Source organism: Pipistrellus hanaki (assembly GCF_964339955.1).
Source record: "Pipistrellus hanaki genome assembly, chromosome: 2".
Classification (NCBI taxonomy): Eukaryota; Metazoa; Chordata; class Mammalia; order Chiroptera; family Vespertilionidae; genus Pipistrellus; species Pipistrellus hanaki.
Genome location: NC_140504.1, coordinates 46350853 through 46639210, shown reverse-complemented (window position 1 = coordinate 46639210; position 288358 = coordinate 46350853). Strand labels below are relative to the sequence as shown.

The window sequence follows — 288358 nt, the reverse complement described above, 5'->3', positions numbered from 1 at the left end:
AAATGAGGGTGATAGCCTATTCAGAGAAATATTGTGAGACTCAAATTAGACAACATAGCACCTAGCATAGTGCTTGGCACAGGGTTGTTGGGTGTTCAAATTGCAGAAACTGGAATTTCCAGTTATATTGCAGCTTCCTGGAGGCCTGTGATCCTATCTCACACATTGTCAGGGATTCTTCCCCACTCCATGTCCTCCCCTCATCCTGCTTGACTTCTTTACTCTTTGCTCTCAGTTTCACCACCAAAATCCCAACTTGTTTATTTGTTGCTTATTGTGCTTAACCAATATTTGGGTTCCTTTTGGTTCTGCTCCAGGAGATATTCGGCTATCAGACTCACAGTTGCCGGAAAGCCCTCTGCCTCGCTGGATCCATCTTCTCATTTGGGATCCTCCCCTTGGTGTTTTACTGGAAACCTGCTTGGCATGTATGGGCAAACTGTGTCCCATGTTCCTTGCAAGAAGCAGACGTAGTGTTGCTGAGGACAACAGTAAGTGTGTACTTAGTTTGTACCTGGGGGCCCTTTCTCTTAGACAATGTGTGATGGGATGGTATGTGGAGAGATGTGCACAAAGCAGGTGGCAGGAGGAGGCTCCAGCCTCAGATTACATCACAGCCTTGCCTTTACATATTCACCAAGAATTCAATAATTTGTATATTGTGGGATTTCACAAGATATTTCTTTTAAACGTGTGAGTTATATGAATATCAGAGCAGAAAATTACCATGTGAATAGCTAAAAATAATAGGTAAAGGGAAGTAGTTAAGTCTGGCTACAACCTACAAAATTCACGTTGACCCTTCCCCCACCAACCCCCACATGCTGACGTATTCATGCCTATCCCAGCCCACTCCACTGGGGCGACTCTGAGGAAGCAAGTGAAGAGGTTGGTTGAAGAGGAGGAACACTCCTCTCAGGAGGATTCTATTTCCCCCTGCTCATCTGAGAGAGCCACAATTATTGACTGGAGTGTGTTGCATCCTGCAGATATGCTTGGGTAAGAAATGCAACCATCTTGTCCCCAAGGTCATTGGCTTTCTCTGCTAACCCAAGGTCCTGGCATTAAGTGAGTTTTTCTATATTTGCTCCCATAATACTTTCTTCCAGCACTCATTACACTTAGGCAATGTGCACAGTTTCTGCCGGATTGTCAGCTCCATAAAGGAGGGGATCATTTCTAACTCAATTGCTGTATTCCTAATTCCTGCACATATTGGGGATTCCATAAACAAATGGTGGCTGAAGACTGAAGTGAACATTCCTATTGACAGGCATTAAAGGACAGTCTCAGGGAGGATGGATTTTTTTGCCCAAGTGTCTCAAATAATACTTCAGCCCATATGACTCACAGTGACAACCAGATTCTTGATAAATCAACCTCTATTGAGCTGTTAGCTTCTTCTGTATACAGAAATCTCTCTAGTAAACATGATATTTAATGCAGCAAGAGGGGAAGATTGTCTCATAACTGGGCAAAAAAATTCCACATTTTTACCTAACAGAGTTTGGACTAGACCTCAGTGAACTTGGCAGTTGGATGAAGTTTGTCTTCATTGACTTATTCCACTGGCATTAACCCAACCCCTTGTTTCTGGATCCTGGTTGCTTCAAGAACCACCTGCTCTATGTCCCAGCCTAGCGGACATGTGAACCATTCAGGGGTCTTCAAACTACGGCCCGCGGGCCACATGCGGCCCGCAGAGGAGTCTGATCCGGCCCGCTAGTTCACAATGGGAGATGTTTTGCTGCAGCAAAAACATTTTGAGATTCAGAAAAGCTTTCTGCCTCTCAGAGTGCATCACCAGAGTCTTCAGATCTGAGAACATCTGCTTTGCTGGGTTATATACTCTCTCAGGTTTTTTGGGCAGTGAGCGCAGCCGAGGTGTTACAGTAGGAATTAGTAGTTCATATAGTCCGGCCCTCCAGCTCTCTGAGGGACCGTGATCTGGCCCCCACTTTAAAAAGTTTGAGGACCCCTGATAGCTGAAGCACCTCCTCCCAAGGTCAACTACATTTTAAAAACTTCAGTACTTTAATAATGCAAGATTAGCCGAAACCAGTTTGTCTTAGTGGATAGAATGTCAGCCTGCGACTGAAAGGTCCCAGGTTCAATTCCAGTCAAGGGCATGTACCTTGGTTGAGGGCACATCCTCAATAAGGGTTGTGCAGGAGGCAGCTGATCGATGTTTCTCTCTCATGGATGTTTCTAACTCTCTATCCTTCTTCTTTCCTCTCTGTAAAAACATCAATAAAATATATATTTTTTAAAAAGAATGCAAGATTATTGTGGAGTAAGAGCAAGTCATATTGATGCGTTTGGGCTGGGGGCCTTACAACCACTGCTGGATCACACTATAATCTTCATGAAAGGTCACAAAATATGCATAAGGGAAGAATGCCTGGCACTTACCCTACCAAGGTAGTCTTCATCATTTGACCCGTGAGGAAATGGGGCCAGGAGAGGGGATACAATTTACTGCTTGCCTAGGTGAGAGAGGGGCCTAATTAGGATAAATCCCATATATCCTAGCTCTTAGTGCAGAGCTGTTTCTGTGCAATTGTACTTAGACCATTGATTCCCAAACTTCAACCAGCATCAGAATCACCTGGAGGATTTATTAACTGCCCTCCCCATGGAGTTCCTAATTAATTAGATTTGCATTTTTAACATGTTCTCAGTTGATGCTAATGTTACTGGTAAGACCCTACTTTGAGAAACACTGCTGTGGATAGTTTATAACTATTGCTAATGAGCACACTTGGTCCTTGGGAGAGGAATTGAAGCCTGGACATTTGCTTTATGGTTCAGCCAATATATACTAGTATTTACCTAGTCTCAAGGGGAATAATCCAGATTTAGCTAAGTGTTATAAGTGGTCCTTCTGTACAGAGCCTGGGTGTCTTCCTGGAGCAGAAGTAGATAAAGGCTTGCTTTCCATAGCTCCAAGTTGGGACAAAATAACATATGGAAGACCACATATTTGGGATCTTTTCTTAGATCAACCCCTTCACATGAACTCAAGAACCTATGAGATCCTTATTTGCTGGCATAAAAAGAGTATTTGTAAAAGTACTTGTATCTATCCCATAGTACTTCCTATTCTCAGAACTAGTTCACAATGGGAGATGTTTTGCTGCAGCAAAAACATTTTGAGATTCAGAAAAGCTTTCTGCCTCTCAGAGTGCATCACCAGAGTCTTCAGATCTGAGAACATCTGCTTTGCTGGGTTATATACTCTCTCAGATTGCTGGCAGAGTCTTTAATAAAAATAAGAGGAACTAAGCAGAAAATGGCAAGGGAAGGGAGAAAAATGAAAGAAATGGCAAGAAAGTTGGTCAAGTAAAATGAAGAGGGGGTAAAAGAGGAAGATCGTATAAGAGTGAAAAAAAATAAAAATGTGTCAAGCAAGTTAGTATATTTTTTGATTTATAGTCAAAAGTTTTAAAGTTTAGTCTTAGCGCCTTGGGTGTGTTACACCTTAGATTTGTTACCCAACCATTCAAGACCTCAATTTCCCCACTTGTAAAATGGGACTAGTAAAAGTGCCTGTTGTTTTTTGGGACTGTTGTGAGGATGAAGTGAGATTTTGTATGTAACAGCCATTTGTAAACTATAAAGTTCATTTAGAAACTTGTGTGTGTGTGTGTGTTACTGTTCAAGCAACTCCATGAGCCTGCTGAACCAAAGAGCTTGTTGTAGACTAGGCACACCCATATACACTGGCCCTGCTCATTGGATGCTGTGTCCTCCCCTAACTAGCGAGGAGGACTGGCATTCTCTTCTAGGACAGGAGACATGGAGAAGGTTTCCTGTGACTGAGAATCCCCAACTCCAATTGATACCCGATCAAATCACCTCTCCCAGTTGCATGTTATCAGCTTTGAAACTGGACCTAGACCAGAAAGTTTAAAAAAGTCATTGGTGCCTCAGAGAGCTGCATTCCATCATCCTGCCTCTTTCTTCCCCCCTTTGAAAGTCTACTAAGCCCCTCTACCCTTTCACAGCCTTTCTCAACTAATCAGAACAGTGAAAAACCATTTCAATCTTGCCTTTTTCATCTTAATTTTTAATTACCTGCATTTGTGTATCACTTAAAATGGATTTGAGACTCTCTAAATAAATGGGATTCTAAATTAGATGTTATGTAATTAGACAAGAAATTATTCCTGAGCCTTAGATAAAAATAAGCATTGGGCATCAATAGCTTAAAAGTCTGCTGCCAAGTTATTTGCATTAAAATGACACATTAGAAGAGATTTTATTTGAATTATACTACAATCACTGGACTATAAAGACTTTCCATTGAGGACTAGATGACTTGAAAATATCTGTTGTATATCTGTTATTTATGTTATTAAAAATCAGTACTTGATACTTATCATCAATCTCACACTGGTAAGATTACAGATCATTATCACAGATGCTGATTAGGTAGCAATTTCTTAACATTTAAAAAAAAAAGTCATAATGCACTGACTGAAATTCTTTAGCACCCTTTTTATTTTCACTGGGTGCTAAAGTGCCTTTATGAGTACGATTTTTCCAAAAGATAAGAGAATTACACTTTTATTTTATAATTTTAAAAGTGGCATTTTACTCATTATTCATCTACTTTTGAATTTTAACCAATATCCATAATGATGTCATATTTCTATGCAAATAACATGATTTATATTCACTGCCATTTTGAATTCTGATGCTTCTACGATTTCCTTAGTTTCCCTCTCTATTATAATAACAAACACATTTTTCCTTTCACTGTCATTGAATGTCACATGTTGTCAAAGACTCATGTTGTGCAGAGAAGGACTTAGTGATGATTGGTTATTAGGCCTGACCAAAGGAATTTAATTTCAATGTTTTAATAATAGGAGCATTTTCTCTTCCATTTCACCTAAAGATGCCAGTGCTTGAGGGCTTTTGTTTGCCAAGCCAGAAATTCTGTGAATCAGCAGTGCAAATGTGATCTAAAGTCCACAAGTCCACCAGGGTATTCACCAGCCACAAGGATTTGTAGTCATGTTTCCTAGATTTCTTACCTCCTCTCCATTCTCCTCCTCCTCCTCCTCAATACCATTTTCTATCTTTTGTCTACACTTTCACTCATAAAATTTCATCTGATATTCCCTACCTCTTCTATTTGTTCATTCTTATTTATTTATTCAATAGATATTCATTGAGCTCTAATCATCTCAAATATTGCTATAAGCATTGAGAATACAGCTATGAACAAAATAGACAGAAATACCTGTCCTTATAGAGTGACATTCTCACGAGGAGTTAACTCAAGCACACATACATCCGCACATACATGCACACACCCATACACATACATTCTCTTTAGATTAAATAAAGTAGATATTCTATCTCTACTTATTCAACCCTATTCATTCATCTGCCATATACTACCTTCTCTATTAAGTCTTTGTGGATCCATTCTCTGCCCCAGTTCTGGAGGAAATTTCATTTGCTTTTAGTTCTGTATTTCTATCTCTGACTGCTATAATACTTTTAGCAGTCTACCTTATATTAAAATGGCATTCATTTTACATCTTATAGAAAAGCATCTCATTGAATTCTTATAATAGATAACCCTGGAAAATGGGCACTATCATATCTATTTTATAGATGAGTGAACAGGAAACTTTGCCAAATAGTAAACATTAGTCAAGTGCCTCCCTACTTCCCTTCATATTTTCCTCCCTCCTTCATAAATTTGATGAGCATTTTGAATTCTGATGCTTCTACGTATCAATGGGCCTGGCCAAGAGGGAGAAAGAGGGAAAAAAAGAGAGATACTTAATAACAGAAAGAATAGTTTGCCACCAAAGTTATGGGTCTTTAAAGGGAGCACAGTGTTTTAGAAAGAGCCTGAGAAATGTAAGTTATTACTTTATCCATAATTCTCTACGTCACTTCAGGTTGTGTGCCAGCCACAGTGGTAGCTCATGGCCAGGGACAGAGGTATAACAATGAGTAAAATCATGGTTTTTGATATAGAGATCACTACACAAATAAATGCAAAAATTCCAACTATTGTAAGTACTACTTAGGAAAACTTCATGGATAGACTTTCCTGAGCTCCAACAGAAAAGGTGATGGGGGTGCGGAGCACATAAGAAACAGTACAGGTAAAGAGAATAGGTGGACAAATAACTTGAACCTCCAAATCCGGAGTTGTTTTCTACTATAACATATTCCTTTTTATAGCTTTTTCTTCTATAAGCTTTTTTTTTCTTTTTAATTATCTTTATTGATTTCAGAGAGGAAAGGAGAGGGATAGAGAGTTAGAAACATCAGTGAGAGAGAAACATAAATTAGCAGACTCCTTCACATTCCCCCTCACCCCCACTGGGGATGGGGATGTGCCCACAACCAAGGTACATGCCCTTGACTGGAATCAAACCTGGGACTCTTCAGTCTGCAGGCCGATGCTCTAGCCATTGAGCCAAACTGGCCAGGGCAGTTTATAAGCTTTTGAACACAGTAACCATGGCTTACTTTTCATTTCTCACAGAACCTAGCATATGGCTGCAGCGAGTGTTAAATACTTATTTAATTCCACTAAATAAATATAAGTGAATCTGTAATAAATGGTTTCATGTTTTCTACCAGCACTGTATTACAAAGACACTAAAATGAAACTTCCAAGATTGAGGAAGTAAGAGAAGGTAGTATTAAGTCTCCTTTAAGTACACATTCCCTTGTCTGGATCCTATTCCCCCTTCCCTCTGTTTCAACCTGGCTTTTCCTTAGACATTTAGCTAGAAATACTGGAGATGATGTGGGTTAGCCTTTCAGAAACGATTCTATATTCAGACAAATGGTTTTGAGACGATTATCCTTTATAAGGCAGTGCTACTTATTTTGTGACTTACAGTTTGCCAAGTATTTGCATATGTATTGTCTCATTTGGTCCTTAGTGGTAGAGGTTACTTTCCTCCCTTTTTACAGATGGAGGCAAAGAGAAGTTAAAAGAAACCCTAGTTGTACATAATGAACGCAGAACTTCTACTGAGAGTTAAACTAGAGTCTAAACTGGAAATCTTACTACTCCCTGTCCAGGACTGACTCTCCAAAGGCAGACTGTAAAGTGGATTGAGAGTCAAGAGTGAAGCCTGAGTGCCTGTGCTTGATTCCCAATGTTTCTCTTGACCTACCTTGGGAAGTACATTCGCTCGGGTTGCCATAACAGAATACCATAGATGGTTCCTTAAACAATAGCAATTTTTCACTGTTCTGGAAAGGAGAAATCCAAGATCGAGATTGGCAGGGTTGCTTTCTGGTGAGAACTTTCTTCCTGGCTTGCAGACTGCCAGGGGCCTTCTCTCTGTGTTCTCACCTAAGGCAAAGAGCTCTGCTGTCTATTATATATGTCTTCTTATAAGGGCACCAGCCCTGTGTATTAGGGTGTCACCCTTATGACCTCCCTTAATTACCCACTTAAAGGCCCTATCTGAAAATGCAGGCACACTGGGAACAGGGCTTCAACATATGAATTTTGGGGAATTCAGTTTATAATAGGCAAGATACTCACCCCCTGTCTGCCTCCTTTTCCTTTTCAGTTAGGTAGGGCTAACAATAGTACCTCCCTCAAGGTCATGGGGACTAAATGACATGGTGTGTTGTAAGCGCTGAGATGAAACTATGCCTGGCTTACAGGTATTCCATGGCCATTTGTTACTACACACATTTTTAAACAAACTTTAACTTTTTATTTATTACTTCTTAACTACATAATGCGTCTCCAGATATTTAAGAAAATGATTGTAAAAACAAGCCCAAAACACCAGTTACTGGAAACATGTGCTGAGTTATTCAGGGTTTTCTTTTTTGCACACAAACATATTTCCAGTAGGACATGATTTCATTCATCTAGGGAAGTGTTTCCCAAAGTGCTGTACGCGTACCCCAGGGGTATGGGAAGAGTTTGGTGGGGGTATGTACTGCATTGTGCTTAGCTACGCCTAATTCTACATTCTCATGAGTACGAGGGGTACTCAGCGTTACGAAAATTATAGAAGGAGTACACATATGTCAAAAGTTTGGGAAACACTGATCTAGGGGAAATGGTGAACAACATAGACTGATGAACAAGAACAGACCTAGAGATAAGGAGCCATGGGTCATACTGTTAGACCTCAGAGGGAGGGTGGGGATAAAAGGGAGAGATCAACCAAAGGACTTATGTGCACACGGATGAGCCTAACCAGTGGTCAAGGACAATAAGAGGGGTGGGGGCATGAGTGGGGGTGAGGTGGGGGATTGGAGTGGGGGTTTGAGGACAAATATGTGATACCTTAATCAATAAAGAAATTAATTAAAAAAAACCAAACATTGACATAGCCTTCACTTTGTCATGTAATGTCCCTGCTTTGGCACTCACCAAATTCATTTTTTTTTTGTCAACATGTCCCAGGAATACTGAGAAAATAATTAGTGTGAGAGTTTTCCAATGCTTAAAACTATTTCTATATCTTTTATAAGTAAATCCTATGTTTTAGCCAATGTCAATTTTTTCCAGCTAGTTGACTTTGGATTACAAGGTCATGGTTACTAGAGTATCAATGGGCCTGGCCAAGAGGGAGAAAGAGGGAAAAAAAGAGAGATACTTAATAACAGAAAGAATAGTTTGCCACCAAAGTTATGGGTCTTTAAAGGGAGCACAGTGTTTTAGAAAGAGCCTGAGAAATGTAAGTTATTACTTTATCCATAATTCTCTACGTCACTTCAGCGAAAGTTTAGCTTTTTAGCATTGCAATGTTTCCATCTCCAAGGGAGAGGTTCTGAGTTCCTAAGGTCTCCTAAATCATTGAGTGGGTTATTTTTTCTTTTTAAGGCAAACTCAGAAGTATATTTTTTTGTGTGTGGAGAAAACTCTTATACAAAGGGATAAGTCACAGTGTTGACCTGAACTTTAGGTCACTATTATACTGCCTTTAAATTCCAAACAGATGAAGTGCTCAGAGCAAAAGGTTGGAAGAAGATAAACTAGGTCACTCATTTCACTCAAAGATAAAAGCTCGCCTGGCATTTCCAGGTATAGGAAGGGCAAGGTCACAGGGGAGAAAAAAAAAAAAAGCCCATGTTTCCTTTCCTTATCCATCTTTCTTTCTAAGTCAAGCATAGGTCCTCTGTATACATTCAATTCTTCAAAATACACCCTTGAATTATTTTAACATCTACTCTTTTAGAGCTCAAGGACTGATCTCGTTAATTCTCTTGAGAAAGAGAAGTTGAAGTCTAGTTTTTCGGGTAGTGTGGATTATTTGTATTACAAGGTATACAAAGCAATTATTTAAGGTGGTAGATGCTCTGGTGCATTTAGGTATTTCACAAATCATTAACTGCTCGAGAGAGCTGAGAAACAGACTGAAATGGAAATAGTCATTTCCAAGTGACAATTTTTTTTTTTTCAACAGAGAAAAAATAATAGACTCCAAGCTCCTGCTGCTTCCTTAGCCTAGAATACATAGTCTCCTTTCCTCTCTTTAAGTTTCCATGTGGCTAGATCTCAACAATCCGTTTAGGGTCAGTTCAGGTTTTGGAACCTCCCTTGTTTCTCTGAGTGACCTTCCTCCTAAACCAGTGGTTCTCAACCTTTCTAATGCCTCGACCCTTTAATACAGTTCCTCATGTTGTGGTGACCCCCGACCATAAAATTATTTTCATTTCCACCTTCATATAAATATCTGTGTTTTCCGATGGTCTTAGGTTACCCTGCTTGCGGTTCTCAACCTGGGGGTCACGAGAGCCTAAGACCATTGGAAAACACAGATATTTACATTATGATTCATTAACAGTAGCAAAATTACAGTTATAAGTGGCAACAAAAATAATTTTATGGTTGGGGGTCACCACAACATGAGGAACTGTATTAAAGGGCCACAGCATTAGAAAGGTTGAAAACCATTGTCCTAAACCATAAGGATACAGAGATTCTTACCACTCTATTACTATGTCCCCATTGCATTGACCTTTGTCTTATCAGTCCCTTTGGACTGTGGGTGGGGCTGCGTCTGTGCTCCAGCCAGGCCTCGCACAGATTCTGTCTCTCTCTCTCTCTTTCTCATTCTCTCTCTCTCTCTCTTTCTCACTCTCTCTCTCTCTCTGTCTCTTTCTCTGTGTGTGTGTGCAGAGTCACCTCAGACATTGTTTATGAAAAGAGTGGGTGTGGTAAAGACAATTCCCAGCTCTGTCCTACATTTCCAGGCATCATATTATTTCTCAGGCTTGACTTTCCCTGCCATCCTTCTTAGCTCCTGTGGTTTACCAGGCATCCATCCAAGTATATTTTATGTGTATCATTTACCCCTTCAGATAATAGCCACTGTTATTATCACATCAGTATATAATGGACCACTGTGGGACCTGTTACTCAATTCAGTGCTGCTCCTTCTAGTTTTCTTCTGTGATGAAGTCATCAGTGACCTGCAAAGGGAAGCAGCTGCAATGAAGGTCATGAAAGAAAGTACTTTCTCTAATCCTACCTGTGCTGATGACTTGACAATCACCTTTGGCATGTTCAGTCCTACCATTCATTCTCAGACTGCTACTGAGCTGGTTGCAGTTGTCCACATGGATGGGATAAGGTCTTTGCTTTTAATATAGTCTAGATGAACTAGGAGAATATAAAATAGAAAGTGATTAGGAGCACACAGGAGGGACAGTTAGAAACTTCTGCAGTTAGTATAGTGACAGCCCTCTGTGCCTCTATCTCAACCCAGACTCCATCCCCACCCTTACACCCTTGAGTGGGTATTAAAGGAGCTGTTCTGGAAGTGGTAGAATTTAAGGTAAGCTTGGAAACATGGGCAGAGTTTAGAGACCTGGGTTCCTCATACTCAGACACTCAAAGAAACCCTTTAGAATACTTGCTTTTTTTTTCCCCTTTGAAATTTTGCATCTGGCCACAGCCTGTGGTTGGAGGGTAATAGGGACTCTTGACTCTCCAGCTCTGTGGTATTTGCCAGTGCCTCCTATCCACATCCTCAGTGAGTGATGGCAATAGTCTTTCCCTCAGGGCTCTATATTTACCAGATTTTTAAGGTATATAATTCTGTCTAGAATATTGATTAGTTCCACAAACATATAGAATTATATTGAAACAATGTTTTTTTTTAGGTTGAATTTTAACCTTTTGACGTCTCTTAACTTCATGGGGGTTTTGGTGTTTATTTCCCTAGGATGAATTCCAAACCTACTCTCGGAAAAATGTAATGTGGATCTACCTGTCAGCATTAAACAGTGCAATTGGTCTCACTCCTGACCACCCTCTCATTACAGATGAGGAGTGTCTCATAAATAGAGCTATAAGAAAGCCAGAGCTAAAGGTAAGTACATTCATGGTTACTGCTGATGCTAGAAAATTTTAATCTTTCCCCCCCCCCCCACAAAAAAAGTAAGATTAAATTCAGATCCTTCACTGTGTTATTCTTCCATTGACAGTGTAGAACATTTAAGTGGTTATGTGCAATGTTGGAGCAATTATTAAATTATACCCACCTCTAATATTAATTGCTACAATTTAATAAATTGAGGTATACCGAGATTAATATGATGCCATGTATATAGTAGATGCTCAGTACATGTTAGCTCTTAGTAGAATCAAGCCCTGTACAATAATCTGTGTAACAGAGTTTATTGTGCAATAATGTTAATCACCAGAAATAGCCCAGGGAGTTTCCTACATCAGCAAGATGACCTTATGAATCTGTCATTCAAATGTATTTGAGTCACTCCCACATCTCCTTATTAAATGAGCACTACTTGGATTATGACTAGTTAACATTCATATTAAAATATTTTATATGACTGGCCATTTTCTCTCGTGTCTGTGTGTGTGTGTGTGTGTGTGTGTGTGTGTGTGTGTGTAAACAGCTATTTAAATTAGTTTTATGAGCTCCAGATAATTTTAAAAAATAACAACAGTCAATTGTCGAACAGTTTCTGTATTGTCAATTGTTATTACTCAAATTCAAAAGAGGTCAAGCACCTCCAACTAACAATTGCTTAATCTGTTAGGTGGCCATTCACCTGGAGAAATAAACATCTCAAACAACCCTTATGGACATGGCCTCAGAGTCTGATTAAACTCTGGCATCTTTATCTGCATCAGACAAATAAGTGAACAGACAAATGAAGGAATGCTCAAGTAAAGAATCAAAATGTGAGGAAGGGGCAGAAATCTTGGAGTGGAACATTCTGGTACCCAGGCTTGACATCTTCATTTACCAGCACAAGGCACAGGGGGTTTGGCTAGTTACTGCCTTTCTGAGCTTTGAGTTTCTTAATTTGCAAAATAAGAGTAGTTACTTCATCTTGGCCTGTTTCTTAGGACTATTTAAACCTAAAAGAAGAAGAAGGATATTAAGGTGACTTATATTCATAAAGGACTGAAACTTTCATTAAAATTAGAGATGTCACAGGCTCAGCCATGACAACACTGATGGCAATAACAATGACAACAAAATGATAACCAGTCATTTAGAGGGAGTTTGAAGACTGCAGCAAAGAACTTTGTCAAGTTTGCAACCATAAGCTAAGAGAGACTCTCTAGGATTTGTAGGATTGCATGCAATGCTGAAACCCAGTGCCTAACCTGTTCAACAGGATGTTCTTACAGCATATTCCAATAAGAACAAAAGAAGCAGGAAGCCCATGAGGGAAAAGCTTCCTGGTTCTGAGCTGAAAGAGGAAATTCACCCTGCAGCAGATCCTTGATTTCCTAATTGCTATTTTTTTTTTTTTGTCTCAAGTTTCAGGAAATAGGCAAATAAACTCCACGTCTTTCAAATATAATGCTTATCCTCTTACCAGTCTAGAGCTCAGAAGGTGATGAAGAAAGCAGAGAAACTCTAGGCAGAGATATTTCCTGCTAGGGGAATCTCAAAGGTATTTAAAGGGTCTATGACACAGTCATTCTTCTTACTCTGAAGAATGGCTTTAGAAATTGTCAGGAGTTAATGGAATTTCTTTTTTCTGGCCTGAGGTAAAACTTGTCAGTAACCTCTTTATTCCTCATTATTGCTGCCTTCCTCTGCTGCTGTTTTGTGTCCAATATGTTTTTTAAATTTCTCAATCTCAGTTTGTGGTTTTACAGCCCCTTGACCTATGTTCTCTAACTTGGCAGTGGCCTCACATTCTACCGTCATTTGTCCTTTAAAAATTTTCCAACATGAATTTTGAACTTATTGACTTAATAAAGTAGGGAACCCTGACTTTATATAATTCCTGGAAGTTATGGAATTTTTAGACTTTCTTCTGAGACTAGCTTGATTAGATTGTTTGAGAAACTGGACTTTAGAGCCATCTGGGCTTGAGTTAGAATTCTAGCTTTGCTTCTTAATAGTTTCAATCTTGGACAAGTCACTTAACCACAATGAACTTTGAAGGTGAAGTGAAGATTAAAATATTGTCTGTCCTACCACAAGGTGATGAAAAAGACGAAAGAGGAGGTGTAAAAAAGCTCCCAAGTACTCATAAACATTGGCTATGATTATAGTCCAGCTCCATTAGCAAAATTGCAAGGAATATGGGGAAGATGCTAGACAAGAAATTTGAGTTTCAAAGATGGGCCATGACAACTATCATAACCTGTGCTGGTTACTTTCAAATACTCTTCCTCACTCTAACTCGCAACTTGTGAAGGAGAAAGAATCATTTTCAGTAGCAATTAATTCCAATCTTATGCTCAAAATCAATTGGAAAATAGGTTTTATTTTAAAAGATATTATGCAACCAGCCGAAACCGGTTTGGTTCAATGGATAGAGCGTCGGCTTGGGGACTGAAGGGTCCCGGGTTCGATTCCGGTCAAGGGCATGTACCTTGGTTGCGGGCATATCCCCAGTAGGGGGTGTGCAAGAGGCAGCTGATCGATGACTCTCTCTCATCGATGTTTCTAACTCTCTATCTCTCTCCCTTCCTCTCTGTACAAAATCAATAAAATATATTAAAAAAAAGATATTATGCAACCAACCTCATTGAAATATACCCATTCTGTAAAAACAAAAAGTATAGCATTTAACATTCTTACTTGGTTACTACAAAGATATGCATGCATGTGTGTGTATGTGTGTGTGTGTGTGTGTGTGTGTGTGTGTGTAATGCAGATGTGCATGCACTGTGTACCTTCACATGTATTTATTAAACAGAGTTCAGAGATTCATTTGAGGTAACCCAGGTCTTGGAGCTGAAGAATTTAAACACTATGTCTAGTTGACCTGTGGTATACAAAACATTCTTTTATTTAATAAAAAAATGTATTGAACACTTATTATGTACTAGCTATATTCTTTCCCCAGTTTTAGTATTTATCTAATTGTTATATTGACTATAATATTTGTATGTATAGAACATGTTCAAAGGAGTTGGAGTGAAACTCAGTAATGATCTGACCTCAATTTATTCACAAAAAAACTGAGGTGCAGAGACATTTAGTTGAATTTCTCAAGGACTCACTTATTAGAGTAGCTATAAAAGGAAGTCTTGAACACTGTTTCTCAACTTTGGCTGCACATTAGAATTACCCGAGGAAATTTGAAAATACTGATGCTCAGATAAATGAAATCAGAATCTCTTGGGGGTTGGACCCAGTATCATTACTTTTTCAATGCTCTTCAGTTGATTCTAATGGTCAAAATGAGGTTATAACCATTGCTCCATAGCAATATGACAGAATCACTACTTTTCTTTGTGCTTAATTAGGTCACCAGTTAATGGAAATTCAGATTCATATACAAAGTTGCTTAAAGAAACCAGAAACAAAAGGCAAAATTGTCATAAGCATTAGCCTTTCCTTTCTTTCCCACCCTACTCTCAGATTCTCACTTCCTGGAGCACTTTTTCTTGCAATAACCTCATCACCCTCTTCTAGAACCTCTTTATTGCCTTTTTTTAGTTTACTCTGCAAGTTCATTGACTCTAAGATAAAGTCCTAAATACCTCATCTAGCATTTAAGGCAGTACAATCTGATCTTTGTTTATCTTTTCTTTCTCTCATCCTTCCTCTCCTCTCCTCTCCTCTCCTCTCCTCTCCTCTCCTCTCCTCTCCTCTCCTCTCCTCTCCTCTCCTCTCCTCTCCTCTCCTCTCCTCTCCTCTCCTCTCCTCTCCTCTCCTCTCCTCTTCTCTCCTCTCCTCTCCTCTCCTCTCTCTCTCTTTCTGTTAATCCTCACTGTAGAATAGTTTTCCATTGATTTTTACTAAGAGTGCAAAAGAAAGGAAAAGACAGATAGAAACATCAATGTAAGAGAAATACATTGATTGATTGACTCCTGCCAAGCCCTGGGGAGGAGCCCACAACCAAATCGAACCCGGGACCCTTTCGGTCTTCAGGCCAACACTCCATCTACTGAGCCAAACTGGCTAGGGCTGAGTTTTATTTATCTTTCCATCCTCCTCCACCATTTCTTAACCAGGCACACTGACTTGCAAAATGCCTTTGAAATGCTCTCTTGTCATCTCATCTGAGCAAAATTCTTCCAGTCTTTCAAGGCTGAAGCTCAGATGTCATTTTCTCTACAATGTCTTTGTTATCTGCCTTCTCCATATTTCTACTGTATTCAATACTATATATTTTACTTTATTTTATTTTTGTTTCTTTCACTTATTTATATTTGATGATATGGTATAGTTTTCTTTGCTTTGTAATATTTTTTCTTTCATTGTTAGGTTATAAGGTAGTGGAATGCAGAGACTGAGTCTTATTCAGATACTTATCCATATAATAGGCCCAAGATTCAGGTTAATTGAATGATGACTTCTAATGGAGAATGCCATTTGTATAGTCAGAAAGGATAGGACAAGTTATGAAAATATAAAATCTTAAATACCCATAGTAGGGCTCTATCTTTGCTTCTACAAATGCTTCTTTAGCCATTAAACATCGTATATCTGCTGATCCTCAAACAAGAGACATTCTTAGTATTTTTTTTTTTGTAGGTGAGATACATAAAAGTGCAGAAAATAAGATATGTCTGGAACAACTTGGAAGGACAGTTTCAGAAAATTGGGTAAGTTGTTTCAACAATTGCAAACAAAGAAGAAAAATATTATCTCAAAAATATTGCTAACTATGTCTTTCTCATTATTATTATTTTAGCTCTTTGGAAGACTGGCTCAGTTCTGCCAAGATACATCTAAAATTTGGATCAGGTCTAACAAGAGAAGAACAAGAGATTAGGTAACAAGCATATTGTTATCGACACCTATTCAAAAGGATTCTTGCCAGTTAGTCAAGTAGATATGTTAATAATCATCTTAACTGATCAATATCAGAAAACATTATAATGCTCTACTTAGTTGTATTGAACTAAATGCTTTTACATACACTATCTCACTTTACCAGAGTAGCCTTGTGAGGCAGGTTAGAACAGATACCTTATTCATCTCAACATAACAGATGAGACATCTGAGGCTAAGAGAGATTTAATGATCTGCTCAAGATCACACAAATGGGGAATGATAAAGAACTGAGTCTCACACTTCTGACTGTAGGGTTGGTGCTCTTTCTTTTCTACTCAAGTCTTTTAAGGTTATTATAATAATAAAGTTGAGCCAGTTTTGACTGCAATCAGGAAATACAAATTATCCTATGGTAACATAGTTAAGTAAAAATTGGGGAGCAGCAGCAGAATACCATGCAAGACCTACAGTTCCACAATTCCAAATCAGTTACTAGGCAAAGAAAAAGTTTTAGGAAAGGCATTGGATTGAATATCAAGAGCCTGTCACCAATTCACTGTGTGGCTTTGAGCAAATAGTTTCTCCTCTCTGGGTTTTAGTTTCCTAACGGTTAAAAGGGGGAGGAGAACTCGGTAAAGGCCTTGCTGGTCCTAAGTTCCTATGAGTCTCACATTCCTCTCTACCCCATCTCCTGTACCTTGAATAAACCTAAAATGTTGCAGTATCAGCATCACCAGGATGTCAGCTTGTTAGAAATGCAGAATCTTAGATCACATTTCACCCCTATTGAATCAGAATCTTCATATTAACAAGATCACAAAGTTATTCATATGAACATTAAAGTATGAGGAGCACTGCTCTAACATATTCGACCAAGCCATTGAATACGAACATTTATGTAGAAGGAAAGAGTGGAAAAGAAAGAGAAAGACTAACCACAGAGAAAGTGGTTAGTATTCTCAACTGCAAAAAAACTCATAAAGGTCATAACCAAAGAAACACATCTCTGGGTTTTCATTTAAAGGGCTATATAACTCTTTGTAGAGCATTTTTGAGAGCACAACACCTTTTCATTCATAAACATTTGTTTCATAAACATTGAAACAAAATTGAAACAGCTTCCTATAACTGATTGGGAGTAGAAAGGCAGATACAGTATTCCTTATCAGTAGAAGTACTATCTCCTATTGCCCCTTTTTCCCATTTCTGTGGATCCAGAGTTAGAGAGCATGCCAAACTTGAAACGCTTGAATGAGACAATTGCTGATATTAAATACCAAAATTACCCTGAGATAAATATTTAGACTTCAGAAAGAATCTAGTTTAATAGATGCAACATGATTGTATTTATTGTTTTGGTACCTGGGTATCCCTCCCCCTTCCCAGTTTTTTTGAGAAGGATTAGGGGTATGTCAGAAGGGAGGCTTACATTAATCCCACAAATGAGGAAGTGAATATGAAGTAGATATTTTTTGAATGGGAAAGAAATGAGTTTCATTTTTATTGTTAGTTACTGAGTGATCTGTGATCTCTCCCAATAGGAGGTTAATATGTGGGCCTAATATTATTGATGTTGAAATCACACCGATTTGGAAACTGCTCATCAAAGAGGTAATATTACTTTTTTTTGATGCCGGATAGAAAATAAAGGAGTTTGGTTCTAGTCAAACAATCAAGAATGCTACTTGTTAATAGGTAACTGTAATTTGGGATATTTTAAAAGAATGACAAGCACATTTTATTTATATTTCTTTTTACTCTTTTTCTTGAAGTCCACCTTTTGCATACAGTGCCTGACACAGTATTAGATATGATACTCATGTGTCTACTTATCCCCTACTGACTAAATGAATACAAATTCCTTTTCTTTTTTTACTCCTTTGTTTCTTAGTCTGTCTCAACTTTGTGAAACTAAAATAATCATAAAAATTGAAAACCTATTCTTTTTTTATGGGAAACATATACAATTTCTTTAGCATCCAAAATTGTAGGAAGAAAAATATCTGTTCAGCCTTCTTAGTTCTATTAATCTTAAAGTGTGTGTGGGAGGAAAAGAAGATTTGGCCATCATTTACTGAGTGAGCTTTTCCTCTTTGGCTCTATCACTGGGTTTATTTTTCACTTTATATTGATTATGATGAAACTATAACCATATAGCTATCCTCTGGATTTTTTCCTGCAGTGCACCTCCACCCCTCATTCTTTTAAAATAAAGCTTATAAACTCAAGGTACTGTATCAATATTTCTAGCAAGCTTTCAGGTACAAAAAAAAGTAACAGAATCTGGTAGGCAAAGTTCCTGTGTGCTTTTTCCCTAACCAGAGGCAAGATGATCATGAGAATGAATGTCAGAGAATAAGTAAGTGTGAAGACGGGAATTTGAGTAAGGGCACAGGATATTTTCAACAGACACAGGATTACAACCAGTAGGAATTAGCTTTTACCTTTTCCCAGAGTTCTAGATGCTCAGTTATAGCTTACCACTCTCAGCTGGGCTCTTATGAGGAAATATCACCTTCACCTCATCCATTAATGTAGAAGTACCTTCATGCTTCAATTGTGGCAGATATTGTGTCATAGAAAACAATAGATTAGGAAGCATTTTAACTTTGAAAACCTAAATTAATCCTTCATCTTTCTGAAGGCCAGTAAACTGGAAATAATAATACCTACTCTTACACAATTGTTGTAATGGTAAAAATAAGGATATGTGAGGCACTATTTTGTAAATTATAAGGGTAGTAGTTATTAAAAGTAGGCATTCTGAGACAAGATTGCCTGGGTTCAAGTCTTGGTCCAGGAGAGTCACAGCTGTGTGGCCTTGAGCAAGTTTCTCAAGATCTAAGGTTCAGTCTCTTCATTTTTACAATGGAGATAAGTAATGACATCTGTTTAATAATGTAATTATGGGACCTAAATAAGTAAATTCAGGTGAAATTGCTTAGTGCAGTGTTTGGCACATGGCAATTGCTGAAGAAATATAATAAGAGTATGATGTGGGTGATTTATGTCATAGAGATGATCATGAAAATGAATGTCAGTGAATAAGTAAGTGTGAAGCCTAAATATCTTTCTATCTTCTTGTTTTTTGTATCCCAACAGGTTTTAAATCCGTTTTACATATTTCAACTATTCAGTGTTTGTTTGTGGTTTAGTGAAGACTATAAGGAATATGCTTTTGCCATCATAATTATGTCCACCATTTCCATAGCTTTGACAGTATATGATCTAAGAGTGGTAAGTTTTCCCACAAATCTTATGGTCTCAGAAATAGAGCAGTAATAACTTTATTGTCAGGACATAGTTATTGTCCACTCCATAATAAAGGAGACTATATTTTTAATATCTAAAACAATAGCTGATGTTCAGCTACTATTAGTCCTTTTTCTTCTCTCTTATCCCAATTCCTAAACTTTCAAATTATATTTGCTCTCTCTTTGGCTTATTCATGGTGAATAGGCAGAAAATTATGCACATATTTAGGAATTGTGAATAAATGAAAAATATATCTAGAGAATACTAATGGATGTTGAAGATGATGGAAGAGGGTGGAAGGTGGAGGAGTCTCTGTGTAATAACTTCTTTGCTTTTTATTTTTGGTTGGTACTTACTCTCAAAGTCCAAATCCATATTATCATGGCTTTCTTTACGTCTACACCAGGGCAGGTAGGTGCTGTTGGGAAAAAAAATAACATCAAACAGATTAGTTGATTTCACTATAAATCATGAATGCCCATCTCATCCGGGCAAGCTTTTCCTATGTCTCTGGTCCCATTTTTTTTTTTTTTTTTAAAGACAGATATCTTTTTTTAAAAATTGATTTTGTACAGAGAGGAAGGGAGAGAGATAGAGAGTTAGAAACATCGATGAGAGAGAGTCATCGATCAGCTGCCTCTTGCCACACACCACCCCCCCCCCACTGGGGATGTGCCCGCAACCAAGGTACATGCCCTCGACCGGAATCGAACCCGGGACCCTTCAGTCCGCAGGCCGATGCTCTATCCACTGAGCCAAACCGGTTTCAGCTTTTTTTTTTTTTTGTCCCAGTTTTTGAAATTAAGGTTGTAAACCAAATCTTCCTTTACATTTCTGGTATGCCTCGCTGCCCTATCCCCTTTTCCTCTGATTCAGCAGATAACCTTGATACATTTTTCATAAAGATAGAATCCATAAAACAGGAATTTGCTCAACTGTCCACTCTCCAACTGTCAAATGACCCTTCTCTCCTCCTCCATCCTGCCTTGATCTCTCATTAGAGAGGAGAAAGTGCCCTCTGCCTGGAAAGCCTCCTCTCCAGCCTGCTCAGAGTGCTTATTCAGTCAATGGATGATCCCTTTAAAAACTTAAATTAATCAAGTGATACCTTCTCTTGACCATTCTTTTACCTTCAGCTATTAGTGTACCTCTCTACTCTTTCCAGGAAAACTTCTTGAGTTCTTCATGCTCACTGTCATTATTTATTCATCCCCTCATGTTTTGCCTCTACTGACCTAGATTCCTCTCATGACTCTATTTAAATAACTCTTGTTAAGGTCACCACTATGAATTTAAGGACTGGAGATAGTTTTAATTTTTTTAAAAGTCATTTTTTTGGCTATTTTTTCTTAATAGAAGGAGTAATATATATGGACATAATAAAAAATTTCAAACAGTATAAATGAAAAATAAATATTTCTCCCACTTGAGTTCTCCTAGTGTCCACGTTCCCTTTCAAGAGGCATCTACTGGAACCAGATGTTCCATATATTGGGTCGGCAGCTAAGTAATTGCGGATTTTTTAAAGAAAATCAAAGACAATTTTTTCATGGAACTAAATAACTTTATTCTGTAATGTATTGCCCATTTTGATCAATGACCTTTTGCCATCTTTCAGGCAGCATCATAATCCCACGTTCAAAAAACTTCTGGTTTTTATTAGCAAAAAACTGAATCAGGTACGATTTGACATCATCATCATTATTGAAATTTTTACCATTCAAGGAGTTTTGTAAAGATCGAAACAAAAAGTAATCAGATGGTGCAAGGTCAGGACTATATGGTGGATGTGGCAAAACATCCCAACCAAGCTCCGTTAATTTTTGCCGAGTGACCAAAGATGTGTGTGGCCTTGCATTGTCATGATGGAATACAACACCTTTTCGATTTGTCAATTCGGGCCGCTTTTCTTCAACTGCATTGTTTAATTTCGTTAGTTGTTCAATGTAGACATCAGAATTGATCGTTCGGTTGGGTGGTAAGAGTTCAAAGTAGACAATTCCTTTGTAATCCCACCAAACTGATAACAAAACCTTCTTTTGATGAATATCAGCTTTTGATGTTGTTTGAGTTGGTTCACCTGGCCTGCTCCATGATCTTTTCTGCTTGATATTGTTGTAAACAACCCATTTTTCATCGCCAGTTATCAGTCGTTTTAAAAATGGATCATTTTCATTACGTTTCTTTAGCAAATCGCAGCTGCTAATGCGTTGCATTAACTGTGATTCTTTCAGTTCGTGAGGAACCCATGTATCGAGTTTTTGAACATAGCCAAGTTGTTTTAAGTGATTTTCAATGCATGTATGTGATACATGAAGCTTCTCTGCAATCTCACGTGTTGTACTGTGACAGTCCGAATTGATTATTGCTTTGATTAGGGCGTCATCAACTTCAACTGGACGACCAGAGCGTTTTTCATCTTTGAGTGAAAAATCACCAGAACGAAATTTGGCAAACCAATTTTGACACTGCCGTTCTTTTAAGGCTTTGTCACCATAAGCAGCACATAACTTTTTATGAGCTTGCAATGCGTTTTTCCCTTTGCGGAAATAAAAAAGCAAAATATGACGAAAATGTTCCTTTTGATTTTCCATTTTTCAACGAACACCAAACGAAAACTACAAAACAGATCAAAAAACTTTTTTTTACTGATTAACAGCTGAATAGCCAACTATCAAATAACAAAATGTGTTTTACATTTGTACTACGTCTGCAAACCTAAAAATTCAACTGAAGCCATATATGTGTGAAACCCGCAATTACTTAGTTGCCGACCCAATACTTTCAGCAATATTATACACATATGCATTAATTTGTTTTACACAAAAGGAAGTACATTATTATGTATGCTTTCATTCACTTGTTTTCATATTTTTACTGAATAAATCTTGAACATATTTTTATATCTGCACAAATATGTTTTCTCTAGATGTACCATAATTTTTAAACCAGATTTATATTGATAGATATTAGGTTGTCTCTAGTCTTTTACTATTAAAATAATACCACAGTGATGATTCTTGCACATAAATCTTTTCACACACCTACATACATGTATGTTTATAAGTATATATAAATTATAACTATATAATTTATATCACATATAAATACATATGTCATGACAGATATATGTATAATTATCTATATCTATATTGATATGAAGATATAAAACTTATGTAATTGAAATTACTTAATCATGAGCTAGTTATAGTATTTTAATAAATATTGGCCAAATGCCCCTTACACAAGTAATAACAATTTACACTCCTCCCAACAGTAGATGAGTATTTTTCTTATCTTTGCCAATATAAACAAAAATAGAATCCAATAAATTTAATAGTATGTTTTCCACTGAGTGGAGCACTTGTTCATGTTTTAAGATGTTTGTGTTTCTTTTACTATGAGCTATATTCTTGTGCTCCATTAATTTTGGGTGTCTTACTAGTCTTTTGCTTGCTGATTTTATGGTCTCCTTCACACAGTGGATCCTTTTATTTCCAATACAGATTTCACTAAGCCTCTCAGTTGCATTTGACATAGTTAATGGCTCCAGTGCTTCTTTACCAAGTACTCTTTTTCTTTGGCTTCATTGACAACCCACTCTCCATGCTCTATAGTTGCTCTTTTCCATTCTCATTTATAGTTTATCCTGCCCTGCCTGACCTTTTAAAATAATGGGTGTCTAAAAATAAGAACAATATGAAAATATATACAACATATACACCACCTTGTATACCATGTGTGTTCCACCTTCCTCTCCCCCTCCATTTGTTCAATAACTTTTATTAGTTTCTTGTGCATTCTTCCAAAAATGTTTTAGGCAATTTGAATGCATATATATATTTTTTTTTTCTTCTTATGCAAAGGTAGCATAATTATATTATTTTCTACATAGCTTTATTATTATTAATAATATGTTTTGAGGGTGTTTTCATATGAGTACACAGAGATTTTTCATTATTTTTATAGCTGCATATATCAATGACTTCTAAAAATATGCTAATGACTTCTAACTTTATAAATATCTCAAGGCCTAATACCTCTTTTGAGTTCCAAGCTCAGGTCCTACAACCTATTTCATTCAATATCACTTCTTCAAGAAAGATTTGTGCCACTTCCATTGGCTATATATGCTCCAAAAGCACCTTATGTTTTTTCCCCTCTTACTACTGATTGCAATGCTATATACTATATATGATTATTTAATTAAATGTATTTCTCCCATTAGGTTGTAAATTCCTTGATGATAAGAACAAAATTTTGTTGTTTTTGACCATTCATATTATCCTCAACTGTTAGCATAGTTCTGAGGTGCATAAAGGTTGTTCCACAAATGTTGAGTGAATGTATGAATAAATAAAAGTGAATTAATAGCAGAACACTTTGTCTTTGACCTTTTCTATTCTATTAATCATTTTTAGGACATATTAGTCAAATTTGTAAATGATTTGAAACTAGTTAATTTAGAGTGTCTTAAATGACAAAATCAGAATAAAAACTCACACTAAATGATGAGTACCTTTAACCCTCCAAACCCCAGAACCAGATAAAAGGTCTTTCACATAAAGTTGCTTAATACATGTGAAATAAAATATAATTTTATTATATTTTCTTGTTATCTTTTATTGATTTACTCTTAATATACCATATATTTATTTATATTTTTATTGATTTTTTACAGAGAGGAAGGGAGAGAGATAGAGAGCTAGAAACATCGATGAGAGAGAAACATCGACCAGCTGCCTCTTGAGCACCCCCCACTGGGGATGTGCCCGCAACCAATGTACATGCCCTTGACCAGAATCGAACCTGGGACCCTTCAGTCCGCAGACAGACGCTCTACCACTGAGCCAAACCGGCTTCGGCTAATATACCATATATTTAATATATTTAGTAGAACAATCAATACTAAAGCAAATAGTAGGAACAGCCAAATTCCTTATAAAGTTATAGATTAAGAACTCTGATGTGTGATGTCCCAAAACTGAAATAATTCTTAGTTCTTAAAGATATTTAGTATAAATGCATATCTGAATGATCTAAGTTCTAGCTATTATTTATCTACTTAAAAAGTAAATAGGAACTTATGGATATCAAAAACTCTTTTCAATGGAAGAATATGCTGGGAAATTCCTTTATACTAAAGAATATGCACTTCTCATTGGTACATGAAGAGCACAATTGAATGCTTTTATAATTGTGTAACAAGCTACCCAGTCTTATTTTTTAGCCAGTAATTTCAATTGGCCACAAGATTCCATTTTTAAGGAAGATGAGCATTTCACTGAGTAATACTTGAGACCTATCCTCAAATAAATAAACCTATTTATTTTCCCTCCTTTTCAGCAATCTGTAAAACTCTACCGTCTAGTTGAGGCACATAATCGCATTACAATTCCTGTATGTGCGAGAAAAGGTAAGTCCCACTATTTTAGATCTGTGTTATCCATATGAAATAAAAAAATGATTGAAATTTAAATTTCTGATGGTTCCTACTACCTTTTTTTTTTTTTTTTTTTTTTTTTTTTTTTTTTTTTTTAATCTATTTCTGTCATTTACCTAAGAAAGGGGAGACTGGAGATCTTTCCACTTTAAACAAACAACTATTTTTTGAGGTAAAACTGATATAGAATAAACTGAACATAAACTATTCAATTTGATAGTTTTGACATATGTACACAGCCATGAAATTATCACCAATATAACAATAATGACTATTTATTACCGATAAAGTTGCCTGTGCCTGTAATCTTCTCTCTCAACTTCTTTCTACCTATCCCTATGCTCAGGCAACCAGCTTTCAAGTTTAGAATTTATATAAATGGTATCATACAGAACATGTATTTTTGTCTTTCAAAATATATTTTGGATTAATTTTTGGGGGGATTAAAGTTTATTGATATTTTGAAATTCCTCCATTTTGTTAAGTATACCAATAGTTCACATCTTTTCATTCCTGAGTAGAATCCCACTGTATGAATTTGTCCATCCATTCACCTCTTGGCCATTTGGGTTGTTTCCAGTTTGGGGCTATTACAAATAATTCTACAGTGAACATTTGGATTCAAATCTTTGTATGGACATACACTTTCATTTTTTTATGGGAAAATACCTCACTGTAGAATAGCTGGATCGTGTGGTAGAATATGTTTAACTTTCAAATAAAATGCCAAACTGTTTTCCAAAGCGGCTGTGCTATTTTATATGCCCACCAGCAATGATTGAGAATTCCAGTTGCTTCACATTTTTCCCCACAACATATCATCTGTGCTCTGATTGTGTGTTCAGAACCCCAAGTCAAGTCTTCTTTCATTACCATTTATCCCCACTATACACTCCTCCACCTCCCTACCTCCCATAATCACCCCATTGTTGTCAGTGTCCATGAGTTTATTTTTTGCTTTTTATTTTTACTTAAAACCTCGACCCCATCCCTCCCACCCCAATGGCTGTCAGCCTGTTCTCTATCTCTGAGTCTGATTTATTTTGCTTGTTAGTTCATTTTTTCCCCATTAGATTTACATTTATCAACACTTGATATATTAGTCTTTTTAACCGTAGCCATTTTTACAATTATGAGTTTTATCTCATTGTTGCTCTATTTTGCATTTTCCTAATGACTAATAGCATTGAACCTCTTTTCAGGTGCTTATTTGTTACTTCTAGATCTTTTACTTTTGTTAAAATTAAGTTTATTTTTTTTTCTCTTATGGACCATATTTTCTGTGTCATAGCTAAGACATCTTTATGTAATTCAAATATTTCCTATGTTGTCTTCTAGAAGTTTTATAATTTTAGGTTTTACATTTAGGCATATATTTTGAATTTTTATAATTGAAGTTGATTTTTTACAAACAAATATCCAAATGTTCCGATACCACTTGTTGTAAAGACTATTCTTTCTCAAATGAATTGTCTTTTAAGCTTTGTCAAAAACCAGTTGCTTATACATAGGTGGATTTATTCATGGTTTCATTCTATTCTACTGATCTATTTGTCTGTCTTTATACCAATTCCACACAATGTAGCTTTATAATAAGTCTTGATATAGAATAATGTTAGTCCTTCAGTTTTGTTATTCTTTTTCAGAGTTGTTTTTGGCAATATTGGGCCCTTTACATTTCCATATGACTTTTAGAAACAACCTATCAATTTCTACAAATCCCTCTTCCAAAAGCAAAAAACGAAACAAACAAACAAACAAAAACACAACAAAAAAAACACACACACACAAACACATGCTGAGATTTTTTTTTTAATTGGAATTATGTTGAATCTGTATATTAATTTGTGGAAAATTGACATATTGACAAATTTGGGTCTTTTGACCATACATATGGTATATCTCCCTATTTATTTAAGTCTTCTGTGCTTTCTCTTAGTATTTTTTTTCAGGTTTCAGTGTTTGGGTCTTTCACACTCTTTTTCAGATTTATTCTTAAGTATTTTATATTTTGATGCTGTTAGAAATGACATTTTTAAATGTAAGTATCCAGTTGTTCATGTGCTAATAGTTTCCTTACATATGTGTGTTGATTATTAGTCTGCTGAATACTAAAAGGGGATCCTCTGCAGGTCTTTGTGGCTTTCCTCTGGGCAGTTGTCTCTTCTTTAATACTCTGGGCTGTGAAGTCAAACCACCTTAATCTTCATAGACTGTAAAAAATTTATTATTTTTTTCTTTATTGATTAAGGTATTACATATATGTCCTTATCCCCCCAGTTTTTCCCCACCCCCTCTGGTGTTCATGTCCATTGGTTAGGCCTATATGCATGCATATAAGTCCTTTGATTGATCTCTCCCCCTTCCTCCCACCCTCCCCTGTCTTCTCTTTGAAGTTTGACAGTCTGATCAATGCTTCTCTGTCTCTGGATCTGTTTTTGTTCATTAGTTTATGTTGTTCATTATATTCCACAAATGAGTGAGATCATGTGATATTTATCTTTCTCTGACTGGCTTATTTCGCTTAGCATAATGCTCTTCAGGTCCATCCATGCTGTTGCAAATGGTAAGAATTCCTTCTTTTTTACTGCAGCATAGTATTACATTGTGTATGCACCACAGTTTTTTAATCCACTCATCTGCTGATGGGCCGTAGGCTGTTTCCAAATCCTAGCTATTGTAAACTGTGCTGCTGTAAACATAGGGGGTGCATATATCCTTTCTGATTGGTGTTTCTAGTTTCTTGGGATATATTCCTATAAGTGGAATCACTGGGTCAAATGGGAGTTCTATTTTTTAGTGTTTTTTTGTTTGTTTTGTTTTGTTTTTAAGGAAACTCCATATTATTATACACAGTGGCTGCACCAGTCTGCATTCCCAATAGCAATGCATGAGGGTCCCTTTTTTTCGGCATCCTTGCCAGTGTTTATTATCATTTGTTGATTTGTTGATGTTAGCCATTCTGACAGGTGTGAGGTGGTACCTCATTGTCATTTTGATTTGCATCTATCAGATGATTAGTGACTTTGAGCATGTTTTCATGTCTTTTGGCCTCTGAATGTCTTCTTCCGAAAAAATATCTACTATTTAAGTCTGTTACCCTCCATAGACTTGTATCTCTGTACTGAACTCAAGTATCCTCTGAGCATAATCTGGGTTCCCTCTACCTTCATAGTGACCTGGAAACTCTCTAAAGGTAGTAAATTGAGCAATTATAGGACATTATTATTTGTTTCCCATTTTTTTCTTTCTTTATTTTTATTATTTTTTGCTTATGTTCAGTGTCTAAAACTATTGTTTCATATATTTTGTATGGCTTTTTTTTCAGATAGGCAGATAAAGCTGGTCCTTTTTGTTATACCTTGGCTGAAAACGAATCTTTACCTTTTAAAAATGTCCTGGGCATTTTATCTTACTTTTCTATGATAAGATATTTTGAACATATACAACAATGAGAGACTATGATAGTGAAACCCTATGTACCCATCACCCAGATTCAATGGTTATCAACTCATTGAATCTTTTTCCTTCTGTTCTACTTCTTCCTTCACCTTGGATTATTTTTGAACTATTCCAGCTGCTATGTCATTTCATCAAAAAACATTTTAATATATACTTAAAAGGTAAAGACTCCCTTTCAATTCCTTTAGCACATTTAAATAATAATCTCATAATTTAAAAATCATAAACTATACAGGCAGTGTTGAAATTTATCAACTGAGCCAGAAGTGTGTGCATGCACATATACTAGTATACTTATAATATACATATATAGTCTATACATTTTCAAATCAGAATCCAAATAAAGTCCATAAACTGCAGTTGGTTGATAAGTCACAAGTTTATTTAGATCCAAGCTTTCTCTCTTCCATACCTTATTTTTTTCTTGCAATTTTTGAAAATTATATTTATGAGGTTACATTGGTAAACAAAATTATGTAGGTTTTAAATGTACAATTCTATGATACATCATCTGTATGTTGCATTGTGTGCCCATTACCCAAAATCAAATATTCTTTCCATGTATATCTTTTGATGAAGAAAATAAATGACTCATCCCATAGTTTCCACAGTTCAGATTATATTAGTTGCATACTCATGGAATTATTAACATAATTTTCTACTCTTTGCATTTTCTATAATTGATAGTCAGATCTGAGGCTTGTATTTTGGCAAGGATGCTTCTTAGATAGCATTGTGTACTTCTATTGAGAGGGACACAGTATCTGATGTCTTCTTTTTGTGATATTAGTAGACATAAATGCTCATGACCTAAGTTTATTATTTCATTAGGAATTTCAAATTTCTACTTCTATCAAGCCATATATATATATATATATATGACTATTTCTATAAATAGTCCAAAAAACTATTTCATTATCTGAAGATACAGTTTAAGAAAGTATATAGTATAAAAAGGCTATTCCTCTTTATTAGCTTTCAAAATAATGGGTTAATCCTCTAGCATTTTCAAAGGTTTTTGTTTTTTCTTTTTCTTAGTGTCATTGTGAATGTATAAAGTTAAACATGGTTTATACATTTACATTCATTGCAGTTTTTGTTTTTATTCTTATTCAAATTGTCCTATTTTTGGCCATTTAGAGCCTCTTTAGGTTGGCTCTTGAGTTCCTTTGACATGATCCTGTAGTTTCTGAATGTTTTAATGATTTCTGATATAAGAAGGTATTCCAAACTCATTCTGAATAATTCTTGCTCCAAACTGAGATATACCCATTTTTCCATGGAGCTCTTAGATATGGTACTTAGAGACCTCAATCAGAGCATAAGGCGTGCTCATTTCTATGGTGTTACTAATTGTTTCTAGGCCTTTTCAGAGGGCATGTCAAGCAAAGAATATAAAGGTAAAATACATTATGGAGTTCGTACTGACATTTCCAATTCATGTTTAGAAACTTGTTTTTTATTTTATTTACCATTGTTAATTGTGCTATTGTCTCTCCTTTCTCCATACCTAAAATGGGGATTCTCAATGACAGTAACAAATTACTCATTTTCTGTATCCTGTTATGCACAATAATCTCAAAATAACAAACCAACACAACGAGCAACAAAATGATTCCAATTCCTTTTCTCTCTACCTTATATAGTCATTCTCTCTGTAGTTACCATTTTTGCTTTTGTTTGGCTTATTCTTACATTCATAATATTTAGAGCTATATAGTATATTTACAGAATAGGACACATGTTTATGCTGCTGATTTTAGATAGCAGGAGTGTAACATATGCACTTAATTTATATTTCCTGATATATACATTTTACATACTTAACTATGTTTCCCAGACACCCTTTCATGGAAAGAGATACAGATATTCTTCATTCATTGTTTCAGCTGCATAGTACTGTCTTTTGTGGAGGAGTCATTGTTTACTCAGTCAGTTCTCTACAGAAGGATTATTTTTTTCATTTTGTTACTATGACAAACAGCGCTGTAATAAAAAAAAGACATTGTGCATGTCTTTTCATATTTTTTGTGTGTCTGTTCATAGCTTTGCCAGCCTATTGGTATAGAAGTAAAATTGCTGAGTTACAGAATAACTGCATTTTCACTTTTAAGGGATAGATATTGCCAAGTTCATTTTCTTAGACTTTGTACCCGTTTGCATTTGCACCAGAAATGTGTGGAAGTGCCTGTTTCCTCACAGTCTTGCAAACAGAATATACTGGCAAACACTTAGACTTCTCTAACCAGATAGGTGAGCAATGTTATGTCATATATATTTCTCATTTTTTTCTTTAGGAAATAATTAGAAACTTAGAGAGTTGCTGCAACAATACTCCATATTACCTATTTCCTGAGCCATTTGAGAAGAAGTTGCTGACATGTGGTTCTATAACCCTCCATACTTTAGTGTATGTTTCTTACAGATGAGGACATCCTTCTATATAAATGGCAGTATAAACATTAATAACAGAAAATGAACATTGACATATTAATACCAGCAAAAGTCCAGACCTAGTCAAATTGCGACAATGGTTTCTTGTTCTGTATAGGAAAGGACTTATGAGTGCACAATAGGGTTATTTGCTATGTCTCTTTAATCATCTTCACTTTTTCCTTGACCTTGACTCTTTTGATCTGGTTATGTTGTAGAATGTCCCTCAATGTGGATTTGTTTGATGTTCCTTCATAGTTAAATTCAGGTTATGCATTTTTTAGCTGGCATATCACAAAAGTAATGCTGAGTTCTCACAGCTTCCTTTCATGTGGTACCTACTTTAAATTTGTCCTATTACTCCTAAAATTAGTGTGGATCACTTAATTAAATGGTATCTGCCAGGTTTTTCTATTGTAAATTTACTTTTTTCCCTTTCTAATTAGTAGTTATTTTGTTAAGAGATACTTTGAGACTATATATCATCCTCATCAAATTTTCACCCACTAGTTTTAGTGTCCATTGATGTCCCTTGAGCTAGATTAAATATTGCTTCAATAATTAAATGGTGATTTTCTAATTTTATCTTTCCTTCTACATTAATGGATTGCCATTTACATCTATATTACTTCTCCATCTGTCTACTGAAAACCATCAATTTATACTGTTGTCTTCAATTCTATGGAGACCAGAGTTCATTCTGGTTATATTTATAACTTCCTTGCTCCAGTGAAAAATCTGCCTCCCACAAGGCTCTTTATATCTAGCTACTGTGTCAGTCTCACCTGCATGTAACTCATCATCAGTCACTGCTGATGTCCCCCCCACTCGCATGCTACGATTTTAATATCTGTCACCAGGCCAGTGCCATTCTGGGGGCCCTTTTCTTTCTACGTGGGCTCTGACACCCTGCTCCAGGCCATCCTTCTTAGGTTCCAACATCCACACAAACTACCCACCCCCCCATCTCTTCCTCACCAAGACATCTGGATGGGCACCTATCTTGCTTAAGCCCTTATAGCCTTGGGACTAAATAAGGGAAGAAAGAAGTAAAGGAAGGCAGGAAAGCAGGAAGGAAAGAAGGAAGGGATTTTCATTTTTCTTACTCTGAGTAAGAATGAGCATCTTTTCAAATGTTTAACATGCCCCTTGCAATTTTTGTGTGTACTAGTATGTGTGTGGTGGAGGGGGGACTATCTGTTAACATCTCCTATCAATTTTGCTATACATCTCTCTCTCTCTCTCTCTCTCCTCTCTCTCTCTCTCTCTCTCTCTCTCTCTCTCTCTCTCTCTCTCTTAAGGAATTCTATGTATTAGGAATATTAATCTTTGTCTATATTTTAAGTTTCAAAGATGTTTCCTGAATTCCTCACTCATTTTTTCTTTATTATTATTATTTTTAAAAATATATATTTTATTGATTTTTCACAGAGAGGAAGAGAGAGGGATAGAGAATTAGAAATATTGATGAGAGAGAATCATTGACCAGCTGCCTCCTGCACACCCCCACTGGGAATGTGCCCGCAACCAAGGTACAGGCCCTTGACCGGAATAGAACCTGGGACCCTTCAGTCCACAGGCTGACGCTCTAACCACTGAGCCAAACCGGTTTCGACTATTATTATTATTTTTTGCCTCACAAAGTTTTTTTTTCCCCATTTTTTATTTTTGTAATTGAATATATTGCTTTTCTTCTGATTGTTTCTGGATATTTAAATCAATGTTGAGGAATAACCTTTTTAAAAGTGCCCTGGTTGCTTTCTTAATTGATTTCTAATTTAGGCAGATGTTGGACTATGTTTTTGTGGGAAAAAGAACTGACTCAACTCTGTCTTCTCACACTTTCAGCTGGAGTCGAAGAGCTGGAATCACGTTTTCTTGTCCCTGGAGACCTATTAGTTTTGACAGGGAACAAAGTGCAAATGCCATGTGATGCCATCCTGCTCGATGGCAGCTGTGTGGTGAATGAAGGCATGCTGACAGGTGAGGTTCTGTCTCCTTCTTCAGCTTTCCCAGTGCTCCCAGGCTCCCTTACCTGAATGACAAGGGCAACATGTGGGGCAGTTGGGGGCCCGTCCCTTTCCCATGAATCTCATTAACAGTTCTGCCGTGGATATATCTGAGAGCTCAATTCAAAGCTGCTTTCTGGGTACTGATTTTGATACGGTGGTCACTTTTTGAATCCTGAGCATTTCCTTCTTGAACAAAGGGTTCTTACAACCCTGTGATTTACTTTAAAATATCGTAGAGATCATTAGACGTTTCGGAATTATCTGTGGTTCTTCGGTATTTTTTTTTTTAAATATATATTTTATTGACTTTTTCACAGAGAGGAAGGGAGAGGGATAGTGAGAAACATCGATGAGAGAGAAACATCGATCAGCTTCCTCTTGCACACCCCCCACTGGGGATGTGCCCTCAACCAAGGTACATGCCCTTGACCGGAATCGAACCCGGGACCCTTCAGTCCTCAGGCTGACACTCTATCCACTGAGCCACACCGGTCTCGGCTATATTCAGTATTTTTTATATAAAATTTGTCTTCAGATAAACCTGAGTGTTTAAAAACATTCAAGAACATTCTGCAATCCACAGAGTTTGGGTTTGGCTTGAAAGTGTTGAAAAGTTCATGATACAGGATTTGGCAAACCTGGGTATTTGGAACTAACTGGAGTTCATTTTTAAATAGCATGCTGGTGTTTAGCAGGGCCTTAGAGGTCATGGCATCTCATTGGTAAGAAAACTGATGTCCAGAGAGAAGTAACTAACTTGCTCAAGGTTGCAGTGCTTTGAATTCTTACTCCTGTATGCATTTATTAGGAGGTGGTGTGTCAATATTTCTGTAAGATAAAGAAGAATCATAAGGTCTAAATGGGAGACTGCGAATATACACCAACATCCTGTGGTTCCCATTAAAATCCAAGTCAAGTCCCTTTGTCAGAAAAGTATGAAATGAAAACGAACACACACCTCACTCCTATGTGAACTCACCAAAACAAACAGTAAAAGCAAAGAAAACATGGCAGGTCTGTTTCATTATCCTAAGGAATCCTTAGATTTATAAACATCCCTTAGTGTTCAGACTGTTGCAATACCAAGTGGCCCTAGTATACAAGAACATATGTCTGACTTTATACTGCCCACTCTGCAGCAACCAGTGGAAGTTTGACAAGCTATGTTCCTCAGAAGCCATCACTACTTTTACAACTTCATTTCCCACCTGTGTTTGCACTTCAACCCACTGCAACCTGCCCCTCTCCCTTCACTGGCAAAAGTCACTAATTTCTCAATTGCCAAATCCAATGAATTCTTAAAAAAAAAAGTATATATATATAATTGATTTTAGAGAGGAAGGTGAAGAAAGAGAGATAGAAGCATCAATGATGAGGAGAATCATTGATTGGCTGCCTCCTACACGTCCCCCACTGGGGGTTGAGCACATAACCTGGGCATGTACCCTGACTGGGAATTGAACCATGATCTCTTGATTTATAGGTCAATGCTCAACCACTGACCTATATCAGCAGTACCCAATGGGTTCTTTAAATTTCTCTTTTTATTAACCTCTCCACTGGTTTTGACTACATCACTTTCTTCTGAAAATTCTCTTCTTCCTAACTTTCCAAGGTAATGCTAATTCTTCTACCACCAACCAAACCTGTCAGCTTCCTGTGCTGTTCCCTTTCCCCCATTTTTTTTGATTGTTGCTGCTATGACTTCTTACCTTACACTCAGCTTTTAAGTGGTCTTCTCATCGCCTTTATGAGGTCACCTAAGGTGATAACCTCTGACTAAAATCTTCCTTTAAACCTCACCTCTGAGCTCCAGACCCAAATAAGTTTCTAACCAGCTACAAAACATCTTAACATGGTTGTTACACAGGCCTCTCCAATTCAAAGTGATCAAAGGCAATTCCTCCTTCCTTCTATAATCCCTACATTGATAAGTAACAACACCCTCTGCTCATTCTCCAAAGTCAGACACCAGGAAGCCATTTTCAATTTCTCTGTCCCTCTGAACTGACAATATAAAATACTAGAAGCCTGGTGCACAAAATTCATGCACTCAGGCGTGGAGGGTTGGGGAGGGTCCTTAAGTATGGCCTGCACCCTTTCACAGATTGGGGGAGAGGGCCTAAGCTGTCAGTCGGACATCCTTAGTGCTGTTGTGGAGGCAGGATCAGCTCCAATCACCACTGCTGTGTTCACCAGCCATGAGCCCAGCTTCTGGCTGAGCAGTACTCCTCCCTCCATAGGAGTTCACTGACCACCATGAGGAAGCTCCTGCATTGAGCAGGATCAGGCAGAAACCTGCTCTCCAACATCCTCCAAGGGGTCCCGGATTGTGAGAGGGCTCAGGCCAGCCTGAGGGACCACACTGGTTCATGATCAGGGCTGGGGAGGGATGTGGAGGTTGGACAACTGGGGAGGGACTTTGGGAGGGCTCCAGGGTATGTCCGGCCAATTTTGCTCAGTCCCAATCAGCTGGAACCCAGCAGTAAGCTATCCTACAGGTCAGAGTATCTGAGCTCTGGTGGTCAGTGCACATAATAGCTAGTGGTTGAGGGGCCTTAGCATGTAATTAGCATATTATGCCTTGATTGGTTGAACAGCTGGTTAGATAACCAGATACTTAGCATATTAGGCTTTTATTATATAGGATTCTCCAAGTTTTGTAGCTTCTTTCCTATTTTTCAAATCCAGCAATTCCTTTCTACTCCCACTGCCAGTTGCCATATTTCAAACCTCATGTTCTCCAGTGCGGATTCTTGTGATCATTTTCCAGCTCAATGTCCAGTCTCTAATCTACCAAAACAGTTAAACATCTCCCCATTCCCTTTCTGTTACTAAGGCTTATGGGAAAACACACACACACACACACACACACACACACACACACACACAAAACAAACAAAAAACACCTACAAAAAAAAACACACACAAACAATCAAAAACACAACACAATGAAACATGCACTTAGGGCCCTGTAGGCTTTGGCTTCTACAGAGGTCTCATGGCCTTTTATTCCCAACACCCCACATTCTAAACTGCACATTTTGCCATTCCCTACATGGTTATTTCAGCATCCATGTTTGGTTTTATAGTACTCATAGTATTTATAACATGGCATTATATTTATTGGTTACACATCTGTGTTCCTCTCTGACCATGGGCCTCTTAAACAAGCACTATGTCCCTCCTTGTGTTTCTAGTGTCGAGATGTTTGTTGTAACCCATGGCAGGCTTACAACAAACATCTCCTATAGGATGTGTAAGCGCACACATGATTTAAGTGAGCGAGGGCATCTTGCCTCACAAAGTGCATGGCTTGTTTTTCCTAGGAGAAAGTATCCCAGTCACGAAGACTCCATTACCTGAGATGGATAGCTCTGTGCCCTGGAAAACACAGAGTGAAGCGGATTACAAACAGCACATCCTCTTCTGCGGAACAGAGGTTATCCAGGCCAAGGGAGCTTCCTCCAGGACTGTGAGGGCTGTGGTACTGCAGACTGGTTAGTCAGCATCTCTTCCTTCCATTTTGTCATTTTCATTAAATGTTCTCGTTCAGTTTACTTAGTGTCTTAAATTTATTAGGTATGGAGCAGTCTTTAGAAAACAAACCAAATATGCTAAATTTATATATTTTAAATGTGAATTGAACTATGGCACACACCTTTTGAAAATAATATATTGATGGTAATATTATACTTATGTGCTTTGTAGTTTATAAACTACTTGCATAAACAGTACTTCCAAAACAAGTGCCTACATGAGTCATCCGGGGCCGACACAATTCAAGTGGACTTTCACAAACCACACAGCCAGGAGGCACTGGCTGAGCTGGACCCAGAACTCAGGTCTTTTAACCTCAAATCCAGAGTTATTTCTAGGCATGGCTAGAAACAGAAAACTTGACATCCAAATGTAATAGAAATGGAATCCATCAGTATTTACTGGGCCACTTAGTTTAAATTCAAGTGATTGTGTGTGTGTGTGTGTGTGTGTGTGTATGTGTGTAAAAGAGAGAGAGTGAGCATGTGTGCATGTGCATTCCTGCTCATAAGTAGTTCCCTGTCTCTGGAATGCATTGGAATTGAAAGTAGTGGGAAGGAAGGCCAGAGTAATAGGCTCTGAAATAGATAAGGTATTTCCATTCTGGCACTTAGATATTTTCCCAATTACCCTTTAATTGCACTTGGGGTTAAATGCTGTTTAAATGACTCTAGAGAAAACAAAGGCGATGTTGGACTGAGGTTTAGAAGAGCACCAGCATAGGATTTGTCATCCTGAGAGGGAGGGTGGGGTGTGTGTTTATCGCTTCAGGATTCAACACTGCAAAGGGAGACCTCGTGAGATCCATCTTGTATCCCAAGCCGATGAACTTTAAGCTCTACAGGGATGCCATCAGGTTCCTCCTGTGCCTCGTAGGGACTGCCACCATTGGATTGATCTATACTTTATGTGTCTACGTGCTCAGTGGGGTAAGCTGCTTTTGTTACATGTACATACTCACCCATGTCTGTTTTATACTCTACATGTTGACCTTAATCTAGGGATTACAAACACGGGAAACAAAGCTAAGCACTGAAACTGACCTATGTACTCTCAAGCTCTCTAACATAAGCAATTGATCACCACATCTATAATAACAATTGATCTAATGGGATAAAATATTTTGCTTATTGAGATATCAACATGCTTCTATGCTTGCACAATATTTCCTTACACTATTTTTAATCTGAGAATATATTTATTGCAGTAATGTAATATTCAGTAGCTATGCAATGAAAGATATTAATTGGTGAGGGTACATGGCAAATTGGCCCATAGTTGCCAGCTGGTAGTAATGAATCGTTACAAACCCCTTTCATTGCACTTTGGCAATATGTATTGAGAACCAAAATGTTCATACCCTGTGACCCATGTTTGACTTGCTTATATTATTTTTAGAAATTTAGTATAAATAAGTAAACAAAAAGAAGGGAAAAGTCATTTGCACAAAGCTTTTTATGATCGATTTATCTGTGATAGTGAGAGTGAGGTATCTTCCAGGAAGATCTTGGGGAGGTGGTGAAGAAAGCCCTGGATGTCATCACAATTGCAGTTCCTCCTGCTCTACCTGCTGCCCTGACCACAGGCATTATCTATGCCCAGAGGAGGCTGAAGAAGAGAGGCATCTATTGCATCAGTCCCCAGAGGATCAATGTATGTGGGCAATTAAACCTTGTCTGCTTTGACAAGGTATGTGTGTTTCATCTTCATGCTCACCCTCATTTGAATCATCATTGTCATCCTGTATAAGTGCTTTACACGCTCATGAGTCGGGGAAACAAAATGTGGGTATCTGACTTCACTTTATCCCTGGTTGGCTGTGTGACCTAGGAATGACACATCTTGCGAGGTCTCAGATTATAGGGTTTAGAGAAGAGACAGTAGGTACTGCATTAGAGAATCTTTTAGGATCCTTCCATCTCCAATGGTCTATGAAACACAATTAATTAAAATAGCATTCTGTCTATCACCAAAACCCTCAGAGAGTGAAATTTAAATCTTTTACTATGATTACTATTGTATCCCCAATGTTAATAAATTGCTTGGATAGTCAGTATTCAATAAATACTTATTGAATTAATGAATGACTGACTGAATGAATGAATGGATGAATGAATGAAAAAGGAAGGCTTTATTTAAAGTTAACCTCGATTATATGGCAGTTACTCCCAGCCAGTTCTTACTCTACCTTCTCTTGAAGATATTCTTCTAGTCTGTATACACATATGCTGGAGTAAAGATGGAAGCTGTGAGAGGATAAGATGGAAATGAAAGGTGATTTTGTGCCTGGGTCTTAATTTATAAAGGTGACTGAGTGATGGCAGGGAAAGGTCAATGTTCACATTCCCTCTAGAAAGAAGAGGCATAGCTCACCAGGCAAGGCCATAGGAAGCAGGCCAGATTTGGATCAGGAAGCAAAAGCAGGAGTGAGGGGAGCGCTTGGGCCTTGGTCTTTATTGGGGTTTCTGCAGGCTAGTTTGAGTGGTTCTGGTGAGCTTTGGGCTGTAGAAACGGTTCCTAGTTGTCTGATACCTGGCCCTGGGATGAGTAAGGAAGAGGAATATAGTCTCCTGGGGAGTGTGACCAGAGAAGAAGGGAGGTTTGGCTACCCAATGGTTACTTTGCATAGCAAATATGTGCTCTTGCCTGAGTTCCTTGCTGTCTCTTCTACTAGTAAGTGCCAGCCTCAGAGAGGTGGTCTCTCTTCAGCTAGAAATACTTTTTAAGATGTCAAACATCACAAAAATGCTTAAAATACGTACAATACAAAACTATTATAGGCAGGAGATTATGGGCAAAGGCATAGAGTCTAAAGAGCAATAAAATGTGGTTTTGATCAGAGCAGGACATTAGTAATGGGACAGCATGTTGATAAGCCTTGAATGTCTGGCTAAGAAATATTTCTTTAGGCAGAGGGAAGCTATTGAAGGCTTTTATTTTTTAGTGTTGCATTTCCTTTTCTTATTCTTTTTATGGTGGTAAAATATACATAATATAACATTTACCACTTTAACCTTCTTAAATAGTTTAGTGCATTCAAATTATTATGCAACCATCACCCATCTCCAGAACTGTATTCATTTTTCCAAATATCAATCTGTACTCAATAACAGTACATTGAAGGTTTTTGACAGCAGAGAATTAATGAGATCAGAGCTATATTGTCTAATCAAGCTATCTACCAAGATCAGAAAGTTAATGCAGCTCTTGCTACCATTTCAGCATTATTTTGTGATCAAACTAGCATTATAAGAAAAAATGTTCTATTTATGAAATAATATTATTTTTGGACTTGGAAAAAGAAATGGGGTGGGAAGATAATTGTGACAAGAATTTAAATATTAAATAAGTAATTATTATGAGTAATTATCATTATTATCAGCTCTTACTCTATGCCAGACATTAAGTTAAGCACTTTATTGTATTATCTCATTTAATCTTCACAACAACTTTATATGATTATAACCGTGTTACAGGCAAGGGCTCTGATATTTAGAGGAATTTAGTAATTTGCCTAGATCACACAGCTGGTGTTTTAGCTCAGAAAACTCTTCACCATTACACGACACTGAGAAATGTACCAACAAGCACCTTTTAAATAAGTATGTGTCAAATAATGAACCATTTCTTGAGGACAATAGAAAACTCTCCTACTCCCATTACTTATTTCTGATGACACACTTTTAACTTCTGCAATAAGAACTGGGATTCACCCATTATTTTTAGCTCTTGTAGGCTTACCAAGAACTTTCCCATCTGTTTAATCTGGTTTTAGAATCTCAGAACAAGCCTTTGAAATATGTTAGGCAGATCTGGCTTTCTTCCTTTCATTGTTGAGATCACTAAAGTGCAGAGATTAAGCACTTGAAGGCCACACAACTGGGATGAACTCATCCAAGCTTCCCCAGGGAGTCCAGATACCCACCTCACTGTATTCTTGCTTGAAGTACTGATCTCTATAAAATTTTGTGGCATATGTTGTTCTATTAAGACAAACCTTGTTTGTCTTCGCAATGGGGAGCTAGATCTTCAGAATAAACCCATGTTTGTTTCTGTTTAGACAGGCACCTTGACAAGGGAGGGCCTGGATCTCTGGGGAGTCATGCCCTGCGATAAGAATGGGTGAGTACATCAATGTAAAAGCATCCAAACCGGTAGAGAACTTTCACAAGAGGTGACTTGAGCCAAGACTGACAACAGTTGTTGGCAAGCAGGACCTCAAGTGCTACGGAGAATGACAGTTATGCAGTTTCTTTTATGCAGTTGAAATTAAGGAGGGAACATAGGAAGACTGCATAGGGTGAAAGCCAGGCATGGACTGGGTTATAGGGTAGTTCACAAGATTTTGTGCTCTTTTGAGGGTGGTTATTTCAAAGGTGCATTAACCTAGAACAGTGGTTCTCAACATGGGGCACATGCCCCACAGGGGGCCAATTTGATTTTTAGGGGGGGCAATTTGAGAATGAGTTATTAACAGTGATGCTTTTGCATTTCTTATTGTTCTAGGGGCCTCATATTCAGTATATAAATATATTATGACATCTATGCATTTCAGTTCTCGATTATGTGTTTTGAAATTTTATTTGCTATTTTTCATAATACATATTATTTTTAAAAACAATTCCTTAGTGATCTCTTCCTCAGTACTTCAACTGTCCTTTCCTTCTTTTACTTTTCTCTTTTATGGATGCCATGTTCTTTGGAAGCTTGTTTAGACCAAATTAATGGCCTTTTAGGCTTCCTCCATGTGAATCAGAGTTCACTTTTTTTTAAAATATATATTTTATTGCTTTTTCTTACAGAGAGGAAGGGAGAGAGATAGAGAGCTAGAAACATCGATGAGAGAGAAACATCGACCAGCTGCCTCTTGCACATCCCCTACCGGGGATGTGCCTGCAACCAATGTACATGCCCTTGACCGGAATCGAACCTGGGACCTTTCAGTCTGCAGACCAACGCTCTAACCCTGAGCCAAACCGGGTTTAGGCAGAGTTCACTTTTTGAATAATAAGAATTTTATGTCACGGGGGAGAGGCATCAGGATTTTAGAGATGCTTAGGTGGAGCATGGCCAAAAGAGGGACCTAAATGCACAAAACAATGGATAGGACATGCTAAAGGCAAAGATAAACCTTTTATTAAATAAGTTATAGGACTGGGCATAACTATCTTCCATTACTACCCAGTTAGGAATTTTTGACCAGATCACCTGTGAGGTTACTTTCCATAGAATCCCTTTATCACCCATAGTACCTTGGACTGAATGCCCTGCATTTTTCTTTTCCTGGAACTTTGTGTTTTCTTAGGAAAATTCACAATAGAGACAATTTAGCTTTGGCTTTGGTGTGCAGTGATTGCCAGCATAGCTTCATTTAATATCTGCTTTTTAATGGTTTCACTAATACTTTGCAGTAAAACCTAAGTTTGCCCCTGTCCCAGCCCCTGCCACATGCCGCACACAAACCCAGGAGATGAAGGAGAAGTTTTGACACTGCATTCAAATCCTTGCTAAAATACAATTTGCAGTCAGCACATTAGTCAGGGGACTGAATTTGGCCCAGTGTACCTCAGTTGGCCCAGTAGGACACTCTCCTTCAAAGCCTTCTTCTGTGCCAGGAGGAAGGACACCATGTTCAACTGTGTACAATGAAGTTCAGTATAAGGCACGTCCGTGGAGCTGGAGCTAGTGTACTCATTTTCCTTGGAATTCTAGTTCTGAGAATTCCACGTTTTGGCTGCCCCAGAACTTCTAAGTTTGGACAGCTTTCAGTTCCAGGTAGGGATTTGCATAACCTCTCCTGAGGCCCCCTGGCGGCCATGCCTCGGAATACTTCTCTTCCAGCTTTTCTCTCTGCAACTTCTAGCGTGAACAGAAAACATTCGACATTTCCTTTTTATTTATTTTTTTTAATGAAGGTATTTCTCACTTACAAACTAAATCGCAAAGCATTTTAGTCATAAAAGGTTCATAGCATTCTTCTGCATTAAGCAGACGACATACAATTTATCCACAAAATATTTTAATTACAAGTGTGTAATACATTTTCATATTAAAATGTGAATATAAAGTGTTTATAAACAAGTCTGTTTTCTGGGCTAAATAAATTGATCTTGGTACTTGGTATACAGAAGAAGTCTTTTATAAGTATACATTTTCTGAAGTTCTATTTATTTTCCTTGAAGGTAGATTTGGATATATGCCTGGTCTTGTTCATTAATATTTTTCTGTTTCAGCCTCAACAAAAAAGTGTTTGCATTTATTAAAATGTGAACATCTTGAGAGCACTATTTTTATTATTTACATTTGTGTTCCTTATTCTGTAGCACTATCCCAGGTGCAAAAGGTAGATGCACAGTATATGTTTGTTCATCCAAAACGAACTAAATGCGTTCCATCTTTTGAATGCTATTCTACTTATTGAATTGACATCAGACTTATTTATTAAACTTTTATTTCTAAATACAACTTGTCAAATTTAAATAAAAATAATTCATATAATATTTAAGCTACCGATTAATAGGCCCCTTACTCTTTATTTCTGCCTTCCTTCAAAAGGGTGAAAGCTGGTTTCAAATGACTTAAATAACAATTTAAAATTAAACATAATTACCAACTTTAATTCAAAACATGAGAGAAAGCAGATTCAATTCTAGGTAAGAAGTTAGCCCCTGACTTATAGTCTGCTAAATGTCTTCTGATAAAAGGTGAGCCATAATAAGTCTTAGCTTTTCCAAAAAGGACTTGCACAATGTGCTAGATACTTAAAGGACTTTTGGCACACTACCTGGGCTATCTGAGTATAAAAATCTCTAGCATTTAAATAAAAATACAAGGACAGGGATAAGAGAAGAATTCTATTTATTTGTTGTGTAAACTAGAGTCTGGTCCAATCTCAGGAATTCAGAATTACATACTGATGACAATGCGTGTGCCATGTGAAAAATAAGATTCCATTTTCCCTGATTTGTGTGAGCTTAAGCATCCATGTTGATCACACTGCTGGTGGCTTCTTTCTTTTACTGTTTACCAAAATGCCAGGGGCCTGTTGTAAATACTAAGATAACTTAACTGTTTAAGTCTTAGCTTTTCCAAAAAGGACTTGCACAATGTGCTAGATACTTAAAGGACTTTTGGCACACTACCTGGGCTATCTGAGTATAAAAATCTCTAGCATTCAAATAAAAATACAAGGACAGGGATAAGAGAAGAATTCTATTTATTTGTTGTGTAAACCAGAGTCTGGTCCAATCTCAGGAATTCAGAATTCCATACTGATGACAATGCGTGTGCCACATGAAAAATAAGATTCCATTTTCCCTGATTTGTGTGAGCTTAAGCATCCATGTTGATCACACTGCTGGTGGCTTCTTTCTTTTACTGTTTACCAAAATGCCAGGGGCCTGTTGTAAATACTAAGATAACTTAACCCTTTGATATATAATAATAGATATGATCAACAGGGTCAGTAATCAGCCAAGAGGTTTTGAACTCTTAGAGAAGCTTGGATAAAGAAGACAGCAAGAAATATGGCTAGAATATAAGTTAACACCGTGATGTGGAGACTTTCAAAAACAAAAGGCTAGAACAACCTAAGGCAATATTTAAAGAAATGCAGTGTCCATATCATGAGAAGTAATAATCTGATCCTTAAGACCACACTCTAAGGTAAACTATGACAAATTAAAATTTATTCAAGAAAGTAACTAGAAAAGTGAGTGGTCTGCAAACTGTATTAAAGGCACAGCGCAGGGTTCCTCTGTAAACTCAGAGGAAGGGAGGTTTTACGCAGCAATCTCTAGCTGAGCTTGTCCACAAAAGTAGGAGCACAGATGGATGATTCTGACTGGCTCCAAGAAGCGCTTTTTGCCTCAATGTTCAGGAAGCACTTTCTGCTATCAGAAGTCCTCGTAGGATGAATCGCTCTATGAACCATCTACTCTGCTACACATTTAAGAAGGGACTGACCACAAGGTTGCAGAGGACAGTCCTCTAATGGGCCAGAGGCTGAACTTGATGACTTCAGCCCTGAATTAGTGACAGCACACTGCATCTGACATTAGAGTTGTATCTCAGCCGATTTTAGATGAAGTCACTCTCTACAGGAAGTGATGGTGATGATGACTGCAGTATGATACACTAGATGCCAGAGTGGAAGAGAGGAATGGAGTATCCCTTTAAAAAATATTTTTAGGTTATATTTCTTTACCATTATGCTCTTCAGATCTTCAGTACCTATTCATTCATTCATGCATTTGTTTTCTGTCTAATGTTGGCCAAAATGTTGGAGAGATACAGAAGGCATTAAGCAGGGAAATACACATGTACACAAATAGCCATAGCTTGATCAAAGCTGTTCTGTCTCACAGCATTGGAAATGAAGTGGTCTGAGAGTTGGAGCAGAAGTAGATATGCTTAGGATTAACTTCTAGTTCCTTCCATACTTCTGGAATTAAATCCATACCAGAGAAAGAGTAAGGAAAGATCTTGAATGACGTTCTCATTTTCAGTGAACTCATGTAAGGATGATGGCTAAATGAAGCACTATTAATTTGGGTGATTGGAGAGTGGGTGTATTTTGTAACAAAATACGTTAAATTACTTTTTAAAAAGTCACCTCTGGAAGCTCCATTTTGGATGGAGGATTGGGCTGAAGCCCTTTCCCTTTTCTCCTTTAGCTTCCAGGAGGTCCACAGCTTTGCCTCAGGCAGGGCTTTGCCATGGGGCCCACTGTGTGCAGCCATGGCCAGCTGCCACTCTCTGATCCTTCTCGATGAGACCATCCAGGGAGACCCTCTGGACCTCAAAATGTTTGAAGCCACCAACTGGGTAAGCCTCTACCTGCAGAGAACCTAAGAAGTTTTTTCAATGCTAGAGAAACACAGGCTTTATCACTGATAGTCCATACTTGTAAGATGTGAGGTCTCCAATAATGGAGGACATAGAGCAGTAAGAGACAGACCAGTGTGAGCCTCGTTTCCTCCCCTGTACATTGTATCTTCATGGTGGGGTTATTGTGATTAAATGAAATTGTGCCCTTAAAAATTTCCTAGTACATATCACAGGCTCATTTACATGAATGTAATTAGAATTATTATGTAATTTTAGTTATTGTTTCCAAAATTTTAGGTTGTAGTATGAGCAATGTCTTGTTTCAAAGTTTTCTAGAACGTGGGGTTTAGGGAACCTCACTGCCTCCCCACCCCCCATGCTTAGAATAACTCTTTGTTATCAGGAGTTTTATTCCTATTCATTTTATATTGACTTTGTTTCTAAGATTGAAAATCGTAAACAGGGAAACATGAGCACTTTCGATGAGACTCTAAAGTAGATTTAAGAGCAAGGGGTGTTGTTCAGGAAGAAGAATCTGGCTTTCCAAGTTCTAGTTTTGGCTCTGCTCTAGCTGAGCACTTGACCATGTGAAGTCATCTCTCTTGTTGGGGCTAGGTCCCAAAATTCTCAAAATGAAGGGGTTGAAGTAGACCAGCAGTGTTTACATAAAGAACCACACCTGGAATATTTTCTTAAAAGGAAACCTTATTTAGAAGCACTTTATAAAAAACAAATAGTTGGAGTGGCTGTGGTTGAGATGGGGAGAAAGGTAAAACTTAGGGAACACACAGCCCTGCCTACTCAGCCACAAACCCACCACCCCTGTACCCTGTAGCTAGATGCAGCTCTGGGCCTCTATGATACATGAGTGAGCCCCACCGAAGAGGACAATCCTTAGAGTCCTTCTCAACTCTATCAGAGCATGGTTCTGTAGTGGTTTGATATGACTTTGCTAATCTTATCCTTTCTGGATTACAGTTTCTGTATTTTTCAGAAGGGATTACAATTTCCTCTCTGTTATTTTTTTTTCTTCTTCAGCCACTCAATGAGATGGTTACAAAGTATTTTGACATCTTTGGTAAAAGTCTCTTGTGACTATGATTTAGGGTCATCATTATAGCAATTACGGAGTCTTTACTGACCATCAGCCATGTACATCACAGTCCCTGCCATGCTGTACATGAGGGCCATCAATTCAAATTAGACAGAAAGGGAAGAACAGGAATGACAGTGAACTTCAGGATAAAAAACAGACAGTAAAGTGCTTGCCTCATACACAAATAAGTCTCGCTATCTATGCTCACTATTTTTGAGTCAAGCTCTTCAGAAATAGAGATTGAGACCTTTACACAGCATGCTCCAACAGAGAAAGCAGGATAAATTGCATGAATAATTCAGAAGAGTTTGCCTTTGAAGTTCCACAGCATTTTTAATGCATTTCTCCCCCTGTGACAAAAGAAGACTGGTTCACCTCCATCTAGCAAAGGGAGGAGAACCAAGAAAACATTGAGGTGGTCTAAGGATTTTCTCAAGACAAGGGTTTGAGAGTAGTAATAACAAATCTCTACAACAAAAAATATTCCATTTGTGAAATAGGAAATGGCTGTTTCTGAGGACAATTTCCACATCAAGGGAGTGCCGGCACACGCTATGGTAGTTAAGCCCAGCAAAACAGCCAGCCAGGTAAGCCTCATCTGCTATCCACTCTGCAACACCCAACCTCAAGGGGAAAGTCCTGTTAGGCCCACAATTTTGAAAGGCCATAGTCGTGTCTTCTTTGAATTTCACATGAGAAAACTAGTGAGAACTTGTGTCCCTTATTTGCTAAAATCAGGATTCGGGGAGGAATCGTTAATTCCCAATAGTTAGAAGCTCTGTTGGCGTGTCCTTCTCCATTTCCCATCCCTCAACCAGGTCCCAGTGGAAGGAATTGCAATCCTGCATCAGTTCCCATTCTCATCAGCCCTGCAGAGGATGACAGTCATTGTCCAAGAGATGGGGGGTGGCCGTTTGGTATTCATGAAAGGTGCGCCAGAGAAGGTGGCCAGCTTTTGTCAACCTGAGACAGGTAAGTGAACAGACTTGTATTTCCAGCTAATTTGTATTTCCAGCCCAAATATGTCCACTGAGAACTTGACCTATGAATCCAGTTGCCTATTGATCATTGCCAATAGGATGACTCATTTACATGCCAAACTCAATACCAAAATCAAGATTATCTTTCTCACTTCCTGCGTTTCCCATTGTGGTGAATAACACCACCATTCTCCTACTCCCCCAATTTGAGGTCCTTTCCAGATTTGTCCCTCTCACTCAGTGCTTCTGTCTTGGCAATTGCTAACCCATAGCCCTATCACTCTAGCAGCTCATGCCCTCATCGTCCCTCTACTGTAGGGGTGTCGAACTCAATCAGAGAAGGGGCCAAAATCTAAAATCCAGCCTAAATCGCGGGCCGAATGGTTTACTGAACAGTCATAAACTGACAATGTCATAAACTGACAGCAGAGTGCAGTGATGACAGCGCGGTGCGGGCCACATTGCAAGGCCTGGCGGGCTGGATTTGGCCCGCGGGCCTTGTGTTTGACACATGTGCTCTACTGGATCACTTCAATAGTTGGTGAATTGACCCCTGCTCCCAGTCACTCTTATGCTGATTCATCCTTTATACTCTGACTAGATTGGGTTTTCCATCACCAAATATAACTATGTTGTCACTTTTCTTCTGTTGGTTGCTTCCTATAGACTCCAGGAAAATCTCAAATTCCTTTCAGATCTTATATAAGGCCTTCATGATCTTACTCCTATTAAACTTTCTATCGATAGATATGACTTACCACTCCTATCCTCACATACTGTGCTTTTCTTGAGCTGAACTGACTATTTAAGGCTATCTGTCTCATGTGTCCACGCCTGAGCACATGGTCCTACCTCAGCCAAATGTTCTTTCCTTTCCTTCATCTAACCACACCTCCCAGACTTGTATATGTGTGTCTAAGTGATTCCATAGATAACACACTGCAATTACTTGGGTCATAGAAATGATCTCATTCGATCATATTGTTAGTCTGCTATTTGATACCTTACTAGACAGAGATCCTGCAGTTTAATCGCTACAGAACCAATGCCTGGCACATAGCAGACTGTCAGTAAATATTTGTTAGTTAAACTGGACAAATAAAGAATTATATATTTTTCTCACCTTTTTTTTTTCTTGTCCTTCTTCTTCATCTTCATTTTCATCTTTGTCTTCTTCTTTCTCTAAATGCTTCCTTCTCAGTTCAGCTTCACTGAATGCCGAGAGGTCAATCTTGACAATGTAGTTGTATTTAGGGTGGGTTCCTACTGACTTGTTGTGTACGTTTTTAGAAATGTGGTGGTATTGTTTGTTTGCTTGTTTTGTGTGCTTTTTTTTTTTGTAAAAACTAGATTTGTTTCTCTACCATACCAACTGAGTAGCAAATGTTGCCTACTAATCTTGTGTTATTTTCTGAACAGTGCCAGCTAATTTTGTTAGTGAACTTCAGATTTACACGACGCAGGGCTTCCGGGTCATAGCACTGGCCTACAAAAAGCTGGAGATGGACCACCACACCGCTGCCTTGATGAGGTGAGTGGGGAGGCTTTTCCTAAAGCAGGATGATTGGGCAGAAAGATGTACCGGGCTGGGCAGTAGACTCAGCAACATAGATGGCAGGATTCATGGGCATGAAATGCTTCGGAACTTAGTAGACAGGAATATAGTCATCTCTACCCTATCTGAATCACAAAGCTGATGACTGGGAGACTTTATGAGAAATATCTGTATACACTGTGAAATAGGATATGGTTGTACAGCTTTGTGAAAACACATATATGATTATAAGCAATGTTTCATAGTGTGAAATTAAGGTCATGCCCTCATTTTTGAACCAAATACAGGTAGCTAATTTTTAAAATTATAGTTGGTGAATTAGTTGAAAGTTAGAAAACATAACATTTGAAAAATATCTTAATAAGAAACATACAAGTTAATGAAAAACATATAGCTTGGACTTGTATAAATTAAGTAATGTTTATAGAAAAAAAACAAGAAAAAGCTTCAGGATGGCCATTATAGAGAAAGAGTTGATATAATTAGATTAAAATAGGGATCCTCAAGAACTAAAATGAACTCTTAGTTCAATTTTATCTGCTGTTTTATTTTTCACTGTTTTTAGACTATTGTGTTTATTTCACCTTCAATGCCCTGTCCAGTACTCTTTCCAGCCATTATTGGTAACACTGCTATGGAGATAATCAAGGCTTATTTTGTTACTTAGGATTTTAAAATTGGGAGGTCTAATATATTTGTTTTCAAGCCTGTCAGGCTCAACAGCACTCTCTTATTGCAGTTATATTTTGTGCCACTTCCTCTTACATATTAAAATAAATCCATATGTATACAATCTGCACATATTCTTTGTAAAAATAGATATGATTCCATCCTATTCAGTAAAAATAAAAGCAAAAAAAATACAATGTATTACAAAAGTAACAGACAACTCAATGAAGCTCAGTTACTCCACTAAAACAAAATAAAGCAATATGCTGCTTGCACCTGTGTGTAGGATCATTAGAGCTAGCAATGCAGACTGATACAGGTGTTGTACACTGAAGTCTCAAATACCACCAGCAGTCTTGCTCTCAGCGAGGTGACTGTGAAATGCTTTAAAACTCTTGGTAAAATTCTTTCTAGTTGCACAGTACTTACATCCCTGGAAAATTCAATAGAATATTAAAAATATGCAAAATTACTTTGTGCTTTCATATAAAGCAGAGCTATGGGAAGTATAAACAATTTTATGTTTGTTTATCATAATATAGTTGTAATATATATATATATATATATATATATATATATATATTATGATATACTATGCTATGTGGTATAATATAAGCAGGATAAGCCTATACTGACTTAGAAAAGTATAACTAATCCTTTAGTATCATGAATGTCCTGTAAAATATCCAAAGGGCACCTGGGATGCAGGGTAATTATTCATTGTGCATTGGTCATTCCAGAAAATGTTGCCTAGATGTCTTAAAAGTTTGCAAAATGTCCTCTAGAGGCAGTAGTGCCCAGGCTGAGAAACACAACTGTGTCCCAACCCTGTTGTTTTGTGAATGGGCAGAGAGGCCCAGAGGCAGAAGCGACTCATCTAAAATCATAGAGTATTAGACTCCTGGGCATATTGGGCCACTTTCCTCAGGGCCAGCTTTATGGAACCCTTAGCTAAAGTGTCCCTTGGGCTAAGGGTCACTTTGGCTATTGCAACTCTAAATATTTGTTGTAATTTAATTAACTCAGGTCACTCAAATCATTGGTCAGAGAGCTGAAGTGAACTTTGAGATCAGATCTCACATTTTAAAGAAGAGGAAAGTTGAGCCCAGGATGTGGCAGAATTGGGAATGGGATTTTGTTTCCTGGGAGCCTGTCGACAGATATATATCAAGATTCTGGATACTATGCTGTTGTTTCTGGTTATTATAATGGAACCAGAGGCCCGGTGCATAATATTTGTGCACTGGCTGGAGGTGGGTTCTCAGCCCGGCCTGCACCATCACACACTCTGACACCCCTTGGGGGATTTCTGCCTGCTGCCACTGCACTCACCAGCCATGAGCCTGGCTTCTGGCTAAGCAGCAGTCCCCCTCTGAGAGCATACTGACCACCAGGGGGCAGCTCCTGCATTGAGCATCTGCCCCCTGGTGGTCAGTGTGCATCATAGCAACCCATCCATCATAGGATTTTATTATGTGCATTATCTACAAGTTTCAAACTCATGGCTTCAGTGATTGTACATGCAACAAAGACTGATGGTGGAGACACATGAACAATAGGGAATGGTGAGGGCTGAGGCACACAGCAGAGTACATGCCCCGGCCAAGAGCATTGAAATGCCAACTTTTCAAAATTTGATAAGTTCCAAACACAAGTTCACTAATTCAATCTGATCTTGGGTCATCAATTTGCCCCTCCTTTGTTAAAGCCACATCAGCACTACATCTTTTCCTAGCTAGGTTAATTTACCCAACCTTTGCTAATCCGTGATTGAATAGAACATTCTTTCAATGGTGTTTATGTGTGTATTCGCTCAGAGTGTTTCCAACACAGGTATCATAATTTCTTTGAGGGTTCTTAGCCTGCTGTGTTGCATATTTCATCCTTTAAAAATCTCATGGATTTTAAGAACATGAAGTATAGTCACAAGAATGACAATGCTCCTTTTGTATTACACTCTTTATTCTTTATTATTTTTAGAGGCTTTGGGAGGAAGTATCAATACAATCTATGTAGGAAGCAGAAAAAGATACCATGCTATTCCAAAATGCAGACCTTGAGACCCCTTAAGGGACTGCTTTTCCTCTTTATTTCTTGTCTGAGACTGAATACTCATGAAAAGAAGAAACAAGTAATGTTAGAGCTTTAAGAGACTTTGGAAATAAATTCATTTTGCTAACTTTTTATTTTTATTTTTTTTTTTTACAAAAGAAGAAATAGATTACCAGACTAAGAAAGTGATTTACTCTTGGTCACACAGCAAAGTAGGAACAGAGCTGGAATTATTTATAACTCTGGACTCCTGATTACTATACATTGAACCCTACAAAGGCTATGTACCAGAGGAACCAGAATATGAGTGCCAAGGTAGACTGCAAGACTATGTCAGATACTGGACCCTCTGGCCATTTTCTTGGCCTGATCTAATGCTTTGTGGTTTGACCATGTCATATCATCTCTGGACATATCTAAAACCTGAGGCATGGGTATGAGGGCCACTAGAAGGATCGGAGGACCTAAATCAATTAAGTTATCCTCTAATGACCAGCTCAAATATCACCTCCTCCAGGATGACTTTATCCATCCTTCTATCTAGAAATAATTACACCTTCCTCTCTGACTCCAAAGGATTTTTATCTGTGCATGGTACCTTTCAAGGCCCAAAGTGGTCAAGTCTGATCTTGTCCTCCTGACTGAACATGGAATCTCTGGAGTCAGGAGCTACTATAGTCTCTGCATATTCTTCCTCCTTTTCTTAGTCCAATTTTTGCACTTTCTTATGTGTTCAGTAAATGACCATTGACTTGAAAGACTGGTTTTGATTCTTGTGAAAACCCTCTGGCAGTAGAATTTCTGAAAGAGGAAATTAATTTTTATAGGTTGCCTGGCAAAAATGGTAACCCCAGACACCAGAACCTTCCAACAAGGCAAACATTGGCTGAGCACCTCCTCTGTGTTGGTTTATTATTAAACTTGTTTGTTTGTGGTTTAAAAAAAAAATCTTTTATTGACTTTTTACAGAGAGGAAGGAAAGGGATAGAGAGTTAGAAACATCGATGAGAGAGAAACATTGATCAGCTGCCTCCTGCACACTCCACTGCTGGGGATGTGCCTGCAACCAAGGTACACGCTCTTGATCGGAATCAAATCTGGGACTTTTCAGTTCACAGGCCAAGGCTCTATTGACTGAGCCAAACTGATTTCGGCTTAAACTTGTTAAGCCAGGTGGTTTTACCCTCAAGAAAGAAATTGGAATAGAGATAGATCATATAGAAAAGAGTGATAATATATGGACAAATAAATATGAGAAAATCTGAGCTAGAAATAATATACTTAAGAAACAAGTATTTTTTTTTTTTTTAATCTGCAAGCCTTTGTGGGAAGTTGATGTGCATTGGTCCTCAAAATATATAAATTATTTCAATGACAGACCAGGAGGAACAATAACCTTTTTCATGAAATATGAGAGTGTCTCTGGCAGTCTAGAGCAAATGTTTAAAGATGGTTGAATACAGAGCATACCCATGGTGAGTGGCCCAATTTGGCTGGAGATTAGGGTGGATAAAGAATTTAATGATAGATGAACCTGAAAAACAAAACAAAACAAAACAAAACAAAACAAAAAAAACACCTTAGAATCAGATTGTGAAGAGAGTTAAATGTCAGGTTCAGAATAGGAAATATCCTTCCAAGCCTAATTTGAGATAAGTAGTTTCAATTGTGTCCACTCCCTGCCACTCTGGAGATGTTAGCAGTGTTCCCTGAGCATCATGCCCCTGGCCAATGTGAGGCACACATAGCTACCATGTTTCCCCGAAAATAAGACATCCTCCGAAAATAAGACCAAGCGCATGGAAAAATAAGACATCCCCTGAAAATAAGACCTAGCGCAACTTTGGGGAAAAAAAATTAATATAAGACACTGTCTTATTTTCGGGGAAACAGGGTAGCAAGGCCAAGTGGCTTTACTGGGTATTCCTTTCATCTGTATTTTAGCTAGATATAGGCAATGCTGATGTCTTGCTCTTGTGTCTACTAGAGGTGTCTGAGTCTTAGGTAATTTAATCTTGGAAGAATCTTTCAGCCCCCAACCACAAATGTATGCCCCTGCACTTGGTCCTGTGGAATATCTTAGCAATGTCCTTGCAGTGAATGAGAGCCTTAGAGACCCCACTTGCTACAGAAACATTCATATTTTATGTAGAAGAGCAATGCTACCAGCTGACAGATAGAGGGGGGAGGGGGGACTTCAAAGAGAAACTATGTTTTTGAGATTATGGTCTCATACCCCTGGGACTAAAATGATATTGATAGTAATGCTGGTTTCTAGAAAAACTGGCATTTTCTAGAAACTGATGCCTCACTTCTTTTTTATGATGCTTTGTACCAGAGGTAGAACTCCTCTTGGTGATTGCCAGCAGTGAAGTAATGAAAATTAACACAGCAGATGGAGGAGACCTTTGTGGTCATTTAGGTCACTCTCTACAAAGGTTAAAGCCATTTTTTTTGCTTAATAAGTCCTCTCTTTTCCTCTTGTTTTAGTCAAAGGAAACATTTCAGTATCCTTGTGTCCCCTTCCTGTCTAGATGGTTCCTGGCACATATTCAGTGCCTTGGGAATGGTGCTTGAATGACTGAGTCAGTACCACTCTGACAAAAAGATATTTGTCTTTGTTTTTCTAACTGAAGGAAGATGTGTTATTTCTGTTCAATCGTTGATATATATATATATATATATATATATATATATATATATATATATATATATATATTTTTTTTTTTTTTTCCAGGGACAAGGTAGAAGCAGACCTGATATTTCTGGGATTGCTGATCTTGGAGAATCGACTGAAGGAAGAGACAAAACCTGTCCTGGAAGAGCTCATCTCAGCCCGGATAAGGACAGTAATGATCACAGGTATATAAAAAGTAGAAAGCAGTAAGAATTTGATTAGAGATTCACTCACTTAGCAAATATGGTTGACTGCCTACTATGGAGCAGACACCACTATAGGTGCGGGAGATGGGCGACAAAAAGGCAACGTTATTGTTCTCATTGAGCTTCCATTCAGGTGAGATGTGATAGAAAGTCAGTCAATAAATGGGCAATCAAATAATCAAATAAATGGCTCGCAATGAGTGTTACGAGGTTTATAAAACAAAAAAAAAAGATGATTAGGCAAAGTGTCTGACTGGATATTTGGATGATGTGTCTTATCTGGGAGGAGACATTTTTGATATCACTTGAATGAGAAGATATAAGCTATACAAAGCTGATGATTTTATTGTCAAATATTAGGAGAAAGAGAATGCTTAGTCATCATGGTCTGTAAACTGCACTCAAAACCCACCAGTAATGAGACCTACAGTTCTGCAAATTTAAAAACAATGTTGTCATCTCTACTTCTACTCCTAAGCCCCAAATCACACAAATAAGGGAGAAGTGAGAAAAGATCATGCAAGAGAAATGTGTAAAATTTCCTAATGAATGCTTCTGAATAAAGAGATGATTTCTTAATGCATTCATATTTTTAAGTGTGTCTTCCATTTCCCTACTCTAATAGACAATTCATCTCTATTAATTGTGTTACCAAGAGAGAATATTTTTTCACCCCACATCTCCTGAACCCAATTCTACTGTTGGGAACTCTAGAATATTTTTACTTTCCTTTCTGTACTTTCCCATCTCCCTATCCCCATCTCCACAATTCAAGAGACATTTGGGTAATTTTTACTCTCTCCTTTTTCAGTCCCTCTACCCAACTTTTCGGTGTTGTTGAGTTAATTTATTACTTATTAAAATATCCCCCACATTATGATGCCTCTGTTTAAAAAATATTTAGCACTATATTACACATTCCCATAATCTATCCTTAATCACTTAGACTTACGGAGGAACAAGGGTTGATCACCCTCCCTTTACTTCTTCCCTCATATTAAATTTCTGTTCTGTTTCTTTCCCTGCTTGGTTATAATATTTTTCTCAAGAATTGTCCTTGGAAGAATGATATGCTCTCCGGTTTCTTACATAGCCTGGAATATCTCTTTGCTCTGACAGTTGAATGATTATAGAATTTTTGGGTTACATTTCTTTTTTTCTTAATAATCTAAAAGTGTCTTTCCTTTGTCCTTTGCTTTTTAGCGTTGCATATTACAAGTTCAATGCCAGTCCACTGTGGGTGGCTCATTCCTTTCTGCATATGATACTTTTCCTTTAACTTTGAAGTTTAGAAATGTCATCAGAATATGCTTATAAGTTTCTTTTTTCATTAATTTGGTCTGGAACACAGTGAGCAATTTAAATCTGTCTTCTTCCTCACAGGAAATTTTTTTCTATTGTTCAAAAATTTCTTCTATTGTTCATTTAATTATTGCCTTTATTCTTTGCCTTTCCTATTTCCTTTTTAGAGTTTCTATTATTCATATAGCAAGCCCCCCTGCATCCTCTCAGTTTCTTATCTTTTTTCTTTTGGCTGATATATTTTTATAATTATCCTTTGTGCTTTAAGATTTTTATTTATTTATTTATTTATTTTTGCATACAGTTTATTTGAACCACAAAGTCAGGTCTCAAAAATGACTATTATCTTCTCCAAATCATGAGCTGAATTAAGTTCTTAAATCATGTTTTGTGAGTGGTTTTAAACTTTTTAAATTTAATTTTTATTTTTTAGTGCAGTTTTAATCTGTCTCCTGCAGCTATTCTACTTTACCCATCATGTATTCTGGCTGTTTCTTCTTATTTTTTCTTATCTAGCTACTGGGGTTTCATAAATAGGTTGTTACATATCTTTGTCAGATGACTAAGACTCAGCCTCAATTGCATATTCCAAACAGTAGAATTCCAGTGGTTGGCAGATGCAAAAGGGGCCTGCATTGCAAAGCAGACCAGCTGCTGATGTCCTGCTGAGGCAGGTAGAGGTAACCTCTTAGCTCTCAACCTGAGGATATAGGATCTCCTTCCCATCAGCTAGCCTTTTGAGGATCCTCATAAAGTTTTGGTAGAAACCTGTGTTAAGGATAGCTACCCAGATCTTACATTATTTATTGTTCAGTAGTTCTAGAAATTACAATATCCATACCTACCCTTTCAAGAATCCTTACAACCAGAAGTGTTCTTTACCTTCTCTCCTTTGTAGTTGTGAATGACAGGCAGTGTTAAATATTTTTACTTTCAACAGTCAAGAATTAAAGAACATAAATGAAGAAAAATAGACTTATATTTACTCCAAATTTTATTATTTTTGTTGCTATGTTTTCATTTCTCATATTCTTAGTATCATTTCCTTTTCATCTAGAGAATTTCTTTTAGCCAAGATGGTGTGGCTCTGTGATTGAGTGTCAACCCCCGAACCTGGAGGTCATGATTTGATTCCCAGACAGGACTTAATACCCAGTGGGGGCATACATGAAGCAGCGATCAATGATTCTCTCTAATCATTGATGTTTCTATCTCTCCCTCTCCATTCCTCTCTCTGACATCAATAAAAACATTTAAAAAATAAAAGAATTTCTTTTAGCATTTCGTTTTGAGCTTGTTCTTTTGCAAAAATTATCTTAGTTTTCCTTTATTTAATGTCTTTATTTTTATTTTATTCCTAAATTATATTTTCATTAGCTAAAGGAATCTGAGTTTGTAGTTTTTTTTCTTTCTGTATGTTAAAGATGTCATTCTACTGTCATCATGCCTCCATAGTTTTTAATCAGAAATCTGTGATAATTTTTATTAGAATCATATTCTTTTATATATATGGTATTGGTTTTCTTTTCCTAGCTGCTTCTAAGACATTTTATTTATCTTTGGTTTTCAGCAGTTTGATTATATGTCTCGATGTGGTTCTCACTGTGTTGTTCACTGAGCTTCTTGAATCTGTAAATTAAAATTTTTAAACACATTAGGAAGTTTTCTGCTATTATTTTTTTCAAAAATTATTTTCCTATTTCAGTTTCTTTTTCCTCTTTATGGAGGACTTTAATGATAAAAATGTAAGTCTTCTTAATATTTTTTAAGTCTCTTTTATTTTAAGATTTTTCTCTCTGTTCTTCAAATTGTATAATTTATATGGTTTGATATTCAAATTCATTGACTCTTTTCCTAATTGTCATTCTTTTGTTGAGTGCATCCAGTGAATGTTTAAAATTTCAGTTATCATATTGTTTAGTTCTAAAGTAGCTACTTGTTTCTTTTTTATAGAATTTAGAGGTCCGGTGCATGGATTCGTGCACCAGTAGGGTCCCTCAGGCTGGCCTGCCCCTTCTTGCAATCTGGGACTCCTTGGAGGATGTCAGATAGCTGGTTTTGGCCTGATCTCCGCAGGTCCAATCCAGACAGGAGGGAGCATGATTCTATGTGTTGAGCATCTGTCCCCTGGTGGTCAGTGTGCATCATTGCATCCAGTCGTCTGTTCTCTTAGGCTTTTATATACATACATATAGATTCCTGCAATATGACTTCCTGTTATGGTAGCAGCCCCACCTGCTTTCCTCCCTTTTCCCCGCCCCACTTGCTTCTCCACAGCTTTGCTCCCTTTTGTAGGCTTGGCTTCTTTCTACGCTGTCTTGATATGCAAATTAGCCACCATCTTGGTTGGGTTAATTTGCATAACCACCCTTATTGGCTGGTGGACGTAGCTTGTGTAGTGGAGTGATGGTTAATTTGCATATTACTCTATTATTAGGTTAGATATATAGATACTTCTTTCCGTTGAGGACTTCTATCTTGTCATTTATTTTAAGAGGATTAGTGTAGAGGAGGCTTACAATAGCTCCTTTAAAGCCAGTGTAATAATTACAACATCTGGGTTATTTTGGGACAGGCAGTTGTTGATTACTTTTTCTTGAGAATTGGCCAGACTTTCCAGTTTTTTTTTTGTTGTTGTTTTTTTATATTGAGTATCCTAAATATTCCAAATATATACTGCCTTTGTTATTCTTTTTTTGGGTTTGTTCTGCATGTGCACAGCTCTGAGTTGGGATGGGGACTTACATAGTTCACATACTGAATTCGTCTCCTTATCTAGGACTTTCTTTTCCAGGATTTTCCTCATAACTCTCCAGCCCCAGGCATCCCTTTTCTTAGTTCTTCTGGCCATAAAGGCTAGTTTCTCAGAGTTTTTGCTACCTGCACAGCTCTAGGGTTAAATATGTGAAAGGAAAAAGAAAAAAGCTGAGAATCTTAGCACCTGGTAGATTGTTTCCCCAAATTTGACTCTCTTTCATATTCCTTATGTTTACTGTCAAGGTCCTTGGGTAGTTGCTTTTTTAATTTTTTTCTCAAAGTTTTCCATTGTCAGTGAGATAAATAGTGGGATTACTCTCCATCTTTTCTCGGAGTGGGACCATAAGATACTATATAAAACCAGTATACTCTTTCTAAATGTTTACCAAGCTGTTAAAAAATGACAGAAATACAATAGATTAGAATTTTGCCCTTTTGTGGTTTTTTTTGCCCCATTCTATTACAAAAATATATAAATTAATCACATGAAAAGCAGTAAGAACCAGAAAAGGAACCATGAAATAAAGGAACGTCAGGCTGAGGGAGACCTTAGAGGTTATTTCTCTTCACCCCTATAATCAAGTCTTGACTCCTTATCCTAGATTTCCAGGCCCTCTAAGAATTTGTCCTTTCTCTTCAACCTCATGTTAGGATGTTCTTCCTTTCCTCTAGGTGACAATCTCCAGACTGCAATAACAGTAGCCAGAAATTCTGGAATGGTTTCCGAAGGCCAGAAAGTCATTCTCATTGAAGCAAGTGAAAGTACTGGGTCCTCATCAGCATCCATATCTTGGAAATTAGTAGAAGAGAAGAAACCCATTGCATATGGGAATCAGGTATACCTGAAAACATATTATCTAACTTGCTTCACAATGTGGGCAACTGAGCAGCTTTGACTGGCAGTGGTATACGGGTGACTTAGGGTCAACATACTTCTCCAAATGTCTCACACAGGCAGTGTGAAGTGATCAATTACATCAGTTTCCCATATCTTTCCAACTGAGCTTTAAGGTGCAGTGCTTTCCTGGGTGCTGGAGATAATCTGCTCTTTTAAACTTAAAAAGTTTTTGTCTCTGTATGAGAAAGAATGTAGTAAGGAGGCTCGGAATTCAACTTCCCATTTTTGCCTTGCTTGCCAGCCACCCTGCTGAGTTCAAAGGGTATTTAATCCCTAGGAGAGTCACCACTGTGTGAAATGGAAAATCAGACCGTATCTTCAGGGTAGGGAAGAAAGTTGTATTCATTTATCTCCAATCTTGTCAGTATCCTATCTCTATTGTGTCCTTGTGGAACAATATTAATTCTTTAAGAAAAAAAAAATTGTAAGTTCTCACTTCAGGGAGAGATTTGTGAAGCTGCAGTGCTTTTGTATTTTACACACTTGAAATGTGTGAAATGTGCTCTTCTTTGGGACCCACCGAGATCAAATCAGGATGAGAATGGGACATGAGTAAGTGTTATTCTCCTATTTACTACAGAGGCTGTGATGTGCAAAGATTGATCCAGCAAAGAGAAAGTGCGTCTCTGAGGAATCAGGACCGGAATTAGACATTTACAGAGAGACCCCGGACTGCCATAGTTGTCTTCTCTCAGATATGCTGTGGTTCCTATCCACTCTATCAAGTCTAAAATAACTGTGTCTTGCTTTGCAGGACAATTACATTAACATCAGGGAAGAAGTCTTTGATAATAGCAGAGAAGAAAGTTACCATTTTGCCCTAAGTGGAAAATCTTTTCAGGTTATAAGTCAACATTTCAGCAGCCTACTGCCAAAGGTAAGCTCTCAGAGGGTACTAATTTCCTGGTAAAGATGCTGACAATTTACAGAGCATGATCCTCAGTAATTTCAAACAAATAACTAACATATACCTACTAAATGTCTCATGAAAGAGGCAGGTAGTTTTGCAGAGGTTACTGTTGTCTCATATCCTACTAGATTTAAAATAAAGAAACTTGCCTGGCTAGTGTGGCTCAGTTGCTCGAGCATTGTCCAATGCACCAAGAGGTCTCCAGTCAATTTTATCAGGGCACAGGCCTGGGCACAAGCCCCAGTAGGGGGCATGCAGGAGGTAGCCAATTTATATTTCTATTTCATCATTGATGGGTGCCATGAGGTGACAAAGATTGAAAATCAATAATTTATAGGCTTAAACCATTGACTTATTAAATCATCAGGATTGCTTTTGGGTAGCTGTCATTATATTGCCATGGGTAGGAGTCTCACAGTATAGTGGAAATTCTGCAATTATATAAGAAGACAGGCTTGAATAGAGGAATTTCAGTAGATTTTTCATAGAGGACCTCTACACAGAAAAAAGTCAAACTTAACAACTTTTCTGATGAAGAATAAACCCATAATGGGGGCAGATGATTTATTTTTATTCAATTGTCACCTTCTTAGACACTGTTTAAGAAAAAATGAATCAAGACTTTGAGGATTTGTAAACACTAAACTGAGTTTACTGTCAGGGAGAGCAAGGGGCAGGCAGATCTAACACAGAAAAATTTAGATTCTATAGAATGGAGCTCAGGTGGAGGGGCTGGTAGAGGTTCTTATACTACCAAACCATCAATGTCCCATAGTCCAAATTAGGCTTGAGATATCAGCTGAATTTTACAATTGATCAAGCCCAGATGGTATGGTAAGTCAAAGACCATGGATAGTTACTTTACTATTCTATCAGTATGCTATTTCTCTGCTAATTCTGGCCAAATTTCTAAGAGACAGATGCCTCATTTTGTTTTCCTGAGATCCTTGCAGTTTCTCATGTTCTATTGGCTTAAGTTTCCATAAGATCAGGATTTTTCAGGACCACATTCTCTATGGCAGCTGAGCTAAAATAGTATAGGTCATCATGTTCACCAAATATTTTTATGAAGTAGTCATTTTTATTAATTTTGGTTTTCCTGATCACTTATCTGATGGCCTATGTCCCAATGCCTGTTGTAAAATCAAAGAAAGACTTCTTGGAAAACAATTCTTTTTTTCTTTACCCTGTCAGTTTTATGAGTGTTATTAATTATTTCATGTATGACCAGCTGACATAAAAACTATTTCTCTTTTTGGGTTCCTTGCAGATACTGATTAATGGGACCATCTTTGCAAGAATGTCTCCTGGGCAGAAATCTAGTCTGGTGGAAGAATTTCAGAAACTTGAGTAGGTTCTTTTTCTATTCAGTATGAAGTGCAAGGGGCATGGCAGTCAGGGGAAGAGTAAGAGGCACAGGAAGTCACTCTGTTTGGCTAGGACAATGGTTCTTAACCTGGCTGCACATGTTAGTCACCATGTGAGCTTTGAAAAAATAGCAGTTCTAATTCATTTGCTCACATGGTGCTTGGACATCAGTGTTTTTTAAAACTCCTCACATAAGTCAATTTTGCATCATCCAGACTTGAGGAGCACTGACTAGAACATAAGAGTCATGAAAAGGTAAGGTGAGAAACAAGCCTAGAAAGGCAATGTGAGCTCAGCTCCGAAAGGGACAGGGAAATTTAGACTTCATTTTCACAAATTATTATCATAGTTATGGTATAGGAAGATTTACATGACAAGAGATTCACATAATCTTCAAAATATTAAAGCCTTCTATGCCAAAGCATCCTCTTCATCCTAAGTCAGAAAAATAATTTATCTTCTAACACAAAAGGTCTCCATTGATAGAATGGGCAGTCCAAATAAAATGCCCATCATTTGGGACAATCTATCTATCATCTATCTATCTATCTATCTATCTATCTATCTATCTATCTATCTATCTATGTTTTGGTAAATAAAACCCATAGAGTCCTGAAGGTTTCTTCTATTCTGGTGCTAGACTACATAGATACGACTCCTACCCCTACTCACTGCAGCTCCACCCTGCTACTCACTTGATTAAGTCACTAGGCAAGCATTTCCATTCAGAAAGCTCTGTCTTCTCAACATGGTTGAAAACCTAGACAGTAAGCTAGTTGCCTTTATAGAGCAATGTGTGAAAAGAAGCACAGCAAATTCTTTAAATGCGATCAGCGTGCTCTTTTCTTAAAAAGCAGACTATCCACAATTGTTGCCAACAATTTAACAGAGCCGTATTCACTCAGCCTCAAAACGCCACCCTGAAGAAGGGGTGTATTTTCTTCAACTCCTGGGCCTGGCATTGCATTTTTTGTTGAATGACTGTTAACATGGCAGATTTTTTTTCCTTGTGAACCATTAACAGCACCAACAAGTAAATTTTATTTATTATTTCAGAATTTATAAGGCACTCTCCCATATTGCACCTCACTGAATACTCATAACACTGTGCAGGGGAGAAAAATGCTAGTCTAAACAGAAAAATGATCCGGTCAACGATGGAGATCTTGCGGCTTCAATCCCTGCACCCTCTCCACCGTGCCATGCTGTCTTACATAGAATTCTGAGCATCCTGTTCTGCAGTTGACAAAGCTACTTCCTAAACAGTAAAGTGCATCACTCCTGAAAGTGCTTGGAGTCAGGAATGATGTCCTGGATTTCTTATCCATTGTAGGAACTGCTGAGTCAGATTTTACTTTTTAGTCAAACCAGACTATTAGGAAACTTCATTAAAATAATAAGTTTAAACACTAAGCAATGAAGCTCATTTTATCTTTTTAATTAGAGAAATTATTGTTTAAGATTGCTTTGATATATTCAGCAATTGACATGGTTCGCCTTTAGTTACTTTGTAGGTATGTGCGGCGATGGAGCCAATGACTGTGGGGTAAGTAGTTGCCAGTGTGTGGGAGCACAATCTAAGACTGGATTGTACTTGCCCAGAGCCCTGCAGAGATAGTATCTTGTGGGATATACACTCTCTCCACTCCTCTTGTTGAAGAAACTGATGCTGAGCATTTGGGAGAGTTTTAACCAAAGCTACTTAATAACTCACGGGTCATTATAGACTAAATGGGGTAGAATTTGGTCCTGAAGTCCCCACTTATTTTACTGGGTGCCCCAGTACCATCTCTTTCTGATGTGGCAGGCAGAACAAAGTCTGGTGTCATCTCCTAGCTAGTATTTGGGCCCACAAGCCACCTGTGGACAGCTTCCCTGGCCCCTTTCTCAGGAGAACTGTATGTGAGTGTGCACGGACCCTAAGCTAACTCTCTGCTTTCAGGCTTTGAAAATGGCTCACGTGGGCATCTCTTTATCAGAGCAGGAGGCATCTGTGGCCTCACCTTTCACGTCCAAAACTCCAAACATTGAGTGTGTACCTCAACTTATCAAGTAAGTAAGCACTATTCACCAGCATTGTTTTCATCTCTCCTGACTTCTCAGTACAGATTCCACTGTTCTTTTTATTTTATTTTATCATTTATTGATTTAATTTTTTTTTCAATTACAGTTGACTTTCAATATTATTTTGTATTAGTTTCAGGTGTGCAGCATAGTGGTTAGACAATAACTTTATGAAGTGTTTCCTCTGATGTTTCCGGTTCCCAACTGGCACCATATTACCAACTATATTCCCTATGCTTCACATCCCCATGACTATTCTATAACTACCAATCCATACTTCTCAGTCCCTTTACCTTTTTCACCCAGTCCCTACCCCGCTCCCACCCCTTCTTGGCAACCATCAGTCTATTCTTTGTATCTGTGAGTCTGTTTCAGTTTTGTTTGTTCACTTATATTGTTCTTTAGATTCCAGATACCAGTGAAATTATATGGTATCTGTCTTATCAGATTCCATTGTTCTGCAAGCCAAACACCAGATAAACTTTGCATCTTTATGGGGTGGGGAGGTGATTTGCAGGAAAATGTGGTCAAACATTCTACTTCCCAGTGGACTTCCCCGGATCTAAAATAATCCTGGGAGAGCAGTGGCATTTCTAATAAAAATCACTGAATAGGTTATTTTTAGAAAGTTGGAATCTGGAACTTGTTACTGCTTTGACAGTTTTGATCATATTATTATGATTATTATTATTTAAATGTATATCCTTAGGTGCTTGATAATGAGGAATTGAGAGAAACTTTCTCTCCCCATTTTCCTTCCTTCCTCTTGCCTCTTTATGCTGCCTTGGGATATCCTGTCCATCTTTAGTTATCAAAATATTTATTTTTGCTCCTTCTACTAAAATTTCTGTTGGTGTTTTATCTCCACCACTTCCTTGACTATATACTTCTGGCACATTATTTAAATGATAGAGGTAGTTAGCACTGTGGCTGCTTTGGGTAATTATAACTAGTACTAGAGGCCCAGTGCACAAAAATTCATGCATTCTGGGGAGGGGAATCCCTCAGCCCAGCCTGCACCCTCTCACAATCCGGGACCCCTTGGGTAGGGTTCTTAGGCCTGGTCTGAGATCAGGGCCTATTGGGGCTTTCCTTTTTCCTTCCCCAGGCTGCAGGCAGCTGGCCTTGCCCCACTGCAGCCACTACTTGACATCTGTGCAGCACTGCCTGCTCTCCTCCCCTGCCACTGGTTGCCTCCCTCTGCAGGCTACAGGTGTGGGTTGCAATGGGTTGGCTGGCCTGGGCCTCCCTCTGCTGGGTGATTGCTGGTTGGCAGCAAACCTGCCATAGTGTCACTGGCCAGTGGCATGGGCCTCCCTCTTTCTTTCTTTTTTTTAAAATTTTAAGTAAGAGTAATGCTTACTGAGTGATACAGAACTGAGTCGTATGAAGGGTTTACCAGGATGGAAATGCACCGCCCCCCCGCCCCTGCTACCCCAACGCCCAGAGACTACAGTACTTAGAAGTTACACACAACAGCCATAACTGCTGAATATCTGTTTGTTACAAACAAACCATAGCATTTATACTGTATCACATCAAGTGATTACAGAAATCCATTTATACATTGCTCGTATAAAATCCTTTTTTTGTAAAAAATATTTTAAAAAAAGAAAGTATCAAAAGACTGGCTGTCCTGGCAGTTAAAAGCCCTGCCAGGACAGCCAGTCTGCAAACATTCAGCTTTAAACATTTATGTGCTTTGGAAGGGCTCCCATGCCTCGTGCCCACAGCAACTTCAACAGGGCAGTGAGGGTGTGCCCGGCTGCCAGTCCTGGGCAGGACTGAGTTGGACCATGAGGGTGGGTACAGCAGGGCCTGGCACTGTGCCCTTCTCCAGCCTTGCATCAGGATAAGGGTCAGGATCAGGGCCAGGGCTGGGGCAGGCAGATTGCAGTTTCACTCTGAGTTCCATACTCATCCTAATTTTGGTTGCAACTCATGGCTTTTCCTGGCTGGTCGGAGGTGCTTTGGGTTGGGACCCGGAGAAGTGCCCACAGCTGCCTGGTTGGGCATCTCTCTGGCCCAGAGCCTCTGTCCTGCCTCCTGCAAGCCTGGACCCAGGCAAAACAGCCCCTCCTCAGTACTACTTTGGTGTCAGTGCTTGGTGTTGGGTTTCTTCCCCTGGCATGGCTGGTCTGAGTTTCACAAAAAAGCCTGGCTGATGCTGACTGTGCTGAGCCTCATTGAAGTTTTTCATGCAGCAAGAAAGAGCTCTCTGGGACCTTCCTCCTTCTCCTCTTCCTCCCCCCAGCCCATGGTCACTTCTCCAGCTGCTCCAGCAGTGGGTTGCCTTCTTAGCCAGGGGTCTTAATGCTGTCGGTCCTGAGCATGCAAGTGGTGGGATGCCAGTTGAGCATCAGAATGAGCTGCTGCCTCTCCTTCAGCTCCTCCATCTAGGTTTTCAGCTCTGCATTCATGAGCTCCAGCCACTCAGATTCCTGCTGCAGAAACTTCATCGTCCGCTCCTTCTTCTTGTTCTGGCATGGGGCTGCCGCCACTTTGTTCTTTCCCCAGCACCTTTTCCTCCCCTCCTTGTCCTTGTCTAGCTCACTGTTCACAGGTTGAGGCCTCTTGCCCAGTTTTACATCCAGGAAGTGCAAAGGGGTGATCATACCCCAATGCTGTGGATGTCAGCATATTCCAGCTCCTCTGCAGTCAGGGCCGAGCTGGGGAGTCTGGTCAGGGGGCGAGCCCTGGCAGAGAGCCCACAGTCACAGAAGAGTCTGGGATCTGCCCAGGCATCATAGCAGGAGGAGTGGCAGTCCAACCCTGCAGAAGCCGCAGGGATCGGCTGCCACCCTGGGGCCTGGGCCAGGCTGCAGGTGCCACGCCCCCACAGGAGCCACCTTGGCTCCAGCCCTGCCCTGGAGCGTCCACACAGCCAGTGCCTCCCTCCTCAGCCGCCCAGCTTCCCTCCCACAAGCTGTAGCCTGGGTCTCCCTCTTTGAGGCATCAGTCCCCGGGGTCTGCCTGCCTGCCTCATTACCCCTAACCACTCGCCTGCCTACCTGATCACCCCTAACTGCTTGCTGGGGGACGGGGCCAGCCCGGTTAGGGGCCGTGGTGATTCTGGTTTCTGGTTATTATGTTTGTTATGGTCGCTGGGATTTTATTATATAGGATGTGTTTATAAAGTGCTCACATGCCTGCTTTCTTATTCTGGTAATGTATAAAAAGCCAGAAGATGTAAGAATGGCCACCATTTCTTCTGTAAATAAAGAAATTGAGGCTATGGGAGGGGGCTGGGTTGAGGCAGGCAAAGGGGGAGGGGAAACATGAGGACATGTGTAATAGTGGCAACAATAAAAAAAAAAATTAAAAGTAAAAATTAAAAAAAAAAAAAAAAAGGAAAGAAAGAAATTGAGCTCAGAGAACTACCCAAGCTGACACAGCCATATAAGATCGGAGATGGTATTAGAATGAATTTTGTCTAAATGTGTTTTATCTACACATGCCATACTCCTTTCCGCACATTAAAATGATGCTTTGGCTAGCTCCTTCCAGTTTTTATTTATTTATTTATTCATCTGTTCAGCAAACATTTATAATGTAGACGCTTAGTGCCGGGAACAGTTGGAGGCAGAAGCGAGTAAATCAGCTGTCCCTCCATCTCACGGCATTTTCCTCCAGGGAGGAAGTCAGGCAATAAACACACGCGCAGATAAATCAGGGCCAGTGTGAAAGGCGGGAAGATGACCGGGGAGGCGGAATTGGCTGTGCCAGGTGAGGTGGTGTGGGAGAAGCATGTCTGAGGAGGTGAAGGATGGGAGAAGCCGCCTTCTAGGCAGCGCGAATTCAGCAGCAAAGCCCCGGCACAGGAAAAAGCTGGGGGTGAGGGTCAGGCTTTGGAATCCCAGGAAACCACTTCAACCAGAAGTAAATTTACACCCTATTTTTTTTTTCCCAAATGAAAGAAATAAAAGTGGCATTTTACAAGTAATGTATTTCATGCTTTAAATATATACCCTTTGCCCAAAGAAAAACAATAGTAAGAAAAATGAACAGACTCATTGTTTGTAGTCTGTTTAAATGTGAAACATGACTGATTTGAATGTGTGTATTATTTCAGTCCAGTTTTAGAAGAGGTTGGGACTCACAAATGAAATTTGAATGGAATGTTTGGCCAAACTCCTGAAGCACCTGCATAAAAATATCCCCCAAACTTCCAATGTCACTTATAGCCCTTGGTTCACAGATGAAGAAACTGTGACTCGGAGAAGGGAAATGACCTTCCAAGTCACATTAGTGAGTAGGTATGAGATCTGGGACCAGTCCATGTCCCCAGACTCTCAGCTAAAATAATGTCTGGAGAAAGGATGAGTAGCTCTAACTTTGGCTCCCTGGTTGGCTCGAGGCCCGTGGACCTTGCAGAGGAATTGGCCTTTCCTGAAAGTGTAGTCATTTAGCTCTTGGACAGCCGCTCCCACTAGCTCGAGGCTGTCCAGTCTGTCAGGCACACAATGGAGCTCTTCGGACTTTTGATCTTTTCTCATGAGCTCAGCTGCAAAGCACAGAATAACTGACAACATTTCATTCCATCACTTTCATTACTTTCTCATTTCTTTTCTCACACAGGGAAGGACGTGCTGCCCTCGTTACCTCATTTTGCATGTTTAAGTACATGGCTCTGTACAGCATGATTCAGTATGTTGGTGTTCTGCTGCTCTACTGGGTATGACTTGGGACCTGGCCTCTTGTTAGTGAGAACTGGGACAAGGGGCTGTGCACTCTCAACATGCAACGCCTCTTAGAGTGCAAACAGGAGACTGGAACACTAACAACCCCTCTAAAAACAATCATTCACGTTTCAAAAATAAATCAGAAATAGATACATGCACACAGGAGAAGTTGTTGGTGTGATTTCTCTGAGAGAGAATTATCTAGTACTAGTTGAGGATCAGAATGGAACAAATCACTTTCTCTGTTGCTGTTGCTCTAGCCTGCTTAGACCAGGTCTCTATTTTTCCAGTCCAATGTGACTATCCTCTTGCATACCACTCATTAAAAAGATGATTCTCTGATTAGGGGCTGGATTGTTTCAAAACTGGCTCTCTCTGGAAAAATTAGCCCTGCTTATTTATTTTTTAAAAAAATATATCTTATTGATATTTTACAGAGAGGGAGAGAGATAGAGAGTTAGAAACATCGATGAAAGAGAAACATCAATCAGCTGCCTCCTGCATACCTTCTACTGGGGAAGTGCCCACAGCCCAGGTACATGCCCTTGACCAGAATCAAACCTGGGACCTTTCAGTCTGCAGGCCGACACTCTATCCACTGAGCCAAACTGGTTAGGGCAAGCCCTGCTTATTAATGTTGCCAATTTCAGTGCTATAAATATTCCCACATGGCTGGAGTCAAGTGATGCAGCTGACCGTGGAGTTGGAGAGAAATGTACAATAGCATACTTTATGTAGTTCTTGCACCATATAGATACAAGAATTATAAATAATCTCAAGGACATAGATAACAATAAAGTATAAGAAAATGATTGGGAAGTGGTGAGTTTTGAGTATTTATTGCCTCTGTTTTCATAATTTATTTAATAGTAAATTTGTATTATTTAAGATATTATATAGGCTGTGTTTAACAACCAGATCACAAAGTTTCTGAAAACCTAGCAATAGACTCTTATGAGCTAGTACATGCCAGTATATTAAGGTTCTCTGCACATAGGGATTTAAAAATTGACATATTATAACACACACACACACACACACACACACACACACACACACACACAAACCATAGGTCTTTTATGACTTAACCAAACATAAAAGGAGACTATCCATGACTACTGCTTGTGGATTCAACATGTGGGGGCTTCTCATAGTAGCTAACACAGCCAAAGGGAACTTTATTTGTGCTAGAGATAGCTAGATTTATCTCTATGTCTTGCCCTCTCGCTCCCGGTTTGAAAGATTTAGCTCTGTTATCTTCAGATTACCTATGAATTTTCCCACTCACTAATGAATGAACTGGAGGAGCTATTTGTAGAAATTTGTTCCTATGTTGAAATCACAATAACTTGCTCAAAACTAGAGTTAAACATAGGTCATCATTATCGCCTTTCCACCAAGGGGTAAGTTACTTAAAATATGTAAGGCCTAAATGTTTTTTTCCCCTCAAGAACATCAAGGTAGCCGAAACCGGTTTGGCTCAATGGATAGAGTGTCGGCTTGGGGACTGAAAGGTCCGGGGTTCGATTCCGGTCAAGGGCATGTACCTTGGTTGCGGGCATATCCCCAGTAGGGGGTGTGCAAGAGGCAGCTGATCGATGACTCCCTCATCGATGTTTCTAACTCTGTATCTCTCTCCCTTCCTCTCTGTACAAAATCAATAAAATATATTAAAAAAAAAAAAAAAGAACATCAAGGTGGCTTTATCAACACCCAAGAAAGCAAATAGTTGGTTCAGTTATTGTCATTTTTCCTCAGTAACATTTAGGTAAGATCACCACACATTTGTCACTTGTTACTATTGGGAATGCACTCTTTCAGTGTCAGATGAAGCCTCACCTTTTTCGCTAACAAGTAGAGAAGAGAGCAGAGATGAATCTGGGAGAGTGAGCTATTCCCCTCAGCAAGGGGAGATAGTGATGCACAAAGGACCCATCCCAGAATGCACATGACAGGGGCCTCCTGGTTAGAAAGGGTTTCACAGCCTTGCCTTTGGCATTCCCACCAATATAAACAGGCCTCTGACCACACCATCTTCAGGGTAATTTACTTGACAATCCTAAATTGCCATGAGAAAGTGAAGGAAATTGATGTCAAACTTCATCCAGAAGGTCACAACTCTTTTTGAGCTTTTTTCCTTTTTATTTTTAGGAGACGAACAGCCTATCAAATTACCAGTTTCTGTTCCAGGATTTGGCCATTACAACTCTTATTGGTGTAACAAGTAAGACGTTTTTAAAACTTTCTTCCCAAAGGTGCTCCCCAGAAGGCCCACCAGGAGGGGAGGGCAGCAGCTGAGGCAGATGTGATGTTTGACTTATTCCTAGAGGTGTATAATGAGAGGGAAAGAGGAAGCAATCCTCATTTTTGAGCGCTGAAAGTACTAGTAAAGGAAAAGCTGGCTAGTCATTTTGCTGTTTTTCACAAAAGATGGAGCCTCCATAAAAGGTCACTAAATATATAAAATAAATAAATAAATAAATAAATAAATAAATAAATAAATAAATCCCACCTGGAAAATAAGGAATGTCAACTTTGGTGTGCTTTTAGGTATAGTTATAGGTGAAATGTGCTTAACATTACCATCACTATATAAATACAGTTCCATACCTTCTTTCTTTAAAAGTTCTTCCTTGCCCAGAAGGCGTGGCTCAGTGTTTGAGCATGGCCCCAAGAAGCAGGAGGTCATGGTTCAATTCCTCAGGGCACATGCCCGGGTTTTGGGCTCAGTTCCAGTAGGGAGCTTGTAGGAGGCAGCGATCAATGATTCTCTCTCATCATTGATGTTTCTATCTCTCTACTTCTCTCTTCCTCTCTCTGAAATCAATAATAAATATTTAAAAAATAAATAAAAGCTCATTCTTGACCAGAATCCACCACTACCTGCTGTCCCTCTTATTGTCAAACTTCCCAATTAGTTGTATAGGCCAACTTTCTCCACTTGCCATCTCTAATTCTGTCATTTTAATCAGCCAGATTCTAGCACTTAAGGGCATTAATTTGGATGCTTGGTCTATCCTGGTGTTAGGTTGGCAAATGTTTAATAACTGGCTTTCCAAAAAAAAAAAAAAAAAGAGTTTACATATATGCACATAAATTTATCATAAACTTTACTGAAAAGAAAAATGTGTGGTGAACAATTTTCAAATAATAGTCAAATATGCACTGTCTTTATTGTAAATTCCATTCTGTCAATAAATTCTCACAAAATGCTTTCACTGAGTTTTACCAAATTCTTGTATCTATAGTCAACCTATGCTATTGATGACTAAATTGGTTTTTCCATAAAACTTTCTCGACATTTTTCTTTCCCTGAATGACAAAACAACAAAAACTTACGTTGAAACTTTAACCATCCATCAGCGATGTAAACAACTTATTTCTGAATTAGATAATGGTTTTTTGAATGCTGGAAGAATATTACTTTGATTAAAAAAAAAAAGAAAAAAAATGTACGTAAAATATGACAGTTTTCAGTGTAATCTCCATTATTAACTTCAAGGACATAGATAATTCTAAAATGTAAAATAAAAGTTACCAGTTTTGAGAGTTTACTATCTTTGTTTTCATATATTTATTTAATTGTAAGCTTACATCCTTTATTTTTTATAATGGCTGCATTTAAGAATTGGCTTGCAAATTTAGCAGAAATTGGCCAGTGCGAGCCAGTGCGAGCCAGCTCCAGCCACTTCTGTCTGTGAGGACGCTCTCTACTGACACATGAAAAATAACAAGTCTCCAATTGCCTCTTTACATCCTCAGGGTCTTGCTTTCACATTATTTCTTTTCATAGCTTCTCATCACAATCTTAAAAACCATCATGCCAACTTATTTTAAAAACTTGTTCAAAGACTGTTTTTGGAGAACGTGCTCAAGAGGAGCAACTGCCATCCATGCTTCAGCAGCCACCTTACTGACGCTGCTCTTGTCAAGTCCACCAGGGACTTCTGTTGACAGCAATGGCCACCTCTCTTTCCTGATTGTGCTTGAATCTCTCGACAGCACACTCCTCCAGCAGAAGGTTTCTTCTCTTGGGTCTGTGATACCACACCCTCCTGGACTCTCACTTTGGTGAAGACAGTTTTCCCATCTCTTTTGTTAACCTCTGCTTCATTACCTGTCTTCTAACTTTGAAAATGTTACAATTCTTCATTCCAATGTTATTGGGCTCTTTTGTCTTTTCAATTAATACTGTCTGCCTAAGTGAATTCAACCAGTTCTATGACTATGCATGCTGATGTATCCCAAATTTACGTCCTTGGCCTTGATGTCTGTCCTGAGCTCTGGAAATGTGGCTACTCAGCACCTAATGTTGGATATTTAACAGAATGTAGGCCTAACATGCCCAAATAGAACTCTTTATTCTATCAGATATTATAGCTGACAAAACCATTAAATATTTACTATTTAGTCTGTACTACTTACTGTAATAGGTATGGGAAAAAAGCAGTAAAATGGAGTTAGTATGTCAAGAGAGCAATGCAAAATGGAATGGGGAGGCTTCTAGGAAGCGGAGCTAACTCACCTCCCTCCATGTGAAAAGTGAACTTTTGAATTGAGCTAAACTACAAACGGCTACATCCTGAATTGGCTCTGCACCACTGAACTCTCTATTAAGGCATAACAATTAATCATGTATAGCATAGCGTAAGTCTGCCTGCCAGCACCCATCACAACTCTTTCAAAACAGCTTGTATAGTCCTTTGGAAACCCCGTATTTTTTCTGTCTTTTCCTTGGCACACAATCAGGTTTCTACCCAAATCTGTGTGCCATAAATTTCATTTTTTCTAAGGCTTCAAATAAAGATTTTGTTTGCTTTGCCATTCTTGGTCAACATTAATTGATATTGGCACTTGGAATATATCAGTGAAAAAACACACATACAAATAAAATTCCTTAAAATAGCATCATTAATCTACCTAGTTATTCAAAACCTGGAATAATTTTTAATTTCTTTCTTTCTTTTTATCCTTCACATATAATACATATGAAATTCCTATTGGCTCTACCTCCAAAAAATATTCTGTATCCCTTCTCTCCATCTCTATTGTAGCCACTGTCACAAATCATTACCACTTCTGTAGATCACTGCAAAAACTATACAGCTGTCTTGCTTATACTCTTACTGCCCTCCCCTCACTTCCATTTACCTTTCAAACAGTGATAAAAGGGCTAGTTTTTTTTTTAATATAAATATTGTTGTCTTATTCTTGCTTAAAATTCTCAAGTGGTTCTCATTTCCACTAAGTCCAAAGTCTTACAGAATTTATTTTTGCTTACTTCTCTGACTTCATGTCTAACCACATTGCTACTTGTGTCCTGTTCCATGCACACAAGTCTTTCTGTCTCTTGAGCATTGCCAAGTTGTGATCATCTAAGCACCTTTGATTTTGATATTTCCTTTGCCCAAACTACTTTCTCTTTAGAGTCTCATGTGACTGACTTTCTTTTATTACTCAGATTTTAGCTCAAATGTCACCACATCATAAAGGTCACTTTAAACAATGACCAAGCCAGTTATTCTGTAGCACACAATTCTGCTTTATTTTTTTTCACAGTACTTGTCACAATCTGAAAGTATGATATTTATCTGTTTTGTTTTTCCTGCCTCCCCTCACCCAGAATGTGCACTTCATGAGAGTAGCACCTTGTCTATCTCGATCATGGCTGTCTTCCCAGTACCTCTAACAGAGCCTGACTTAGCAGAGGAGTTCATTAAATACTTGCTGAATCTATTGAAAGAACACCCTTGGCCAAAACCGGTTTGGCTCAGCAGATAGAGTGTCGGCCTGCGGACTGAAAGGTCCCCAGTTCGATTCCGGTCAAGGGCATGTACCTTGGTTGCGGGTGCATCCCCAGTGGGAGGTGTGCAAGAGGTAGCTGGTCGATGATTCTCTTTCATTGATGTTTCTAACTCTCTATCCCTCTTCCTCTCTGTAAAAAAATCAATAAAATATATTTTTAAAAAAAAGAAAAGAAAAGAAAAGAAAGAACACCCTTGGACAGTCTTTATTGTTAACAGAGTTCTCTTCACATCAGGCCAAAATCTATCTCTGTGTAATTTTTCCCATCACAGTTCTGCCATTTGGGGAGGCACAGCATAGTCTGAAATTTCCCCAAGACAGTCTTTCAGATATTTGAAATCAATACTCATTTCTTCTGTGATAGCAAGCGTCTCCAGGGTTTTTCTATTTTATATATACCCTATATAATAAAAGCCTAATATGCTAAGTGTCTGGTCATCCAGTCATCCTTTCAACCAATCAAAGCATAATATGCTAATGATATGCTAAGGCTGCTCAACCACTCACTATGATGTGCACTGACCACTAGGGGGTAGATGCTCCAACTGGTAGGTTAGCTTGCTGCTGGGGTCCAGCCAATTGGGACTGAGCAAGATGGGCCAGACATGCCTGGAACCCTCCCACAGCCCCTCTCCCCAACTGGCCCCACCCCCAATGGCACCCCACCCATGCACAAATTTGTGTACCGGGCCTCTAGTGTGTGTGTATTTCAGAGAGGGAGAGATAGAAACATCAATGATGAGAGAGAATCATTGATCATTGATTGGTTGCCTCTTGCATGCCCCATATGGGGATCGAGCCCACAACCTGGTCATGTGCCCTGATTGGGAATCGAACCCCTGACTTTCTGGTTCCTAGGTCAATGCTCAACAACTGATCCATGCCAGCCAGGCTCAGGTAGTGTTTTGACAGAGATTTCCTTGAAATCTATGAGTTTAAAAAATATGAACAAAGAAATACCTCCTCCCATATTTGCAGATTGGTTCTGTGCTGGGCACTTCAACACTTAGCCAAACTTGTGTTGAGTTTAGAGATCATCCAGAACTGAAAGCATGGGGGGTTTCTGGTCATTTCTGGGCATGAATCTTGTCCTGGTCATGTATGTGGCTTTCCATATTCCCCCAGTACACACAGGAGATTGTGAGTACCACAATCTCCCAAAGAAACTTCAGCTTTTCTTTCCAGGCTTTATGTGTCATTTTTTGCCTCAGTGACTGCAGGTAGTTTGTTAACTTACAGTGCTTTATAGCAGTGCATGCTGCTTTTCCACCCCAAGTTAAGTTTTGAATTAGAACTTAGATGAGCACCTTGCACCAGGGTTTCGGCAGTCCCCAGACAAGTTAGAACAGACATGCAGAATAATCTGTGGGTAAAGTCTGCTCTTCCCTCTTTGTAATAAGGGACCACGTTCTCCTATCTGGTATGTGTGCTACCATCTTCAAGTTTGTAACTGAACTGGGGGGAAGGGAGCAATGGCAGGTAAAAATGCACAGAGCTTTCCTAATACTTTCAAGTTGACTTTCTCTTGATTAGGATTTGTTTGGATGCTGTAAACCTTTGTTATTTTTCAGAGTTCTGACAAAGTTGGTTATTACAGTTTCTGCTTGTTTTCAATGTTTCTACGGAGGGATGGGGTCTTGGAGTTGCTTACTCTGCTATTTTGCTGATGTCCTCGTAGTTTAATTTCTTAAGTATTTGAAAGCATTACATCTTAGTGACTGCATGTTGTTCCATTATATAGATGTGCCATAATTTATTGTAAATGATGCTGTGATTAACACCTTTCTATATCTCTGATATATTTTTAGGATAGGATAAAATTCCAGAAGTGGAATAACTATATGAAAAGTTATGACATTTTTTTTCAATCTCTTCATATTCATTGCCAAAGTGCCCTTCAGAAGGTTCTTATCAATTTATATTCCTACCGTCAGTGTAAGAAAAGTGTGCATTTTAATACACCCTCACCTATAATAGTCTTTGCCCATTTAATAGTCACAGAAAGGGCATCTTGTGGTTGTTCTATGTCTGCTGCCTTATTTCTCATATGACTTCAGTTTGAATCTACTATTGTGTCGCTCATTCAGTTAGTGATGTACTTTGATTTGTCAATTTTCTCAGATATGTGGGCCCAAGAAGTTACACCATTTTTCTACATAAGAATATAACATTTTCATGCACTCATACATATAAAACTTGAATTTATTTTAAACTTGAATTTATTTTACAGTGAATTTGAATGGTGCCTACCCCAAGCTAGTGCCTTTCAGACCTGTGGGACGGCTGATCTCTCCACCTTTGCTGCTCTCTGTGATTTTCAACATTCTTCTCAGCCTGGCCATGCAGATTGTGGGCTTCATTCTGGTTCAGAGGCAGCCTTGGTACAACAAGGAGATGCACAGGTAAGATCACAGACTTGATGCCAGCTTCCCACTCTCTAATTTCTATCAACCATCACTTGGCCCATACAGCAGGAGGCAACTGAGTCTTCATTCTGCCAAAGGATTTGGCTTCCTTTTAGTCCCTTGTGTACTTTTCCAGTGATCTTCATTTCTCTGTGATAAAACTTGATAGTAACGTTCATTGGCACTCATCTTTGCCTATCTTAGATAATCCTCTCTGACCATCTTTTCTATCAAGGCTGACCATGCATTATATGTTGCTTGGATATCCCCAGTTTAATCCTGATAGCCAGTGACATTATATATTAATATCTTTTTTTCCCACACTCAAATCTGTTCCTGTTGAATGATAAATTATGTGGTCACTCTACTTATAAATGTTTAGAGATATTAACCCACCAGGGGAAAGATTCATGACTTCCTCAGCTCTCTCTCTCTCCCACATAACATTAATATACATGATTGGTGCTCATCTTTTAAAAATAAATAACTTGGATTTATTTATCTAATCTATCATTTATCTACCTATCCTAAATATAGCTTTATCTGTGCTGTTTTTTTCACCTTATTTTTCAGTATATTCTTTCCCAAAGTGCTGACAATTATAGAAACACTGAGGTCATGGAGTCTTTCATGTATTCTCCATAGGTATCTGTCATCTTACTTCATTGGCTTCTTTGGTTTCCTTTTTAGTGCTTGCACTGTGCACAATAAAAGCATTTCAAATATAACCATGCCACCAACTGCCCCAGAAAATGCTGGAAGTAATGATGACTTCAGAAGTTTTGAGAATACAACTATATGGTTCTTGGGAACAATCAACTGCATCATTGTGGCTCTTATCTTCTCTAAAGGAAAACCATTTAGGCAGCCGACCTATAAAAACTGTGAGTAGACTCGTACAGGGCCAGAGGTGAGAGGTCATCAGAGAGGAAGACACACATGCCTGGGTCATTCAGGGAGGTGCTACAGAGTTGACACTTATTCAGGGAATCCTGATTTCCACTCTAGGTTGCTGTAAAACACATAGTGCAGCCTTATTTTGTGGTCTTTTGTTCCCTCCCTCAAAGCTGCATGAAATACTAAGGCTTCTTTTTCCACCTCTTACCTTCACCAGTAGTTTGTTTTTAGGTGTCTTTTCATGGAATCACTCCAAGTTGGAAAGACTCATTTATTTCTATGCTTGTCAGAATTCATCCTGGAGGAGATGGGGGGGACCACAGAGCTCAGTTGGAACAGGTCTCCTGCCATGAAGACAATGGGCAGGTTGGCATTGTGTGGTTGGCAGGCTGGGAGTGGGTTCAGCCTGGAGGAACCTGACTACAGACAGTTGTGGAGGCTCTTGGCCATAGCATCTCCTATTTCCTTCCATTCTGGGCTGCGAGCAGAGTGTATGTTAGAAATATGTGACCTGCTTTCAGGATATTTATTTGGACACCCTCACTGCCCCCCTCTAATCAAGAAAAATTTAGAAGCACAAGTTGAAATGTCAATATCATCATAAAAGTTTGTTCAGAGAAAATTATGTTGCCCTTCTTGGGACGACAAAGCAATAGAATAGTGACCTCTACATGACTGCAATTTAAACATATTTATTTACAGCCCTCCTTTTCCCCCAGAAGATTTGAGGTGGGTGATTTGCATTAAAGACACTCAGATACTTGAATGCCTTCACGGCATTTATTTTGTAATAATAAAAATAACTTCTTGTAATAATCTAAGTGTGCTTTGTCAATGTTACCCTCTATCTATTTCCACTTGCCTCAAGGACATGCATAGGCATTTTAGAGGTGAGACCCGTTGCATAGAAATGAGTACTTTCCATTTATTATGCTGTGTTTGGATGTGGAAATCAAGTAAATTTAATCAGCATTAATATAGAATATGTCTTTCAATAGATGTGACACTCTATATTCTGATTTCTCTAAATGATAGCTTGTGTTTTTATTTCCTCAGATATATTTGTCCTTGTGCTGATTGTACAGCTGGCTGTGTGTCTATTCCTCCTATTTGCTGATATTCCAGATTTATATAGGCGTTTGGATGTAAGTCTTATCTCTGGGATATGGTGATTTTTACAGTAAATTAATACCCTGAATTCAAAAATCAGGCCATAACTGCAATTTACATGGATTCTTGGACACCAATTGTGCTTTTAGAAAAGTTTTTTTTTAAATGCCAAATTTATTCACATTTTTTAATTAAGCTGGTCTAGTCTTGATTTCAAGTATTTCAAAAGCATGGAACATTTTTCTTTTAAAGGATTCCCTTTAAGATTGGAAAATCTACTTATACATTTTTTTTTTTTCAAATATGAGAGAATTTTCCCCCAAATGCTTCTGTCTTGAAGCTGTTTAAAACAGAATTCCCTATAACACTTTTTCAGTTAATTCTTAAATATGTATTTACACCTTTCTTTTTTACCTCTTTAGAAATGTATTTTTCTGATATTCATACTTAATGTCAGCAAATCTTACAGTTAAAAAAGCCAGGCATTTTAGAGGTGAGACCTCATGAACTCTCTTAGAGTTTTGTTTCAACTTTGAAACATTATACGAGAAATTTTATAAGTTCAAGCAAGGGAAAATAATATATTTTGTTTCTTCTAACCAATCCTACATTTCAAATAGAAGTTAAGCATTACTAAATGTCTTTTAAACCACTAAATAGAAAGCAGAAGAGAAGATCAAAGAAAGTGAGTTCTCCCCTCCCCCCCACTTAGTGCTTTGCAGACTTGCTTCCCTTCCTCTCTGACTCAAAGACAAGTTTCACAAGGGCCAAGATCCTATCTGATTTGTTCTTGTATAGACAGTGCCTTGCATAACAAATGGGTACAAAATGGCAAAAAATGACTGGTGGATGGTTATATGTCAGTTTCCTAAATGTAGACAAGCACTTGGAGCACATAGTGCATTCCAAACCAATAGTACCTTCAGAAACCCAGCATAACATAAACTAGTAACATATTCAGTTTTCTTTTTATAATTGCACTAGAGGCCTGATGCACAAAATTCATGAAACAGTAGACCTTCCTTCCCCTGGCTGCTGGCACCAGCTTCCTTCTGGCACCTAGGACCCCAGCTTGCTTCCCTCCGGCTGCCCACAAGCACCTGGGACCTGGGCTTCCCTCTGGTCCTGGCTTCATCTGGAAGGACCTTTGGAATGACATCCAGAATGATGTTTGGTCTAATTAGAATATTACCATTTATTATTATAGAGTACTGTGGTTAACAATGTAATTGCCACTGCTAAGTGTCTTCATAAGTTACATTAAGTAATTATGAAGATAGTCTTTGTCCTTTAGTCTTCCAAGTGGGTTAAAATTCTGTATCCCTGCAGAAGTGAAGATTTGTCATGTTGGGCTTAGTTACACTCTTTAATAGTGAGCACTCTAACTGGGAGGCTCAGTCCCCTAGCATAACGAAATAAGGAACATATTTGGTTGGAAGGGAACATGTGTGAAGTCACTACTAGCATGATGGCAAAGGATTCTGCAAGGAATTATTGCTTACTCTAAAAGTAGTCACTTTCTTATTAGTGCATGAAATTGTGAGTACATTTTAGAAATGTGAATATGCAGGCAGGGAAAATTATAATATTGTTACTTTATCCTTCCATCTTTGAAAATGCATCTATACTAATAATAGAGGAATATGCAAATTGTCCGAGATGCTGTCACAGTAACAGTAATAACCAAATAGCAGACTGCATGGGTAACCAGGCTGGCGGGGGGGTGGGAGGGCAGATGAGGGAAACCAAGCTGTCAGGGGGGAAGTTGGGGTGACCAGGGATGCAGTAGGGGTGACCAGGCTGGCAGAGTGAGGAAGTTGGGGGCAACCAGGCCAGCAGAGGGGGGACAGTAAGGGGCAATCAGGTTGGCAGGGGGGCAGTTAGGGATGACCAAGCCAGCAGGGGGGTGATCTGGTTAGCAGGCAGAGGCAATTAGGGGTGATCAGGTTGGCAGGTAGGTGAGAAGTTAGGAGTTAGCAGTCTTGGATTTTGAGAGGGATGTCTGATTGCCTCTCAGCAGCAGACCCCTGGAATTGGGCCTAAACTGGCAGTCAGATATCCCCTGAGGAATCCCAGATTGGAGAGGGTGCAGGCTGGGCTGAGGGGACCCCCCAACCACCCATGCATGAATTTTGTGCACCATCTGATTTATGAAATTTATTTTATTTCAAATGGAATTGTGAGCTTTTTGAAAATTAGTTATTGCTCATTTAAAAATGCATTTTTTTTTTTTACAAAAACAACAGCAGAGGATATATTCACATGGTTTAAAATTCAAAAGTTAAAGTTATATAGTGAAAAAATATTTTCCTTCTTTTTTAAAAAAATATATTTTATTGATTTTGTACAGAGAGGAAGGGAGAGAGATAGAATTAGAAATATCGATGAGAGAGAGTCATCGATCAGCTGCTTCTTGCACACCCCCTACTGGGGATATGCCTGCAACCAAGGTACGTGCCCTTGACCGGAATAGAACCCGGGATCCTTCAGTCCCCAAGCCGATGCTCTATCCTTTGAGCCAAACCAGTCTCGGCTTTCCTTCTTTTTTTGTTCCCCAGCTACCAGTTCCCCTTTCTGGAGGCAACTGATGACACCAGTTTATTTTACATAATTTCATAATATTTTGGGATATATACACAATATATGAATGTGTTATGTTTCTTATATATAGATGAGATGTGTAAGAAAGTTACTGGAGGGATTGCCTATAGAAAAAAAAAAAACCTTAGGAAGCTGGAGGAGGTGCAGAGGGTACTACACTAGGTGGTCTGACCTCTGTGAAGGAGAGAGGGAAGGAAGGTGGGAAAGGTGAGTAGTTTCGGACTATAGCACAGGTATAAAAAAGTTGAGCCAAAGTTGCTCATCAGAGGTATATAGTATCTCACAGAATGAATGAGATTGGAATCTTGCTGTTCCCAGTTTTATTAGCCATGAGCAGCCCATGGAAGTGTGGCCTCAACATGAATGAATTCTGCGTCTATCAGCTGGGGCACCTGTTACTTATGCTCTCGGCAGCAGATCAGAGTGGAGTCTGGTCCTGGCTGCCACAATCACATCAACAGTCCCGCGCTTTGTTCTTTTGTGTAACAGTCTATTTTGCTAATTGATCCCATGTCAGTACATAAAACTTCCTCATTGTTTTTATACTAATGTAGTATTTCATTATATATATATATATATCTTCATACCATAATGTATGTGCAGTCCCTATTGATCAACATTTAGATTTCAAAAAAATTTAGTATTGCAAACAAAGCTGCAATAAAATAACCTTATACATATATCATTCCAACCAAGTACAAGTACATCTCTAGGGTAAATTCCTAGAAATGAATTTGGACTTTAAATTTTAATAGCATGTCCCTCAATAAAGCTGTACCAGTATTTACTCCCACCAGTGTAAAGACAATATAAGAGGCAGTGCCAGGTAAAGTGCACTTGGCTGTTTCTCTTGTTTATTCATTCACCCATTTATTGTACATCTATAACATATCTATCTTGAGCCTGGGGAGGGGCTAGGGAAGATAGAGAGGAAGTGGGGGAAGAGACAGGTAGTGGCATGTGTGCCCTCAGAGTCTCTTGGGAGTAGAGTCACATCCCTGTATTCCCTCATGGAAACAAACAACACAAGCAAACAAAAAATACTTTTACTATTTTTTTTTTGTTGTAAGGTGACCAGACTTATTTTAGGAAATTTAGAAATTACAGAGAAAAAAGAAGAAAGAAAGGAAGATTTAAAAAAAAGTAGCTATCATAGTTCCAAAGTCACTGGCATCATTGGGTATAATTTTTCCACAGTGTTTTCTGTGCATACATGCATATAAATACTTACACACATAAAACATATCTGTTATACATGAGTATAACATGTGCACACATGTGTGTCTATTGCATATGTGATTTATAAAATATGAAAGTGTACACTGTGAACACGTGGATATTTTCCAGCATATATTTGTCTCCAGACTAACTGTGCTTTGTCTCCTGCCAGTTGCTCTGCACTCCTGTCCTGTGGAGGGGCTGCATTGTCATTATGCTCAGCTGCAATTTCATTGTATCCCTTTTTGTGGAGGTAAGTGCCCTCAGGCTGCTGATCTCTGGTGTGTGTGTGTGTGTGTGTGTGTGTGTGTGTGTGTGTGTGTGTGTGTGTGTGTGACATTTTAGGGGAGCCTGAAAAAGGAACATCTTTAGCTGACAAGGCTCAGCAGTGCAAGGGGCTTCATTTCTTGGTAACATGAGCAACAGTGCTTTCCTCTAGTGAGCTCAAAACAAGGTGCTTGTGTTCCCACCTATAAAGTGGGTCTGGAAGACTAGAACTATGATCGCTAGGGTCTGTTCATTTCTAAAATTGACAAAAGAAAGGCCCAACTCAGATCATTTTTTTAAATTGAGATGTGATTCACACACTATAAAATTTACCTTTTAAAAGTGTACAATTTAGTGATTTTTAGTATTTTTATTGAGTTGTGCAACCACCACCACTATCTAATTCTGGAACATTCTCATCACCCCCCAAAAGATCCTGTCCCATTAGCAGTCCCTCTACACCTCCCCTTCTTCCTCCTTCAGCCCCTAGCAACCACTAATTTATTTTCTATCTCTATGGATTTGCCTATTCTGGACATTTCATATAAAGGAATCATACAATATATGGCCTTTTGTATCTGGCTTCTTTTACTTAAAAGCTTGTATCATTTTTACTGTACAGATGGGAAATGAGATTCCTAGTGAGCTTTTGCTGGCCTTTATTCTTCAGCTCCCACTTCCTCAGTATAATGAGCTTGTACTTCCCTCATCTCTGCTATGTGGTTCTCTTTGTCCTCCTTCAGTACTGTTGGACATAATCTTCATTCTTCAAAACTTACTGTTAGTCAGGAGGGGTGTCCCCCGAAAGGCATGTCAAAGGAGAGGTGAGCTGCAGGACCCCATCTGTCCCCATTCCCGCCCTCATTACAAAGGCAGGCTTGTTCTAGTGAGGGGGGAATTCATGGGGGCACTATCACCTGATGTCCCACAGGATTTTGTAGGCAGGACTTCAACAAACCTTCCTTACTGAACAGGGTAACGATTGCACAGGAACGATTGGTAGAATAAGACAAAGAATAGGGTACTGGAGCTTCTCTCTGTGCTCAAGTTTGAGGGCTTCTCAAGTTGATTGGACACAAGAATCACCTGGAGGGCATTAAAACACAGATTGTCCACCCTGCCCCCAACTTTCATGACTCAGTAGATCTGGAGCAGGCACACACTTTCATTCCCCAAGTTTCCTGGTGATTCTGGTGCTGCTAGTTCAGGGACCACCCACTGAGAAGCACTGTGCTACAGCATATGGTTTCCAAATCCACCAAGTTAATGAAAGAGCATCATCAGGGGTGTCCTCATACTGAATTGCGGAAGATAGTCCTTGCCCTTTAAAGGAATATGTACCTTGTCTCTGTCCACAATCACATTATTTCCTCTATTACCTCTTTTCCACTTCTGTGTGTTGAAATGTTATGCTGATAATACTATGAACAATAAAAAATATATATACTTTAAAAAAATGCTCATCTATCCTCAGTGGCACAGCTGTAGGACTATGCTCTTTGTGAATTTTTCTGGATGCCTAGCTCAGTTAGGCAAGGAACAAAAGTCAACTAGCAGTGGTTTAAACAATAAAGACCCATTTAAAAAGACTGGAAGTAAGTGACTTCGGGGCTGATTTAGTGACTGGGCGTCATGAGGGATCTACCTTCTTTTACCTTCTGTCCCACTAGCCTTAGATCTTGGTCTTTCATGTTTGTGCTTGTTGCTTATGGCACCCAGACAGCTTCTGCACAGCTGGGCATTGCATCTGTTTTCAGTGTAGGAGAAAAAGGAAGGTAGGCACCAGCAAGCTTTTTTCCTTCAAGTATGAATCTATTATCAGTGAACAAAAAAAAATCCTACAGTCCATCTGCAGGCTTTCTCTTATGCTCATTGATTATAACTGTGTCTCCTTGGTATTCTGAGTAGAAAAGAATTCTGGGAAAGTGGGTTTGTACCAAAATGATAGACAGATTAGCTTAGACTGCTTATGTGTTTGTTTTTCCTTTTAGGCCAGCAGGGAAGAGTTGGGAGGGATGAGATGTAGGGATAACAGAGCAACACAGTCTGCTGCAATCCCCTTGCAGGAAGCCATTCCACAGTCAGCATAGTTGCCGTTAGGAGCTTAAGCTGGGGGTAGTGTCCCTGTGTTTAAATCCTGGCGTCACCCATTCTTGCTCCCTGACTTCGGGCAGTACCTTGCTACTCCACTTCTCTGTATCTCTGTTTCCTCACCTATAAAATAGTGAGGAAACTATTTTATGTTTTCCTTACCTCAAGGGTTACTGTGAGCATGACATGTGAACAGTGAAAAGCATATAGTAAGTAATCTTGGTAGATATAAGCTAAGATTATTCCATTAATCGTGTGGTACTTATGATTTCTTACTTTGTGTCTACCAATCATTCAGGCATTCGTGTCTTCATTCACTCTTTTCACAAGCATTTGATGACCATGTGCCATATTCTAGGGCATGATGCCAGCTGATGGAGAGGGAGATTTAATACTCGTGGAAGATAAGGTTTCTCTGTTGCTTCTCATGTTGAGTGAGAAATTGACACTTGTGGGTGTCTAGTGTGTGTTCCCAGCAGCTCCTTCACTGAGAAATAGCATAGCAGGGTTCCAGGTCCCAGGTCTCCTCCATGAAGTTACCAATTCTCTGCTGTCAGTGCAGGATATAAACCCAAGCCATTTGAGTCTTTGTAGAGCAAGCATGTCAAACTCAAAGGTTAACACAGGCCAAATAATTGAGGCATTTGGCCCACAGGCTGTGAGTATGACATGCTTGCTGTAGAGTGACAGGACAGATTATCTCTTAGGACTTCTGCTTCCTTTTTCGGTGAATTCTTGCCTCATAAGGTGAGCCTAGCAGAGTAGGTAAAGGCCCCACATTATTATGGATGCAGCAAGATGTTTTCCTCAGGTTTCATTTAGGTGCATCTGACACAAGATAATAAGGATTCTTAGGATGGGCTGTGCTAACTCCATACTGGCTTTCCAGGCTATGGTAGAGATGATCCAGAGAGGTATTGAGCTACAAGTATGGGATATGGCTGGCTTCCTTTTGCAGAGTCCTGAGTGTTGTCTGGTCTGCTGAGAGATCTAACCCTAACCTTAATCTTAGAGCTTCCCAACAAACAAACAGATTTGAACAAGACCTTACCTTTATTTTGCCAATTTGTATGATCTAACCATTAGCTGAGACACAGAGGAGCTAATATTTATAGCTTTAATCCCTCCCCCTTTTTATTATTTGTTAGAGGCCCAGTGCACAAATTGGTGCACTGAGGGGAGAGGGGTTCCTAAGCCCAGCCTGTGCCCTCTCACAGTCTGGGAGCCCCAGGATGGATACCTCCCCCACAGAGGGAGGCCCCACCAACCTACTGCGGCTTGCAGGTCAGTGGCCTGGGCCTTTCTCTGCAGGACAATCAAGGGACGATGGCTGAGGCCCTGACCAACCACATCACACCTACACTGGCTGGCCTGGTGTCAGGTGGTGTCATAGAGTGGTCGTCCAGATGGTCGTTCAGCTGTTCTGCATATAGGTGTTTGTATGTATATAATAAAATCCTAATATGCAAATTGACCAAATGGCCGAACAGCCATTTGAGACCACTCTATGACACCTATATATAGGTGTTTGTATATATATATAAATGTGAATTATTTGAGAACTCATGAGGATATTTTTAGTTTTTTTTGTTTGTTTGTTTTAAGAATGGCATCTTATCAAGGCATTTCTTTTGTTTCTAGTTTTGAATTTAATTTACAATGTAGAGTGACAGGACAGATTACCTCTCAGGCATTCAGTTTTATTTTCCAGAGTAGCAGAGTGATATTGGCCATCATACATCCAGAACTGTGAAAAATCTCAAGGCACGTTGTAGAGCACTAAAGGTTGTGTGTGTGTGTGTGTGTGTGTGTGTGTGTGTGTGTGTGTATTTGCTTCATTGTTTTTTTTTAAAGCCTGCTAAGATTTCCAGAAGGTAAGTTAAATTTTAAGACCACTAATTGGATACCCATGATCCTGCCTTATCCCAGCTCCAAGGCGAACTACTACTTTTTTGTTAAATTAAGGAGGACAAAAGCCTTGCTGTAGGAAAGTAGAATAACAGGTCTGGCTAGGTGAGCCCTGAGGTTTGCAAGGTTGATGAAATGCTATGTGTTTTTTAGCCTGCTATTGAATGATCAGTTTTTATAGCAAGGTTCACACTAGTTGTTTTCTATTATTTCCATGGGCAGTGGGTGGATTTTAGGAAAACTACTATCCTGGCAAAGTTTCTTATAGAATACTACAGAATTCACTCTTTCAGTTCAACAAAGATACCTGTGATAGACACCAAAACCAGTTCTAATTCTGTGGGGCAGCTTGGCTCCTCATATTTTTTTGCTTTGTTTCTTTCATAACTTCTAAGATGGTCAACTTTTGTGACTGTTTGGGATCAGAAGGAGATGGTTCACAGGCGCTAGCAGAGCCAAACACTAGACCTGAGAATTGCATTGGAGAAATATTGTCTACTTTATTGATGAAGGACATCACCCAGGAGAACAGGAAGCTAATGCTCAAAAGCCTGAACTCCCTTGCTATGTGTAGGTTACAGATCATACAGGGTAAAATCACAAGACACAGTAGGCTAGCTAGGGATTCACAGTCCTGCTGGGAGTTGATTGGTCAGAGATAAGGTAAGGGTAATAAATTATTTCTTCAGGCTTGAGGACAGCTCTGAAGTCTTTTCCATTGTCCCTCTGCTTGGTCTCAAAGGAAAGTAGCAAGGAGATGGTTCCATTCTGGGCTCAAGAACTAAAACACAACTTGGGTCATGATGTCACCTTTAGAGGTCTGGGCCTTGTGATCATTAGTCAGGTCTAGGCAACAGTCTTCTGCTGCCATGATGGTTGCTGTTATCCAGGGAAAGGATAGGTCTTTGAGGCCTATAGACCCACAGAAAGAGAGATATTATTTCTAGAGGTTGGTTTCAAAAGCTAAATTTAACCAAAGTCATAAGGACCCTCAATTTCATGACTAAACATGATAAAAATGATAATGCCCTCCCATGCACTCTGTATTGTAACTTATATCTTGAACCCTATTCGAGGCTAAGTCTAATTCATGAAATAAAATGACAGTCCAAAATGTTTCTATGGAGACGTACCTGGTAATCTTAAAAATACGGTATAATTATTTGTAAGTGAAGGTTAGAGGTATATGTGAACAGGGCCAGAGTGCACAGCCTGTTAAATGAATAGTTCAGAGGGTAGAAAGGGGAGGTAGGAGCCATGCCATGCCCTGCATTGTGATGGGAGTTATATAATCCTCATGACACACCTAAGAGGAAGAAATTATTATTTCTAATTACTGAGTCTCTGATAGGGTAATTAATTTGTCCATAGTGGGTGTCAGAGCTAGAATTAAATCTAGATCTGTTTAACTCCAAGGCTGTGGCCCACATTCCAATTTCACTGACCTCTGTTCTTAACTATGCAGCAGGGTGCATACCAAAGCCACACCATACATGTGGCACATCTTCCTATAGGGTCTATTTCAGCTGGTGGTTAGTAATTTTAAATGCCATTTTATATCAAATCAAATATGGTTGTGGTTGGAATGGACTGTGACATTTGAATGATTTTAAATGTTAGGGGAACCGTGGGACATATCAAAGAAACCTGGCACTGTCCACTAACCTCTATATTTCCTGACCCTATGGTATTAAATTTAATTTCTGTATGAGATTCAGAAGGAATTTCATCCTTGAGGCAGACTACTTCAAACTGTGTTTCCAGATTCTTGAAAACATGTGCTTTACTCTTATCCCAGAGGAGTTCTGTAAGTGGAAAGGTTGGAGCACCTATCATGTAAAACCACCTTGGATTTGTTTGTCTAGGCCTGAAGTTCTTTGTCAAGCTGGGCATTGGCAGCCAACACAATAGTGTCTTACTAGAGTCAATGGGGGCCATAACCTGGAAGCACTTGACCTTTGATTGTAAAGAGCAACTCTTTTATTTTGCAGGAGGCCATTATTGAAAACCGAGCCCTATGGATGATGATCAAAAGGTACTTTGGCTATCAATCAAAAAGCCAGTATCGGATATGGCACCGGGCCTTGGCAAATGACCCTACGTGGCCCCCACTGGACCAAATGTCTTCCTCTGACCTGCCAGAGTGTGGCAGGGACATGTCTTATAGCAACCCGGTATTTGAGAGCAACGAGGAACAACTCTGAAAACAATGGGATATTCAAGTTGAGAAAACATAGAAACAATGACAAAAAAGACCAGTTTCAGCAATATTTTTAAAGCAATGAGACTCTTACAATATCAGCAGGAATTTTTGGAATCAAGCACCTATTTGGTCATGGTGACAAATTAAAGTCTGCTTGATAAAATACTTTCTGCAAAGCAGAACACTGCCCCAGGAAAGTGCCTTCCTCTTGGCCTCTGAAAGTATTGGACATGTTCAGTGAATGGAGACTGGGCCAAGGATGGCAATGGGCCAAGAGACTGGAAAGCTAAAGGAGATGTACTCTTTCATCTTAGATAATATATATTTTAAATGAGTTGAGGGAAAGTAGCATCATGTATAGTCATAGAATCATAGCATGTTAAAGATCAGTTCTCAGTTCTTATTTCATTGCTAGAGAAACGAACGTGTGGAAACCATCACACAATCTTCACTATCTAGTTTCCTTCCCTTTGCAGTACTTTTACAATGTGAGACATTTCTTTCTACTTTTGGCCTTCTCCATGTATTAGTAAAGATAGCCTAAGCTGATGCTGCAGTAACAAACAACTCCCATATCTCAGTGGCTTAGCACACAAGAAGTCCTTTTTCTTGGTTCAGATGACTATTTAGAAGAGATCTCCTCAGAGAGGTGACTGCTCTAATCTGATGACTTCATCCACTCAACACAAAGATGTGACAGGAAAGGAAGAGAATGGAGATCAAACAAGGGCTCTTCGCTGCCTGACTCCAAGAGTGGCACATGTCTCTTCCACCACTCACATCTCATTAATGGGGATGGCAGAGGAACAGTCTTCTGTATTTAGGGTTGGCTTCATGGGCATATGATCTGTGCTGTCACACAGGACCCATGATTTGACATGTGGGGCACACTCTTGGTTTAATGCCCTGCTGTTGTCATCTTAAAATTCTTCGAATAAAGGTTGCTACATTTTCATTTCGTGCTGGGCCCCACAAATTTGTAGTTGGTCCAGCCTGTATTCCTGGAAAAGAAGAGACCATTGCACATATCAAAGGGTCCTTCTACTATCCTCTAACCTCTAAATTTTCTAACCCTATGAACTTTTGAGTATTGATAACCTTCTTTGCACATGCCCGACTAAAGGATTTTTACTCCTGTTCTGTTATTTTTGTGCTACAACATGTTACCATCGATATAAGTCTACACAGCCTACATATTTCTTAGGTTTAGGCTTCAGTGTTCAGAAAACAAAAATCTCTCCCATTTCATCACTATTACAGCTTGGTTATACTTGATTTATTCATTATAGAAAACACCCAGGTTTCTCTTAGCTCAGCAAACAATGCTGAATTCTAGGAGAAAATCCACAAATACCATTTTTGAGCAAAAGCAACATTTTTATTATGCACATCAAGTCCTAGGAGAATGAGGTAGGCAGGGTTGAGTGTCCTGGCTCAGAACAAGTGGTTGGCTTTGCTACACTCATCAGCACCTGCAGTCATTACCTTCCCTGGCTGAACTCCTGTGACTATAGATGATTCTGGGAACTTGGTGTTTTCCCAGTGAAGGCACCATGTTGTTTCTGGTTTTAAATTGGGGTGTTAAGAATCATTAGAATAGACTGCAGAGTCACTGTCTTCCTTGGTACAGAAGAAATGTTTCCATTTACAAAGTCAGCTTCAGCAGTGTTATGACAACTTTGAGTATCTTTTTTCTAAAGTGGATAATTTTCCATATTTTTTTTAAAGTGGGGGCACTGTGGGCAGAGCAAACTGGAGATGGTATACAACCTAGTGACCAGCAAAATCAGGGTGCACATCAAGAAATTAAAAAAAAAAAGTGCTGGTGTGGATGTGGAGAAAAGGGAACCCTCATACACTATTGGTGGGAATGCAGCCACTGTGCAAAGCAGTATGGAGTTAACTCACAAAATTAAAAAATGGAACATTCTTATGACCCAGTGATTCCACTTATAGGAATATATCTGAAGAAACTCAAAACACTAATTTGAAAGAACATATACACCCTTAGTTTATTGCAGTGTTACTTACAATAGATGAGATTTGGAAGTAGCCCAAGTGCCCATTGGTAGATGGGTGGATAAAAAAAAGTTATGCTACATTTATACAATGGAATACTACTCAGCCATAAAAAAGAAGGAAATCGTACCTTTTGTGACAGCATGAATAGACCTGGAGAGTATATGCTAAGTGAAATAAACCAGCCAGAGAAAGACAAGTATCATATGATTTTATTTATATGTGGACTCCAATGAAGAAAATCCAATATAATAAAAGGCTAATATGTAAATTGACCAAACAGCAGAATGACCTGTGCTATGACACTAAATGCAAGAGCTGCCCCCTGGTGGTCAGTGCGCTCCCACAGGGGGACCACTGCTTAGCCAGAAGCCAGGCTCACCTATGCAAGCAGGTTTACATCTCCTGAGGGCTCTTGGACTGCGAGAGGCCCACATCAGGCTAAGAGACCCTCCTTCCCCCCAGTGCACATATGTCATGAACTGGACCTCTAGTTAGCTAATAAAGTAGAAATAGACTCATAGATACAGAGACCAGACTGACAGCTGTCAGAAGGGAGGGAGTTTGAGGGGTTGGTGAAAGGATTAACCAAATGGAAAAAACCTTGTAGACACAGAAAACAGTGTGGTAATTACCAGAGAGAAAGTGGGGTGGGGAGGTAGAAGAGGATAAATAGGGGATAAATGGTAATGGAAAGAGATTTGACTTGGGGTGATGAACACACGGTGCAATATGCAGATGATGTATTACAGAATTGTACACCTGAAACATATATTATTTTGTTAACCAATATCACCCCAATAACTTCAATAAAAATAAAATTAAAAAAAGACAGTGTGTACATCTCATACTTAGGAGAGTCCCTCACCAAGTGCTGTCACCCCACGGGTTCATGTGAATGGCACAATTCTCCTGGACCCAGACAAGGAAGGACTCATCCTTCCCTTACAGATGAGAAAACCGACCTAGGCTGAGGAGACTAGACTCAAGCCTCAGATACCATCTTCTGAGCAATCTTCTGTTGTTTCCAAACGCCTTCTCATGACTAAGCTCCAGCAGGGCAGGTGCCTGTTGTTATCTCTCAGGCAAACAAAGAATGAGTTTCTCATGTGCCAGGTGGAAGGAGGCAACCCTGTGCTAATGCCAGGACCTTCTCTTCAAATAATTTTCAGGCATCTTGCCAGACTTGTGATAGAAGTGTGTTAACAGCAAAGGAAACCACAACCACCAAGTACCGTATTTTTTGGACCATAAGACGCACTTTTTCCCCCCCAGAAGTGGGGGGAAAAAGTCCCTGCGTCTTATGGTCCAAATATAGCCTACACATATACTGTAAAAAAAAAAGTTTTTTTACTTGCCTGGCTCTATGTGGTCTCTGTGTGCTTGCCCGGCTCTAAAATGGTTCTAAATGCTGCTGTTTACTTTACAGGGTTGATTACATGTGTTTATGACTGTGATGTTGGGTTTTAATGCACATAAAATATTTTAGGACACTATTTGTTTCAGAATCTTTTTTTCTTCATTTCCCTTCTCTAAAAACTGGTGCGTCTTATGGTCCGGTGCGTCTTATGGTCCGAAAAATACGGTATCTATTTGTCTTTCTGAGATGAAGTTGCTCTTGTCTTGATCCCAAGTGATTCCATCGTCAGCAATTTGCATATGACTCCAATCTCTGAACAGTAACATCTTTGGCAAAAGGGACACATTCTGAAGACTACACTTAAGACTAATTATATCTTGGAGGCAATAAATTAAGGAGCAGAAAGTGCTTACTCTAGAAAAAAATGGCTAGGCTGGGCGGATGAGAATTGTACTTAAATATTTGAAGGATTGCCGTGGGAAAGAAGGTTTTACCCTATGCCCTGGGCACAGCCACTGTGTGAAGAGCACCATGGGAATGACTCTGGGCTGACAGGAAGACTACAGCCCTTACAACACTGTTGGGAGTGGATGTTGGTGACCTCAGAAGGTGTGTGCCCTGTGACTGGAGGTGCAAGTGGATATTCAAAAACAAATTAGGGAAAGAAGTCAAGTATCTGATGAAACTCAATTACCTGCAAGATCCCCTCCAGACTGAATATGTCCATTTAGTCTTACACAATGATCTCAACCATTTACTATTGCTGTCCACACAGAATATCAGGATGACCTATATGGATACATGGGCTGGGAAGGGTGGGCTCTCAGCCCTGTGAGGTCCCATGGTGTGAACAAGTAGATGTGACTGTTCTGTATCTTGGAAGATGGCTTCTCATGGGGTTAAAAGCCTAAAAAAAAATGGGTCCTGATTGCCAAATTGACATCTGTGGAATTCTTCTAGTATGTGCACTTTCTTAGAAATAAGTGTTTGAAATTTTTGAAGGAAAGAACCTGGGAGAGCATTCCAACCCAAAAGCAGAGTTATCAATGCCTCATATATTGTTCTGACCAAGATTTGGAGGAGAAATGGACAGTCACCTGATCCAAATCATTTGAGAGGGTCCTCTGTTTGTCCACTCCAAGGTAAATAGCTCTTATTCACAGAAAAGAACCCTGACTCTGGACTCTCCTCACTATCTATAGAATGATCTGAGAATGGAAATGCATTTGTGCCATCTGTATTCTATGTGCTCTCACAGTGTACATGTATTCACATGCAGATGTAATGACTGGAAAAAGTGATTATTTATTCAGAGCCATGTATTTGGTTTATGATGAAATAAATTATTCTCTATTTTTAAAAGGCAAGTAAAAACTATAATTCTGTTCTAAAATAAATTTCTTTCTCTCTTAGTAGAGTCTTTCACTCTAGCTAATAAAATGATGTGGTCTCTTCCACTGATGTTGAATCAAAGCAACATCCTTACAAAGTTCCAGTCATTTCTTAATACTGCAGATACTATTATTCCCTGTTTGTACACAGGGCATTAAGCACATATAAAATATTCTTATGCTCATTCTCTCATTTAAACCTCATAATGATTTTAGGAGAAATACAGAGCAAGGATTACTCTCCTCCTTATTTTGATGAGGTACCTCCTTATTTTGAAGAAATTCAGTGACTTGTTTAAGGGCACACAGCGAGTGAGTGGAGGAGCGAGAGCTAGATTCCGACACAGGACCTCTGCCTGCATGTGTCTCTACCATGGTGTTTCCCATGAATGAAATGGTTGTAGCACTGAAAACCAAGGAAGGAAGAGAGGCAATTATCCAATGGATTGCCATCATGATTATAATTTTCTTTATAGAGTTTCTAGTTTTCATATACATTCTCTTAAACCTGACCATCAATTACAGAAGAGGTTGACTGTGGAGACAGTGAAATCATAAAGCCAGAGAAACCTATATCTCTGCTTGAACTTTGCTCAGCCCCTGCTTTGTAGAACTTTTTAGGGTTAGATAGAGTCTCTCTTGGTTTGAATGATACCCACTTCTTTATGAAAAAGAAAAAAAAAAAGAAAAAAAAAAGAAAAGAAACAAAACAAACAAACAAACAAACAAAAACTTGAAAATTGCTGCCACACAGTCCACATTTTAGTTTCCACTAGACTTGTTGAAATAACCCTCTAAACTTTATCCATAAAATGACTTTCTTTAAACAACAACAACAACAACAAAATACATCTCTCTTGGATTTGAAGAGAGAGTGTTGGCCTTCTACACCATGCTTGTTCCTTCCTTAAGAAGACTGCATTTGCCATTCTTTGCCTTTGAATGCTCCCCCTGCACCACCATCCTCCCACATCTTGGCTGATTCCTTCTCCTTTAGATTTCAGCTCACATGTCCCTTCTTCAAAGAAGCCTTCCCTGACTACTTTATCTAATGGTGTCCTTGCCCCACTAGCTGGATTGTTTTCTACGTAGTACTTGGACAACCAACCCTTCAGGTGCCTGAGGTTGAAAGATTAGTATTTGTTCAAGATCATACACTTAGGAAATGGGAAACCAAAGTCTACAATTCAAGTACACTGATTTCCAAATCAAAGTTCTTTATGTGCTTCACACCTGGCTAGATCCTATTAATCAAATTAGCTAATCCACTGGGGAAAAGAATGAGGATGTTGTAGAGCAATCTCCTTAGTTGATTGAAGAACACTCAGAATGTCATTCAGACTTTCCCAGTTCTATTTTATTGTTGTCTCATCCCAACTCTCTCCTGAGTGTTTGACTCCATGAAACACATGACAAAGCACTGGCCTGCGATTAAGGCTACACACAGATTGACTATGGAAACTCTGTAGAAGTGAATGCTGCTGAAAGGTCTCATATATGTTGCATGTATTACACACTGCACAACGCAAGGGGGCACCATCCACATGGTGACTTTGTGTGATTCTTGATATCACACAGAATCACCATGTTGCAAGCCAAAAATGGTGATTCTGTGTGATATCAAGAAGGCTTTATAGGTGAGAACTTTTACTTTTGTAACCACAAACATGGTTATGCAATGAAGAATCCCTCTTGTCCCACCTCTATCAGTTCTTAAGACCTTGCACTCTCTCTTGATATTGTCTCTCATGCAAACCCTCGTCTTTTCCAGGACCCTCAGCCACCACCTACGTGATTTTAAGAGCTTCTTAACTGGTCTCCCCAACTGAGATCTCTTTATCTTTGCTTCTCAAGGTCTCTATTGAATGCTATTGCCCAACTCTGATCATGTCATATCTGTGGTCAGAAACCCTTCATAATTTGAATTATCTACCCAATAGTGCTTACTAAGTACTTCAAGGCTCTTTGCACAGGCCACATCTGTGCTGATCTTACATATTTTTCCTTGTACTCAGTAATGCAACAAACTATTATTCCCAGTGTTCAGTACCCCACTTATTCTCATCATATAGCAATTTTCTCACTAATACCTTTACTCACCCTGTTTTCCCTTTGGGGGCATCAAAACTTCTTACTTCTATATCCACATATCAAAATCCCACCCATTTCTCAAGATCCAATTAGAGTGCCACTAATCTGTCAATCCAGAAGGGAGATTTCTTTAATTGCACATGCAGTACACTCTACATATCCTTCCTTTGTGTAGTGTGTGGCTCTCTTTACCTTGTGGTATTTCAACTTCCTCCAACTCCCATGCAACCTTATGTTAAGTAGAAAGCACATTCTCTGAGGGTAGAAACCAAGCCTGATTCATTTCATCTTCCCACTCTGCACCTAGTTCAGGACTATGGCTGGGTTAAGCAAGTAGCTGTGGCATGATTGAATAAAAAAAAATACATAATCACTATTGATTGATTTATTCTCACTTGTCTGTGAACATCTGTTTTCCATTCAGTACAAAAATGCTGAACTAAAACAATAGGGCTATGAATAAAAACAACCAAAAGTACAAAGTATAGTGATTCCAATGTTGTGCTTAATGAGTTTGACTGTCCATTTATACAGTGGACATGTGGAGCTGGGCTGTAGAATCAGAAGGGTTGGGTATATGCTACAAAGACTATTTCAATATGTAGAGGGGCTTAAATGCATATTTGCACATGAGTGCAAAGACTGTTAGGAAAGTACTCAACCTAAGAAAAGAGACTATTGAGGCAAGAAAACTTGTTTAAAAACCAAGATTTTAGGAAACAGGTGCAACTTTTGAGTACAACTGGGTGTGTATTTTTCAATCTTCTACTGTTTTTACCCTACCTTTAGGGATTTCTGCAAGGATCTGAGTAAAATAAATTTGTGATAAAATGAAAACTAGCGATAGAGATAGAGACAGAGACAAAGACAGAGACAGAGACAGAGATAGAGACAGAGATAGAGATAGAGACAGAGACAGAGACGGAGACAGAGACAGAGATGGAGATAGAGATAGAGATAGAGACAGAGACAGAGATAGAGATAGAGATAGAGATAGAGATAGAGATAGAGATAGAGATAGATAGAGAAATAAATAAAGTGGTCTTGTGTTAAAATTCAATAAAAGCAGGATGGAAAGAGTATGCCCATGGCCTTTGTCATCTGGCACTGATGTGACTCTATGATGTGGAAGATGCATGTTGCTAATGGCTGATGGTATCATAAAGAGACACAAAGGTGACATAAACAGTCTGACCATGTCTCCCAATGGCTTAAGGATGTGGAAAATGGTTAAAAGAGATGGAGAATGTCACCAGGGGTGATACAGTAATATGCTATTGTAGAGGCCTAGGGGATTTTTGCAAGCAATCTTAGGGTCAGGCCAGGCCGAGAGAAGCCTCATGGAATCAGCAAAGATCATTTCATGGTGGGCTGTGGCCTGTCCAACACAGATTGCAGGAAGGAAGAGCATGCTGTCACCAGGAGTCCTGCATGCAACATTCTGTATATTTCTTAATGACTCATGAGGGACTTCACAGTGGTAGGGTTTCTATGAGCCTGTTTTTGACTACTGTCCCAGGTTCATGTGACCAGGAAACATAGTAGGTTATAAAGATGGAAAATATACCTCCCCATTAGATGAATTCCATTTGGTGAAACTCCTTGCAGGAACACATTAAGAAACAACACTCTAAAAAACAGCTTGGAGCCCCAAGGTCACTTTGTATTCCTGATCTCAGTAACTGAGCAAAATCAAAGATAAGGTGACTCCACAACTGGCTGGATGCTCTTTCCTGAAAGCTAAGCCAGTTCTCTCACGTCATAGCCCAAGGTTAACTTTGAGAATTTGATAATGGTTTAAATAGCCTCAAGAATTCAGCCACAATCCAGACTAATTAGAAACTGGTTTAGTCTGGAGATAACTTTGTAGGTTTGGAATCTCTCTAGATGGGTCTTGAAATCTGATTTGGTCTGGATGCCAAAATTCATATTTGGGAAAGGCCCAACCTTTGTATCTTCCCACACCTCACCTTAGCACAGCAGATAGGAGGATTCACAGGTGTCCTAGGTAGAGTTGCTCAGGGATGAAATCATGAACTCTCAACCAGTACCCCATGTAAAGCCATATCATTAGGGGTCATACAGAATTTGGATACATAAAGTCAATCTCAAAAATGGCATATGGTCTATTGGCAGTTAAGAGTAAAGTCTTAGCCCAACCAATGGGCTTAGTTGGTTTAGCACCACCCCATGCACCAGTTAGTTATCAGTTTGATACCCAGTCAGGCACATGCCCAGGTTGCAGGCTCAATTCCCAGTAGGGGCATGCAGGAAGTAACTGGTGAATATTTCTCTATCAGTGATGTTTCTCCCTCTCCCTTCCTCTCTCTAAAATCAATAAAGACATATATATATATATATATATATATATATATATATATATATATATATATATTTAAAAGAGTATAAGTTTTAAAAGGAGTATAAGCTTAGGAGTCAGACAGATCTCATCTCTAATCCTGACTTCTTTGATTTGTAATTTTGAGCAAATTAGTCACCATGTTTACATCTTAGCTTCCTTGGCTATTGCCATAAGGATATTATTTATTACCTTATGCATAGCTGCAAAAATCAAAGGAGGTTAAACGTGGCACATAATTTATTGTCCTGCATGTCTCAAGTTTTAAGGAGAATTCTTAAATCTTGGCCCTGCACATAGCATAGCTTTTAAATGTGTTGTGTGAACCAGTAAAGTAATAAATAAAAGAATGCGTAAGTGGAGAATGAATAAACTAATAAACACACCACACACTTCTAGGCATTTAATGAATATAATTCTCTGTGTAATTATCTATGATTTACTATTTAAAATTATTCTGTTTGTTTGTAAGTTTATTTTTACTTATTTAAAATAAGACACCAAGTGACCTACCTCTAGCCTTTGTTTACAGAATCAATTACTTCTACTTCAAAAGAGTCAACTTCTTTTTAGATTTTGTATTGCAGCCCTTCATGTTTCACATTCTGCCTATTTTGGGGGGGAAATGCTTTATAAATAGGCCTCTCTTGGATGATTTTTGAGTCGTCAAGTTTTCCCCTGAGATGCAAAGATCTGTATGAAACAATGTAGTTTCAGGCAGAGCTGTAGGAGCTGTGTGGTTAGTGTTTTTGCTGTGCCTTCATGTTAGCCCATCTCTCTGAGGAATAATCCATAGCACTTCATGGGCTTCTCTTTGGAACATGGTTCTCAAATTTGACTCATAAAAATCCCCAAGGATCTTATTAGAAATAAAGTCCTGGACCCAACCTGAGACATACTTAATCAGAATTTCTGGGATGGGTTCTGGGAAGCTGTGCCTTTATCAAGCTCTCCAAGTGATTTTGACAATGAATCAGGCTTAGGAAATATATTCCTTAAAAAAAAAAAAAAGTATTTTCCTAGGTATACTATCTTGCACTTGTTTTTATAATTACTCATCTACAACTTTTTTCTGCCAACTTCCACAGTTCAGACAGAACATTTTGTGGCATATTTCCTTTGGAAATGTTGTTTGTCCCTGTGCATTCTCTACTCTGTATTATAAAAGCTGTCCCTGGTGGTAAGAAACCCTGTTAATGGATTTCTCTCCCTGAGGTGAACCAAGTTTTCAATGCTCTGTTAGAGATCTAAGTACATACTATATTCTTTTTAATATATTCTTTTTATATATATATTATTGATTTTTCACAGAGAGAAAGGGAGAAGAACAGAAACATCAATGAGAGAGAAACATCAACCAGCTGCCTCCTGCACTCCCCCTACAGGGGATGTGCCTGCAACCAATGTACATGCCCTTGATGGGAATTGAACCTGGGATCCCTCAGTCCACAGACCGACCCTCTATCCATTGAGTCAAACCTGTCTTGGCAATATATTCTTGACAAAACAATCACCTGATGGCTAAGTTCAGTGGGGAAGACATAGTCACCAGCCAAAGTAAAAAACATAGAATAGTGTTTAATATCTCATATTCTTGAAGCTGGTTGAAAATGTATGCCAAAAAACTTGACTCCTGAAAATATTCAATCTAGTCCACCTTTCAGGTAAGGGAGAGAAAAAAAAAAGAATAATTGATCCTGGACCATGGAGAGGTCTGAATATAACAAAAGAATCCTCAACTCTCCAACCGGGTTAGATCATCTGGAATTGATTAGTAAGAAATCAACCAGCTTCAGGACATCACTTTAGAGGTTTATGTTCTAAGGATAGATCTTGGGATCAAGTTTACTGTGTAATACTTACATCCATTCAGTATTTTTGTAACCATCCCACCTTGTTCTATTTTTTTTTCCTTCCTGGGAAAACCTAACTTGACAAATGAAATTGAACCCATTCTTTGAGCAGAGACAGCACTGATTTCAGAAATGCCTCTGTCTTTCTGTTTAGCATCCTTCGCTGGACTCAGTGGCCATCAGTGTTTTTAGCAGCAGTGATGGGGGCACAGATGCAAGTTTAATGTTCACCAACATGAAATGATCTGACAGCATTGGGACATCTTTTTGGCCACTAGTCAGTCTCCAGTTGGTGACTTACCTGACAAACATGGTTAACGCTTGACTCATTCTTGCTGGTACTTACTGTACTCAGCCAAAAAGCTATACAACTGGCAGTCTGTGTAGATTTGTCCTTGGGGCGAGTCATCTGGAACGCCTTCCAGAATGTTAAACAGACATTCTGTGTCTATGCAGCTACTAATTACACAGAGTACCATGGCAAAGTGGCATAAGCTTTGAGAAGCCTAAAGTCCTTGACAATAGTCAACGCAATTCCAATAGCATGAAATGAGCTATTGAATTCTCCTGGAACAATCTTAATATCTTAGGCAGAAAGAATGGTTAGAACAAATTCAAGGTGGTTGCATGAATTTTAAATTAAATAGAGAGGAAAAGAAGCACATCTCCCCCCCTACCCCCTACCCCCCCCCCCCCCTGCCACACACACACACACACACACACACTAAATCAAGGAGATTGGAAACTGGAGGCTTTGAAGTAAGAGTAATGAATAACATCCAGGTGAGAGAATGAAAAGATGAAATCTGCTCATATATAGCAGGTAGTCTCCCCTCTCGCCTTTCAAAAAGAAATGTGTTGATGGTGCCTACATAGATCTCTGGGAGATACAAATATTAAGAACATTTAGTTCTTTTCTGAAGTTAGAAACAAACACTGAGATGTGAATTTACTTTATAATGGGAGCGTTCCTAGCAGAAACTTGTAAGGGAGTGGAAGAAGAGACAAATAAGACTTTTGGAAAAAGTCTTAACTTTAACCCGATGCTGTCAGGGAGCTTTGGAATATACACTTCACCTCAATGTCCCAAGGGAGAAGGACTTCAGACTCCAGCCTCAGTCATTTGGCTCAGGGTTGCTTGGGCAGCGTGGGGATGGGGTGGAAACTCGAAGCACTTTTGGGTCTTTGCTGGGATGGGCAAAGGGGCTCAAGGGCAATGCTATGGCTAGGTACAGGCCATTAGATGAAAATATACAGATGCCTGTGGGGCAATGAAGGCATCCAAAGGGATTTGAACAGGCCACAGACCATATCTGTTCTAGCTCTAGTTACCACTCTGCCACTGATTATCCTAAAGGAAAAAAAATTCTGTAAACATTTACCTAATCTGAAAAATTGAATATTGTAAAGCAAACTCTCAAGGTAGAAAAAGTGACTTATTCATTTACACAATACTTATTGAGTACCTGCCATATCTGAGTTAAGTGCCTGGATCTGAAGATGAATATTCTTCCCCTTGAATGTGATAGGAGCATTTTTTACTTATGTATAAAAAGCTATGGGAATGGCCCCAAAGCAAAGAAGGTGGGCCCAAAGGGCAGCAAAGACCACCAAGCCTAACACATAAAGCATTAGGAAATAGACTTGACTCCATAAATTAATACTTATTTAGTGAGTAAAGAGAATGTTTTCTAAATTTCAAACAGAAGCAATTAAATAAAACAGGACAATTGCTTCGCTTCAATGGTCCACACCAAATTACAGTATCTGCAATGCATACAGCTCATTTTGTAATAAAGGCCAAGTAGAGCCTAGGATTTATCCAAGTTCTGGTCCTTGACTCCCATGAGGGCCCATGGAAGAGCTAGCTCAGTTACCTAACTTGTGTCTCTGTGCCTTTGGAGGGCAGCTATACCTAAAATAGGAGCCGAAATGGGAACCCCAGGGAAAAGTCATTAACCAAAGAGGGAAGCCTTTTCCTCACTGATAGGAGTCAGCTGTAAGAGGGTGTGGTGGAATATTTCTTTCCCCATTGCTTCACCTGCTCTAATCAGAAGTCCCTGGGCTGCTTTGTTTCTATCACCAGTTCACAGATTCCAACTATTAGTCACTTTCAAACATCATCACGTCTGCCAACAAATTCTGAACCATCTAGTTCCTACAGGAAGAAGGCATCTCGGAGGATCCAGGTAAGCAATGAATGATTTAATATCTGTGACTAATCAACCTTAAACTTGTCAGTGAGAGAAGAGCTTGTCAAAGCCTTTTTGTAATATAGGTCACAGGAGTAGCCGGAGGAAAGTGAAGAACACAGAAGACTTACTTTTAGGAGCATGTCTCCAGTAGACTGAGTTCAAGGGCACAGTTCTAGCCTCAATCATCTCTGGATTCTCCTTTTAAGACCTAGAATACTTCACACATGTGGGCAGAAGTGAACTAAGGAAAGCAGAAAAGTTTGGTGAGCTACTATGACACCCCCAAAGGATGCTTTCTGCAAAGCATACAAAATCTAATTCCTTAGCTAGACTGTTCTAATTTCCATTCCCTGGCTCTAATCTAATTGTCTAATTTCCCCCACAAGGCTGTTCTTCAAAAAAGAATGAAACAGAGTGCACAAGTTGAAATATTTTTGTATGATAAGAGCAAATTTTAGTTCATGCTTAAATTATTTATTTGAGTAATACATTTAAAATTAAATGTATTTTCCTTTCACATTTGTAAATGTTTTAAAACTAAAGAGAGGGTCAAGAAAATAAAATGTTTTGTGAGTAGATTAGTTTGATAATTGCCCCAAATTTTACCCTTTTCAGATGTTTTGATTTCATTAAAATTTATTTAGTTTTAGTTATGCAATGTTATTATTTATTACAATATATTCATTTTTCTTCTTTTGTAGACATACATGATATAATTAAAAGGTATTTATTCATTACTTCTTCCTTTATGTATAGTAATATTTTTTTCCACTTAAAAAATTATTTTTACTAACATAGTTACACATACAAAATTTAATAAAAGTCCATTTTCAGTGTCTATGTATGTTTATTTTCTAGCTGTTCTTGTCATTCATTTCACTAACCCTGGTGTGGGAGCTTAGAGCTGTTTGCTAAATGAATTAACAAGATAGAAAAAAAACTAAGAAGTCATGAGAAGGTCTCTTTTCACAGGTTGGGCTCTTTTTTTATTTCCAGATAAGACAGATTTTACTTCTACTTATCTAAGTTTTGACATAGTCACTAAATTCTCAACTTGATGACCGCCTAAATAGAACTTTCAGGCAGGGAGTGAGAAAGGTCAAACCATGCCCTCACCTTCAATAGCCCACATTTTTATTTCCTGGAGGGAGTTCCCTCTGCTCTGTTTTGATCTGTAGAGAATGTGTGGGTTGTATTGATGCAGTATCGATTAGGGTTGGAAGGAGTAAGAGTTGGTTGGCTCTGTTTATTAACAGATTAAGTACAATTAAAAAGGACAACTTTGCTCACATCTTTGAGTCCATACTTCAGATAGAAGATTAGTTATGTACTGAGAGTCAAATATTTTCCTAACCTGTGGTTGTTACAGAGAGCTCACAAGGTCACTCAGTCAGATATCATACTCCACTCCACACACTTGGGTATGCTCCTCCTTAGTCTGCAACCACTCAAGCCTTCCTCTTTCCAACTTGTATAATAGTCACATCTGCATGGTTTTGCCTTTTCACCAGACTGTGAGTCCCCTAAGGAATAGGGTCCATTCTGATTCATCCCTTTACCTGTCACTGAGAACAGCACAGGAGAATGAGGTGTTGTAGAAAGCTTTATTTCTATGGAATCAAGCCCCTGAGTTTCCAAGGTCTCATTTCCCTGTATCCCATCACAGAAGAAATGTAGCTGTAGCTTCAGAAGAGCTATGATTAAAGCTGTTGCCCAGAATTTCTGTTCCATGTTTACACAGTCTAATCCAGCACCAGGTTAACTTAGTTTGTGTTCCCCACTACAGATCATCAGTCCATTGTGTGTGGGGTCTGCAGGGTCACATGGCTATGGAGGGGACACAGGTAGGAGCAAAACCAGAAGAACCAAAGAGCCAAGAGTGCCAAGGGATCCAAGAGCCAGGAGAGAGTTCCTTTTGATAATGGGAACTGTGAGCCAAGGCCCTTTCCCCTCTCCCTCACCTCCCACCTGGTCTTGTCTTAGGACACTGAAGAATGAGCTCCATGAACCAGAAGATTTAAACAAAAGTGTGGAAAATTTATTACAAGCAGATTCAGATTTCCCACATGGGGAGGCCCCCAAAGCCTTGTAGTCTTGGGGTATATATTTGCTTCAAGTCTGCTCTATATCTATCGATGCCATCACCTGATGGATTTCCTCAATTGTTCTTGCCCAGCAATGGATCTGAACTTTCTGTATTCCTATGCATCAGTTCACCTTATTGTTGCAGGCCCTCTCTTGTTCTCACATGCCTCCCACTTTGAGTCCAAAAACATTTTGTTATTCCTGCTTGGTTGGTTTCTGTGATTAGGCTTGCTCAAACTGCCATGTCTTCCTCTACCTATATTCTACCTGCCTTTGTTTTCCACTGGACTCCTGCCCTGTTTGCTCTCACTTTGTGAGATTTTGTATCCCCAAATTTTTACGGTTTTATAAGTGACCCCTTTCTCCCTAGCCAATGATCTCTGTTCCCAGGTTTGACTGGCATCAAGCCCCTTCCCTATATCATCTCAACTCACTGTGCATGTGCCCATCTTCTCCTTTGTCCAGTTTCTTCCCCCAGTAATCTGTAGGGAATGGGCCAGTGTTTCCCTGGGGAGTGTGAAATTTCTGCTTACTGGTGAGGTTTGCTGGGGTTCTTGTTCCAGCATTAAGAAGGGTTCAGCAATCTGGAGAAAGGATATGTGTGTAACTGAAGTAAGAGTACAGAGGTGAAAGATGATTTTGAAAGGCATTGGGGGTCAGAGGAGCTTTAGCTAAAAGAGCTAAGTTCTCCTTGTCTCAGGACTGCTTGCTTTTTATTAACAAAATTTGTCCTAGGCTAGGTGGAGATATACTTCAAAGGGTAGAATTTCCTACAGAAGCATTGTCAGAATGGGGAATAGCCTAAGGCTGTTCAGGTGTTTGGCCAACAGAAGGCAATAATATGTAGATTAAGATGCCCTGAGCTGTGTGGCAACAAACAATCATCCTATTTAAATTAGGGGGAAATGCCTTTAGCCATTTTCAACTGGTGACAACATATGTGACTCAGCCCTTGTTGCATCCCTGAGTTCCATTCATCTTTTGAAGAAACTCTTGCAATTATGACATGCTGGAATTGGTTTCTGGCTAAGCTGCCCAGATGACCATGCTTATAATGTCTGGCCTACCTTTTACTCCTTTCATATTATTAATAATTAGCTAATTACAATGGTTTCAGTCTCAGGAATTGGCTAGTAGAAAGAGTCCTTTTGCCACATACAAAGCCAATATATATGTCATCCAAAGAACTGATCAATAACTTTGACTTGGTTTTTAAGCTCTTTATGGCTGGGTACTTCTCTGTTTATATTCCAATGTCATGGCTCAATACTCTACTCTTTTACCCTCTATTCTCAACTCTTACTTTGATTTCTCTTTACATCTCAAATACCCCATATTTTATCACCTCTATTAAGCCTTATCACACATTATTTTCTTGTGTTCTCAGGCCTAGAGTATGCCCACCATCTGCCACTGTTTCCCATTCCTTCACCTGGTTAACTTCTGCTCATCTTTGAGAGGTCAGCACAGATATCACTTCTTTCAGGGAGCTGTTCCCATTAAGTCTGAATTCAATGTCTTTCTTATTTAAGAGGATATTTACTTGTCTCTCTCCCAAATAACTAAACTCCTTCAGAATAGTGACTCCCCTTTTTCCACTGAATCCCAAGAACCTAACATAATGTCTGGGTCATATAATTGCTGAGTAAAAGTTTAACGGAGTTGCAGACAATGGTAGCATTATTAAGAACATTTAGTTATATATATATATATATATATATATATATATATATATATATATTAAAATATATTTTTATTGATTTTTTACAGAGAGAAAGAGAGAGGGATAGAGAATTAGAAACATCGATGAGAGAGAATCATCAGCTGCCTCTTGCACACCTCCTATTGGGGATGTGCCTGCAACCAAGGTACATGCCCTTGACTGGAATCAAACCTGGGACCTTTCAGTTGATAGGCTGATGCTCTATCCACTGAGCCAAACCGGTTTCAGCTAGTTATATTTTTAACAAGGTGTGTGGAGCTAGGAAGTCACAGGCTTAGTTCTATGGCTCAGTGATATCAGGATCTAAGCTCTTTTATTCCTTTGTCTATCATCATTAACAAGGCAATTTCCATTCTCTTTACAATCTAAAGAAAGCTGCCATGCTCTATGCATTGCCTCCTGACACATAACTTTTAAAGAAAGGAAGAGTGTAAAGGATGGAAAAGAAAGTTCTCTTATCAATTGGATAATCTTTTCCAGAAGACTCCAGCCTCCACATGTTTTTCCTTTGATTTTTATTGTTGATAACTGGGTCACATACCCACTTTAAGCAAATCATGATTCATCCTCGGTGCTTTTGTTTGAAGTCATTCTGCCCAAAGTAGTCATTCTTTTAGCAAAAATACTAGAGACCTGGTGCATGAAAATTCATGCACTGGAGGGGATCCCTCAGCCTAACCTGCCCCCTCTTATAGTCCGGGAGCCTTCAGGGGAAGGAGGTGACCTAGTGATCAGGAGAAGGCAACGTCCCATCACACCTCTGCTGCTGCCACTGCAGGCAGCACAAGCCTCGGCTGGACCTAGTTACCTGAGCCTCAGTTTGCCCAGGGTGGCTGGGCAGCCACCATCTGAGGCTTGCCTGTGCCTCTGGCTGGCCCTGGGTGGCTGGGGGGCTGAGGGGACTGGGGGACTCTGGAGGCAGGTGCATGGAGTGTGCCTGCTGTGTGCCTGCCATCCCAGCGGGCCTGAAGGGACTGGGCACCACCATCTTGTTGCTGCCATCTTTGAGGGCATGTCAGTCAATTAGCATACTTCATCCTTATTGGCTGTGGGTGCCCATCTTTGAGGGCAGTGCAATCGATTAGCATATTCCCTCTTTATTGGCTATGGGTGCAGCCATCTTTGTGACGTGTGAGGGTCAATTAGCATATTTTCTCTTTATTATTGTAGAATGAGTGAATAGATGATCACTAAGAAGAGAATGATGGCTGCCCCTAAAGTCTTTCTTTATGTTTTACTAAAATCCATGACTCTCTTCTCCAAATTGGAATTCAACTCTAGATTAGTGCTTCTTAAAAGTGCAATGTTATTCTTTAGTGTGGGTATCTCAGCCTCTTTGGCATGAGAAGCTATAATTATTTGTTTATTTTCATCAGCTACTTTCTTCTGGGCCAGAAAGTACATTGAACTCTGCTGAACTTCAAGGTGGGCACTGGTTCCCCCATAAGACAACCAAGGACTATCTCAGGCAGTGGAAAGACTCGTTCTCTACTAGTCTTCTTTCTTTGTAAATTTTCCTCCATGGCCAAAGTGGCAATAATTTTGTCAAGTAGCCTGGATTCAATAATAAGGCAATAAAATGACAAAAGTGTTTATCATGAACAAATTAATTAACCTTGAATAGATCACAGTATATCTAATTTTTTGTAAACTTACAAAATTCAAAATATTCAATATGACGGTAATTATACAATTGTGGGACTTTAAATGATATCCCCAATATTTAGCCTTCTTAGGCTCCCCCTCTCTCCATATACTTCAGTTATTGAAAATTTTTGTAAACTAAAAAGGGAAAATAAAAGAAAAAAATATTATAGTTTACTATTTAAAAACTTGTCTCTTTTTGCTTAGTGTTATGATTTTGGTAATGATGATCTATCACTTATTGAGTATGAAGAAACATATAGTTGGCCTTTAATAGATATCTTAAGCCAGTTTGGAACCAGTTTGGCTCAGTGGATGGAGTGTCGGCCTGCAGACTAAAAAGTCCAGGGTTCGATTCCGGTCAAGGGCATGTACCTTGGTTGCGGGCACATCCCCAGTGGGGTGTGTGCAAGAGGCAGCTGATCGATGACTCTCTCTCATCGATGTTTCTAACTTTCTATCCCTCTCTCTTCCTTTCTGTGAAAAATCAATAAAATATATTAAAAAAAAATCTTAAAAAAATCTTATCAACTCTATAATTATTATAGACATTTTACAAGTAAACTTAAAATTCAGATCTCATTTAAATATCTTAAAAAATCTTATCAACTCTATAATTATTACAGACATTTTACAAATAAACTTAAAAATCAGATCTATATCAGTAGAGCAGGGATTATAATTCAGAGTTTTCTGATTCCATAATGATTTCTACATTCCCAGGTATGAACCAACCTCTCTTCCTTCCTTTCTCATTGTCACTTCCAATATGCCCATTCCCTTTTCAAAATCCATGGTGCATTTATTCATTTATTCAAATCTTGTTGCCACAGGTTTTTAGCAAAGTGATCATTCCATTCATTGGATAGCCCAGGAAATACCTATCTAGTTCAGCAGCTTAAGTCTGGAGGCACTCACATCCAGCTCAGCAAGTAAGTACTAGGAAGAAAAAACAAACACTCCACAACAAGCAAAGAGATTAATAGATTAATCCTATGGCTGAGGAGAGGTGGTTTTTTTTCACCCCCCTCCCCCCCTCTCATTTGTTAACGTAATAGGTGAGGTATGTGCTAAGGGATATTAAGTACCTGAGAACTACAATGACAGATTGTTCAGAGTTCACCTAAACCTCTGTCGGTTTCACATTTCCCCAGGGCATTAGCCAGGAGATCCAGTTTAGATGGAGGAGAAGAGTAAGAAGGACCATCGGGCTTTGCTTAACCAAGGAGAGGAGAATGAACTGGTGAGTCTTCCCTTCTTTTTATTACAGGATTCTCAAAAGAACTGAGCTGTGGGCAGGGGCTGAAGTAGTGCTGATTTTAGAACGTGGAGAGGCTTCAGTTAGAACGTGGAGAGGCTTCAGTCCTTGAGGTCCAGGGCAGTATTATGGTGAGGGAACCTAATGGGCTGAGAAAGTGGGTCCTAATAGGTATTGGACTGCATGAAGCCTCTGCTTCAGACATTTTGCAGAGAAATCAGGTGCACTCCTATATGAGGTGTTCCCTCCTTATCTTCTGGGTCTTAAGACAATTGGACAAACTCAGGCAAAAACAAACTATTTTTTTTTTATTATTCTTGTGTGTTTGTATGTATGTATAACTTATGTTTTCTGTGCTTTGGCTGGAAGTCATGCTAGTTGCCTAGAAGGGTTTTAAGCATCAAGTACTGAAGAAGGAATAGAGTGTGGCATAGGATTTAGCGCATATCTTAAAAAAGTTCTTACTTCCGTAATTCTTTACCCCTCATTGCCTTTCCCACCAAATATATATAATCATTGAAAGCTTGAATATACTGTGTCTATTTGGTGCTGACAGGTTACTTTTATTATTTTATTTGATCTGCAGAATTTAGTGAAGAAATTAATCCTATTTCATGGAAAAAAATCTGAGACCAGGGAGGATGAATAACTAGCAAGGTCAAAACCTGCAAGGGACAGGCTGGGTATCCAGCCCACTCCTTCTGCCTTTACACCCCATATGTTTGTGCTGCAGTAGTGACTCCAGTTAGGTAATGAGAAAAAAGACAAAAAACAAACAAAACACACACACACACAAAACAAACAAAAAACAAACAAAAAACAAATACCAAACAAACAAACAAAAACAAGGGGGATTGGGCAGAGAAGGTACCTGGGAGGCTGAAAGAAACCCAGAGGATAGAGTTCATAAATCAGAAGGTCTCCCAGTTCCCTATGAGTTCTGTAGGAAATCCATTCATCTACCTTTGTTTGTTAGCTGAAGGAAAAATGTGACTTAATCATATGCATTGTTCAGTATGGCAACCCTGGCCACATGTGGCTTTTGAGCACCAGAACAGTAGCTAGTTTGAAAAGAAAGACACTGACTAAGTGTAAAATACACACAGTATTTTAAAGACTTGGTAAGAAAACAACAACCCATAAACGAGCTCAATAATTTTTAAATTGGTTACACATTGAAATGACAATTTTTGGATTTGCTGGGTTAAATAAAATATATTATGAAAATTAATTTAACTTTTTTTTTTTTTTTTACTGTGGCTGTTAGGAAATATAAATAACCAACACGGCTCCCATGGGTTTGTCATTGATTTAGACAATGGAGAGGCACTTTAAAATCTTCAGACAAGAAATTCACAGAGTAAAAATCTACTTACCTGTGTACACTCCACACAGCACTGTGCCAGTGCTGATTTTTTTTCAATATGCATATAAGTATTCATAAAAGCCTTTGGTTGCTCTTTATTTTTCTGTAATGAAGTGACTTATTTGTAAAATTCATAGCCTAGTATTTTAATTCCTTTAATCACAGAGGTGGCACAGATATCAAAGCAATAAGTAACAGGCCCCGCACCATAGTTTACTTTTTTGTTGGTTATCAAACACTTCTAGAAACACCCACCAAAAAGCTCTATCAGGAATCCCACTGCACTGATGTGGTGTTGTGAGAGCATATTGTCAGCAGGAAGTGGCTATGGATTTTTTTCTTCATAAATCTTACTTGTGAGCTTGGGTAGAGAGCACAGATGCCAGTACTATTCAGGTGGGTCAGAACTTTGGGTGAGTTAGGAAGCTCTGGTGGGCACAGGGGTCACCCAGTGCATAGGCTAAGAGGAAGCTGCCACCTAGCTCCAGTCACTGCTGTCCTGCAAGTCAACAGGCCTGGTGCTGTCAGCTCTTCAGAGTTTGAAAGAGAAGTCAGAAATCAAATGCTTGTGTGAAATAATAGCCTTATTATAAATTTTGGAAACAAATTCTTTTTGTTATTGTTGTTGATAATTGGTAAGCCCAACTTAGCCTGGGCATGGTCTTGTCCCAGCCTTTGAGGGCTATCAGTCATGGCTTTTACAACCTCTCCCCACTTGTTTTTACTTTCCCAAAGGTCTCCCCATGGCCCACTCTGATTTCTATTTGCATTAATCATCTCAAGTACAATCACTTGTGATCATGTGAGAGGATCTGAGGTGAAAACCACACACCATTTGGGCAAATAATGAATTTCTTTAATCAAATACCCATAAAGAACCTATTTGAGTGGGGATGGCCTATGAGATTATTCAAGTGCAGCTCAGAGTCACTTTGCTGAATCAGCATGGATCGCAGGCATTGCACTAGCCTCCAGAGCCGGAGGAGAGAGGGGCTGGAAGTTGAGTCACTTGCCAATGACCAGTGTCATTCATATCTGGTTAATGAAGCCTCCCCCAGAACCTAAAAGGCCTGGGCTGGGAGAGCTTTCTGGCTGAAAAATATGTGGAGGTGCTGGGAGTTAGCCATAGGAGAGGGCAGTTCAGTGCCCTTTCCAATCCTTGGCCTAGACATCTCTTCCATCTGTTCCTGCATCATATCCTTTTATAATAAACCAGTGTTCTAGTGAGTAAGATATTTCTCTGAGTTCAATGAGCCCCTCTAGAAAGTTAACCAAAGTCAAGGGGTGGGTTCTGGGAACTTCCAATTTGTAGCCAGTTGGTTAGAAGTATTAAGTAGCTACTTGGACTTGCAACTGGTGTCTGGACTTGGGGAGAGACAGTGGAATCTGATGCTATCTTCAGGTGGTATCACTTCAGATAGTGTCAGAATGGAGCTGAATTAAAGGATGCCCAGCTGGTGTTTGAGAATTGTTTTGTGTTGTGTGGGAAGGCCTTGTTCTCGTCACATAAACATACATAGTGGGAATTGGGTCCAGGAACCCACAAGAGTCACCATGCTACAAAGTTAGTTCTTATCATCTAATATAGACAAAAGACATTTTATCCCACTCTAAGGCACTCCATGGCATGAATGCAGGACAAAGTATAGAAAACTACAATTAACAATGCTTAGTAACTAGTGATAACTACCATAAGTTACTACATGTGGCCAAGCCCAAGCAATAATAGAGGGTGAGAAACACCAACAGGGTCCATTGACAACAGTCAACAGGGTCCATACTAACAGGGTCCATTGATACAGACAATATTATCTTCACATTAAAGAAAATAACCTTGAAACATGGCAGAATTAAAGATAAGAGAGCTTTAAGAATGCCCTTCTAATCTAACACATAAAGGAACACAATTTGGCATGTCCAGATAAAGAAAACAATGAATAATGAATAGAAATGTGCTGTTATGGTTGCTTTTAAAAGTAAATAAGCTAAACCATGATGAATTCTAGTATCATGAAAGGACACAGAATATTACCTTTTCTTGGTCTGGATTCAATGGACTGAAATTTGTGGCCTATGTAGAAAAAGCTAACTTACTCTAAGGTTATTGGACCTTATCACCCATGGAAAAGCCATGTCATAGAAAAAAATGGCCTTGTCATTCAGGGAAGATAATGGTAATACTGAGAATTATTTATGTCTTAGTTGAGTAAATTAAGTTATAACTTTGTGCTGCTATGAGAATTTTTAGGTAAGTAAAAGTGTTATGAGCTATCATCTAGAATATCATTCCAAGGATACTACTACTACTGTGTCTGTGCATGGTGGGTGCACAACAAATATTTTTAATGGATAAACATACAGTGAACATAGAACTAAAGGATTTACAAAAACTAAAAAGGACTGTTCACAAAACCAGTCATGCATAAATGCTAGTGCTCCAGATGCAATGAAAATCCAGGAGCAAGGACAGGTGGTGACCAGGGGGACAGTTCCATATGACTAAGAGAATCCCCAACAGAGAGTTTTGAAAGAAAACATGTTTAGATGAAGCAGCACCTCAAAATTCTTCTTTCCTGAGGAATCTAGCCAATTAGTTCTATTTTTGATGGCAGCTATAAAAGTTACCTATAAAAAAAAGAAAGAAAAAATAGTAATTGAAAAAGTGCCATTTATATTCAAGAATTTCATATATGTTCTCATTTAATCCCTATGAGCTAATGCCTTAAATATCCATTTTATAACTAAGGAAATTGAGGCTCTGCTAAGCAACATATATAAAATGACATTACATAACATCAGAGGGTGTTCTATTACATTGTTTTTCTCCTGTACAAATGAAGAATGATTGTGCTGGTTTGTTTATATGTGTGTGTATATATGTGTGTGTGCGCATGTGTATATGTGCATGCACATTCATATATTATAATATATAATATATAATTAATCTTTGAATCAATTTAGTATTTAACTTAAACTTTTTTCTCAGTTTCATATATTACAAAGTTGAGTAGTTTTCTTTTTGGCATGTATTTGACTTCTACTTGGACAATTTGTGCTCTGTGAAAAAGCAAAAATTCCATTTAAGCCATTTAAGGATCAACCACTTTTAGAAATACAACTTTTGGTTTTGGCAAATAACATTGAGTTCTGAATATTGCCTGTGGTCAAATCATTTTACAATGGTTTGAAATTTTGTTGAACTGTATATCACTCAAGATAATGTTAACTCAACACTTACTATGTGCTCAAAGTGTTTCAGGAACTGAACTGCATATGTTATCTTGTTAATTTCTCACAACAATCCTAGAAGATAATTGTTGTTATTCTCATTTATGGAGAAGAAAATCAAGTCATCAGGAGAAATAAAGTGGATTGCCCAAGGTCACTTTTTGTGGCTACATGGTAGAGGATTTGAACTTGTTTTTTTCATGCCATATTCCCAGCTTTTAACTGCTATACCAGACTACTTCTGTTGCATTTTACAATCAACCACATTTATCACAGGAGGAATCTAAAGTTAAGGGAATTTAAATCATTAATTGAGATCCCAATTAGTAAGTGATGGAGCAAGAAACAGAAGTGCTGACTTCTAGAAGGCAATAGGGATGGGGTACAAAGAATAGAGGCTCTGCTGATAAGCTCCCACAGGGCTCTAATTTGTCAAAAGGCATGTGTGTATTTTATTGTTGCTCCTAACGCCTCTGCTTCTTCCACATTCTGGGTTTAGAAAAAGGGAAATAAGGCTGTGATACCTCTCCTGGGATCTGGAATACAGAGTTCTGGTGGGAAACAAAAAGTAAGCAAACATCACTGCTTAGAGAGAATACAGTCTCCTTGAAGAAACGCACAACCTGTGTACTGTTCAACTCAACTCATAGGTGGTGGCAGATCTGGGTTTCTCTAGAACACAGCCTGTTTCCATTACCAATCTTGACTCTATATTTCACAGCCACCACTTTCTTCCTTTGATTGGCCTGTTATCAAACCACCTGCTGACATTGACTGTGAGCTTGGTTTATGCTCAATACCTATACCTAATTTAATTCTCACTACTATTCTTCCAAGGGTGTGTTATTAAAACTCCCTAAGTTCAGAAATGGAAGTGGACTTAGAGAAGTTAAATCTGGAGGTCACATAGGTCATAGTTGACAAAACTCACTTTACTACAAGATACCATGTATAATGTGGTTGAGATTTGATCCTCTGTCCCCAGTATCCTTACATTTATAAGACCTGGATTCTATTTACCTTCCTCTGTTATGGTATGAATATTGCTCCTGCATTGCTTAGTGGATTTTATTAGGAGTGTATTAATATCTAGGACAACTCTCAAGGACTCTTATTATATCAGAAGACTAATCATTTAGAACAATTAACTTATACTTGAGTTTAACTAGTCAATGTAGAAACACACAAATGTTGGCCAGTCCCTTAAGAGTATTTGGTTAACAGAATGCCAGATAAAATAGTGATTCTTTTAGACAAAACCTCAAGTCCCATATCCAGCACTATAACTTGTGGTAAGACTGAGAAATAGTCTAGAAAAGAATTTTACCAAGAATTATGAGGTCAGTTTATCAAAGAAGCAAAAACATTGCTTCTGCTCACTTTGCTCAAGAATAATATCTGAACATATATTTACAAGACATTTACAAGTTCTTATTTATTTATTTACTTACTTTTATGTGCTTTACTTTTTTAACAAACAGGGAAAAAAATCTGCTGACATTTTGATTGAGGTGTTCCAGCCATAAGCAGAGTCATGATCAGAAACCTCTTTTCCATCTTAGTGATTTTACCTCTGCTGTAAGAGAAGTCAGTTCTTCCCAATCATCCACACCAGGAAGCATCTACAGTCTTCCCAGGTCACTGAACCCCCTATTTTCCATAGAAGTAATTTTTCTGTCTCTTTATTTATTTATAATATTATGCTGCCAATTTTTCTTTCTCAATTTAATATTATTAAAATAATTAGAATATATTCTACCTGCTTGGAATAGAGTGTCTAATAAACAAATTCATTCTACTTTTCTAAAACTTTTTATTAACATATAAATACAGTGGGTATAGTTATATAAATTTATAAAAAATAGCCTGGCCAGTGTAGCTCACTGGTTGAGCATAGACCCATGAACCAGATGGTCATGGTTGGATTCCTGGTCAGGGCACAAGGCCGGGATGAGGGCTCAATCCCCAATGGGGAGAGTGCAGGAGGCAGCCAATGATTCTCTCTTATCATTGATGTTTCTATATCTCTCCCCCTCTCCTTTCTTCTCTGAAATTAATAAAAACATTAAAAAATTAAGTTAATTTATCTTAATGGCTTTCATCAGTTTTGCTAATTTTGAACTTTGAATTGTGCATTGCTTCATGATATTTGATTTACTCAATATAATGTCTGTGAAATGTATGGGAGAGAAGTTCATTCCTTTTTATTGTTTTGTAGTGTTCCATTGTATGCAAACACATTTATTTATCTCTCTTCTGTTAATGTATTTTTAGATGTTTGCAGTTTGGGGCCCTATTTTTAATTTTTATTTTCATTCAGTTCAAAATATTTCCTAATGTTTGTTGTAATTTCTTATTTGACTCACGGGTGTTCAGAAATATGTTTCTTTGTTTCCAAACATTTGGGAGTTTTAGTCATCATAATGTTAATTTCTAATTTAATTATAATGCCATCATTGCATAATACAGTCAATTTAGGTAAATATTTTATGTGTACTTGAACATAATTTGAATCATGCAGTTTGGGGCTGTGATTTTTTTGTATTTGTTAACTAGGGCAATTTAGTTAATGAGGTTGTTTAAATTTCTGGTAGTCTTACTGATTTTGTTTTCTTTTTGTCTACTTTATTATCAGTTATTGAGAAATGATGAGAATGGATTTAATTCCTATCAATTTTACTTTAAAAATTTGGAAATTATATTTATAGGTGCACAAAAATTTAGGATTATTGTCTTCCTATTGATCTTTTAGCTTATGAAATGTCCTTTTTCTCATAATTTTTCTTTCCTTTAATTCAATTTTATCTGATGTGTATATAGCTATACGAATTTTCTTTTGTTAGTCTTTGCACGACACATTTTCCCCTTTTTCCTCCTTTTACACTGTCTGCTTCTTTTAACTAACTCATTTCTGTTCCTTTATATTTAAAACTAGTGGCCCAGTGCACAAAATTCATGCACATTAAAAGGGGATTAATAAGAGGAAATAATTTAATATTGCTACTTGCCCTTTCTCTATAATAGAACTGTCAGAGATGAAACCAAATTAGAAAATGTATATGAAAGCCTTCCTCCTGTTAGAGTCTGGGATATGCCCTGGGACCCAGAGTCAAGTCCCCACCACACTCACGGTGCCTCAAAATTGCGCAAGACCCAGACTCAGTTGGCCCCACCCCCATTGGGCAAGATCCAGACCTAGCCAGCCCCTCCCTTGTCAAGCCCTGAGGGGTGTGTGTGTGTGAAGGGGTGGTGGCAGGCACAAGTCCCCTGGTCCAGGACCACACAGGGGGGTGCACCTCAGGTGGAATCATGGTGTGGAAACATGGATTAAAGGAATAGAAACATCCTTATAATTCTTTTAAAATATATATATATTATTGATTTTTTACAGAGAGGAAGAGAGAAGGATAGAGAGTTAGAAACATCGATGAGAGAGAATCATTGATCAGCTGCTTCTTGCACACCCCCTACTGGGGATGTGCCCACAACCAAGGTACATGCCCTTGTCCGGAATCGAACCTGGGACCTTTCAGTTGGTAGGCTGATGCTCTATCCACTGAGCCAAACCGGTTTCGGCTACAAATGTCATTTTTTATATAAGCTGGACTAAAATGTCTAACTCTTCTTCATCTATGTTGCACACACTTGGGCTTTGGCCCTAAATCCCTCTATATCACTAAGTAAAATAAGTGATACCTTTATGCTGTCTTTACAAAGTCTTTCATGGCCACAAATAATTTCTTAATTTATATCTTCCTACTGGTACAGTTACTAATACTTTCAATTAGTTATGACCTACTATGTGGACTGGCATATACATTTTATTTGACAAAACTAATAAAACTATAAATAAGTAAATTCACAAATAAAACCAAAACAGGTTTATAGAATCAGAAGGAAGTTTCGGGAGAAAGGAGACCAACTGAAAATATGCTTAAAAGCAGAGTGAACACATGCTTCTAAGTAACATTTAAACCTTAGTGTGAATAATCTCAAGATACAGTGGCTGCATCACTAAACTTAATGAACATCTTTCCTCAGGTGGGTGAGAGTGCTGAGGAACAGTGGAAAGGAACTTTTAAAATTGTAATTACTTTGTGGAGCATTTGAGGAGACATTATCTCATTTGAGCATAAGTACCCTGTAAAGCATATATTTCTACTTTTTTTTTTTTTTTTTTTTTTTTTTTTTTTTTTTTTTTGTAGATGAGTAAATTGGGATTCCCTAGAGGTGAAAAGATTTACCTAAGTTCACATAACTGATAACTGGCAGGCAGGTGACTCAAGTTTACATCTTTGCTTCTTAAGCCTGTGACCTCTCCACTATGTTTAAGGATTACTTTCAACACCTGTTATTAAAAATCTTCATCTACCACAGAGTTATTAGAAAAACTTAATGAAATTAGTCATATTGAAGATGAAACTTTTCCAAGAATAAAGCCAAGAGACTTATTATAAATAATCAAAACTGTTATAAAATTCAGAAGATTCTATTATTTGAAAATGCCACAGAAATTCAGTGAAAACTTACTTCCTTGATATTACAGCTCTATGATCTGAACATGGAGTTCAGAGTCATAGAAAAACACACACACTCACACACACAAATAATAGCAGAACCTAAAATCATAGTATAGCAACAATGTCATTCATAATAACATCCCTCAGGCTTTACCAAATACACAGAGAATCTAGGCTTCTTTATTGGAAAAGTTTGACAGGTAATATTGTATAAATTTAAGGTAGCATGTTTCCTTAACCCTGTAAATAAAAGCCTAATATTCTAAGTGTCCAGTTGTCCAGTAGTCCGTTCAACCAATCAAAGAGTAGTATGTTAGTGATATGCTAAGGCTGCTCAACTACTTGCTATGACGTGCACTGACTACCAAGGGGCAGAAACTCTGACCTATAAGTTAGCTTGCTCCTGGGGTCTGGCTGATTAGGACTGAGTGAGACAGGCCAGACATGTCCTAGAGCCCTCCCGTGGTCCCTTCCCAACTGGCCAACTTTCTGCATCCCTTCCCAGCCCTGATGGTGCACTGGTGGGGTCCCTCAACCTGGCCTGTGCCCTCTTGTAATCTGGGAGCCCTCAAAGGATGTTGAAGAGCTGGCTTTGTTTCAGCCCAATCCTAAAGGACAGTCCCAGAGACCCCACTGGTGCATGAATTTGTGCACCAGGCCTCTAGTATATTTATATACTGTAACATGGTTGCTGATGTAATCATATTTATCACATTACATACTTAGAGTACAGCTAGTGGCATGGTGCACAAATTTGTGCACATTGAAAGTAAATTAATTAGAAGAAATATTTTAATATTACTATTCGCCCTTTCTCTATAATAAAAGTGTCAATCAAATTCACGATCAACAACGACAGATGAAAACACATGCCTGTGATTGATGCCAGTGAGAGCTTTATATGTATCATGCATGCATGAGTCAACTTAGCCTTTTAGAATACTTTCTGATGCAGCTAAACTTTTATTCCAGCCCAGCGAAGCACCCAACTTATCTTTCAGGTAATTTTCAGCAAAACAGAAGTAAATATCAACATGAAGATTATTATTTTAGGTCACACAGGGAGAATAAAGGGTGAAATATTTAACTGCAACAGTGTTTGCCTATAATTTGTGCATTGAGAAAACCTAAAGTCATTTTCAAGGTCCACAATTTCTTACTTCTTTTCAGTGAGGTCAAGTTTCTAAACTTTCTAAATCTGTTTTCTGGCTAATGAAAAGAAAACAGGATTCCACCCAGTCTCCTATCTACCTACTCCAGGACTTCTGTGAGGATCAAATGAGATGAAGCATGTGAAAACACTTCACAGACATTAAGTTATAGTGTGAAATGTTTGCACCTGGCTATAAAGTAATTCAAGTTCCTGGTCTGAAGAAACTGCAAGGAGGCTAGTTGTCACTAGGGAGAGGAAGCCAGGCATTGCTAGGTGATATCACTACCTGAACAGACACTTAGCATACTAATCTTTTATGTAAATAGATATTATTGTCTATGTTCACTAAATCTCTATGGCTATTTTAGTACTCATTATAGGTTTGTATCTTTAGACACCATCACTCTTATTCCCCACCCATCAATCCCCTGGTTGCCACCATTTCATTGTCTAAAAAATCTAGTTTTAGAAATTAAAAAAACAAATACACGATACTGTGAGTCTTCATTGTAGAAGATGGAAACTATAAATTGGCTTTAAACAAATATATTATTTTCAGCTACTTGTTTTCCCCTAAAACTGGATCTTAAGTCTTTATTCAATTTGTAAACAAAAATTAACTAACCTATTACTAAAAGTAGAACTATTTCATCAAGTTACTCTTTGAATGAATACCTTTAAGCTGTCTTTTGAAAGTCTTTCATGTCCCAAATAATCTTTTAATTTATATCATCTTATTGGTTCAGAAAGTAGTAGAGTTATTAATACTTTTAATGCTTCTCAATCCTATTATCATTAAACAAAGCTGACTTTGAATAAAGCCAACATTAAGTGTGGATCATGTTCTATTGTTATTTTATCATCTTTCTCTAGTAAATTAATATTAATACTTTAAAAAAAATTATACTTAAAGAAAATAGAACTGGTCCAGAGCTGGTCCAGAGCACTAAGTATTTTATAAAATTATGCGGTGACTCTTAAGAGTATTTAGAACCAAATAATTCTGACCCTTCCTTGCTTCTCCTATCTAACGTCTTAGCTCCAGATGCCAGGGTAGTAAAATGAGTCTTTTTTTTTTTTTTTTTTTTCCACTCTATCAGCTGACAGCTGTGAGCAATCAATCTGATTCAACCAGCCAAAGCCAGATTTCTCTCCCCATCAACACCCCCCCACATCTAATCTCTGTTTCTAGGTTCAAAATGATATGTTTATGTGAAAAAAAGAAAAAATAGAGTGATCTTTTCTTTTCCCTGCAGGAGATGTTTGGTTACCAGACCCAGAGTCTTCGCAGAGCCTTCTGCCTTGTGGCATCGGTGATGACCTGTGGGATCCTCCTGCTGGTGTTCTACTGGAGGCCCCAGTGGAGAGTGTGGGCCACATGCATCCTGTGCCCCTTACAAGAAGCAGATACCGTTCTGCTAAGAACAACCGTGGGTGCCTATTGTGTTGCATTTGTGGCACAACCAATGTCTGGCTAGCACTTCAGAGGGGAGAGCTTTCTTCATTTAAAGAATTTTTCTGTCACAAAATAGGAGATGGCAAAACTACCTTTGCAATCTACTTGACATCTCTTATTTTAACCCAGGAAGGAAGGCCATTTCTTGCATGTCAGATTGGGGAAATTTCTGCCATGTCAGGGTAGTTGGCATTCCTCTTAGCCATTGCACGAACAGTGGCTGTCAGTGTTACAGCTCTTAGAAATGTAACAAGGGAATGATCGTTCAGTCTTTCAAAAGTATGTATTCTGGGGGAAATTAGACATTTAAACATGTTAGATCCGACCTTCAGATAGCCAGAAACTATTTTCTGCTTTTTCCTGAGAAGTGTGTTTTTCTTTGTATTCTCCAGCACAGTGGTTCTCAAATTTTAGTGCAAGTCAGAATCCCCTGGAGGGTTCTTTAAAATATAGTCTGTTGGCCGTAACACCAGAAATTCTGATTCAGTAGGTTTTGGGTGGGACTCAGAATATGCATTTCTAGCAACTTCCAAGATAATGTTGATGCTCTCTTTTAAAATAAATTTTTATTGTTCATATTATTACAAATGTTCCTCTTCCCGCCCCCCCGCCCCCATTGCTCTCCTCCACCAGGTTCCCACCCCACCCTCTGCCCTTTCCCCACCCCGGATTGTCCTCATCCATAGGTGCACAGTTTATGTTCAGTCTCTTCCCACATCCCCCTCTCCCCTTTCCCCCAAAAATCGTCAGTTCACACCCCTTCCATACCTCTGATTCTATTATATTCAACAGTTACTATTGTTCATCAGATTTTTAAAAAATTTCCTTCGTTTTTAGATTCACTTGTTGAGAGTTACGTATTTGTTGTTCATAATTTTTATCTTTATTTTGTCTGTAGTCCAAACTTTGGGAAACACTGGTCAGCACTTGGTTGATTGAGTGCCTTACTGAATAACAGGCTGGACTGTTATTTCTAGGATGAATTTCAAAGATATATCAGGAAGAAAGTGACGTGCCTCTACTTAGCCACACTAAAGTTTCCTATAAGCAAGAACCCGGAAGAGCCCCTTGTAGCTGACCACCATTCTGTCATAAACCATGCCATATTGAAACCAGAACTAAAAGTAAGTGATTTTTTTAGACTGCATTGTTATGGTAAGTTTTTTTTTTTTTTGCCCCCCAAAAAAGTTATGTAAGTGTTTATTAGACAAGGTTTGAATATCCCACGGCTATCTACTGACAAATTGTAGCTATCTACTGACAAAAGGGAGGGCTGTGTAAGGACCTTCATTAAACAAGCCTCCCCTTCCCTGATAAGCTTGACTTTATGAATGACATATTTCCTATCACATTTGTCATTGCAGCTACGATGTATCCAAGTGCAGAAAATTAGGTATGTTTGGGACAACGTGGAGAAGAGGTTCCAGAAAGTTGGGTAAGTCTGACTTCTCCTTGGTTCTGCATCAGGATATAAGGGAAGAAGACTGGTTTGTTGCATGCCATGAACTGAAATGTGGTTTCTGTCCTCACTGCATCCTAGGTTGCTGGAAGACAGCCACTCCTGCTATGACATCCATCATATGTTCAGCCTGGGTCTGACCCATGAAGAGCGGGAGGTCAGGTAGGATTTGCAGTACTCCCTGAGAGAATCCTGCCAGCAGAAAGTGTAATATCAAATGTCGTGTGCTCAGTGAATTGTTGTCATAACACTTCATCAGCTTCATATAATCCCAGCTCATTTGCTGGTATCAGAAGAGATATTCTAAATTGTTCACATCATAAGCAAACTTATTAAAAAGAAACGTCTAAAAGAACCATGCAATCAAATAACATTTGATCCTTTCTTTCAGGATTGTACAACAATCTTCTCTGTGTTGTCTTTTTATTTATTTTTTCTCAAAAACATCTTGAGTCATTTCATAAACATCAGCTTCCTAATCCTCCCATCCTCAGAGAGACAAAGACTATATTATGATTGCATTTTACTTTAAAGAACAGCCCTTGGAGATGAGGATTTTGTTTGTTCAGTTGGTTCTGTCATTCACTACTGTATTTGCAGCACCTGGGACAGTGCCTGACTCATGATTGGAGCTGGACAGATATTTGTGGAATGAATGAAGAATGAATGAAAGTATTCATAGATCTATTAACAAAATGCCTCTAATATGCCAGGTACTCTGCAAGATATTAGGGATGTCAAAAACAAGTAAGACTTAGTCATCGTTCCAGAAACATTTACTGACTAGAGAAAAAGAATAGTTGTATGATTGTGAGAATGATATCTTTAGTAGCACATAGGTTAAGAATAATGGTAGTAGCATAGGAAATGCTTAGGCTATGCATTAACTCACTGTGCTCTAGAGTCCTCACTTTCCTCATCTATAAACCGAAGTGGTAAATTCTGGGGAATCTGCAAGAAAACCACTGCAAGCCTTCCCAAAATTTTAATAAGCAGCTTCATTTCTTCCAATTTTAAGGACATTATCTTCTTTGTGGTCAGGCAATATTGTCATAGACTAGATGCTTGCTTCATTTTTTCATAGTGTTCAATCAAAGAGAAAACTTATAAATAATAGATCAGCAATTCTCAGACTTGGGATACATAAGAATTATGAGGGTGCCAGATAAATATGCAGTTTCTTTTTACCACTACTTCTACCTTCTACCTATACTAAACACTAATTCTCAAGCTAAGAAGACATTTGGAGCTTCAAATACAGGTCCTTGGACTCTACTCCCACAATTCTGATTTAGTAAGTAGAAGGTAGAAGTAGTGGTAAGAAGGAACTGCATATTTATCAGGCACCCTCATAATTCTTATGCACCCCAACTCTGACAATTGATGATCTATTATTTGTAAGTTTTCTCTTTGAACACTATGAAAAAATAAAGCAAGCATCTAGTCTATGACAATATTGCAAAATGCCTTTCAAAAGGTATCATTACATGAGATTTTAGATGCAATGCTTAATATATTGAGTACAAAAGTTTTCAAACTCATTAAAACATATTGATTTAATAACATTAAGCATAAAACTTTAAAAGATTGATCTAAGGCATTTAGGAAATCTAGTTGATAAATGTAGATGTATTGTAGAGAAAACCATTTCTGCAGGAAAGATTTCCATCAGTGCAGCCACCTCACATGTCCCTATTTATCAAGCCCAGGCTTTGATAAACATCATACATAATTAAATTTAAATCTGCTCCACACAATAAAGAACTTGACAATCTAATAAACAAGACAGAGTACAGTTTTCCAAATAAAAAGAATTGAGGAGATAATCTACTTATAAACATATAGACATATTTTATTTTATGGGCTTATCTATTTGGAGGGTAAAGACAATAAATAGAATGTGGAACATTTTCTCCCTATTTTCCCCCTCATTTTTTAGTGTAAAACTAACCCTTTAAAAATAAATATGACTGGTGAGTGATATCAATTTCCATGAGCTTGCTTGCATGAAAAGTAAGGGCATGATATGTGAAATAAAGGAAGGGAAATACCCCCAAATCTCAGATGATGAAAATCCACAGTCTAAATTTAATCTCCCATTTAGCCTTCCAAGTAGCCAGGAAAGGATAGAAAATACACAGATTTACATAGTCCTCACTGTTAAGTAGCAGAAAGTAAATCAGGGCATGAAAAGAGATACATTTACCATGAAGAGAATTTGTCAAAGGGCATCAGAATGAAAGCAAGATTATCCCAGGAGGTTTTATGCTCCTAGCTTCACTCATTCATGAACTCAACTCAAGTTTCCTTCTTGGAATTGTTCCTAGGTAGGTTCATGGACATTTGAGTTAATTCCCTTATCTCATGGAAACAGGCCCCTATGGGAAAAACAAGTCTACTCACTTCCCATCCATCTCATAGTCTTCCTATTAGGACAGTTTTAAATTGAGCATCTCTTCATTTTCTCTTTACCCAGCTCATACCTCCTCTTGCCTCCATTGTTTAATCTCCTAAAAAGACAAGGGGAACTTTCTAGCATTGGAGATATCAGGCACCTCCTAATGGCATTAGCTCCAAACAATTTACCTTCTTGGTAACCCAGCTCTCTAAAAGAAAAAAAGCTTTGATGGATAGAGTTTGCCAATTTCTGTACTGGAACTACTCTCACCATGGCTGATTTTAACCCACTGGTGTGACATCCCTGAACATGGAGTGGAAAAGAGATGCTCACCTTAGGCTCAGTGGTTCTGCAGGGCCAAACTTAATTTTCAACATTTGCCACACCATTGAGCAAAAAGGCATGCCTGTTAGTAGCGGAGGATAGAAATTTCATTAATGCTCAGCCCCAAGCTGGTAGAAGCTTTCCAGGAGAAGAGAGATTTTTGAAACAGAGAGAAAGAAGGATCCAATAGGAGGCAGGAGAGAGAAAAGGATGCTTTGAAACCCTACTCTTTTACTCCTCAGGTCTTGTGGGTAGTAAAAGTCAGAACAGAAAGCATGCTTTTATACCATGACTTTTATACCCTTCACAAGCTCTGTTCCTAGAAAACATTTCAATTGTAGACACTCATGCTTAGGAAGGAAAAATTGATTGGAGTAGAGGAGAGAGGCAATGTTTAACATTTAGTTAGAAGTTAATAAATTACTTAAAATAATATAGGGTATTTAGTACAAATTGAATGAGCCACTGAGATCCACATTCTCTTTTAGATATTTGTCACATCCTTGGTTCTATGAGGATGAGTCCATTCAAGATATAAAATCATTTAACTTCAATACCTGGTTCAGATCAAAGGACTATGGTGACACCAGTAAGCCTAAGGCTTGGGTCATTCTGGGGAAATCCTGCCTGGCTTTTCTCAACTCCCACCTCCACCCTCTACCCTCTTGGTCCTCTACTTTCCAAACCCTCATACCTGAGAATTTTTAAAAACTCTATAAACTTGCTTCCTAAAAACTCCAGAGTTCACAGAGTGTGTCATGATATGGCATTAACTTTGAAAAACTACAAGTCACCCACTCTACTGTTGGCTTATCAAAATGGAAGCAGAACAATCATATGTAGCTTGAAAAAGCTCACCAATAATTCTAACATAGTCCTACTCTGGTCGGGACCATTCTAGTCTTCACCAAATGGAGCCTAAAGTGTTTAGCACACAACATATGTTCCTTTGCCCAGCCATGTCCCTGAAAAGTCTGTTTGGCTTGTGCTGAGACTGAGATGAGCACACAATCCCTAAACACACAATATTTTTGGCAAAAGATACTGGAAAAGATGAAGCAGCAGGGGCATGCTGGGGGTGATTTCAACATGGCCCAGATAAGCCCTAAAGAGAATAATTTTCAGGCAAATTTCATCTTCTGGATCTCAGTCCTCATGGTTGCTGAGCTCCTCTCCCTTACTAGAAACACCAGAGACCATCTCACCACAGGAAAAGCAGAAGTGCATCAGGCCCTGGGCCTATTCCTCACTGAATTGACTTTCCCTAACATGTGTGCTGCTATAGTTCTGTAAACTGGGGTTTTAGCCCTAATTGGGAGAGGGTATTCTAGACATGGATCACAAAGGTCCTCACTGATTAAGTCCAACATTTAGAGAACATTATCTGTGTCAGACACTGCTTCTAGATGCTAGAAAAATAGAATTGAAAAAACTCTATCTATGCAATTAAAGAGTGATTAGGAAATTTAAGGGAAATACATATAACTATATGTAACAACAATTCAAGGAAGTAGATACTGTTATTAAGAAGGCTTGTTTGGAGTAGGAAAGACTTCAGTTGGTCATGTCCTAGGCACTTATGCTAAATGCTTTATATATGCATTTCATTTGTTATTGATAGCAATTTTATTAGGCATGTATTATGAAACCCATTTCACCCATAAGGAATTAAGGCTCAACTCTCAATCACCTAGTCATTCATCCAACAAAACATTCTTGAATGCAGAATATGTATTTGGTCCTGTTTTATACATTCAGGATCAGTCAGTGTCCTCTAGAAGCTTATATCACAGTGGAGGGTATGGTCTATAGTTTGCATGCTTATTAACAGGTAAAAAAAGTAAGATGTAATATTATATTATCAAATGCACTTTAATGTGAGATAGCTTGAGGAGATATAGAGAAACTAACTGGGGTTAGGGTAGCTATTTTAACAATAATTATTAGGAAAGGCTCCAATAAGGAGGTGTTACCTGAACAGAAACCTGAATGAAATGAGAAACTGAGCCATGCAAAGATGTGGGGAAAACTGGTTTCATGTGCAAAAAGCAAGAACAGAGGCTTAGCTGGACTCAAACCCAAGTCTGTTATATCTCAACATTTTCAACCACTAGGCTTTATTACCAGATTTGGCTCTCAAAGGCTGAGAAGGCTTTTACAAAGTGAAGAATGTGGGAAGGGCATTCCAAGCAGAGAAAAGACCAAGTTCATCATCTGATTCTTGGCCAAAAACAGATTATTTCCATGGATCCTGGAAAAGAAGATCTTTAGCACCAAAATGACTTCAGTTATGGTCTCTTTTCAGTGTGGGGTTTAGAAACTTGTGAAGTCAAACAGCAGCACATGCAGTTCAACCTCTCTGCTTCCCAACATCTTTGAACCTCAGTGCTTCCGTGTCCCAGGGCCAGAAGGCCTTGTTTTGAGTTCTCTCTGACCATTGCAAGTAATAATTTTACTTGGAGCAGCAAGGCTTACAAGTCAGACAAACCTGGGTTTACTTCCTCTTATACCTTAGACCAAAGATCTACTTTGCAGATTTTGACCCCTGGTCCTTCCCAAAGCAGAGTGAGAAGTGGAGTGACAGAGACCATGCTGTGAAGCGTGGCTCTGCTTCTTTCTAACTCTGATATTCTGGAAATACTACTTAGTTTTTCTGAACTCTGTTTGTCTTTAAATAAAGATGATAATATAAAATCTCATGGGATAATGTGGTGATTAAAGGAGATAATGTATAAAAGGCTAACTGTGGTTTCTGAACTGTCATTTCTGCTCAAAAGTCACACTGCATTCTTTATGTTATATTTATACACCTTTGACAAAACATGCAATCGCCATGATTTCTCCCTTTGGAAAAATGTGAATATTAGCCCTTTCCTCTGGACTATTGTGAGTTTCAAATGGGAGAATCTTTTTGTAAGAGCTTTATAAATTGTAAAATGCTATACAAACACAAGGGCTTCTTGTTGTAATGTACACATGTTTGGATTTGCAAGATGTTAGTCATAAAGACCACCTATGATCTTCCTTTGTTGGCTCATTCATTCCTGTATTTTTTTAATTCATACACTAAGGTCTTGTCCTACATGCTGGAGAGACCAATTTAAGACAGACATGATCCCTAACATCAAGAGTAATCTAGAATGCCTGCACATTCCAGGAACATATCTATGTCTGTGGTGTTTCTGTGTGTGAGGGTTTGTTTTGTTTATTTGTTGTATACCTGCTTTTAGAGTATAATCAATTTATTTAAAAATAACTCAAAATAACTTTCTAATTTCATTTGGCTCTTTACTACACTTAAGGTATTTTTAACCCAGGAAAACAGCTTTGCTCATCATGCATTGACTTTCATTTTAAAAATACACCAGTGTTTTAGGATTTACACATTCATTTGTAATTGAAAGCACAAAATCCAAATAGAGAAGTGACTTCTGCTCAGTTTGGCCTATACCCACTTATTCATGAGTTTGGAAGTATGATGCTAATCAATGACCAATCTCCTACAGGAGACTTGTGTGTGGGCCCAATGCCATTGAGGTGGAAATTCAACCCATATGGAAGCTGCTTATTAAACAGGTAACTAACTTTTGCTTTCTTTTTGGAAAAACAAACAAAAAAATTCTCCTCCTTTGCTTTTTTTTTTTTTTTTTTTTTTTTTTTTTTACATATAGATGTGAATGTTTTTGAAGGAATTGGTTCACAATTGTGGGGGCTTGCAAACCTAAACTCTGTAGGGTGGGAGGCAGTCAGAGAAGAATTGATGTCCCTGTCTTGCCTCTGGAATGTGTAGGGCAACTTGTAGGCTGGAAACTCAGAAGGATTTCTATATTACAATTTTAAGGTAGAATCCCTTCTCCTCTGGGAAATCTCAGTTATTGCTCTTAAGGTTTTTCAACCCATATTATCAAGGGCAATCTCATATACTTAAAGTCAACTGATTATAAAGGTTAATCATACCTGCAAAATACCTTCACAGCAACATCTAGTCTAGGGTCTAACCAAACTGAACAGTAAAGCTTAGCCAAGTTTACACATAAAATGAACCATCGCAATAAGCTTTTTCTTTTCTTCTTTCTTTTCTAACAACTTACTTTGGCTGTCTTGCCAAACATTCAACTCTCTCTTCTTATCCCACCCTTTACTTTTTATTTTTTACTACTCTGGGGAATATTAAGCAACACACAGGTACTTCAATGTGAACAAAATCTATGTTTCATGCATATTCTTTTTGTTATTGCCCCATTGCCTTTAGTCTATGCTTTTCTTACCTTTAAAATATTTTTAAAAGTGTATATTGTTGTTCTAGGATTTCAATAATCACTTGTTTTAAATTCAAATCTATTTTACAAAATCTCTTCCCAGTCTGAGGGAAGATGCCAGTGGTCTTGATCCAGCATCTAGGAGGGTTCAGGAGCCTGGAGAAGGCACTATGCATAAATTAAATGAGTCCAGAGATTAAACATATTTTTAGAAGGCATTTTAGGGAGTCAGAGAAGACTTAGCTAAAGGAACTAAGTTCTCCTCGTCTCAGGACCCCTTGCTTTTTATTAACACAATTTGTCCTAAGGTAAGATGGAGATATACACTTCAAAGGATAGTGTTTCCTATACAGAATCCATTGTCAGATTGGGGAATTGCCTTAGGCTGTTCAGGTGTTTGGCCAGCAGGAGGCAATAACTTGTAGATTGTGATACCCTCAACTGCCTGGCAGCAAGCAATCAATTTATGTATCCTTTTCAGGTTTGGGGAAATGCCTTTAGCCATTCCCAGATCCTGCTGACATGCTGGAATTGGCTTCTGGCAGGAAGAATCCTGTTTTATAACCTCCTGTTTGTTTTCTTAAATTTTTGATAGTGATTATGGCGGGTGGGCAATGCTTAGATTTCTATGATTTTTTGAGGGTTTTAGACATACTATTTTGGTCTTTTTTATTTATATTGCTCTGCTGTTTCCATTTTCTGAGAATGATTTCTTCTTTTGTTGGCAGGTTTTTGTTTGCTTTTTTCTTCTTTTTTTTCTTTTTTAGAATATTTTCTTTGTGTGCTTTGAAGTTATTTTTTCTTTTTGGTAAACTCACTTCAAGTGGGATTTCCCCCCTCCTTTATTTTTGTCTGTCTTCAAGTACTCACTCTCTCTCTTTAGTGGCTCTGCGTTTTGCCTCTTACTGGTCCCCTCAGGTCCCCAGTTCTGAAATAGGGCCTATACTAAAGGTTTGGGCTTTGTCCCTAAGGGATCCGTGTGGTGCAGGAGCTGAGCCAGGTTGGGGCTTGGACAAGTTCACAGTTGCACCATGAGCTCTGTTCTGTCCTACTTCTCTCTCCGCTGGTGAACCACCGCTTGTTATGACTTTTCTCAACCTCTGCTTTTGGGCAGGGGAACCCCATTGCTATCCCTGTTTTTCTCTGCAAGCTTGGGTTCTGGGCACTTTCTGTCTTACTCCCACTACAACTGAGCTTCTGTCTATCCCTCTTCTGTCCTTGTCTGAAACTCAGTAGGCTGATCATGTTAGTCCTCACTCAATTGCATGTTTCTAGTCTATTTCTAATCCACAAAGATGGTAATTTTACTTTATTTTTTATTATGGTCATATATTTTATAAAATAAATTTTATTAGACTCTTTATCTTAGGTTCACAGCAAAATGGAGTGGAAAGTGCAGAGATCTCCCATTTACCCCATGTCCCCACATATACACAGACTCTGCCACTCTGGAAAAGAAGGTCACTTCTTAAACTTCTTATTCAAGTACATTTTCAAATTGCCAAAGACTCTCCCAAGTGTCAATAGACCTATTTTGAAAGAAGTGCTAGTATTTTTTTGGCACCTACTTACAGGCCTTTAATAGAAAAAAAAGCAATTAAAACTGTTTTTCTCACATTTGGTTTCAAAACAATATTGAATAAGAGAACTACATTAATTTTGATGATATTTAATAAGAAGTATTTAACAAATTTTCTACTGAGTTTACATAAACTGGAAAACATATGATCATTAATGTGTAATCCATAATTAGAACATTTTATGCCAAGCAAACCAGAAAAGCTATAATTTGAATTTAAAAAAAGGCATTGTGCAAGGGAAATAAAAAGAACCATTAAGGAACAAAAGCTTTTTTAATATATAAAATATGCCTAATGATTTAAGAAACTCTTGAGGTACAGCCTATTCACTTCTTAAGGATATATCAGTTCACTTTTAGGACTAAAGTAGAAGTGCAATTAATATATTAGAGAACTATAAAAAATAGAGGTAAGAAAGAATGGCACTGGTTTTAGGTATTTCATCTAATTTATAATCATTATAAAGAGCGCTTCACCAAGAATCCTTGCTTTGCTCAGATAGGCTCTTTAATTCTCACTACTTGTGTGTGTCACCTGACCATCTCTAGCTCCAACCCATCAAGTTGCTCTCTCTGCTACTATCATTAATAGAGAAATCAGCAGGGAGTGTAGTTTAAAGTATTACCAAAATATACCTGTATCGGTAGCTAGCACTGGGGCTGGCAGTGCACTCTGCCCCTGGTTTTTACTGTAGATTTGGATAAGATCTTTTTCTTCACTGTTCCTCCTGTACAAGGGAAGGCCTATGCTGACTTGACTGGCTCTCAGAGGATCTTTCTAAGATCTGTACCATAAGAATAGGTTATTTTTAAATGTCTAGGTAAAATTAAAATCTTTAATTTTCATTACACCGTTTGACTAAATCTATAGCTTGTGATAACTTGGGGGGAAAAACCCTGCAGTAAAAATGTTCAAAATTGAAGTTTGTTTTAATATGAGAGTAAACTGAAGTTTGTTTACTATGGGGTGAACATGTCTAAAAATGTAAATTATTGAATTTTGATATTGGTAATGTGTTTTTGAAAATTCAAAATAATAAGAATGATCAATTTGTGGCCATGCCTTTGAGTGCTTAAAATAATTTTGTTTCCACCTTATTACATTCTATGTTCTTGACATTGCCTACCCCAAAATTAATGGAGTTCTAAGTGGAGTTCTAAGTGTATTCTGAAATAATAGAAGTTGTTGGATGCTATAAAAAATGGGAAATACAACTCTATAAAGAAATGACATCATCTTGACTCTAAGCGACTTAAATGTTATTTTTGTACCTGCAGGTTTTAAATCCATTTTATGTGTTCCAAGCCTTTACCTTGACTTTGTGGCTGTCTCAAGGTTACATAGAATACGCTGTGGCCATCATCATCTTGTCTGTTATCTCCATTGTCTTAACTGTGTATGATTTGCGACAGGTAAGAACTGAAATCACAGTTGGATTCTATTTACTTTCTGGCTGTTTGAGAAACAAAGTACATGAAATTTGCATTGACAGCAAGGACTTGCTTTGTTAAACATATGCCAAAACAAAGAAAAAAGCATGGACTTACTCATGTGAGATCTCAGGAGGAGGGCTTCAGGAATACTAGGTAGGTTTAAATGACTTTGGAAACTGATTATCAGTTGAAGGCTATATTTTGAAGGACTCTGATGCTGTGTCTGAATATTATGGGAAAGAATGCTGTGATGGATTAATGATGCTGATGCCAGCCAAGGTTTTAGAAAGAATGATTGGCAGCATCCTAGCTGTGTTTTAATAAAGACTGCTTCAAGTCTGTAGTGACAAAAACCCAACTTGAGCTAAATTAAGCAACTTACTTAAGCCATTTTAGGGTTGTTTGTATTTAGATAGATCTAGGTCCAGTACTGAAACAATGAATAGGAATCTGTTTCTCTTTATCTCTTCACCCTGCTTTACCAGAATCCTTTCAAAGTACAGTCTGTGGACTGGGGCTAGTCTACAAACTATTTATTTGTCTGTGATTCATTAAGTACTACTGAACTCAAGAGTAGGCATTTATGAATTTTTTATAATAATTTGATATTGTCCTAACACTCAAGCATGTAGTCATTTTTCTATGAGTCATGGTTTGAGAAATGATGTTTTACAATATGTGGTCTTTACATCCAGATAGAGACTCTCAATACTGTGGCAAAAATGGCCACAGCAGTCTCAGGTATATAAATAACCCTTCAGAGCTCATAATCTCAGTCAAAGAGGGAGAAATCCCTACTTATGCCATGTCCATATTCCCCAAAAGACCCTGGTTGGGACAGTTGGAAATGGAATATGGCAGCACCACATGCTTTCATCTGCCTCCAAACCCTATTTCTTTGAGCTCTTTTAATGCAGTATTTCAATATGTCCTTCATGCTGTAAGACAGGCTATTTTCCTTTGTGACTAAATGTTCTCCCATGGTAGACTCCAATTTAGTTTTAGATAGTAGCTTTATGTTTTCCATGCAAGCACATTCTTAATCAGACGTGGTTTTTAAAAGCTTCACTTTTAAAGCCCCTCATAGGCTGTCCTGCTAATTCCTAGATCCCTGAGTAATGCAAACCCTTCTCATTGGTGATAGTAAGTTCATAGTTTGTGATCTCTTTCTTTCTCTCACCATCTCTGTGTATCTTATAACCATTTAAAAATCTTCCTTTTAAAAAAATCAATCTCATAAATGACATAACAACATATTTTGAAGTAGTATTAGTTGACTATTACCTGTAACTCCACAGCTCCTTCAAGTCTCAGATTTCTATAGCATTTCTCTAGAAAATGTTTTACACCTTTGTTTAGAATTCATCAAACTGAATCATGAAGCAACCCTGAAGGAATTTCTTTCTTTCTTGCTTTTAAAAAAATATATATTTTATTGATTTTTTACAGAGAGAAAGGGAGAGAGATAGAGAGTTTTGAAACAAGGATGAGAGAGAGTCATTGATCAGCTGCCTCTTGCACACCCCCCACTGGGGATATGCCCGCAACCAAGGTACATGCCCCTGACCGGAATCGAACCCGGGACCCTTCAGTCCACAGGCTGATGCTCTATCCACTGAGCCAAACCAGTTTTGGCAACCCTGAAGGAATTTCTAACTGTATTTGTTGTATATTTTTGAAAGCCTGAGAGTAGAATTAGCTTTTTTAGATATGATGAGCAATGGTACTTGTGTCATCTTGTCAACTCAATTGAACTATTGAAACCATCCAGTCTCAAATTTCCATCTTCATCTAGAGAGGAAGAAACTAAGATATAGGGAGCTTGATCCAGACCATAAAGTGGGTTGGCGACAGAGGCGGGGCTCCTGACTTTTCATAAAGTGAAATTCTATTGAATGTACGTTATTTCCTTAGCACAAAACCATTTCCAAAGTAGCACCATAGCCAGCAATGAAGTTAAACATTGCCATAGGAGAATGAATTCTAGCTGTCAGCAGAGTAAACTCTGGCCAAGTATTAGTGAGGCAGATGTAGAGGCATTGGAACAAGCCTAATGAAAAGACACCTTAGTCCCACTCTGTTTAAGTCACTTAAAACTTAGTAGGTTTAATATTGGCTTTTTACCTAGTGTTCAGTGCTACACATTTTGAGTTATTAAGTGTTTGATGAGAAGTAAGAGAAAAGCCATATGTATTTAAAGAATTAGAAAACAGAACATAAAATGAATGGTTAATGAATGGAGTTACTTTGAGCTAGAAAGTGAGGACTAGAAGGGCTTTGCTTTGATTATTTGTTTTTGTTAATTTCCTTTTTCGAATGAGTAACTGAATGTTTTCCTTCATGAACTAATTTAAATCACAAAAATATTAACAGTGACCAGTAACCTCCCTTTGATAGTTACAAATCCTTTCTGTCTGTCTGTCAAGTCAGGGGCAGAGAAACTGTCCTGGTAAAAACTGTGAGCATTTGAGCAAAAGCATGAAAATATACACCAGGACAACAAAAGACCAGATACATTCTGCTCTGCTCAGCCACCGTAGGGAATTATAGTGCTCTAAACTTTTAGTTTTGTCGTTTGGTAAAGGTATGAAATGTGAAGCCCCCAAGTCAAACGTCTAGTTACTGGTTTTTGAGAAATGGTTGTTTTAATAGAATATCTAATTTGAAACCTGCAAGTCATTCATGTGCTTTCTGGCGTAAGTCAAACATTAGTGAGTACAGTTCTCCTCTCAACATGCTTCATTCTGCTGGGAAGACATCTGCATACCACAAACAGATCAGATACTCACAAACCATCTCAGGGTCCTGAGAAAAAATACAGAACACACCAAGGACTTTTAACAGGGAGATCAGTGTTTCTCAGTGGTTAGAGTATGGTCCAACACATGGAAGGGCCACAGGTTTGATTTCTAGTAAAGGCGTGTACCTGGGTTGCAGGTTGGATCCCTGGGCCCGGCTTAGGATTCATCAGACCCAATGATGAATCCTTTCTCCTATCTCTTCCCCTCTTCCATTCTCTCTAAAAATCAAAGATTAAAAAAAAGTCCTCTGTGAGGATTAATAGCAAAAAACAACACAAAACCCTTACTATTTGTGTTACTGGACACTATTTGTTACTTGAAACTTTAATAATCAGCTTCCTCATCTATGAGTGTGTGTGTGTGTATGTGTCAGAAATAATGTATATGAAGAACTTATGTTCCCATACATTGTGGGCACTGAACACATGTTGTTAGTTCTTGTGATCACTGATGTTGCTGTTGCTATTTTTATTATTATTTCTGGAATGGAGAAGTAAGTGATGGGAAGATGGGAAGATGGGAGGGGGCACATAGATTGAAGGGAGGAGCCCTATACTTAACAAGGAAGCAGCATACACAGGGCTTCCATTGAACGGTGACTCATTCATCTTGTGACTCTAGGAACTCCCTTCTCCTTCCTTGGCTCACTTTTCTCAGCTGTAAATGGTGGAGGTGCAACTCTATGTTATTAAAGATTCCCTTTCTTTGGGACTCATTTTGCCACAGCCACCAATAAGAAATGCAAAAATAAAGCCCTTGAAAACTTTAAAACAATAAGAAACTTTCTAGTCCCTGAAGACCTGGGAGCACGTGTTGCAGACTTGAGTCCACTCCTGTAGGAACTTGTTAGAAGTTGGATTAATTATCCAGATAAACTACTCAGTCAGGTTGTGTGCACATAATAGAAATCCACTTAAATTACCTTAATCACAAAAGGGATCGATAGTATAAATATGCATCAGAAGCTCATGGAACCCAAGGACATAAAGTACAGAAGACTTTACTACGGGCTGAGCCCAAGAACTTGGTTACTCCCTCCGGCCTCCTAGTCTCTGACAGAGATGGGAGGAAGTGCACATGTTTTGGGGAAAGTGCTCTATTTTCACTCCTCTCCTCTGAAAGGCTGGGTACACCCAAGTCCTGGCAGACTGCAACTAGCTTGTTCCATGTGGCTCTATCTCTCCACTGCCACAGTTAGTTGGTATCAGGAGCACTTGACCCCCTGGAATCCAATCCATTAACAGGAATGATGCTAACATGTTTTTTGTCTGAGATCTTAAAATAAGGGCTTAAAGCTGCTGCTCATCTGCATTAGAAACAACATCTGAGAAACGATGTATGGCCAAGACCAGGGTGGCCACACTTGGTCCCTGGGTATGGACAAGCAGAGAAAAAAGTTCAGCAGAGAAAGAGAGTGAAAGGATGAACAATATGCAATAGAGGTGAGCAATGAACAGTCCAGCAGAGACAGAAAGTAACCTGCTCCTCATGGCTTTCCTATTCCTATTCAGAGCCCTTGGAAGACTTGGCTGCACTTCCTACCTTAGGTTCATCAGACATCCCGGCATCCTCACAAATTCTCACCTTCTGCCTAAACCAGATTTAAAAATTACTTACAACCAATGAATCCCAAGTAAAGGATCTGCTATGTCCCCTAGAATGTTTTCACACATTTCTCTTGATTTAGTTACTGTTTTTGTCCTATACATCTCCCATCTATGTGTTTGTGACAAACTTCAGTCTCTCTTTTAAAATCCTTTTGCAATGTCCATTTCTTCATTTGGAACTTCGGTCTACCTTTCTTTAAGAAAACCAAAAAGAAATTCAGAAATTTATGTGTAAGTTAGGGGAAGGGTTGTAGAAAGAAAATATAGGTTTGATTCTCTACTCTAGAAAATCATGTTTCAGTGAGGAAATTACTCAAGATTACCTGAGTTCTTGACTTATTAAATAAAAATATCCAGGGTATTAATAGGAATGTGCACTTTTTAACTGTTTCCTAACAGGTGATTATTATGCATTCTAAAGGCATAAGAGCTGGTATTGTAGGATAATCCTCCAAAGGACAAATTCAAGCACTAAAATCTCAAATACATCTATCTATCTATCTATCATCATATATCTGTTTGTTATCATTAGTTTTTTTTTTAATATTTCTTCACCCTTTTTACTTTTTTTAAAAATATTTCTTCACCCTTTTAAAATCTAGAAAAATATGTGGAGATGAATTCATGTATTAATTTGTTTTACAAAAGAAGCGTCATACTATGGATGTCAATCTGGAAGTTCCATTTTTCACTTTATAATATACAAAATGGCCACCAAGGAAGCAAATACTTCTAGATCATGTTTTAAAACTATGACATGATATTTCATGGTACCATACCATAATTTACTCAAACATTCTTTTATTTATGAAAAATAATAAGTTACCTTTCCAATTTTTCCACCAAAATATTTTGAATTAAACATAACTACAATATAGTTGTCCTTACATATTAGTGCTTACATTTTTAAAGCAAATCAACCAAAAGCCCATTTGATAAATGACAAGATATTTATATTTTGGATACTAATAGATACTGATGTTGTTTGTTACAAATTAAATAATTTATTCTCCTATCAGCAGCATATGAGAGTATTCATTTCCCTAGATCTTCACTAACATTTGGTATTACATGTTGATATTTAAACATTTTAAATTTAATATGTGTTTTAAAAATTGTTTCATTAATGTTTTAGTTTGTATTTATCTTAATACTAATGAAAAGAGATACATTTTTCTTTGTCTGATAAAGATTTGTATTCTTTCTATTTACTGCCTCTATATTTATCATATATGTGGAAAAGTTTTATTTTTTGGTCTATTTTCTTGACCTTTGTCAGTTATTTAAAATGTGTCTAATGAAATATTGTTTTCTTTTCTTTATGGTTTCTAGTTTTCCCATTCTGCTTCTAAACATATTCTCTTCCAAAATTAGGTATTTTCATATATATATATATATATATATATATATATATATATATATATGTGTGTGTGTGTGTGTGTGTGTGTGTGTGTGTGTGTATATATATATATATATATATATATATATATATATATATATATATATTTTATTGATCAAGGTATTACATATGTGTCCATATCCCTCCATTAACCCCCCACCCCACCCCAATCCTGTATATGCCCTTAACCACCTGCTGTCTCTGTCCATAGTTATTTTTTAATTTTTGAAATATTTATTTTAAAATCCTTAAGGGAATTTAAACATTCAGGTTCTACATTTTAACAGAATTCCTTAGTCAGAACAGTGACTAATATGAGAAGTTCAGATTTGATTGCAGTAATGCAAGATTTCTTTAAAAAGATATTAATCCTATTAGCAATTGGTATCTGTCACTAGAAGCTTATCTGACCCAACCTGTATGGCATCTTGTAATACCTATACAAAATGGGCCAGTTTCCTGAAACTATCTTTGCAGCTTAAATCATAAATCCTTAATAGTCAATATCTGTTTAGCACTTTATAGTTTGCAATGGTCTCCTGCATCCATATGAATGTGTTATGTGGGGCATGGCAAACAAAGTGATACACATACCATTATTATACCCCCACCTGAGAGGAGGGACAGGGGATTCAGAGAGGTGAACTGATTTGCTCATGCCATAGACCTTAGTCCAGATTTCCAGACTCCAAGTTAAAAACAACACACCATCCCATTGAACAAAATCTCAAAGATAACTATGAGTTTTTCATTGGGATAGTAAGTTACTGAGACTATATATATATATATATATATATATATATATATATATATATATATATAATTTTTTTTTAACAAAAAGCAGATTCAGGGAAGGATGTTGGTAGAAATGAAAGAAGGCACATCTACTGCCATCCCCTATCATGCTGAACAAATATATGCCTTTAAAAGTTGAAAGAAGGGGGTATTGACAGGAGTCTTCCTGCATCGACTGTAGCCCTAAATCACGCCACACAGAGACCTTATTTTGTCAAAGCAAGAAACACCCTGTGCAGTCCCTTTCTAACATTTGGTACAAGTTTGAGTGCAAACCTCAACACTCAACTATATTTCCATTGAACTGTATTGCATACTCCACTGCTGGCTCCATGGGTGGCTGCTAGAAATAATGCTGAGAGTGCCTAGCCCATATTGCTTCATTCATGACTGAGCTGGGCTTAAGAGATACCTGATTTAATGCCATCATTACTTATCTCTGGAGGAAATCCAGCCACAGCAAACACAAGGACGATGCATAGCAACAGATGCTGAATAATAACAGGATGCAAATAGTCTTGGAAACGGATTCTGGTCCCACTGAACAGGGACTAGAGAACCAGAGGGGGCCTAATGAAAATCAGGCAGCGAGCTTCAAAACCATGGCAAGCATCACAGCACTTGCTTTCTCCTAGCTGGTTGGTTGTCATAGAAACCTGTGTTTGTAGAGTTTCTGAGCACATTAGCTCAAAGAGTTTGCTTACATTATCCTATCTCAGGGTTGCTGGGGAAGTAGAATAATTCAGTTCTATTAAATAAATATTTGCTGAGGGCCTACTATGTGAGGGACTTTAGGGGATACACAGGTGGGTGTGTGGTTCCCTCTTTGAACTGCCAGATGCACAGGGGAGGCCTGACAAGAAGACAGATGGCTATAATGGAATGTGATTAGCACACTAACACAGGTGGGAACACAGAGAGCAGAACAATTAATTCTTCTTGGGGATGTTAGGGACTTATGGAGTAGAGGTGACATTTGAGCAGGGATTTATGTGAAGAATTAGAAAGAATTTGCTAGTAGAAAACTGCGGTGAACATCCTAGGGAATAGATTGAGCAAAGCCATGGAAGCATGGCAGGTTACGAAAAATGTTAAGTCTGATATACAAATCCAACTTTATGCCATGATGAGTTTTGAGAATTACAGTCAAGCATACTTAACACATTCTTCATCACTTCCAAATATGTTAATTAGCATCCTCTCAAGCTAGGTTGAAGTTATCGTGGCATTGACTAAAAGGGTTTGCTATGCAAGAAAATAACAAAATTTATCATGAAGGATTCTTTATGTTCTTAAAGAAAAAAGAGCTGTTTTCAAGCACTTTAGGAAAACATATTCATCAACATAAAAGGCTTTTGAGTCATATGAAACTGGGTTTGACTGTCAATCTTAATACGTAGTAAGTAAATGATTGTGGACAAGTTACTTTAACATTTTCAAACCCTCCTTTTTTTTTGTTATATGAACATTGGAGACAAAATTTTTATTATAGAATTACTTTAATTTTTTTTTAAAAAAATCAAGTACCGTATTCCAAGCGACAGGCACAAAGCAGTTGCATAACATTTTAAACTGTTTAAAAAGTAATAATTCAAGTCATTTAGATACTCTGGGTATTGCTTTTATGAAGCCTTGGAGATTTTGAATAAATCTCTGGTATATAAAATTAATCAGTATAATGCCATTTTTAGAGTTTGAAAGGAACTTGAAAGTGGTCCAATTCAATGTCATTTGTTTACAGAGGAGACAACTAACTTATGAGATGACATTTCTGATATTCGGGTACATAGCTGGGTAGTGGGGAAGTCTGTCACACAAATGGGGAATCCTGATGGAATCCAGTGTCCTTGCCACAGAACCGATGATGACTTTTTCACCGTTATCCACCATTAAAGTGGATGTCCCAACGGGCAAGCCTCGGGAAGTCAAGTTAGGGAAATGAATTTGTGCCTAACAGTAATATCATTTCTTCCACTCAATTGGTCCAAATGATTGAAGTTTAGCTTTTCACGCAAAACTGAAGTAAATAATAAATTGTTCCATATAAATATTAACGCAGAATTCATTATGTTCTCTCAAGAGGAAAGTTGCATAATTGTGTGTAATGCTTATCTTAGCCTGGTGACATTTATAATGTCAAAAATCATCCATAGAACAGATACTAATAATTTACTCTAACATCTAAAAGGAAAAGGTTTCCATTTGAGTTGGCTTAAGCTGTGTTTAAGTACTGTTGACACTATTCAGATCTCTTCTACTTATTGATATTTAAGTAACTGACACCTATTCAGAGATGGGCAGTGCCTTCCAGGGATGCCCCAGCTGGGACAGCATCCCACTCCCTTCAGCTGACAGCGCCCCCTACAGTGGGTGTGGGAAACTGTGTGAACAGCATAGCAGTCTCACCTCTGCCTCCCTGTCTCCTGAGTTATTCTAAGAGATACTGCCTCTACTTCTCGGGACTGCTTTGCACAAGGTCACATCTCAGTTATTCTACCTCAAGCAAATTCTTCCAGCTGATGTACTCAGACAAACAACTTTCTATTAATCATTAATATGAGCTCTTACCACAGTAGTCAATACAATTAAGATAAGAATGAACTAAAACAACCCTATAGAATAGATACGGTCATCTCCACTTTCAGATGAAGGAAAAGGAGTTAAATAAGCTAAATAACGTATAAGTGGCAGCATCAGGATTCCAACAGAGCAGTGTGGCTCCACTCTGCAGATTTCCCCATTGTGAAAACCTACCCGTCATAAAGGAGAGGATGACCATTCTACGGTCAATTAAAACACAACCCAGGCATTCACAGACTCCTCCAAAGGAAAGCCACTTACAAGCCGCCTTCAGCATTGTTGTTTTACAGACAGGGAAACAGAGGCACAGAGGGGGAAGTGACCCGTTTATGATCTCATTCTTCCCCAATCTAATCAGACATCTTCCAGAAGTGAATCCTTTGTGCTTTGCCTTAGGTCCGTGAGGGAAGTGGCTGTGCATTATTTTTCCTGGGATTGAAATAGCATTAAACTAATGAGCATATCTGCTTCTGCAGATAGAGGGTTGGGTAGAGTAGGCGTTGGAACAGGGAAGCAGAGCATCAAAAGTTGAACTCTGAGTCTTCGCTCAGAGTCAGTTTGGCTGTGGCAGCAGCCTTGACATTTACTGTATTGAGAAGATGCTGTTTTCCTTAAGGACTAACATTGAAACGTTGACTCTCAATTGATAGCAATCAGTTAAGCTGCACAACCTCGTGGAGGATCACAACAAAGTCCAGGTTACAATCACCGTAAAAGGCAAAGGTAAGTGAAATGTGTTCTGCCATAGTTAGCATGCTAACATTTCAGGGTGGAATCGGTCTCACTTATTATTATTAGTCCACGAGAAAAAGGCTTTTCTGATTGAACCCAGGACTGGGGCTAAGGTGAGACAAACAAGGTATCTGAGGTGCAAAATTTCAGAAGGCAAGATCATACAAATGCTGACCTGTACCTGTAGGTACCCTAAGAGTAAGAACCTTGTTAAATTTTGTACCCTTGCATGATTCATCCTCATCCCTACCATGATTAGACCATTCTTACCCCATGTATGGATTGCTTTCAATTTCCTTTACCCTCCATATTTCATTTATTTAAATATTACTGGATAAGTCTTCCTATGGCTTTTTAAATTTTCCTAATTAACCATTCCAAACAGACCCTGCATCATACATGTTAACACAAGCCTGAATGAAGCTTGTAGATGCCTGCTGGACACTGACTGGCATTGGCTCTGGACTTAGCCTGGGGGAGGGGGGAGGGGGGAGGTGGGCGGTGGCCCTGGCTCTCTGTGAGGAACAAGGAGCTATATCTGGGGCAGCAGAAGCTGTCTGCAAGGTTTACTACAATAGTTCTCATTCAAAGAACAGAGTGTCTGTGCCCGTAGGGGGTCAGGACTCAGCCAAAAGAGAAAGCAAGAGCAAAGGGGCAGTCTTTTCTGTTGACAAATGCCCTTGAGTGACTCCTATAGACAGACCACTGTCCCAGATACTAGGATCAAGGTGAGGTCTTGTTGCTGAGCTGGTCCTTTGCTGTGGCCCAGGAATCAATCCCCTTAGTCCTGGTTCCTGGGAATTTGTGATTGAGTGGAAAGGGGTTGGAGTAGGTGAGCACCCAGGGCAGTTCTTGCCAACAGACTGACGTGAGTTTGCAGTCCCTTTCATTTTAAAATAAAAACAGGAGACGGTCAGCTAGTTATGGAAACTCTGCTGTTGTGTAGGTGTGCAGGAGCTGGAATCCCGCCTCTTGGTTCCTGGAGATGTCCTCATTCTCCCAGGAAAATGCTCACTGCCATGTGATGCTATTCTGATTGATGGGAGCTGTGTGGTGAACGAAGGCATGCTCACAGGTAGGCAGCTGTCATGGAGCTTCATTTTTCTGTCCAACAACTAGGCCAAGTGTTAGCAAAGCAGACCTATGCATACACACTGCCTTATACCAGGCCCATGCTAAACAGTGAGAGAGGGATGAGAGAGACATGGTATATGCAAATTTAACAATAAAAGAAAAACATTTAACAATAACAGAATCAAGCCATAAGAAATACAAAACTATATTTAAAAATCTAGCACAACATGTGATTAATTAACTGCCTGACGGGTGGCGTGAATAGGATGAGTTGGGTTCTGAGGAGGGTGGGGCCACTACAATGATGCACAATCTCTTCATAAACATGAGAATGGTTTTTATATTTATCCAAACAAAACACAACCTAGAACTACCAACTCTCACAACTGGCAGAGCGTAAATACTTTATCCAGCCCTACTCCCTGTGGATGGAACTCTGAGTTACTGGGAAGGAGACTGAGTTGTACCTTTGGGAAAAGGCAGTGTAACAGTTCTGTTCTTTAAAGATGTTTTTTCTATTTTTTTATTTTAAATTTTTTTTAGAGAGAGAGCAGAAGGGAGAAGAAGAGAGAGATAGAAACATCAATAAGAGAGAAACATTATCCATTGGCTGCCTTCTGTATGTCCTCTACTGGGGAACCAAGCACACAACCAGGCATGTGTCCTGACTGGGAATAGAACCAGTAAACTATTAGTACCTGGGATGATGATCAATCCACTGAGCAACACCAGCTGGGCAATAGTTCTGTTCTTTAAAATTATATTTCTAGATTATTTCACTGAACAGAAAAACCAGTTTTTTAGTTATTATTTAAAATGGCCTTGTTCTCATTTGTATTTTGTAAAGCCCACTTGAATTTGTATAATTAGTAAGTCACTATTTGCAAAATATTCTTTATGCAAACACAGACACACACACACACACACACACACACACACACACACAATATCCTAATGAAAAAAGAGATTCTACAGCAGCACAAAAATAGAAACTATTTGCCTTTTGTGCTTACAAATTGTTGCATTTTTCTGTTTCCAAATTGCTAAAGATAGGAAAACACACACACACACACACACACACACACACTTTTTAACATCACCTAAATGTAAAGGGAGTCGTTATCTATTCCAGAATTGTTCAACACAAGCTGATTTCAAATTAAAAATGAGTCTGCCTAATTTAAAATTGAGAGAAGAAAATGTGGTAAACACAAATATATTCAGTGTAATTGCAAAATATCCATTTAATGTGCTGAAATCTAACTTTCTTATAATGACAGTGATGAGGTTTGCATGCTAATCATATCCTTCATCCAGCAGGTTGCTATAGTACCCACTGTACAAACCTTAAGCCAAGAACTGTCCTCCTCGCTCAAAGGCAGCGACTGCCACATTTCCCCGCAGCCTGCCCATGAGGAATGGCTTCTCATTGGTGACAGGGAGCTTGTTTGTGAAAAAACCCAGTAGGGTGGAAAGGAGTATTTACTCACTTAGTCTGACTCAGTGTGGAGTTCTCCCCTGGATTCTAAGGAAAACTCAGAGAGTTCCAGAGAAGTAGACATGGTAAACAAGACTCTCCTTTAATAAATGTGCAAAATTGACCTAAAGTCACCTTAGAGAGTAAGTGACTTCCTAGGGTTCGTTTCTGAAAAAAATAAAGTCACCAGCATTAATATCTATATAATTTAAGTATTGATACAAGTAAATTTTAGAGACAGACCACACATAAAACAGAAATATTGCTTTCTCATTCATTGCTTCAAAAAGAGCTAAGTATCATCATGCTCTAAATATTGATCACACAGCCCACATAAATTTTCCACTCATGTACATATCTATGGAAAGGATGCTGATTGAAAGAAAAAAACAGATTAGGGTTAACTTCTGAAAGTGAAAATGTATTCCTAGAACATTGGTCCACATGTGACTCAGGTAGTTTCCCCCATTGGCAAAATAAGCTTTAACATCTATAGATGTCTTTATTTTATGTAAGATCAGCAAGTACTCCTAGAATCTTCATACATTCTACAAATAACTTTTACATATCACTTCATTGTGGCATAAAACAAACTGACCAGGAACTATTATAATATCCAATGTACAGATATAGAAATTGAAATGAAAAGATACTAAGGCTGCTCAGCTAGCAAGTGAGAGAATTAGAAATGGAATTGGCACTTGTTCTCAGTCAGAAGGGGCCATAGGAGAGAGGAGGAGGATTCTAAGGTGAGCAAAGCTGCAGCTGTCATTTTTTGTGTGTTTGCTTTATCTCATTTTCCCCTCAGCCAGGTATTCCCATCCATAGCACATTCCTGTAGTAAGATCTTCCTCCTCATCTCCTTAGCCTCATCCTATTACATTAAACTCAACTAAGCAAGAAGCTTCATTTTATTTTATAGCTACACTTAATTATTATTTTGCCACCCTTGAAAGTGTGCATTGTGAAGTACCTGATATAAATCAAATAGTTATCCCCAGGAATTTGAGGTCCTTCAAATCCCAATCTGGCTGCTGATGTACAAGGCATCGAGGAGGGTGATCTAGTCTAGGGAATCCCATCCTTTCTGATGCCCCCACTTCACTTTGGACTTGGGAAATGTTCCAGGCTTATCTACCTGGATAAGGAAGTAGATCCAGGAGCCTTTGGATCTCAGTTTTCACAATTTAAGTTTTCTTTGCATTTTCTTTCAATTGCCTTTCTAGGGATTTTTATTTCGCTATAAGAGTAGTAGGAGAAAGGGAAAAGCTTTGTTCTTACTCTCTAAAATTCATGATCAAACTTATGAGTGACTTTTGAAACCCAAAAACTAGTTATCTACTCCTCTGTTCTTTTTTTCTTGTCTCTTGAGACAATGGTTCCTTTTAAGTTCTAGCTTCTCACAAAGCAGTCAAGAGGCAAAAGGGAATACTATAGGGGAAATCCTATCAACATTTCAAAAATTTCTCTTGGCAAAACAGGTAATGTTTCTTAGTTCTTATATGTATTAGATGCTGTGCCAACATTTTACATGTGTTGTTTCATTCAACCCACAACTCTGTAAAGGTGGGAGAACTTAAGGCCTAGAGAGGCTGAGTAATTTGCTTAAGATCACAAAGCTAGGAGGTGTTGGTGCTGATATTTAAATTCATTTCTGTATTCATTCATTCATTCATTCATTCATTTCACAAAGGTTTTAGTAGCCCTTACTATGGAGCAGACACTCTACCAGATGCTGGGAATACAGCAGGGTATAAGGCAGACAAGATTTCTGCCCTCCTAGAGCTGACGTTATAGTGGGAGACATGAAAATAGGTAAATGACATAACTTTCCAACAGTTGAAAATTTTATGAAGAAAATAAAACACTTAAACACAGACATTTTGACCTCAGAACCTGTGCTTATAATTACTGCCTCCTCATTCTCTTAGGGATAATTGTGTGTGTGAGGGTGGAGGGAGGAGTAGTAGACACCCTGTCACAATCTCCTTCCTTCTCCCTCAAGTTATTAGAACTACTGGTTTATTTGAAACATATGTGTGGGAAGTATGCATGATACAAGTTAGACACCTTGGAATTTCCCTAAGTGATTAGTTCACATTTATATTCTGCTAGACATGCTTAAAATCTGTTGGTAGATCCAATATTTTTCTCTCTTCTTCCTTTTCTCCTACCACACCCCTTTTCTTTTATTTATTCTTTTGTTTATCCATTAACTCTATAAAGATTAAAAAATGCCTACTATATATCAGTCCCTGTGTTGCGTGCTGATCAATAAGACAAATCCCTGCCCTCAAATAGTTTATAGTCCAATGGTCCCACCCAATGTAAACAGACAAGGACATGGCATTTAAAACACTATCACTATGCAGAGGCTCATTGGCGACAAGGGAAAGAATCTCTCTTCTCAGCAGCCAGGACCTCCAGGTCCTGGAAGCCAACTGAACTGTTAACAGTGAGTATAACTTCCTTCTGAAACCCTCTCTAGCCATGTCCAAACTTTTGTAGGAATATCCATTCTTATTTGGGATTATAAGAAAGTCCAAGCACAAGACTCTCTATTAATATGTGAACAGAGTAAAAGAGATTTTAAAATCATCTCTGTGTACAATCATCTGAATTGAACTTTATCTATGGAACCTGTATCCAATGATTTCCATTTTTGGTGATTAAAGTGCTGGCTGTCTGTTTCCCATACCATTGGTTGTGTGTGCAGAAATTGTTCATCTATATATATAAAAGCCTAATATATAAAGTGTCCTAGAAGAGTTCGACCAACTGAGAGTTCAATCACTTGCTATGACATGCACTGACCACCAGGGGGCAGTGTAGAATGAAGGGAGGCCCTGGCTGGCAGCCAGCAGCCCCTAGGGACCCTACCCATGCACGAATTTTGTGCACTGGGCCTCTAGTTAATTATAATTTGTGAATTAATATTCTGTGACCTAAAGGCAGAGAAACATTTGTAATTCTGTAAGTAACTGTCTTTGCAAAGGATGATTTAAAAATAATGTGACACAGCAATTTGGAGATTTGTCAAGAGATTCTTTTTACAAAACCATTTAGAATGCAACTGATAAATCTACACAATGGATAGATGTCATAATTGTTCTAAAGAAATGACTTAAGAACAGTGCTTGATATGGGGTTTACAGATCGAAGTAGATGAACACATCCACATGTAGCAGGGTGATGCACCCCAACTCCGCACCAGGGGCCATCCCAGCCTTTGCCCTATGTAGCTCTTCATCTGTTTGTTCTTCTCTATCCTTTAACATATCATTTAATACGCTGGTAAATGTGCTTACCTGAGTTCTGTGAGCCACTTAGCAAATTAGTCAAATCTGAGGAGGAGGGTAGTGGGAGCCCCAGATTTATTGGTCAGAAGCACATGTGACAACATAGATTTCCAATTGGCATCTGTAGTGAGGTGGGAGCAGTCCTGTGAGACTGAGCCCTCAACCTGTGGGATCTGATGCTATCTCTAGGTAGATAGTGTTGGAATTGAGGTAGATTGTAGGACAACCAGCAGGCATCACAAAATTGCTTCTTATAGGGTCAGAAGTGTATGATAGTAGTGTGAGAGTAAAAAAAAAAAAAAAAAACAGAGGAGGAAGGACTGGAGGTTTTTTTTTTTAACTCAGGAAGTCAAGGAAGATTGTGGTTGATAACTTATTAATAAAAAAATTTATTAGTCTTGCTGTAGCCTCAGATCATCCAGAGAATGTGTTTGTACTCCAAAAAGCTAAACAAGTCACAGCTTATCCATTAATGCAACTACTATGAGTCAGACAGAGATTACTAGTGAAGTCAGTGGGACCTAGATGCAAGAGTTCCAGACTGACACAAGGAAAAAACATCAGGACTCAGAGAATGATTCTATGAAAGATTAGAGCAGAGTATGGAAAAAGGAAGAATGAAACATAATTTGGAGGTTGTAAAACTGATTTAGCAAAAGAGTGGGACCATAAAGAAATAGGAAAGTCAAGAGGAAGTTTAAGGATGAAGATATTGATATGGACTTTAGATATGATGAGTTAGTGTTATGTCCTGGTTGGGATGGACAACCCACAATTGGGATAAGAGCCCAGAAGAGAGGCTGCTTACTTAATCTGGCTCCCCGAGCTTTACAAGGGCAGGGTTTCGGTCTGTCTTATTCATAATTATATGCCCAGGACTTAGAATAGTGCCTGGCACAGAGTAAGCACTTAAAAATAGTTGTTGAATGAATGGATAAATGGCAGATGAATGGGTGAATGAGAGGCAAATAATAATAACTCTTTACATGTTTATTTGCTCCTTTATTGCCTAGAATAGTATTGGGCTTAAAGAACACTTGGGGAATGATTGTGATGACTCTTTTTGCTAAAATAGTTTAAAAAATTAAAACTAGGTCAGATGTTGGAAATATAGGAAGAACTTAAATAAATATTTGAAATAGAATCATGTCCCACATTTTGTCTCCTGTGTCCCTAAGAACAGTCATCTGACTCAAGGGATGAGCATTCAGAGCTGATTAGCTGTGGTCTGTATACTTTCTTGACACTGGCAAGCACCAGCTCTAAATAACTCAAGTTCACACAAAATCAACAAAATACAATCTTCTTTAGGAGAAAGTATACCGGTTACAAAGACGCCATTGCCCCATATGGAGAATTCCATGCCCTGGAAATCCCACAGCTCAGAGGACTATCGGAAACATGTTCTTTTCTGTGGCACAGAAGTGATCCAGGTCAAGCCCGCTGGGCAGGGGCCAGTAAAAGCAGTTGTTTTGCGAACAGGTGAGTCAATTCCACTTTTGTAAATTTAGTCTATGATTGAAGGTGGGGGAATTGGATTTGGGGGAAATTTTGTTTGTGATTATAAAGTTTATCACATTCTGTAATAACAGCCACACTCACTTTCAATCAGGCTCTTATTATTCTATATAAGTTTCCACCATTTTTCCACCATTTTCAACTGAATAGTTCATTGTTAAAACCATTGTAGATGATGAAGCAAATAGAGGGACAAAGTATATTTCCTCAAAGGCAAAAGTGTTTTCTTGGTTTTTCTTGTGTCCTTAGACTTCTTGTCTTCGCTTCTCTCCGCCCACTCTGAGTACCAAGAAAACAGTTTCAACCACTATCACTTGAGAGCATTTTCCTTTCAAAGAGTTGCTTGCTGGGCTATTAAGATCCCTGCTGGATATCTCCACCTGGTTGCCCCACAGACACTTCAAGGCATTTAAACGTGATTTCATCCTCCTCTGGCACTTCTTCTGTTGACAACATCACCATCTGGTAGTGTCTTCATAGCATCTTAACTCTTCACTTTCTCCCACACCAAATAGGGCACCACATCCTGTCTACTTCACAAATACAAACTGAGCCCTGTCTCCCTCTCCTTAACTCCCGTTATGTTCAGTCCTTCACCATATCCTGTCTAAACCATTACAATAGAAACATTTCTTGACAGTTGCTTTCAACTTTTGCCTCAAATACTTTTCTTTATATTTTGTTCAACCTTTCTCAAACCTATTTTTCAATCTGTCCCAAGTCACATCTATAAAACATAGCTTGAAGCAGTTTATGCACATCATGCTTAAAAACTTTTCAAGATATTTGAATTAGTCCCAATCTTTCACATGACATCATAAGGCCAACATCTTCCATGGTCTGTCCCAGGTCTGATGTTCACCCCTGACCTATATTTCTGCCACCTGATATAGTCACAGACCTAAAATGCACCTTTCACTTAACCTCTCTGCTACTACATGATGTTTTTCAAATTAAAACAAAAAATAAGTTTTGTTCAAACTATTCAATGGGTAGGAGAACATTTCTTGGCCAGCTGACAAGCAGAAGTAAAGAAGGGTAGAGATCATGAAAACCACACTGTTTGGGTTTGTGAAGTGCTAAGGTAACAGGTTACAGGAAACTCTGCCCCTTTTCTCCAAAGCCTGAAAAGCCATGTTTCAGGAGACCCGGTGTCCATTAAGTAGTGGGATTAAGGTATGTTTGTATTTATAATACTGAGTCATAGAATGTATAGTAGTCAACCTTAGATATTAATAACTTATATTTTAATGAGTATCTACTAAGTGCTATGCACTGGGGACTCTAAAGAAAAAAAATTGTGAGGTATTCATTGTCTTTAAGGAAGATTTATAATGTGGAGAGGGACACAGATGGATTTATCACTAACTCAAATACAGAGCAGTGATAGATGTCTTTGACCAAGTGTTATAGGTATTCCAAAAACCAGAGAGATTATTTTTTATATGAACTATAAAAGTAGGACTCTGAAAACATTTATTCGATGAAGTGGCATTTTGAGCCACGCCTGATAGGAAGGATTTAGCCGATCATATCAGAGAGCTGAAAAGACATGTTAATTTACATCTACAAAACACAAAGGAAGGAAAGCACAGGGGTATTCTGGGATGAGTGCGAAGTTGAGAGATAAATCTAGCGAGGAAGGAATGGAACAGCTTTAAGGGGACCTCAAATGCCATGCCTAGTTTTGTGAACTTTATTCTAAAAAGTGGGTATTCAGGAAAGTTTTTGGGCATAAAAGTGACATGATCAGAGGCATATGTATTTAAGAAATTACTTGCCTTGTACATTGCTTTTCTCTTAATTTTCTAATATTTTGAATACATATTTGGTCTTTAAAACTGCAATGTGAGCCACTGACTCAGTGACTCACAAGAAAGAGAAATCAAGCAGGGTTACAGGAATGCTACTTCTTGTGCCCAGCGAATTATAAGAAGACTAAATGTAAAAGCACTGTTAGGTCACAGAAATGCTGTTTTCAGTCCATATTCAAATGCTCCTCCTAACCAATTCTTAATTCAATGCAAACCATTTTTGGTTTGGGGGAAACTGTTTAAACGGACCTTATTCTGCCTGTGATTATCTTCGTGCAGGTTACAATACAGCCAAAGGGGACTTGGTGAGATCCATCCTTTACCCCCGGCCTCTGAACTTCAAACTCTACAGTGATGCCTTCAAGTTCATAGTGTTCCTGGCCTGTCTTGGAGTTGTGGGTTTTTTCTATGCCCTTGGTGTATATTTGTATCACAGAGTAAGTACTGAGAGTAAGGCTTTTTAATAGTATAGTTTTCTCAAGGAGTTGAACCCAAATCAGCAGGGTTAGATTAGGTTAACTCTGAATCCCATTATTCTGTGAATCAATGCTGTCCAATAGAGCTTGCTTAGATGATGGAAATATTCTATGCAGTATAGACACTGTCCAGTTTGGTAGCCCTTAACCATGCATGCTTATTGAGCACTTGAAACATGGCAAGTGTAACCAAGGAAGTGAATTTTCAATCATTTTATTTTCATTAGTTAGCCATATATGATTAGTAAAAAAAATATATTAGATGGTGCAGCTACAGAAAGTTACTCCTTTCACCACTTAGATGGGGATAAGAAGTTACTGCCTCGGAGGATATACATATTTCCTAAGCCTGATGCGATGGGGAGGATTTAGTTAATCAGATCAGAGAGCAGGAAGGTCATACTAATTTGAGTGAGCAAATACAAAAGGAGAAATGCACAGGGTCTTCTGGCACTAGCAAGCAATTAAGAGATTAAGTCTAGTAAGGTAGAAAGAGATCAGATTGAAAGAGATCTTGAATGCCATGCCTAGAAATGTGGATTATTTGTGAGTGTTGACATATTTGAGGATGTACTCTGTCCAGGGAATACTTAACATACCATGCAGGCAATGATTGGCCCTGCATTTTGTTAGGTTCTGAGATGAAATTTAATGTCTCCTTTTACAGAGCTGATGCTGCGTGCTGCATGGGTTCCCACTTCCTTTTAAGTTTCAGGGTGTCTCTTTCATTTGGATGTTTCTCTATGAATAGTTGTGATAGCTGGAGAGGGAAAGGCTGTCACAATAATCTCTGAGGTCCTTTCTGGTCTGAGAGTCTGATTCTCTTGTGGGCCATGCCATCTTTTCTGTGAGACATCTGAAATCTTAACAGTGTGGGCTCAAAGGAAAGAAGAAAAGTGAATAAACAGATTCAAACACGGGTATGAAACAGTGCTGGTGACCTAGTTACAATGCCCCAACTAGTAGCATCAAGCACATTCTCTCTGTGTGTTGGAGGAGGAGAGGGGTGAATATTAATGGGCAGAGACTCAGTCTTAAGAATATGTAGGTGATGTTCATGCTCTCATTTGATCTCTGATAGTCATTTCAATCTGAAATAAGACTCCACAGAGAACGTCTGGAGGAGGCCAGGGCATATTGGCAGGAGTAGAATGGATCCTGAAAGAGTGAAGCAGACTGTCAAACCTGGGGGGGAGGGGGAGCATTGAACTCTGAGGCAGGGTACCAGTTTCAAATGGGAATAAGAATGTTCAGCAGAAAAACAAGCACAGAATCCTGTCCTTAGACCAGGAGGTGCTGGCAGTGATGGGGAAGGAAGGTTTTCTGGGCAGTACTCAGCATCTAATATGCACTAAAGCAACAAGGCTAATTGCAGACCCCATCATCTTGGGGTCAAAACCTATGGTGCTGTTGACCTTCTTTATGTGCACTGGTTCAAGATTAGCCAGGGCCGAGCCCTTACAGTCAAAACTTCGCTGTGGCTATGGGAAGAAAAGCAGGGAATTATGAATTTTGCAATAAACTGAGATTGGACCAAAGATGAATCTAGCAGCCATTGCTACTGAATTTGAAGCCGCAATTTCAGCTTATGGTTCATTAAAAAAAAAAAAAAAAGGTTCATTAAACAAACAAACAAACAAACAAAAAACTAGGCAAGGTTGGAGGGATTGAGCCATTATATCTAGGGCATGTGAAAAATAATTCAAGCCACCCATGTCTTGATCTTGGCCTTTACCAGCTTGAGAATTTCTTCAGATATGCCTGCAATCTTCACTCCAGGAGTACTGGCTTGTTAGTAAAACACATTGGTACGCATTTGTGCCTTGGAGACAGATCAACTAGAGTTCAGATCCTCATCGTTTAACTAGCATGAGGCCTAGAAGAAGTTTTTAATTTTTAAGCCTTGGTTTCCTCACTTGTTAAGTGATTAAGAAAAAAATAACCTCATGTATATGTCATGAGGTTATTTTGGAGTAACTCAGCAATGTGTGTGCCCATCTCAGAGTGTGTGTCCAGTGAGGGTAAGCTATTTTTATTACTGGCTTCCCTATAGCAATATTTGCTGAGATCTTGGGCAAAATATTGGTCATAGTTTTTAGCAAGTTGTCATTCATTCAATGTATGTGCTGAGCACCTCCTCTGTGTCAGAAACTACTAAACTCTCTATCAAGAGATGAATAAGATAAATCCAAAGATGAGTAAGCTACAGCTGCTGCACCCAAAAGGTTGTAAGCTAGAGGGGGAGAGAGATTTATAATCCAAGAGTCAGGCCACTGTGTGAAATATTATAACTCTAGACTAGTCCCAGTGCCCTGGGAGACTAGAGAGCATATGGATGGGTCGAGAAGGGGCAGGCACTCTGAGTGAAGGAATATTATGTGGAGAGAAACCGAGGCAGGAAAGGTCATGGACAGTGTGGGGTGTGGATCAGAGTCTCCTGTGTTCTGCAGTGGGAGGCAATTTATTCATTCGTTGAGCACAGCCAGAAGAACCCTCAGCCCCACCAAGAGAGCCAGCTCAGTAGGAATCTTCTGAGTCACTACTGCTTCTGTGTTGGAGGAGACAATGCCAGGGAGGGTGCCAGCCTGCCTGACTGGGTTAACCTGTGTGTCCTTCCCCTCCCCAGATCTCACCAAGAGATACCGCAACCATGGCCCTACTCCTCCTCACCGTGACTGTCCCTCCAGTGCTACCAGCTGCCCTGACCACAGGCATCGTGTATGCACAAAAGAGGCTGAAGAAAAAGAAAATCTTCTGCATCTCCCCGCAGAGAATCAATATGTGCGGACAAATAAACCTCGTGTGCTTTGACAAAGTATGAACTAAACTTTGCAGTTTGGTGATTGATGATTTTAGAGCTGGGAAGAGCCTCAGAGAATGTCTAGTCCGGAGCCCTCATTTTACAGATGGGAGCTCTGAGGCCAGAGAAGGCCACATAGTGAGCTCATGTGACATCATGTTTTAGAAGCCTGCTGTGCTGAGACCCAAGAAAGTGGGTCAGCCATCACTCATGAATTTCTTTCCTGTGAAATTTAATACTTTTTGTCCCTGTTTTGAGTTTCTAAACAATCTCTTACTGTAGAAACTTCTAGATATGATTGGCTTTTTCAGGAAAAAAAATGAGGAACATTTTGATTCCCTGAAGTGCTTTGTCCTGAGCTAAAGTGAGCATATTTATTTCTCTGCCTCATAGCTTCACTGCTACAATGCAATGGCCTGGCTTGTTCCCTCAGTTCATTTGCATTTGAATAATTGATAAAGGCTTGGCCACTTTTTAATTAACCCACTTTGGCAGAGAGGCCCATAATGAGATGTTCCTAGCTCTTGAGAAGTTCATGGTCTAGCCGAGGAAGCAGGTAAATGGAAGTGAAGATGATAATGCAGTGAGATGCATCCTTAATGCAGGTATGAGTGAAGCATAGAGGTGCAGTTACCTGGCACAGGTTGGAGGTAGATAGAATGGGCCCCAGGCTCAGAGCCAAGCAGCTGAGAAGCATAAGGATGTGAGGGCCTGCAGCATGGGAGGATAAAATTCCCTGAGGTGTGGCTGGAATGTGGGCTGTTTGGTAGGAAATGTATCTGGAGAAGAGGAGCCCAGTTGTTCAGTGCCTGATGTACCAAGCTAAGGAGTAGGGCCTTGTCATGAAGCGAATGGGAGCTCTTCCCATTTTTTTTAAAAAGACCAGTGACATTTTTATAGGTGTGTTTCAGTTATTCCATCAGGGGAATGTGATAAGAAGGGATAGAAGGGAGATAGGGCTGAAGCAGGAGGTTATCTTGGGGGTAACTGAAGAGCACGCTTATTGTCCTCGACAGTGAGGTCAAGAATGGAGGCTAGAGGACAAACTGGAGAGACAGGAACAGGCTTGACAAGTCTTCATCCCCAATTGGAAGTGGCATAGCTCTTAGATTACTTTAGTTCTATTCTCTTCTAATTTCCTCTGGTAAAGGAAACCCTCTATTGACGTCAGTGGGGAACCAGTAGGGTTAACTTAATAGGAGCTTCCTTTTAGATTCAGGTCCAGACAACAGCCCTTTGGACATTTTCTGATAGGGACTCCCATTACCTATCCCAGCGGCATCGTTACTGTTTAGAATATAGGAGGGAGATTTATAAAATATGTTCACTCTATTTGACTGTTTCTAGAGCTAATTTTACACAGCTTGTTTATCTTATTTCCTATGTAAAGCTTTTCCTTTCCTTCCTCATGTGCTTCTTTGCTAGTCTGTGTTAGGGACCACTCCTCAGCAAGCTTGGCCAAACTCCTAGTGGCACCATGTCATGTTATAGTGTAAACGAGTCTTGATTGGGAATTAGCAGAATTAAAAATCGAATCCTGAATTTTAGACTAGCTTTCTGCCTGACTTTTGCGATAAGATTATCTTTTAAGTTTCTTTCTAGCTTTCACATTATAAAGCTCTACCAGCACAATATTGGAATAAAAGCACTCTACAATTAATTGAAGTATTGAATTTCCATCTAGTGCTGTTTCAATTTAGGAGATATTTACCACTGGGCTTCTGAGTACACTTGTCCCCATATGTATCTTCAGTTGATGTTGGTTTGTTGTAAGTTTTCTAAAACAAGTTCCCTCGTTTCTTTCTGTTCAATTCAGCCCAAGCCTGGGCTAATATTTATGCCAAGAAGTTTTCTTTATCTTTATTTTATTCTCTTTAGAACCTCAGCTATAATTTAGGTTTCTTTCTATTTTATGGTCAGCTTTTATTGTATAATGGTCATTTTCACTCAGATACATAACATGGTACCATTTCTATTTGCTGCCTTGTCATCTCTATTTTCATGTTCAAAATATTGATGCTTAAACACATAATCTAATCACCAGAAAAACATCTCAGTTTGGATTAAGTTGCTAAGTCTTTTTGGAATGGAACAACTCAAGGGGATTTGGAAACACACAGGTTGTGTTTCTTATAAAATGCAGGAAGGAAATGAAGCAAATAGCTTTTCTTGTTGTTGTCCTTCAAGAAATAACTCACACAGGCATGTTAGCTTTCTACAAAGTCCAAATGAATGAAGACAACAAAGATTTCTTAATTCTTTAATCTAAAAATCAGTATGGGCTTTGTCTTTCCACATACTTTGCCAAACTTTTTTTTTTTTTTTACAATTTTTCATTGAGTGGAAGACTCTAGATGACTGGATTCTGGCTCTTTCTCTCTAATTTACAGGCCATTGTGCCCTGAGGCTGTTCTGGTCACCTATAGCCTGAGACTGTGTCTATCTATTTACTCAGTTGTAAGAATTGAAAGCATTGTGACCACTCACAGTAAAGCACTGTGCTAATGTGATGTGTTGTAATAATAGAAGATGTCATTTAGTAAGAAAAACTGAAAATTGAGTGTCTTATACAGAGATGACCTTTAAAAAGTACATCAGAGATCTGGGTGTCAGTGTTAAAATATAGGATATTCTCCAACAGTTGGTAGTACTCTGCTCTGCCCTGATAGTGTTGACACAACAGTGGCAGCTCCTTAATCTGAATAGGTATTTAGGGGTCCTAAAGCTGTTGGTAGCCAGCGCCTTACTTTGAATGGGTGTTACTAAAGCTGTTAACCTACCTACTGAAGACATTGGGATCTGTAGTTCATGACCAACTGTGAAACAATGAGCAAATTAAACGTGCTAAGATTGTCCTCAGTTGTGTATTGAATCATCTGTTATATTTTCTGATAAATACTCTCCCATAATTCAGAAAATCAAATCTTCCAGCTAATTTCCTCTTGACCTAACAATAAAACCCACTCATAGACATTCATAATATTTATTTAGCACTTTGTTGCTCTTTTTTTAGTCTCAAAGCCCTTTATCCACATTTTATTATCAATCTGGAAAGTCACCGTGTCACCCATATTTTAGGAAATTGTGTGAACCAGATGGCAGACTGTGAACTAAATATTCTTTAAAAGGAAAGAAAAATTCTGAGCTCTGTTTTAAAAGATAACAAGTGCTAACTAAAAGTCAAAGCTGATTCTTATTATATATCCATTCACTGAACCTCTCTCATTTAACAAGTCAAAACATTAATAAACAAAAACAAATCACTTCCATTTTGTTGTAATGGTTAGTAATTAGAATAATTTAATTATCAACATGGTCTTTTGGGAATCATTTGTCACCTGCTGAACCTTTCTTTCAGATGCCCTTCTCTGATTTGAAATTTGATGCTTCCAAAGAGAAGGCTTTGGATAACTAGACGTACTTTAATTTCTTGGGAACTTGGTTTTTATGTGAGTCATGATATAATTAAAAGCTCTTAATATTTGGCTAATACCAACTCTATTTTCCCCCCCAGACTGGCACTCTTACAGAGGATGGGCTGGACCTCTGGGGGACTGTCCCCACTGCTGACAACTGGTAGGCACCTTCATGAAGAAAAAATGTGTGATTGGTTAGGTTGCCTTGGGGCTACTCAAATCTATTCTTCCAGTGTTGAGGGAACAATGCCCCATAAAATATGTATAATAATTGGCTGGAACCAGCTCCCAATTATTCTAATTTTTTAAATTAAATGAGTTCTAATTTCAAAATCAGACAGGGAAAGTAGGCCTTCAAACTCCACATGAAAAATGGAATAGAATGAGGTTAGTGATTAAGAAGCTGGATGACTAAAACAGAGCAGTAAAGAGTGAAATCAGGACTGTGCTTAATTAAAAACTGCAAAGACTTCCTGGGCAGCTAGTGTGGTAGGGAATCCAGAGAAGAGCTCCGTCTTTTCCGTTAGTTTACACTCCAGTGGAATTAAAGGGCGCAGAGTAACAGCAGGCAGGCAGCACACACAGCGTTGCAGAAGAGCCATGGTCTGGGCCTCAACAAACTCCCTGGGCTCTAGCCCTCCTCCTGAGTCTCTGCCTCTGGCTGTGTAGAGATCCAGTCCAGATTTTTGTCCAGACAGGCAGGGCCTCTACTGGTCAGAGTCACAAAAGGGGAAAAGGTATTTGCAGTTTTAACCCTGCCTCTCACTCCCTTGCCCCTAGTACTCTGAAAATTTGGGGGAGATAGAAACATCTAGATACAATTACTATTTAGCTCTAAGACTGGATGAGAAGGTAAACCACGGTGGTCTACTGTCAAAGAAGAAAACAAGCTTTAGATGCTGGAAGTCTATGCCAGGAGTTTCAGGGAGTAGGGACAAAGGCCAAAAGGCTGAGTAAAGAGAAATATTTAGTCCATGCATGCTTTTACTTGAGCCACCTGGCAGGCATCCTTTTCATCTCCCCTGCATCACTGGCTTAGGGACTTCTTGCTAAGAGACAGCTCTGGGGAGTTTGCAGGAATAAGCTCTGAGCCTTACAATGTGCCTTACTGTGATGCTGCCATCATGTGCGCTGGCTACAAGTACTCTGACAGAAATCCCTGTGATTCTATATGCTGAAATTACAGCATTGATTGACCAGTGGCAAACTATTGAAAAGGAAATTCACATCCACCTCAAAGGATGGTTTTATGAATAGCAATGCACAGGCAGAACACTCCAGTTAGAAAAGAAGGAAGCCAAGTGAGCTGATATCTGCAAACTCTCCAAGGGCTCAAGGGAAGGGCAATACCTGTGCAAATATAGAAATAGCAAGATGTTTAACTTGGCTCTGGAAAAATTGTGCATCAATGATACCAGAATGAGTAGAATCTGTAAGGTACCATAGAAATCAAGCAGACAGGCCTTGAATACCAGGCTCAGGGTTTGAACTTTATCATACTGGACATGGGGGGCTATTGAAGGTTTTTGGCATAGGGATTGAGTATTATTGAAGCTCAGTGTTAGTGAGATTTAAGGGGCACAGGTGCAAAATGATTTTGTTGGAGGCCTTAACTTATTAGTTACTTTCTCTACCAGTTTCCAGGAGGTCCACAGCTTTGCCTCAGGCAGGGCTCTGCCTTGGGGCCCACTGTGTGCAGCCATGGCCAGCTGCCACTCTCTGATCCTCCTGGATGGAACCATTCAGGGAGACCCTCTGGACCTCAAGATGTTTGAGGGTACCAATTGGGTAAGATGATAGTTTATTGCTTCAACAGAATGAACAAAACATGAAGAAATCCTTAGTGGGAATGCTAAGGCTTTTCTAACTTTAGTTGAAACCCAGAGAAGATTTATAACCATGCACATAGGAAGTCTGATCCTACCTGAATTTTCTAGCCTCTATGCCAAAGGACTCTGTTGATGACTGCAACATGAAATAGGGTTGCACGATGAGATGAATTTGGGAACTGCTGTTTAAACAAAGTCAAATCAATTTCTTGACTGGAAGATTTCTTTAATATAATGTGGTGTCTTGTGACTATTCAAGAGAGACTATGAAATTCTGCATTTCCAAAACCTATTTGACCACAGAAACCTTATCTATGGGCCAAAACATGTTTTGGAGAAAAATATTCTTCAAAACATCCTCAGAGAAACAGTAGACTAAAGCAGTACTGTCCAATATGTAACCACTTATCACATGTAGCTAATGAGCATTTTAAATGTGCTATGCAAACGAGGAACTAAATTTTTTATTTTATTTACTTTTAATTTAAGTTTAAATAGCTACAACTGGCTGGTACCTACTGTATTAGACAGCATAGGCTTATACACCAAACTGGGGGGCTCTCAGCCCAATGGTTCAATTTTCTGAGCTGAGTGTGAATGGTAGTTGAAGGTCATAAACCCATCCTGGCAACTGTCATAACAAGGTGGGAAGACCTCTCTATTCTGCCACTTTCTAGTGTGGACCCCAAATTCAGAACCAAGACTCTGAGTCTGTGCCTCATCATGCATTTGAGATTACAAAGCCTCACTCACAGACTTGTGGTGAGCATTGAGACTAAAAGGGCCCTGTGTACTGTAAAGTGCCCAACATATGGAGGGTATTAATGAATGAATTAATGAATTTGTTACTTAGATTCTTCCGTCCTCCAAAAAAATGTCCTAAAGCTACTTATAATGACACAGCAAGTACAGGACAACATTTTAAACAGAGTTGTAAAGAAATGGAAACAAATTATTGTAGGGACATTAAGAACATTTCACACACACACACAAAAAAGTTTAATTTAAAGATGTATGGTAGGAAAATTGTAGCTTTCTAGAGGCCAGAATAATAAAAAGAAGAAGCCTGTTAAACAGGGAAGTTTCTGATATCAGTGCATTATAATTAGAGCAATTGCTTTGGAAATATTTTTGACATCAAGACAAAATAGTACTCACTTCCCTGGATCTGAATGGAGAGGAATCAGGATAATTATTATAAGCAATGTCTTACCAACCTCATTAGAGTTGGCACAGTAATGAATTACACAGGGCCCTTGTTACTATCTGTGACTTTGACCCTGGTTTTAGTATTGCCCCCTTTTCCATAACAGAAGTGTTGACTATCTGCACAAATGACAGATGAGTTAGGCTCGTGTGTGGAAACATAAATCATTAATGTTATCGTTGTAACAATTGTTTTTAAGTTCCACCCCAAACAAAGCATAAAAGTGCAAGAATGTTCAAGTTTAAAGCTGGGTGAGAAGCAGCCTGGAGTTAAGCATCCTTTGGTAATGGGGAGGGGAAAAATCCTTATAGACTGTAAGAATTTTAGCACTGGAAGGGATATCAGAGTATTTTTCAGAAGAAACTGTGATCTAGAAAAACGGAGCAATGTTTCCAAGGTTAAACAGGTGACAGAGCGAACATCACCATTGTCTCTTATATTCTGACCTTTATTATGTATATACCTGACTGATTTCCCCATATATTAAGTTAGTATTAGTTTCTCTGGTGGTATGACTTACACTGTTATAATAAATATAAACTATACCAAAAAATATAAACCTTTTTGAAATATGCTTTCCAAGTTTCTGGCAGCTAACTCGTTAACTCTCTAGCTACCCAATTAAATGGGTATAGCATCAGAAATAGTCCCATGTTTATCTTAAGACCCAATCTTAAATCATCTGAGAGCTAATGTGCTCAGTTCCATTGAAGGGTAAATCTCCACTTAAGCCCTCCTCAATTACTAGACATACCATTTAGGAAGAGCCATTGGCCTATAGCTTACATTTCTTCCATCAATTACTACTTAAAATGCAGTCATAATATTTCTGGATTTTCTACATCCTACAAGAATATTTTTTAATGTAAGTCAACATAATAGAAATCTGACAATGGGGTATTAAGATAATTGGCCTAGAAGAGCAAGTATGTGAAAAGGGCTTTGAAAAGATTAAAGTGCTATGCAAATGAGAGAAATTTCTTTCTTAATATTTTTTTCCCTAAGGAATCTTATGGATGTTTTTATTTTAAAACAGATAATGGAAGATTGCAATGTAAACTTCTGCAAACTTAGGACGTCAGACTCAAACATAATAATAAAACCAGGACCGAAAGCCAGTCAGGTATGATTTGTTTCTTGAATCATGTAGCTCTTTCCCCTGAAAACAGATGAAACTTCCCTGAATTTTACATATTTCTATGTCCTTATTGTTTTGCCTTATCCTAACAGTCTCCATAGATTGTTTTGTTTATTTGTTTACTCATGAATTTATCCATTAATTCATTCAACACCCACTGAGTACTCCACGAGAGCACTGTGCTCAGTGCTAAGGGATGGAGTGATTTCAATGCTAGACAGGTTGGACTCTATGTTGGAGTACACAGGGTGATAGAAAAATCAATAGGGATAAAATAAGTATAATACAATGTGCCAAGTGCTATAATAAAGGCCAAACACAGTACCATGGGAATCCAGAGATGGGTGTGAATACTCTTTCTGGGAGAGAGAAGCACTACAAAGAGGGTGACCTGTGAACTTGGCCTGGAAAATGATTAGGATTTCTCCAGGCAGCCAAAGAAAAGGGTCTTACAAATCAGACAACTTGATGAGGGAATTGCCTTAGAGGGAGCCCCCAAAATACCAATGTTGTGACAATTATAACACTTCACGATGTCCCTGAGCTCATTGCAAAGGAAACCCTGTTGGTGTGTATCTGCTAAATCTCACTTAAAAGCTTCTTAAACACCCTTTTTTCTTCTTTAATTTTTAAACTTTTATTGACTTTTAGAGCGAGAGGAAAGGAGAGGGAGAGAGAGATAGAAACATCAATGAGAGAAAAATATCATCAGCTGCCTCTTGCATACCTCCTACTGGGGAACCTGCTTATAAGCCAGGCACGTGCCCTGCCCGAAAATTGAACCATGTCCTTTTGGTTTCTGGGTTGACGCTCAACCACTGAGCCACCCTGTCTTGGCTAAACACCTTTTTCTTGGTTCACTCTCAGAGTCCTGTGGAAGCTATCTCCATCTTGCGCCAGTTTCCATTCTCATCGAGCCTGCAGAGGATGTCTGTGGTTGCTGGGCTAGCAGGTGAGGATCACTTCCACGTCTACATGAAGGGCGCCCCAGAGATGTTGGCCAAGTTCTGCAGATCTGAAACAGGTACCAAGTGGCACATTTCCCTTTTGAGAGTATTTTAAGTCCAAATACACAAAGCAAACAAGCCTAAGTCAGTAAGTGTAGAGGGGGTCGTTTTCTCGGTGGGTGGGAAGTGGGACTCATACATTTGATAAAGTAGACATGATACTTCCAAGGCAAAGAGGCAGAAAGTAAATACCCAGCTGTGGTCCAGCTAGAAAAGCCCAACCTCAATGGGGCATCGGGGAAGGAGATGTGAAGCGAGCATCAGAAGCTAGAATGGGAAGCTACATAGTGCTCAGAGAACCAGGCTGGTTGAGAGTAGAAGTACTCGGAAGACAGAGCCAAAGGGAGAGGCTGGGACACTAGACCAATTCTACAGAAGGGGTGTTCTGTCACCTCCTGAGGAGCTGGCACCTCTAAAGGAACCTCAGAGACACCGATGGAAAGAGAATGTAGAAAAGATAAATCTTTTAGAGAAAAAAAAGTGATTACAATAAATTAGATGGTATTAGAGCATGGTAATAGATCATTTTTACAATACCAGTAATTTCATCTTTCTGGGCCAGATTTTGAGCTGATTTGTATTGTTTCATAGTCTTATAAACATATGCACTTGCTAAGCAGCAGCCCAGATTTGTAAGAATACTGTTGCATTCAAATGAATTCATTTGGATAAATTGCCCTTTTGCTTTTGATTTTCATCTATATTCTCCTATGATTGCTGATATCCATCAACTCGTGCACAGAATTTTGATTTGGCAAAGATTGCTTTAACTTCTCTCTCTACTTGGAGTCTTTTGTGTCTTAGAAGTATCTCCTTTTTCTTGTTTTGATCTTCATAGCTCTCATGAACTCTAACCTTTATAGATTGATGACCTATACTTTTCTCTCTACCTTTTCAGCCACACAGATATAAGTATCTCTTTGTCATTTTAACCAGTAACTATTGACCCTGCTCTGTCAGCTTTGGTGTCACTTGCCACCTCTTATTTTTCTGGTAGCCCTTCCAATTCTTTGTATTGTTCTAAACTCTCATCCTTTACACATGCTAATATCATCTTCAGTGATTTTCCCCCCTCCTGTACTTAAGAAATAGAAAGGTAGGAGCTTCCTTGAAATTAGACCTACCTGAAAGATTACTTCAGAATCACAGTAAGTCTGAGCTGAATGGGTACATAGAGAGCCATAACCCCCTCCTTTTTTCTATCGTAAAGTGGGAGTGCAGAAGAGAGACTTAACATGCCAAGGTCAGAGAGCAAGTTGGTAACAGAGTGGAGACAGGAAGTCAGTGTTTTGCTATATAATCTGCTACACCTCCCATTGTACTGTGCTTCTTTCTAATGCCTTTACAGGCATACTATAAACTGTAAAGATTTTATAAATATGATAATATTAGTTATAATTACCATGTCAAAATACACATGTGTTGGAATTGTGTCATCCATTATCTAAAGTAAGGATCAACAAACATTTTTGAGAAGATCCAGGTACTAAATAATTTAGGATTTTTGAGCCACATGGTTTCTGTCTCAACTGCTCACCCCTGCCATTCTAGCCTAAAAGCAGCCATAGACAATGAAACTAATGGGTATAGGTGTGTTCCAATAAAACTTTATTTACAAAACAACAACAACAAAGACAACAACAACCAGTTGGCCAGATTTAGCCTACAGTTCACTGACCCCTGATTTAGAGAATCAGTATTTCTCTCCTTTCATCCAGGAAGATATAGTGCTGAGGTCTGTCCATACTGAATCCAGCCAGTGTATTTGATACTTAGTTGATGACCAGAACATCTTCGGCATTTGTTTCTGTCAGAGTAATAAGAACACACTATGAAGTGTTTGTAGCCTTTAGCTAGAAGTTGTGGTATTTCTATTAAAGCATTTTTAATGGAGTGGAGGTTAAAATAAGTACAGTGGCTGCATCCCAGAGTCTTGCTTAGGAGTTTGGTGACCTTCAATGTGACCTTGAATTTACCTGTCTTTTCTCTCCTGGCAGTGCCCAGGAACTTTCCACAGGAACTGAGACATTACACAATGCAAGGCTTCCGTGTCATTGCCTTTGCCCATAAAGCTTTGAGTCTGGGGAATCTTTCAGAAGTGGAGAGTTTATCCAGGTAAGAAACTCAAAAATAAGTTCTATATGAAAGAAGTGAAGGAGCCATTGGAGATGAATGGATATCTTAAATCATTAAGAAAGTTCTTGGTGATGAAGACTCAATCTCATTCGGCTCCTTAATTCAGAGATGGCTAACTGTGAGCTACACTGGGAGGACTTGATTAGGTCACAGTGCTGGTTAGTGGCAGAACATGGTTGGTGGTTGAGATGTCCTGACTCCCAGATGCTAGTAGCAAATTTTCTCTGCCCTGAATTCCATCATCCCACCAAAAATGACCAATGTTACTTGGGAGGACTACATACAAAAGAGTTGAGGGAAAGAAACAGTTGGCACCTTGAAAGTTCTCCAGAATCCTTAGACTTAGCTTCTTTCAGGGCCCAACAATATATTCTCCTCAGAACTGAAGAGGTAGTGAGTGCAAACTGCATTTCTTAACCATATATATAAAAGCCTAAACAACCTTTAAAATGGGTCAACCAAATGACTGGTTGACTTGTTGCTGTGATGATTCAATGACCACCAGGGGGCAGACACTCAATACAGGAACTTCCCCCTGGTGGTCAGTGCGTTTCCACAGTCAACCTCCCAGGAACCCTCCTCCCCCAACCGGCCAGCCCCTATTAGCCCCCATTGGTCCAATCACTAGCCAGGGCAAGGGATCCCACCCCTGCACAAATTCGTGCACCATGCCTCTAGTATGAAATATAATTCATAATCCTTAATTAAATTGCAGGGATGAATTGTCCTCATAGAGGATAATTCTGTAGATCTTTTTAAATGTTTCCCAATTTTTAATGCTGTTTTTTAATTGTCTATGACAAAGAAGTAGGGAAATAGTGTGAAAATTGAATAATTAATAATTTATGTATCACTTATCTTTGGTTTTGTGTGGCTGATATATACTTTTATGTAAAATTAGCTCCTCTACAAAAAATATGGATATTCTTGGTTCAATATTAGTATTTACAACAGGAGTCTATATACCTTAATATAATCAGTAATCATTGCTCCTTTCTTACAGTGTCAACTTCTCCTATCTGTAAAATGCAGGATTGTATGGTCCCTAAGGAGCCTTTCAGCCATGACATTTTAATCTTCTAAATAGAACCACAAGGCTCATTTTGCAATGTTTGAATGGCACTCACAGGTTTAACATTCAAGGTGTTAGTTATTCTTGAGCAACCATAAAGACCCATCACACACAGGATTGTAAAATTTTTCAAGACACAAATTTTAATAACGAACATTAAGATCATGTGTGAAAGGAAGATTTATGTAGCTTGACATGGAACGCAGCCACCACCCAGCTGCCACAGACAAAGACAGCTGTGATGTTATTATTTAAAAACTGCTACTGAGATAGACTTTATTCTAAATATGCCAAAATAAAAAAATAAGAATAAAATATGCTAGATTCCTAGGAATCTCAGATTTTCTAAGAGAATTTCAGAAATCTAGTATACTTCTTGGAATTTAGTTACTATTTTCAAAGAAGATAAAGGGATAGGGTTTTTGATATTATTTAGAATCAAGTCATATTTATCTGAGTTTTCTAATTAGCAAATAAAAAAAAACTTCTAAGAAACTGCCATCAGAAAAGGAGATAGAAGAGTTTTATGAGATGACTTAGAAAATAAAATACAAGCTATAAGACAGAAGAAATATTTGATCAAGGTTTCCTTTTTTTATTGGGTTAGCAATGTTTTGTTGAGTTTGACTGTGTGAGATGCTCTTCGAGGCACTGAGGATTCAGAACTGAATTAGAATAAAATTCTTGCCCTTAATAAGCTTAAATTCTAATTGGGGAAATAAGTAATAATAATAATAATAATAATAATAATAATATATGCAATATTAAAAAATAAAAATAGATAGATAGATAGATAGATAGATAGATAGATAGATAGATAGATAATATATAGGTATACAGAATAGACCTATAAATATTGCCAACTAGTAAAAAATGCTCAGAGGGGGGAAAATATAGAGCAGGTTGAGAGTATTTTTTAAAAATGACAGGGGTCACCCTTTCCCATGGGGTGATCAGGGAAGTCCTCTGAGGAGGCAAGCTTTGGACAGAGATTTGAGTAAAGTAAGGGAGTAAAGCATGCAGCTATCCAGAGGAAAAGCTTTGCAGGCAATAGGAATAGTGGACACAAGGATCCTTATACAGGACTTTGCTAGAAATGTTACAGAGTCACAAAAGGTTAAAGTGCCTGAAATGGTGAACAAGGGGAAGAGCTATAAAGTAGAGATGAAAACCAGAATTAATCAGTGAGAAAATGTTTGGATTTTTTTTAAAAATCCAGTTAATGAAAAAATAGTAATCCAATTTATCATGGAAATTGATTAAGTTAAACGATGGGATTTCAACAAGTTCTATATTAAGTTACCTTTTCTTTTATAATATTTTCTGAGATCACTAAGGCAGGATTGATATCTGTTTATCTAAGTATTCACCAAAATGCCTAGTATAAGATCTAAAATAAAGTAGTTATTTAGTGAAAGGACTTTTGAAGGAAAGATGTAGCAACTTAGATTCTACTCCAGATAGAAGTGTTCTTATTCAACTTTGAATTATATTTCCAAGCCTCCAATTTCAAGTTCTAAAACTATTTAAATCCATGGTTGATATCATGTATCAGGTTACAGATAGAAGTTGAAATGAATAATAGCATATTCAACTATTCCTTTATATCCTGTATGCAGTATGTCTTAACACATATGTAATAAATTGAAATTACTTTAAGCTCAAAAAAGGTCTTGGAAATTAAAAATATAAATGATTAACAATATTTTTAAAACCCAGAAGAGTTAGAAGATAATCATATTATTTAAAAAAAAAATGGAGTTGAAAACTAAAAGCAGTATAAGATATAAAAGTGGTTGCCAGTGCATGAAATCTGTGCACGGTAGGGTCCCTAGGCCCAGTCAGTGTTCGGATCGATTGGAGTCTTCTGGTTGCCAGCTGGGGCCTTCCTTCTCTGGCTGTCTGCTGCCTGCTGATGTCTGGGGCCTTTCTTCATTCCACACCACCCCCTGGTGGTCAACACACATCCTAGTGAGCGATCAAACTCCTGGTCACCCGGTTGAACTATCAAAGGGACACTTTGCATATTAGCCTTTTATATATCTATCTATCTATCTATCTATCTATCTATCTATCTATCTATCTATATTAGCATATAATTAGTACATTGATAAAATTTAGAAACATTAAAAAGAAAAAATAAATCCAACTGTTGAGACTATATAAATAAGCATTAACATTCACTTTCTTCTAACTCCATAGAGAGAAAGTGGAGTCAGAGTTGACATTTCTGGGACTTCTCATAATGGAGAATCGCTTGAAGAAGGAAACTAAACCCGTCTTGAAGGAACTGAGAGAAGCCTGCATCAGGACTGTGATGATTACCGGTATGTGTGTCTGGAAGCTTAATTAAGTTGAATGCCTCCTGGGCAAAAGAAAAATACTGTGTGAGCTGAGATCAGATTGAGGCAGAAAGAAAGATGCTTTGCTGTCAAGTCTGTCGCCCTGTGGTACAGTTACCTGGAAACATGTGTAGCTCCCCCAACACCACTGTGAGTTTTGGAGGCACATACTATATCTTGTTTTTTTTGTCTAATGCTCACTTTTTATACCCAAAATCAGTGTACTGCTAAGGGATTCACAGTAAATGCTTAAACACAAGAATGTGTTTTCATCAATAACTCTAATAAGACCTCCTTGTAAAGGGTGGGGGACCCACCTGGACTGTCTTTAAGGCAGTGGTGACAGGCGTGGCACCTGATATGATCAAATCGAAGCATGGCTCAGCGCTAAGTGTTCTTTTCTCTGCTTGACTGGAACCCAGATCCCAAGGATGGCTTTATGCTATCAGATTGGACCATGTTACCCCATCGCTAAGAGCTGTCAGTCTCCTGGGATTAGTCATAAACTGACCACCACTTATTTATTCATTTGTGCATGTTTTGGAAATATGCAATATTCAGGATACCAAAATGCTAACTATGGTGGGAAGGAAATGCAGAAAGCAGTTGACCTCTAGGGGCAGATAGACTGAGGCAGAGCAGAAGATAAATGATGATAAAATAAGGCCGAAAGCAATAAATGCTGATAAAGATCACTAACGAAGTAGTATGGACACTCAGGAGAGGGGGATCTCAATTCTGATTGCAGAGAGGTTTATACACAAAGCAATCTAACTTCCTTTGTCATCTAGGTGACAACCTGCAAACAGCTATTACTGTTGCAAAAAACTCCGAAATGATCCCTCAAGGGAGCCAAGTGATCCTTGTTGAGGCCAATGAACCAGAAGAGTTTGTTCCTGCTTCTGTGACCTGGCAGCTGGTTGAGAACCAAGAGAATGGACCTGGGAAGAATGTGAGCAAATGTGAAAAGGCCCTTCCGTGGCCTGAGCTGACAGATACAGTTCTGGCCCTGGGCAGCCTTTTCTTGGCATCACAAGTCACCACAGTAATAATCCTCACATCTGTCCAGAGCTTTACAGTTTGCAAAGCATTTATCATTTCCACCAGCACCAGCTAGATGTAGACATAACCTGGAGGATGATTAGGGAGTCAATGCCAAGGCTCTACTGATTAAATCAGAACTTCTGGCCTGGGAGCTGACATCAGCTCTTCCTCCTGGTGTTTCCAATGTTCAGTCATAGTTGAAAATCACCAATTTATATCCATAATTCCCATTTTATACTCACAGTTACACTATACCAGTGGTCGACAAACTGTGGCTCGCGAGCCATATGTGGCTCTTTGGCCCCTTAAGTGTCCTAATACCACTTCTTCAAAATAGACTTGCCCAGGCTGAAAACTGACTTCTGTGCATAGGCCACGAAGTTTCAATTGCACTGTACGTGCATGCCCGCATGTGGTATTTTGTGAAAGAGCCACACTCAAGGGGCCAAAGAGCCGCATGTGGCTCTTGAGCTGCTGCTTGACCACCACTGTCCTCTACAGTTCAGTAAACTATTCATTTTACAAGTGAGAAAACTGAGGCCTAGGGAGGTAAGCTTGTCCAAAACATACAGCTAGCAAATTGCAGAGCAGAATACCAATTTTGGGTCTGTTGATTCCACCCAAATCATGGGCATTTAGATCGTGCTGTACCTGTGACATGCAGGTGGCAGGTGGCGCCTTCTCTTGAGAGTAAGGTCCCTGTGAGCCTGTGACAGGACAGCTTTTGCATGTGAAGGAAATGGTTGCAGTCTGATACTCCATCACTAATTGCACCACCTTTCTTTGTGTGAATTCAATGAGATAGCCCTCCAGGTGATTAATTACAAGGATGCTCTCTTCTTCTGGGCTGACCAGCCCTTTGGATTGTTCAGGGTAGAGTAGGCCTTTGTTCAATAGACAAATTGCACCACTGTACAGAGTGGCCCTGCTCCTGCTGTGTGAAGATGACCCCATTGCATGGGCAGTGAAAGATGAAAGCTTTCTGCAGAGTTCTACATCAATTTATATCGCCTCAGTTTCACTGTGTGACGATACTCAGGTCCTCACTAATTTTTAACAAATAGTCCATTCACACTACCTGTTTGTTTTGGTCATTGCTGGAAGAAGTCACATCACAGCCTCAGGTTTTCCTCCTCTCCCTAGCTCCCCATCACCACACTTTCTCTCCCCACAGTCTGGTAAAAGCAAAAGGAGTCATGTCCTTGCTTCAGAGCATGTCTTTTGTTGGCTGGTTCACAATGAGGGTTGGAAGGGGATGCACTTTGCCTTCCAATTTGGCACATCAAAATGTTTTTTCTTCCAAGTACAATGCTTTCCCTAAGATGAATACCTCAAATGAATAAAATTTTCTCACCTTTCATACTATTTGAATTTTAGAGTCCTGTGTAAATGTAAGGCCCTCTGAGAAATGTCACATGAAAAACCATTATCACCTATTGGCATGAGGCATGCATGTGCATTCATCAGATGCTCTCCAGTGGGGGATAGGGGGTACTGACAGGTGAAAGACAAGGGAAAGGGTTACAGTGTTTTTGCAGCGGAAAATAAGGTGTGGAAAATCCGGGCACCTTCCTTGGTGGGGAGAGGTCAGGGAATAAAAGAAGAATTTGACAGTGTAGACTGTACAATTATTTTTGAAGGAATGAATCATAAGTTATCTTAGGAAATAAAAGGTTGCAAGCTGGGAAGAAGGAAGAAGAGACTAGAATCTTCCTGTTCTTCTTGGAATCACTGACTGGTACCTCAGAATAATTTTGTGGGAAAAATAATACCACACATACTATCTCGTAGGATAGGATCCAGAGCATCATGTTGTCAAAGTATCGCATGTTCATATATTATTTTGGGAAACATTCTGAAGGTTTTGGCCATAGAAGTGTAAGTTCCATGGGCAAATTATACATTGTTTGCTGAGCCTCACATGGTTATGAAACATGAATATACTTCCTTCCAGAAAACATAGGAAAGCAGAGGGATCCTTTAAGAGCTCACATGGAAATGATGCCTTTTGATTTTAGGAAACCCACATCAACATTGGAAACAGTTCAGTGCTTCCTGAAGAACAAGGGAACTGCTATCATTTTGCAATGAGTGGGAAATCATACCAAGTGCTATTTCAGCATTTCAGCAGCTTGCTTCCAAAAGTGAGTACTGGGGAAATGAAGTGTTTTGTTTTCCTCCTCAAATTAGGAGGCATAAAAGGGAATGGAGTAGTGAAGGTGACATCACTGAGATTGCCTCGGAGCTAGAGAATAAATGTCCCCAAAGGGGCACCGAAGTTTCCTGGCCCTGCCCGCATCCACCCAGTCCTGCACATGCTCATGACCTCCTCTGGGTGTTTTGAGTTCTGATATAGCCTGCTACCCCATGGCCAATCTAACCCCAGCTTCCCTCATCCCTCCTTCCCTAGCAAGGAGACCTTCTGGATAGGTACAGACAAGATGGGTCAGCTTCTCTCTGAAAGCTACCAACTCATGTCATAATAAGCTCTATTCCCCTTCCTGTCTGTATTCTTGAATTACAACAGGAGGAAACAAAAGCTCCATGGTTTATTTTCAAAATCATTTGTTATCTTGTCCTGTGTGTGTCTATTTTAAAATAGTGCTATGCAGGGCTGTGCTGTCAGTGTGAAAGAGATAAGTGGAGCACAAGCCCAGGGCAGCAGCCATCTGTCCGCCACGTCTTGAAATTCTGTCATCTTCCCAGGCCAGGACCATACAATCTAGTCCCCAAAGGTTTCCGGAATGCCGTCAATCCAATTCCTCACTGTGGAGATGGGAAAGCTGAGACTCAGAGAGTTAAGTCACTTGTTGATGGTTTGTGCAGCTAATTGGGACAGAGCTAAAAATAGGAGCTTATTTCTCAACTCTGGATTTATTGCTCCTTTCTCTGTCTATGCTACAAGTGTGGAGACAGGGTTCAGTAAAAACAAAGCAAAACAAAACAAAACAAACCAACAACAAGCACCCTGTATTTCCTTAAGCACTCTTATCCCGCAGGCTTTGCTGCTTCTTAGTTATTATTATTAATTAGAGGTTAAGCCATCCGGGAAAAATGGCCTGGAAATAATTAATAGAGTTGTAATGGAGGACTGAGAATGAAAGTTACATATTAAAACATTAAATCACCTCATTCTCTTTCCTGACATTTGGTCTAATGGCCACAACCCAATGCTACATTCAAACAGTGGCCAGAAATGATTTTTCAGGGCTATCCTTTTATGTAAAAGTGTTCTTCTTTCTAAGCTTATTGCAAAAGTTGTTTTTGTCTTTAGATTCTGGTGAATGGAACCATTTTTGCAAGAATGTCTCCTGGGCAAAAATCAAGCCTTGTTGAAGAATTTCAGAAATTAAAGTAGGTGTTATTGCATGAAAGGATAGTGTATTCATTATCTATTGTGTAACAAATTACCCCAAAACTTAGAATGATACTATTTATTATTCTGCAGTTCTGTGGGTCAGACATCCACGTATGCTCAGATGACCCTTTCTGGCTCCAGATCTCTCACAAGGCTCTAATCAAGTGTCCATCAGAACTGCAGACATCTTGGTAGTTAAGCGGGGGGGGGGGCGGGGAAGATCTGCCACCAGCCTAACTCACATGTTGTTGGTAGGATTCAGTTCCTTGACACTGGTTGGGCTAAGAGTCTCTGTTTTCATTGGCTGTTGAACAAAAGCCACCCTCAGTTCCTTGCCACATTAATCATTTTACAAGGAAGCTCACAGTGTGGCCTCTGGCTTTCATAAAGGTGAGCAAGGAAAAGAATCAGAGAGAGAGAGATCAACATTTTTTATATCTCCATCTCAGAAATGACATCCCATAATTTTCACTATATACCCTTCATTAGAACCAAGTCACTAGGTCTGGCCACACTCAAAGAGGAGCATTACCCAACATCCCAAGCATCCAGGAGTTGGGGATCCTGAGGGACATTTTAGAAGCTCCCTGTCTCAGAGAACATTCGTTCTGTGGCCCACAAGGCATATCTTAGAGCAGTGGTTCTCAACCTTTCTAATGCCACGACCCTTTAATACAGTTCTCATGTTGTGGTGACCCTCAATCATAAAATTATTTTTGTTGCTATTTCATAACTGTAGTTCTGCTACTGTTATGAATCATAATGTAAATATCTGTGTTTTTCAATGGTCTTAGGTGACCCTGCTAGCGGTTCTCAACCCGTGGATCATGATGCACAGGTTGAGAACTGCTGCAGTAGAGCATAAGACCATCGGAAAACACAGATATTTACATTATGATTCATTCACAGATATTTATATATATATAAACTAAATAAGCGTTTGGTTGATTTAGTGGGCTGTTGTTCTGGGATAGTGGCAGGGCCTGTGTCCCACTTGGGGGAAGCCAGTGTTGCTTTGTTGACCAGGTCTATAAATGTTTCTCTCTTTTTTGCATCCAGTGGGGCTAGCGAGCAGTCCAGTTCCTGAGTAAGTGTGGCTGGGAATTGAGAAAATGAAAGAGACCTACATAGAGATAGAAGGAAAAAGCTGGGGTCGGGTGAGACCACTGGCCTCTGACATGAACAGGGACAGGAACAGTGACCCTGAGCCAATGCAGCATGTTTATTTTATACAGCAAGAAAAACAGAAAGTTTTACTAAAAGTCAAGACAAAGGAGATTATACAAATTTTAGGGTGGGCCCTGGTCATATTCATTCCTGGTCCTTGGCTGGATTTAAGTAATAAAACCCTTGGCACCTGGGCTGAAGATCAAGTTTGGCAAAGCGTATTTCCAGAGCTTGGCTTTGCCAAAGCCACTAGATTCAGCTGACAATAATTAAAGAAATGCCCATGTGCCTTCCCAGGTGCTCTCTACACAGGTTCACACTGCCATTTCTCTGTAAAATGGCAAGAGTGCATCACAGCAGCTGCTGCATTGAGTGTCTGCCCCCTGGCGGTCAGTGCATATCATTGCAACCAATCAGACAGTGGGAAAGATAGTCTTTTATATACATAGATTGGCTGATGAAAGTAGTTTTACTCTCATGAAATGCCTGAGAAATTTTGCCAACTTAAATGCTTAAAACTAAAAAGCTATATTTCCCTAAGGAAAAATATCAATTCAGGAATATATATGCAGTTTCAGAATGTGCTGTAGTCTCAATTTTCTGATTTTCTTTTTCATGCCTTTATCATTGGCAATGTGCATAAGGTTGTCTGAATTATCTTTTTGAATTCAGGGGACACTAGTATATCTAAAATTCCTTGTGTGACAGAGCCCAGAGATGTATTTTAAGGCTGAAGAAAGGAAATAATTTTCACCAAATGTACACAGTTATGAAATGTACATGAGCAGGTGATTTTTGTTTGCATTTATGAATTTGTTTACTTTTGACAATTTGTGCTCATTTCTTTGCAACCAATATGAATTTCTTTGTAACCAATAATAAGGAAAATCGCTAAAAACTTTATTTTTCCTGCCGAGACCGGTTTGGCTTAGTGGATAGAGCATCAGCCTGCAGACTGAAAGGTCCCGGGTTCGATTCCGGTCAAGGGCATGTACCTTGGTTGCGGGCACATCCCCGGTAGGGAGTGTGTAAGAGGCAGCTGATCGATGATTCTCTCTCATCGATGTTTCTGACTCTCTATCCCTTTCTCTTTCTCTCTGTGAAAAATCAATAAAATATATTAAAAACAAACAAAAAAAAAAACTTTGTTTTTTCTTGTATTGATTTGCTTGTTTCATGTGGTTTTTATTTTTGACAAATTATTGCTGAGCTTTTAATGTTAGTGTCATTAGTCAATACCTATGATGTATTATCCTATATAATAAAAGACTAATATGCTAAATGTCTGGTCAACTAGTCATCCATTCAACCAATCAAAGCAAAATAATGCTAATGATAAGCTAAGGCCGCTCAACCACTCGCTATGACATGTACTGAACACCAGGGGCCAGACACTCTGACCGGTAGGGATCCGACTGATCTAGACTGAGCAAGATGGGCTGGGCATGCCTTAGACCCTCACGCGGCCCCTCCCCAGCTGGCCAACCTCCCGCATCTCTCCCTGGCCTGGATCATGCACCAGTGGGGTCCTTCAGCCTGGCCTGTGCCCTTTCACAATTTGGAACCCCTTGGGGGATGTTGGAGAGCCAGTTTTAGCCCTATCCCAAAGACTAGGCGGAGGGACCCCAATGGTGCATAAATTTGTGCACTGGGTCCCTAGTTTATTTATAACAAAGACAGAGTATTTCTTGAATCAGAAATTTCTTTTTCTTTGGCAACAGTTTTGATATTTACTTTTTAATTTTATACTAGTGGCTCAGTGCACAAAATTTGTGCACAAGGGAGGGGCATTCTCTCAGCCCAGCCTGCACCCTCTCCAATCAGGGACCCCTTGAGGGATGTCCTACTGATGGCTTAGGGGAGCAGGGAGTGGGCCTAAGCAGAAGTCTGGCCTCCCTCTGTGGGAGGTGACTGGCAGGCTGATCAAGATGGCGTGGGCAGCTAGCATCTGGCCCAATCCCCAATTGCACCATGGTCACTGGTGGCCTCCCTCTGTGGGAGGCAACTCCAGCAGGCCTATTTGGGGATGGTGTTGGGCAGCCCTGCCCTGAATCACCCTGCTGCTACTGCCACCTGTGGTCTCCCCCTACAGGAGGCAACCAGGTGGGCAATCATAGGATAGTACCAGCCCCCATTGCCCTGCAGCTGCTGGTTGCTGCTACCCTCCTTCCCACCCCATTGCCATCCCCTCTCTCTGCCCACTGGCATGTGCCTTGGCTGGTCTGGCGACACCTGCTCACTGGCCACGCCCCCACTGACTGGTTGTTCCAGAGTTCGGTCAATTTGCATATTACACTTTTATTATATAGGATCATTGTGTTTGCACACCAAGGTGGTATAATGGGAGCATATTATCTCATTTTTACTTCAGAATGCTTCAAGAGTATGTGTATCTAGCTCCAGTTATATCTGTTAAACTATTTCCCAAATGCTTCTCATCTAGCTGCCCTCACTCTAAAGTCTCAACAGCAGTTAGCAACCAAAACATGGAAGGATTAGGTCATGATCTATTCATTAGGTTCTGTGGCAAGTGCTATGATTATGACTGTGCACCCTTAAACTTCACCTTGGTGGTTATAATAAAGCAGGACTTCTCTCTCCTTCTTTCTCTCTCTCTCTCTCTCTCTCTCTCTCTCTCTCTCTCTCTCTCTCTCTCTCTTATTGCATTTGAGTTACTTATGTATGATATAAATTATTCAAGTGAGATGTTGTTATTAATTTTTCTTACTTTCCCCTGCAGTTATTATGTGGGCATGTGTGGAGATGGAGCCAATGACTGTGGGGTGAGTAGTAACTACTTCTGCTAATGCAGGCAGTTTACTAATATCCCCCTTAAAAACCCCACAGTCCCCTGGAGTCTGTCTCTTCACCCTTCTGCCACAATCACTTGATTATTTGTGATTACCCAATTTCAGACTGAGAGGGACATTACAAGACTAGCTGGTTTAAATATCTCATGTTATCAATAAGAAAATGAGTCCAGGGAAGTGAATTCTTTTTTTTTACCCAAAGTCACACAGCTGGTAAATCCTCAATGAAGGAAAAGTTTGAAACTAATGATTAAAGATTTTGAATTATGTGCAAATTGCATTATTCCTGCCAAACTTCTATTTCAGGGTTAGTTTTTTAAAGTTTATTTTATCTCCAAATTTTTACACTCGATGAAATTGTATGTTTTGTGCTGTTGAGTCAGGTCTGACTCTGGGTGACCCTATGAATATGTGATGTCTATTATGCCCTGTCCTCAGTAGCCCTGCTCATGGGAGTCACGCTTAGGACTATTCTTATGGGGTCATTCCATCTCATACTTGTCTTCTTCTCTCCCTGCTGCTTTCTATTTTCTCAACATTATTGTTTTTTCCAAAGAGCCTTGCCTTCTCATGATGTGCCTGAATGGGACAGCTTTGGTTTTGTCATTTTCGCCTCCAGCAATGTTTCAGGCTTAATGTGCTCCATTTGTTCATCTTTCAGGCAGTCCGGGGTGTCTGTAGAGCTCTTCTCCAACACCATATTTCAAATGAATCCATTTTTTCTTATCAGCCCTGTTAACTGCTCAACTTTTGTATCTGACATGGTAACTGGGCATATGGGGATATGGATGATCTTAACCTTGGTCTCTAATAACACATCTTTGCTCTTAGAAATCTTTCTCAATTTTTCTGTCGCTGCCCTTCCAAGCATCAGCCTTCTCTTGATTTATTGGCTTCAGTCTTTATATAAATTGATGACTGAACCAAGATAAGCAAAATATTTAACTATTTCTGTGTATTTTTAGAACAAACTATTCAGTTGTTACACATGATAACAAAACCTAAATTTAATGATTCTCAGCAGATTACTGTCATACATAATAGAAAACAGTACATATTTTAGAATATTAGTTTTAAAGACATGGTTGAAGTAATACTATACCTTGAAGATTTATACAAGAAAATATTCTAGTAGCTAATGTGTGGGACAAGAAGTGAAGAGGATTGCTTTGTATTTTCAAAGCCTATTAGATTTTTAAGATCTGGGTATTTCTTTTACTTCTCTCTTAAATGTTTTCTTCAAAGTTCTGTGTAAAACTATGATCATACATAGAGAACTGTTATAAATTTTTCTGCCTTATATTCATGAGAAACTAGTATTTAATCCACTCTTCAAAATTTAAAATGAGTGCCTAGTCTCATTAATTATGTGGAGTTTAGATGAGACAAAGAAATCAAGTGCTAAAAGGAATATAGTGTCTACCCCTAAAGAGTTAATTGTCTGGTGGGGGAAAGAATCATGCATAAAAATAACCCTAACATAAAGAAGATGGTACTAAATTATGTGATAGAGATGCAGAATACTAAGAGAGCAGAGAGGAAGAAGGAAATATTTTAATATTTATTGACCATGAATTTAGTATGTTCCGGTCATATTATAGTATTCAGGTACTTTGTAGTTCTATAGAGCACAGAAATACACAATCTTACTTTATGCCCACACATTCCAGTAAGATCAAGGGCTTCCTGCTCTCCTTATTGGTCACTGCTCTGTATACCTTCTGAAAAGTTCTATCTTCTAAAAATCATTATTGTTACTATTATTATCCTCACCCAAGGATATGTTTATTGGTTTTTAGAGAGAAGGGAAGGGAGAGAGAGAAAAAAAACAACAACACTGATGAAACATTGACTAGTTGTCTCCCCCATGCTCCCAGACTGTAAATCAAACCCATATCCCAGTCAAGTGCCTTGACCAGGAATCAAGCCTTTTGTGCATGAGAGGACACTCCAACCAGCTGAGCCACCTGGCCATGGCTCAGGCTTTTTTTTTTTTTTTTTTTTTTTTTTTTTTTTTTTTTTTAGTGTTTTCATTTGATATGTTTATAATTATTCTTAGAAATACAATGTTTCTTTTTCTTATTTTTCAACCTGAGTTGGCATTTCATATTATTTTCAGGTGTACAACCTAGTCATTAGACATTTATATAATTTACTAAGTGATTGCCCTAATAATTCCAGTACCTATCTGACATCATACCTAGTTATTGCATTATTATTGATTATATTCCACATGCTGTACTTTACATCCCCATGACTATTTTGTAACTACCAATTTGTACGTCTTCATCCCTTTACCGTTTTCACCCAGCTCTCCAGCACTCCTCTCATCTGGCAGCTATCAGTTTTTTCTCTGTGTTTCTGAGTCTGTTTCTGTGAACAGTTTTCAGTCTTGATGAGAAATGAATTAGTCTTCATTTCAATGAGGCAACTCACATACTGGTATGAGTCACTGATAAATGTGATCTAGTTCCTGTGTCCAGGAAAGATGCTTTATGCCCCATATTTTATTTCAACAGTTAGCTAGTTGGCTGGGTCAGGAAGTTTAGGGAATGGTGGGGTTTGAATTTATTTTTCTATTGTTCATCAAGATGACCTGCTAAGTGTAAGAACTATGATAATAAATGTCTATCCAAATGCTGTCATCTTTTTAATAGATTTCTTGAATGACTACTTCTATTGATATTTATTTATTATGTCTATATCCCACAACCAATATATAGACATAACCCTAACATAAAGAAGATGATACTAAATTAAGATCTGGGTATTTTATTTTATTTTTATTTCTATCTTAAGTGTTTTCTTCAAAGTTCTGTGTAAAACTATGTTCATACTTAGAGAACTATTATGAATTAGTCTTAAACACACACACACACTCACACACACACACACACACACACACACACACACTCCATTCTTCTTCATCTGAATTATTGTATAATTGGCTCTCAGTTGGTGACTTAGTAGAGAAAGGATATCCCGGGAGAAGGGACAACATAATCAGAAATCTAGGGGTGGAAAGATGCAATGTTATAAACATTATAATGTTAAGAATAGCCTCATGGTGTTTAAGTAGTTAAGCCTGGTCTGAGGAGTTATGGGTGTAACATGGATTTGTCATTCCAGGCTTTGAAAATGGCTCATGCCGGTATTTCCTTGTCAGAGCAGGAGGCATCTGTAGCTTCACCTTTCACCTCGAAAACAGCCAACATCGAGTGTGTGCCTCATCTCATCAAGTAAGCCACTTCTTCCTTTTGCACCCCCATGACCAATAGGCTCAGAGTCTGGCTCTAGGCAGAATTCAACTATAACTTAGTGATAATTGTCACAACAGAGGTATGGGTAAAGTGCTATTGGATCACCAACCAAGGGAGCCTTTAGTGCTGCTTGAGAATGCTGGTAAAAGCCACAAAAAGGTGACTTTTGCTGAGCCTTGAAGGATAAATGGCTGTGTCATGTGGAGAGCTGAAAGCTAGAGTTGGTATTTAAAAAGTAATTGCTTTTCTTATTTCTCCTTTCCTTTATGTTGTACATTGGGAGCTTACTGGAACTTTTCTCTCAGCAGTTGACAGGGTGAGGAAGCAGAAAGGGAATATTCCATCAGATAGCTCCCCCAAATAGTCTTATGTCTCCCCTCTCCCCCCCCCCCAAAAAAAAATAGCGAACATCCAAAATGATTTCATAAAAGACTTTTATAATTGGTTGGCAATAGTTAGGGAGGGGAAGGAATAAAAAACTGTTTATTTTCCCTTGCTCATTTCTGACACCTTTACTCATATTTTAAATGTAGTTAAGAATAATGCAATAGGTTCTATATTTGTTCATAAGTATTATTCTCCTGTTGTGGGGTAACTTTAGGTAATTTTCACATCAATAGCCTTGAAGACATCATCAAATTTTGAGGTATGCACCAGGAAATTCTCTGTCATGTCCCTTGGTGCATCTGAATGAGCAGCTGCTGGCAGGAATAACTCACCTAAAGGTTCCAGGCTAGAAATTCCATGCCCATGTCTGGCTGCATGTCAGGAAGACAGCTAGATGCATCTCCCTGAACAGTGGTTGCAGCATCTGTGTCCCTCCACAGTCTCAAACATCATTACCTCCACTGCCTCCTCTTCCTACTTACCAGGTTCCCTGCTTCTGAGGACAATTTGGTTCTTAGAGTTCCTCATCCAGGCTCAGAAGCTCTCTTTCTCCTTCTTCTTCTCCTTCTTCTTCTCCTTCTTCTTCTTCTTCTTCTTCTTCTTCTTCTTCTTCTTCTTCTTCTTCTTCTTCTTCTTCTTCTTCTTCTTCTTCTTCTTCTCCTCCTCCTCCTCCTCCTCCTCCTCCTCCTCCTCCTCCTCCTCCTCCTCCTCCTTCTTCTTCTTCTTCTTCTTCTTCTTCTTCTTCTTCTTCTCCTCCTCCTTCTCTCCTAGCCAACCAGGCATCATGTTTCACTGCTTTTGGAGACTCTCTTTGAGCCTTTTTCTTGCTACCTCTAGTGCCTCAGTCATTCATGTCATGGCAACTACAAAATGAGAATGCCCAGGACATTTGCCCCCATTCATTCTTTCCATCATCAACACAGCTCCTGGAGCTCTTTTTAAATACTGTGTTTGGAAATATGTGGGATTAGGAATGAGACAAAACCTAGCCCTGAAGGACTTACATCCCAGTGAAGCATATAGATAGATGAAGAAATCATCACAAAACAGAGGAACTTCTGCATGATAAGTGAGAGGTGCTCAGTAAACTAGCTTTAAATAAATCAACATCCAACAATACATTACCTTTCCCAGCAGTTTAATATGATAGCTCTAGCCAGAGGGAAGGCTTCAGCAGAAGAGCTACGATGGACAGGATATCTGTGAACAGAAAGGAGCTGGGAGGGGATTCCAGGTAGGGGAAATGGAAAGACATATTTAGGAATAGGGTTTTAATTGGAGTGTGCAGGGGCCCAATAGTCTAATTGTGCTGTGAGGATTCTCGTGTGGGAGTTGTGGAGGTGAAGCTGGAGCACCGGGTGTGGAGACCTCGCATAGGGAGTTTAAACTCCAGGATGCTTGCACAGTGTGCCTGGTTGGTCCACCAAAAGGCAGTGGTATTTGAACTTCAGGTGTTCTTGCTTATGCATGTGGCCTGATGCATTTATGAATACAGTATACTGCTTTAAATTACAAGTCAGGATGCAAGATTTCTCCAGTGGCAGATGGTTTAGTAAAACTTCAGGGTAGAAACTCTTTGCTTTTATATTTCATAGATTTATAAAAATTAGATGTGGTTCAGCTCTGTTAGGCTCATAGTACCCTCACTCTCCTTGATGCATGCTTATTCCAGAGCAAACATCCTCCAGAGGGACGTGAGGTAGTTTTAAATGCATAAGTCCAGATCCATGAGTTTTCATTTTACCTTTTGAAACACTGTTGTTGTTGTAGTTCAAGTCCTTTACCTTATTCATTTCTTATCATTGTGCCTCACACTACACTGGATGCATCAGAGCATTCATTACTGTTTGTGGAATGCATAAATAAATGAATGAGCTGCTCAAGATTCATGCTGATTAGGAATAGCAGTAATTCTGGGGGGGTCCATGCAAACATCCTTTGTTCTTTACTTGCAATGTTTTTTTGCACTCGCTTTTGAGTCTGCATCTTAACTTAAAAAAAATATATGCACAACTACAGAAAATAAAGGATGGAATCACAAAGTTTATGTCAGAAGATGATCCAGGCTTCACATGCTTGCCCCCTCTGAATCTGTCTTCTGCCCCATTCTCTGTGCTGAAAACAAATGGTGCTTCATCGCCTGGAGGAAAATAGCTGCCCACAGCAAGTTGCCCATTTCCCTCCTGGGCTTTCTCATTTGCCTGAGGCAAGGTGGTTATTATTTAGCTTTTAGATTTTCCTTCTTTGTTCCTGTTCTGTTGACAGTCTCTGAGCATTGTAGGTGTCCCTGTGACTGGGATCTGGAAGCAAAAAGGATGTGGGCTACCTCACTTGTGGATTCGCTTCTCCCTAGACAAGAGGAGGCTGCACTAAGGGTTGTTTGCCAAGTTCCCACACCCTTATTGCACTACCTTGTCTTCTTCAGCCTGTCTTAATCCATCACCCCACTAAACCTCAGTTAAAGGAGCAATAGCTCAAGCAGAATTTTTTAAAGGGGAGGAATATTTACTTTTTAAGCTGCCATTTTCACTTTGTCTTGATCTCTTTGGATCTCCACACCAGCTCAGATTATTACCCTGTGTTCTTTGTGGTGTACTGAAACCAACAAAACCTATTTTGTCTCAGATATTGGAGTCGCATCCACATTCCTAAAATATGAGAGCCCCAGTATTTTAGTTTTATGTCTCTAAGGATCTCTGAGGCATATACAGTTCAGTCCACAGGAAGAAAGTGTTGTTCGGGTGCAATGAGTCACAGTCAAGTCAATGCTTGACATTTTTCACCGTATCATAATGTACTGTATTTATAATGTACATGCTAATCTACCTAATTCACTGAAAGCTCGTTGAAAATATAGACTGAGCCTGATTAATTGATATTCTCTATGACTCTTAGCATAATTCTGGTATCTCAGAAACTCTGAATAAAGTTGAGTTTATGAATTAAGGAGTGAGGTAATGATTAAAGGAGAGAATGAATGAGTGGATAATTAAGTAAATAGTTGAGAGGATGAATCAGTGGTTAAGTGAATGTATGTCAATAACTATTAAAAATTAAACTTCTTTTGAAATATAAAAGAGAATATGTGTAGCATGCATAGAAGATGTGTAGCATGCATGACCAATATTCTTATTTTTTCTTAAACAGAGAAGGCCGTGCTGCCCTGGTTTCATCCTTCGGGGTATTTAAATACTTGACCATGTATGGGATAATCCAGTTTATTGGTACATCACTGCTCTACTGGGTAGGAACCAAAATAATTTTCTAGTCCTAGTTGCATTTACATCGCTGGTTTATTCTTGATGGGGTGCAGCTCCTACACAGGATTTAATGTTTTATAAATAAATGACAATTCTCAAAATAGATGTCTATAAACTGGAAACTTGGTATAGCTGTGACTGAAACATGGAGCTAGAAATAAAGAGATGTGACTCTGTTTTGTAGGAATGTTGTTTTTCTCAAGACACTTGACCTCTTCAAGCCTCTATTTCTTCCCCTGGATAATGAGTAAAGCTTCAGAACAGCCTAAATATAACTCAGCAGGAAATGGATCAGTCACCAACTGTGGAATATTTTTGGCAAAAGACTAAGAAGAGATCAAAAGAAATAGAAGTTGTTGAATTTGACTTTGAAGGATTCAAAGGCTAAAAAAATTTCCATGCCTGAACTTGGTTTCTGAACCTGCCCAGAAATTACACATTTAGATGCGCCATTAGTAAAGGATGAGTAATTCTTTAAAAAAAATATGACTTTCTAAATTAAATGATAAAAATAAACACTTAAGAATTAATTAACTGCATGGGAGAAATATGTTCAGGTTGAAAGTACATTTCATTAGTTTAGTCATAACTTGCTCTAAAGTAAAATGACACTACAGGTTTAGGGACCACTTCAGGGAGAGAATTAGTCTGCTGTTTTTCTGAGACATCTGAGAGGTGAATGAAAGGGCCATACGACTCCAGCATCCACCACTAGCAAGGATCACATACACAGAGGGCTAAGGGGCAACTGGGTGCATAGAACCAAGACTTGACTTAGGAGTCAGGAAGCCTAGATTTAAGTTCTGACTCAATTATGAAGAACAAATTAGATCTTGTCCTTTGCCAAACCTTCATCTGCCTCTAGAAAGTTAGGCTGGCTGATTCCCAAAGCCCTCTGTAATTCTATATAAGCTGCTCCTAGAATGAAAACTGAAACTGCTTTTAAAAATTCCTCCCTATTTCATCTCACCCTGCATATAGATCATTTTACCATTCTGAGCAGATAATAAGGGCAAGAGATATGAGAAGGGCAAAGAAGACAGAAATGGAATTGTAGGATGAGAGGGACATGTTTGAACCATTTGCATCCTCTCATAAAGAGGAAAGCAGAACTTCAGTTCCCAAGTCTCATGGATAGAGTTAGAACCCTAGTCCATGCAGAATCTATTCACTCTGATGGTCTAGACCTAAATTAGGTCTCCTCCACCCCCTGCAAGGACTTGCACCTTTTCACCTTCTAAGAGGCCAGAAACATTTTTCATTTGCACATATCTGGTCTGTAAAGTAGTCAGAGCCAGATTATAATTTAGTGCTCATTCAATAGCTGTGTAGCAGATAAACAGACTTACCTGTCTGCAGAAGGAATATTGCAAGGCAGGTTCCAAGAGACTGTTGACTCCTATTTAAATACTTCCAACTCCATAAATTTGAACATACAGTATCTATATAAATCTCAAAAAGGCAGGTGTTCCAGACTGAAGTTTGCAGTGGGCTTACTTGGACTAGAAGCACTTGTTCAATTTGTGAAAGTGAATGAACTCCCAAGCACTATGATGTGAATTCAAACTATGAATAAAAATGGAGAGAGACCTGTTGAGTATTTCTTGGTCTTGACTTTAAATTTTAAGTTTGAAATTCCCAGGTAACTTTTAGGCTTCAATATACTATGTTAAAAATTCAACCGTTCAGGCTGACACTATAAATATCAGAACTGCTGTGGCCAGTAAGAGGGTGTTTTCCAACTGGCACACCCCCATTGCTAATATGGAATTAGGTAAGACACTGGGAAAATAGTGATCTGGTTTCATTCTCTCCAATAAGAAGCTGAAAACCTAAGGTAAGTCACTTTCTTCCTAAAGAGGAGAGAAAGACAATAGTTGCTTCTTGACTATTTTCAAAATGTCTTAGCAATGCTAAAATGATAAAATGGCAGGAGCAATAGTCATACCTACTTTTCTTTCCTTTTCAGCAACTGCAACTCTTTGGGAATTACCAGTATATGATGCAAGATATAGCCATTACCTTGATGGTGTGTTTAACAAGTAAGCTCTTTAGTAAATAAACTATATTATTTGTATTTATCCATGACATTCTAGACATGTTCACACAAGTAAGAGCTTCAGAAAAAGATGCATCTCAACTACTAAAACCTCATTTCCTATGACTATTTTTGAAAGTGGTGCTGGGGGAAAATTGAGGCTTAAAGTCCTCAGAGATGGCATTAAATATCCTGAAAGCAAATAGGTTTTAGCCTCATAAAATTGTCAATGTACTCTGAGTTCTTTGTAGGTTTGTGCCTTGTGCATAGAAAAATGTATAGGAAATCCAGACCTTTAAGCCGAAGGGTCACTTTCCATTATTCAGCTATGCTTCATGTTGACGTGAAACCAGATTCTTGCTTAGTCTTTGATGTGTGAGAACAAATGCTAACGTTTTATTCTTGTGAAATTCTCACAAAAGCAAGGTGTATGCTTACAGCAGCTATGGCTCGTTTCCTTCCTTGCAGATGACACTGATACAGTGTTTCCTATCAAAGAACTCAGGTTCGATACTAACAATAAGTGAGAAAGGTGACTGCCTGAACAGAGTAAAGAAAAAGAATGATGTAGTCATCTCTTTTCCCTTGTTCAATAATGAAAGTGTTTTGAAAAATAACAGGTAAAACATCAGGCAGGGCAGGATATTAATAACTTTGTGAATTTCACATTGAATCTTAAAACATAAAACTGATATTGAAGTCATTTATTATATCAATACAATGACAAAATTTGTTAGTATCAGAGATGTAAGTAATATAAATTTTGATTCTTAGGATTGGAATGTCTATTCATAGCCCATAGAAGTATTTTCTACACTAGAGGGCTGGTGCATGGGATTCACGCACTGGTGAGGGGGGGGTAGGCAATGACCTGCAAGAATTGGCCTGCTGTGAGAGCACCCCTCATCTCAGTCAGCTGAAGAGCTGTGGACCCACCCTCTGAGGGCTTCTACCTGGCCTGGCATCTTCCGTGGAGCTGGAGCACTCACCTTTCTAGTGGACCCGGTTGGGGCCAGGCCCGGGGACAATAGCACTGAAAGGCCGCAGGGTAAGCCTCAGTCCCACAGTGGCCATAGACCCATCTTCCAGCCTCCAGAATCAGCACTGAGAGCCCAGTGGCAGCGGCACTGCATGGCCTGCAGGTGTCCAGAGGAGACGTCAGGGAGTGAGGAGGAGAAGCCTGGGGCAAGGAGGCTATGATCACAGCCCCAATTCCTGCACATCAGTCTGGGTTCCCAGTGGTAGCAGTGGCTCATCTCGGTCAGCCAAGTGGTGCTCCCACTATGGGAGTGCACTGACCACCAAGAGGCAGGTCCTGCATTGAGCATCTGCCCCTTGGGGGTCAGTGTGCATCATAGCAGACTGGTCGACCGGTTGTTCTGGTTGTTCTGCCTTTCGATCTCTGGGCTTTTATTATATAGGATGTTGTTAATATTCACATGACTAGATAATTTTGAATTAATATTGCTCTGCAGTGTTGGATATTTTCAAGTAATTGGCATTAGTTACTTATGAATATGGTCACTGATGCCAAAAAGGAAAAAGAACACCAGGAATTTCCAAGAGCTAAGCTAGCAGTCTGTTGCATGAAGGTGAAGGCCATTGCCATCCTCCACTGCTCCTTATCTCTGTGACCTTTGGAAAATTATTTATAAAACAAATAACTTCCTCATAGAAAATGTCCTCATAGGGTTGTGAGAGTCAGATAAAATAATACATGTGAAGTAAAATGATACAATACATCACATGCTATGAGCACTCGTTACAAAATTAATATCACCATGTGCTTCTATATTCTTTTTCTTCTTTTGCAATGATGCTAATTTGGTGAGCCCTCGAAAAGAATTTGACTGTGTACAAGTAGACTAATTAGAAACCCAAAACATTGGGTGGTAGTCTTAGCCTTTCCTCAGAATGCCAGATGACATTGAGTAAGTTATTTTGAGCTTTTACATATTTAATTTCATGATATTGGTTATGAATTTGACTCCCATGGCAGGGGGTATACTTTACTTTTTCTCATGGCTCTATCCTGTTGATTTCATGCCAGTTGGCCAGTTAGCCTCTCAGCTCAGAGTAGGCTCAGTGGGAAACTTGGAATGATTCAAGGCAGAATCATTGTTGCCAGTGGGAGAAAAAGCCTCAGAAGGGTAATAGATCAGAAGCATGATGTTCTATCAGAATGGCAGCATTTCATCCAAAAACTATTCAACAAACATGTAGCTAGTTTGGTAAAAGGGCTGGGCTCAGGGTGAAGTTGAGAAATGGAGTCAAGAAGCAGCTATTTCTGTTTGATTTTTACCCTCTGCCTTTAGGCACCATTGCTTTCCCATCCCTATAAGCTCAGTTATCCCATAGGTAGATCATTTCTCCTGGTCAATTCCAGTTATTAAATGAACTTGTCTTTAGCTATAAAACATCTAGGTATTGTAAATTAACATTTGGGTTTCCATCCAATTCAGAGCTTTGCTTTCCCTGTATCAAGCCTGACCTATGGTTTGGAGCAAGCAGTAGGTGAGAAGGCCATGGTCTCTGCTTTCCTTGCAATGGTCTCTATTTACCTAAATTCAAAACCTGTTTTAGGGAATATGAGAGCAACAAGAGCAAAGAACTTTTTACTTAAGCTGTCTCCTGATGTGACAGATATATTAAGTTCAGGCAATTTGTAGGGGGCCCATTGGTGAGTTCTTGGGTACTTCAGAGACTTTCTGTGGATTGGTCTGGACTAGACCTCTGCTTGACATAGTGGTGCTCTCTTCTTCTGACTCCTCAGAATTCCTTTCAACAACTGCCTTCTAGTGGTACATACCTCTAGCCTCAGATGACTGCCTCATTGGGTAGATTCTTTTCAAGACACCTCTAGTTTGGTTAATTCCTATAGCTTCTGCGTGTGCTACCAATTAGTAAATGATATAGCTTGCTCTCACTGCTGCCCCCTATTTCTTCCCTCTGATATTTCAACCTCAAAACGATTTCTCTTAGGGTGGTTCTTATGACCTTCACTACTTTTGGTTAGGGTGATGCAGGAAAGAAAAACACAGTTCTTGCTCCTTCTAAAAATTCCCTTTTAAAAATCTATTGATAATCTCTATAGTTTTCTCATATATAATCTGCACATAGGTAATTGTGTGTGTTTGAGGGTATGGTTGCATGCTTACAGTTGAAGAACCAATATGGATCTCACTGAGTAGGTACTATGGAATTATGGCAATGGGCTAATTTCTTTACAAAATGAAAAGCCCTATTCACCATCCTCTTAGACATGTTCATATCCTACTATGTGTTAAGCATGTACATGCCTGCTATATAAAAAGACTAATCACTAAAGGTCAGAGTTTAATGGGGGACTCACATACATGAATGAAAAAAAATGCAAATCTAAAGTAGTGAGTGCCAGAAAATAAGAAGTTCAGAAAAAGCAGAGATTACTTCTGATAATCTGGGATTAGGAAGGAGATAGTAAGGGAGAAAGAGAGAGGGAGAGAGAGAGAGAGAGATAGAGAGAGAGAGAGAGAGAGAGAGAGAGAGAGAGAGAGAGAGAGAGAGGTTTCCATGCCATCTGCACTTCAGACCAGCTGGCTATAAATTTGGAATTTCTCACTAACCTCTCAGATTAAATAATTCTCATCAACATCTCCCAGAACTCAGAAAAGTGCTACATATATGATTACAGTTTTGCTATAGCGAATGGATACAAATCAGAACAAGCTAATGTGACTTATAGGGAAAGATCTGGTAGGGGTCCCAAAGATGATATTCCATCGTCCTCTCCATGGGGAGTCAGTTTGCCTTATCCTCCTGGCAAATCAATGTGTGATAATATGCCGAGTAGAGCCAAGCATGGAAACTCACCTGAACCCCCACATGTGGAGTTTCCATGGCAGTTCCATTATTGAGGCATATTTGATTTAATCATTGGCCATGAAGTTGAACTCAATCCCAGCTCCTCTTATCTCTCAGAAGATCAGCCTGATGTCAGGAATCTCAAAGTCCCAATTCTCCAATCATACAGCTGGGTTTTGTTGTTGTTGTTGTTGTTGTTTTGTTTTGTTTTGTTTTGTTTTGTTTGGGGGGGGGGCATGCCAGATCCCATCCTGAGTCATCTCCTTAGCACAAACTCTTTTCAGGCCCACCATGAGTCATCTTGTTGGTATGACCTATCAGGACTCACCATGAATAACAAAGATACTTCTATCGACTCAGAAAATCCCAAGATTTTAGAGGGTATATCCCAGGAAATGGGGATAAAAGCCACCCCAATTCTTTATTCCAAGAATTTTGAGATAACCTCCCAATACCCTGGGACAAAGTCCAGACAAAATCTTTATTACACAACCCATCTATGTCTATTAGACTGCAAGCTCTTTGATAGCAGATGAGGTTTCTTCTTCTCTGAATACCCCATAACCTCTAGCCCAGCACCCTTTTGGGGAAATATTGCTTAAATTGGTAAAGGTAAAGCCTTGGTCATGGAGCTTTAGGTTAAATGAGTTGGAAGAGCCTTTGGAGACCTTGTAGACATTCCAATACATTCATTTTATACAGAGAGTTTAAAATGATTACCCCAGAAAACACATAGAGCAAACTGAAAAACTATGTTAGAGTTTTATTATCCCAAACTGGACACCCAATGCCCATCACAAACCTAAGCATTCACACTTCATTTTCTTCCTCACATCAAAGAAATCAGTTATAAGTTATGAAAAGGGGCAAGGTGACAGATCTGAAGGCAAGAACTGAGCCATGACTGTGATATAAACCTTTAAATGTGATGTATCTAATTTCTGACCTTCCCATGCTTCTTTCCTGCTTTGCCCTAAGAAGTACATTCCATTTTCATACAGATACTTGTTAGAATGTATGGCTTCTCAGGAGGATATAGAAACTATATTTTCACATTCTCATCTGGAAGCAAATTTTTTTTTTATAAGCTCTATTTCCTAACTGAGTCTAATGTACTCTAGTAGTTCTCCATTGAGACACATTTCCAGGAGGGAACAGAGCACATCTCTAACATTTATCCTGATAGATAGAAATACTCAGAGACCATTAGATGAATGAATAACAGAACAAATTCTTTTTTTTTTAATGGGCTGGCCTCTAAAGATTAGTTTACCTAGATGCTTTCTTACTCTACTCTTAACTCTCCACTTTCCATCATCACTGAGAAGTAATAGGAATGCTTATCCATGTGAAAGGCCATCTTCTTTTCTTATTTACCATTCCTGCTAAGTCTGGTTGTAGAGAAAACATTTGCCCCATGCATTATGGTAAATTTATTAATACAGAACTTTTTCATCCATACTTTTCATTTCTGAAGGTAAAACCAAAGGAAAGAGGCAAAGCCTGATAACATTGGATTTGCAACTGGACAATGTGCTTTCCTAGATATAAATTCTCAACTCACATGTGCATAATTTGAGCCTTAAAGTAAGACTCAAAATGATATGCATCTCAGTCTTTTTATTCTCAACAATGAAAGTGTAACTGGGAAAAACGCATTTCTCTTTCAGTGAGTTCAACTCATGCCTACCCAAAGCTGGCTCCATACCGACCAGCAGGACAGCTCCTCTCTCCCCCTTTGCTGCTCTCAGTCTTGTTGAATACCTGTTTCACTTGCATTGTGCAAGTCTGTGCATTTCTCTATGTGAAGCAGCAGCCCTGGTACTGTGAGGTCTACAGATACAGGTAATGGTCAATTCTTTACTTTTCCTTTCCAAAGGTGACTACCAATGACATTGTACAACTGGGTTTGAACTATACTCTAACATTTTAATTAACAAAAGTTATGTCTCCATACTGCAAAATACCAGTGGTGAGATAGAACACAGAACACAGTTGATGGGTGGAGTCCTGGAGTGAGCTATATGGAATGGATGGGAGAACATTTTTACATTGGTTGTTGAGGTATAGATCTGACAGTTGGTTTACTGAATTAACTTCCTGGTAGATTAGATATTATATAGATCAGAGGTGGGCAAACTTCTCTTGCAGAGGGACAGATTGTAAATAGTTTTGGCTTTGTGGGCTAGATGGTCTCTGTTGCAACTACTCAATCTGCTGTTAGAGTGAAAAAGCAGCCATAGACAGACAACATGTAAACAAGTGGATGTGACTGTGTTCCATAGAACTTCATTCACAAAAACAGTTGGTGGGTTGGATTTGGTGTGTGGGCTGAAGCCAGCTGTCCCCTCCTATGTAAGATATTTGCTTAAATTGCTTTGGGCAAATCTTTCTATTGTAGTTCCCCGAGCTTTAATTTCTTTAACTATAGATTAAGGGTTAGCTGAGGTGAACTGTGCCATAGATGTTTAACTTATTTTTTCCAATAAAGCCTACCTGACCTCCAAAAGGAAAGGCAAGTGAAGCGCTGTTCTTTTTGAAGTTTGGGCTTGTACAAACTCCCCCTCACTACACTGCGGTTGTGAAGGCATTAGAATGCCAGGAACCAGTGAAAGATAGTTTGAAAAGTACCAAATGAGGTCTAAAGCTGTCATTTAGACCTCAAAGTCAGAACTTCAACTACTAGTTGAAATATAGAAGTTATTTTTATTTCAAAACCAGATTTCTCCCCAAATTGAAGTGTACGTATTCAGAGAAGTAAAGGTCTGATGAAATCTAGGAGACAACATGGTGTAGCCAAAAGGATGATGGATAGGTAGTCCTGCCTCTAGCATTAATTAGCTAAGTCATATTAGCCCTCAGCTTTCTTATCTGCAATGTAATTATATTGATATACTAGCTTAGTGTTAAACTTCGTGCTTCAACTCTTCTAGTTTATCTGTCCACTTTATGCAAGAATGCTTTGTTAAGTACTGATTGTTTCATTAATCTATTAAGCAAACATTAACTCAACATCTCCTCTATGCAAAGCACATTTGGGAGCCTCAGGAAGCCAAGGATAATAAGACTTAAGTCTTGCATTTAAGGTCACAATTGGAAAAGAAGTTATTTATAAACAATTACAATAGCAGTAAGAAATTTCAAGCGGAATAAGAAAACTGTTGGAAACTGATTTATGGGTTTGAAACTGAAACACACACACACACACACACACACACACACACACACACACAAAAACACACATTGCTCAAAGCTCCATCAGAACTGGGGAAGCCCATATCTTAAATATTTTTTCTGAGCAAATGCTATGTGGCATCACTATATTAGGTGCTAAGGATTTGTTGAAAATCTGAGTAAAACAAAATAAAACCAAAAGGAAAACTGCACATTCAAGAAACTCTAATCCCAGGACTGGAAAATAAAAACATGTGAATGAATATTTGCAAAATAATGAGCTAAATGCAGCACTAAGAGGGGAAAATGGGGGCACTGGTTATGCTGGCCAGCAAATGTAAAGGCATTCAGAAGGAATAGCACATATGACCCCAGAGATATACAAATAGTGATATTTAGGGAGTAGAGAATATCCCTATATTTTCAGAATACAAGGAGTCTATAAGGACTAGCAAAAGATAAGGCTGCAAAGATACATTGAGATGAGAGTCTGGAGGTCTTCTGGACTTGCCTAAGAAATTTCAACTTAATTTATTGGCAAAACAAAGCCATGAACACTCATAAGCAGGAGAGTGTTATGTTCAAATCCTCTGTAAGAGCCTTTGGTTGTGAGAAGAGAGGGTGGACAGATTCAAAATCAGGACTCAGCACACCCTGTCTAGTCTGATCTTGGATGCAAAGCAGGGTCGGGCCTAGTTAGCACTTGGATGGGAAACCCCCACACACATTTACTCTGAATTAAAAGGAATTCCATAGAAAACGGCCACTCAAGCCCTTTCTAAATGGAGTGCTGCACAAAGAACAATCTTGAGTTCCGCTGAATTTTATTTCTGCTTTGACATGGCAAGAGCTTTATGTCTTGGTAGTTACTGGCTAGAACAGTTTGAAAGCTGAGGTTCTGTGGTAGTGGTAAATTAATTTTTTTTCCACCAGCTGGAGAAAAATGAAATAAAAGGTCCCATAAATGCTGGTGATTCTTTTGTAGTGAGTGCTTTCTGGACAACCAAAGTAATTTCTCAACAAATATGAGTTTGGAAAAAAACTGGACTGGAAATGCAACTCTGATTCCTGGTTCAATTTTAAGTTTTGAGAGTACCACCCTGTGGCCCATCACGACCATTAACTGTGTCACAGTAGCATTTATCTTTTCTAAGGGAAAGCCATTTCGAAAATCCATCTACACAAACTGTAAGTATATGAAGTTTACTTTTTCTTTTCGAATATTATTTTTCTCCTCCCCCTCCAGTTCCCCGGAGGTGCAATTCACTGAGGTGATTGGCTGAGAGGGAAACCATTGCATTGATCTAAAATTGAGTACTAAATGGTAGAGCCCACGGGAGAAACCTTCTCATTGGCATGGAAGCACATGCATTATTGAGTTGTAACATGAGTCCTGCCCTATTGTGAGCCATCAAGAAGGAATTTAAGCACCTACATATATGTCAAAATGTTTTGGAAAAGTTTTTCCAACCAATTCAAATATAACCTTGTAATGATTTATAACATTGAGGAAGTTACTTTAATAATTCTGTACATCTCTTTAATCACCAGTGAGGATGAACATATATCCATGTTATTAGCCATTTCTTCCTCTCTGGATTTCATTTACATTTTTATTCATTTGTTTATATTGTGTTGCTGTTATTTTTCTTATTTATTTTATGAGCTGTTTATTCCTTTGTGAATTTTCCATTGCCTTTATGCACAATTTTTTTCTCATTACAAAATCATATTATCATTTATTTAATTTTTTAAAATTTTCTTTTAATGGTTTTTAAAACCTAATGCTCATTTGGGATATAAAAGTAGAGATCAAACTAGTTTATCCAATTAGTTCCTAGTTTTCACAGTGTATTTTATTATTTAATATTCCTTTTAGTCATTTATTTCTCAACTCAATGTAATGCCACCATTATCATACCTATATTCATATATATATATATATATATATATATATATGGTTTCTCATATACATAATTTATATTATGTAAATTTTAATATTATATTTATGTTATATACCAGGGGTTAGGATAATCTGGCCCTGGGCCATATATTAGTAATGCCTAGGAAATCATTTGGCCTGGCCCTACCAAGGCATTAAGGGTGAGTTAATTAAATGTTTGACCAAATATAACAGACTACTATTTAATTTAATGATTTCGTATGGCCCACAAATCTTATCTAATAAAAGAGTAATATACAGATTGACCATCACTCCAACACACAATATGGCTGCCTCCATGTGGCCAAAGATCCTGCCCCTATGTGGACACAAGATGGCCAGCAGGGGAGGGCAGTTGGGAGGGACCAGGCCTGTAGGGGAGGCAGTTGTGGGTGATCAGGCAAGTAGGGAGGGCAGTTGGGAGGCACCAGGCCTGTAAGGGAGAGCAGTTGAGAGGGGCCAGGCCTGCAAGGGAGGGCAGTTGAAGGCAATCAATCCTGCAGGGGAGGGCAGTTAGGGGTGATCAGGCTGGCAGAAGACGGAAGTTGGGGGCAAATGGGCTGGCAGGGGAGCAGTTAGACATCAATCATGCTGGCATGGGAGTGGTTAGGGGCTGATCAGGCTGGCAGGCAGAAGCATTTAGGGGCAATCAGGAAGGCAGTTTATTTCTCAACTCAATGTAATGCCACCATTATCATACCTATATTCATATGTGTGTGTGTGTGTGTGTGTGTGTGTGTGGTTTCATATATATATAATATAGATATATAGGCGAGCAATTGGGAGCCAGCAGTCCTGGATTGTGAGATGTATGTCTGACTGCCTATTTAGATCCCAGTAGGATTGGGACTAAATGGGCAGTCGAACATCCCTCAAGGGGTCCCAAATTGGAGAGAGTGCAGGCTGGGTTGAAGGACAACCCTCTCCTGCCCTCATGCATGAATTTCGTGCACCAGGCTTCTCATGATATTATAAATATCCAAATGGCCCTTGGCAGAAAAAAGGTTCCCCACTTAATTATACTATATGTTAATTTTTATAAGATTAATATTTTCTATACTACCTGCTCTGTTTTATTGGTATGCCAGCCTATTCTTGATCTACCACTTGGCTTTAGAAATTATACTTTTATATGTTTTTATAAGTAGTAAGGTTGGTGTATTCTTGTTACTCTTCATTTAAAAATATTTATTACTTTTTAAAAATATATATTTTATTGATTTTTCACAGAGAGGAAGAGAGAGGGATAGAGAGTAAGAAACCTCGATGAGAGAGAAACATCGATCAGCTGCCTCCTGCACACCCCCCACCAGGGATGTGCCCGCAACCAAGGCACATGCCCTTGACTGGAATCGAACCTGGGACCCCTCAGTCTGCAGGCAGACACTCTATTCACTGAGCCAAACCGGTTCTGGCAATATTTATTATTTTTCTTTCTTGTTTATTTTTCCAGAAAAACTCTAGAATAAATTGTCAGGCTTTTTAAAAATCCCCTTTAGAAAAAAATGTACTTATTTACACACTTTATCTCCACATTTAAGAATATGTTTTGTCTCTCTACATCTTTATGCTTCCTAGTATATCTCTCAGTAAATATTTGTTGTTTTCTGAACTATAGATCCTATACATTTATTTAAAAAACTAACCCTATACTTTTTTGTATATTTTGTCTTACCGTAGAGTTCAGAATTTTCAGGACAATGTTAAATAATATTGATAATAGCAGATAGTTCTACCCAGGCTTCTGAAAACTACTAAAACTATTTTTATTAATAAACATAATAAAATATAATAATTATATTTACTTATAAATATAATTTTGAATATTGGTTCAAGGTAGGCTATATATTGAAATTATTGTACTTCCAAAAATTAGAAGTGTGTTTTAAAATTCAAAATGGGAGATGCATTTCATTAAACTCCTCCATCACCTATTGAGACAATTATGCTCTTTGTTGTCCTGTGACCAAGTGCTAGTCTGTTACGTTAATAAACTTATCATTAAATCATCTTCACATCCTTGATCAAATCCCACTTCCTTGTGGTGGTTTATAAATTTTACTGAATTAAAATTTTTACATTTTTATATTTATACTAGAGGCATGAATTCATGCACAGGTGAGGGCCAGACCAGCAGGGGCAGGGGCCGAGGGCAGTTGGCCAGATGGCTCCACTCCGGGTGTTTGGGGCTAATAGGAGGCCAGGCAATTGAGCAGTGGGCCCAATCAGGGCCTGGATCAGACTGGTTGGCTGCCACAGTGCATGTCATAGCCACTGGTCATTCTGGCTGTTCTGTCCCTTCCACCTTTCCAGTTGCTGGGCTTTTATATATATACTATATATAGAATTTGTGCATGGGTGGGGTCTGGGTGTCCCAGCCCCAATCAGGGCTCAATTAGGGCGAGGCAGGCTTGGGGGGAGGGGACACAGGCAATTAGCTGGTAGGCCCCACTCCTAGTTTCGGTGGTGGGGAGCATTTGGGGGCCAGTAACTGGGGGCTGGGCCATGGGTGGTTGGCTGGCTGGCCCTGCCCCTGATTGGAGTGTGTGTGGGGGCATCAAGGGCAAGGCCAGCCAGGGGGAGGGGCCACGAAAGGTTAGCCAGCCGACCCCACCCTAGATCAGCTGGTTTGCTGGCCACAGTGGACATTATAGCAACCAGTCATTACAGCATTCTGGTCACTGGCCTTATATATATATATATATATATATATATATATATATATATATATATATATATTTCACAAGAAGGATATATTACGTTAGCTAGTGCTTCAATTTGAATTGTAGTTACAGAGTCCTTTTGCTTAAATTGAGTTTTTTAGAGCTGAATTAGTTACATCATAGTGATTTAAAGCTTTTGGGTAAGCTCAAACCCCTATGTCAAACATAGCTGATAATTTAAAGTGAAAAAAGTTCCAACCAATGGAATAAATAATATTTTCAAGGTCATATAAGTCAAAAGTTCTTAGATCTACTATTCAATATACAAGCAATTTTATATTGATACAATAGAAAAGTCTTTGCCCTTCTTAACAGCCTTTGGCAGAAGATCAATTTATGATGAGATATATGAAAAAGTACAGATTAAATTTTTTGCAACCACAGTTTACATTCAACACTATTCTGCACAGCAAAGTGGGCAGAAAATCACTCATTTGACAGAGTGGTCTCCTGTTGCCCCATGTACCCACTTAGCCCCATTATTAACTATATTCCCTATGCTGTAATCTACATCCACATGACTATTCTGTACTACTGAATTGTAGTGCTTAATCCTTTCACCCTTTTCACCCAGTTCTCCAATCCTCCTCCCCTCTGGCAACTGTCAATCTGTTCTCATAACAGGTTAAATTTTTATAGAAACAGGTGTCAACATTCACTTATCTGAATATAATCTGTAATGATTTGCCCAGAACTTTTCCTTCCAAATCACTTGTATAAACAGCCCGATTCTCTAAATTTCCTCATCAATAGTGACTAATCAAGGGGGGCAGCATTCATTTCAGATGTTCATTACAGTTCCAACCAAAGCTGAATTAAAGAAGAGAGCCTTATAATTTTGTTTCCACATTGCTCATTGATGCACTGGCTGCTTTTCAGATCATTAGTCTGAGGACAGTGTGATATGCACTCAGTTACTAGTGAGCACCAGGCCTTTATCAGGATGAATGTTTGGGTCATCATCTTCCAAACATCTGGGTCCCTGGGACTTGGAAACAATGAAGCAAACAATCTACATTGCCCTTTCCTGGGATCTTCTTGTCACCAACCTGCTCAGATTGCTTAATTTGGGAAGAGGCAGCCCCAGGTTTTCTCCTCTTTGCCTCACGTCCTTCCTGAGAAAGCCTGGTTATTCTCCAGGAGGTGCTGTATCCAGCTTTGTATATAAAGTAAAGTGTAGATTAATATGATGGTGTTTGTGGATGAACAAGGTGAAACCAGAGCTCTGGTTGTTTAAAATATTAGGACCTGCAGTAGAGGAGCAATTGCCGCTGATTTCTCCTTGATATGACCTATGTAGAGTTGAGGGCCAGTAGATCATCAATACTGGAATAATGGGCATAAAATAAAACCTAGTTTGTTTATAAATTTTGTTTGTTAATCCTCAACAGAGGACATTTTTTTCATTGATTTTTAGGGAGAGTAGAAGAAAGAGGGAAAGACAGAGAGAAGAACATCAGTGTGAGAGAAACACATTGATTGGTTGCCTCCTGCATGAGCCCTCAGCAGGGCCTGGGCTAGTGAGGCGCTTGCAACCAAGGTACATGCCCTTGCCTGGAATTAGTCTGAAGGCAGATGCTCTATCCACTGAACCAAGCCAGCTAGGGCTGTTTATAAATTTTGAGGATTATGAGAATCATTGATATCATAGAAACATTAATTAAATGCTAAAGTACTATTTCTATCAAAGAATTTCCAATGCACCATCTTACAAAGTACCTAAAAGCTCTGATGGAACAGGAGTGGATGAGGTTTGGGGTAAGAGCAGTAATGTTGGTACATTGCATTCTAGGAAGTTTAGCTCTTAAAAGTAAAGCAGTTTTGGCAGGTTGGGGAGAGAGAACCCAGCAGATGTGCAGGCTAGTTTCTCATTTACTCTTTCAATTTAGAGCCCCAGCGAGAAGCAAGTACAAAGTCACTTTTAAGTGGTTACAGTCTAGTTGATACATAAATGAAGAGCATGCAAAGATCATGAAATACACCATATGAAATAAAATTTTGTAAGGAAGAATTGGGGAACTTTAAAGATAAAGTCATATTTGAACTGGGTTTTTTTTTTTTTTTTTTTTTTTTTAATTGGAATTTGCCAAGAGAGGAAAAATACCATCTACACAGGGAATTCTGTGAACAGAGGGATAGAAGCCTCTGGAAGCAGCAGGTTTAGGTTTAACTTCCCTGGGCTTGTAAGAAAGAGCAACCAGAGGTCAGTTTAGAAAGGCTAATTGGAACCATATTGTGGAAGGCCATGGATCAAAGACCCTTGGATGTATTCCATAGGCAATGAAAAAGAATGGGGTACTCTCAAGAGGACTGACTGTACACGAATGCCCGACTCAGTAGACACATGGTCTGTCTGGTGACCATTTACATGGACTGATCACTGCAGAAGGTCCTACCGCTGCTCCCCCCGCCAGGACTCCTCAGTTGAGGTAGCTCCTTTATGGAAGCTACTACAGTACACTTATTAGCAGCTTTTCATACCCAGCCTTTCGAGGAAAGATTTTAAGTTATCACCTTTATCTTATAAGCATTCGAACATATTTTAAAACATATGGGGATATTTCAAAACATCCAAAGATGTATCTAGTATTTTCCCAACAGAGATAATTGATTCTGCAATGTGTGCCAAATTATGTGAAACATTCCTTTAGCATCTAAAAGTAATGTTTGGTGTTTCTTCAGATATGTTCTCATTTCTGCTGATAACTGTCTTGGGCCTCACAGTTTTCATTCTGTTTTCTGATTTTCAAGTTATATACCGAAGGATGGAGGTAAGTGCTATTCATTTATGCTTCTGTTATGACTCACAGGTGCAGTGGGACCATATTTGCATTATAATTTCAAATTGTTGTTAGCATAGTCTCTCTGATCACTGAGAGACATTTTCTATTTTCTAGAAGTGCAAATTGTATTATATATATATATATATATATATATATATATATATATGAAATACTTTATCCTTCAATGTTATACGGATATAATAAATTTTATGCATTAAATTCAGTAATCATTTTTTCAAGTTTAATATTTTAAAACATATAGTCAAAATCCTTCATACCATAGCTGTGAGGAGTTAGAAAAATGTAGACGTATAGGCCAATCATATTTCTATCTGTTGGAAACTGAATGTAAGGAGTTTGATTACAGTAGACCCCATTTGATCCAGGGTGCAGTGTGTTAAAATTAAATTTATTAGAGGTTAGTGAGCCTGTTCTTGGACCCAACACTGTGGGAGAAATAAAAAAGTATTGACCCACTACCATATCTTACAGCTGCTCCAGACAGCCCTTGTACACAGTGTGCTGTTTTTCACAACCAAGAGAAAGGCTGCCTCCACTTGGGGGAAAAATAACTCATATCAGAATAGAGATGAGAATTAAAAGTGGGCATTTTTATACTGTGGAGGACCTGTAGTTTTAGTCCTCAAGGCAGCTCAGTCCTCTACATAGTTAGCCATATTCTACCTTTTAGGATCAGAAATGGGGCTATGTAGTGGGGTTTTTTTGTGTGTGTGTGTGTGTTTTTTGTAATGTGTATTTTTTATTGTTGTTTTGTGTGTGTGTGTTTTTGTTTGTTTGTTGCTATGGATGCAGCCAGGGGAAGTTGTAGCTCTTAAACTCATTAAATAAGTGTAGTTGGTTGTCAATATGTACCCATTGATCCTTAAAAGGAGGTGGTTTGGGTAGGTTTGACTTTCATCCAGCCATTGGTTTAGGGCTGGGAAGATGTGTTCAGAAAATGTTCCCTTCACTTCAATTAAAGTAAACTTAAACTTCTGTCCCCTTATGTTTACCCCTAGGTCAATTTTACTGAGGGAATGAATTTCAAGTAGATTTAGCTTTGGGGGAATTAGAAGTCATAATGTAATTAGATGAATGATTGAATCATATGCCCTGTTTGCTGTATTTAAAAAGACAAAAATGAAGAGAGACATAGGCTTCTGAATGCCCTGTCTCGGGCCTGTGGTCCAGGGCATATTTACTCCATGTCTGTCATCAGGCACTGGAGGGAGCACAGGACATGAGACAGTCAGTTCTCATTTGAATTCTGGCTCTGCCTTTTATTTATTGGCTTTGAGTCCTGACTTTCTTGTCTATAAAGTGCTGAAAATAATGCCCACCCTCCAAGCTCAGAGAGTTGTTACAAATAGGTAAATTAAATATGTTTTTTCATAGTGTCAGGTATGAAAAGTCTAATAGTATAATAGTATTCCTTTTTCCACAGCTCATCCCAACCACAACATCATGGAGGATTTCAATTTTGGTGGCAGCCCTGATCCAGTTCTGTGTGGCCTTCTTTGTAGAGGTAAAGTGATTTCTGTGTGGTTCCTATTATTCTACCAAGGAGATAAACAAATCAAGTGTCTCATTTTCCACAGATGCTCGTTTTTTTAGAGCGAACACCTTTATCCCCAATAGTGCTAGTTAAGAAGGGTTTGTAAAAATTGTGTGTGTACCCTTTGAGGAAAACTTCTTATAGAATGACTTATAATTCTTTGAAGGCCGCATAGAAATGCCCGTGGTATCTGTAGCATAGAAAGCAAGCCATGAAATTAGCTCTAATTTTGCCTCACTTGAAGGCACTGTATTGTACTTTTCTAGTGGTCTCAGTTATCCCTTAGAGACTGGACCAGGTGACCTTCCAGCTTGGAAATTCAATGAGACCATTTACAGTGAAGCTCTGTCTTCAGGAGGCCTTCCTTAATTAAGAGAGAAGGGAAGCCATTGCTCATTCTAGTTCAATTCTTGCTCTGGAAGGTCTTCTCTGACAGCATTTCTCTTCTACTTAGTGTCACTAAATCACTTTACTTACACAGTGAAAGCTTCGGGTACTATATTTTTTAAAGGATAGGTTTTTTTTTTTTTTTTTTTTTTTTTAAAGATTCATGTACCATATGTACTTTGGGAAAGGAAACAACCAAATTTTTAAACACACGCGCGCGCGCGCACACACACACACACACACACACACTAGTGAATGCAACCAATATAAAATTTCTCATACTCTTTAACTGAGGAATTCTAGTTCTGAAACTATATTTTTTTTAAAAAAAAAAACAAGTGAGAGAGAAAAGGTATGAAGGTATTATCATAGTATTACCTGCAGTGATAAAACATTAGACTGGACTCACGTGTTCTAAAGTAAAGATGTTTGTTTAAATAGTTATACAGAAATTTGGAGAAATGTTATACAATCATTAAAAAGGAGTATTAAGAAGACTGTAGCTACAAATTGTATATGAAAGCCGAGTATTAGCAAAAGTGGAATGCAAATTTTGACAAGTTCTGTTATGTGTAAAAATCGTGTGCATGTGAGCTTAGGGGGGAAAAAGAGCCCCAAATGGGAAACAAAATCTATTTGATGGCAAGAGTCCATCTATTCATTCAACAAGCTTTTATTTGTCATCTTCTAGGTGGCATATGGCAGGTAGCAGTGATTTTTCTTTTCTTGATTTTGAGTACGTTATTGAGTACAATACCTGGTGATCGCTGGCAGTAAACTAATTCTAAGTGAATTGTTAGCCAGAATTTAATTAGGAATATGTGGAAATGAAAGGCTGTACACATTCAGCAGATTTCTGAGAACACCAATACACTTGCTTCTCAAGGGAAAGAGAGGAGAGCTGCTAGATTTGATGGGGCCTGCAGCGGGAGAAGCCAGCACAGCAGCAGCAACAAGCACATCTCAGTGGTGGGTGGGGGGAGGGGAGCGGCTGGTGGGGGTAAACAGGGGTCTGCAGCGGGGAGAAACCAGCCTCCAGGCAGCAGGGGAAGTGGATGATGGTTTTTCCCCCCCCCCCCCCTGGATTTCCCAGGATGCCATCCTTCAAAATCGAGAGCTCTGGCTATTGATCAAAAACAAATTTGGATTCTTTTCGAAAAGTCAGTATAGGAACTGGCAAAAGAAGCTGGCAGAAGACTCCACCTGGCCTCCCACAAACAGGACGGACTATTCAGGCGATGGCCAAAACGGGTTCTACATCAACCGAGGCTATGAAAGCCCTGAACCGCTCCCACAGGGAAAGCTCCGACAGGGAGGCCAAACCACACAACAGCACTTTTGGACCAGACTGTAATCAGAATTGTTGTGGTACATGCTTAACAGCATCCCCTTTTCCCCAGAAACTGCAGTGCTGTGGGGAGGTGAGGGTAGCCTACCCTCATCTGTCCTCTCTCCAGCTGGGGACTCAAAACACATTTCTGTGTACTGAGCTTTGCGACAAAGAACCTTAACAATGCTTATTTTGACTGTATCCTACCCTTTATCACTGAGGGGAAAAGATACATTGCCTGGATTATCTATATTTAAAAAAAAACAAAAAACACTATATTCACATTACATAGCATTATCCTGGTTAAAATGTACAGCTTTTCTCAGCAGTGAAATGAATGGTATGAACATCAATTTTAAAAAAAGAAAATTAAAAAAGAATCATCATTGAAAGTTTCACAAATATATTTTTATTTTCATCTAAAATAAAAGTATTTGAAAAAAACACACCCTTCTCTGAATAAATTGTCACACGTTTACTTAACCTTACATTCACTTGCGAAGAACATTTATGTACAACTCTTTTTCCAAGGTCACGAAATTCCTTTTGTTCCTTTTGTACAGTTGTGAGAAAAACAAGAATTGGCATGTACTTAGAAAATTCAGCTCTAACTGTGGTGACCTGGAGCCGTGTGGCAGTGGAGAATGAAGGAGGTGTCTGTTTATTGCGGATAATCTGGGCTTGGGCACAGCTAGCATCTAAGCAAACTCCACCAAAGACGGCATTTCCCAAAACATATTGTTTTGGGGCCAATGAGCTATGTCCAGAGTAGATCACGAAGATGATGAAATAAACGGTTAAAATGTACTTTTACATTAAAGAAGCACACAGCACCTTTCTTTACTCTTCATTACTGACAGGTGAAATCCTTAAATTGTTTTGTTTGTTTGTTTGTTTGTTTGTTTTTAACTAAAAGTTGGCCCAAAGTCAGTATTACTCATCTTAAAACACAATCTTAGGGGAGAGATGGGCCCATAATGTTTGTATCTACACCATGACAATTTCCGAGCTACTAAACAATTTTGAGTTTCATTTCATCTTTTCATTAGATTCTAAATCATTATCTGAATAACTATTCAATGCACATTAACAACCACCCTTTACAAATATATTGTGTACACTATTCTCTTTAGTACCTGTCAACTCTACTGTGACCTGAGAGGACATTTATTCCAAGTAAACATTGTATATTATCTAATAGGCATTATTTATAATAATGTAATTTTGCTAACTTAACAGAACTTTAATAGTTCATAGGCAATTAGGTAACCATCCCATTCCATGAGTGCCAATTATATGCCAAACACTGATGTATGTTTTCAATAATGTATTTATTGAAAATTTCAAGGTCACGAAATTCCTTTTCTGCTAGCTGTTTGAGAACCTCTGTTGTAGAGCCTAAGACCATTGGAAAACACAGATATTTACATTTTGATTCATTAACAGTAGCAAAATTGCAGTTATGAAGTAGCAATGAAAATAATTTTATGGTTGGGGGTCACCACAACATGAGGAACTGTATTAAAGGGTCGAGGCTTTAGAAAGGTTGAGAACCACTGCTTTAGAAGGAAAAACAATTTTTTTACATTTCATTAATTTGTTTCGATTAAAGGCTTTGTTACACAAGCCAATAGCATAAATGCAAATGTTTATAAAAACAACCCTTTATATTTCCATTTTATTTACAAAACCTTGTTTTTATTTTGGTGCACAGCTCTTGGAGAATGATAATTTTCAAAATGTACCTTATTTAGTGGCTACTAATTGATGATAAAAAGATAAAATATTTATCTTATGGTTAAAAATCATATATCAAAATAAAAAGTATGTAACTCAGGCATTTAATAATTTGACCATTAGCACAAGAGGATTCAACTGATACCCTATGGCAGATAGCATAACAAGATTTCTTAAAATCTTGATTTAATAAATGTACAGCTTTTTTTTTTTTTTGGCCCGGTTTTTCCAACAACCTTTTTGGTATCTGATAGGTGATCATTTTATTTCACAGATTTCTTAGGAAGTAGAAAATGTTAGAGTTGAAGTCTATATTTAACTTTGCTAAATGTATGCTCAGAGGAAGGTTTAATAGCCTTGGGGAAAAACTTTGATAAAAGCACAATGAGCATGGCCACTTATCAAATGATCACCTATTGCAGTGATTTTCAACCTTTTTCATCTCATGGCACACATAAACTGATTGCTAAAATTCTGTGACACACCAAAACTGTATGTTTTCCTGATCTGACAGCAAAATAGGTATAATTTTGATTCATTTACACTGATGGCTATTGTTGTGCTGGCTGTTGTCATTTTTTTATTTGACAATCTATGGGAAAAGAGGTCGGTGCCCCTGACTAAATAGTCAGGTACTGCATGTTTTAAATTTTCCTGCAGCACACCACCCACTGGTTGAAAATTGCTGACCTATAAAAAAAACTGCCCATGAACAGAAGTGGCCATTTTTATAGGAACACTGATGACTAATTGTGAGCTTACTTTCAAGGTGAAAATTATTGGAGCCTTGAACACTACCTATGTAAAAAATTAATCCATAAATTTATATAAGTACATAAGTGAAATAAGCCAGTCAGAGAAAGACAAGTTTCATATGATCTCACTTTATATATGGTATCTAATGAACAAACTAAACTGATGAGCAAGATAGATCCAGAGACATGGAATCATGGAACAGGCTGAAGAATCTCAGAGAGAAGAGGGGAGGGGGACAAGAAGAGATTAACCAAAGAACTTATATGCATATATGCATAACCCATGGACATGGACAATACTAAGGTGAAGCGGGGGGGGGGGGGGGTGGAGCTCTGAGTGGAGGGGGGTCAATAGGAGGACAAAAGGAGATATCTGTAATGCTTTCAAACAATAAAGATAAATTTAAAAAACTAAAAGTGTATTTTTGACATTATGTAGCATGTCTTCTGAAGTAGTGAAGTCCAGAGTTCTTTAGAAAGGTTTGACATGAGTTATTCTTAGGTCTGTTCTCATTTCTGCTCCCTTCCCCATCCACCAATGTTTTAATTCCACCACACCCAAGACTCCTGTTTTGGGTTAAGATTTGCCCTCCAAAGTCATGTTTATTAAAAGACTAGAAGCCCGTGCATGAAATTTGTTCTCTGGGGGGGTGTCCCTCATCCCAGCTTGCACCCTCTCCAATCTGGGACCCCTAAGGGGATGTCCGACTGCCGGTCCCACAGGAATCAGGCCTAAACCTGCAGTTGGACATTCTTCTCACAGTCCAGGACTGCTGGCTCCTAACCACTTGTCTGACTGGCTGCCTGATTGCCCGTAACCACTCTGCCTTTCAGCCTGATAGGCCCCTAATTGCTCCCCTTCTGGCCTGATTGATACCTAACCACTCCCCTGCTGGCATGATTGACACCTCATTGCTTTCCTGCCAGCCCAATCACCCCCAACTGTCTTTCCCTGAAGGCCTGTTCCCCCTAATGGCCCTCCTTGCCAGCCTGGTTGCCCCCAACTGCCCTCCTCTGCTGGCCATCTTGTGACAATGTGGGGGTGGCCACCTTGTGGTGGCCATCTTATGATGATGTGGGGGCAGTCATCTTGTGGCAGCCATCTTGTGGTGACATGGGGGTGCCCATCTTGTGACACATGGAAAGGGGGGGTGGCTATCTTGTGACAACATGAGGGTGACCATCTTGTGATGTGAGAGTGTGAGGGTCAATTTGCATATTGCTTCTTTATTATATAGGATAAACACATCTTGGGAGAGGTAATACATTAAACTGCCATCAATCTCACCCTAATTTGACCCTTTGCACTCCGCTGAACCCTCTCAGGGGACATCGGAATTCTAGCATATCACTCGGATGTCCCCTCTCAGGGGAGATTGCAGTTTATTAGTGATTACGGGGAATTGAGTTTCTGCCGCAAAGTAGCGTCGAGTAGCTGGTAGCCAATGTCCAGAATGGTTCGGAGTGCAAAGGGTTGACAGTACTAGATAATTACTCATTATTTTAAAACTATTACTTGAGGACAGGACATAAAAGAAAGAGGAAACTAAATTTAGAAAAAAAATGAATGGGTATTTTTAGATCATGGTATCTGGTAGGAGATATCCATTACTCCCCTCCTCCGCTCCCCACACAGGTCCAGTGGAGGAAGAGAGATGCCATAAAATTGAAAAGGGAAAAGTCAGGGTATAAGGAAAAGAAGAGCTAAGATCTCTACTGGCCTTGATTGCAGTAAATGACCCTTTTTGTTACTACTATTCTTAACCTTGCAGCTAAACTGTAGAGTATTTTTAGCCCTGGGGTAAAATCAGAATCCATTTAATAGATTCAAGTCTTTCATCGAGTCTTCTGTCCCTTTATTATACTAGTGGCCCAGTGCACAAAATTCCTGTACAGGGGGTGATGTCCCTCAGCTCGGCCTGCACCCTCTCCAATCTGGGACCTCTCAGGGGATGTCTGACTGCAGTTGGACATCCCTCTCACAATCCGGGACCACTGGCTTCTAACCGCTCGCCTGCCTGCCTGCCTGATTGCCCTTAACCACTCTGCCTACTGGCCTGCTCGTCCCCAACTGCCGCCCCTGCTGGCTTTCTCGCTCCCAACTGCCCTCCCCCCTTGCTGGCCTGAGCATCCCCAGCTGTCTCCCCTGCCAACCTGATCACCCCAACTGCCCTCCCCTCCTGTCCTGGCACCTGCCTCAGTCCTGACACCATGGCTATGTCCGGAAGGATGTCCCCAAGGTCTCCTGGTCTAATTAGCATATTACCCTTTTACTAGTATAAATTCCTAGTTCCTCATTGCATTCACCCTCAACGTTTACTTGAACTTTTCCTTATCTAATGCCATGCTTTTAATGATGTCATTGACTGCTAGTGTGTTTGGTAAAGCAGTGCTATGCTACAATTGTACAATAAAATCTTAGGGTATAGAGACCTGCAACCATTTTTCACCACCTGCTGCCAACAAGAATTCTACTGGAAAGATATTAAAAAGTAATTTGTTTCATTCACCACATAATCAATAAAATGCAAAAATAAAATCACAATGCTCCTTGACTTACAGTGAAAACCTTAAAAAAGTAATATGGGGTTTTGTTTTGTTTTTCTAAATATGGCCCTTACACTTTTAAGGATCTCTTTCTAGGTTAAAACCCTTGAAATACTTCAAAATCCACAGGGAACACAGTAGGTAAAAGTAACAGCCCATTCTTATTTGTCAGTCTTCTGATAAATGAGCCATTTCCAGGGAAATCACTGGACCTGAAACACTGGAGCAAAAGCCCCCTTTCCCACCCATCCAGGCAGGAGCAAGAGGACAGGTGTGCACCCTCAAATGGCTTGTTAACCCAAGTTCCTCAATCTGCCTAGCCAAATGCTGAATTCCCCAATTTCTTTTCTCACCAGAAAAGGAATATTAATTTAGATGTCAACCATAACAATTTGGAGCTCTTCTCATTTTTTTTCAAAATCTCATGTAATCTGTTCTTTTTTCTCCTGGCAAATACAAAATAGCCACCCTCAGGGAAAAGGAAACTTATATTTATAGTATAAGATAAAATATACTGTGGTTTTGTTAAGATCCTCTGCTGGATCACTAAAAAGGTTATTGCTTCTTGTCCAAACTGCCACAGAAAAATCTATGCTAGTAGGAAGAAAAATTTCCTCAGCTCAATGATGAGATAATATCAGTAAAGCAATTTATTAAAGAGCTCGCCATCCATCATTGGAGTTTGAAATTATAATGATGCATTGAAAATAAGTATTCATCCCAGGGCATTTCCTCCCCTCTCCCCCCAACAAATTTCTTCAGTCCCAATCTCTCTTCAGTAAATTGTTAATGGTATTTCGCTCTTTGTCTTTTGAAAAACAAGCCGAGGAATGAGAAGGCTCCAGCAGCAGCTGTCACAAACCCAATGGTGCTTATTGCTCTGTTGGCCTATAAAGAAATGACAAGCAAACAAAAACACATTTTATTCTAAAGGCATCTCAGTATCCTACACCCAAGCTTTTTTAAATATATATATATATTGATTTTCAGAGAGGAAGAGAGAGGGAGAGATAAAAACATCAATGAGAGAGAATTGTCTATTGATTGCCCTCTTACAAGCCCCCCACTGGGGATCAAGCCCACAACCAGGCATGTTTCCTGACTGGGAATCGAACTGTGACCTCCTGATTCAAAGGTCTATGCTCAACCACTTGACCACCCTGGTCAGGCTTTGGTTGCTGCTTCAACTGAAGACCCATCTTAATGTAATACAATGAATAAATTTAAAGCTCAATAAAAAATTTAAATTTTGTATGAAGATGGCATTTATAATTTTTATAATTATGACAAAGACATAGATAAACACACACACACACACACACACACACACACACACACACATATATATATATATATATATATATATATATATATATATATATTATTTTTAGAGCCTCTAACCATTAATAAACTCATTATCACAATCCCTACCAATCATTACTCTCATGTTTGGCAATATTTAAGAAGTTAAAAGTGATTTACTCAAGGTCATAAGGCCAGACTTGACTCTTGAACACTGTGTTCACCTTTTACACAATTCTACCCCATAAACACACTGGTTTGGTTGGATCTATAGCACAGTGAATAGTGTGTGTGGCAGGGGGTGGGGGGAAGGGGGATATTTTCCCTGACTCAAGAATGTCTGTTAGCAAAATAATTCAGGGATGTGATCTGAGCTAAATATCTATAAGCTCTTGTTTGATAGATACCATTCGTATTCTGATAAACTTGAGAAGAAATCAATAGTAATGTTAATTATCATGTCAAAAATTAATTTCCCATGTAGACAAACTAAAATAAACCATTCTCAAGCTCAATTGTCCATAAAAGAGTTCAGACAGTTATAGCTTTAAGGGTATTAATCATCATCATCATGAGGGGTCTAATGAATATTCATGGTTTTCATGGTAATTGACTGGTATTGCCTTCCATCTGCAGGGGTTAGAGTACAATTTTATGACCAACAGTCACAGCCAGATACTTCAGTATCAGGTATGGAAACAACAGGTGTTCTCTAGAATTTAAGAATCAGGCTCCTAGACAAAGCAAAACATTTTCCCCAAGTGCCTCTGGAGACCTGCCCCAATGCTGCAAACCCTGACTCAGCTCACATTTGTGCATGCACTCTGTCTGGCCCCAGGCTTCCTGCATCCATCCTGTGAGCTGGCGCCCCCCTATGTTACTGACATAGGTTGCCTCCCTAACCGGGCCTCCCTGCTGGGAATGGGCAGAAAGAGCCCTGGCCGGGAAAGGAGTGCAATGACAGACCCTTCACTCCCTGTCACCGTCAGTGGGCTGCAGGGACAAGGCCCAAGATAGTAACCTCTTGAACTGCCAACTTTCCCCATTGCCAGGGAGAATGGCACTGGCAAACAACAGATAAATCATATTTCAGTTTATAATTCTAATTTTTTTTGCTTGGTTTATTTATTTTGTTTGTAATTTTTAATTAGTCGCTACCTAAGTTATTCTCCAGGAGAGAGCCAGAATTCATGGCAGCTTACAGCTATCCACATAGCACCTGGGGTGAAAAAAGGGGCAGGGAGAGATACAGGACACAAGACAATATCAATAATCAAAGTTAAATCAAGCCAAACCCTCCTACAATTCCAGGCAGATGCGGAGCTCCCCTGAAGGTTTAATACAGGAAACTGTGGCAGACGATGAAAAAGCAGAAAGGTGCCTCTGGTGTGTTTAAACAGAAGTGTAAAATGGCTGTAGGGTCCAGCCCTGGATACACTCAAGGTCCTGTGGGTAAGGGGTGCCCAGCTAGATACAGACCTAGCTCACTGCTTATTTTTCAGCCACTTAGAAACACAAAATGTGAGAGAAATCCCAAAAGTCTAAAAGGCCTGGGGAGGGGGCAGGCAAGTTGATCCTAAACCAAAGATTGCACAGGCCAGATACAATAATACTAAAGCCACTTCCATCAGTGCACACATTTCCCCAAATCCCAAATGCTTATTTCAAATTGCAGTCTAGATGGCAAAATCCCATGTGATTGGAGCAATCCCTTGGAGTTGCATATAATGGAATCTGACCTGTGAGGTTATAACATCAAGGGCTGTTCTATATGAACCACATGGACAAGAGCTTTTACTTTATGGCTTGCTTAGGATGGATTATACAATAAAACCACCAAACCTGACTCTGCAAACATCATCCTTTACAGGGTTCTCTGTCTGAGGGCCACAGCAAAGGCCTCATGCTGAGGATCTGCTCATGCCCAACGAAACCTTAGCTGAGTCTGGAGCGCTGTGTCAGACACACTGTAGCTGGATTCCAGATGGCTGCAGGCTTGATCAGGTAGCCTCTGAGGGTGCAGCTGTGCTGTGTGTCTCCTTGTCCAGGCCTAAGAGGGTCTTCCATCTCTCACAGAGACAGACTTATTTTATTAGTTGTTCTGGCACAGCAGTGAAAAATGTTGATATTAGAAATTTTTTAAAATGTAGAAAAGAAAAGCCACAGATTGGGAGAAAACTTGTGCGAAAGACAAACCTGATAAAGATTCTTATCCAAAATATGCAATAAACTCTTAAGACTTAATAAGAAAACAAGCAAGCAATTAAAAATGGGCAAATGATCTCAAATGACACATCACCAAATATAATATGCAAATGGAAAATAAGCACATGAAAAGATGCTGAGCATCATACAGATCCATGCAACAGCAAATTAAGATGAGATGCCACTATGCACCTATTAGAATGGCTAAATTCCAAAACACTGACAACGCGAGGTGCTGGTGAGAATGTAAAATGCAAAATGGCACAGCCACTTTAGAAGGGAATTTAGTGGTTTCTTTTTTTTTTAAATATATATTTTATTGATTTTTTTACAGAGAGGAAAGGAAAGGGATAGAGAGCCAGAAACATCGATGAGAGAGAAACATCAACCAGTTGCCTCCTGCATACCCCACACCTAGGATGTGCCCACAGCCAATGTACATGCTCCTGACCGGAATCGAACCTGGGACCTTTCAGTCTGCAGACCCACATTCTATCCACTGAGCCAAACTGGTTTCGGCAACTTGGTGGTTTCTTACAAACCTGAACATACTTTTACAAACAACCCAGCAATCATGCTCCTCGGTATTTACCCAGAGGAGTTGAAAACTTATATCCACACAAAAACCTGCAAAAGCCTCCAGAACTCTAAGAAATAAAGGTCATGTTTAAACAACCCAGACTATGGTATTCTGTTACAGAGGCCCAAGCTGACAAAGACATCCACACAAAATCCACACAAAAGCTAAAAAAAAGTCGTTGCTCAAACTTGGAAGCAACCAAAATGCCCTTTAGTAGGTGAGTATACATCCAGATAATGAAATATTATCTAGTGATAAAAAGAAGTGAGCTATCAAGCCATGAAAAGACATGAAGGAATTTTGAATGCATATTTAAAGAGTAAAAAGATCAGTGATCACCAGAAGTTTAAGTAGAGTAGGAGTTAATAGGCCTAGAGCACAGAAAATTTTAAGACAGAGTATATTCTGTATGATACTGCAATAACATAATTTGCCAAATCCTGCAGAATATACAACAGGATGAGAGAACCCTAATGGAAACTATTTTTGTGGGAGGAAAAATGTTTTCTTTACCCATCATTGGTTCTCAGATAAGTTGCTATAATAAAAGGCGGGTTATAAAAGACAAGAGAAAAACAGTTTATTGACATACTAGAGGCCCGATGCATAAAATTCATACAAGAGTAGGCCTTCCTTCCTACTCTGAGGTTATAAAGTTAACTCTTGAGTCCAGAAATGTTCATGTGCACCTCAGGGAAGGGTAACTCAAAGATGTGGTTTAGAATTCAAGCTTATATAGCATTTTCAGAAAAGAGCAGACATTTGTAGAGAAATGATAGGACAAAGGACAGTAGTTTTAGGTTTCCAAGGAGAGCAAACTGCAGGAAAATAAACATATGGAAAACTAATGGTCAATAGTGGTTTGTCATACAGATTCCTCTGATGACTTCTCCAGGCTGATAAATGTCTTACCTTAACCACAGATTGTCCCAGTGATTAAGTTTTGTCCCTCCTAGTAGAAAGAGGAGGGACACCTGTGAAAATGTATGCCTGCTTTTAGGCAAATAGGGGAAAGGGATTTTTGTATATCTGCTTCTTCTCAATGCCTTCAGCTCAAAATAATCTTTATGCCAAAGTGATATAATTGGGAGTGACACATTCTGCTTTCTTTCACTATAGACTTTGGTGGATAATGAAGTACCAATGTTGGCTCATTGTCTGAGACACATATACCACACTGATGTGGGGTGTTGATGGTGGGGAAGGCTATGTATTAAGTGTGATGGGTAGGGAGATATAAGGACTCTATACTTTCCACTCAATTTTGCTGTGAACCTGAAACTGCTCTAAAAAATAAAGCCTGTTAATTTTTTTTAAATACTGAAAAGTACAAATTAGAAAAAAATAGGGCCATATCCTACCTACCTTTCTCATCTTTTTAAAATACATATGCAATGTTGTTGTTATTGTTTTAATTGGAGGAAATACATAGCCATTCCCCAAGAAAACTGTTCTAAGTTAAAGACCATAACCTTAAGGGACCCAAAACACCAATCTAATACTAGCTATTACTGGTAATAATACTATAATTATTGACAATAACACAAATAATTCAAGTGTTTTATTTCCTGTTAGATCAACAGATATTTTATTAAAGAGTGCCAACAAAAATCTATAAAATTCTTAAATAGTGTATTTAATAATATCTATCACTTCTTAGGATGGATGATAGGCAATACAGAATGCTAAGAAGAAAAGAGAGAGAGAGAGAGAGAGAGAGAGAGAGAGAGAGAGAGAGAGAGAGAGAGAGAGAGAGAGAGAGATAACTCATGGACATGGACAACAGTGTGGTGATTGTGAGGAGGGAGGGGTAGGGAAGGTGGAAGAGGGCATAAAGGGTATAAATGGTGATAGGAAAAATAATAAAATAATACAGAATGCTAAGATATTTCAAATTTATCCTATAATTTATAAAACAACCTCAATTTATAAATTAGGAAACTGATAAACAATGAGCCCCAATCACTCAGTTGAGTGATAAAGATGGAGTTCTATCTCAGGTCAGCAGAATTCCAAAGCTAAGGTGGGTTCTTAGGATTGTCACTCCACCATCTTCATCAGAACTTGTTAGAGAAGAGTTCAACTGATTGTTGAGGGATGATTGGTTTTTATGGGTCTTGATTGTGGGTATGGAAGGTGATTTGTGTATATATACTCTGTGGTCTAGCTCAGAAGCAATTTATTTTTCCATGTGAGTAGTACATTCATTACATTAATATATTTTCTAAATAAAAATGAATTTCCAATTAAATCACTTCCTAATGAAAACAAATGTATTTGTTTTCATTTTGTTTATGTCTTCATTTTGTTTATGTCTTCCTCTATCAATTTGTTTATGTCTTCCTCTATCACTTTATTCAATGTCCTGTAGTTTTCGAGTACCGGTCTTTTACCTCCTTAGTTAAGTTTATTCCTAGGTACCTTAATTTTTGGTGCAATGGTAAATGTTTTTTTTTTTTGTTGTTTTTTTCTAAGTTTCCCTTTCTGTGAGTTCATTATTGGTGTACAAGAAAGCCATAGAGCCAAAACCGGTTTGGCTCAGTGGATAGAGTGTCTGCCTGCAGACTGAAAGGTCCCAGGTTCAATTCTGGTCAAGGGCATGTACATTGGTTGCGGGCTCAACCCTGGTAGGGAGTGTGCAGGAGGCAGCTGGTCAATCTCTCTCATTGATATTTCTAGCTCTCTATCCCTATCCTTTCCTCTCTGTAAAAAATAAATAAAATATATTTTAAAAAAAGAAAGCCATAGATTTCTAGCTGATAATTTTGTATCCTGCTACATTGCTGAATTCATTTATCTAGTAGTTTTTTGATGGAGTCTTTGGGGTTTTCTAAGAACCATCAACAAAACAACACGAAAGCCCACTGAATGGGAGAACATATTTGTCAAGGCCATTTCTGATAAGTATTTAATCTCCAAAATTTACAGGGAATTCATACAACTTAGTAAAAGGAAGATAAACAATCCAATACAAAAATGGGCAAAGGACCTAAATAGATACTTTTTGAAAGAGGACATATAGAAGACCCAGAGACATATGAAAACATGCTTAAAGTCACTAATCATCCTAGATGCAAACCAAAACAATAATTAAGTATAATTTCACACCTGTCAGAATGGCTATCATCAACAAATCATCAAAAGACAAGTATTAGCAAGGATGTAGAGAAAAAGGAACCCTTGTGCACTGCTGGTGGGAATGCAGACTGGTGCAACCACTGTGGGAAACAGTACAGAATTTCCTCAAAAATTTAAAAATGGAACTGCCATTTGACTCAGTAATCCCACTTATAGGAATATATCCCAAGAAACCAGAAACACCAATCAGAAATGATATATGTATCCCTATGTTCATAACAGCACAATTTACAATAGTTAAGATTTGGAAACAGTCTAAGTGCCCATCAACAGATGAATAGATTAGAAAATTAGAACATTACATGTTCTCACTCATATGAGGAATATAATGATCAACATAAAATGATGAACAAAAATAGATCCAGAGCCCTAATCGATTTGGATCAGTGGATAAAGCAAGCGTCCTGTGGACTCAAGGGTTCCAGGTTTGATTCTGGTCAAGGGCATGTACGTTGGTTATGGGCACATCCCCAGCAGAGGGTGTGCAGGAGGCAGCCAATTGATGTTTATTTCTCATCTATTATATGTTTCTAACTCTCCATCCCTCTCCCTTACTCTCTGTAACAAATCAATAAAGTATATTTCTTTAAAAATAGATCCAGAAACAAAGTAGCACTGAACAGACCATCCAACCTCAGAGAGAAGATGGGGAAAGGGAGGTTAGAGATAAACCAAAGGACTTGTATCCATGCATATTAACATAACCAACGGACACAGACACTGGGGTTGTGGGGGCTTGCCCTCAGGGGTGGGAGGGGCTGGGAAAGGAGACATATGTAATACTTTAAACAATAAAAAAATAAGGTCAATTACTCCATTAAAAATCCAAAAGCTCTATGAATCAAAGAATCTACTTAAAAGCACAAAATTTCTTTGGAATTATCATTGCAAAGAGATATAAAACATTTACAAACCCACCAAGATATGTCATCAGTTGGCCTCTGTCAGCTAATGAAAAAGAATATTAGATTTACCATCTGTTTTTGGCAAATGATTTTCCATTCAAAAAGTCAACAATCTTTTCAGCATATTATTTTCAGTATATAAGATTACTGATTTAAGACTGCTGCATGGTGGGATAATGGGGGAGGAGGAGTGGATACTGAAAGACAAAAGGCAATAAACAGAAAGCTATGATTTTGATTCTGCTTCAAGTTTCTTCTACCCCAAATTTATAAATATCTATGTTTAGTCTCAATTTGGTCATTAACTTGCTGTGTTAATGTTGGACAACTCAATTCCCTGATTTGTCCTTCGGTGTTCTTATCATTCTGTATGAGGCCTGGGAACCTTGTCATAATCATTAGTTATCTTTCCTTCCAATGTAATAAACTCCTTATCTCTTAAAGAAGACTCACCTGCTCTGAAACTCCTTCTCCATAGCGAAGCAAAGTCACAAAATGCTCACAGTTGTTGACCAGTACGTCATACTCCACTTCCTGTCCAATAACAAACTCTGACCGTTGCATGACTTCTTCCATGGGGAGGGGAGAGTATGTTTCATCATATTTATTGTTTATTCTATATGTGTCATTGCCTGCAACATCCTTCAGGAGCTGCATCTTCACCAGGGCCTTTCTGCTGAATATGGACTTGGCACTTGTAAATGATGCAGGAATGCCATCCTCTATAAGGAGAATTTTGGTTAATGAGCTGTAGTGACCCAGCCCAGTGAATTTTCCCTGCCATCTAAAGACTTTGAAAGTGTTGGGATAACTGAACCCATCTCTGTTCCAAACGTATCATCAAACCAGAAATCACTTAACTTACCAGTCTAAGCACTCTTTGTAATTTATCAATATACTTATTCAATGATGTATGAGTGAGAGTGCAAGAAGACTTAGGAAAATTTACATCTCTCTAAGAGTAAATTGGGTAAGAAAACTGTGCCCATTCTTGAGTAATAAGTTCTCTATCACTTTATTAGAGATGTTGATACATGTCTAGATGTTTGAGATCTTGGTACATGTCTCTGAAATAGTTCGGATAGGACCATTGCCCATGTTTTCTGTAAAGTGGTCTTTTTTTCAGCACGTGAACCCTTTCCAGCTAATATTGTTGGGCTTGAGCAGTAGTGCATTATGATTAGTAGGGTTGTCCTAGTGTCTAAGTTGCATTCCTTACCCTTAACTCAATTTTACACTTATTCTTTCAACTATGTTTTAATTTGTGTCCAATTTGAAATTTGCACAGTTCCCCCATTCCTCTGAGGAGTGAGCTGGGGTCAGGTGGAGTTACTGCTTTGGTTTTGTCAGTTTCTTTGGCCAAGAAACTAAATCCTGAACCTGAACCTGACCTAGTATGCACTCTCTGCTACATGTGGCCTCAGGCTGTGGCTTACTCACCTGTTATAAGGCCTCATGCCCTGTCATTATGTCTTAGCTGCCTCTATGGATAAGCATTTACCTAGATTGCCAGAGACATTTGTAACCTGGCCTGTCATAGTCAGTGTCCGAGGCTGGACAGGCAATTCCTCAGGGTTCAGCTCCACCGCCAGACTCCAGTCCCTCTTCCCCTGTCCAAGATGCTATGTGTGGCCCTTGTTCCAGTAAATCATGCGCGGGAAGATCTGTATAACCAGTGCTTAGACACTTTTCCTTTTAGTAGTGACTGAAAGCAAACTTTCTTTCCTGCTCCTCCTTTTTTCTATCTATCAAGCTTCTATTCATTGGAGCAGCATTTCCAAATCTTACACATTGAAAGTTCTTACACTTACAAGTTCTATATTCTAGTTAGAATTATAATTTTTTTTACTAGTCTGATGTAATCAATTTGCAGATGAGGAGATTGATGCTTGGAGAAGTAAACTGGCTTGCAAAACCTCACATGAGTAGTTAACAACGTAAATGGGAATCGAATTTCAGTCTACAGAATCAATGCTCAGTGTTTGGACCACATCAATAAGAAGCTTATGACATGAAAATAAAGAAACAGCACCAAAATTTCATATTATTTCCCAGATGTGAGCATTGCAGGAATAATGTAGGAAGTTGCTAAGTGTTAATCCCCAAGCTCTGCAGAAACTAGCAGCTCTGTATCATAAATGTCATTGTATTTGCCATTTCCATTTTCAATATTCTGGAACAAAAAGCAACTATCTCAAAATATTGCAAAAACTACTTCAAGATAGTAAGATTTAGGCACATCAATGCTTTTCTTTAAAGGTATTTTTAAGGAAAAAAGTACTTCAGGTTATTTATCTGCATATATTTTCCCAATAAATTAATTTGTGCTCATTTTTAAACATGTAGAAAATACAGCATAAACATGTAAATATAAATATTCCACCATCCTGCCCCCTAGAAATAACTGCTATTATTTTTATGTACTTAAGTCTTTTTTAACACAATATAAAGGTTCATATATCTGTATGTATTCATGGGTGTGTGCATATATATATATATATATATATATGCACACACCCATATATATATATATATATGCACAACATATATATATGTGCACAACATATATATATATATATATATATATGTTTTTTGAAAACTGGGTTTTATATTGCATGTTACATTTTAATCTAAAATTTTCAAATAAATATCATGTGAGGATCATTTCTCATGCAATTAAACATGTCCAGAAAAGTAATCTTTTTAATGGCTTTTATAGTGGCTATAGTCTTTTGCTATTTAGCACCTCATCCCTTCACTGCTATTCTTTCTAGAAAAAAACTCTTTCTAGGCCAATGAGCATCCCCTTGTCCTGAACATAGTGATGGTCCAGCAATGGGTATGGGACACCCACTGGATGAATTAGAGTCATTCTCCATGATTTTTCTAACTGCAATAGACAAGGTTTAGCTAACTCTTCTATTAGGTAACCAGATTATAAGAATGAGAATCTAAGGATGCTGATGGTCATCAGTTCAGCTCCTTAGAGAGACATAGCCTGTGAGAATGAGGGCCACAAACAGAAAAAGTACAGAAGTTAGACAGAGTCTTAATAGTGTTCAAACCTCTCATTGTAGGCAGCCCTGTGGCCAGCACCATCTCTGCCCTTTCTGTAGTTTCTTTTAGTGAAAGAATGAGTTATCTTTTTGTTTAAGCTAATTTGAGAATGATTTATTACTTGCAACTAAAGAATCCTGCCAAAACACAGATGCCTAATATTTTGCAGCTAAATAATAATTTAACCATTTTCTTATTGAATGTTAAGTCATCGTCTATTTTTAAACCATTATGAGTGAGATAGACATGGATACCCTTACACAGAAATGTTACGTTTATATCTTTTAGATATTTCCCATGAACAGATTCGTAGAAGTACAACTAGAGGGTAAGAACATAAGAACTCCTTTAAGACTCTTAACACATCTTATTAAATTGTTTTTGTGAATTAGTTTATCAACTTATATTTCTATCAGCAATATCTTTGTTTTCATTTCATTATACCCTTAACAACAATGCTTGTTGCCATTTTTTAACCTGTGCTAATGTGATAAGCATAAAACCTATCATTTTATTTGATAATTCTTAGAGGATTAAAAAGTTAAAACCTTCGAAGATGGGTGTTAGCTTTTGCTTCATTCTTTTGCAAATTGTTCATAACTCTTTACTTAATTGTGTTGTGGTGTGTATGTGTGTGTGTGTGTATTTAATATTTGGGTGTTCGCTGTCCAATTGGCCTGAAAAACTCTTTTCCCAAATATAATCTGCTCAGTTTTCTCGTCTCTTTCAAGTTCAGAAATGTTACTTTCTTATGAGATTTTCCCAACCACCACACTTATAATTACAGTATCCCTAATCTTCTACCATTTCCTTTTCTGCTTCTATGATTTATTTTCTCCATATTATTTATCTTTACTTATCTTTACTCTAACATTGTTCTCTCTCTCTCTCTCTCTCTCTCTCTCTCTCTCTCTCTCTCTCTCTCTATCTCTTTTCCCCCTCCCCACCCCTCTAGAATATAAATTACACCATGCAGGGACTGGTTTATGCATATCCAGTATCTAGAATAGCATTTTACATATACTGGGTAATCTATAAATAGATGTTAAATGAATTGAGATAACTAATTTGTATGCTATAAAAAAAGTGACTCTTGTCATGTTTGTGGCAAATATATTTCCTGTTTGATTATTTAAACCAGAAGTTTTACATTTCAATGTGAACTCGTCTTTGTGATTTCTTCAATACCAATTTGGTCTTAAAATATTATTCCCTAAACCTAGATCAGCTATATTTATCAGCTTTGTATATTTTGGTTTATTTAGTTTTATGATTCTGTTCATGATATTTTTTCTGGTAATAATAATAATAGTAACAACCAAAAAGCTCCCAGGAGCTTTTGGAAAGAAACCTTACCCAGAGGTGTTAAGTTGATAACGTAACCGTCACCCAAGTACAGGGCCCAGTGCTGATAGGCAGGACGAAACACTTCAATCAAGTCCCCTGGCCGGGGGCTGCCAGGGTAGGCCAAACTAAAATCATTCACCGCCATCTGTAATGACAGACATAGAGAAAATCTAGCCAACATGACTTGACCAAAGAAAATCAGTTTAAGACTTCCATAGAAGCGATGAGAGACAGAATCTGTTGGGATCACAGTCCTTATTAAAGACTTAGACTCATGCCCTGCTCTGTATCTTTGAATGATTCCAACACCGAACTATGTGTCCACAAGAGAACAAGTGGAGACCTTGTCTGCTTTTGTTTAATTGTCTATTGCAATGCTTTTCATCCTAATCAACCCCAGGGCCCCTTTGTTATAATAAGCATCTTATAATTCTCTTCAAGTCCAAAATTTTACAGATAATATTATTTACCTACAGACAATATTTTCAAGAACATGATGCCATGTTTGGAATAGAATAGGTTAAGATATTTATATCAATATCTGCTTTACTATGTAAATAACTACACAAAAAGACATAATAAAGTATCTATATTCTTGCACTTTCTAAGCATGAGAAAGTCAGGATTGAAAAGCAGACAATTAGAAGTCTTTCATATCGCAGCATAATAAAATCAAAGAGCAGAGGTATGGGCAGCTGCTAATATTCTGTGCAAAAAAAAAAAAAAATAGTGTGTTGCAAAACTTACTCTGTGAGTTAATTTAAGCAGACATAAGTTCTAGGCTTGGATGAGTTTCCAGTCAGATATTCAGGCATCTAATGGGAGACAGGACATTTACCCTTGTGCCGAACTATGCAGTGCCTGTCTGGGCATGCTGGCCTCTACCCACGGCATATCAGTGAATGCCCTTTGTCATTGTGACAACAACAATGACAAAGATTCCTCCCCTCCCCCCGCCACTGCCCTGCTTACTGTCTGATTCCTTGCTTCCTGATTCCAGAACCAGTACAAGGTGGTCAGCATTGAAGTGGGTAATTTGGAAGGTTGGGGAATTCATCATAATGATGAACATGTCTGAAAAGTGTAAGTCTGACCAGATCTTTTTTCCTTGTAAATCAATACTTTTCAGAAAAAAACATATGTCTCTTAAGTTTATTTCTATGGAAAGTTAACTGTTCTATGTATGGCACAGAAGTCTAATGACTCAACAAGAGGAAGTTATGTACATCCATCACAAATCAAAAGGAGATTTAATGTGAAATCCGTGTTGAACATCTAATTGACAACAAAGTGTTTCTCATCATCTAACGTAGACGTGTACACTCACTGACAAAATAAACCCAAGTGGCAGAAAGGGAAACTTCCAAGTCATCACAATTATAATCATAATAGCATCAGCTAAGGACTCAGAAGACAAACCATGATTTTCCTGGCACTCTCAAAGTCTTTTTTACAGCAGTTGATATTGGGAGGGTGTTTTCCCAAGTATTTGTATGCCATCTGTTGAAAACTTCAATCATCACACTGGCACATGAACATGGCCTATATAAACTGTCCATCTGTTGAAAAATAACTATTAAAAACAACTTTATGGAAATCATTAAGTCTAACCACCCTGTCAAATATGTTTGAGCCTTATTAATATGGCAGTTCCCAATTTGGCCACGTGGGTACTAAAAGGAAAAATAGATAATATACTGTGATATAAACAAACATATTTCCAATGAATAGGAATCAGCAAGCACACACAGCTGCCTGCTAGAATTCAGAGACCTAGCCAAGCTCACAATAATAACCATCATTTAAACAGCACTTTGTAGTGTAACCTTTTTTTTTTTCAAATGCATTCTCAATTCACTTTCTTTAATTAAAAAAAAAAAAAAAAAACTACTACAACTATTTGAGTTCATTTGTTATTAAGCCATTTAACATCTTAAAAAGTGACAGTAGAAAACGCCAACTTTTTGGAAATATCCACTGAAATCTTTACTTTATAAAATATAAAGAGGAGCCCTGGCCAGTGGGGTTCAGTGGTTCGAGTTTCGGTCCATGCACCGAAGGGTGGTGGGTTCAATTCCCAGTCAAGGGCACATACCTGAATTGCAAGTTTAATCCCTGACCCCAGTTGCTGCTCACGCAGGAGGCAACAAGTCAATTTGTCTCTTTCACATGGATGTTTCAATGTTTCTCTCTTCTCTCTCTCTCTCCCTCTCCCTCTCCCTCTCCCTCTCCCTCTCTCTCCCTCTCTCCCTCTCTCCCTCTCTCCCTCTCTCCTTCTCTCCCTCTCTCTCCCTTATTCCTCTCATTTCCACTCTCTCATAAAAGCAATGGAAAAATATCCTTGGGTGAGTATTAAAAATATATATGGGAGAATAACTGGACTGGATGTTAAACATATGAGCTCGTGTCTTAGGTCTTTTACTTAGGGAAAGTCATTCAAAATGTCTGCATCTCAGTTTTGTCATTTTAAAGGCAGGCATAAGAAGGCATAGGATAGGCTGTTGCAAATAACCTTTCATAAACTGGCTGAAAGCTATTGCAAGTGCTTTGTGAACTGGCAAGAGCTAGGCAGGTGTATGGTCAGAGAGGGCTAGCTGTTTGTAAAGGTTGAAAGATGGGTCCACCGCAGACATGTGATTTTCATTCCTTATCCTCTCTTTCAGCCACGATCATTCTTTAGAATGGATGATTCCACTGCAAAATGATAATATATTTAGCACATTTTAAATTCCGACATATACCTTTTAAACTGGTTTATGAAATGGAATTTCATTGATTTCATGAAGCCTGTCATATTTATAAAAATATTTATAAAGAGGGGTGACAGGATAACAAGGAAAACATTTCATATCACTAAGTACATTCTCAGGAAATGGAGAGAAAAGCCTGAAGGCTAACCCTAAAGGGAAAGTGATTTCTGACACTGAACAGGTGGAAAGGCACTTCAGATGTTACCTGACTCAGTGCTCTCCAAGCTCGGCTTTAGCAGTGGGGCCCTTACCAAGTCAAACATTAGATAGACGCTCAAAAATCTAAAACATGAAAAGCTGCCCTGCCCTGGGTGAAGTCAGGGCGGCGGGGGCGGGGGCGGGGGGGGGGGGGAGAGCAGGAAAACCCCTTCTGCTCCTTACTGTTGCTGCTCCTGAGGCTATTGCGACCCCAGACCTTCCACTTTCAGGAATGGATCCTGAATGATGCTTATCTAGTCTGAATGCAACCCCCTCACTTGTAAGACAGAGGAAACAGAACCAGGCAGGTAATTTGTCTTGCCCAAGGACATATGCTTTTTTTCCAAAAGATTTTTAACACATCATTTTGCTCAAGCAACTGGACTTTCACTCAGTTGGGAGAAGGGAGGGTGAACCTCAAACTAAGTCTCACACCTTATATAAAAAATGATTCAAAATGGATCATAAACTTAAATGTGAAGTGTAAAGCTATAAAGCATAAACAAAAACCACATAGGAGAAAATTCTCAGGATCTAGGGTAAGCACAGAGTTCTCAAACTTGGTACCAAAAGTACTATCCATAAAAGGAAAGACTGACAATAGGGTGTGCTCAAAATTTAAAACTTTTGCACTGTCAAAGATCTGTGAAATGGACAAAAAGACAAACTACAGAGTGGGAGAAAATATTTACAAATCATATATGCAAGAAAGGACTCATATGGAGATCATATATTGAAATGTCAAAACTCAGAAATAAAAAAGCAAAGAATGTAATTAGAACTTAAGCAATATACACAAAGACACATTTTATCAAAGAAGACACATATGTCAGGCAGGTCATGCTAAACATCACTAGCCATTATGGAAATGCAGGTAAAAACCATAATGAGGTAGCCATACACACATATCACAATAGCACAAGTAAAAAGGTATTGGCCACGAAATGCTGGCAAGGATGCAGTATAACTGGGTAACTCATTAATTGCTGGTGAGAATATGAAATGGTACAGTCATTCTGGAAGAAGTCCATCAGTTTCTTTTTTCTTAATTTTTATTGTTGATAGTATTACAGATGTCTCCTTTCTTACCCCTATTAACCCCCTACCCCTTGTTCCTGCCCTCCCCAGGCCTTCCCCCAATGACCCAGAAACTGCACTCCTAGCCATTTACCCCAGAGACTGAAGACAATGATGACTTATATTCATACAAATATTTATAGCAGCTTATTCATAATAGCCAAAACTGGAAAAAAATCTATATGACCTTCCATAAGTGAGTGGTTACACAAATTGTGGTACAGCCATACTCTGGAATACTACTACTAAGAAATAAAAAAGAACAAACTATTGATACCTTCAAGGACCTGGATTAATCTCCAGAGAATTATGCTGAGTGAAACAAAGCCAATGGTAAAGGTTAAATAATGTGTGATTCTATTTGTACAACATTTTCAAAATGACAAAGTTATAGAAATAGAGAACAAAAAGTGATCACCAGGGATGAGAGGGAAGTGGGTGTGGCTATAAAAAGGCAACATGAGAGATTCTAATGATGATGGACATGTCCTGCATCTCCAGCGGGTCTGTGCCAATCTCCTGGTTCTGATTTTGTATTGCAATTCTGCAAGTAGTTAACATTGAGGAAGCTGGACAAGGTTCAGTGAATCTCTCTGTGTTATTTCTTACAATTGCATATGAATCTACACTTACCTCAAAATTTAAAAAAAAAAAGTATTTTTTAAAGCTCAATGCTTTTTTCTTTTTCTTTAAAAAGAAAAAGTTACCTGACTCATTGCTCTTTATTTAAATAGAACATAGAAGAGAACCAGTATGTAGAAGTTACACGAAGGCAGTTTTAAGCCATATGTCATAATATTTTCTTTCCTTGAAGATGATTCAATAATGAAATGGAGCACCTTGTGCAGATAGCAGGTTCTGGGAGTATTTAAACACAGTCAGGAAAAATAAAATTTCCATGGCAGGGGCATGGGGAAGGGGTGTTAGGGTAATGAAGCCTTCTAAGGTCCCTTTCAACTACAACATTCTCTCATTCTGTTTTCCAGAAACTGTGCTAGGTGTAATCCTCAAATCAACATCACAAAATAGATATAATTATTTCCTGATGTGCACAGCAGTTCAGGAACTCATCCAAAATCACACAGCGGGAAGGAGCAGAACCCACATCTGGACTCAGATTAGCCTACCTCCAAGGTCAGGCCCCTGTCCTGACAGCTTCTCCCATGCACGCTATCCGGCCTCCCTTGCTAACATTTCTGCAGCCCACCTCACAAGCTGCTACACTGTCAGCTGATTGCGATGGCCACCATTTTACAGGTGAAGAGTTGGAGACTCAGAGGAGTTAAGTGTCAGATCCAAAGTCACACAGGTAGTGAGTGACAGAATTAGATTTCAGTTCCAGGTCTGTCTTCTTATTCCAGGCTGCACGCTCCTGTTTTATACCACTGATTAACATCATTCACCAAAGGAACTGATATATTTCATCTTGTCTCTCTTCCCAAATACCTCATCATATAGAGATGCCACAAAGCACACAAAATATATGTTTCATAGAAGGACGTGGGAAGTTTCTAAACATTCATTTGTGGAACCAGTGAGTGATAACAACAGAGCCTTGGGGAACCCTTGCTCTTCACCTCAGGTGAGGTGTCAAGGTGGGGCTAGTCTGGAAGCATCTCGAAGATGCCCAGACTCAGGCTTTAGGGAAGTGCTCATAATATGTCTGGCTTGGAAGTTTGATTTACATGGATCCTTCTACCCATTTCATTCATGTACAGGTATGTAATAAAGTGTTTCCTAAGTGATAGCACAGAACCAATTGAAGATGGATTTATAAAGTCCTCTACTGCACTGTGTGTCTGACCTTTAAAATAAAAATACTTCTTTGGAACAGTTCATCTGCACAGGATTGTTTGACGAGTTTATAATAAAGAATGGCAGGAAGGTAGGTCTGTAATCTTTGTACAACCAATTTCCCCTTTCAACCGCCGAAACAGGCTGCCCTGGTTATAGCTCCATGGTGGTCCCTGGGGATGCATCAAGGAAAGTAACTGCCCAGCACACAGAGAGAGACAGGCTGATTAACTGCTGCTCCTGTCCGTGCGGCCACCTCTGTTACCAAAAGCACTTTTTTCACAAACGACTCCCAAGAATGCTATGGAAGTCAGAAACACCATCACAAGCTACCCCTGGAGTCCAACAACCTCCCAGTTCAATTTGGACCCTTTTCCACTCCAGCGGCATTTTTCATCCACAGCCCGGCCTCACTGAGATGGCTCCATGAAGCCTTGTGCTCCCAGTCGGGCTCATTCATTCACAGACCCTCAGAGATGCAAGGACCCCTGGCCCAACATCCTCACTCTAGCTGAGGGTTAACCTTCCAACCAGGTGAGCCCTCTGAAGCCATGGCACTGTCATTCTCTGCTCGGAATCCTCCCAAACTCCCCACTACTGGCACCCCAATTGTGCCTTCTATAATTGTGACCTTCTTATCCCTACGTTCTAGGCCAGTGGTCGGCAAACTCGTTAGTCAACAGAGCCAAATATCAATAGTACAACGTTTGAAATTTCTTTTGAGAGCCACATTTTTTAAAACTTAAACTTCTTCTAACACCACTTCTTCAAAATAGACTCACCCAGGCCGTGGTATTTTGTGGAAGAGCCACACTCAAGGGGCCAAAGAGCTGCATGTGGCTCTCGAGCCGAGCCGCAGTTTGCCGACCACGGTTCTAAGCAAAGCCAACTATTCCTCATTCCTCACACTCACCTGGAGTTTGGTTGCTAATGCTGAACCTTCCTACCTGGAATGCACTGCCCAGTTCCAAGTGGCCAGCTCTTAGACCAGGTCAGATGCCACTCCTTCCCTGAGTCCCCCCCCCCCCCCCCTCCCCTCAGTGAGCCAGCATTTCCTCTGACTTGCCACAGAGTCTTGTATCAGATGCCCATTGCACTTTTCCTCCGCCTGGTCAGGTACCGGTATCTGGGGAATTTTGTCTTCTGCTTGATGTGGAGGGCTGGCTCCTGTTTGTCTCTATCCCCACAGTCCCCTGCAGAGAGCCTGCCACAAATTACTGCCCCCTGAGTGAGTGGTTGATGAATAAGGGGGGAGGAGCTCCACTAGGAGGACAGAGTGGCTGGGTTTCCTGGCACTAAATCATAGTCACAGTCCCGAATGCACCATCCATATTTCCAAAACCTAATATTTTACAATAATAATTACTTGTATTAGCATTCATCTCCACTTTGGTGAGGACAGTACGCTTAAAACCCTTGGTAAGAGAGACCCATTTCTAGTCCTGGTTCTGCCACTGAATGGGGTGTGACTTGGGGAAGTGAGTCTCTTTCCTGAGAACACTGTTCTCCCTTCTGTTAAAAATAAATGAAAGGAGAGAGAGAGGGAGAGACAGAGAGAGAGAGAGAGAGAGAGAGAGAGAGAGAGAGAGAGAGAGAGAGAGAGAGGAGGGAAGGAAGGAAGGAAGGAAGGAAGGAAGGAAGGAAGGAAGGAAAGAAGGAAGGAAGGAAGGAGGGAGGGAGGGAGGGAGGGAGGGAGGGAGGGAGGGAAGGTGGGAGGGAGGGAGGGAGGGAGGGTGGGAGGGAGAAAAGAAGGGAGAGAAAGAGAGAGATAAAAGGGAGGGAGGGAGGGAGGGAGAGAGGGAGGGAGGGAAGGAGGGAGGAGGGAGGGAGGGAGAGAGAGAGAGAGAGAGAGAGAGAGAGAGAGAGAGAGAGAGAGAGAGAAGGAGGAGAAGAAGAAGAAGAAGAAGAAGAAGAAGAAGAAGAAGAAGAAGAAGAAGAGAAAGAAAGAAAGAAAAAGAAAGAAAGAAAGAAAGAAAGAAAGAAAGAAAGAAAGAAAAAGAGAGAGAGAGAAGAAGAAGAAGAAGAAGAAGAAGAAGAAGAAGAAGAAGAAGAAGAAGAAGAAGAGAAAGAAAGAAAGAAAAAGAAAGAGAGAGAGAGAGAGAGAGAGAGAGAGAGAGAGAGAGAGAGAGAGGGAGGGAGGGAGGGAGGGAGGGAGGAAGGAAGGAAGGAAGGAAGGAAGGAAGGAAGGAAGGAAGGAAGGAAGGAAGGAAGGAAGGAAGGAAGCTTCTCCAGTTATAGTTGGCTCAAACAAGTTTGTCTGGGAACCCGGAGGTCCTCCCTCCCTGTCCCCAGCACTCCTCACTGTGAAGCAGGTCGGTTTTCCAGCACCGATGGCAGCTGCAGGGATTCTAGGTAGCCCTGGCCTCTCAGCTCCTGCCCTCCTGCTAAAGGGCAGTGGGCGCCCTCCATCTGCTCCTGGAACTACCAACCAGGCCACCTCCAGCGCCAATGCCAGTCCCCGCCTTTCCCACCCCCGCACCGCGTGGAGACTCCTTCCCCCTCCTCCACCCCCCCCCCAATGAGACCCGAGGTGCCAGCGACAGGACACTGCAGGGCACCCCCTTTCTTGCGTCAATGGCCCCCCTCACAGCCACGCCGCCACCCTGCACTCCTGCCGCGCCCTCCTCACCCCAGGAGCACTGATGCCACCCACACCTCCCTCCGCACACACTGATAGGTTTAAAAGGCAGCCCTGGTGCGTACCTAACCAATGACAACCCTCCCAGCCGGTGGGACATTCTGATAACTATGGTAGCTGAGGTTATAAAGTTAACTGTCTTCTTCAGCCCAGAAGTGTTCGTGTGCACCACGAATACATACACCCACCAGAAGTACGCCCCTTCTAGCTCTACACAGACTCCTTCCTGCCAGTGGAAAAACCCCATCCCTGCGCCCAAAGTAAACATTGCAGCCTTTGACTCAGCAAAGTGGGAGAACTGGCCTTAAATAACCCTCCCTAAAAATAAAAATAAAACCCTCCCAGCTATGTGCTTGTCTGCCTGATCCAGCACCCACAGGCTGTGAGGACACACCCCGACCCTGCTCCCTTTGGACCCCTTCCTGTCACCACCCTCCAACTTAAAATCAACTTCAGATTGGGATGAGGGGAGAAAGGAGAAAGCAGAAAGGAAAGATGTGCAGGCAGGCCCCTGTTCCCCTAGACCTCCAGGCACCAGTTTCCCCGGTGGGAAATTTACCTGGCTCAGGATGGGGCCTTCATCAGAGACAAGACTCTCTCAGGCAGCTCATTCCCCTCCCCACCTCCCTGCCCGGTCCCCAACAGCAGAGGCTTCTGGATAGACAAGCCGAGCAAGTCCCTTATTCAGTGTGACTTGGGCGCATGTGACAGAGCAGGGCCTGTCTCTCAGGCCAGGTAGGCCAGCAGAGGCCTCCAGGAATCGGGCCATGAGTTTAAAAATAAAGCTGGGCATGGAGAGTATCCTCTTCCTCGGGGCTCAGAAAGGGAAGCCAGAACCACTCACCAGCTGAGTAAGGAAGCCTGGCAGGCTGCTGGCTAAGAGCGCTTTTTGGAGCGCTGCACAGGGCTGCTCTTCAAATAAGTCACAACCTAGATTTTTCTCTGATGTCAATGGAATCTCAGCTAAAAGGAAAGATTCTTCTCCTCCCCCCTTCCCCCATTCTAATTCAAAGGCTGAAATAGCTTGCTAATTTTGTTTGTTCTGTCGCAATGAGAGAGAACTACCTAAAAATGGCAGCAGCTTTTTATAAAGGAATCGGGTTCTGTGAGAAGGCTAAAGGTGTATCTGCATGGCTTTGGCACCTTTAGAAAGATATTGAAAGCGTGTGGGACCTAGATACAATTATTGGCAAAGTGGGAACTGGAACACTTGAGAGGTTGTGTAGCTTTGTTTTGTACGAGTTTGTATTTTTCTTACATGTTCTTTATTTAATACAGTTTTGGTTCTAGACTGAATCAGATATGCTTCCCAATACCCTTTCAATGTCTCAAAGAGAAAGCCAGAAACATGCATGTGCTTTGTGTACCCCAACAGATTCAGTGTAGTCATCACTGAAGGAGGTGGTTCATGATTTTACACAGGAGAGTGACCGTGAGCACTGATAAAGCCATCCTGCTTATGAGCTAAATTTATTATGTTTGCCAGGTTAATCTGTTTTTCTCTAATCGGGCACTTAATCATCCGGTCTCCTCCCTGTATTATGGATTCATGAATGTCAACCGAAAAGGGTTGCTCAGTCAGGGCAAAATGATAAATTGCCTTTTCATTTTGGGGTATTTGTGACTAAATGCATCACAGTAGAATTAAAATGAAATGCATCTTGTATTTTTACTCCCAGATCCCTGTCAGGTATAGATAAAATGCATGTGATTAAGTTTGATGCCTGGATAGAATTTGTAGGAGAAACAGACAAAGCTTCTTCATAGTTCGGAAGAGCTCTGAGCTCCCCTATTTCTATAGATGGGAGAGGTAGTTAATCACTCATAGGTACTCCATGGATGACGAGCACAGAACTAACATTTCCATTCAGAAAGAATGAGGAATTAGCCTTGTACAGTAATAGCCAAATTTGTCTGAATCTAAAGTTGTAATACTGGGATCTCAAGGATTGCCCCTGATACAAGATGAGAGAAGATGTAAGATTACAACCAGATAACCAGTTCCTGCTGTTTTGGCTCTTACATTAAAGGAAGCACCACCTGGTAGCACTCTGCCTAGTTGGGGTGATAGGTTGAAACATTAAATAACCATAAAAGAGATGATTTAGTAACGTTTGTTGTTGAATAAATAAAATCCACATTATACTGTGAGGTAATAAGAGTCAATATTTTCCGAAACAGGTTTGGCTCAGTGGTAGAGCGTTGGTCTGCAGACTGAAAGGTCCCAGGTTCGATTCCGGTCAGGGGCATGTACATTGGTTGCGAGCACATCCCTGGTGGGGGGTGTGCAGGAGGCAGCTGGTCAATGTTTCTCTCTCATCAACGTTTCTGACTCTCTATCTCTCTCCCTTCCTCTCTATAAGAAAAATCAATAAAATATATTTTTTTAAAAAGCAAAAAAAAAAAAAAAAAAAAGAGTCATTATTTGCCTTTTTAGCACCCGGAGACTAAAACCAATTGGCATTGTGTAATGTTAGAGAGTCCTCAAAAACAAACAAACAAAAACACACACACACACACACACACACACCAAACACCCTATTTTAGGATGCTAATTTTACAATTAGCAAAGCATTTTCATATCCTTTATTTCATTTAATCTTCACAAGAAACTCACATTCAGATCCCAGCAGCTCTGAGTCCTGAGCCATGGGGCTCCTCACCCCAGGGTAGGCCCTAGAGCAGGCCTCTTAGTCCAGAGCTCCTCTCCCCAATCTCCCTCTTTTATCAGACAGTAAACGCAAAGTCTTCCTTTCAGACAAAAACAAACAAACAAACAAACAAAAAAACCCCACAAAAACAAAAGACCTATACTTTCAAGGTGAAAGAGAACAATTGCAAAAAATTAAAATAAAATAAAATGATATTGTAAAGATTTGGTGGCTTTAATAGATATATTTGCTGAGATAATTCAGAGGTTGTTGGCTTCATTAGCATAAGAAGTGAGATTTGGGACAATCATTCAAATAGTTCTGATCCCACCCTCCCAATATCTATGCTGTTAAAATAAAAGCTTTTTTCTTGACTGGACTATCCAGGCAACATGTCTGCTCAGGTTGGATATTTGTACAAATTGCTCGAGGCTTCCATTCAATCAGCATTGCACATTCTTTTTTTCTTTTTTTAAATATATTTTATTGATTTTACTCAGAGAGGAATTGAGAGGGACAGAGAGTTAGAAGCGTTGGTGAGAGAGAAACAACGAACAGCTGCCTCTTGCACACCCCCCACTGGGGATGTGCCCTCAACCAAGGTACATGCCCTTGACCGGAATCGAACCCGGGACCTTTCAGTCCGCAGGCTGCCGCTCTATCCACTGAGCCAAACCGGTCCCGGCTAAACAAAGTCTTTTAAAAATACAAAGGGTATAATATGTGTGAAGAATAAATTCACTCAATGCAATATAGAGATGCTGTATTGTAATACTGTACAGTTGAAACCTATATAATTTTATTAGCTAATGTCACCTGAACAAGTTTACTAAATATTTTTTAAAAGACAGAATAAATTACAACTATGACTGGTCGATAGGTACAACTCAAGGATACCTTAGAGATGACACTTACATTTCACCATATTCAGGAAGAGAAATGACTAAACAGATACATAATGTTTTATTCCTGCCTATCATATTTACCTCTTTCCATTTTAAATTCCCGGCAAGTTGTTGTGTTTATTCATTGTAACATTTACATAGCACAAATAACTGTCACTTAAAAGGGACACTGACAATATGGTTAAACCTTTATTTTCTTTTATTAGTCCAATAAACAAAAGCACATCACTAAAAAGAGGCCACAAATATGAATGGTTTCAGGGACTTTGTCCTAAGGGGAAATTATAAAATGCTTTTGGAAACTGGTAATTCTGACTTGGTCCTCTGTAAAATGCTAAATTTCTGCACAAAATCTTAAAACACAAGTGTTTACAGGACTCTTGGTGACAAGAAGAGCTATAGTAAATGTGCCTTAGCACTAAAATTCCCGTATCCATGGAAACCTGTGAAGTTCTGTAAGTGCACACACATGTGGCCTGTAGTATTTATTGAGGGGCTGGGTGGTAATCGGTGCATTACTGTGCTCTGAGGGCTGGCAGGTTGCTGGGAGCTGCTTGTCACAGGCCTGGATGTTTTCCCTGCTAACTGCAATTACAGAGAAATTCAGAAATTAAGGAGGGGGAAAAAAACACACACGTGTATATATTTACATATACTTACATTTCCCAGAAAAGAGATTCTTTTTTTCTGAAAGGCTTGAGAAATCAGCAGTGTTTCTCTCTCCCCCTTCACTTGCTACTCCATTTGAAAACTCTCCATTTTCCATGTGTGCCAATCTATATATTCCTTGCATGTTTGGAGAGAATACCACCAGTTTCAAAAGTATTCCTGGTCAGTGTTACCTAACGTATAATGGTTTTAAAAAGCACAGAGCACAGTCATACTGGAGGGAAAGAATCATCTACAGATATCTGAAGTGTTGATATAGCCAAGAACCAATATCCTAATAAAATAAAGAAGAGCAATGCTAGTCAGAGAGGCATATTCACACAATGCTGTATTTTGTGAAATATATATTTTATCTCATTTAGTCCTTATATCAGTCTTGATGGGTATCACCCCCATTTTCCCTTCCACTGCTAAATTCTTAGATAGCCTTTTCATAGTCTTAAATATTATTAAGGATTTTAATGATTAGGAATGGTCTGTGTTTGAGTTAAAATACATTGAAACAGGTAAAATAATAACGAATTGTTTAAAATCTTTTGTGTTCTTTCTTCACAGAGATTTTCTTCTGAAGAATTTTTTCACGTGTGGTTCTCTGAAGATGCCCTGTCCGAGGCGACAGCCGCTCACCACAGGTGGCCACCGAGCCCCTGGAATGTGGCTTGTGTCACACGTTGAAATGCTCACAGTTGCATATCGTCAGTGAAATAAAATATGACTTTAATTTCACGTGCTTCTCTTATGTTTTTAATATGCTTATAAAAATGTTTACAATTATATATGTGGCTGGCATTACGCCTCTCCTTGGCCAGCACTGCTCTAGCGAAAGTCTTCCAAGCCCTCACAAGGGGTCTGCTTTTATCGTTTAGTGTCAGCCAGACTGGCTCAGTCTTGTGACTGACCCAAGAAGAGGGAGCCCTGATTGCTTCCCCTTAAAAGAAGGATTTAAGTTATGCTCCTCTTTCTGGGCCATGTTTTTCTCCTTTTCTCTCATGTGATTTTCCATAGCAGAACCGCAGTAAGCAAACCCAAGCTCTTCTCCTTTGGCTTTGCTTTAGAGAGGCGATGAGGCCATGTTCCAACCCCTCCCTCTCCGCGCCCTCTCCACCCTTCTGCCCCCCCCCATGAAAGCCAGTGACCTCTGTCCATGCAGGACCCAGAGTTTGCCAGGAAAAGCCCCCTCTATGCCAGCTAAAGTCTGCTAAACACCTGGGAACAGAGTGCCACCCGACGTTGAAACTGGCTCAGCCACCGCCCAGTCATGTGAAAACAGCTGAAGCTATTTTGTGTTAGCATCTTGTATTATTATTGCAATCCAAATTCTGAATCGTAATCTCAATGTTCATTATCAGCTGTGTGACTTTTATCGAATCATTTATGCCATCTGTGCCTCAATTTTCTTTATTATATTTTAATGGAGTTTAATAATTATAGAAAAACTCTATAATGACTCAAGACTAATGATTCAGTTAGAACTCATAAAACTGGAAAGAAAAGAGTATATGAAGAATAAATAGTTTTTGCCCCCATCTATATCAAGAATACTTTCAGCTGCAAGTAAGAGAATGCCACGTTAATGGTGGAATAAACAAAAAGTGTATATAGGAAGTCTGACAATGACTATCAAACCCATCAGCAAATCCTGGTGGTATGACTTTAAAATATATCTAGAACTCCGCCTTTTTCTCTACCGCCATCACTTTGACCTATGGCCAGCCACCTTCATCTCCCTAGTGTTGTTTTTTTTTTTAACTTGTCTCCTGTTGCCTCCCTTGCTCTCCTTCAACATTTCCTATATCCCACATCCAGAAAGGCTTTTTGAAGTACCAAAAAGGTAAAATTTAAGTACTGCTTTGCACCCCTACTCAAATTCCTCCAATGGTTTCTTGTGTCCTTCAGAATGAAATCTAAAATGCTTCCCACAGTTTTTAAGCCTCTATATGACCTGATACCTGTGATCCCTTCAGTTCAGAGAGGAAGGAAGGAAGGAAGGAAGGAAGGAAGGAAGGAAGGAAGGAAGGAAGGAAGGAAGGAAGGAAAGAAGGAAGGAAGGAAAGATTAAACACTAAAAGGGGAGCAAATTGCCCTTGAGATCATTTAAATTTCCACCAAATTCTAGTACTTGTTCTGTATGAATCTGTGACCAGGTCTGCTCTGAGAGTTAGACAGACTGCCTGGGTTTATATTCCAGTTCTGCCATGCAGAGCAGTGTGACCGCAGCAGGTCACTTAACCTCTCTGTTCCCCATTTTTACCATCTTCTATGGCAACCTACCTTTTCAGTTTAATGTGAGGATTCAACAAATTAACAAATAATCATTAGAACAATGCCTGGTAGATGTTATGTAAAGGTTAGCAATTATTGTTATTGTTGCTCTCCAAAGTACATAATTAACAAATAGATATTTAGAAGAATATTGTGGAAATGAAACTTTGACTAAGTCGATTGAAGGGCACAAATAAAACAAATATTTTATTACTAAGTAAAAAAGAACTGCACAAAAAAATATAGCATGATATGATATTTGCTTCAAAAGATATAAAAGACATTGCCTTGTGTAAAATGGATGCCAGATGTCCTTCTCTCTGGCTGGGACTATATATAAAACTTGGCTCTTCACTGAATTGACTGGGAAACTCAGCCAGAAACTAATCATTCAATCCAAGACACTAAATCATTGAAACCAAGTTTTTGGATCAAGTGACTTTTTTTTTTTTCCTCTCTGCTCATACTCTCTGATTGATGCTATTAGACCATAGAACCAGTTAAACCAGTGTCTTCTAGGTTGCCTGGAACAACCGACCTCCCTCCTTTTTTTTCTTTTTTCTTTTAAGTACATATCTAATCTTGACTCTTCCCCAGGCCACCAGATGTTCAACTTCTTATTGTTAAACTTTGAATATTGATTATCTGTGACTTATTACTAGGAAAAACGGTCAAGAAACCCTGAGCTACTGATTTCCACTCTGTTTTATCTGTAGCCAATGCTGCCATCCTAGAGGGCAAGCCTGGGATTTTTTTTAAAATATATTTTATTGATTTTTTACAGAGAGGAAGAGAGAGGGATAGAGAGTTAGAAAAATTGATGAGAGAGAATCATCCAGCAGCTGCCTCTTGCACAACCCATACTGGGGATGTGCCTGCAACCAAGGTATGTGCCCTTGACCGGAATCGAACCCAGGACCCTTCAGTCTGCAGGCCGACGCTCTATCCACTGAGCCAAACCGATTTCGGCAAGCCTGAGATTTTGAGTATAAAGTACACAATGTTATCTGCAGCAAAGTGGCCTGCAATGGGCCCAGGGTCACAGACATACTTGACAGTGCTGAGGCTCCTGCATGATTGTCCCGCCCTGTGTGTGTGAGTCGCTCTGCAGTGTTTGCCCCAGCACTCTTAGACTGGTGTTTGGTGATAGTTTTATGCTATTATGGTCTCTGATAATTAGGCTCACCTACCAATGGAGGTAACTCCTGGACTGGTTGGAAATAGCACTCTCCAGAATGCCTGGAAACTACTGAAAAATAAAATACATAAAAAAGTAAAGGCCAATTTAAGGAAAAGGAAATGCAAAAAGAGCTCAGCTACCAACGAAGCAAGCTTTCTATGGCTGAGTTACTTTTTCTGCTTCCTCATCCCATTTAACCTCCACGGGCCTCCAGATTGTCTCTAACTCAGAATTGTTTCCAACTCAGATCCGATCACGTCACGCCTCTGATGAAACCCTCCTCTTCCATCTGCAAGAGGAGGCAGAAACGCCTCAGCCCTTCACTTTGGTCTTGATACCAGATCCCGTTATCCTTCTCATCTCCCACTTTCACCCCCTTCTTCCGCCCGACCACCCCCAGGCCCTACACCATATGCTCCAGCCACACACAACCGCTGAAAACTCCCTGGCCATGCCAGATGACATCTTGTCTCCGTGTACATTATGCCCTTATGTCTCCTGTTTCAGTGGCAGAAGGTCAAATTTTCGTTTTCTTGCCTTTCGCTGCACTTTATTCATAACATTTTAAAGCAGAGCTTGTCTTGTGTGTGCTTATCACTCTCCCAGTCAATTGTGAACTCCTCAGTATCAAAGCTCAGTTTTGTAGCCTATTACTCATATGTGTGTCCCTAATTCCTAACCCAGGACTACAGTGTATGGTGGTTAAAGAAATCGTAGAGGCAGGAAAATGTGAATGAGCTAGCCTTTGTTTTATTTTGTTTCCCTTGCTACCTCTCACAGGGGGTCATTTTGATAATCACGTGCGCCAATTCTCACAGTCCTGACACTGGGTCCTGAGAGACCTCATCTATGAATGAAGGTAAAATGCATTTTACTAACTCCTCCAGGGCAAATGAAGGATATTCTGTGGCAGCTCATAGCACAAAATTATAACTTGATAAAAAAAAACAGCTGCCCTGTCTCACCTGCTGTCATCAGTACTGTTCCAGAAGCCACTTACAAATTCAGCTTTCTGATAATTCAGAGGCTGTTGAGCAGCCTTCCTGTTGATTTGCTCTCTAGTGGAGCTGAAAATGTACTGGCGTGTAGTCAGAGGGCCTAAATTCTGGTCTTGGCTCTGCAGTTTGAAATGTATATGAGTTCATGTAGGGCAGTTAAGAGGTGAGTCTCCAGTTACTCAGGTGCAAAACAAGAAAAATGATCCTTTCCCTAGCCTTGCTTACCTTGCGAGATTATTATGAAGTCCAGAGGATGCAAAGAATTTGAAATCACTTAAAAAAAATCACCAGGGAGAATGGAGGGTAAATATATAATGTTATTTCTACTTTAACCCTGGCCTTCTGAGGTTTTCTACACTCTTTTCTTCAGGACACAAAATTAAATACAGTGTCTGAAACACACAAATTTCATCCCATCAGTGTTGTCCAGTGGTTGAGCATCAAATCATAAACCAAGAGGTCACAGGTTTGATTCCAGGTCAGAGCACAAGACCGGGTTGCAAGCTTGATCCCCAGTAGGAGGAATGTAGGAGGCAGCTGATCAGTGATTCTCTCTCCTCATTGGTGTTTCTATCTCTCTCTCCCTCTCCCTTCCTCTCTGAAATTGATTTAAAAAATAATAATAAAAATGAGTTAAACATTCACCTGCCATATGACCCAGCCATTCCACTCCTTGGTATTTACTCAAGGTAAATGAAAACATACGTCCACATGAATAAAGACCTGCACATGATTGATCATAGCTTAATTTATAATAGCCCAAAATTGGAAACAACCCAAATTTCCAACACCAATGAATGAATAAACAAATTGTGATGCATGTGTATATATGTATATATTAATTTAGTCAGTGTAATATTACTTAGTGATGAAAAAGGACTTAGCAATTGATACACAGAACCATGTAAATGGATCTCAAAATTGTATGCTGAGTGACAAAAGCCAAACAAAAAGGAGTTTGATGATTCTATATACATAAAATAATAGAGAATGTACCATGATCTGCAGTGACATATCAGTGTTTTCCTGGGGATTGTGGAGTAAGATAAAGGAGAGGTAAAAGGTAGGGGCTATTTAGGGCACTTGCACATTTTGCAGGGCGTGGATATGTTCACCATCTTGACTGTGGTGATGTGTTCATGGATGCCTACACATGTCAAAATGTACCAAATCACTCCCTTTAAATACAAGTGGTTTATTGTCTATTAATCGCATTTCAATAAAGCTATTTTTTTAAAAATGGATACATAGGGAAATGTACCAGCTAACCTTTGCCTCCAGAAACATCTCATGTTTCTCCTCTTCTACCCAATCAAAATATCCTATTTAATATCCATTATTTAGTTCCTAGAAGATAGTTCATTGAGAGCGGATATGGCCTTATGTACCTTTGTGTTCCCAATGAATTTTAGAATAAATGTTGAAAACAATACAGGCCCTAAATATATAGATATAAAATGTGTCAAGAATGAATTAACTAATTAGTTAAATCATTTTCAACCTTAACAGTCATAAATGACACTCTCTACCATCATTTTTGTGAAGTCCTACAATTGCTGACTTTCCCCTCTCCAGGACAAATTCCTTTTTTTGGCAGGTCAATACATCTCACTCCAAATTATCAGGCAAAAATCTTTGTTGGAGGATGATCTATGAATGCCAAAGATGCAATTCATAAAAGAAACCAAGGAGCGCTATTTGTTTCTCTTTGAAGGTGGCCTCTTCTGACTCTTTTTAGTAGCATTACAAATTTAGAACTGTAGTTTAATACCAACTGTACTCTGTTGATAAAGTATCTCCCAACATTCAGAAATCTGGATGTAAATGGAAAAGTATCCTATATAATAAAAAACTAATATGTCAATTGTCCCACTGGTGGGAGTTTGACCAACTGTGAGTTAGACATGTGCTGACCACTAGGGGTGGCTCAGAACATGGTGGTTGTCAGCTTCCCTCCAGCTGGCAGTGGCAGCAGGCAGCTGGGGGAAAGGAGGCCCTGGGTGGCAGCTGGCAGCCACTAGGGACTCCATGCACTGGGCCCCTAGTCTATAGATAAGAAAAAAAGCATTTGACCAGGAGAGAGAAGCTTGAAGTTCTAATCCTGAGCCTGATACTAGCTATTTGAACCTGGGTAAATCACTTCATCATTCTTGGGCTTAGTGTTCCAGTTCTTAAAACAAGGGGATGAAGCAAAATTGCTCATGGAGCCTTCCTATGTCAACATTCTGCAATTTTGTGGTTCCAGAAAAAATCTATTTAAATGAGCTCTTTGGGGGAAGAGACAAAATGAGAAAAGCAGTTGCCGGATAAAGTGGAGGAGAGAGCGTTTCTACTCTTAGGAAACTCTCCCACATGGGTGGGAACACTCAAGGCCCAGTTCTTTGTCACTAAACTATCCATTGAAGAGTACTATCAATTGATGTATTATACCTCCTCTGTGGAACATAGAGCTAGTTTTGTGTCCCATGTATTTGCTGTGTATAAACTGTGCAATGGAAAAAAAAAAAAAAAAAAAAAAAAAAAAAAAAGCATGGCAAGGAAAAATGAGCTACACATTTGGCCACTTTTCTGTGCATGTTTCACATCCAGGGACACCAGGCAAAAATTTGGCATAATCTATGTTCATTCACTATCAGAGATGAAAATTTTATTTTCTGCCACTGTTTCTACTTGGCCAGAGTCCTTTGTCTGTGATGCTTAATGGGATGCAGTCTCCATACGAGTGATTGATTGCCAAGTGCAGGCACATTCAGCCAATGTAACTGTGGGTCACCCCATCTCCATAGTGCAAGAAGATAAGTATGCATTTTATAAGAGGACACTGGATCTTTTTTTGGCTTTGCAGCTCATGACATAAATACTCTGGGTTAAAAATAAATAATAATAATATATATATAGTGAGCAAATTGGACTCATTCATGGAAGCAGAACATGGGGGAGATAAACAAGGCGGGTCTCAGAGTCAAATCTTAATTGTTAGACATTAAAGCATGATGCTCATTTAAAAACACTGTTTTATTAAGAGTATATTTCCTATGCTGTACTTATTTAAAAACCAAATAATTGTGACGTGTGTGTAAACCCAGTTCATCTTAACCTTTTCTCCTGCCTTAAAAAACTATCTACGTGTTTTTTTTGGGGGGTTGGGGGGAGGGTGGAATCCATCTCTGAAAATTTTAAAATATTCTAAGTGTTTGCTGGAGACTTAAAGAGGAGAAAAAGAAAAACTGAAGGAGACAATATAGGGAAAAACTTTCTACAATCCCATATGTTTTCCAAAGTCCCACTTAGCTTCCTCCCAAAGGAAGACAATACTAAGATTGGATTGTCTTACTATCTCTAAGACCAGGATCTCTTGGAGATTGAGGTCCTTTCTATCCAGAATGGGTGGGAAATATTCCTTGTGGTTGGGAATATAGAAAAAACAGGTTCTTGCCTCTCTATAGTCTTGGCTCCCCATACAGGGTAGGACCTGAACAGGACATCGAAATAAAAGGTCCCCTTTGGGATAAGGAAGTTCAGCTAGCTGAGAAGGCCGTGGTCCATGGCAAGAATGGGATACTGATGGGTGAATCTTAGGAAGAACTTTTAATCTATAGTGGATGAAATTCTTAATAAACCTTGAACCTGGTTTCTTGGAGTAACTGATAGCCTACTGTTTTTTATGATCCTTAACTCTGTCCTTTGAGAAATTGGAACCTCAAAGATTTTTATAGTCAGAAGGTTTTAAGGCCAGGCTTATAGTTTCTTTACCGATACATTTTTTCCTCAAAAACAGCAAGCTTATTTCTGACTTGTTGCTTGTCAATTCCATGGGCTAATGATCTTATCCAGGATACTGTGCTGCTGTTCTTCCACAATATCTATATCCATGGTTTATACATGTCTTGCCTACCTCAAGCCACCTAGATGCCTTTGATATGGAAGTTCCACTGCTTATTTTCATCCCACCCTTATACTACTTCTCTGCTCTTTTCTGCTCCAACACAAGTCCTGGGAAGCTCTCACTGCATAACCTAAGCTCCCTTGCAGACTAGCTTCTACTAGTACTTGTGCAGTGGGAGGCACTTACAGGAGAGAAGGGTATTTCTTCCCCCATTCCTCCTGCTTCCCCAAAGCATTTCTGACAGTAGCTGCATGTTTCCAAAACTCTAGTTTCTGGAGGGCAGCCCCTTCTCTAGGGGTCCAGTAAGAGTAATCATTGCTCCTGTCCATCAGCTCTGAGAAGGGGTGGTGGTTGCAGTAGTGGTAATGGCTTGCCATTGTTGCTGGTGTCTGGGTGCCTCACCTTTACTTGATTGTTTCCTTAACCTGGCCTACTTCTCTGAAAGGAGTCCCTTCATTAAAGTCTCTTCATTGGAAACATCTGAGTGAATTATACTCCCTCACTCAAACAGAGCCTTTGCAACTTACAACAGTGTGACATGCTTGCTGAGAAGAGAAAAGCAGCTCCTGACACGGGCACCTGGCCTACCACAGTTAGGCATCAGTTTTATTAGAAACTGGCCTGAATGCTCATGGCTAGGCCATCTGTTCTCTTGCTGGACGCAAATAATTGCACAGATTGCCAATGTCAGGCAAGGTCACACCATACTGTGATGAAGTGAGACTAAAGAAGACCACTTCCAAACTTCTTCTAGGCACAGAAAAAGCAAAGTCCAGTCAAAAGCTAGCTTTTGCAAACCACAAAAGCTAAACATCCCCCTTTCCTAAAGAGCGGTGACTGTTTCTTCTTTATCAGTTACAGCTTTAGCCTTCCCTCTTTCTAGATGAAGATTAAGATAGCTAATCATAGAATCGTTCCTCTTCCTGACAGTACACAATCCAGAACAAGCCTTCATTTCCTTGGGCACTCTCCAAAAACGGTGTAATCAAACAACCCATATCCTTCCTAACACCCTCTTGTTGAAACACCCTGAAGTTCCCCATGTTGGCAGTCCCCTCATTTCAAGTGAGAAACTCAGCATGTTTACCTGTAGATGTGTTCCTGGTGGTCTCTGACTACAGGGCATCAATGCTGGAACCAGGTGGTCTGGGTTCTTTGATTTAAATCCCCCATTCTAGCCATTCCAAAACCCTATTACAAAAGCCCTCAAACTGGAAGGTGGTTGAGTTGCCATGCCTAGAGACATTCTTTCTCTAGAAAACTATGATCATCTAGTTCGCCTCAGTTCTAAAAAGCCAAACTAACTAAACTAGATAAGCAATGATGTATTTGCATAACAATAGCCACCAGAGGTGGAAATTCCAATAGTGGGATGCAGGTGAGACTGCCAATAAGGAATGTCCCCACTTAGGAGCTCTGACATTGTACTAACATGTTAGGACAACAAAGCCCATTAAAAGCCTTACCCATGGTATTGGATTCTTCTGGCAATTTGTATGGAATTGTTTCAGAAACACACATGAATTTCCAATAGTTATTCTTAGAATATACAGCTGGTCCTGAGAGGCCTAAAGAGCTGCATTGTTCCTCATCTCAAACATCCTGGGATACTAGCAATAAGATATACCTTAGGTCCTCTTCTTTCTGATGCCCAAGAAACTTTCCTAAGAATGTCAAATGTTCTCACCAAAGTATTACTGACACACTATTCCTATCCGTCTGCATTAACCATCACCACTCTATCAAAAGATCTATTTTTATAGACAATCTCATTGTCTGATCTCTGACTATTTCCCTTAGCTTAAATTTTTTTTATTTGGAATGTACTCTTCAAACTTGAACGTACACACTCATACTTATCTGCCCATCACATAGCTCTCCAAGACCAAGAACAACCTGGAGTGGTCAATGGAACACCAGAACATTGCAGTTACAGGACTGGCTGATCAACCCACACAACTTAGGCTTTGCCCCCAATAACATACTCTGCTCCTATACACAGACCACTCCTTAAAAAAAAATGATAAGTATTGATTCTGCCCCAAACTCCCTATGTCAAGAACTTCCAACTCCTTAATAGCAAGAGGGTTCCTAGAATAGCCTCAGAGTACTTAAGAGAACAGAGAAGATACTTTCCCTTGCACCAAGAACAAGCAATGTGCCAACCAGGAATCTACATAGGATGGGAAATGATGCACAAGAAGCCCTCACACCTATTAAAAACTGGAGACTGTGACCTCCAGTCTTTCAAGTTGAATGCATTTAATCAACCCTGTGGTTTTACAGTTTGTAACTTCAACCACCCTCCTTTATTATTTTTGCCTATCCTATTCACACCACTTTCTGCTCCATTTGGCTAGTCAGAACTCTGATCTGTGCACCTCCCAGATCCCAGAATTTAAGATTATGATCTGAACACTTGTCAAAGACTTTCTGGACTTTTACCAAAATCATATTTGGCCTCAGGGTTTTGAAGTCCTGGGTGGTGAGGATGCATGGGATGGGATATATATTATGGAATTGGGTGCCCCCTCCCACACTGCTGAGATGAATCAGAAGGAGAGTTCTGCACAAAAGAGCCAGTCCTCTCATAAACACTCCTAATATAGACATATCAAATGTATTGAGAGAGCAATATCTGTTTCCAGTAAGTGCCTGAACAGTTGTCTACTTTTCTCAATCTACTGCTTTCAATTCCAGATTTAGATCTTGATTCTGGTTCCCAGGTGGTGATATATTTGGCCTTCTCTATCATATTAGACTCAGATTTCTGGCATAAAATTATGCCTCCCTTCATCTTCTTCTCTCCCTAGGGGAGAGGCTCCCTTAGTCCAAACCCAAGTAGACTTTGTACCTGGATCAACCCTGGAAAGTACTCGGGGGTATTAGATACTTTGATAGCTATTGTTTTAAAATCTTCACTCTTAATTCTCTCTTCTCTTTTATTTTCTGGTCACCCATTAATGCATCCATCCATTCAACCAACAACTTATTTAATTACCCATTCAAATTTTTTAAAGAATTACTATATACCAGACTATGATGGACTCGCTTGGAATATGATAAGATCCACATCATTCAGTCTACAATATAGTGTGGAGAGTAGCTTTAAAATGTGTTTAATCCTCACCCAATGAAATATTTTATTGATTTTTTAGATAGAAGAAAAGAGAGAGAGAGAGAAAGAGAGAGAGAGAGAGAGAGAGAGAGAGAGAGAGAGAGAGAGAGAGACATTGATGTGAGAGAGATACACTGATTGATTGGTTGCCTTCCATACACACCCTGAACTAGAATGGAACTCATAACATTTTTATATATGGGATTACACTCCAACAAATTGAGCCACCTGGTCAGGAAGGAGAACAGCTTTTTAAAAAAGAAAAGTGTCAAAAATGTGATGCATGCTATAATAAGAAGTATGAACAGCATGTTGTGGGAGGTTGCTGGTGACTAACTGCCTTCCTGCCTACCTCCTTCATTTCTATAACTCCCCTCTGATCCTCCATCCTCCTCCTCCTGCAACACAGTCATGACTCCTGAGCTTGAGGTTTCACCAACACTGACATGTCTCCTATTCACTTCTCTCTTCTCTCTGATCCATGCATTTGAAATGAGACCCCACAAGAGATACAGTAAAACATTAGTCATTCAATTGAAAGGGTATTAAACCAGACTTTGAGTGGCTATTAGTGTGGAAAATCTGTTCCAGGATAATGAGGTGTGTGTACATCTACTATCTCTTGTAGAAGAGCAGATGAATTGAAATGCCAGCTGTAATTGCTCTCTTTGGGAAATTAAAAGGGAGAGAGGACAAAATAATATCACTACTCTCTTGGCTCACCATCATGAATTTAAAAATGTTTATGTGAAAATACCAAAAGAAGATACATGTAATACTCCCATACACATATTTAAAAGAAAGACTTGGACCAAATTACTGGGAACTGTAATAAAAAGCAAATACATTTGCCTACATAACCAGAGCCATATAATATGAACATTCAGGCATGTGTCAGCAGGATCAGAGCCCTTCACCTTGGGGTGCCCTGGCATTTGGTAGCTGCATGACCCACCTTCACAAGGAACAAGGCAGGCTAGCTAGGGATGCTGGTCAGAATTGTTTTCATTTGTTTATTCATCTATTCACTCAATACATATTCATGAAGTGCCTTCCATATGCCAGGCACTGGGCTAGGCTAAAGATACAACTGTGAACCTGTAGGACGTCCTCTCTTGCAGCTTGTATTCTAGTATCTAACAGGAATAGATGAAGCACACTAAGCCAGTGGGCAGTAGAATGCAATCATGGTCGTTCTAATATTTAACTTTGATGTGCCAGGTATTAAGTGTTTTATGTATAGTTATTCATTTACTACTCTTCACCATCTTACGGTTAAGGTTATTGTTCTCACCACTTCTACTTTTACTAAATGTATTATCCTCATCTTACAAGGAAGAAAACCGACATTCAGAAGAATGAAGCTACTTGCCCCAGATCACACAGTAAGCTGCTCTGTTTGCCAAAGTCTGCGCTTAGATGTTATGAAAGTTCCACAGTGAGAAAGCAGAACCCAATTACCCAGCAATTGGAGAAAGCACTCTGTTACTCAACGTCCTTGTGTTAGATCTCAAGTGTTTTTTTCCAGTTCACAAACTTGCCTTAATTCTTCGGCCTAACCCTCCTGCTGCATCTCTACCTGTGACCCAGTCTCCGGTCTGCACCACCCTCTCATCTGCTCTGGGTAGACGGGCTGCCTCAGGAAGGACAGCCCCAGAACCTGCACCCTGTGCCTCTCCACGTTCACCTGGCCCTCAGGCAGGATAGGCAAACAGAGCATCCCATGGTTGTCCGTATAAAATGTCCCTATAGAGAGACTATCGGATGCATTTGAGGTTCCAGGGAATAGCAAAGCTTTAATCTTCGATGCTTCCCTTCTGCTATCATACAAACAAATAATGCCATTGAAGATCATGTAGAGCTGTATTAGGAAATCCTGTTTCGCTTTGTGCTGAGCTTAGTTTATGAAGAAACAACATAGCAACTGCATTTTTCTTTCTCTGCCTTTGTTAGCAACTAAAACCCTAATGCCTTCTTTTTTCCCCCCTCTCCTGTTTCATTTAGGGATTGAAAACAGTTTGTTCTGGTTTCTTTGAAAAATTCTGTTGTATCTCTGGGGAGGAAGTCTCCTCTGCTTTGTAATCTTCCTCTACCAGTGGGAAGCTAACACGGAATAAAGTTCCAGGAGAAAAACTATCACCTTTGTCACTTGACAGGAACAAAAATGCGAGGTTTTGACAAGTGACAAATAGATTGTGATTAGGGGAATTATTTAAGGCACGAAGGACAAACTTGAAGGGTAAGAACTGTTCTGTTTACAGGAGTAAAGCTAAAGTCCCATTGTTTTTCAGAACACATCTTTCCTACCCCCAGCCAGAGAGGCAATGCTTTGTAAAAATGACATTTCTATTTTTTAGTCAATGTAGTGCTATTCAACAAGATCTGTAGAATGTAAGAGCTAGAAGGAAACTCTGAAGTCACCTGGTCCAAAGAATACACTGCCTTGTTGGAGAAACTGAGGCTTAGAGACCTCTGCTTGGCAGGGGTTAACGGAACAGCCAGATTGCACCCTGGGCCTTGAACCTCACTCAGTCTATTGTCTTTAAGTCTGTCTCCTCCATGGTTTTTCCATACAATTCTTAGACATGTGGCAGCAAGGAGTTCCCCCAGACCAGCTGTACCCAGAGCTTTGTGTGAATGTGTTGGAGGAGGATTGCTCTGTAAGAGACACTTAATGATTTAATTATTAATAGTAAAGAAGAGATCCAAAGTTTCTGCTGCTACTACTGAAGGCTCATCATTTTCACGTCTTGAGTGACACCTCATTTATCAAACAGCATGATAAGAGGACAACTTTACCGAATGAAAAATGCTGACTTTATTTTATTGTGTCAAAAAAATATGACTTTTTCTTTTGTGGAAAAAATGTCAGCACGAAATACTTGTTTTCATAATGTAAAATTTCAGGTCTCCCTTCTTCCTATGACACTTAAGCTATTGAAAGGGCCCAACTGCTAATGTACTATTATGAATCTTCTTATATGTACACATGTATTTTCATACATTTCTTGAGGACTTTATAGAATAGTCTTAGATTAAAATGTATTAGAAAGAAAAAGCTAAGCTTATTTCCTATCTAAAAATTAGTTTAAAAGGTACTTAAGATAGTTACAACCATGCTTGCTTTTTAATTAGCCATATACATTTTTAATAAAATTAATAAATAACAATCACACAGCAGTGTTCGTTTAAAAGAATTGAGAGGCAAGAAGCTCAGATTCAAGCAGAAACCCAAATAGTATCCTAAATACAAAGTGAAAGCAAAGCATTTTTATGAGAAAAAGGAAAATAAAAGTTACATAAAAAGAAGAAGAAAACTCCTATTGGTGTGGACAAGCTGAGCTACTCTTGGCTGCACATGATGGGCTACTGATTCTGCCTTCAGCTAGAGTATCTACAATCATCAGTTCTATGGTTGGGATGTCCACGTTATTCCAGTTTGGCCCAGTCCTAATGGTCAAGGAGTGAGAGGAGCAACATGGTTGGTCTGGACAGGCTGCTCAAGCTCCATCTTCCGACATCTCCACTCATGTCACTTTTTCCAGCAACTTTACTCCAAACGTGGTCTTTTGTCTAGTACTTCCAGAAGACAAGCTCTTAAAAATGAATTCTCTGGTCAAATGTATTTGAAAAATGCACATAATATAGTCCCTTGAAAATTTACAACCTTTCTTCGCTCTTTATGGCTCTGAGATGTCCCACTCTCAAGAAAAATGCTGTTTTAAAAAAAGCTATTTTAACACAGAGTCATTTTAATTTCTCATGGAACACATTTTGGAAAATAATGCCACAGAGAATTCTTTTCAAAAGGTCAAGAAGATGTATTTCTACAATTATGAATACATTTAAAACAGTGGACTGAAAGCAAGACACCTGGTCTTCAGCTTCTGGGACTGTCAGGTCTAGACTTGTGCTTTAAATAAATACAGAAGCAGATATATTACATGAAGTAACTGTTTTCAGACGTTGGACAGTAGGTAGCTCGGGAATATGACTCCTGAGAGAAGAATGCATTTAGCGAGCCTCCTGGTGGCCGGCTTTTAGCTGAGGCACTGTCTGGTAGATGTAGGGAGGGGACTCAAGTAGAGCACTGTCACTCAGCTGAGGAGCTGATATCAGGGTCAGGGGCTGAGGCAGCTGGGACTTGTGGATCAGGGTACCAGAGAAAGGAGTGGCCTAGAGAAAGAGCTCCAGGAATCTAGAGAGGCCCTCTTATCTTTGGCTTATACAACACTATGCACAGGGAGGTCAGCGAGGCCTGGCTGAGAAGAGCTATTGCAGTACTGCGAGTTTCTGGGAGGCTTTGGACTGCCCATGGTGTGGGAGACAGAACTTGACTCTCCTATGTGAGGATGCCTTGCCAAACACTGCAGCTTTGCACTGGGAGCCAGCAAGGCTAGGCTCTTGGCAAAGGGCTGCACTAGATCCCACCTGACAAAGCTTAGAAATAAGGCACAAAGGGATCCCACTGATCTGCCAGTCAGTTAAAATCCAACACTCCTTCCAAGGAGAAACATACCTGGACTCTTGCAATCGGACCATTTCCAATATCCAGCATACAATTGATAAAATTACTAGATATTTATCTCTGAATAGCCAATAAGATGTGACCCATAACAGGGGATGGCAGGTGGTGTGGTGGTGGTGGGGTGGGGGATAAATAGGAATAGATCCAGATATGACTAAGGTGTTGGAATTAGCAAACAAGTGCTTAGAACCAGTCTTATACAATACATTTGCTTATAGATTTAAAGGAAGATGGACATAATGAGTGAACACGTGGAAATGAATTGGGAAACATGATACCTGAATTAAAACCAAGGAAACCCCAAAAGCATGCAAATGCATAATATTCCTTTTGAAGAGTACTTTGAAAGAAGTCAGTTATTAACTATTTTCCAGAATAAAACTTTCAGTTCCATGCTTAGATTCTGCACTTGAATTTTACAGATTATGTGGATTTAAAAGAACCCCAGCTGTGACTGAAAAAGACATAGAAATTATATCTAGGGATAAAAAGTAGAACTTGGCTGTTAATGGAAAGTTATAAAAGATTCAATAGCTGCATTAACTATGGGGAGTCAGAAAGAATAGTTTCCTTAGTGAGAAGCAATGAGAGAAAAATGTTTCAAAACTAAAATGTGAAACAAGAGCAAGTCATAGATAAAGATGATAAAAGGAGTGTCATATAGTAATTTCATCTTCAATCGAAGCCAGTTCTTTGCTTTTTTTAGGAAACATTTGCTTCCCTGGATTTTATCTTTCCATGTTAAGCTGCAAGTCAGCATGGCAGAGGCCCAGCTTTTGTAGACCAGCTTCTGTCAGAAATCATAAAATCCTCTACCCTGTAGCATATAGTGTATGGATTCTCCTTGCATGGATGAGTTTCTACCTCTGTTCCTGCACACAGTGGCATAGCATGGCAGGGACTCAGAAAGATCTAAAATGCAAGCAAGAGCCAAGATGAGGTAGATGGAGGCAGCCAGGGAGCATCATTACACTTCACTAAACTGAGAGAGGAAGAGAGACCCTATGATGGTTGACATTAGTCTCAATCAGTGACAATTGACAGTCCCTCGGAGACCAGAGGAGTAGAAGGAAGGGAGAGGCAAGTGAACAGTTTGCCTTAAAGTGGAATGTATCTGAAGGGACTGTTTAAATCATTGTGTACAAGTAGATTATTTTAAATTTGGAAATAATCTCAAACTTACAAAAGAGTTGCACATAACGCACAAAAACTCCCCCCTCTGAACTACTTGAGTATAAATTGTTGACATGACACCTTATAATCCCCAAGCATTTTACCATGTCATATTTTGCCCAAAAAACAAAATTCTTCCTCATGACCACAACATAATCACTAAAATCAGGAAATTAACATTGATAAATAACTACCACTTCATCCTCAGGCTCCATTCAAATTCCACCAACTGTCACAATCATGTTCTTTATAGCAAAAGGATATAGTTCAGAAGCACATAATGTACGTCTCCTTAATTATTTCTATTTGGAACATCTCCATGGCCTTGAGGTTTTTGAACATAACAGCCTAGTTTTTTGGTAGAATATCACTTATTTATGTATTCTGCTGTTCATTCACTTTTAGATCTAGGTTATTCATTTCTGGCAGGGCCATCATGATAGTGATGCTTCCCTGGCCAGGTAGATCAGTTAGTTAGAGCATCATCCTGATACCCCAAGATTGTGAGTTCAACCCCCTGTCAAGACATATACAGAAATCAACCAATGAATGCATAAATAAGTTAAACACAAGTTTCTCTCTCTCTCTCTCTCTCTCTCTCTCTCTATATATATATATATATATATATATATATATCCACAAAATAAATAAATAAAGTAAGTTTTAAAAGCTTTTTTTTAAAAAAAAAAAAAAAGTGATACTGTATTCTTCGCATTGCATCCAATCAAGTGGCATATGATTTTCAACTTGTTCCATTACTAATGTTTACTTTGATCACTTGATGGAAGTTTTCCAGACTTATCCACTATAAAGTTATTCTTTCCCCCTTTTTAATTGATAGGTATTTTTATAAGGAGGCACTTTGAAATGTTATAAATACCCTGTTCCTCCCCACACTTTCAGCTCATTTATTAACTCATACACAATGTGTATATAATATAGACTATGACCCCTCCTTATCATTATTTACGTATTTTGATGCACTTTGAGCACTTCCTTAGTCCTGTGGCACAACGAGTTGCTCCAGGGTCTGACACCTTTCTTGTTCACACTGGACACAACTGTTTAGGAGATGGAGAGGACAGGAACAACTGATGAAGTTTTAAACTCAAGCAGACAGTTAATTTCTATCCTCCTTACCTCCCTATTCAAATGTGGGACCTAAAAGAAGACAAATGCAACTGCTTCCCCTCTGCTAATATGAGTGGTAGTGGGAGGGAATTTAAAACCTTGCTACATATTCATTATCAGGGAGACCTGTGTTCACAGTCCCTGAGACTTTGTCAGTTCCCTGGTTGGTTACTTATGTTATGCCTTTTGTTCTACAGTGCTTAGTTACACAGCTGTGAAACAGCAGTAACATGAAACTGGGTTAGTCTTCAATTATGGAAAAACTGGTGACATTTTAATATTTTCCTAATATTTCAGCACAAACTTCTCAGTGAAATGCAGTTTGCATGAGAGACCCTGGTGCAGAAATGGCTGGGGAAGAGGTGGATTTTTCTTTTTATTTATTTATTTATTTATTTATTTATTTATTTATTTATTTATTTATTTTAGTTTAAGACCAGTTAGCCACCAGGAGCCCTTTTTGTAGATGTCTTCTTTCTAAGTGTTCACAGTATAGTAAATTTTTAATAATGTATTTTCCCCCTCTGGAGAATGACACTTTGAAAAATACTTATTTTCTAACTTTTACATTTTTGATATGTTGGACATTTTACTAAATATACATTATCTCTTAATCAGAAGAATTGCAGACATGTAAGAAATAGAAAAAGTAAAAGTAATAGATGAGGAATTAAGTAGTTTCATTAAAATATTGTATGTAGTTAATTTTTTCTGAAGTATAATGTTATAATATACAAATCTTAAGTGTGGAACTGTGTTGCAACTGCCATCTGGATCAAGATGGAGAATAGTGACTACCTAAGAGAGTTTCCTTGTACCTCCTCCCAGAGAATTCTTCACTAAGACTTGTGTCACCTAAGGTCAGGAAGCAGGCTCCAGCTCTGACCTGACGGTTATGTACGATGCCAATCTACACAGGTCTCTCTTCCTCTGCATGTCTGGAAATAGACTCAACGACTTGCAGGGACCCTTTCAGTTGTACTCTTCCAGGAGAGAAATGATAAGTAAGGTATTTTTTCCCCCAAGTGTCCTTAGTAAGTGAGCAGTAAGAATTATCTCCCAACTTCTAAGTCTGACTCCATCTACTGAGTATATATTAGTTCCCAAAGCTGAATCAAATAGAGTTTATTTAAATAAAAAAAAGCAATCTTTAATTCTGAGGTATTAGATTAATGCTTCGTTTAGTCACTAACATGACAAATATCTCTTTAGCAGTCATGAGCTCTTCTGGGGAGACAATGATAATCAGATTGTTTACAGACTGAACTGGGTTTGAATACTCAGTAGTTGCCAGTCAAAAGACAACTCCAAGATGATTTTGTGAGAAGGAAATGAAAGCCAGCAGACAAAGACACTGCAGATAGTTCCCCGAGCAATGCATCCCTGAATAAAGCATGTGTAAACATTGAGGTAGATTTCACCATTGCCTGTAAAAGTGGGACATTCCAGCGCACCCACAGACAGAAAGCATGACATGTTCAAAGATGGCAGGAAATCTCCTGGGTAGAGAGTTTAGTATTATAATGAGGTATAATGAGGAAATTCAGGAGGACATCACTGGAGGGTCCTTCATGCTGCTCCTGCTGGTCTCAGGAAGTTTCAGCTGGCTCACCCTGGATCCTGCAAAGCATCCTGAGCTTGTCCCTGAAAAAACAGTTTGGAAATCTTCAACACCAGGGATTGCATAGGTATGCATAAACAGCTGAGTACAGTTTTGTCTTTCTGTGAAACTTCAGCAAATGACAAGATAGCAGTACACAAACCTAATAAATTTAAAGGTGATCTAAGTGTGGTTCCAGGTTAATCAAGGTAAAGTTATAAACTGTAAACAAGGTGAACCTATACCAGACTCTCTGCCAGGCTACGTGTGCAACTTAGATACAACAGCATTGTTACAACAATGCCTGCTCATAGGTCTAGTGGAAGAATAAAAACTCAGGTCCAAGTGACTGTAACAGAAGGAAGAAATGTTCAGGACCACCAGAGAGAGTAGAGTTCTAAGAGGGGAGAAAGTCATTTTTAGTTGGGAGGTCAGGGACAGCTTTATGGAGGAGGTTGACCAGAGAACAGGACTTTGAATTGAATAACAAGCAGCAGTTGGATACATAAAAAGAGTTTAGTCCAAAAATGTGCTACTCTTACATAAGGATATGTTCTTGTCTACAGAACATACACAGCAAGATTAATGGTTTTGTGCTGAGTTCCTCAATTTATATGTGCAAGTCTGTTGGTCATTATTAGGAAAACTCTGTCTAACAGATTGATAGCCAAAGATGTTCCATATGTTATATCAAGAAATCAAGACATATAAAGAAAATCATGTGTCTGCAAAGGCACTGTAAATTAGAGTTTCTCTTCACAACCCTCCAGGCTAGGCTGTGTCCACCTGAGGGCTCCAAGGTTCTCCCATTGGGCTGCTCAGTGGGGGACTTTCCTCAGTGCCACAGGAGTCCCTCCTCTCCCGGAGGGAAATAGAACATCATAAATGCTATCTCTTCCCTGTGTTGTGGTAGGAGAGCTTCCTTCTTGGTTTGACACTTGTATTATTAACCCTGAAATCATTGAGCAACCTGAGACCTCACCTCCTCACTGATTTTTCCATGTTGAGATCTCCAGATGGGAGCTCACTTAAGAAGCTGCTCTGTATGAGAAAAAATAAAATAAAATCCCCTTGTGAAGGCAATGAACCAGAAACCACATGGCTGGGCTCTTGAGCAAAGATCAGGAAAGGGCAAGTCACAATTACTTGATTTTCTTACCTATTCATTCGAACTAATATATTTTAAAATTTTACTCTAGATTACCCACAATTTGAATTACATTATCTGAACATCATTATTACTACTAAAAATAAATCATTTCCTCTTCAATGAAAGTGCACTGTGCTCCACTTATATGCCAATAGTTGCTACTCTATGAAAATGCAAGATAGAAAAGATCACAGTCATTCAGTATCATGTGTCATAATTCTTTGAACAGTTATCAAGCACCCTGTGGTACCAGGCACCTTCCTAGGAGTGGGGGAAAGAGAAAGGTGAGCCAGAGACCCTCTGGAGTCATCTCCTACAATTCCCCTATTTTTGGATGAAAGCTGAGAAAGTTTATGTAATTTGAAACCAAGGTCACTTGACCAGTAAATTGCAGAGCCCAGACAAGAAGACTCTTTCCTTGACTAACAGGTATTCTATTACCAAAAAAAGCCTCTTTTTATAAAAATAAAAGCAAATCTGACAACTGTTCTTCTAAAATGAGCCTATAGTTTTATAGGCTAGAAACTGTTGACTAAGGAAATTTTATTATCTCTTCTCCATAAAATAGTATAGTTGACATTGGATCCATCCCAAATTTTCTCATCTAAGTGTGTTCACAAAATCAGTTTGCACAGAAGTCTTACTTAGCTATTTTATTCCATTTGGAAAGATTATATATTACTGATAGCAAGACGTTTTACTGCGGGACTTAATTTGCAAGAATCCTAGATAATAGAAGGGTAATATGCAAATGAACCGAACGGTGGAAATACTGGTTGGTAGGAAGCACACTAACTACCAGGGGGCAGGCACTCAACACAGGAGCTGGCCCCTGGTGGTCAGTGTGCTTCCACAGGGGGAGCGACACTGGGCCACAGCCAGGCTGACAGCTGGTGTGCACAGCAGAGCTAAGGATGTCTGACTGTGGCTTAGGCCTACTCCACGAGGGGAGCGAGCTTAAGCTATCAGTCAGACATTCCCAGATGGCTCACAGACTGCTAAAGGGTGCAGGCCAGGCTGAGGAGACCCCCACACTGAATGCATGAATATAGTGCACAGGGCCTCTAGTTTATTTATAAAAGTAAAAACTAAAAGAACAGGAATATGATTCGCTCCTAAAAGGGACAGTTGTTATTCACAGTGTAATCACAATCACCCAAGATCAGCTGGATAACTGGGACCAGAAATGGTTTGAAGCTAATAAGTATTTTTTCTTTAGTTTTTTACTCTGGTCTCCATCAGTTAAAGTGTGAGTGCTGCTATTAATCTGCTCTATGTTTACCCTCTACTTCTTCCAGTTTGGGTCTGATTTGAAAGGAGATTTTCTAGCTTCCCTTCCTTACACAACAGGCTAAATGTGCATAGAGCTAAGTATTGTTTTTAAATTTTTTATTTCAGTGTTTTTATTTACTCAATTATTCATGAATTCATTTATCAAGCATCAGTTGGACACCCACCATGTAGTAAAGCACTGGGTTAGGTACTAGAGTTATGAAACAGACCTCAGCTAGAGACAAGTAAGCAAGCTCTTTGCAATAAATGCCACCCTAAGGACAATATGAGTGCTGGAGGAAGCCTAGGAGGTGCCTCTGACCCAGACCTGGAGATCAGGGAAATGGCTTCTCCCTTATTCTGACTCTGCGACATTATTTGCAAGATAGTTTTGATTTTTCCCCATTGTCCAGGAGAAGAAACTGAGTTTTGTACAATTTAAGTGATCTCTTTATTCATTCATTCATACAACAAAACATTTGAGATCCTGCTAAGCATCAGGCACTTTTCTCAGCTCACTACTCTATCCTTTTAGTAGCCGTATCAATTTCTGTGGGAAGATTTTACATTTTTGTGAGCGAGGTAAGATATGAACAACTACATATATGACATATTGGATGCTAATAAGCACTAGAAAGAAAACTAAAACAACTTAAAATGCATAGAGAATAAGGTTACTTACTAATTCTCACCAGTTGCTTGTGGATGAGGAGGGGCAGAAGGCTAACTTATAGAGACTGGTTGTTGAAGGTATTTCTCATAAAATGACTGAGATTGGAACTGACACCTGAAGGAAGTGAGGGAATTGGTTGTTTCTAGGATTAGCAGAGGGAGCAGCAAGTATAATTGTCTCCCCTTATCCCGAAGGATATGTTCCTAGATCCCAGTGGATGCCTGACACCACAGACAGAACTGGACCCTATATGTACTATGTTTTTTCCTATAATGCATACCTATGGTAAAGTTTAATTTAAAAATTAGGCACAGTAAGAGAGGCACAATAATAACTAATAATGAAATAGAATAATTACAACAATATACTGTAATAAGAGTTTTGTTAATGTGGCTACTGGTTTCAGGGATCTTGGCTGAAGTCTTCAGATGGGCTCCATGCTTTCCGGCACAATATGTTGCTATCAATTTCTCTTCATGTCTTGCATCTACAAATGCAATGCCTTTTCCATCTTAATTAAGCACTTACCACGTACCGTGGCCACAACGTTTGCAGTTTGAGATGAAACAGCAAACCTATCACAAATAATTTCCCTTCTTTATCATTTCAAAGATAGATTTGTTCTTATTGTGGATCTTAAGAACCTTAGCATATAACTTTTTTTTCCTTATTAAGTTGATAACTTTTACCTTTTCCAGCTTCTCTTTGGCATATCCAAATTGCCAGCATCACTACTCATGCACTTTGGGACCATTATTAAAGGATATAAGGGTGGCTTGAACATGAGCACCACAATACCAGTAGTTCTGATAACTGAGACTGCTACTAAGAGACTAATGGGAAGGGAGCATGTGCAGTGTGGAGATGATGGGCAAAAATTCATGTCCTGGGCAGGATGGAGCAGGATTTCATCACGAGGCCCAGAACAGCACTCAATTTAAAATGTATGAATTATTTACTTGTGAAAATTCCCATTTGATACTTTGGACTGTGGTTAACAGGTGAGAAATTATCTGTTACTGTATATAGCTTGATGTGTGGAGTTACAGGACTTGCTGATGGATTTAATATGAAAGAAAGAGAGGGGTCAAAGTGGGTGCTGATTAACAAAAGAGACAGAGTCTCACTTCAGAGTTGTTTTACTGCTGGGATAGGCAGTCAAAACTGGTAAACAAATCAATATGATTCCATTTTGTGCTAAGTATTAAAAAAAATGCTGCAAAAGAACAAGAGGTACATGCTATCAGTAGGGTAGGCAAGGACTGTCTCTCTGAGGAGGCGGTGTTTAAACTAAAGCTTGAAGAATGGGAAGGATCCTCCATGCACAGGTGCAAGGGGTAGAGTATCCCAGGCGGGGCTCCAGCAGGTGCAACAGCTCAAAGGTTTCATTGCTGACAAGCAGGAAAGCCAGGGTTTAAACCAATCTGCCCAACTCTGAAGCCTGTGTTTGTTTTGTTTTTCCTACTCTTACAGGCTCTAGCACAATGGTTTTCAGGGTGTGATCTGTGGATTCCAGAGGTACCTGAGATCCTTTGGGGAGTCCACAAGGTAAAACTCTTTTCATATTAATACTAAGCCACTGTTTTGTTTTGTTTTATACTAATTCTCACCAGTATACAGTGCTTTCCAAAGGCCACAAGACATGTGAAATAACAACAGACTGACTGCAAAGCAGATACGAGAATCCACTATCTTCTACTAGCATTAAGCCAGATACTGAAGAGGTTTAAAAAATGGAAAACAATGTCACTGTTCCCACTACATGCTTTTTGGTGTTTTTTTCTTTAATAGTTTTTTCATAATGTATGTTATTTATGTTAATAAGAAAGTTATTAATGTTATTTTAAATAAATTAACATTTTATATATTGCTCATACCTTTTTCTAGTGGTAAATATCAATAGCTATAACCTCCCCCCCACCAAACACACACACACACACACACACACACACACACACAAAAGTTATTTGAGTCCTTTATAATTTTTAAGGGTTAAAGGATCTCGAGACCAGAAGGTTGAGAGCTTCTGCTCTGATATTAATGTCAAAGCTCTTTCAAAGTTTGTACTTGGTCTCTGGATATAAAACCCCGTTTGCACCTACAACTTTCTTTAAAACACAACAGAAAGACTTGCCAGTCCTGAGTGTTCACTGCATTCTAGGCATGACCTCGATGCTTTACAATGTTTTAACTAATTTAATCCTCTGAAACAAACCTAGGAAGTGGGTACTTTCATTACATCTGTTTTACAATGAGGAAACCAGGGAACAAAGGCATGACAATGTGTCCCGGATCACACAGCTGGTAAATGAAAGAACTGGGATTGGAACGCAAGCAGTCTTGCTCTACAGACAGCATTCTTAGCCATCAGTGGTAATTTAATATGTATGAACAAATAAATAAAGATTTAGCCCTAACATTATGTAAATCTCACTTGTAGGAGATTATAGTAGCTCTGACTGGCTGGGGGTATCCAGGGCAGGCAGTGGGGAAGGAGGACTCAAATACCATGTAGTAGGTAGAGCAAGAGAGAAGATGAAAGCTCTGGGCTAGTAGGGAGTGCTGAGCGTCAAGCCATGAAAATTCACTTCTGCCATCGAGTCCCATGGGCAAACATGAATCAGGAGAAGAAACAAGGCCAGAAGGCCCAAAGCTGCAGGGGCACTAGGACAAGGAAAGGGAAGGAGTGAAGTCCATGCTCCTGCCCATCAGATCTAAGAGATACTCATCTCTCAGCACTATTGCTTCCTGTTCCTCTGACCCTTAAAGGAAGGTCATCCTCCTCTGGAGGTCACTTCCCCAGGGGAGGCCTTGGTTGAGATTGGAAAGGTTCTCCCTCTCTCTTATCCATCCCATCCCATCAAGAGTGAGTAAGAGGATTCTAGATAAATAATAGTAGGAGGGCTGGAGTTGCCAAGACTTGACTGCATGTACTGTAGCATTCAAGATTCAAAGGCGGACCACTTGGTTGAATGGCATCATGTTAGGAACAATACCCACACCAGGTTAAATTTTGCAATAGCACACTTTTCTTTGTGGATTAAACAATCACACATGGTTTGTAGACTATAGTGTGAAGAGTCTTTTAAGTGACCCAAAATTTCTAAATGTGCATTTATTAAAATCAAGTATGCAGACCATAATCAATAAAGAATACAAACTGAATTTTATGCTACTGAGCATAAATGTAAGTTATAACAAGAATTTGAAAAATGGCATTTAAAGTTTCTGTGCTTAGTAGAATGAAATACAATTTCCACTTTTTGGGCAATGTATTGATAATTATAAGGTCAAAGGGAAATGTTTATATATGATAACCCACAGTCTCATCTGTCACAGGCTACATAACCCCTTTCTCCATGAGTTCAGTCTTCTCACAAGGTATGTATTATGCAAATGAAGTAATGGATGAGAGAAGAGAAAACTCAGGGAAGCCTACATAGTTTATATTAGAAATCATACACAATGGACATCCTTATGTGCCTTCCCCCATCCCATTTCTATCCCTAACTTGCAAAGGTAAGGACCATCTTAATAGTCTTACTAGATATGCATTTATTCCTAAAAATGTATTGGTTAGTTTTGTATGTTTTGAACACAAGGTAAATGAAATCGGATTGTATATGCTATTCTGCAATTTTCTTTGTACACTACTTCCTGAGCTGCTTTTGTAGCTGGAGTTCATTCATTTTCCATATCATGTAGGATTCTACTAGGGTCTCAAGCACATTTTCTTTGTTCTTTCTTCCTTTTGACTGATATTTTGGTGGTTTCCAGGATTTTGCTTCTGTGGACCACCTTTCACATAAATCTTGGTGCACTCGTGTAAGAATAACTTCAGCATTCATATCTGGGACTAGAATTGCAGAATGGCTCAGGATGCACATCTTCAGCTGCGCTCCATAGTGTCGTTTGCTTAATCAATTACTGAGAGAAATGAGCTGAAGTCTCCCACAGTGATGATGAAGTTTGAAATTCCTCTTTGCAGGTCTACCAATTTTGGTTTTATAGCTTTAAATTGAGAGATGATTCCCTGCACATTTATTGTTCATTTGTGAATAATATATGTTTGAATTTATATTATATTGCTTTATATTCTCTCTCTCTTTTTTTGGCCTTTTCTGTGTACTTCCCCCTTTTTTTTTTTTTTTTTTTTTTTTTTTTTTTTTACTTCCTCTTGACATATTAAAATTTTGGAAGATTTTTTTTGTTTTGTTTTGTCAAAAATGGGATGCCATTATGTCCCTCCCTGTAAGCAAACCCCTTTGGCAATAAGGTTGCATTTCCTTCTATCAAGAAGTGAAAGAGAAGCAACTGTCAGTTCTGTCTGAGCCAAGAGTCAGCACTACAGCTGCTGGCCAAACCTGGCCTGCTCTCTATCATTGTAAGCAAAGATTTACTGTAATATCATTGTAAGCAAAGATTTACTGTAATACAGCCACACCCATCCACTTACAAATTGGCTATGGATGCTTTTTTTTTTTTTTTTCAAAATTGCAGTTAAATAGTTGCAACACTTGAGTAGTATGGCCCTCAAATCCTAAAATGTACACTGTGTGGACCATTATAGAAAAAGACTAAGGAGGCTTTTCATTCATTCTCTTGACACTTGATAAGTTGCCATGTGAACAGGGGCAGGCTAGTCAGCTGGAGGATGAGAGGTCACCTGGAGCAGAGATGAGTTGTCCTAGATAAGGGCAGCTTGGACTAGCCAACTCCTGGGACAAAGCCCCTGATGACATTGCATTTATGATTGCATCTAAGGAGAGCTACTCTAACCCAAATCAGCAAAACTGCCTCAAAAATCCACAGTCTCATAAGTCATAACAAAGGTTTGTTGTTTTAAGGTGCTAAGTTTTAGGATAGTTTGTTATAGAATTAATACAGAGGGGTTTTTTTTGGCTATTTTTTCCCCATTTCATTTGTTCCTCTAGCAATTATAAGTTATACCTCTATTATCTTCTATTTTTATCCTGTGAGTGCTCTTTCTAAAAATTTTAATGTGCGAAGTTTAAAGTTAATCATTATTTTTTCTTCCTCACAAACAAGCTAAGGACCACATGCAGATGACTTTAACTTTGATCAAGCTGCTCTCAATTTATATGCTGTTATTGTACAGAATTTTGGAGGTTATCACTATTAATTATTATTTTATATTGTTGATTTTTGTTTAGATTTACCCATATATTTTCTATGTCTTTGCACCCCAAACTTTCTAGTTTTCCAAATTTATTTTAATGAGAACTTATTAAGGCACATCCTCTCAGTGTTTTCTGAAAATATTTCATTTTGCCCTCCTTATTGCAATATACTTTGATGAAGTAACGATTCTGGATTGATAGCTAACACTTTGAAGATATTATTCCACTTCTCTGGCTTCCATTTTCATCCTTTCTTGAGAAGCAGCTGCCATTTTAATATTTCTCCTTCTTAGGAAATCTATATTTTTTCTCTATATTCTCTCTTTTTGTCTTTGTGTTTTGCTATCCTGCATCTAATTGTGAATTTCTTTTCTATTTATCTTCAGAATTTGTTTAGTTTTCTAAAATGAGGGCTGGGTTTTTAATACATTTGAAAAGTTTTTGGATATGAACTCCTCACATATTGACTCTCTCTTCTCACCTCTATGCTCTTATTTTATAACTCCAGTTAGACCATGCTCCACCTTCCCATTCTTTTCCATGGCATTATTCTCACTATCATACTTTCTACTACTTTTGCTCTCTGAGATGCATTTTGAATTTTGATTTTTCCTATCTTTCAGCTTACTGATTCTTTCCCTATTTATGTTAAAATCTAAGATAACATTAAATTCTGCACACAACAATTCCAACATGTGTGGGTGTGTTTGTGGGGGTGTGTGGGAGGGTTCCACACAACACCTAGCAATTCTCTGATACCAGCTGGGTGTTCTACAATTACATCTAATTCTGACACTATTTATCCTCAGATAGCATCAGATTCCACAGATTAATGGGTCAGTCTCAGAAGACGCCCCCCAACCACTTCAGATCTCCTTCAGAAGTCCAGGTTATTAGCTGATCTTCAGAGCCACTGGCTATAGATTGCAGACTCCTTGGATTTTATTAATTTCCTAGAGTGGCTTACAGAACTCAGAGAAACATGTTACTTATTTGATTACTGGTTTATTGTGAAAGGATATAATTCAGGAACAGTCAGATGAGAGAAAGGCACAGGGCGAGTTTTGTGGGGAGGGGTGCGGAGCTTTCGTGCCCTCTTCTGACCATCACTCTCCCAGCACCAACCCATAAGTTTTCTACCCCAGTCATTTAGGCTTTTTATGGAGGCCTTGTTAACTAGGCATGACTGATTAAGCCGTTGGCCATTGATTTAACTTCCAGTCTCTCTCCTCTCCTAGGTCTGAAAATTCAAACCTACTAATCACAAAGTTGGTTCTCCTGACAACCAGCCTTCTGCCTTAGGTACTGCCTAAACATCACCTCATTAATGTAACAGAAGACTCCTGTCATCAATTCCAAGGGTTTTAGGAGCTCTGTGCCAACAACAGGGTGCAAGACCAAATGAAGTATGCATATATTAAAATTTTAAAGCATTGAAATATAATTCTCATACCATAAAATTTTCCATTTCAAAGTGTACAATTTAGTAGACTCTAGTATATTTCCAAAATAGTACAACCATTATCATTATCTTATTACAAAATATTTTTATGCCCAAAAAAGCAACCCCATACCCATTATCAGTCACTTCCCTGTCCTCCTCTTCCCAGATTCTAGCAAACACTAAACTACTTTCCATCTCTATAGACCTGACTCCTCTGGACATTTCACATAAATGGAACCATATAATATGTGGCCTTTTCTGTCTGACTTCTTTCTTTCCTTCCTCCTCTTCCTTCCTCCTCTTCCTTCCTCCCTTCCTTCCTTCCTTCCTTCCTTCCTTCCTTCCTTCCTTCCTTCCTTCCTTCCTTCCTTTTTTCTTTCTTTCTCTTTCTTTCTTTCTTTCTTTCTTTCTTTCTTTCTTTCTTTCTTTCTTTCTTTCTTTCTTTCTTTTTTAAAAAAATATATTTTATTGATTTTTTTACAGAGAGGAAGGGAGAGAAATAGAGAGCTAGAAACATCGATGAGAGAGAATCATTGATCAGCCGCCTCCTGCACCCCCCTACCGGGGATGTGCCCGCAACCACGGTACATGCCCTTGATCAGAATCGAACCCGGGACCCTTCAGTTGCAGGCTGATGCTCTATCCACTTAGCCAAACCGGCTTCAGCTGTCTGACTTCTTTCATTTAGCATTATGTCTTCATGATTAATCCATGTTGTAGCACAAATCAGTATTGCATTTCTTTTTATTGCTGAATAACATTTTGTTGTATAGAATCTATCACATTGTATTTTCTCATTCATCAGTTGATGGACCCTTAGGCTTGTTTCTGCTTTGTAGCTATTATGAGTAATCCTGGTATTAACCTTCAAGTACAAGTTTTTGAATGGACACATGTTTTTAATTCTCTTGGGTATATACCTAATAATTCAATTGTTGGGTCATATGTTAACTTTATCTTTAACTTTTTGAGAAAATGACAGATTGTTTTCCACAGCATTGACATTCCACTAACAGTATATGAGGGTTTCAATTTCTCCACATCCTTACCTACACTTTTTATTTTCCACTTTTTTAACAGCCATCCTGCTTGTCATGAGGTGTTCCTTACAATTTTTCCAGTCACCAAATAAAAATGCAAGTTACAATTGACCCTTTAACAATGGGAAGTTAGAGGTGTCAATACCCTGCACTGTTAAAAATCTGCATATGACTTCTGACTACCCCAAAAAACTTAACCACTAATACCCTACTATTGACTAGAAACTTCACTGATAACATAAATAGTTGATTAACACTTAATGTGTATGTTATATGTGGTATATATTGTATTCTTATAATAAAGTAAGCTATGGAGAAGAAAATACTATTAAGAAGTTCATAGGAAGAGAAAGTACGTTTACATTATTCATTGAAAAAAATCCACATTTAAGTGGACTCACACAGTTCCAACCATGTTGTTCAAGGGTCAACTCTATTATCATATCTGTATAATATTTTATATTAAAAACAGGTTCAACTCAGAAAGGTTGAAAACGTTTTAACATAACATGTTGTGATCATTATTACAGATGAATTCTCGTAGCCTACACATTTCTCTAAGAGACTTAAAGCTACATCTCCTTTCTGGGAATCTACACTTATTATTAAACTAGAGGCCCGATGCACAAAAATTCATGCAAGAGTAGGCTTTTCTTACCTCGGCTGGCAGACTAGCTTCCTTCTGGCACTCAGAACTCCAGCAGCTTCCCTCCACCCATCCTCAGGCACTGGGGACCAGGGACTAGGGCTTCGCTTCAGCCTGGCTTCATCCAGAAGGATATCCAGTCTAATTAGCATATTACCCTTTTATTATTATAGATGAATGACTTGCCTGTACCTCATAGGAAATAATTCATTTGAAAAGTGCAACACTGGCTAGGCAGTGTGTTCTCTGAAACAGTGTTACAACTCATGATCATCTCTCAAAGCATATCCTCTCTCTCTCTCTCTCTCTCTCTCTCTCTCTCTCTCTCTCTCTCTCTCTGTCACACAGACTAAGGCACCATGGAAACCACCAAAGCATAATGCACCAAAAACTGTGTCCATCCATATGTAATTACTTGCTTATGCACTTTCACATATATTTTTTATGAAAAAAGGCAGTTATTTAATTATTTTGAATGGATTATTAGTTGATAGAGTAAGGAAGTGTTTAACTTTCAAACATTCATACAAACGACACAAATTTGATAAAAGGTATTAAGCACTGTAAATACAAAGAAGCATTATTTCCATTATAAATATACTAATATTGAAATTGACAACACTTTAAAAATATATTTTTCTTGATTTCAGATAGGAAAGGAGAAGGAAAAACATCAATAATGAAAGGCAATCATTGATCAGCTGCCTCCTGCACGCTCCACACTGGGCAATGAGCCTGCAACCTGGTCATGTGCCCTGACAGCATGTCCTCTAACAGGAATCAAACAGCGACCTCCTGGTTCTTAGGGAGACACTCAACCACAGAGCCACGCCACAGGGCTGAAATTGATAACATTTAATGGCACTGAAAATACTTGGCATTTGCTTTTCTTCCATAGGCAATTATAAAGCTAAGGAAGTAATATTGGGAAGATTTTGCTATAATCATTGCAGCATTTCTAATTAACACCTGTTCATTTATATTTGGAAAATTAATAACACACAGTAGCGTTCAGAGAAGTAAGACCTTCTTTTGTTTTTAATCCTTAAGATAATAGCAGGCTCATGTACCATTGAAGAGGCAGGAATGGAGCTAGCTACAGCATGCAGCACAGAACTTGAGCTTTGAGGGTAAAAAAAAAAATGTTCCTTAAGCCAAAGAATTAAGAAATGACTCATACTAGAAAGCCACCTGCAGCTGCATGTTGGTGGGTAAGTTGCATCTGATATTCCTTAGATGCGACATGGGGGAAATCCCCATTGTCCACATTAACCTCGGCAGAAGTTTTGTTGAGAGCTCTCCCAAAGGAATACGTCTGCATCTTGTCTTCGGGTTCATGCTCAGCGGTAGTAAATAGATTAACACAGCAATGTCTGATGGAATGATGGATGGAGTCAGAGGAGCGATTTTCTAAACACCCTTTCCTTCTTTGATGGATGTTTCCATTGCTGTATCATCCCTCGGGGCTCTTTGTGTGCAAAAATCTCTCTTCTGAAAGGAGTTTTCACTTGCTATTAGTACCCATGAATTTATGATGTCCTCCAGTGCTGACTTTTTGCCATTCTGCAGGGAGAGTCAGCTCTGGCGTTCTATGTAAAATCTCTTTAGAGTCCAACCAACAGTTCCCACTGTGCTAATATTTTTAAGCATGAGACTCAATTTAAGTATGAGAATATAACTGCACTTGTTTTCCCTAATTAGTCTCAACTGCAGCTGAAACTTGTCATGCACCTAAAGAAGCATTTACCTTCTTAGACGTGCTGCTGAATCCTGTGGTACTTCTTTGTTATCACTGGCACCTCCACCAATAATCTTATTTGGCCCCTTCATAAACCTCAGCTGAAGCTGGAGTATACATTTGTTACACTAATCAGCATGAAGTATACATCTGATTACACTAATCAGCATGACCCCTCTCATTTGAACCATGAAGCATGTGTGTCTCTTTGATGGATTAAGGATGGAAGAGAAGATGCCAAGATTAATAAACAAAGACATCAAATTTGGGAGAGGAGGGGTTTGGTGAATGGTCAAGGGTTTAGGTATGAGGTGGAGAATTTGAAAGTAAATATCATCCACCTCAACCATTTCTCCTGTCACATTTCCTCATCTCCTTTAATATATATTAATACATAAATACATATGTGTGTGTGTGTGTGTGTGTGTGTGTGTGTGTGTGTATCAGGTAGCAGAGAATTGAGAACTGGCTTTGGTGTTTAAATAATTGGGAACTTAAAAAAATGGGCAGGTGACACAGGGACAAGCTTTCTTTTGAAATTTGAGAAATCTCCGAACCAGGTTCCAGTTGAGGGTTTCTTAGAACAATTTCTCTTCTGGCAATCACCCTGCATCACTTGCCCATGGAGAGAGCAGTTAGGTGACAGAATAATGAATGCAGATAGGCGAGGTCTGAGGACAATTCCTTCCAAAGTTTTCCTGATAACTCACAAATAGTGAGAAAGAGGTCCAAAATCTCATTGCCAGAAACAGAATATAGAAATTTGCTGAAGGTGAGAGCCATTACCTGTCAAAAAGTTCTTCAAAGGAGGTGAGAAAAGCTTATACTGAAAAGAGTATGGTATTTCAGTCACCTCCTGGGAAACACAGAGATGAAATATTTTAAATATCACTCCTGGCACAGAGTCAAGGAGGGAGGCCACATTCTCTCCTTGCCAGAATGGTCCCGGCAGCAGGGGAGAGACCATATGTTATGTTAGTAGCAGACCATGGAGATGCTGTCAGGGACCACAAGTTCACTTTCACTACTCCTGCCCACCCCTAAAATATAAATTTCATCCCTGGAGGAGAAGGAAAGGAGAGTAGAGCCTCGAATTGATAATATTTTAACCTGTACTGACTTGAAAAATAGCTACAGTGGACTAGATAGTTTGCCTGCTTTTAGACAGGATGTGCAATGCAAAGTGAGATCAAATTGAGTTGTAGGAATGAAATGTACCATATAAATGTAAATTATATACATTTTAATTTTAAATTTATTTTTTAATTTCTAAATTTTTTTCAATTGCAGTTTACATTCAGTATTATTTTGTATTGATTTCAGGAGTACAGCATAGTGGCTAGACAATCATATAATTTACTAAGTGTTCCCCCCATATTTCCAGTATCCAACTGGTACCATATGTAGTTTTTACAATAGCACTGACTATATTTCCTACACTGCACTTTACATGCCCATGACTATTTTGTAACTACCAATTTGTACTTCTCAATCCCTTTACTTTTCACCCAGTCTCCAACCCTTCTTCCCTCTGCAACCATCAGTCTATTTTCTGTATCTATGATCCTGTTTCTGTTTAGTTTGCTCATTTCTGTTGTTCTTTAGATTCCACATATGAGTTAAATGGTATTTATCATTCTCTGACTGAGTTATTTCACTTAGCATAATACCTTCTAATATCCATGTGGTTGAAAATGGTAAGATTTTATTTTTTAGGCTGAGTAATATTTCTTCATATATATGCTCAACATCACTAATCATAAGAAAAATGCAAATTAAAACCACAATGATATACTACCTTACAACTGTCAGAATGGCTATCATCACTAAATCCAAAAAGAGCAAAGTGGTCAAGGAGATGGAGGAATGGGAACCTTTGTGCACTATTGGTAGGAATGCAGTCACTGTGGAAAACAATATGGAGTTTTAACAAAAAAATTAAAAATAGAATTTCTTTATGACTCAGTGATTCCACTTCGGGGTATGTATCCTAAAAATCCCAAAACACTGATTTAAAAGAATATATGAACCCCTATGTTCATTGCAGCATTATTTATAGAAGCCAAGCTATTGAAGCAACCTAAGTGTCCATCAACAGATGAGTGAACCCCAACTGGTTTTGCTCAGTGGAGAGAGCATCAGCCTGTGGACTGAAGGGTCCCAGATTTGATTCTGGTCAAAGGGCATATGCCCAGGTTGTGGGCTCAATCCCCAGTAGGGGGCGTGCAGGAGGCAGCTGATCAATGATTTCTCTTTCATCATTGATGTTTCTATCACTCTCCCTCTCCCTTCCTCTGAAATCAATTTAAAACACACACACACACACACACACACACAGAGAGATTTTAAAAAAAAATGTGGTAAATATATACCCAAGTCCTTTAAATTGTAGTAAGAGTAAAATTGAACATACTTAAAAAATATGTTTCTTTAATTTGTGAAGAACATAATAGGTTATAAGGTGAATTGAAATAGTTGATCCTTTTAGGGAAATGTGATATTCAATATGGGGTATTAGAAGAGTTGGCAAGGAAATTATAAGAAAATTTATTAAAATTTTGCCATTTAAAAAAAAAATAGATTGAGAAAAGGAAAAGCTTGGAGGAAAACCAAGGACAACAGGACCTGAAAAGGCTATATACTGGAATATTTTTTAAGAGCTGGTTCTGGAAAAGCAAATATCGGTGAGTTGTAGGGCAGTTTTAATCACATTAAGCCTAGATTTCAGTGGAAGAAAAATACTGGCTGTAGAATGCAGAAGAAATAAAGATGAAAAAGTAATAGACTGTGGAATCTTGAAATGCCCAAGAGTACCATTTGCCTAATGTATACATTATTTAAGTAACATGCTTCTGTTACAATATAGTTGTGTGCTTCAATCTATTCACTAGCAACTCATGAAGCAGCAGAAGGATGTTCCATGAATCCAGGAAAGGATATTTGCTGGGGGAAATTATTGGTGCAAGATAGGGACTCCTCAATGGCAACGCAAATGTCTTTTGTCTAGATGCTTCTCAGGCTCATGTTTTATTAAATATTATCATTGCACTTTCTGCTGTGAGGAACATATTAGGCTTAAAACATATTGTTAGTGGGTGGTAAACAGTGAAATGATAATTATTTGAAAATAATTTTAGCTCTGGATTTAATAAGCAGATACTCTATTTCTCAACAGTGTACTGGAAGAGCAACTAGAAGTTAACAGCTTGTCTTTTTAAAAAATTGTCAAAAGAACTCGAAAGGAATCTGGAGGCTTTGACTAGAAATAAATGGTGAAGATTTATTCAAGGGTCTTAGACTTTTCAAACATGGAACACGGTGAGGCAAAAGCCCATAAGTGTTCCAAAGAGAAAAAATAAATGAAGAGTTCTTATAGTAAGAAGTGCATTCTTGAGAATAAGCAGTCCTGCATTCTTAGCCAGAGGGTTGGTCCAGGATGATTATCCATCAGATGTCAGGCAGTCTGGATGGTGGATGCCCAGGTGGTCTACAGATGGGAGCAACAAGGTCTGGCCACATCAGGTGGCCTGGATAATGGATGTCCAGTAGCCTGGATGTGTAAGTCCTTCAGGGAGTAAGTAGAGATTTGTCTGATGAATGTCTACATATATATCCAGATATTTACCCATGACTGGAAAGTTCAAACACTTTAAGTTCACAGGGTCATTGGAATAAAAATCGAGCCTGTCCTCATGCCCCAACCTTCACGGTGTTAATAATTGTAGCAGATTGGTTCAAGTGACTCCATTTCATATATTTCCTATCTTCATTCTTTCCTCAAAACCCTACTCCACAATTGAAGGCAGCTGGTTGTGTTTTATTGTCGTCTTGAATATTATTTTATTATTCCCTGTGTTTCAATATCTTTTGTTTTCTGAAAACTGAGGAATGGATTAAAATGAAACCAAAAAATGTTACCTCAAATGAACTTTAGTTCAGGCATTTCTGGCAAGTTAATGCCATCAGGTACTAAAAGTGAAATTTATAAAAATATCATGAAAAATGTTTAGTCCCTCTTGCCTTTCCTTCATTAGAAGATAAAAGCCAATTCCTCAGGTACTATTTTACATTTCAAATTTGCTTTTCTGGGTAAAAGATTAAAAGCCTTTGGCTTGGGCACATGTGAATATGTTTTTCTAGCCATTGTAAAGAAATTATTTAAAAGTACTGAATCTTGCATACCTATTCCTCTAAATAGCATCCTCTATGTCAAAGTATGCTCACAATTCCAGGGAGCATTGTGAAAAACAATAATACTAAATCATCGTAATCACCCACCCTTTCAGATACATTTCATGAGTGTTTGAAAATTAAAAGCCCAAAGAATTTTTCAAAGAAGAAACATCTTTGTCATTTACGTTTGTTTTCAAAGCCTCAACATATGGTGAGGGTGCTAAATTAGTGCTTTATTATTATAATCAGTAATAACAAATGGAAAATTAAGTCCAAAGAAAATGCAAGAAGAATGAATCATTGGTAAATGAGAAAGACTTTCAGAGGTAAACCGACATCTGGGCAAATGGTGCAGCTTCATTGGGTGTGATTCCCACTTCCTGTTCCTCCGCCTTTCATTCTAACCTTTGTTTTCACCTCTTATGGAACAAATACAGTGGATCCTGGAGGCTGGACTTATGTCTCAAAATCTCTTCCTTATAATCCTTTTTAGAAATGATTAAGTTTCCTCAAAACATACTTTATTTTATTTAACATTATTATTTAGACTGAAAAAAGAAATACCCCTTTTAGGATTCTTTATGGAAATGTCTCAAGCTAAATGAACCTCAATTTAAATTAAGGACCAGAGAGATGAGATTAAAGGCCATAATCACAGTCAGCTAATATTTTCGGTGAGAAGTTGGAATGGCGCCTATTAAATGTCCTGTCTAGTACTAAGTTTTTCCTCTCCTTCAAATCTCTCTGCAAACTCTTGTCCACCTCCATAACTTGTATTTTATTTCCCATGATCTCTAGCATTCTTGCTTTTCTGTATTAACCCCCATCTAATCTTCTTCAAATGCAATCAATAATAAATAATTAAAAGAACATATTCTGTTTATTAACATTATGGAATAACTTGAACTCAACTTCTGTGAAATGCAGAATAATCCATTTTCTTTCTAAATTTCAAGTGACAACAAATAATGTCTAAAAATATTTATATTTCCTTTATTTTTAATAGAAACAACACACATTTAGTATAGGACATTACAATCACAATCTTATAAACTCTTTTCCTAGAATCCAGGCAAATAATATCTTACCAAAATTAAGATTAGTAACTAAAGAACATTATTCTTTATGTTCCACAACATAGGAATTATATATTTATTTGGAAACGTCATGAGAACTAATTTGAGTAATGCAGTAAACTTTATTTTAATTCAACAAACATTCAGTGTTTGCTACATGAAAAAGACTACTGATCAAACTGGAGAATACAAAGACAGCTAAGATACTGCCTCTGTCCTTCAAGAATATAAATTCAAATGGAGGAAAGAGATGCAAGCATTAATATTAGTTAATATATTATATAAACAAGAGAAGAGAGTGAGAAAAAAGTTATTTTGGCTTAACAGAGCACTAGAAATTCTCAGAAGAAACAGAATTTTAATTGGCTTTAAAGGATTTGCAGGATTTTATAAAGCAAGGCAATCCTAGCAGAGACAAATTTGAGAGACTTTCTCAATATCACATCATATTGTAACTATTTATGTAAGTGTCTTTCTCCTTCACCTTAATATTAACTCCTTTAGGATTGAGATCATGGCTTACCATTTGCAACATCACAGCAGCATTTTATATCTTATTAAGTTTTTAGCAAAGGCCTGGTACTTCATAAGTTTTCAGTAAATATTTGTTGAATTAATCAATTGATGGCTCCTAAAAAATTTAATGCCACTCGAATTTGTACTCAACAGTTGCTCAATGAAGTTTCACAAAAAACACATTCAAAATATTAAAATTATTTTAAAATCATGTCTGTGAGGGCTAAGTGATTCCCTCATTGTTCTCTGTGTTTTCATGGGAGCAGTTTCATGGTTCTTAAGGAAAGCAATGGACTGGGCATCAGGAGTAATGAAACTGAGACCAACCAGTACCTTCAAAGAACTGGACTATCTCTTTTTCATGCCTTACCCTTCTCATCTAGCTTTTTCGCTCAATGTCATTGAGAGGCTGTGTGAGGAAATGGAAAGTGCTATGTGAGCTGGTACCTCTTAGGAATCAGTGTAAGGTTATGGTGATGTTCCCCATAGCCTAAAATGAAGAAAAAATCAGATCCTACTCCATCATGACCTATATGATTTCCCAGGATTCCTCTTAGTTACAAAGAACATTATTAGTAGTCTAGAGGCCTGATGCATGAATTCGTGCATGGGTGAGGTACCTCTGGGTGGCCTGCAGGGATCAGGCCAAGACCCAAAGTCCAATGCTGCCTGCAACTCCTACCTGCTGCTCCCTCTCATCCAGGCCCCACTGTGCCTGCCATGGGCTCACACCTAATCAGTCCCGATAGGGAGAGGCTTGTGCTCGCTAACCATGAGCCCTGTATCTGGCACCCTTCCAAGGTGAGTGGCCTGCAGGATCAGGCTGCAACTGGCTCTCTGACATCCCTGAGGGGTCCTGAATTGAGAGAGGGCACAGGCCAGCCAGAGGGATCCACCAGTGCACAATCGGGCTGGGAAGAGACTGTGTGAGGGCTCTAGGCATGTCTGGCCATCTCACTCAGACCCAATCAGCCAGATACCAGCAGCAAGTTAACCTGCTGATCAGAGCATCTGCCCCGTGGTGGTCAGTGCATGTCATAGAGACTGGTCAACCAGTGGACTGTCTGCCCCTGGTGGTCAATGCATGTCATAGCAAGTGGTTGAGCAGCCTTAGCATATCATTAGCATATTATGCTTTGATTGGTTGTTCAGTTGTTCTGCCATTTGGTCTATTTGCATATTACTCTTTTATTATATGGGATAGAAAACAAAATATTGCTTTCCTCTTAGGTATGTGAGAACTCAGTACCCCCCAATTCAGGACCTTCTCCTAAGCTATGCTTGACTTGAGATAAGAATGGGACTTCTACTCCAGCTGGGGTGGCTCAGTAGTTGAGTGTCAATCCATGAACCAAGAGGTCACCTTTAGATTCCCAGTCAGGGCACATGCACAGTTTGCTATCTTGATCCCCAGCAGGGGGCTTGCAGGAGGCAGCTGATTGATGTTTTTCTCTCACTTATGGATATTTCTCTCTATGCTTCTCCCTTCTCCATATGGCTAATTCTCCACCTTCACTCTAAATCTGGAGAGCACTATGAACTTTCAGGAGGAGGTATCTGCAAGGCAAGCCCTGAAATAACTTACCATTCAGTTGCAGATTTCAAGGGGATCCATTCTCTCTACAGTAACCGTAATTTTCATGGGCTCAAAAGCATTTTCAATTATATTTGTTTTCCATGGTGTGCATTTTCTCTATTCATTTATTTATTCACTCACTCAGCAAATATTTGTCAAGTATTTTTATGTGCTAGGCATTCTAGTAGACATTGCAGACACAATGTGAATAAGATAATCAAGATCACTTCCCTATTGGCACTTGTAGTCTAATGAGGAATAAAAAGAAGCAAATAGGCAATTATAATATAATATAAAAGTGCTATGATAGCCAAAGTACAGAATTATATGGGGGAAAAAAGAACAGAGGTGACGAGTATAGAATTGATGACAGTGGGGGTGGCCAGAAAAACGTATAGTGGAAGTAATAGCCATGCTGACACTTAAAAGACAAGAAGAAGTTAGTCAAGTGTAGGAGACATTGTTTCTTCTGATCAGCATCCACTCCTCAGTCTTTAGGTATAGGACCCTAATTTTCCTTTGAGCAACGACCGTCCCCCACTTTCAATCCATGTGGTTTGGACAAGTCTGATAGCAACAACACAATCTAGGGTGTGTTGCATAGTTTCAGAGCACAATTCTGATCTGGTCCATCAGAGTACTTCATCCCTCTGGTCCTCATTTGGTTCAGTAACTTGCATGTTATGTAAGTGAGGCCAGTGAGACTGATTTCAATAGCACATGTTGGAACCATTGGATGGAAGGACCTCTGATGTACTGGAATTGCTTAGGTAGTAGAATATAAAGCTTGAGATTTTTAAAGAGAGTTAGCACATCCTATCTGTGACTGAGATAGAAAGCAGGAGGACGGGTAGGGAGACACATATATAACCTCCATGTGTATTATTATTATTTTTTAATCAGGAAAGCAAAAGCTTTCTCATAAGCCCACTATGACTTTCTTATGGGTTCACTGACCAGAACCTGGTCACATGGTCAATTCTACTTGCAAAGGATGCTGGGGAAACAAGGAACAGGATTTTCAGAATTGGCTTAGACTAAACATAGACCATAGCCTAGTGCTAAGCAGATGCTGTGCTCTCCAAACACAAACAAACAAAAAAGCCTGAAGTAAGGAAGGAGGGTGAAATGAATATTGAAAGGAACTGTAGTGATGACAGTGTTTGAAGATATTTAATATTCATGGTCTATGTATGGTGTCTCTCAGCCTCATTTTCTAGTGCTGCCATAAGAAAATACCACATATTGGGTGGCTTAAACAACAGAACTTTATTTTCACAGTTCTTGAGGCTGGAAACTTGCAATCAAAGTATCAGTGGGTTTTGTTTCTTCTGAGGTCTCCTCCTTGATTTGCAGATGGCCACCTTTTTTGCTGTGTCCTCACATGATCTTCCTTCTGTGTGCACAATCCCTATTGTCTCTTTTGTTTGTTTGTGTTTTGTTAATCCTCACCCAAGGGTATGTTTTTCCCATTGATTTTTAGAGAAAGTGGGATGGAGGGGTAGAGACAGAGAGAGAAAAACATCAATTTGAGAGAAACACTTCAAAGTTGCCTCCCACACACATGCCGGGTCTGGAGATCAAGCCTACACCTGAAGTATGTGCCCTTGATTGGAATGGAACCCACAATCCTTCAGTCCATGGGCCAATTCTCTAACCACTGAGGCAAACTGAGTAGGGCCATGTTGTATCTTTGTGTGTCTAAATTCCCTTTCCTTATAAGGATACCAGTCAGATTGAATGATAGCCCACCATAATGGCCTCATTTTAACTTAATCACCTTTTATAGGGCCTGTCTCCAAATACAGTAACATTCTGAGGTACTGGGGATTAAGGCTTCAATATATGAATTTGGGGGAGCTGAAATTCAGCCCATAACAATCTGTATCATTAATTTAATTCTAGAAAGTTTGTAAAATGTATTTCTATTAACAGTGGGGGCAAATTTTTCTCTCTTACTTCATCTTTAAAACATTGTGGGTAATAAATTTTAAAATCACTCTAAGTGTATCAGAGAAAAAGACAGTGTTTTTTCCATTCCTTTGATTAGCAGTGAAGATAAATTTTTTTTGGTTGTATTTTTCTCATGCAGTTTCATTTTTTTATTACCAGATGTCTCTCAGCCTCATCCTGATTCCAGACATGGTGGTTTCAGGCAGGTGGCTCTCAATGCCTGCTGTGCTCCCGGCTTCTCTGAATATGGAGAATAGAGTGGGCAGGACTCTGCCATGCAAACAGGCCTGCTAAACTGAGAAGTGCTGGGGAGTTAGCAGCCCTGGGACAACTTTTTAACAGTGGGATATGAAAGACGATGAGTAGATGCTTCTCCCCAACCATCCTTGGTGGTGGGATGATTCTGAGCCCTCTCTGCACTCCTGAGCACATCCCAGTGGGATGGAGCTTCAGTTGCTGTAGTCGCAGCCAACTCGAACACACACCATTGCACTAGCTTTCCCTTCTCCCCTAGTTCAATCTGCTCAGTTTCTCACTTCTGCCCCCGGCATTAACCAAATAAATCACTTGCACAAAATGTCCTGTTTTAGCCTCTGCTTTCAAAGACCAAGGCATCTATAAACTATTCTTTGGTTGTCTTTTGGTTTTGTTAATTTTCACCCTATTCCATGAATGATTCATATATTAAGGATATTATTAATCTTGATGTCGGTGTCAACAGAGCTGTGAAGAAAAAATATTATACATCCCTTAAACTCTATGTCACACCAGACTATGTGTAAGGCCAAGGGGATATATTGTTGTACTTGCCTTAATACGGTAATTCAGAAATGCAGAGTTTAGCAGTATTCATTTCATATTACTGCTTCCATCAGTTTCTAACTTGGAAATGATATTTATGCCTCCAAAAAATTCTACTAGAATAGTGGTTGGCAAACTGCGGCTCGAGAGCCACATGGGACTCTTTGGCCCCTTGAGTGTGGCTCTTCCACAAAATACCACAGCCTGGATGAGTCTATTTTGAAGAAGTGGTGTTAAAAGAAGTTTTAAAAAATTTGGTTCTCAAAAGAAATTTCAATCGTTGTACTGTTGATATTTGGATCTGTTGACTAATGAGTTTGCCGACCACTGTTCTAAAATATCAGGTGATCCCCCTTTAGGGAGCTGTTTGCTTTCATTTTAGAGATAGAGAACCCTTTTGAATTGTGTTGAGAACATAAATAAATAAGTTCCTAAACATGCCTATTTCTTTCAGCCCATCTGTTTTAGGTGGAGAGAAACTCTCATTCCTCTTTGTGATCCATTTCTTTTGAATGGCAGCTTTAATTTTTCCCAGGTTCTGTGCTTTTACTGAATTTTCCCTCCATAGGAAAAATGTTTATACCTTTCAAGAATTAGCTTATATCCTAGGAGGAATAGAGGGTACATCTTTCAAAATTTGCTGGGCTCTTGCCCGAACCTTTAGGTCAGAGATTCCATATCAGAAAGCATCATCTGATATGAGGGTCAGTTTTGAGGTGGGAAGTCCTAAGCCATTTACACCAAATTCAAGCTGAGCAGGTCAAGATGAGGGAGCTAAACCTGGCCAGCCAATCCCATGCATCAAGATGTCACTGATTTGATTCCTGGTCAGGGCACACACCTAGCTTGCAGGCTGGATCCCCATTGGGGGTGGAGGAGCATACAGGAGGCAGCTGATCAATGTTTCTCTCTCATTGATGTTTTTCTTTCTCCCTCTCTCTCTAAAAAAATAAATAAATAAAATTCAATAACAATTTTTTACAAAAAAGATGAGGAAGCTAAGATGAGAAATAGCTTATACACCAGGAGAGCAAAGGGGAGGTGGAAAAGTGAGGCCTGCAGAATTCCTGAGGCCGCCAGTACCTAGCTACAGACACACTGAATGTGATTCTTGTGACAAAAGAAGAGGCTTAATCTCTGGAGGTAAACTGGATGTAGAGGCAACGGTTGGTATTTTTTATGGATTTATTACCCCTGCTTATAAAAGTCAGGGGAAGAATCCACATTATTTTACCCTTCCAGATTATCTTTGTTTAAAACTTAGCCTCGTCAATTGCATTAGCAAACATCTGGTGTTCTATATCTATTTTCATTCCCATGATATAGATTCTTCTCACTTGGGTGAGCAGTAATGGCGTCTCCCTGTAGAGATGACTCCTTTTCTGAGGAGGATTTCTGTCAGCGGAAACCACAGTTGGACTGGGTGCTGTTTTTTATACAGGGGGTGATCTATCTTGTTCATTTATAGCTCCAGTAATAAAGCTGTAAATTCATTATGCCATTTTAACTGCCACTGATCATGGTAATTACAAGTGTGACTCTGCAAAAGTATCAAATCCTTTTAAGGGTGCAATAAGGAGGCAATCAATCGTCTATTCATATTATCACTTTTTTTTCATAATTTTAACTCTTCTTCTTGATAAACACATAGAAGTTAGTATTTTGAGCTGAGGCAAGTTAGTATTTTGAGCTGAATCATAAATCTCAGCATTATCTGGAAAGAGCATGTTTATAATGTAAAAAAGGCTTACGGAGAGTCCAACTGAACAATGAATTTAAAGAATCTAAGCAAAGAGGCAACATTAAGTTAAGAGGTGATAAGGCACACTCAGTTGAGACAATTAGGATCCCTGTTAAGGATGACACCTTTGTAGCTTCTACATGCAGAATCTTTAGAGCCTTAAACATGAGAGGGAACAGGAATATCAAGAGCTCCAATTCTACTCAGACATTCCCCTTCCTTCTTGATCCATTCCTTGATTCTTTCCAAATGCAGTTTGCATCATAAAAAGTAATTCAAAATTATCTTCTTCTTTCTCCTCCTCCTTCCCTTCTCCCTCTCCCTCTCTTCTCCTTCTTCTTCTTCTCCTTCTTCTTCTTCTTCTTCTTCTTCTTCTTCTTCTTCTTCTTCTTCTCTCTCCCTCTCTCTCTCTCTCTCTCTCTCTCTCTCTCTCTCTCTCTCTCTCTCTCTCTCTCTCTCTCTCTCCTCCCAAAAATCTATATTCAGTGTATTTCCACCACTAAAAAATTCTTGCAGTATTTGTAGAGCATCATCTAGCACAATCATGACCACTTCTTTGGCATAGGAGAAGCTAGGAGCCCAGAATGAGGTCTGGAGAGAAAGCTGAGGGCTATTTAGTGATGCATCAGACCCATTAAACTCCCAGCACCCCATGGACTGACCTAAAATCCTGGAGCCAAGGAATGCGCCCTGGCATGTATGTGTTTCCACAACTTCAACACTCTCTACTCTACTCATGATTCCCATTCTTTTTTTTTTTTTTAATTTTAATTTTTTTTAATTAAATTATTATCTGTGTACATATTTTAACATTGCCCCCCCCCATACATACCCTCCCTCCCCAGAGTTTTGTGTCCATTGGTTGTACTTATATGCATGTATACAAGTCCTTTGGTTGATCTCTTATCTCCTCCATATCTCCCTACTCTCCCCGCTGTAATTTTACAGTCTACTTGTTGCTTTACTGTCTCTATATCTATCTTTTGGTTTGTCAATTTATAATGTTTTTTAATATCCATAAATGAGTGAGGCCATGTGGTATTTCTCTTTCATTGACAGGCTTATTTCACTCAGCATGATGTTCTCTAGTTCTATCCAGGTTGCTGCAAATGATGAGAATTCCTTCTTTTTTATGGCAGCATAGTATTCCATTGTGTAGATGTACCAAAGTTTTTTGATCCAATCATCTGCTGACGGGCACCTAGGCTGTTTCCAGATTCTAGCTATTGTAGACTGTGCTGCTATGAACATAGGGGTGCATATATCCTTTCTGAATGGTGTTTCTAGTTTCTTGGGATATATTCCTAGGAGTGGGATTACTGGGTCAAATGGGAGTTCCATTTTCAGTTTTTTGAGGAAACTCCATACTGTTCTCCACAGTGGTTGCACCAGTCTACATTCCCACCAGCAGTGCACGAGGGTTCCTTTTTCTCCACAACCTCGCCAATACTTGTCATTTGTTGATTTGTTGATGTTGGCCATTCTAACAGGTGTGAGATGGTACCGCATTGTTGTTTTGATTTGCATCTCTCGGATAATTAGTGACTTTGAGCATGTTTTCATGTGCCTTTTGGCCTTCCTTCTGTCTTCTTTTGAAAATATTCTATTTAGGTCCATTGCCCATTTTTAATTGGATCATTCATCTTCCTTTTATTTAGTTGTATAAGCTGTTTGTAGATGTTGGAGATTAAACCTTTATCAGTGGTAACATTTGCAAATATGTTCTCCCACACAGTGGGCTTTCTTGTTGTTTTGTTGATGGTTTCTTTTGCTGTAAAAAAGCTTTTTATTTTGATGTAGTCCCATTTGTTTATTTTCTCTTTAGCTTCCATTGCCCTAGGGGCAGTATCAGTGAAGAAGTTCTTTAGGCATATGTCTGAGATTTTGTTGCCTGTGGATGCTTCTAGTATTTTTATGGTTTCCCGTCTGATGTTTAAGTCCTGTATCCATTTTGAGTTTATTTTTGTGTATGGTGTAAGTTGGTGATCTAGTTTCATTCTTTTGCATGTATCTGTCCAATTTTCCCAACACCATTTATTGAAGAGACTGTCTTGACTCCATTGTATATTTGGGCCTCCTTTGTCAAATATTAATTGAGCATAGTGATTTGGGTTGATATCTGGGTTCTCGATTCGATTCCATTGATCTATATGTCTGTTTTTGTGCCAGTACCAGGCTGTTTTGAGAACAGTGGCTTTGTAATACAGTTTGAAGTCTGGTATTGAGATCCCTCCTACTTTACTCTTCTTTCTCAGGATTGCTGTGGCTATTCAGGGTCTTTTATTGTTCCAAATGAACTTTTGGAGAGTTCTTTCTATGTCAGTGAAATATGCCGTTGGTATTTTAATGGGGAGTGCATTGAACCTATAAATTGCTTTAGGAAGTATGGACATTTTGATGATGTTGATTCTACCAATCCATGAACATGGTATATTCTTCCATCTGTTTACATCTTCCTCTATCTCTTTTTTCAGTGTCGTGTAGTTTTCCGCATATAGGTCCTTTACTTCCTTAGTTAAGTTTATTCCTAGGTATCTTAATTTTTTTGGTGCGATGGTAAATGGAATTGCTTTTTTAGTCTCTGTTTCTATAAATTCGCTGTTGGTGTATAGAAATGCCATAGATTTCTTGGCCTTAATTTTGTATCCTGCTACATTGCCAAATTCATTTATTAAGCCAATTAGTTTTTTAATGGAGTCTTTTGGGTTTTTTACATACAATATCATGTCGTCTGCAAATAAGGATAACTTTACTTCTTCTTTTCCAATTTGGATGCCTTTTATTTCCTCCTCTTGTCTAATTGCAATGGCTAGTACTTCCAGTACTATGTCAAAGAGGAGTGGCGATAGTGGGCATCCCTGTCTTGTTCCTGATCTTAGAGGGAATGGTTTTAGTTTTTGCCCATTGAGTATGATGTTGGCTGTGGGTTTATCATATATAGCTTTTATTATGTTGAGGTATGATCCTTGTACTCCCACCTTGTTGAGAGTTTTTATCAGGAAAGGGTGTTGGATTTTATCAAATGCTTTTTCTGCATCAATTGATATGACTATATGATTTTTATCTTTCAACTTGTTTATGTGATGAATCACATTTATTGATTTGCAGATATTGTACCAACCTTGCATTCCTGGAATAAATCCTACTTGGTCATGGTGTATGATCTTTGTGATGCTCTGCTGGAGCCGATTTGCTAGAATTTTGTTGAGGATTTTGGCATCTATGTTCATGAGGGATATTGGCCTGTAATTCTCTTTCATTGAGTTGTCTTTATCTGGTTTTGGTATTAGGGTGATGCTGGCTTCATAGAAGGAGTTTGGAAGTGTTCCTTCCTCTTGAATTTTTTGGAATAGTCTGAGGAGGATAGGTTTTAGTTCTTCCTTGAATGTTTGGTAAAACTCTCCTGTGAAGCCATCTGGCCCTGGGCTTTTGTTTGCTGGAAGCTTTTTGATGACTGTTTCAATTTCTTCCCAAGTCACTGCTCTATTGAGATTTTTAGATTCTTCCTGATTGAGTTTTGGAGGGTTGTATTTTTCTAGGAATATGTCCATTTCCTCCAGGTTGTTCAGTTTGTTGGAATAGAGTTGTTCGTAGTATTTTGTAACAATCCTTTGTATTTCGGCGGGGTCTGTTGTTATTTCACCTCTTTCGTTTCTGATTTTGTTTATTTGAGTCCTCTCTCTTTGTTTCTTGGTTAGTCTGGCTAGAGGTCCATCTATCTTGTTTATTCTTTCAAAGAACCAGCTCTTGGTTTTGTTGATCTTATGTATTGCTTCTTTGGTCTCTATGTCGTTTATCTCCGCTCTGATTTTTGTTATTTCCTTCCTTCTGCTTACACTGGGCTTTTCTTATTGCTCTTTTTCTAACTCTTTGAGTTGTAGAGTTAGATCATTTGTTACCCTTTTTTCCAGTTTTTTGCAATAGGCTTGTAGGGATATGAACTTCCCTCTCAAAACTGCCTTTGCTGTGTCCCATAGATTTTGGATAGTTGTGTTTTCATTGTCATTTGTTTCTAGGATGTTTTTAATTTCTTCCTTGATTTCTTTGGTAACCCAGTCCTTGTTTAATAGCATGCTGTTTAGTCTCCATGTGTTTGATTTCTTTGGATTTTTTTCATTGTAGTTAATTTCCAGTTTTATGGCACTATGAACTGAGAAGATGCTTGATATGATTTCTATCTTTTTGAATTTGAAGAGACTTTGCCTATGTCCCAAAATGTGGTCTATCTTTGAGAATGTCCCATGTGCGCTTGAGAAGAATGTATATTCTGTGGCTTTGGGGTGGAATGTTCTGAAAATGTCGATTAATTCCATCTGGTCTAGCGAGTCATTTAGGATTGATATTTCTTTGCTGATTTTTTGTTTAGATGATTTGTCAAAGGGTGACAGTGGGGTATTAAAATCTCCTACTATGATTGTATTGCTATTAATCTCTCCCTTAATGTCCTCCAGCAGTTTTTTTATATATTGGGGTGCTCCCGTATTGGGTGCATATATATTTACCAGGGTTATTTCTTCTTGTTGGATTGCTCCCTTTAGTATTATGAAGTGGCCTTCATTATCTCTTGTTATGTCCTTCACTCTGAGATCTAATTTGTCAGATATAAGTATTGCTACCCCAGCTTTTTTTTCATTTCCATTCGCCTGGAAAACCTTTTTCCATCCCTTCACCCTCAGTCTGTGTGCATCCTTTTTTCTGAGGTGGGTTTCTTGTAGACAACAGATATATGGGTCTTGTTTTCTTATCCAATCCGTTACCCTATGTCTTTTGATTGGAGCATTTAGTCCATTTACATTTAAAGTTATTATTGATAGATACTGATTTGACGCCATTTTTATTCTATACCCCTGTGTTCCTTCTTTGCTTTCAATTTCTTTAATTTTACAGTAGACCCTTTAGCATTTCTTGCATTGCTGTTTTGGTGGAGATAAATTCACTTAGTCTGTTTTTGTCTGTGAAGCTCCTGAATTCACCTTCACTTTTGATTGATAGCCTTGCTGGGTACAGTATTCTTGGATTCAGACCCTTCCTTTGCATGACGTTGTATATTTCATCTCATTCCCTTCTGGCCTGATAAGTTTCTGTGGAGAAATCAGTTGCTAGTCTGATGGGTGCTCCTTTATATGTAACTTTCTGTCTCTCTCTGGCTGCTTTTAAAATTCTTTTTTTGTCGTTGGTATTTGCCAGCTTAATTATAATGTGCCTAGGGGTGGGTTTTCTGGGGTTCATTTTGCTTGGGACTCTGCGAGCATCTTGGATTTATGTGGGTTTTTTCTTCTCTATCTCAGGAAAGTTTTCTGTCATTATTTCTTGAAATACGTTTTCCATGTCTTCCTCAATTCCCTTTCCTTCTGGAACCCCTATTATTCTAATATTGTTTTGTTTTGTATTGTCCCAAAGTTCCCTTAGACTTTCCTCCTGTTTTTTAATTTTTTTTTCCAGAAGCTGTTCTAATTGGGTATTTTTTTCCATCTTGTCTTCTAGCTCACTGATGCAGTCCTCTGCTTCTTCTAATCTATTCTTGATGCTTTCTATTGAGTTCTTTACAGTAGCAATGTCATTTTTCATTTCTTCTTGGTTCTTCTTCATTTCCTCTTGGGTCTTACTCATATTGTCAAATTTGTCTTCCATTCTTTTTAGCCATCTTATGATCATTACTCTGAATTCTTGCTCTGGTAGGTTGCTTGAGTCTATCTCGTTTACTTCCTTTTCTGGTGAAGCCTGCTTTTCTTTCATTTGCGGACTGTTTTTTGGTCTTCCCATGATCTAGGATGTCTGGTTGTGTAGTTCTCTCTCTCTCCTGCTTTGATTTAAGGGCACAAAATACAACACAACCAGGTACAACACACAGGCACTGAATAGAAATGTGTTTGCAATATTAATAACCACCAATAATGGTGACTAGAACCCAGCTAACAAAAACATACAATCAAACAAAAAGCATAGGCAAATCTATCTTATAAAAAAAAAGCATACAACTTCAGTATAGTTAACATTCAACATACAACTTCAAAGAGTTAGAGAGATAGACTGTTTTTTTGTTTTGTTTTGTTTTGTTTTGTTTTGTTGTTAGGACAACTGCGAGGGAGGTGTGAATGGGCTTGGAGCAGGTAGTTGGAAATTAGATATATACAAGTAGGGTGAAATTTTAGGAGGTGGTAGACAGAAGGAATGGGGAAAATCTAGAGCAGGAAAGGGTTAAGATAAACGGGGTACCAAAGGAAAAGATCGGAAAGAGGGTGAAGGCATAAAGGTAGGGTTGAGATAGAATAAAGCATTGGAGAAGGAAAGATAAAGACTGTAGAACAGTAATCCTGAGATAAAAAAAAATATCTATATAATCAAATGAAATAAAAATAATAAAAAGAAACAAAAGAAAATAAGATGAAAAAGGTAAATTAATAGTAGTAATAATGTTGATTACATATACAATGTAATAATTATAAAGATAAAATCAAGTGAGGAAAAAGAAAAAAAATAGTTTCTTGAGTAAACGTTGCAAATAATGAAAACAAAAATAAAAAACAAAAATTTAAAAATTAAAAAAAATAATAAAATTTAAAAAATTTAAGTAAAATTTGCAGTAATGAAGGTCATTCGCTTCCTCTATTGTTATGATCCAGTCCTGATTTTTAGGCAGGTTTTGCTTTGTTTTTATTACACTAGAGTCAATTTGTGAATTAGCCTCTGGGGGCAGTGTTTCTAGGTTGAGTTTCCAGATTCTAGTCTAGAGCCTCTCCAGCTTTTTTTTTTTTTTTTCTCTCTGCTGTCTCTGCAGCAGGAACTATGGAGGGGGGAGGGGGCAGGCCCGAGCAACTGCAATCTCCTGCAACTCTCCAATATCCCTCCGAGCCAGATCCAAATGTGTTGCTCTTTAGATATCTCCCCTGTTAGGAGCCCCGTCCACTCTCACGGGTGACACCCGCCCAACAACGGGGGCTTCTACTTGTAATCACTGCCTTTGTCCTCCAGCTTCCACGAGCGCGCTCTGTGCGTGCAGGCTTTTTATCTTCGTCGCGAGCACTCTCCACCCTCTCCCCGCGAAATCTGACCTTTTCGCCGAGCAGTGGGGTATTCCAATGCAGTCAGGTGTTCGCACCGCCTGGGATCCGCGTTCTGAGGGGCACAGCTGCTTGGTGGTTGCTGCGGCTGTGGATATTCAGGCCTCTGACACGATCCTATCTTCCTCTCAAGATGGTGAGGTTTCCCCGTGCAAGCCGGTAGGTAGCTCCGGGCAGGGACACAGCCCGCGTGGGTGCTTCCCTGTGAGGGGCACCTCCGTCAGCAGCCCCCCAGCAGTTTCTTCTGGTGCTCGCTGTCTCCCAGCTTGCTAATAAACACTCACAGCACAAGACCATCAGTTGCTCTCTCTTTCTGCTTCCGGAGAGGGCTCAGAATCCGCCCATCTATTCTTCCGCCATCTTACCTCCTCCTGGCTTTTGTTTTTTCATGATTCCCATTCTTGACTTCCCTACAGGACAAGAAATTTGTTTAGGTTTTTACTTTTGAACTTGCCTGGTACTCCAGATTTCACTTTTACTAGGCCCTATTCCTTGCCTGAGGTCTTCAAATAAATGTTTTTGTTAGTTAAAGACAAGTCAGTGTATTGCTTTGGAGTGTTTAACCATTGCAGATTAATGAGCCAGGACAACTACTCTGCTTTCTCAATGTACTGGAACTTAGTGCAACAGATCAGTAGGTGTGTTGCTGTGCTTGTATCTGCTTCTCATTTACAGCATAAAAAGCTATTTAGTTAAAACTTGTAAAGTTGCCGAAACCGGTTTGGCTCAGGTCGGTCTGTAGACTGAAATGTCCCAGATTTGATTCCAGTCAAGGGCATGTACATTGGTTGCGCGCATATCCCCGGTAGGGGGTGTGCAGGAGGAAGCAGTCGATGTTTCTCTCTCATCGACGTTTCTGGCTCTCTATCTTTCTCCCTTCCTCTCTGTAAAAAATCAAAGAAATATATTTAAAAAAAAACTTGTAAAGTTTACAATTTATAAACAAAAATGCTCCCTAATGTCTAATAAATTAATTAGTTTGGATTCTGTGGACTTAGAAATATTTTCTTTTTAAAAAGGGAGATGGAAGAGGATGGTGGTGGTGACAAATAGCTCATGTATTATGACAATGTCCTTAATGCTTTTATTAACCCACTTAACCTTCACAGCAATTTAGTCAGTCAGGCACTATTATTGTGAGACTATAAAACTGTAGCCAGTACTTGACTGTTACAGCCACAGAGCTAGGAATTGGTAGAGCCAGGATTTAAACCCAGGTACTCAAGCTCTACTATAATCTTCTATTTCTTATGGTGGTTAAAATGTGGTCTTTAATATTTCAATAGTGCAACTTAATAGCTAAATTGTGAAAATATTTTCTAATTGAAATTTAAACTTATCATTTTTCATTAATCAGAAACTAATCTTACTCACCCAGTCATTCCATATAAAAATTACTCATAATGATTGAATAATTTGAAAAGTCATATGAGAGTCAATGATTAGCTATTTATAATCTGAAACAATGTCAGAGTTCTCTTGGTGGTAAAGAAACATTAACCCACCCTGTGCCAAAGGTTGTGTGTGGAGGTAAGGAAGTGGGAGCCAAAGAACCCAAGGCTGTTTGCTGAGAGCATTGTTTCATCTAAGAAAAGAGAAGAAAAATTATGATCACATTATAAAATGACTATGCACCCATATTATAATAATGACTAGAAACTTACCATCTAAAATTTAGGAACAATTCAGCCTTCTAAACAGGCACCCTCAAAATCATCTAATCATCGTTCTACACCAAAGGTACTTAGCACAATACAAAAGGCACAGTGGCCTCTCCTTTTGCTCCAGATTTTTATGGTTCTAAATCATCAGACTGTTTCATTGCTTATTTACACAATATTGGCTGCCCAAAACAGCAAAGAGAGGCAAGTATCCAAGAGGCTGTTTTAAATGCTGGTTGGGACAATATCTAGCACACAAAACACCTAAACTATAAAATGATATTATTGATCATAAATAGGTAAAGGTGACTTAGCATTATAAAAGTTAATAGACATACCTATGGCTGTATTACAACTTGCTTGAGATATAAACAACACTCACATGGACTCATTCAAGCCTCAAGTCACCATGAGAATTAGGAGTTATCTCTAGCTCATAAGTGAAGAAAGAGAGAAATAAAAATACCAAGTGTCTTTGAGATCCAAACAGTATTGTCAGTGTAAATCTAGTATACTTTGCACTATACATAGCACCTATGATTAGAAATGCAAAATTAAAAAAAAAAAACACCTCCTTTATACGTGTGATATTAGTGAAGGGCATAAAAAGAAATAACCAATACTCTAGCATAAGTCTTATTTCAAAAATGATAAAACAGGACTGAAAAGAAATTATGTAATTAATTCTTGTTACTAACACTTTTTATCCCACATAAGGGCATGAATATCTTAAGCCTTTGGAAATTTATATAAAGCATGTGTTTGTTCTATCTGTCTATCTATACATCTAAACTTTACATATTGTATATATAAATGTTTAATTTAATTTTAAGGAACGAAGAACATCTATATCTGCATATTGAATGAATGTGCCCATATTAAAATATATTGAAAATTGAGGTGCTTTGTGCATGGAGTATGTTTTACAAAAAAAAAAAAAAAAAAAAAA

At 38.9% G+C, this 288358-nt stretch overlaps 3 protein-coding genes and 1 pseudogene across 5 annotated transcripts in view; 2 read left to right on the top strand and 2 right to left on the bottom strand.

Annotated features, from left to right (window-relative positions):
- Positions 1-90099, top strand: part of ATP13A4 (ATPase 13A4) — a 120762-nt gene extending 30663 nt beyond the window's left edge. The window contains exons 2-30 of the mRNA XM_084872833.1: positions 318-491; positions 11190-11336; positions 15945-16015; positions 16105-16185; positions 17729-17798; positions 19290-19424; positions 24789-24858; positions 32629-32763; positions 36122-36292; positions 37104-37261; positions 37833-38021; positions 40393-40454; positions 45008-45158; positions 46758-46844; positions 47076-47229; positions 48657-48768; positions 54251-54375; positions 59128-59291; positions 60108-60230; positions 61534-61613; positions 63135-63177; positions 63574-63683; positions 68274-68370; positions 70529-70601; positions 76413-76584; positions 77278-77471; positions 78541-78629; positions 82586-82666; positions 88671-90099. Coding sequence (XP_084728959.1) covers positions 318-491; positions 11190-11336; positions 15945-16015; positions 16105-16185; positions 17729-17798; positions 19290-19424; positions 24789-24858; positions 32629-32763; positions 36122-36292; positions 37104-37261; positions 37833-38021; positions 40393-40454; positions 45008-45158; positions 46758-46844; positions 47076-47229; positions 48657-48768; positions 54251-54375; positions 59128-59291; positions 60108-60230; positions 61534-61613; positions 63135-63177; positions 63574-63683; positions 68274-68370; positions 70529-70601; positions 76413-76584; positions 77278-77471; positions 78541-78629; positions 82586-82666; positions 88671-88883 — 3531 coding nt within the window. The 3' untranslated portion in view covers positions 88884-90099. The remainder of the gene's footprint in view (positions 1-317; positions 492-11189; positions 11337-15944; positions 16016-16104; positions 16186-17728; positions 17799-19289; positions 19425-24788; positions 24859-32628; positions 32764-36121; positions 36293-37103; positions 37262-37832; positions 38022-40392; positions 40455-45007; positions 45159-46757; positions 46845-47075; positions 47230-48656; positions 48769-54250; positions 54376-59127; positions 59292-60107; positions 60231-61533; positions 61614-63134; positions 63178-63573; positions 63684-68273; positions 68371-70528; positions 70602-76412; positions 76585-77277; positions 77472-78540; positions 78630-82585; positions 82667-88670) is intronic.
- LOC311617883 (jun dimerization protein 2-like) lies at positions 65957-66443 on the bottom strand (annotated as a pseudogene). The gene has a single exon. The product of its transcript is annotated as a jun dimerization protein 2-like (transcript).
- Positions 90100-108766: 18667 nt separating the features above from the next.
- ATP13A5 (ATPase 13A5) lies at positions 108767-203687 on the top strand. Of its 2 annotated transcripts, XM_084872834.1 has the most exons (30): positions 108767-108845; positions 120384-120557; positions 121561-121707; positions 121948-122018; positions 122124-122204; positions 128271-128340; positions 131881-132015; positions 141869-141941; positions 142897-143025; positions 149112-149282; positions 151412-151569; positions 154235-154423; positions 157923-157984; positions 159462-159612; positions 161897-161983; positions 162866-163022; positions 165003-165120; positions 168416-168540; positions 169347-169507; positions 171618-171743; positions 172874-172953; positions 176865-176907; positions 180064-180173; positions 183729-183825; positions 185811-185883; positions 191393-191567; positions 193882-194084; positions 200244-200332; positions 201789-201869; positions 203380-203687. In XM_084872834.1, the coding sequence occupies exons 1-30, from the start codon at positions 108783-108785 to the stop codon at positions 203638-203640; spliced, it is 3660 nt and encodes a 1219-aa protein (XP_084728960.1). In that variant the 5' UTR covers positions 108767-108782; the 3' UTR covers positions 203641-203687. The 2 variants fall into 2 exon arrangements, with proteins under 2 accessions (XP_084728960.1, XP_084728961.1); XM_084872835.1 differs by lacking the exon at positions 131881-132015.
- A 5593-nt stretch (positions 203688-209280) lies between these two features.
- PLAAT1 (phospholipase A and acyltransferase 1) lies at positions 209281-230257 on the bottom strand (the record flags this gene model as incomplete). Its single annotated transcript, XM_084872832.1, is given in 5 exon segments — positions 209281-209543; positions 217239-217507; positions 221199-221334; positions 230206-230239; positions 230241-230257. Coding segments are annotated over 5 exon segments (558 nt in total). The 3' UTR covers positions 209281-209441.
- Positions 230258-288358: the final 58101 nt, after the last annotated feature.

Coding starts and splice junctions, on each gene's coding strand:
- ATP13A5 (XM_084872834.1), top strand. CDS start 108,783: ATGGAGGAGAAGAGTAAGAAGGACCATCGGGCTTTGCTTAACCAAGGA. Junction 122,205..128,270: donor CATGAAGAGCGGGAGGTCAG/GTAGGATTTGCA, acceptor AATCTCCTACAG/GAGACTTGTGTGTGGGCCCA. Junction 185,884..191,392: donor CTTGATGGTGTGTTTAACAA/GTAAGCTCTTTA, acceptor TTTCTCTTTCAG/TGAGTTCAACTCATGCCTAC.